The sequence below is a fragment of the Cricetulus griseus genome, chromosome 2, assembly GCF_003668045.3.
Source record: "Cricetulus griseus strain 17A/GY chromosome 2, alternate assembly CriGri-PICRH-1.0, whole genome shotgun sequence".
NCBI lineage: Eukaryota > Metazoa > Chordata > Mammalia > Rodentia > Cricetidae > Cricetulus > Cricetulus griseus.
In genome coordinates this window covers 215,355,258-215,643,615 of record NC_048595.1, presented here as the reverse complement: position 1 = coordinate 215,643,615, position 288,358 = coordinate 215,355,258, and the positions used below count along the sequence as shown (strand labels likewise).

Sequence of the window (288,358 nt, the reverse complement as noted above, 5' to 3'; positions counted from 1 at the left end):
GGCTTGGAGGGTTTGCCCTGTGTTGATTGGTCAACTGGTTGTTATGGTCCATAGGTCCTCCCAGGGTGGTTGCTATGTTCTGCATGTCATTGCTGTGCACTTGTCTGTAAAGCATACACAGAGCCGTAAAGCATAGCACCACCAGCTAACTTCTGATTGACTCCTTGCCACAAGGCAGGCGTCTGACCTCATAGTGACCAAGACAAGGTCAGGGCAAGCACGTGTTTGGCTGTTATGGCTGCCGAAATGGGGAGCTGCTCCCTTCAAAAGATCAAACACAATTGTATTAGTGACCCAAGACCAGAGTAGCAGCTTGTCTGCCAAGAAGGATCACCTGTTGGGCTGGGCAGAGCAGTTGACTTTTATGAGTTAGCTAAAACAGGGAAAGAAACTAATAATATTTATAAAAGGTAGTTTTATCTGCAGAGGCAAAGCAGGAGAGACGTTCCTACATTCTTGGTTGGTGTTGACTATGTTTTCTCTCATTGGTTGGCAACAATCTATCATTTTTTAAAGAGAATCAATCTGTTGGGAGATTTTCCTGCTTCCTTAAAGCTTGAGTTTATTGTGTGGCACATATTGCTACTGACTCCATTTTGTGTTCTGCTGGGTTATCTAGTACAGAAGCTTAATCTGAAGTAATTGGCCTCCAGTGAATTCCCCTCAATGACCTGTTATGGTTATGTTTGCAATATTGTCTCCAAAATACCTGGCAGGAATAACTAAAGTGAGGAACTGTTTATTTTGATTATGGTATTATAGCCATTTCAGTCCGGTCTGATGAGAAGGCATGGTGGTGGAAGCAGATTGTTGTCTACATGGTGGTGGAAGGAGATGAGATGGTTGTTTACATGGGGTGGAAACAGATCCGGTGATGGCTGTCTACATGGTTGTGGAAGTGGCCTCATCTTGGTAGAAGGCAATGGGGAGATAACTTGTTTACATGGTGGACTGGGGCAGGCATAGCATTCAAAAGGCCTAATGACCTTCGTGTACCAATCTGTCCTCACCTCCAAGAGGGTCACAGCCCTTCAAACTAGCAGCAGAAACTGGGGACTCAAAAGTGGGTCTATTAGGGAAGCACAAGACTTTGCTCTCACACTCTCAGTATATTCCCCTTCCTCCATTATGCTTCGCTAACTCTAATTGGCCTTTCAAGGCCCAGCTGGGACAACACTTCTCAGGTCATCCCCATTGGACAGCATGCTCCTCTTTTGTTTTTGGAAGGTGCTACTGTCCTTTCTACAAAGCCTTTTCTTATGAAATTGTATCTCAGCTGCCCTTCCCCCACCCCATATTAGATTTATTGCCTTTTGGCTTAGACTACTTTTCATTCAGTTTTATTCAGAGGACTTAATATCTCTTCAAGCACATAGTAGGGGATGAGTAGATTATTTTTTGAAGGAAACAGATGTGGTTGAATGAAAATGTCCCACATAGGCTCGTATCTTTGGATACTTGGTCCTTAGTTTGTGGGACTGTTTGGGGGAGGATTAGGAGGTGTGATCTTGTTGGAGGAGGTGTGTCATGGGGGCAGGTTTTGGTGCTTCAAAAGCCTCCTACCATATCCAGTGCTTTCTCTCTGCTCCCTGTTTGGGGATCAAGATGTGAGCTCTCAGTTTTCCTGTTGCCATGCCCTTGCTGGGTCACTGTGGACTCTGGTCCTCTGAAGTTGTGAGCTCAGTTAAATCTTTCTTTTATAAGTTGCCTTGGTCAAGTTTTGTCATAGCAATGGAAAAGCAATGAAAATTGAAACAATGAAATAAAGTATTTCATAACTTGTTTATTTATGATTTTAAATCTTCAAAGTAATGGCAGATGCCAGATGTTTTATCAGAAGGACAAAAATGTATGGTGGACACTATATTACAGAAGCAACAGATTCCAAGGAAGCCATACCAGGCTGCATACTGTCCAATGGGAGAGAGTACTGTCTGACTTGAGAGCCTTCAGAAGGAAGAAAATGCAAGTCTCCTCCACACTCAGTATTTTTTTTTCAGTTATACTCAACTTCTTTTTGGGGGTTGGGTAGGGGTGGTATATTACAATATAGCACTGGCTGGCCTTGAACCCACAGAGATCCATCTGCTTCTGCTTCCCAGGTGCTAGGATTAAAGGCATGCACCACCTAGCCAGGCTTACTCTGAGTTTCTTATTCAGGGGTTTCAACACTTCTAGTTTAAAGTCTTACTCTCAATTTACCTGGAATAGTTCTTGCTTTCACACTTCCATCTTGAAGACAGAGGTGAGAGTCTGATGCCATTACTCTCAAACACTCTTCCAATGAGCAGCTGTAAAACAGAACCTGTCTAAAGTTAGTGGCTCTTGGCAGAGAAAAGAAAGGCTATTTCAAAGTTGGATGAGGTGAAGGCATAAAGTACTTCAAGACAGACAGTTTTTGTTGTTTGTTTGCTTCTCAGTGCTGGAGATCTAATCCAGGTCCCACTTAAGCAAAAGTTCTACCCTTGAGCCATATCCCCAGTCCAAGATAAATTTTTAATGTTTTATTGTTTTACATGGATTGGTCTTTGTGTGTGCATCCTTGAAAACTCTTTAGTTCTGCTGAATGTCTCTGGCTCCTAGACAAACCAATTCACTTGATCCCCAAACAGAAACAAATAAAATGAGTTAGTGAGAGTATTTAAGATGGCATCACCTAGTGTTAAGGAAAACGGTCATGAAAATTGAGAATAAATGTAATGCTCTCTAAAACTGTCAGCATCAAATGACATATCAAGATAATATGCCAGAAACTAACTTTAAAATTTCATAAGTTTGATTAATTTTAATGACATTAAGGATGTGACATGAAGCACAAGGCTAAAGATTTCTTTGTGAAAACTCAACTTGGATGAATACTTTAATAATCGCCATAAAATTTAAAGTTTTCAAAAGCAGTATTTAAATCAACTGTGCACATAAGCAGTAGGGTCTCAAACAGTATAGCTTGACTCTTCCTTCTCTTCTCCTAAAATCCTGTAGCAGCATTGACAAGGCCATGCAAGACTCCCTTCTTTGTGTGGTCCACAGCTCTAGAAGGACAACCTGGTTAGTGTATGTGCAATAATTTTTAGTATCAACTTTCTATTAGCACTAGTCAAATGAGGACTTAATTCATTCCTGTAACAACAAAAAAGAAAGTAGTGGTTATATGATGGGTGTTTCCAGTACATGACTTTGACTAAAATGCACAATTGATCTGAAGGATGTATAGCTGACTGGGCCTTTGAGTGACCCAAGGACGGAGAGAAGGCAGGGCTCTCAGTATGCAATGAGGGTGATCTCTATTGTCCTCCCTTCTCCTTCTGGAGGGAGATAAATGGTACAGGAAAGTGTATGTGATCATGGGAGAGGGATGTGCGACACTAGGCCCTAGAACAACAGGGTGCACCGTATGGATGAGTAACTCACACAAAGCATGGCTCTATGGAATGAAAGCAGAAACCGGAAAACATGCGGTGTAGCAACCCAAGATGCAATGTTAAGTGTCTGGAAGGCATTTGAAATAAAAGAGAGGCAAAGTGGTCTTTCTCGTTGCCATATGCTTGAAGACTTGTAACATTTGGAGCGTGATAGAGACAAGATGAACAGAATTGCATTGGTCAATATTAAGTGTTTTATATAATGAAGCTAGTTAATAAATCATGGCTGGCACCTTAGCCCACTGTCAAGTAGACAGATGTATGGAACAGAATGCTGCATGGAAAAGCAGACTACTGAAGGCAGATGAGAAGATGGACAATTCCCTGTTTTGTGTCTTGTAGATTTCCTTCTTAAAAGTTTCTTTTATGGTGTGGGTGCTTTGCCTGCATGTGCACCATGTGAATGCCTGTAAAGGTCAGAAGAGGGTTTTGGATCCCTTGGAACTGGAGGTATAGATAAGTGTGCACAGCCATGTGGGTGCTGGGAACTGAACCCAGGTCCTCTTGTGGAGCAGCCAGTGCTCTTAACCATGTAGTCATCTCTCCAGTTCCTTCTATGGTTTTATTTTTATTTTTGTTTGGTTTTTTGGTTTTTTTGAGACAAGGTTTCTCTGTGGCTTTGGCGGCTATCCTGGAACTAGCTCTTGTAGACTAGGCTGGTCTTGAACTCACAGAGATCTGCCTGCCTCTGCCTCCTGAGTGCTGGGATTAAAGGTGTGTGCCACCAATGCCTGGCCTCCTTCTGTGGTTTTAACAACTACAATGTTGCTGAAGTGTCTAAGTCCTACCAGTCCATATTATTCTTTGAATTTTCACAAATTTTAGGTAAAATGAAGAATGGTGCCACTCAAAATGAATGTTTAATAGCAATATGACATTTAGGGACTCATTATAAGCATCTCCAGAGAGAAGAAAACAATCTGAAACTAGAGGCACGTGGTGTCTAAGTACAGAAATGAATTTGTCTGTCTATAAACAATACATTTTGAAAGTACTTTGAAGAGAGATGTCAGCACCCCTCCAAGGTCTACAGTTAAAGAATGAGTCATTTGTGCAAAGGGGCAGGCTTGTGATTTAGTGTTTTAACTGTTTGAGAAGGGCTTTACTCAGAATAGCCTGGTACACTTAGCAAGAATGACACCTTCTCTTTAGAACAGGGATGCTGTAGGATTCCTGAGGAAAAGCGGGCAGAGCTGATGCTTAAGTCACCATGACCTTTCGAATTGAAATGACATCAGAAGAAGTTACAACCCAAGTATGGACATGGCCATTCCATTCCAAGACTCCAAGATGGGGTTTTTGCCTAGCTTGATGAAGACAGCTTACAGCTTATATGTTCCATACAGCATGTAGGGATGCCAGGTGACAGGAAGCTTTCCCATGCCCTGATTGAACTCTACATCTTCCCACCCCAATTTTTAGGGCTTTGTGAATTATCTTTCTTGCCCTTCTCTCACAGCCTTAACCTTGTAAAGTGGACGACCAGGACAATGAAATCTGCTCATTGACATCATTGTTCTCCTAGGTACCCACACTTAGTTTTCAATAATTTTTTATACCTCACCTGACCTCAGCTCTGAGGTCCTGCAAGTCCCTGTGCCTCCAGTGTTTTGTTAGAGACCTAACTTTGTTATTTCTTTCCTTTGTCTGAAGCCATCTGAGGCCTCGTCCCCTCTTGCCTGGATTGCTACAGTTACTTCTAGAGGCACTATGTTATGTCAATAAAATAGGCTTAGAAATCAAAGGGGTATCCATCATCTTTGATACGTCTTCAAATGCTAATATTTTTTAATTGTTGAATTGTCTAAAATTATCTGTACAAGTTGATCAAAAGCATATAGATATATGATGAAATTAGATAATTTCTAAATACAAAATACAAAACTTTGTGGTTAATTTATCTCCAATGAGATGAATGAGGCAGGTTTCATCTTTTGTCATCTTGCAAATCTACACATGGATATATTAACAATATGTATTATCTACTTCTCTCTCATTTTTTCTTTCTCCCTCCTACTTTGTTCTTTACTTTTCCCACCACCTCATGTACCATACCCCATTTCCTTCCTTCATCTTTTCTTTTTTAATCTCAGGTCTATACTAAGAAACTAGCTGACAAAGTTCTGGTAAGGGGAGGAACTTCATCTAGGAATATCTAACCCAGTTATATGAAATCCCTCTAAGTTGCATGCCCCCAAATCTAATCATCATCATTAAAAGTATTATTAATTACTGAGTGGCTGATGAACTCGTATAATTTTGGAGATGACCAGCACTAGAAACCATCTGATTGGCAGAGAATTTGTTATGCAGTCATCAAATCCATTTAACTTTCAATTATTGGTGTGCTGACTAGTTTTATGTCATATTGACACAAGCTACAGTCACCTGAGAGAATGGAGTCTCAATGGAGAAAATGCCTTCGTAAGATACTGTAGTGTTGTTTTTGCTTTTACTCTTTTGGCTCTTTGGTCTTTTTTTGAGGGGCCCACCACCCAGCTCCCAAATAAATCATACTCAGAGCTTTCTTCTTAATTATGAATGCCTGGCCTTAGCTTGGCTTGTTTCTTGCCAGGTTTCCTTAACTTAAATTATCCCATCTACCTTTTGCCTCTGGGCTTTTCCTGTTCTCTTACTTCTGTAAATCGTAATCTTACTTCATGGATGGATGGTGGCTGTATAGCCAGATGGCTGGTCCCTAACATCCTCCTCTCCTTGTTCTCTTCCTGCCCTTCTCATTCTTGGTTCTTCTATTTATACCCTCTGCCTGCTAGCCCTGCCTCTCCTTGCTTCTGCCTTGCTATTTAGGCTGTTCAACTCTTTATTAGAACCACCAGGTGCTTTAGATAGGCACAGTAACACAGCTTCACAGAGTTAAACAAATGCAGCACAAACAAAAGTCACACACCTTAAAATAATTTCCCCAGAAGGACCCAGGCCCAGTACAGGAAGATTTGGTGGACACTGCAGAGACCCCATTGAGGGCCCTACCCTGCCTGGGGAGTGGTGGGTGGATGGGGTGGAGGGTAGGTTGGGCATGGGGGGAGGAGGGATGGGGTGAGGGGAGGGAGAGGGAGAAGGGACTTACATGTGAAACAAGCTTGTTCCCTAACTTGAACTAACAAAAAAAATAATAATAATTTCCCCAACAAGATTTAGCTGTAGGCAAGCCTATAAGGCATTTTCTTAATTAGTGATTACTTCGGGGACAGCCCAACCCATTGTAGGTGGGGTGACTCCTGGGCTGGTAGTCTGGAGTTCTATAAGAAATCAGGCTATGCACATTACCTGGGCAGCACAATAGAGTCAATCCTGTTGGCAGAGGTGTGGGTGAGCTAGCCCCAAAGTTATGAGCATGGGAGAGCTGTCCCCATTATTCGTGTGTCATGTTGAAGCAGGGGCAGTGGAGAGATGCTCTCCCCCATCAATGCCTGAGGCACATGGAGAGCTGGCCCTGAGGTCATAAGAGTGAAAGAGCTGTCCCTGCCCCTCATCAGCTGCAGCACTCAGAAGAGTGGCCCCTGTGTCATGCCTGGACAACACAGTAGAGCTGACTCCCATGGTGTAGGTGTGGGAGATCTGAGCCTGAGGATATGAAAGCAGGAGAACTGGCCCCGCACTTTGCTCTTTGCTGCAAGAAGAGGACAAGCCAGGGCAATGCTGGAGAGCTCACCCTGGTGGTATGGACAAAGGAGAGCTGGTGGGATGACTAACCCTGCAACCGCCCAGGCTCAGAACCAGGGGTATGAGTTGTCCCATTCCAACATCCATCCAGTCTATGATCTGTTGTAATCTGAAATCACCCATCCTTCAGACCCAAAGCTGCAGGATTCCACAACACAGGGCAACAGCAGAATAACCAAGGGGAGTTCCAGTGAGGGCCCAGCATCGATAGTGTAGCAGAAACCAGAGCCCTTGAACCAGACCAATGACTCCCTGCAATGAACATTTACAAGTCAATATATATGGATAAAGGGTTTATTGTGTAGACAAGATTGATCTTTTCCTTCTCTGTTGTTTTCCTCTTAAATTTTATTTTATTTTTTGGGGGGTTTCAAGAGCAGATATGAAGAGACAGGGAAATGAATGGGCTGGAGATGCATGATATGAAAGACATAAATAATAAGTAAGAATAAAAAATAAAAATAAGAATAAAAAAGAAAAGAAAGAAGGCTGAGTCAGCCATGGAAAGCAAGCCAATAAGCAGTACACATCCACAGCCTCTGCATTAACTCCTGCCTCCAGGTTTCAGCTCTGTTTGTGTTCCTGGCCCCACTTGCTTCAGTGTTGGGTAGCAATGTGAATGTGTAAGCCAAATAAATCCTTTTCTTCCCAACTTGATTTTGGTCATGGTGTTTCATCAGAGCACAAGTAACCCTAACAAGGACAATTGGGAAGTGTGATAAAAGCCTTTCTTATAACTAACTTATCAGCTATTTTTCCCATTAGATTTTAGCTTTCTAAAATTACACAAAACTGTGAAAGAGATCCTCATAAAACTGGCTGTTTCATAGGTCAATAATTTATTCACCATTTCTGGACTGTGGAGTGTATTAATGCCAAATTAATTATGGAGAAATTCTTCTCAAAGTTGACACTTTCAGGTGTCAGGTCATGACACTTGAGAATAATCATATAGAGATATAGATAAATTATAATTTCATATTATGATAGAAAGCAGTCTTCATAATTAATAGAATTATAATGAGATTGAATTTTCAAAAGAGGAACCAATACTAGTTTAATAAATATGGTATTTGGGATGTAATTACAGTAAGATATATAGTTAAAATACATTTGCTTAAGGATAACCAGACTACAGTCCACAGCTCCAGAGAAGCTAGGTAACAAGGAAGACCCTAAGAGAGACACAATGATCACCCTGGGAAGGGAAATTAGTTGAGATATACGGGGTAAACTGTGGGCAGGGAGGGTGATGGTAGGGGGAGGGGAGGAGAGATGAGAACAGGCAGGAATAAGATGTCAGAGGCAGGAAGGGATGCAGTGGAAGAGCAATGAAAGAGATACCTTACTAGAGAGAGCCACTATGGGCTTAGAGAGAACCTGGTTCTAGGGTAATTCCCAAGAATCCTCAGGGAGGACCCCAGCTAAGACTCCTAGCAATAGTAGAGAGGATGCCTGAACTGGCCTTCCCCTATAATCAGATTGACGAATGCCCCAACTATCATCATAGAGTCCTCATCCAGATGGAACCAGATTCAGAGATCCACAACCAAGCACCAGGCCTAGCTCCTGGAAATCTAGTCGAAGATAGGGAGAAGAGAATATATGAGCAAGGGAGGTCAATATCATGATGGAGAAATCAACAGAGACAGCTGAACCAAGCTAGTGGTAACTCATGAACTCTAGACCTACAACCGTGGAGACTCCAGGGGATTGAACTAGACCCTCCATAGGTGGGAGACAGTTGTGAAGCTTGTACTATCAGAGGGGCCCCTGGCAGTAGAACCACAATACAAACCTGGTACATGAGCTACCTTGTTGGAGCCCATTCCTTAGGGTGATATGCCATGCTCAGGGACTACAATATAATCCCAGTACATAAACTAGCTTATTGGATCTCACTCTCCATGGTGAGATGCCATATTCAGTCTTAATGCATGGGAGAGGGGCCAGGCCCTGCTCCAACCTATTGTTCCAGACTATGTTGACTCCTCATGGGAGTCCTTACCAGTGAGGAGGAGTGGACTGGGGGTGTGCTGGAGAGGATGTAGGGGGATATGAAGTAGTGAGGAGGGTCAGGAAGAGGGGTGGGAGGGAGAACTGTGGTTAAAATGTAAAATGAAATAAAAAATGGAAAAAGACACATTTGCTAATATATTAATATCTGTTACATAGTAAACTCTGTATTTAAATTAGTATTTAAGATATGTGACCTGGAACACCATCTAGAAGCATCTTGACATTGACAAGCAGAGGATATTTTAGCTTTTGTTTTTGTAGAAGCTGATATATAAAACTGCATGGACATTATTAATATAGGGCTTATAAAAGGCATATTAAATTAAACAGTACACTAAATTAGAGTTTAAGTTAATGCTTCATTGTAGAATAATAATATAACTTCTTTATTATTTACTATTTATTAATTTATTTATTTGGTTTTTCCAGACAGAGTTTCTCTGTGTAACAGCTCTGGCTGTCCTGGAACTCACTCTGGCCTTGAACTCATAGAGATCTGCCTGTCTCTGACTCCTGAGTGCTGGGATTATAGGCATGTACCACCACCATCTGGCCCTTTATTTTTATCCTAACCCCCAAATTCATGGAATATATGATCATAGAGTGAATTGATTAACACAGGCATGTGGGGGAATTGTATCCAAATGAAACAGAAAAGTATACTTACAGTAATGTTGGGTGACAAAACTTTTCCCGGGGAGATTTAACACATACAACTCGTCCCAGAAAGGGTTTCCACAACAGACCAAAGTACAGATACTACCAAAGTCCAATTTTGTGGTGACATATTATTTATGATTTATTAAAATTTGTCTGAGGAGTCTGAAAGCAAAGCCAGCCACGAGCTATAGAGGTCAGGCAGTGGTGATATACACCTTTAATCCCAGCAGCCATACTAGTTAGCCAGGCAGTGGTGGCCGACATCTTTAATGTCAGGACTAAGGAGACTGAGGCAGGTGGATCTTTCTGAGTTTAATGTCACCCTGGCCTACACAAGAGTGAAGAGAAACAGCTCCCATAAAGACGATCTCATTCCTTGGGATCACACACCTTTAATCCCAACACTAGAGAGGCATAAAAAGCAAAGGGTTTCACGTGGAGATTGAGAAGAGGCAGCCACATTGAGAAGAGGCAGCAGTCTGAGGCTTGGTGGAAAGCTCGTGGAGATAGGATCAACCCATTCAGTCTGAGGTAGAGGTAAGAGCTAGTGGCTTGGCTGCTTTGCTTTTCTGATCTTCAGCTTGAAGCTTGAATCCCAATATCTGTCTCTGAGTTTTTATTTTTCATGTTACACAATTTGGTGAACCAATGAGTTGGGTTTACTTACAAAAGTATGGGTAAGGAATTACTTACAGGGGCAGAAACACATCAAGAGAAAGCTGCAGCACCGAGGTCCACACCAGCATGGGCCACAACTCAGAAAGCTGGGAACCTGGGGCACACTGCACAGCCTGCAGCTCAACAGGTCAAATGGTGCCCTTTCCAAGTGGTCTAACCTCTTCCAGGCAGCTGGTCTGGGCACAGTGTCTTCTTTGTAGCTTTTCTCCTGAGAGTCTTCATAGCTCTATTCTTCTAGTCTCAGTGGGACTCGCAGCTTTTATTGCTTACTCTGGTGGGGAGGGGCCTAGTGAATCTGGTGGGTTTCAGGGACTTCCTGGAGCTATTTTGAGCTGTTTGCCTTCCTGCTTAAGGAGCTTCCCTGAAGAATGGAATGTTTTAATCTTGGAGGAAACTGTTACACAACAACATCTAATAGTGTCTTGGCAAATTTTAGCTAAAATGTGTTTTATTATTTGTGTGAATAATATAGGAAAATTTTTAATGTGAATTTATTGCCCTGTATTTCTTTAGCTCAAAGATATGTTGCCATGCTATAGATCAGTGCTTTTCCACCTGTGGGTTGTGACCTCTTTGGGAGCCACATATCAGATATCCTGTATGTCAGATAATTACATTATAATTTATAAAGGTAGCAGAACCATAGTTATTAAGTAACAACAAAATAATTTTATGGTTGGAGGTCCCACAACATGACGAATTATATGAAAGGGTAGAGTCATACTCAGCCTAGGAAGGTTGAGAACCACTGCTATAGCCACAATCACGGAAAGTTTGTCTCTTCTGAAATCAGACTATCAGACAGACATGCTTGCCAGTATGCTCTCAGTGTGCTCTCAGTGTGGCTTTCATCCTTCCTGAGAACGGAACCTGAGCCAAGGGCTTGCATGGGAGTGAACTATTCTGATAAATAACTGAGAAGGAATGGGAGTAGAGGATAAGAATCCCGAGGAGGAGAAAAGAAAAGCCAGTCCAAGTACATGTCCTAAACTGAGTCCCTGCTCTGGACAACTGGAGCCTGGCTCTCCCAGGGACTCTTGAGGACTCACAAGAAATATGTTCCCCACTACTGACCTGCAGAATGTGTTAAAGGAACATTTCTCTTCTGCCTTTGGTTTTTTTCAGTCACAGTGGTGGCCTCTAGAGTGTTAAGTCTATCTTCCAGCTTTCTATGCTCATCAAGAAAGTGTCAGACTGGTTAGATGGCGAAGAGTGTAAAGCTGCTGGCTGACAAGCCTGAAGACCTGGGTTTGATCTTAGGAGCTTATATGGTGGAAGGAGAGAATTGATTCCTGCAAATATTTGTGTTGTGGCATGTGTGTATAGGAACATACATACACACACCACTACCACAACCACCATGATGACCATTACCACACAACCACCACCATTGGCCTTTAATCAAATTGGTGGTTTTTCTTATAATTAATTACTCTTCTAAGATGCATATAAATATAGTAGGGCCTTGGAGTCTTACTATGTATTTATTGCCATCTAGGTAGAATAAATTGACACTTAGGTTTTATCTATATTATTATCTCAGGTCTCCCACAGCCCTAGCATGGAAATGCTGCATAGTGTGGCTTTAATTAGGACATGAGAGGTGAGGACCAAGGAGATTGGTCTTCACTTTTGCCTTCCCATTGAAGACATGTAATGAACATGGTCATCAAAGTATCTTCACCCATATCTGTGCTTGGAAAACAATGGCATCCTACAAGCTTTTGATATTGCTCAACTCACAGTGGGTGAAAAGCAAGACTTTGATTCTGGGAGTAAGAACCTCAGAGCACAGGGCAGTTTCCAGAGGAGAGGGAAAAGAGAACCAGGGTGTATTTCTGGGGTCTCAGGAGGTCAAGCTCTGGAAATCGTGTCCAAGAAAGCAGAGGATGTTGAAATCAATTCCCTTGCAATGACCCATAGCTTTGTGCACCTCAGAAACAGCTCATGATTCCAGCTTGTCTTTGCCTGCTATCTAATGTCTGTATTTCTACTGTCTGCCCAGATGCTGCTTCCAGCAGCCGGTCCTTTTCTTGGACACATGCTCTCAGAAAACTCATGGGAAGGTGAACTGTGAAGAAGCAGTCTAGAGCATGGAGTTCTTTTCTTTAGAGATGTTACTGTCCTGGGTTTGGCAAGTGAACCAAAGCAGGGACTTTCATCTTCATATTTGACAGCTTGGCCTTGGAAACCTCATTCTGGTCCTTCTTTGGGATTTTTTTTTTTCTTAAGCCATCATCGGAGGTTATTCACCAACGTCGCTGAAACAGAAATGTCCTCTGTCAGCAGGAGAATATGACTAGACGTGCCCTCATTATTGCCATTGGAGGCATTTCCCCTGAACCTCTAAATACATTATTACATTTCAGATGACATTAAGTGATAAGTCTTTAGTCATGGAACTGAAGGAGGAGGGGTGGGGAAAGTAGTTTTGATTATTTTCTTTATTATTGTTGTTAAAATGTGAATCATGCCCTTCAGTTGATGAATTCTCATTGAAGCTTCAATGGAAGGAGAAGATGAAATAACATAAATGATAGCTATAATTAATTTTATACTAAGCTTCCTTGATGAAATTAATATTGTCAGATGGAAATGTAATTTAAGCAAAATATGCTTATATGCTCATGTAGGCTGAGTTACACATTTGGACTTTAAGAAAAAAATCAGTCTTGCATTTCACAGAACCGCTTACAGAATGATTTAGCTTAATTGTTTGTACAGCTTTCTAGACATTATAGCTTTTTAAAAGAGAAATAAGGGCATGCAAGATGAAAGGGAGAAAGACAAAGGGTCATTTCAAATTTGTTTCCATTATTTTGAAAAATATCATAGGGATACTTATAAGTTTTAAAGAAACTAGTTTTTTAAACATACCTGTTAGTATTCTCTGACAGTAGGTCTTTATTTCTCAAAAAGCTCATGGTCATTAAAAAATTTACATCTAAACTGAAGTGAATTATATTGACTTGTTAAGTAAACTTGGACAGGTATTGACCGGACAGGTCAGCAGATGCAGGTGGGAAGAACACAAGTCAATATCCACTGTGTGCCTAAGTTCTTTCCCTTTCTATGACATTTGAAATAATTTTAGTAACTTGTCAGGAAGAAAAGAAAACCAAAACAAAATAAACGGTGAGAGCTCTCTATTTTCAGATACATTTTCTGTGTTCTCCAAAATCTATAAACGTCACAAACTGGCATTGATTATTCCAGAAAAAGAAAAACTGCTTGTGACTTATTTCTTGATGTTAAAGCAAACTGGGGGCAATTCAGGGGAGGGCCAGGAAGGCCTTGGGACAACTCTACTTTAGGCCACTTGGTACATCAAGTGTACTATGGAGTGTTGCTTTCTGCACAGTAATAGGTTACCAGGAATACAAAACCAAGGAATACAGCAGTAGAACAGGGGATTTTTGTTTGTTTGTTTGTTTGTTTGTTTGTTTGGAGTTCTTTCAAAGACATTCTAGTTTATATTAACTTATATGTGAATAAAGAGACTTTATTGTTAGTCAATTATGCAATCACAAGTTATGTTTATGGTTTGAACAGAGATTGAATGAGACATGTATCAGAACCCTTGCTCCACAGCACAGGTGCCTTGTTAGCTTGTGGAACCCTTGGGGAGGGAGGCATGGCTGGAGATGGGCCACCATATGTGGGTAGAACTTTAAGAGCTATAGCCTGATTTACTCTGTCCCAAGTTCTCTGCTTCCTTTCTGCCATGGTAATGTCACCAGCCACATTGTCATGGACTGATTCTCTTCAGTTACTATGCCTTCCCCACCATGATGGACTGATATTCCCTGAATGATGAACCCAAATACATATAACCCCCCTTAATTCTTTCTGTTAGGTATTTGGTCACAATGGAAGGAAAAATAACTGACATGCTAGCAAAATCAGGAATTTAATCATATTGAAACCAGGAAAAATATTCTTTAAATACCAGTTTATTATGATTCTGTCAATGAAGCAGACCAAACAATTCTTGTGGCTACACTCCTTCCAAGTCTGTAGACTTGGAAGTGGCATTCTGAGGCCCATTTACCTATTAAAGACATCATATTTTTCTTTTTAACTTTTTTTATTAATTTATTTTTTACATTCCAATCCCAGTTCCTCCTCCCTTCTCTTCTACTGCTCCCCCACACCCCCCTCTTACTGTCTGCTCTTCGGGAGGGTAAGGCCTCTCCTAGGAAGTCTTATTAAAGACATCACTACAGACAAGGTTATAGATGGTATCCCAAATCATGAGGTACTTAGAAAAGACAACTGGGTTTTATTATCCATCTGTTTGGTTTACCCGAGGTAAGCATTTGTTCCCTTCATTGCTTCTCTAGCTGGATTTGACTGAAATACTTCATGAGAATCCCCAGTGTGCTGGCTAGACCTCAGCACCTGCCTGTCCATCATTCTCACCCATTAGGATTTAGTGTAAGAACCAGAATTCCGCACAGACACAGTGCAGACAGGGACTTACAAGCTTTTGGAATTAGTGAAAGAGATGCAGGATTAGGCTGAGAGTCCAGGATGATCTAGAACTGACCCATTACAAAGAGACAGGAGTTCAAGGAATCATTGTAAATATGACCCAAGTTCAAGAAGTTGCTGCTGCTAGCTAGCTTACTGCTGAACTGGTCTCAGCACCCAGGAAGCTGAAAATGGACACTTGTGTGCCAGGGGTCTGAACGCCAGAAGCAAGAATCCACTGTCGTCATAACTCAGCGGAATGTTAGCATCAGGAGCCGGACATTGAGAAGAAAAGCTATTTCTGTAACCTCATTTGCTGAAGTAAGCAACTGAGACAGGCCAGAAGGTTATTTCTGCTCAGCTCCATCTTGTGTTAACGCTTTTTGTGTAGTAGGCTTACCTATATCCAGAATCCACAGTTTCTGGCTTTTTAATCTATCCACCTAAGAAGAAGGCTGGAAGAGCAGCTTAATCCCCATGCTGTGACCTCTGTATCATGGTTAACCTTTTTGGAGGTATCTGTCTATACCTTTTCCTACAATGTATGGATACTACATAACTTTTATATAGAAAAATGTTTAAACATATGGTATGAGTTAAATATAACACAAAATGTATTGTGACATTTTTCTTCCCTTGGAGTATGTCTTAACTTTCTTCATGAGACTGTATGGATGTAACATTTTTTAACAGTGCCTGGTATGTACATGTGGGTTGTTTTCAGTTTTGCTGGAAGTAATTCTGTTGCAGAAACATGTCTACATATACATCCTGGCACACTTGGGATCGATTTTATAGCACAGATTTCTAGAATTCAACAGAGATCCATATTTGAAATGGCTTCACAGGCTGCCAAATTATAAGAGGAAACTAGCACCCAATGTCTTCCTTGGAAAGTTCAGGAAGTTTTGAGCTCACGGTCTTGTTGATGCCACATATGAATCTTTGTCCATTTTGAAGGGTGAAAAAATAGTAGTTTTTACTTTTAGGTAATAATGAGGATGAACCTTACTGTGAGTTTTCATATTTTTGATGTTATGTACTGAATTTTGTCATTTAAAAATTAGTTATTTCTTATTGTTTTAAAAAATACCCCACACTACAAATAACATTTCTTCATCTATTATTAGTTTCAAATATCTCTCGAGGTGGGCTTTGAGGTTTTACAAATCCACTTCAAGCCTATTCTTTCTCTGCCTGCTTCCTGTGGAGCAGGATGTAAAGCTCTCAGCTACTGCTCCAGCACCATGCCTGCTTGCCACTATCTGCCTCCCAGGGTGGTCATGGACTAACTTTCTGAAACTGTAAGCAAGCCACCAGTGTCTTGGTCAGTGTTCTATTGCTGTGAAGAGACACCATGAACATGGCAACTCTTATAAAAGAAAGCATTTAATTGGGGCTTAGAGTTTCAGAGGTTTAGTTCATTATTGTTATGGTGGGAAACAGGTCAGCATGCAGGCACACGTGGTGCTGGAGAGGCAGCTGAGATTTCCACATCTGGATCAGCAGGCAACAGGAAGAGAGAGACACTGAGCTCAGCTTGAGCATTTGAAATCCCCAAATCCACCCCCAGTGACACACTTCCTCCAACAAGGCCACATTTCCTAATCCCTGTCAAGTAGCACCATTGCCTAATGACCAAGCATTCAAACATATCAGCCTATGGGCACCATTTCTATTCAAACCACCACAACCATTTAAAGGCTTTCTTTTATCTTGGTCATTGTATCTCATCACAGCAAGAGAACAGTAACCAAGATTCTTTCTGTATTTTGAATTGGATTAGGAAAGTTTTACCAGTGCTATGATTATTAAAATATTACCTGTTGTTTCCTTTTTGTACATTGTGATGAGTTTCTGAAGTTCAAAGTTAGGGATATAGTCTCTCACAAACTGTTCTCAATTCAGATGCCACTTGTAAGTTTGGGGGCCTCTAGGGCCACCCTGAATTCTTACCAGCTGGCCATAAGTCTATGGGTTCTCATGACTACTCTCAGGTCTGATAATTCACTAGAAATTCACAGAAGTAACCTAATATACCATACTTATGATGACAATATTACTTTGACAAAAAGATGCAAATTAGAGGCAGTACAGGGATTATTATGTGATGGCTGGGAGGGTCTATTTTCTTCCTGATGACCCTGGATGGTGCCAGCTCTGGAAGCTCTCACTCAATCTTTGTATTTAAAGTCTTGATTGGATTCCTATACACACAGTTGAATTGTTGCCTATGTGTTTCAGTTCACTTTTCATACACATTTGGAGAACTGGACTAATAGCAGTCAGCTCAAAGCCCAACCTTTTTGGGTCACACCTAGCATTTCTTGTGCTCTTGATTTATTTTTGCAAAGCTAGGCATGCATCATGAGTACACTTGCTACACATACTATCAGGTGTGGTCTGCTTGTAAATGACAAAAAAATTCTAATTATGTCAGAAATAAGAAATGATATTTTAAGAGCTGGACCAAAAGCCAGGCTTACTCTGGACAGTTTATTCTTTGATATGCAGGTTTAATGTTATGGAATATTATTTTCCCCAAAGAATAATCATTTATTTCAATACTGTTCATTGATGTTGTAGCTTTTTTTTTTTTTGATGCAAACTGCATGAGGCTTTATTGTTGTTTAATGAGCTAACCCCATATTATCCACCAAGGCGGATGGCTACAAAAGACAGTTCGAAGCGGCTGCATATAGATCTTATAGGGCAGTGTAAGGAGAGTGTCTAGGGGTACACACAGGTTCAGGATTGGTGTGCCTCCAGGCTTGGAGGGCTTGCCCTGTGTTGGTCAACTGGTTGTTATGGCCCACAGGCCCTTCCAGAGTGGTTGCTATGCTCTGAGCGTCATTGCCGTGCACTTGTTTGTAAAGCACACCCAGAGCCATAAAGCATACCACCACCAGCTAACTTCTGATTGGTTCCTTGCCACGAGGCAGGCCTGTGACCTCCTAGTGACCAAGGCAAGGTCATACAAACATGTGTCCCGCTGTTATGGCTGCCGAAATGGGGAGCTGGTCCCTTCATTCCCCCATTTTCTTTTTTGGAAATTCCAATCATGAAATTGCTGTCTCTCCCTCGTCTTCATCAGGGAGTGAGAGATATTGGCATCCCCATGCAAGGGAGTTCCTTCTGACTTTGCATTTTAACAAGGGAAAATGGGCGACGTATTCTTTCTCATGCTACTTCCTGCTGACTTTGGGACGAAGTTAGGGACTTCAGAAGATTGAAATGCTAGTCAAATCAAAAAAAAAAAAAAAAAGGAATTTAGGCAATGGGGAATCCATCAGGAGCTTCTGGTTGGCAGATTCTGTTGCAGAGACAGGGGGTGTCCACATCAGCTGGACTGGTTCACATCCACAGTAAGTCCAGGGCTCACAGTCTACTTAGAACAGCCTGTAGTCAGCAACTGATACTCAGATGTGTCTTTATCATTTGTTTTGAAATGGTATGTGTGTGTGTGTGTGTGTGTGTGTGTGTGTGTGTGTGTGTGTGTGTGAGAGAGAGAGAGAAGAGAGAGAGAGAGAGAGAGAGAGAGAGAGAGAGACAGAGGGGGGGCTGGGATCAGATGTGGATCTTTATGCATGCTGATCAGGCATGCTGCTGCTAGCTATTCCCAAAGTCCTTGAAATGCCATCTTTAGCATATACTAGGTTTATTTATATATATTTCTTAATATCTATTCTGGTTCATTTAACTTTTTCCATGTCTGCTCCTACATCATACTGGTCTGATAATTGTAGCATTTTTAAATGTTATATGCTTTTACTAGCAGTAGCTCAGTTTTTTAAATTAATTATTCTTTCTCCAAAAGGCTTTGGTATTTTCTAATATATGATTTTTGTCAGATTCCACAAATACATCTCAACAGGACTTTTATTGTGTTTGTACTGACTTTGTGAATGTCTTAGGGAGGCTAAAATAGCTGGACTATTGGAATTTCTTACTCAACATGATAATGCCCTATGCTGCCTACCTAGCGCCTCTTAAAACATTCTCTCAGAAAAATAGTATTTCCTATAAGTATTCCTTGTGTATTTCAAAAGAATTTTTTTCTAGCCATGTTGCCTCTTGGTTTGAAGGTTTGCATGGATATTTTTTTGCTGTTATTTCTGATTATTGCCTTCAGATGGATTATATATTAAAGCTAGTTCAATATTAAATTATATTTATTAATTCTAGTAGTTCATTCAGTTGATGATTTTGATAATTGTGTGTGTGTTCCTACATGTGTGCATATGGGTACATAAGATGTGCACAATGTACATGCATGTTTGTGGAGGCCCGAGGCCAGCAGTGAGTGTCTTTCACCTATTGCTCACCATCTTAGATTTTTGAGTCAGGGTCTCTCTCCAAACCTGGAGATAACCAATTAAACAAGACCAGCCTGCCAAGCCCTAGGGATTCTGTTATCTTTGCGTCCTCAGGGCTGAGAGTGCAGTCACAGACACATGCCATTGCACCCAGCCTTCTTACACGGATCTTGGGGATACAAACTCAGGTTCCTCACGCTTGTGAAGCAAGTGTCTTATTGAGTGATCCATATCTCCAGCCCAACTTTTGATATTTATAGATACATAATTATATCATTTGCATGATGAGACTTCTGTCCCTTATGATTAAGCATTGAAACGTGGGAGTGAGTAAGCAATGTAGGCCAACACATATGTAAAGAGGCACTGTTATTTAGTTCATACTTTTCAAGCAACCATTTCTATTGCTTCACTTTGTAAGTTTGACACTGGTTTTATTGTTCTATCTCATATCCTTGTGAATTTTAGAAAGTTGTTCCTATTCACACTGAAACTTCAATCAGGAATTAGAACTTAATTTGAAGTACATTTGTAACCTAGCAAACATGTTTTATTTCATTTGTAATATTTTATTAAATTACCCTTTCATTCTTTGGCAAATAACTAATTGAATCCATTGTAGTACTGGTTAGTACACTGCAGAATTTAATTTGCTAAAATGCCAGTTAGATTTTTTTGTATGGTTTTCATCAGTAAGATTCTTCAGCATTCTCATAGGATGGAATTGGTGCCAGAGCAAAGGTCTCCTTGGGGAGTAAGTTGGGAATGCAGCTTAGAGCACACCATATGGTTTTTCAAAGATGGTCGAAATTACCTTTAAAGCAACCCAAGGCTTATGCATTTTTGCAGGAGTAAAACTTCAACCAACTTCTACATTTCTTCTTTGTTGAACTATTGAGCTTTCTATTTTCTTTAGAGGTGGTCTCTTCTAGCTAAATTTTCAGCATTTTATTTCTCTCTCTCTCTCTCTCTCTCTATATATATATATATATATATATATATATATATACATATAGTATATATATAGATGGATATGCATATCTTTGAGATTGCAAGCATTTCATCATATTTGTATGCATTTATAATTTTTCATTCTTATTGCTTTTTTAAAAAAAGATTTTATTTATTTATTACATATATATAACATTCTGCTTCCATGTATATCTGCACACCAGAAGGGGGCACCAGATCTCATAACAGATGGTTGTGAGCCACCATGTGGTTGCTGGGAATTGAACTCAGGACCCCTGGAAGAGCAGCTGGTGCTCTTAACCTTTGAGCCATCTCTCCAGCCCCCTCTTTTTGCTTTTTATAGTTTGTATTTTCTTTGATTTTTGTTTAATAGGGTGATTAGCTTTGTAAAAGACATATATAATTGATTCTCAATGCATCAGCTTTTGGTTGATCACATTTATACAATTTTTTCTGTACTAGCTTTTCATTCATTCACACCTTTACTAATTTCTTCACTTGTTTCACACACACACACACACACACACACACACACACACACACACAGCATGAGGCTGGAAGCAGGGTTCTGTAACTTGCCATCCTCCTGCCTTTATTACCGTGATAGATTGCAGATGTGTGCCACTATGTCTGCATTTCCTTCCTGACTTTGATTGGGATTATTTTGTGTCCTAGCTGTATATTTAATTTCTTTATTTTTAACTTTGTCTGTTTGCTAGAAACATCATTTGAAACTCCACAATTTCCTTCTTATTCATGTCCCACAGTTTTTATTTGCAGAGCTTCCATTTTGTTAATTTCTGAATAAATCTCAATTCAATCTTGATTTCTCCTTTTACCTAAGATTTATTTATATCTGCTTTGAAGATTAACAAGTGATTGTGTTTAAATTCTAATTGTATTATATTATAATCAGGAAAAAATGTGTTGCTCATGTTTTATGGGCCTATGCACTTTTAGTAGTGTTCATGGGCCTTTCCAAGAGCACATGTAAGGATGGAGATGAGGAGTTTGTGGAGCAGGCTTGGGGAAGACACTGAGTTCAGCTGTCAGTGTTTGATCTGAGAGATCCCTTGGACATTCAAATGGAGCTCTCACACTAGCAGTCCACGTAACTCATCTGAGCACAGTTTGAAGATCTGTCCTAGAGATGCAAATTTAGGGACTATCAGCTAACTCCTGGAATTTAAGATGTCAGGGTTTACTGGACTTACCCAGATAGACTGTTGAAGATAGACTAAGAAGGGATGAGAGTCCAGATTGAGCCCTATCAGTGGATGTTTTTCTCTGCCATCCAGAGGCTATAGGATAGGTGGGGAAAGCAAATGGGATATTGCAAAGAAGTTATCCCAGGAAGAAACTAGAAAACTGTTGGCCATAGAAGCTTAGTGAGGAAATCACTAGGGAAAGGGGAAATCCATTGTCTCTAGTGTTGCAGCTAATCCCAGGTTGAAGAGGATTAGACTCAGGAGGAAGAGGACTAGACCTGGTATGAAAAGGGCTAGATCGGGATGTGTGTGTGGTGTGTGTGTGTGTGTGTGTGTGTGTGTGTGTGTGTGTATGAAGAGAACTGCACTGATTTTGGCTTTAGCAGGGTCACTGGGTCCTTCCATGGTAGTACAGAGCTTCACACTTGGATTCCTTACCACTATGTGAAACACATTTCACTAGGCATTTACAAATGTTCCAGTCAGTGTGAGCTGCTGTAACAAATGCCCCAACTGTATGACTTAAACAGCAAGAACTTTTTTCTCCTCGCAGTTGTGGAGGTTGGAAATTAAGATCAAGACTCTGGTCTCTTTGGTGTCTGGTAAGAACTCTTTTCCTGACTTGTGACCTTTCAGCTCTATTCTTACATAGCAATTCCTCCAGGTAGGCGCTCAGAGGTACAGAGAGAACAAATGGTAGCTAATTGGTATCTCTTCTGATGAGGACTAAGGACCCCAGGCTTATGACCTAGTTTAGTTTTAATATAGTTCCCATCAGAGTCCTTGGGACCCACAGAATGTGTGTATATACTCTCTTAAAAATCTTTCTTCCTTTCTTCTTTCCTCCCTCCCTCCCCTTTTCCTTGCCTCTCTCCCTCTCTCCCTTCTCTTCTTTTCCTCCTCCTTTCTTTCGTCATTCCTTTTTTTCTTTGGCAAGGTCTCATCATATAGAAATGGCTGACTTGGAACGCAATATGTAGACCATACTGGTCTCAAACTCATAGAGATCTATTGGCCTCTGTCTTCAAGTGTCAGGATTAAAGGCATGTGCCACTATACTCATCTTAATTTTATTTTTTTTCTCTTGGATTCTTAGAGAAATTTTGCTAAGTTGTGCAAACATTCTAGTTCCTCTGAGAACAAATATAAGTTTATTTGAACACCTGTGGTTTTTATATTTTGGTCTGCTCACCTGACCCTTTCTTTTAATCCATTATTACATGTTGTTCTTTTTAAAAAATCTTTTTGTTTTTTCATATGGAGTTAAGTATTGTTCTTTCAAGGTTTGTAAGTAAATTGTGTTGGAATTTTGATGGGGATTACATTGAATCTGTAGATAAATGTACATTTTTACTGTTAATTCTACTGATCCACTACTATAGGAGATCTTTCCATTTTCTAATATCTTCTTCAATTTCTTTATTCAAAGACTTGAAGTTTTTATTACATAAGTCTTTCATTTGCTTGGCTAGAGTTACTCCACGGTATTTTATATTGTTTGAGGCTATTGTGAAAGGTGTTGTTTCCCTAATTTCTTTCTCAATCTGTTGTCATTTGTATATAGGAGGGCTACTGCTTTTTTTGAGTTAATCTTGTATCTATCTACTTTGCTGAAAGCATTTATCAGCTGTATGAGTACCCTAGTACAATTTTTAGGGTCACTTACGTAAACTAATGTATCATCTGCAAATCAATGATACTTTGATTTCTTCCTTTCCAATTTGTGTCTCCTTGATATCCTTCAGTTGTCTTATTGTTCTAGCTAAAATTCAAGTACTATGTTGAATAGATATGGAGAGAGTGGGCAACCTTGTCTTGTTCCTGAATTTAGTGAAATTGCTTTGGGTTTCTCTCCACTTAATTTGATGCTGGCTCTAGGCTTGTTGTAAATTGTCTTTATTAAGTTTAAGTATGTCCCTTGTGTCCCTAATCTCTCTAATACTTTTATCATGAAGGGGTATTGGATTTTGTCAAAGGCTTTTTTTGGCATCTAATGATATGATCATGTGTTTTTTCTTTCAGTTTGTTTATGTAACAGCTTACATCTATTATTTTTTTGTATATTGAAACATCCCTGCATCACTGGGATGAAGCCTACTCAGGATAGTTAAAACAAACCTGAGCAATAAAAGAACAGCTGGATACTTCGCCATTCCAAATTTTAAGTTGTACTATAGAGCTATAGTTATAAAAACTGCATGTTATGGGCATAAAAACAGATACATTGATTAATGGAATCAAATTGAAGATCCAGACATAGATCCAAACACATATGGACACCTGATTTTTGTTTTAAAAAAGCCAGTAATACACAATAGAAAAAAGACAGCATCTTCAACAAATGGTGCTGGTCAAACTGGATGTCTGCACATATAAGGATGCAAATAGATCCATATTTATCATCCTGCACAAAACTCAAATCCAAGTGGATCAAAGACCTCAACATAAAACCATGTACACCGAACCTGATAGAAGTGAAAGTGGGAAATAGGCTTGAACATATTGGCACAGGAGGCAACTTCTTGAACAGAATTCGGATAGCACAGGCACTATTATCAACAATCAATAAATGGGATCTCATGAAACTGAAAAGCTTCTGTAAGACACATGACATTGTCAATCAGACAAAGAAGCAGCCTATAGAATGGGAAAATTTTTCTAACTCCACATCCAGTAGAGGACTAACATCTGAAATATATGAAGAACTCAAGAAACTAGATAGCAAAAAACAAATAATCCAATTAAAAACTGCTACAGATTTAAACAGAATTCTCAACTGAACAATCTCAAATAGCTGAGAAACACTTACGGGAATGTTTAGTATCCTTAACCATCAGGGAAATGCAAAACAAAACTACTCTGAGGTTCCATCTTACACATGTCAGAATGGCAAAGATAGATAACAAACGTGACAGCTCATGGTGGTGAGGATCTGGAGCAGGGGAAACACTCCTCCTTTGCTGGTGGGAGTGCAAACTTGTACAACCACTACCAAAATCAATATGGTGGTTCCTCAGAAAGTTGGAAATGGATCTATCTCAGGACCTAGGTATACGCTTGGGCATATACTCAAAGGATGTTCCATCCTACCGTAAGGACACTTGCTTAACCATGTTCATTATTGCTCTATTCATAATAGCCAGAAACTGGAAACATCTTAGATTTCCCCCAACAGAAATGGATAAACAAAATGTGGTACATTTACACAACAGAGTATTAATCAGATTTAAAAAGTTAGCTTTATGAAATTTGTAGGCAAATGGATGAAATTAGAAAATATCATTCTCAGAGAGGTAATCTAGACTCAGAAAGACAAATATGGTATATATTCACTTGTAAGCAAATTTTAGTCATTAAGTAAATGATAGCCATGCTATAATCCACAGACCAAGAGAACTTAAGTAAGAGGAAGAGTGTGGGGTGCATGGATCTCCCTGGGAAGAGGAAATAGAACAGCGTTTACAGGTGGACTGGAGGCAGGTGGGGGTAGAAGCTGGAGGGATCATGCGTGGGAGAGAAATGGGATGGAGGGAGAGACAGCTGAGGTTGGAGTTCATTGGGGCATGGTGTGGACACTTAGTGCAGTGGAAACTTTCTGGAATCTATGAAGTTGATCCTAATGAGGACTCCTAGTATGGGGGATATGGAGTCTCAACAGGCCATTTAGTGTATCTAGGCAAGGCTTCTTTCTGGTTGCATTCAATTGAGTTGTTGGCCAAGGAGATCAGGCTGATGCTAAAACAGTGTATTGCTCTGTCAGCTGATGGTGGGGCCCCATTGCTGAAGACAACATCCACACGACTCACTAACATGGAGAAGTTGAGCTGGTGCCTATAAGGAGCTTTCATCCATATGTTCTACTCTCTTTGGTGTGGGAAGGCATTCTGCAGGCTACCAAAAAGAGAAAAGTGGAAACCAGCCCAGTCACGGAACCTTTGACCTACAATCTGTTCTGTCTGCAAAAATATGCTAGGGCAATGATGGCTCAGAGTAGCCAATCAATGTCTGATTTGATGTAAGGCCCACTCCATGAGAAAGAACTCATACCTGACACTGCTTGGGTAACCAAGAACCAGAGACTTGGCTTAGAGACCTAGAGTGAAAGCAAACATGACTGGTCTTCAAAATAAGAGTACCGATAAAATGACTCCTAATGATATTCTGCTACACCCATAGATCAGTGCTTTATCCAGTCAACATCAGAGAGGCTTCCTCCATCTGCAGATGGGAACAGATGTAGAGATGCACAGCCAGACATTCCACAGAGAGATTCTAAATTGGAAGTCTCCATCAAATACTTCCCCTCAGAGTTCAAGGAATCCTGAAGAAGAAGCAGAAAGATTGTAAGAGCCAGAGGTAATGAAGGGTACCAGGAGAACAAGACCCTCTGAATCAACTAAGAAAGGTGCATAGGAGCTCTCAGAGACTGAAGCATCAAGCACAGGACCTACATGGATCTGCATCAGGTCCTCTGTGTATATGTTGTAGCTATTAGCTTAGTATTTTTATAAGACTCCAGACTGTGAGAGCAAGTGGGTCTCTGAGTGTCTTTTGTCTGCTCTTGGGATTCTTTCCTCCTGTTTGATTGCTCTGTCCTACTTCAATATGCTAGCTTTTGCTTCATCTTACTGTATTTTATTTGGTCTCATTTGGTTCTTGTCTCTTAAAAACCTGTTCTTTTCTAGCAAAAGACAGAAAAAGATTGGGGTCAGGAGGAGAGAAGGGTGGGGAGACACTTGGAGGAATGGAGGGAGGGGGACCTATAACCAAGATATATTGTCTGAGAGGAGAACCTCTTTTCAATTGAAAAAAGAAGAAAGAAAAAGGGAAATGGGATCTGATGGCAAGTTTTGAACCCAGAGCTTTAAAGTTCATGTAGGATCAGGGTGAGAGAGCAAATATTGGGCCATCTATACAAAGGAAACTTTCCAGAAGAGAGAAAAATGAGAACAGCATTGAAGCAATAGTATTGCTAAGGGATGGTGAGGTGTGCGGAGATGTGCGAGGGAAAAATAGAAATAAAAGGAGCTAGAGAGAAAGACTTTCCAGAGAAATCGAGATTCACCTTGTGTCTCACATTCCACTTCTCAACCTCTCTCTCTCTCTCTCTCTCTCTCTCTCTCTCTCTCTCTCTCTCTCTCTCTCTCAATATTCACACTGGAGTATATCTTCTACATCTATAACAACCAATATCATCTCTGGTCTCCAGAAGCTTCTATTATTATAGCACTTGGAGGGGCTGTCATATATAGAAGATGGATCTATTAACTCCCCAAAGATTAATAAAGAGAAAAAACTATGTTGGAAATAGTATTTTGTTTTATGTGCTGCCTTGGGAAGCATGGGTTCTCTCCCATTCTCTCAGAAAGTTCCTCTGACCTTCTTGATCCAGCCTGAGAGAATATATGTTCCATATACTAAAAGAGACTTGATCTCCACAAGTCCGTTAATGATAGCGATTTCCTAAGGCTTAGCAACTGAGACTCATCAGGTCCTCAGCTTCTTGGAGAGTAAGATAAGAATATACAGTGACCCTATTTATTAGGAGAAAAGATTGGAAACAGGTGTATTGTAGAGTTGTGCTCTTAGGAAGGGGGAGAAAGGCCCTGCAAAAAGGCCAATGAGGTCCGAGTCAAGAGAGATGCTCAAAGGTTAAGGGCACTTGCTGTTCTTCCAGAGAATCCAGGTTTGCTTCCCAGAATCCGTATTTGGCAGCTCACAATTGAGCAGCCTGAAATTCCTATTCCAGAGCATCTGATGCCTTTTTCTGACCTCTGAAGGCACTTGCACATATGTAGTGCCCATACATACACTCAGGGACACGCACACACATTTGGAAATCAATGGGAAGAAAGGAGTTGCATGGAATATGGAAGGAAGGGTAGTGGTGTCATAATAGAGATTGAGTATGGAACAGAGTGAGAACTCTGCCTGAGGAGATGAAAACAAATGCTGACCCCTTCCTTAGGCAGCACCAATGACAAGGCAAAGTACGATTGCACCAAAGTCAAACTTTTTTTTTTCTTTTTGAGGAATCAAGGCTTCCCCTACCCACTTGCAGAGCATGAACTAGAAGTTACTTAAAGGTGGGTGGATGAGCCCAAAGAAGTAACATATCATGGAAATCTTACCCCAGCATGGATGATAACTTCTCCACATCTGCATAGGCAGAATCCCAGATTTAGTTAACCATCCACAAAGTATATTTTCTGTCACCTTTTGAGGCCACTACACTACCTGCAATTGGAGCAGAGTTACATGTGGTTGTCAGCAAGGTGCAGGAATGGCTAGAAGCTCAGGTGAGGGTCCAGCCATGCTTCTCAGCCTCTTTCTCTATGAGGGAACATCAATAGTCAAGAAAACTGATCTTGGGGTCTCATGTAACCAGTGGCAGACATTCTGAAGGAGATTATGGTTGTCGTCCTTGAAAGACAGCACTCTACAGTGTGTAAGCTAGGTTACTTAAACAGTAAAATTAGCTCAGTGACAAAATCATAGCATAAGTGATACTGTTCATACTTAACATTGTCATATTCAGACTCATAAAATAGTACTCATAAGTGCACCTTGGCCCTTGGCACTTTCTGAAAATGGAAGGCAAAAGTTCTTCAGGGTCCAGTTAGCCACTATGAAGAAACATAAACACAGTTAAAGCCCTTTGATACTCTAGAAAAAAATGAATCTGTTATTTTAGAAACAGAGTATCTCTTATATTGGCAGCAAGTTATATTTTCTGCAGGCACATCTGAGGTCAGGATCAGCCAGTCTGTTCTTCTAGGGCCAAAGGAACAGCTGCTAAGCTACCTTAATTCATAGTTTCCAGCTGCTAAGCTTCCTTAATTCATAGTGTGTTGATTGAAACAATTGGGAGAAGTTGCTACTCTGTGGAGTGTCACCTCTAGACCTGCCATTCACAGCCACTCTCATTACAGTATCTGCATCATATACAGGATCCTCTATGTGCTAGGTTTGTAAATCATCTAGGTGGAAATTGTTGCTACAAGAGAACCCTAGAGCTTATGTGTGGTTGAACAACATACAAAGGCACATTTAAGGGATGGGGCAAATATGTGGTGTGGGGGTAAACTTTGCTGAGTTCACTGTGCTTCCTTGGCTGAGTCAGCTAAGTTCTTAGGGTCTGTTCCTCCATAGGATGATGGGACAAAGCAGGGGGTGCTGATTTGAGTTGATTTTTATTATTACTCCCAGCTGTAAAATATGATGACTCTAAGACCAGGAACAAATTTAATTTCTCCATCACTGGAACTCTTGCACAAAAGACAATGGCTGGTGTTCATGCATCTTCCCTGTGGGTAGAATAGAATTAAAACACTGAACAAAGCCTCGCCAGATTTGGTTAGAGATAGGGAAGATGCCCCAGACAGTGAGAATTATTTATGGGCATGAATTAAAAAGGGGAAATGGGACATTAGAACAGGAGCGATAACCACGTCTCACGAGACAAAGCACTACTACCCCGAAGACTGTATTTGCAGTGTGGATGGGGGCTGGGGGTTGGGAGAGAGCCTACAGGTGATGGAAACATTCCTGGCCTTTCTCAGGTAGCCCCATGGCCTGAGGTGAGATTTGTTGATTTATAGTTCTGGATTTTGCCAAGTGTATGCTGCCTGTAGTATCCAGCATGTCTGGCGACCAGTTATTCCTGTAGTTTGTATTTTTGTATGTGTGTGTATGTACATGAGTGCATGTAGAGTTCATTGCATAGCTTTGCATGCCATCTTCCCTCTGGTTTAAGACATTCTCTCACTGGTCTAGAACTCCTTAAGTAGGCTAGGCTTGCTAGCCAGCAAACACTGTGTCTCTACCTCCCTAGCACTGTGATTGTTGAGTGTGCACCATCATACCTGTCCCCCCCTTTTTTTTCAACATAAGATGGTTTTATTTTAAAAAGTAGCTCACTCTTGTCTCAATACTAAGATGTTGGAGCATACCACTACTGTTTGGAATACAGATAGCTTAATTATAAATCTCACAAAAATCTGTCTGAATTTTAACAAGGGGATATACCCATCAAGCTCAACAGCCTCTCATAGTTCTAGAAACAGTAGTCAAAGTCCTGATAGAACACAGGCTACAGTGATTTCATATGCAGGGTGAGCTTCTCCAAATTACCACAAAGAACAAAGGAACCATCCAGAACAATGTAGCAACTGGAGGACTGGTTCATGTGATACCTGTCCCCTTTTAAATGTGGGTTCTGGGGATCAAATTAGGATTCTCTTGCTTTCAAAGCAAGCATTTTACCAATGGCCCAGCCTGTTAATGTGCTTTACATTTTGACTCAATGGGACTAAAAAGGAGGACGCTGGTTAGCATGCAGAACACAAAGGGTCAAGGATCCCAGTTTCCACCTCGTTGTTACCATTGTGGTTGAAAAGACAGTAAAATCACAGAGGATGATACTGATGTGGAAGGTCTTGGGCTATCGGAACAGTCACTCTCTTTCCTCTCATCTTGGCACCTTCCTCCTGTTCCCAGTTTTCATAAGCAGTATACCTGGTGGAGAGACACAAAGAAAAATAATCACGTCAAGGCCAGGGTCCAGCTGAGCAGCAGCTGTGATCTTCAGCACCTCAGAGCGTGCTGCTCGCCTGTCAGATGTGAATCTTAGCCCCCCACTAGGACATTCATGTTTTTCAGCCATTATTTGGATTATAGACACTTTGCTGCTGCTCTTCAGAGTCTTGATTTTACAGCTTATTCCTGCTGACTCCAAGTTCAGCATCTCTTAGACTCAGTGTTGTGGTCTGGGCTTCGTTTTTCGTTACTGTTGTTTGCATGTTTTTCCGTGATGGGCTTTTTATAGAAACGATTTCAACACCTCCCTGGGTATTCTTATGTTCTCCCTTTGTGGTTGTGGTTTATTATTTCATTTGCATTCATTCTCCGTTCAGGTTGGAACTGCGTTTGCCCCACTAGGGGGCCGCAAGTGCTGTAGTGAGAGCCAGCTGTTGTCTGCTCTCTCAGCAGAATTCTAGAAAGTTAAGACTAACAGACAGACTAAAATATCTGTTAGGAAGGACAAAGCAAAGCTGTGACCCCGGAACTTCAGGTCCCTCTATTTGGATGCTGGAGCAGATTTTATTTTCAGTAAAACCTAAATGAGATTTGTTGTTTTAAAAGATACTGGAGCTGGGTTTTGCTCTCTTTCAGAAGGAAATAGGGAATGCCAAGAAATTCTTATTGCAGGCAGGCAATGTGCAACATTATGGGGACAGAGGCTCAGGGCTTTGAGGACTGGCTTCTTTGTTTTCTGCCTCCACCCTGTGGCTGTTGTTGTTGTTGTTGTTTTTCTGAGAAATTATTGTTTTTTTTATAAGTTCAAATTAGAAACAAGTCTGCTTCACATGTCAATCCCTGCTCCCTCTCCCTCCCCTCCTCCCCCACCCCCACCAACTGTCCCACCCCATTCCTCCTCTGCTCCCCAGGGAGGGTAAGACCCTTGATGGTGGATCTCCAAAGTCTGTCATATCATCCTGGGCAGGCCTAGGCCCTCCCCCATGTGTCCAGGCTGAGAGAGCATACCTCCATGGGATGGGCTCCCAAAGTCCTTTCTTTCTTTCTTTCTTTCTTTCTTTCTTTCTTTCTTTCTTTCTTTCTTTCTTCCTTCCTTCCTTCCTTCCTTCCTTCCTTCCTTTCTTTTTTTGTTTAAATTAGGAACAAGCTTCTTTTACATGTCAGTCTCAGTTCCCTCTCCTTCCCCTCCTGCCCTGCCCCCCACCGACCCTCCCTATCCCCACCCTTTTCTGCCCCCTAGGGAGGGTGAGGCCTTCCTTGGGGGAATCTTCAAAGTCTGTCATATCATTTGGAGCAGGGCCTAGACCCTCCCGAATGTGTCTAGGCTGCAAGAGTATCCCTCTATGAGGAGAGGGCTCTCAAAGTTCATTTGTATACTAGGGGTTAATACTGATCCACTATCAGTGGCCTTGTAGATTGTTCAGACCTCCAAACTGACTTCTTCCTTCAGGGGGTCTGGAACAATCCTATGGGGTTTCCCAGATATCAGTCTGGGCTTCATGAACAAGGCCTTGGTCAGGTCAGCTGTTTCTGTGGGTTTCTCCAGCCTGGTCTTGACTCCTTTGCTCATCATTCCTCCCTCTCTGCAACTGGATTCCCTGTCGCTGTTGTTTTATTCTTTGACAATTGCCTACATGTATATAATATATTTTTGGCCCTTTTCACATTCCATTATTTTCTTTTATCCCTCTTCCACTAAGCCCTTCTTCCTAGAAGGCCCCTCCCAAATCATGCCATTTTTGGTGTGTGGCCCTGTGAGTTTAGTTCGGGTTATGTACATATGCATGGAAGTTTATTTATGAGAACATGGGCAACTTAAAAGTGGCTATACCGCTAAAGAAAAAGACTTTCTCTGCCAGGAATCTGTCAGTGGGTCCTTAGGAAGGGGTGGGGCTTATGAGGCTCTGCCCCAATCTGTGGTGGAATTTTAACAGGTTCATCTTGTACAGGTTTCCTTCAGGTAACCTTGGCGAATTTGAGTTCCTGGGAGCGACTGTTATGCCTTGTCCGCATTTCTCAGTGCTCACCACTCCTAAGGCTCTTAATTTTTTTCCATCCCCTTTTCTGAGATGTGCCCTGACCTTGATGGTGTGATATAGATGTTTCATGTAGGGCAGAGCACTCAACAGTTACTCTCAGTACTTGTCTCTGCATTAGCCACTACCCACTGTACACAGAAACTTCCTTAACAAAGGCTGAGATCAGCATGAGTCTGTGTGTGTAAATGTTAATATTGAGAAGGCAGTTTAAAACTCTGGTCACTTAGCAAAGCAATACCTCTCAACATTCGACATATTTTGGTCACTACGGATAGGTGAATCTTCCAGAAGCTCTGCTTCCATCATTCCCTTGCCTGTTTCATCAATAATTCCACATTATCTAGTCACAACTTTCTAACTCTCAGAAGGAAAAGGGAGCCGTTTATAAAACATTCTTGTTTGCCTTGCCATTAATTCACTACACTTTCAGGTGAACTTGTGCTTAAGTGTTTGTCGAAGCATCATTTGTTTGTTTGTCTTTTGAGACAGGATTTCTCTGTGTAGCCCTGGCCATGCTGTAGACTAGGCTGGCCTTGAACTCACAAAGATCCCCCTGCCTCTGCCTCTCAAGTGTTGGGATTAAAGGTGTGCACCACCACGCCAGGCTGTCACAGCATCTTTATGCAAAAAAAAAAAAAAAAATTCAGGGCTGGTGGATTATCTCAGTGTGTTTAGGCTCTTTCTGCCACGCCTGATGACCAGAGTTCAAGCCCCAGGACTCACATATAAAAAGCGAAAATTGAGAGAGCAGGATGTCTGTCTCCGGGTCGCAGTGGCCGTGGCTGATCACCTGGGAGTGAATTAAAAATGGGCGATGCTGAGAAAGGCAAGAAGATTTCTGTTCAGAAGTGTGCCCAGTGCCACACTGTGAAAAAGGGAGGCAAGCATAAGACTGGACCAAATCTCCATGGTCTGTTTGGGAGGAAGACAGGTCAGGCTGCTGGATTCTCATACACAGATGCCAACAAGAACAAAGGCATCACCTGGGGAGAGTCTACCCTGATGGAGTATTTGGATAATCCCAAAAAGTACATACCTGGAACAAAAATGATCTTCGCTGGAATTAAGAAGAAGGGAGAGAGGGCAGACCTAATAGCTTATCTTAAAAAGGCTACTAATGAATAATTCTGATGCCTTATTAATTACAAAACAAATGTCTCATGACTTTTAATGTGTACTATAATTTAATTCACACACCAAAATTCAGATCATGAATGGCTAACAATGTTTTTGTTGGACAGTCCTGATTTAAGTAAAACTTGACTTGTAGTAAAGTGGATATGATCTTTTTAAAATAACAATAATTCCAGTTGCATAAATACTATCACTTCTCTCCCCTTCTCAAGATAGGATTGGACATAATTATTAAAGTTCTACTTTTCACAAAGATGGGGGTGTCACCTAAACCTAATGAATGGTTTTATACTTAAATTTATATAACTGGGAAAACAATGCTATTGTCTCAGAATTGAGAAGACTCACCTGTGTTTCAGTTTGTATTCACTGGTCTGTTACATGCAATGGCTAAACATTAGGAAATAACTTGATGATGTCATTTTAATTAGAATTCCCTAAGTCAAAGGATGCTGCCTTTTACCACTGAAAGGCACTTACTCTGGTCTATGTGTAATATCAAATAAAGACTATTTAGCAGTTCTTTATAGTTGATCTATTAAGTTAAAATACTTTTAGAAAACAGCAACTTAGACCTTACTTTTTAATTCTTAGTGATCTAAGACTAAATTGTAATTCAGAATTTTTCTTAAAAGCCCATTCAGAAACACACAAACCCGGAACTTCTGTATATGTGTGATTGGTAGTGGCACTCTTTGCCAACTTATTAGATGGAAAGATTAAAATAAAGGAGATAGTTTATAAGTTAACAAGAAGATAATTAAAAACAAACAGAGATTGTGAATAAAAAAAAGAAAGCAAAAACTGACTTCTACAGGTTGTCATCTGACCTTCACATACATGAGCGCATACACATATATACAATAAACAAATGCAGTTTAAAAATTTCAAAGTGGTTCATGTAGGAGAAAGAACTTATTTTGTTAGGTTATAATGCTTAGTGAGCTCCCAACCAACCCTAAGGCTCCATGGTTCCCAGACTTCTATGAATTCTGGATTGAAGGGACCTGGAGGATGGTGGGTGATGGGAAGTTACTTTACACCATGGTATCTTAGAGGTGTCAGGGGTCAGTTCTTTCTTGATTATTCTATACATAGCACCTTTGATGATGTTGGGAATGTGCTCAATGTCTTCATATTTTATCAGGCAAAAGAAGATTCAGAACCTCTAAAGACTTGCAAATAAAGACATGTTCAGATCAATAATCTCAGGATCAGTAAAACAAAATAGTGGCTGTATTTGGCCAGAAGTTATATTACCTTATCTGTAAGCCACGGATCTCTGAACTATGTTGAAATACAAAATAATTACCTGTCTTCCTAAAGTAATTGATCTAAATAGTAGTGAAACTAAAAAAAATAATGGAAAATGTAGTCAATCTTCTATTAGATACTCCATAAATCTAATAAAAGTAGAAAAATTTGACTACAGTTGAAGTAAACATTCTGTGTCATAGATGAATATATTGATGATATTTATTTCCATTAAGAAAGTTAATTTAAAATTTTCTTCAGAATTTCCCTTCTTTTCCTGTTAGCTAACTCTGGGACATCAGTTTCTAGAGATGGTACTAGGGTTATTTGCTGATTCTGGGTGTCATTGGATATGTCTGCCTTACTTTTAGAAGTATTTAAAGGTGATTGCATAGACAGGTCAAAGGTAGGACTCATGAGATGGCTCAGTGGGTAAAAGCATTTGCTGCCAAGACAGATGAACAGAGTTCAGTCCCTGGAATCCAAGTGGTGGAAGAAGAAAACTGACTCCTGTTAATTGTTGCCTGACCTCTATGTACATACACTATGGCATGTTCCTGCATATTTGTACACACACACACACACACACACACACACACACAGAGAGAGAGAGAGAGAGAGAGAGAGAGAGAGAGAGAGAGAGAGAGAGAGAGAGAGAGGTTAATCCTTAACTCAAAGGAAAATATATCCTAAACAGGAATGCCTCAAAAGAAATAGATTTTCAGGCATCCTACTATGATGTTTTGGGCTGGAAGACTTTCTTTTATCCTTTAATTTACAGTGTGTCCATGAAGGACACATTGTGCCTGAACTAGGGAATGACTAAATGAGTCACAGTCTGGAAGGCTTTGAAAGCTGGCATATTTGGAGACTGCATAGAATTAACTGTATTCAGAATCATTTCAGTATTTTTCTGGTGATTTTGGGTTAAATTGTTCCTTATACAGTCCTTTTTATGGCCATGGAATATGAAGAATCTCCTGGTCCTTCAAATCAGCATCAGTGGGGGACTGTGCTGGTCTTTCATTGAGCTCATGAGCTAAGATCTGCATGTGGACAATCCAATATTTAAACAGCAAGTCAGAAGTCCCTGCTCTTAGGGAAGTAACCTGGCAAAGAAAGGAGAGTTGGTTTGATAGATGTTGGGTGGTTAATGATAGCAGGAAGGTCCTTAACAATGAAATACACAGGTGGCAGAATCAAGATTATCTGTGATTTGGAAAAGCAACCTAGAAACTATAGATTCAGGGGTACAGATCAAGTAAAATTTACACTATGAACAATGAAAAAATGGAGGATAATGCTTAAATGCTTCATGATCAAAGTGGGTTCTCCTCTGTGGTGGAATTATCTTACATTTTGCTTAAAGGCCTCACCTGGTAGGTCTGAGACCAGAATGTGGCCAAGATGATGAAAAGCATGGGGATTGTAACTGAGAATGTCAAACCTCTCCCCATGTCACTTTGCTCTGGAGATCATCAGAAATGTTTGACACAGTGTGTGAGATCTCTCTTTTGTGTAAGTGTGATTTGAGACTTAATTTCATTTTTGATGCATATGAGTGTTTTCTAGTATGTATGTCTATATACCTCAAGTGTGTGTGTGGTGCCCTTGGAGACCAGAAGAGGAGTTGGATCCCCTGGAACTGGAGTTGTAGACAGACAGTTGTGAGCTGCCACATGGGTGCTGGGAGCTGAGTCCAGATCCTCTTCAAAAGCAGGAAGTTTTCTTAACCTCTGAGTCATCTCTCCAGACCCTGACAATGTGATTTTTATCTGTCACTTTTGTTGAGGATGTTGTCAGTTGGTGATTTTTGAATTAACTTGACCTCTTAGCTATCGGGACATTTTACTTCACTTTAGCATCCAGCTTAAATTGTTTTAATTTCTGTCTTTATAAAGTGAATTAGTAAACTGTCATATCTATTTGCTTTTCCAGAAAGAACCTGTGAAAACTGACTAATAATTACTGTAGAACTCAACTGATCTTAGAAGGAAATCATAACACTGACTGAGTTGTATTTTGCTTGCATCTCAGACATTTCTAAGAGGAAGCTTCGCCTGGAGTCCTGATGAGACTCCGTTTCGTCTTTATTCTTCCGTGGCACAACTCTGCTTTTGGAAATGGGTGCTGACTTCCTCTTACAGCATCATTCATTTCTAAGAATCAAATGTCTCCCAGCATCCTATGTTCTTGTCACTTTCCTAGAAAGTGACAGAAAGAAAGGTCTCTCAAAGGAGACTAGAAGCCAAGGTACCTTCTACCAAAGCCATCTGCCCATCCTTTGTTGGCAGTCCACCTTAGAATGTTCCAGCATGTGCCGAGGCTCACACAGCCATTGATGTTTAACTGAATCACCAGCTCCCTCTCCGATTATAGACCTTGCCATCCTGCCCTGTCTTTTTGCTTTGTTTTGCTTTTTCAAAGGTTCTTAAAAAACCTCATTTATCATTTTTATGTGTATGTGTGTATACCTATAGGAAATCATGTGCAGTGTGTATCTATGCAGTACCTACGGAGGACAGAAAAGGGCACTGGAGTCCCTGGAACTGGAATTAGAGATGACTGTGAGCTGCCATGTGGTTGGAGTCCCTGGAACTGGAGTTAGAGATGATTGAGAGTTGCCATGTGGGTGCTGGGAACTGAACCCAAGTCCTCTGCAAGAGGAGCAAGTGCCCTACACCACTGAGGAGCCATCTGTCAAGACCCCATAAGTCTCTCTCTCTCTCTCTCTCTCTCTCTCTCTCTCTCTCTCTCTCTCTCTCTTTTTACAGAAAATTACACAGGATTGTAGAATGCCATTTCCTTGCAAGTATGTAATATGCTTTGAGGATATTTCAATCATAACCTACTACCCTCCCCTCATCCCTCCACCCCTCCTATTTATTCACCTTTATTCCTCCATCTTGGTGCTTTTTTCATATCATCTATACACATATGATTTTATACATTTATTATGTATAGGACTTACAAATTAGAGAAAATGTGGTATTTGTTTCTGTGAGACTAGCTTCATTTGCTTTATGTAATTGTCAGCATGTATCCATTTTCCTGCATATGACATAACTTCATTCTTCTTTATGACTGAAGAAGTTCCACTGTGTGGAACACAAAACCATTTTCTTTTTTTGAGACACAGTTTCACTATGTAGCCCTAGATGGCCTAGAACCCACTATGTAGACCAGGCTGTCCTTGAACTCATAGAGATCCACTACTTGAGGCTCCTCAGTGTTGGGATTAAAAGCAAGCACCACCACACCTGATCTACAGCACATTTTCCTTACCTTCCCTTGGCTGCTGGTCACCTGGTGCTGCAGTAAATACTGATGTGCAAGTATCTCTTATCATGCTGACTTGGCATCCTTTGCATAAATACCCAGGAGTGGTATGGCTAGGTCATACAGCAGGCCTCCTCTTAGGTTGATGACAAACCTCCACACTGAGTTCCAGAGCGGCTCAACTAGTCCCACCAGCAGTGAACAAAGGTTCATTTTTGTTAGAACTTTTGCCAGCATTTGTTGTCACTTGCTTTATGGATGACTATTATTCTAATTGGAGCGAGATGGAACCTCAGTGTCACTTTTGTTTGCATTTCTCTGGTCACCATGCTCTTTCCTTGTGGAAACTGCCAACTTCTCATTCTGGTTAGAAGTGGTATCAATGGGAATGACTCCAAGTCTGGTCCAAAAGTGGGCATGCGACAAGGGCCTTCTTCTCATTGGTTCCAGAATGGACTTGCCACCCAAACAGGTTAGTAAGAGTCACATGGAGGGGGTTGCTAGTGCCCAAGAAGAAAGGAATTCTGTCTTTTCCAAGCTTAGTCAGCAGGGAGGGTATGAGCCTGGAAGTTCATGGCCATGGGGACTATTCCAGAGAGTGGGACACACATAGAATCTGGAGAGATGGAGAGACAGTATGAGGGAGACACTGACCTTGATATGCCAGTTGAACTGTTTCTTAGCTCCACGAGGTAATGAATGAATTCTCTTTTTTTTGCTTAAGTGAATTTGATTTGAATTTCTTTTCCATGTAATAAGAAGAGTGCTAACTTACATATCCATGCCTTCTGATTTCAAGCCCTATTATAAAATTTCCTAACATTTTTATTGGTGTGAAAAATGTGCAGTTTTACAAGGACAAGACACAGTGCAATGGTGTATTTTTAACCCTGGAATAACATATGTTTAACCCTCATGGATTCAAATACAACTTGGATGAGCAAAGTAGTTTATAAAATTATATGAAGCACATGAAAGTTTCAGCTCATCCTTGCATAGTTTTTCTGTTGTGGGAATTATGCTATTGGTCTCATCTGTTTGTATATCCACCTGTGATTACAGTGTAGTCTTCTACATTTCCATCTTTCCATTTTTTCTACTCTAGCAATCAGTACAAATAGCACTGATAGTGCCTAATATTTGTTGAGTGTTTACTATGTGCAAGCAGACTCTTAATAGGTTTAATTATGGCGCACCCTGGGGGTAGTACCATTTTATAGGTGTGGGCTCACCCTACCAGTACCCTGCATTTCTCTCTAACTCACAGTTATTTTTAGTAAACATTTGTTAAATAAGAGAATAAACATATGACACATTGGAATGGGAGGCATTTCTTTTCCTCGAGATGAGATTTCACCACTTTGCCCAGGCTGGCCTCAAAGCCATGATGCTCCTGTCTCTCTCTGCTAAGTAACACAGGGGAGGACACAGATGACACCCACTTGACATTTGGACAAACCAAATGAGTGTTAAGATAAACACAAGCCTGCATCTCTGGACTCCCACTGGGACAATTTTTCATTATATAACAGAGACAAATGGGTAAAAATACAGACAGAAAATCATGCATGTATATATGACATATGTATGCATATGTAATGTAGAATGAAAATTGTCTGGGGACCAGAGGGGACTAATGGGACAAGAAGGAGGAAAATGAGAGAGTAAGGAGGTGTGGGAGAAATATAATAGATATACCAACATGAAAATATTCTTATGTAACAGTACCATGTGCACTGAATACATATGATGGGAAAAATAATACACATATGTGCACACACACATACATGTACACACACATGTGTACACACACACACACACACAGCCACACACATGTTAGTTTGTTTGTTTGCTTTGAGTCTGAGTCTTTGTTTCAGAATGTCCTGGAACTCCACATGCAGCCCAGTCTGGCATCAATTCTCAGTCCTCCTGAATCAGCCTCCTGAATACTGGGATTACAGCTATGCATTCTCACACTTAAGTCTAGTGCCTTTAACTTGAAGTTCCAGATGAGTCTGTGTTTCCTTATTACAACTTTTATGTTCATAAGAGACTCTAAAAGATCTCCCATGAAAGTATGCTAGATAACTGTCTCATTATTTAATATGTAAAACCATCAATGAGAAAGCCAACTAAATTTCCAAACATTCTGTTTTCCCTAAGAATGAAGAAAAGAATTAATGAGGTCAAAGGGTGATCAGTATTTACATAAATATAGCAGGTAGTGTTACTTAAGCCTCTGTATATCACGCTAATAACTTGAAAACAAGCTGAACTGAACATAAGCTATTTCTTTCATTTGTAATTTAGAAAGCCTAGAATAAGGGACCCTAAGACAAAGACAGGCCATGTTCTTCGCATAAGATCTCTGGAAACTGAAATATAAGGTCTTTTAACATCTTGTGATATAACTGTTTTTCTTGGCTTAAGCGTAGGTTTTAAAAAATGGTGCTCATTGTTTTGCTTGTAGCTCTTTAATGCATGGACAACTGTGTTGATGATGCATTCAGTTTCCGAGAATTTTCCAATGGAAAAAAGTGCTCTGGAGAAGTTTAAGCGCCATGAATCACCCAAACCTCATCTAAGTCTCGTGAAGGCACAGGCTGTGGAAGGCAGTCACAGGGAGAAGACGTATTGCAGTTGTGCCGCCTGATTCAACTAAATAGAAAAATATTTTGTAAAGACACAAGAATTTCAGGCATCTGGCAGAGTGCTAAGGATAAATGCCACATTTCCTCAGAAAGGCAAGAAACGAGTGACCTGCTGCTCACCCGCTGCCACCCCCAAGTCCAGCCTCCTTCCGTATGTAAAATGCAAACCCGAGTCTCAGGGTGGGGATGTGTGGGGGGGTGATAGGAAAGCATGGGGAACACAGCAGTGTTTTCCTGTTAATTAGTCCCAACGATTCCGGAATGGTTTGATGAGGTGAGGAAGTCTATACATCTTTCCTGTGTGATGGGGGTAGACGGCCAGGATGGTAACACAGCAGGTGCCACTGCAGAAAGCTGCTGAACTTCTCTGTCCTGTCTGTGAGGTGAGCACAGGGGCAAGGCTGGGAGAGCTTTTCCATTGGCTCGATTTAAGGCAGTGTTACTTCTGAGGAGAATCTGTATTTTATCAGCGACGAAACGCCGTCAGTATGCCTGTTGCCTGCGCCACCTTTTCCATCTTCACTAACCCTTAGTAGTTCTGTGAACACATCCTTTTTGAAAGCTTGATTCCTAGTCCTTGCTCTACAGGCTGGGACGTTACAGTCCAGTCGGAACAGTGCCGGTGCACTGGTGACCTTCTGGAGCTGGGAGTCCCTTTGCAAGCAGAGGGAATATAGAGACAATAGCTTTCCATGCCAGCTTTCTGTCTATTCATCCAGTCCCCACTTTAAAGAAAACTCCCACTACAGGTTGCCTGAGGCTCCACTTGCAGTGACAGCTCCCTCTCCCCATTTCATCGACTACCTTTTCTCCCTATCACTTCTATGGAAACAACCATCAAAACGCCTTTCCAGGGTGACCAGAGTCGGCAAGGAGTTCGTACTGTAGAGGATGTTGTAGTTTGATTCTGAAATGTCCCAGAAGGGTTGTGTGTTGAGGACTCGATCCTCCTTTGGTGGACTATTTGGGGGAGGCTGTGGAAACTTAGAGCGTCAGCAGGATGTAGGTCACTGGAGGACGCCTCTGAAAGCTATTCCATGTCTTCCTGGTTTATGAAGTGGGCCACTTCCGCTGTCATGATGTTCTGCCTTCCCACGGACCCAGAATGAAGGGAAATGGACTATGGACTGAACATTCTTCAACTGTGAGCCAAAATCAGTCTTTCCTTCTTCAAGCTGTCCTCTTAGGGGTTCCATCACAGCGGGAGAAAAGAACACAGGGGACATGGTTGGGCACCAGCTCACTCGGCAGGCTGTGCTCGGCTTTTGAAGTCCTTAAGTGGAGTGGCTCTTTGTCTCCTTGGAGTCGCCCCCTTATGGGACTCAGAGCCACTGGAGCAGCTCATGAGTAGGGGTGACACACTTCACCTCCCTCAGCTCAACAATTCCATGGGGTTCTCCTTTTGCAGAGAGCAGATTACTTTTTTAAAACCATAGTTTCTCAGTTTCTAACTAAACAGTTGTTTCTCAGAAGCCACATAAACGTGACATCATCGTAGAGCATCGGTCCTCAACCTGTGGATTATGACCATTTTGGCAAACCTCTATCTCCAAAAATATTTACATTCTGATTCATAACAGTAGCAAAATGACAGTTATAAAAGTAGCGATGAAAATAATTTCATGGCTAGGGGTCACCATGACATGAGGAACTGTATTAAAGGGTTGCAGTGTTAGGAAGGTTGGGAACCACTGCCTGAGAGGATGATGCTAATCTTGGTTGTCAACTTGTCTATATGTGTATGTATGTATCTATGTATGCACATATACACTCACACATACATACATGCATACAAAGTCATTCTGTCAGTTGTGTTCCTTTAGGGAACAAATCCCAAGTCTGGCCTTAGGCAGTCATTGCCAGCTTAATGAAGTCTTGCATGTGCTTACTTAGGTTCTTAGGTTCCCAGGCATATGTAGACTCATTTTTAGGACAATCCTAAAGGGGACACAGAGACATAAACAGTCTAGTATATCCCTATGGAATAGGGATTATGGATGTGGTCAATAAGAACAGTGGTTGCAGCTTCTTTGCCTCTGCTGATTCTCCAGCAGACCCCCGTTTTTCAGAATGTTTCTTCAGCACAAACAGGGATGTGAATATACTACATGTCATATGTACAGATATATTTGGGACTAAAAAGCTTCCCTTGCTTCAAATCCATTGTTATTCTTTCTAGGTTGCACATTCAACTTGTCCCACGACATGATGATTTGATTATACAGCCTAATTTACTGTTTTATGTATGTCCAAATAAAGACAAAACTTCCTCTACAACCCTGTTCCTATGCCCAGGGCAGTGCTTCTCAACTTGTGATCTCCACCCTTTTGGGGGTCAAATGACCCTTTCACAGGTGTCGCCTGAGACTATTGGAAACACAGATGTTTACATTACAATTCATAATAGTAGTAAAATTAGAGTTATGAAGTAGCAATGAAAATAATTTTATGGTTGGGTGTCACCACAACGTGAGGAACTGTATTAAAGTGCCACAGCACTGGAAAGGTTGAGAACTACTGCTCTAGGGTATTCCCGTGTCCTGCCCTCAGAAGGCTATTACTGACAGTGACATGCCTCATAGTTGCAACATGAACTGTGAAAACTGTGTTTTCTGTTGATGACTTGGTTCTTAAATATATGAGAGTTTATCCAGGCATGATGGCACATGCCTGTAATGCCAGCTCACAAGGTGGAGGTGGCATGATTAAGGCTACAAGACTAGCCTCTGCTACATGCCAAAGTCAAGGCCAGCCTAAGCTACTTGCTCCCTTATTTCAGTAGCAACAACACAAAAATGAAACTACTGGTTCAGCAAATTACTGAATGGTGCAATTAAAAAGTGACTAATAGTGGGGAGGGAAACAGGAACAGACAGCCAGGGATGTCCTGGAAACTGCCAGAACAAGCTTCACAAGAGGGTATGGGTTCAATTTCTAGTCACGGCACTGAGCAGCTATGAGTTTTGTTCAAGTTGTCTCCTCTCTGAGGTCCACAGTGCCTCATGTGGGAATATGGGTCACATTCTCCCTCCTCACAGTGTAGGTATGAATGCAAAGTAATTGAGATAAAGCCTGTGATAATCCTTCATAAATCATAAAGTGCACTGTAAGTGAAGTTGTTACAAAGGTTACAACTGACATGTTCTTAGTCTGATGGTCTTCAGACTCTCAGCATGTTCCAAGAGAGGTCCCTTGTATTAAACAAGAAATTGGGAAAATTCAAAGGTGATTTCTATCCATGCTTTCTATATTCCTCCCTGGGAATATCCCTTCTGTCCTGTCTCTAAAACAGTGAAACGTACAGTAATTTCTTATTGTCGCAGATCACCAGTGAATTATATGTGAAAACAAGGAAGAAACACAAGAGATTCTCATTAGTCACAGTAGTTGTTTTTAGAGATTTACCACCAACCCCAAATAAGCGAATCTCAAACCGTTGCTCCTGCAGGTAGGTGAACAAGAACCTTCACTCCAACCAATCAATATATTTGATGTGGGCTTTGTTATTTAATGTTGTTAGTTCATTAACACCAAACTCATGGTCAACATCATTACCTCTTATTTCTGCAAGAGGCTCAGCCAACACATTGGCTTCCTCCGTGAGGACCAGCTTAGCCTCTGTGTGCACAGGAACATTAGAGAAAACACTTTGCACTATGCTTGGAGTCCAATTTAAGCAGTGACACCACAGCAAAAACCACAAAATGCCCAAAGACATTTGAAAGGGCGCATGTGTAGTAGAACTAGTAGAAGAAGGACATGCCCCTTGCTCAGCTCCAGCTGACAATGTGCATGTGGAGGCCAGAGGGCCACATGAATGCCATTGCTGGCCACACTTTTTGTTGTTGTTGTTGTTGTTACAGGGGCTCTCAGTGGCCTATCACTTGTTAGGCTATCACTGGTGGGCTAGTGAGTCCCACGGATCTGTCTGTCTCTCCCTCCCCAGGGCTGGGATTTTAAGTGCATGCCACCACACCTGAATTTTATTTGTGGCTTCTGGAAATGGAACCCAGGTCCTAATGTTTTGCACTTCACCTACTGAGCCGTCTCCCCAGGGCCTGGTGAGTGACTTTGTTTCTGTAATACTCTGTATGTTCACAAATAACAAACAATATGCCATGAGCACTGGCTGTTATTTAGGGCACATGACAATTTGCAAACAGGGAATCTGCCAATCAGAAGGATTGACTATCTCTCCTAAGGACAGAGCTAGGACTGCACGATGGGAAATATGCGCTACAGTTTTTATGGGACTTTAAAAAGGAAGCATTTCCTACAGTTCTAACCTTGTAGCAAGAGAGTGTCCTTGCATGGCTCTGCAGACAGAATATGGTTTGAATTGACTTGAGAAAAGATACACATCATGGGCGGGCACAGCCCAGGAGATGAGTAAATGATCACTGAAAAGAAACAAGCCACCTACAGTCACTATAGTTATTGATCATTTTCTGAAATCAGTCTCCAGTCTCTTCTACCTAAAGCAGAAGTCCAATCAAGCCAATACCCAGCACCATAAAAACTAAAAAGCAGTGCTCGTCCAAATGAGAGAGTGTGCACGAATGTCCTCTCTTGCTGGTGTCAGACCTCAGAAACCACTAGTATCTCTTAGCTGGTTGTATAATGGTGGAAGGGAAGGGAAAGTCATTGAGCTGGAAGAGTTGGTTCCTCAGTAAGTAAATGGAACATAAAAGGCAGGAAGTTCTCCAGGACGAAGTCACTTTGAAAACTGTATAACCAGAACAGAAAGAGAGGCTGCTTCTCTATGAAGGTTTGAGCAATCTGGAGCGCTAAGACAACAGAAAGCTCCCATGTGTCTGCTTCCAAGTAGAAAACAAAGTAACTTCTAGAAAGAACAAGTTGTCAACAACAGTAATAATACAATAGTAATTGATGTTAGTAATAATATGATAATAATAATCAGATATAATTAGGGACCTGCAGAATAAATTGCTTAGATTTAAAGTATGTTTTCCTTATGTGTATATGTGTGTGCACACGCCCGTGCATGTGTGCATTTGTACTTATATGACTGTATACATGTAGATGCCAGAGGTTGACATCTCTGTCATCCTCTGCTACTCTCCATCTTACTCTTGAGACAGGGTCTCTCACTGGCTTGGCGCTTCCTGTTTTGGGTTGATTGACTGTCCAGCAAGCCCAGGGGATCTGTCCATCTCTACCTCTCCAGCACTGGGTTTTGGCAACTGCAGTGCAGTACCTGGCTTTTTACATAGATTCTGGGGACACAACCTGGACCCTTATGCTTGGGTAGCAGTCATTTTACTGGCCAGCTCACTTCCTTAGTCCAATTTAGGATAATTTTTCAGAGGCTGGGTTTGAGAGGAAAGACCAAAGCTACCCTAAAATATTAGTTCCCACAAGGAGAGAAGGGGCGTGCTACAAGAACACTCCATTAGGAGCTGTATTTTTGTGTTTCCAGAAGAGTCAAGCAAAATAGTAACAACTTCCTTCTTTTCTGCCCCAGGCTGCCTCCTTGCTCTGGACCGGGGATAGGGTTCTTCTGGGTGTGTCATTCCCATTTGCTTTTGCAGGGATTTTATTGACTCTGGGCCAGTGGGAAATTGGCTCACAGACACTCATGGGATCATGTTGGGCTCTGATTTCTCCCTCTGTTTCCTACTCATATCTTAGAGTAGGCAGCTGGCTGTGGTGCAGAGTTTATATGCTTCGTGTTTTTTTTTTTTTTTTTTTTTTTTTTTTAATTCCACGTGCAGCAAACTCCTCCCTAAATTCTAGAAGGCTCATCCAGTTCCCACTTAGCAGGGCTTTTGGCTCTGAACTCCAACTTGCCAAACCTCTTTTTGGCTTGGATGCCCCCCAGCTATTTAGTTTAGATTCTGCTTAAGAGCTGCCTTTAAATTCTGTCCACATTTAGAAATTGTTCTTGCTTTCAAGTCTTGTATTAAGGCTGGGCATTGGTGGCGCATGCCTTTAATCCCAGAGGGATTGGGAGGCAGAGGCAGGCGGATCTCTGTGAGTTCCAGGCCAGCTTGGTCTCCAGAGCCCTGGAGCATGCATGTTGGGTGTAGGTACCCACTGAGCCAGTAGCCTCAGAGCCTTCTGGGGCTAGAGTGACAGGTAGTCGTGAGCCATTTGACATGGGTCCTGGGGACTGAAGTTGGGTCATCTGGAAGAGCAGTGTACATTCTTGACTACAGAGCCGTTTCTCTAGCCTATAGAACTTTTAATATATCCACCAGAGACTGAGACAGCCTCTTGTTCCTCTCCAGCCAGCCGTGAGGAAGGGCACTGTACTCATCAAACCAAATAAATTTGAAAAACACCCTGAGCTTTAAAAATAATTGAAGAAATGGACTAATAGCTGTGTGTGTATCTGTGTACTCTTCACCCAGGTCTCAAACTTGTTAATATGTAGCCACATTTGATCTCTGTTCCTCTGTGACTTAATGTTTTACACAGTATTTGAAAAGTAAGCACAAGATATGAACTCTTCTCTCAAAATACTTGGATGGAGGGAGTATCTAGAAAGAGCTGAGGGAAGAGAAATATTATGATCAAAATATATTTCATGAAAATTAAAAAAAAATTAAAATTACTTGAGCGTACATTTCAAGTATAAGGATGATATCCCTCATTACCATGATGTTATCACAAAATTTGGTGAGGATTGTATGTAATCTTGTGGAGTCCACAATAATTCAAAAACATTTGCCACCTACTCTGCTTCTTCTGCTACATGACCTTTGTCCCATAGTCTCTGCTATTACAAGAACAGTTGATTAAAAATTAAGACAAGTCCCCAGCTGTGTCAAGAGCTATGTTACAATAACCACAGATTTGTGTAGAGTAGTTTTTGCAAACCTGTTAAGCTTGGTGTTGGTGGCACACGCCTTTAGTCCCAGCACTCAGGAGGCAGAGGCAGGAAGATCTCTGTGAGTTCTAGGCCAGCCTGGTCTACAGAGCAAGTGCCAGGATAGGCTCCAAAGCTACACAGAGAAACCCTGTCTCGAAAAATCAAAAACCAAACCAAAAGAAAACAAAAAAACCAAACCTCTGTTAAGCTTGTCCAAATACCTTGTTATCACAAATTGTACTACTAGTTGTAAAATGTTATTACAAGTTGTAAATTCCAGAAATGTACCACCACCCAAGATTTAGCCTCAAATTGTAAAAATTCTTTCTTTTATCACCCCCGACCCCCCCACACACTTGTAACTTTTGCTTTGAAAAGATTCCTACTCCCTCTGTTCAGCGTAATGGTGTCAGAACCCGACTTGCCCATGTCTCTAACTAGTTAGAAGTTCTGGTAACCTGTGGTGATGGAATAAAGTTGCCTCTGCTCATCTAACTTTGGTGGCCTCATCCTCAGTGTTTGTATGACTTCCAGGCCCAGCAATCTATCATATAGCCCACTGGCTATGTCTCTGGATATCTTTTACAGCCTTTAACAAGAAATTTAGGATTCACTTAAATGTCCCACATTGCCTTTAGCTGGGTCACTCTTCTCAGTATCTAGAATATCTTTGGCTTCTTTATTTACCATGACACCACTCTTTTTCCCTTAACAGTTATGTTGATTGTCTTGTAGAGCGTTCCCTACTCCCCAAATGTCTGATTATTTCTTCCTAATTGAATATTTTTCTGTCATTGTACAATCTACTGGACACACCACATTGTTAGGTGCTTGGTGGTGCTGGTCCTTTGGCTTTTGGTGGTTTCTGTCTGTGTTTCACTTGCATCCTGATGAGCTCTTCCTTACTGGTGAAGTCTGTTCTCTTATCATAAACTGATCTCAAACCTTCCTCATGCCTGCTGGCCTACCATGGAGACTTGGACACAGTTACCTCACAGGGCATTCCCCAAGAGGCAGGACTCCCTGGGGTGGGAACTTGATCCCACTCATAGTTTGTGTGATTAGGAAAGCACTGGCTGTTATTGTTTTGTTTAAAAAGAAGAAAAGGGAAATGCTGAGACATGAGACATAGGACATGTTTATTATAAGGCCCGGCAGAGTAGGGAGACTAAGAGAAGAGGAACAGAAAATGGCTGGCCGCCATGGCCAGTCACCATAGAGAGAGCGCATAGGTAAGAGAGAGAGTAGAGAGGAAGCTGAGAGGAAACAGAGCGGGGAAACAGAGAGCGTAAATGGGCAGGGACCTGTCTTTTAAAGGGGTCCTCTGCACTTGTGTGCAGACTTAGTTCCCATGGAACCTTGGGCTGACCAGGGTACTGCCTGTTTCACCAGGTAACAGGGGCAGGCCAGCATAACGCCTGAACCTTTCACTGGCAACATCATGTAGAGTCAGTTTAAGATGTGCTTCCAGAAATGCCAAAGCTTACCAGCTGGATGCAAAATGTATTGGTTAACACAACTCTATAGGTTTATCTGAATTTGTTTTTGTGTAGAGTAAGGGAATGTATCAAAGTGGGTGTAGTTTAAAACAAAACAAGAACAGCTTTGGGGGATGGAGAGAAGGCTCAGTGGTTAATAGCACTGACTGCACTTGCAGAGGATCAGGGTTCAATGCCTGACACCTTCATGGTGGTCCATAGTTATATGTCTCTCCAGCCCTAGGGAATTCAATGCCCTCTTCTGGCCTCCATAGGCACTGCATCCACATGCTATGAAATACGCATGAAGGCAAAAGACACATAAAATATTTCAAAACATCATTCAATGAATATGAAAAGGAACACTGAGAAATAACCCAGTTCATTCACAGTCCAGTGATGCTTGACCAAGTCACCAGAAAGTGACATTGGGGAAGGACAGTACCTTTAACAACAGTGCAGGAAACTAATTAAGGAAGCAGAAATGGGTTATCTGTCTCTCACACTGTAAACAATAAACTCCAAATGGATCAACAATCTAAATGTAAGACTTGAAACGATGGAACTATTAGGAGAAAAATTATGACAGTGCAGGCAATGATTTTAATTTTCAGTAAGATTCTTCAAAATAAGGGAAATAAAATGAAAAACACACAAATGTGCTAGTTATCAAATGAAGAAGTTTCTATACAGCAAAAGAAACAAACAGGAAAGGAGACAACGTACAGAGTGGGAGAAAATTTTGCAAACTATTAATCTGACAAATGATTAATATTCAGTATGCATTAGAAAATTTAAAAATGTTCATAACAAAACCCTACAAATACTTCAATTAAAAATAGACAAAGAATACAAACAGATCCTTTTCAAAAGGAAAGAAGGAGTTAAAGTTGCCAACTAGTTTATAAAAAGTGATGAACTCCATTAGCCATTAAGGAAATGTGGGTCGAAGCCCGAGGGAGTTAGCCTCACACCCCAGCCAAAGAGTTATTATTAAATGACCACAAATACAGTTAATAAATAAGATAAAGATGAATAAAATTAAACATGTAACAAGAAGAATAGATGAAGGGAACGCTCATGTACTGTCTGTCGTCAGGAAGGAAGCAACTGTGGAGAGCTGCATGGAGATGGTTAAGAAACCAAGATTGATCCACCTCAGAGAATGAAACCCTACCATTTGCAGCAAAATATCTTGAGGTAGAGGACAATATATCAAGTGAAATGAGGTCAGAGAGATACTTCGTGTGGAAGGTAGATCAGGACTCCTACTAGTGATTGAGAGTCTAGAAGGATGGTGGGAGGCAGCAGGACAGTGGAAGGTGGAGAGTAGATACCCAAACACAGTTAAATAGAAGTAATACTGGAGAGCTGGCAAGAGGGCCCAGTGGGTAAAGGCACTGGCCACTGAGCCTGAAGATCTCAGTAATCCCCACCCCCTTTAAAAACTAGAAGTAATGGTGGGGGGAACTACAGTTTATAATGATCCAGTCTTCTTGTGTTCTATGGATAACTAGAAGAGGGGAGCTTGTGGGTGCTAAACACAAACTAATGATAAGGAGACAGGAAAGTTAATTACCCTGCACTGATCAGTGTGTGTTATAAACATACACTGGAATATCACACCAGCCTGTAAATTCATGTAATTACTACATGCTAAACATTTAAGGAGATATAAATGTTAACTGTCCCATTTGATCATAATATATAGTTTATACATGTATGAAATGATCACAGAGCACTTCATAAATTTGTATAACTAAAATAATTAAATATAAATATGAAAGTAAAACTATAGTAAAAACCTACAAAATGAGTATGAATGGGGAAAACATACAGCAAGCAATACATTTGGCTTTAATGAAGAGTATGCAATTGTCTTTCTAGTTAAATAGAAACCAAAGACTTAGAAAGGCAGGAAAAATCCAGTTGTTATTTTTGTCTTGAACTCTGATTGGTCCTAGGACCTTGCTAAGGATGTATGCTGGGCAGTTAACTGTCAACTTGACACAACCTCAAAGCACTGTGGAGGAGACTCTTAATCAGGAATTATCTAACTCAAGTTGGCCTGTGGCCAGGTCTTTTGGGGACCGTCTGGAGTGTTACTTGATTTGGGAAGACCCAGCCCACTGTGGACTGCACTGTTTTCTAGGTAAAGGTTTTGAACTGCATAAGTGTACAGAAATTTATTTATCTGGGCATAAGCAAGCAGGTATGCAATGCATTCATTCTCTCTGCTCCTTGTCTGTGAATGTGATCAAATGAGCTGTCTCAAACTTCTGCCACTGTGACTCCCCTGTAGTGATGAACTATAACCTGCAATTGTAAAGCTAAAACACATCCTTTCTCCTCTGTGCTGATTTTTGTCTGGGCATTTTAGCACAGCAATGTAAACAAAGCTGGAAGCTCCCATAGGAACTTTTTCTTCTCAAGTTCTTCTGGAACACTTTTGAAGTACAATGTATATATGTTCTAGGCAGGATGTAGTTATTTCCCTTTTATAGTTATATCTGTCTCCTTTATAGTTATTGTAGTGATTACATATACTGTTCACGTTATTTCCCTTCCTGTGTATTGGAGACAATGAATGGATAAGGAGGCTGTGACCTTATCTCGGTGTGATGCAACTAGCTTCTTGAATTCCCACCTTTGTAGTCTTCCTAGTACAAAGACTGAAACATACACTTAAGAATATCGGAGCAATGTAACAAGAGGTATTTTGTCCTGTCTGGTCCCACCACCCTTCAGCCCCAAGTGAACACACAGAGACTTATATTAATTATAAAATTGTTGGTTGGTGGTTTGGCCTCTTAGTTGGCTAGCTATGTCTTAGTTATTAGCCCATTTCTATTTCCACATTGTCTTATTTTACCAGAGAAGAGTCTGGACCTCTAACTCCTTTGGCAGCTCACATTGTGACTGCTAAGCCTCTCCACAGAGAAGGGAGAGATTTCCTGTTTATCCCTGCTTATATCTTGATTCTGCCCAGCTATGCCACTTCCTGTCTGTCTCTACAGACCTCCAGACCTCTATGGTTAACTTGTGGCAAGTTTCTGCCCAGCTGTGTTGGATGTCAGGGCCGTGTTCACACCAAGATTTTGTGAAGAAAGTGGCCAGGGTCATTACTACACACACCCGGGTAAAGACTTCCACACCAACAAGTGTGTGTGCGTGGAGATTGCTATTATCCCAGCAAGAAACTCTTGGCAACAAAATAGCCAGCTATGCCATGCATCTCATGAAGAGTATTCAGAGAGGTCCTGTGAGAGGCATCTCTATCAAGTTGCAGGAGGAAGAGAGATAATTATGTTCCTGAGGCCTCAGCTTGAGACCAGGAGGTCATTGCGACAGATCCTGACACCAAGAAAGTGCTGGAGCTTTTGGACTTCGGCAGTCTCTCCAACCAGCGGGTCACTCAGCCTACAGTTGGGATGAATTTCAAAACACCATGGGCCAGAAAGCTCACATAACAGAGCAAGACCTTCTGTTTGGGTACCAGAGGAGGGATATAGACCTAATGACTGACAGTAGAAAGTCAATCTAGGAGGATGAAGTCACTTAATAGGCATAATGACAGGCAGAGACAGCAGGTGTCAGTTCTAGGCTCTGCTGTTGTAGTTCAGAAAGGAGTTACCATGCCTTGACAGGCTCTTAGGTAAGTCTAAGTCCCCAGCTGGGTGGCACTGTTTGGAGAGTTTTGGGAAACTCTAGGAGAATGGACCTAACAGGAGGAAGTAGGTCACCAGAGATAGATCCTTGAGGTATCTTGTTCCTGTTCTACTTCCTGGCAGGAAGTGAAAACTTCCTTTGTCATACACTCCCACTGCCATGTTTTCTATCTAAGTGCATTGGGTCAATTCACTTTGGACTAGAACCCCTGAAATCATGCTTATGCTAATTATATTGTCACAGTGAAGAAAACAGTAAGGAGTGGTCACATGTGAATTGGATGGAACACTGTGCACAATGTTCATTGAATTTTTACTCGCATTAAACATGAGTTAAGGACCTTCATGGAATGTGTTATAAATAAATGATGAACAAAACATAGCTTCTTTATTACAGCTTAATGATGGAGGCAGATTCTAGGCACTTTACAACACAATGGGTTGAGTAAACTAGAGATGACTATAAACTTTCCTGAGTTTAGGGCAAGGAGATGACTTGGTTGCATTGGGAAGGATTACACAGTGGCAGGGATAATCATGGGGAAGAGGATCTCAGTAGATGGCATCAACAGGATGTGTGACAGATTAATATATTTAATAAACACAGCCCTATGCACCTGTTAAAAATTGGAATCTTCCAAGATCTCTGTCCATATACTCCCTCCCTATATTCATCTGTTGCATATCCTGAGTTGTCTTTTCTAGGGGAGAGGATCTTGTAGGTGCTCAATACTGTTAGAACTAAAGAACTTCTTACATTGTGGGTATGGGGGTCACATATCTGAACGTGTATGTGGGTCATGAAACATCTGGTGACATCAGAAGGTTCCTGAACACAAAGTGACTAAAACCTAACCCAAAATCAAGCATTGATGAGTCCTAGAATTGCTGGTAATGCCTGTCTGGGTTGCATCATGATATCTGACTGCAACACTGGTTCTGCACACACAGGATGGTTCTCTGACTGGAGCATTTTCTCATACTTCAGAAAGTCAACATGTGCTGCCTGAAACAACTCAGATTCCAAACTCTGGTGTATTGTGAACTACAGTGGTTTTACAGCTTATACAATGTTTTCTGTTCTCATTAAAAACATACCTATTTAACTATGGAAAACAAAGACTTCTAATACTTTACTGTAGTGATTCCTCAGCATGCAAGTGTTAAGTTAGTGTATTTTTGCATTGCATTCTGTTAGTAAATAAGCATAACTACCTCATTCATATGCACTTTGCTTTAAGCTTTAACAAATGATAAGCTCATAAAGGTACTAAAGAATTGTTTAGTACTAAAGGTACTAAATAAATTTCTTTATGATTTATTATCAATAAATGTTTGGTTTGTATACATATTTTACACACCTACATATTTGTGATCATATAAAAAAGAGGTTGTCAGCAAGGGATACATATTAGTGCATGAAACAATTGCCTTGTATGCATAAGGACAGGAGCTTGGATCCCTAGAGTGCAAGGAAAGCCGGATATGGACATGCACATCTATAATCCCAGTCCACCTATGGACAGAGACAGGGCAATTGCAGAAGTTCACAGGCCAGCTAACTTGGCATATACAATGGTGAAGAAGAGCCTGCCTCAAACAAGGTGTCTTCTGACTTCCACATACTCGGATGTGACACGTATGCACCCATACTCATACATGAACATGCATCGACACAGTGCGCGTGCGCGCGCGCGCGCGCGCGCGCGCGCGCGCGCGCACACACACACACACACACACACACACACACCATACCCATACACATACATAGTGTATTCACACAAATTACAAAAGGGGAGCTTTTAAGTAGTAAAACTTTGAGAAGCCTTGGTCCAGAATGAGAGCAAGGATTATCTAATGAATGTACTAGCCCTGTTGTGTTGAGGAAGAGCAAAGAACAGCTACAGCAGGTTGTGGTGGGAGGAGGGAGGAAGCTGACTTTGGAGCCCTCTTGGATCCTCCATCACTGTTGTGGCCTTCAGGATAGAACCTTGGGATACCGATGAGGACTGAACTCTTCAGTGAAGACAAAATTAACTCAGGAGGAACCAAGGACACAGATATGCACCCTTTGAGGAACAGGACTCAGACAGTGATATTGGTGGATGTTGGGGTTCAGTGGCACTCGTTGGGAGAAGCTTCTGGATCTTGTGTCTCTGAATTAGTAACTGAACAGGACACAACTGCAGCTATGATTTATTAAGAATTAACACACTTTCAGGGCGGGGGCAAAGTAAGTAAAGTGCATCTCAAACGACAACACTGTACAGAAGATTAGGACTTTCATGTTTCATTCCCCCCCCCCCGTGTGTGTGTGTGTGTGTGTGTGTGTGTGTGTGTGTGTGTGTGTGTGTGTGTGTGTGTGCTGTTGTCTTCTTTAACAACTGTTTTTTCCTTGTATGCTAATTTTGCTGCTTTCCTATAGGTTTTTCCAGATATCACTCTCTGTTCTACTCCGGGGTGTCAACAAAGTAACTAAATAAGGTTTGGTAGTGAAACTCCAGGATATGGGAATTGAGGATTGAAACCTTTCTGCTCTTCCGGAAGATGCTAGAAGGCCTGGAGTCTGCATGCACAGATGTGGAAGCATTCCATCATCAGTGTAAGCTGTTCAGTCTCCAGATGAAGCTAAGACTGTCAACAGCATACAGGACCTATAGGAACCACAATCTTAGAGTGGCAGAACCCAGGGATGGAACTGACAGGGTGAGGGGAGCAGGGGTCTGGAAGTGCTTAACCACAGTGAAGACATCCTGGCAGGAGAAAGGATGTGAGCTAGCTCCCTAGGCCTCTGGGATCTGAGAGCTGAAGTCAGCACTTCCTGAACTCAGAGGGGAGATGTGGGCCCATTGCCCTTTGGGTTTTTGCCACTGGTACTGCAGTGTTTTGAAGTTATGTGAAACTGTGTTGAAGTTTCAGAGAGGGAAAAATTGGAGCTTTTCTCTAAAGAGTCCTAAGGGGAATCTGGAAAGACAGTGTATGTAGGTCTGGGGACCATTCACCGAATCTCCTAGCAGCAAAAACCAAAAGGGACTCAGCTGGAGTCTCCATATGAATTGCATGCAGACTGCAAGATTGAATCTGTCAAGATAATTGGGTTTTAAGTATGTCCCTTTTCTCTTCCTTCTATTGGATATTATTAACATTCAGTCTTTTAAAGTATCAATAATTTAAATGTAATTTAATTTCTTCAATGAAATTGTTTAATAATTTGAGAGTATAAGAATAGTTTTTGAACAGCAGGGTAGGGGGTGGCAGTCTGGGATGCAGTCAGCTTTGGAAGGGAGGGAAAGTGCTTTAGGTTTCTCCAGGTGACTCTGGCTGGTATCTCTGAGGCCCCTTTGAAAGGTCTTCTATTTGAAGTTTCCCCAGCTGAGGGCAAGGGAACTGCATGCTAAATGCCTTTTAGGAAAACTAAAGTGTTTTTGGATGGGCGACAAGCATCAGCTATAGATTCTCTGTCCACACCATTCTAGGTTTAAGAAAAGTTGGAATCTAGAAGACAGATTTGACTCTTAAAGTACCCGAGAGCTAAATTTCTTTAAAAAAACCCAACAACAACAACAACAAAAAAAAAAACAAAACAAAGCTTCAGTGGTTGTGGAGAGCTAGAATGCTTCAGGTTGACAGCCAAATTGTCTTGGGCTATTTCAGATCCCCAAATAGCCATTTTTTGTTTTGTTTTCTTTTGTTTGTGTTTTGTTTTCGGTTTACTTCCATGTGTGACCTAAGATTTTGTGACTCTTAAGTAAATCCTTTAGGAATATGCTGCAGAACCCTGCTATCTCATGTTCCCATATTTTTGAGGTGCTTTGACTGATGGCTTTGTCTATTACTATAGAAATTTCATAAGACTGTTGTTCCCTTAGGACATTGTATGTGGTGTCCATCTGGGTCTGTCTTCTGGGTCACTTACGTTCCAGAATACATGATCTTTTATTCCCTTTGAGGAGACAGAGATGTTTTTCCATGGACACTCCATAGCCTGGGGTTGAAAAAGTCCCACAGTTTATTTTCTACAAATTACAGAGTCATATTCATTTTTAAAAATAAAAATCTGAGTTTCTTTAAACTGAGATTTATGGAGTTTAACTTTGGAACAGGGGACCCAATAGAGAACTTTGTATTTAATCTACATTAAAATATCATGAGCTTTTGAACTTACATTAAGAGGTTGCCAGACTATGCAAAACTTTTTGAGTACTAGTTCAACCATGCAATAGGTTGCCCACTTCTCCCAGTTTTGTGCCATTTGTGAATGTAATTACACCATTGACACCATTGTCTGAAACATTGATTGGTAATTGATGGGAGGAATGGAAGGAAACAACATTTATCAAACATCTACCATGCTCTTGTACTTAATACTTGAAAAACTCACTGTACACATTATTACATTTAATCTTTAATGAGGGCAGCAAGCTAGTTAGTAAGTGCTAATTTTGAATCTAATCCCATGTATTCACCAGTAAACCACATTGTCTCTAATTAAACTTTTTATTGGGTTGTTCAACCTATAAATCCTTTAAACTGTGTCTCCTGCCCAACCCACATTTCTTTATCATATTTATATATTGTTGAGAGAGAAGTCCAGTGAAATATGTGGCTAAGGTTCAAATACACAGCCATGCCAACACAAAGATGTATTGAGCTTGACAGCAAAGGAGGTGAGCATGGATAATCTGAGCTGGTAGGGTTGTGGTTTTCCACAGAAAGACCTTTTATACTTGCTTGTTTCAAGACAGGGTTTCTCTATGAACCCACTTTGTAGATCAAGTTGGCCTTAAACTCACACAGAGATCATCTTGCTTCTGCCTCCCAAGTACTGGGATAAAGGTGTGCTTCGCCACATCTGGCAGAAAGACATTTTTCTTTAAAACTCACCAACACTTTCTTTTTGGTTAAGAAATATATTCTCTGTGATGCTTACATGTAATAAACAGAAATGTCAGTTTCGTAACTAGTAAAGGGGGCATGATTTATACATTATGTTCTCTAGTTTTTCTACAATTACATTTTATTTTTTGAGCTTGAAAATCTCAAAATATTTATATTTTGAGAATATAATTTGAGATCATATTCTAGTGGGAAGCTGCAAATCTTAGGATGGACACTGCTGTCATATGTCATGATGAGGATGATGGAAACATATACTATTTAAATGCTTCCTTGTATCAGTTATGGCATAAAATGCTCTGAATATACTATGCATACATCTCACTTGTCTTGCACACTAACCTTTGAAAATTTTCCACTATTACCCTGCTAGATAATCTAGGAGCTAGACTAAGTAGGTAGGCAATGTGCCCAGAGCTCTGACACGAACTCAGGAGAATGGGCTCCTCCAGTGTCTATAGTCACTGTTGGGGGCAGGGATCCCCCAAGGTCACTGGCATTTCTGTTTGTCTTAGACACAGAGGGCATGAATCATCTTTCTCTCAATGGTCTCTTCAGCAAATTTTTATAGTGAAGCATTTCAGAGGGTACATTGTCTTCCTGCAATTCAAAAGGTAGATTTACTTACCATACAATATACTAAGCATAGCGTCTTTCTCTTTGGGGAAAAAGTTGGACAGCCTTTTTACTTAAAAAAATAAAAATATTATTTATTATAAAAGATTTAAGTTCTCCATGCTCAGGAATCCGCTCTTATAATTCAACTGTGTCTGTGAGTCTCTCTCTCTCTCTCTCTTTCTCTCTCTCTCTCTCTCTCTGTGTGTGTGTGTGTGTGTGCGTGTACGTGTCTGTGTATGTGGTGTGTGTGTGTGCACGTGTTTGTGTATGTGGTGTTTTTGTATATGTGGTATGTGTCTCTGTGTGTGTGTGTGTGAATGTGTCTCTATGACAATGTGTATGTGTGTCTGTGTCTCTGTGTGTCTGTGTCTCTGTGTGGTATGTTTGTGTAGGTGTCTCTGTATGTGTTGTATGTGTGTGCTTTGTGTGTATATGTGTTGTGCGTGTTTTGTGTGGTGTGTGTGTGTGTGTGTGTGTGTGTGTGTGTGTGTGTGTATGTGTATGCATGTGTAGACATCAACTGGCCCTCATTGTGTCACTTTGTGGGATTAGGACGTGGATCCTGGGTGTAAATACTGAACTTCTGGTTATGACCATCACAATGTGTGATAATTTAAGAGTCATGCTTTTATCTTTTTTTTTCCAAGACAGGGTTCCTCTGTGTAGCTTTGTAGACCAGGCTGGCCTCGAACTCACAGAGATCCCCTGCCTTTGCCTCCTGAGTGCTGGGATTAAAGGTGTACTCCACCACCAACCATCACGTCATGTCTTTATGGAACTGTGTGGAGCTAACCTGCTAGAATGCAAAGAAGATAAAAATGCAAACTCTTCCTAGGCTTTGGCTGGCTCTGCATAGAGAGTCTGGACAGTCATGGTACCAGCAACAGAGTGTACCATTCTGAGAAAGAGCTTGATACCTTCCAAGGGGCCAACTGTCTTTTATGAAATGTTACCAGGTAGTAAATCTGTGGTCCCTTAGATAACAAATAAACACTTCAGCAAGAATGGATGACCATAATTCTGGTTAGAAATAGCTTCAAGCTGAGCTTCCAAGGTGAGTTTATAAAGTAGATCTTGCTAGGCTGTTTTGATTAGTTGCTTGGGGGATATGGAATCATTTGGATGTATAAAATGAACAAAAATAATCTAGTAATCTAGGGTTCTGTCACTTTGGAGCTTGATAAGCATCTACCAGAATTTATTTACTTCCAACAGGAACAGGAGTGCAGGATTCTTTTTTATTTAAAAAAAATACTTTCTGCGTGTTGGTGTTTTGTCTGCATGTGTGTCTACATGCTATATGTGTGCCCAGTGCTGGCAAATACCAGAAGAGGGCATCAGGTTCCCTGGAGCTGGTGTTTCAGATGGCTCCGAGCCATCATGTGGATTCTGGGAATCACCCAGTGCTCTTAACTGCTGAACCACTCTCCAGCTCCAGAAGAAGGACATTCTTGAGTAGGCAATGCTTGTTTGAGAAAATCTTAGGAGTTCCTGGCGAAAGCTATACCTTCCTTGGTTTAGAGAAAGCAATTGAATGTAAAGTGGCTAATGTAAGAGTCACTTGTCCTGATGCTGTGGCAAAGCACCTGATAAATGCAACAATGCAACTAAAGAAACAGAGCTATTATTTTTGCTTTTAGTTAAAAGGGACACAGTCTACCATAGCAGGGAAAGTATGGTGTCTTAGGGTTTCTATTGCTGTGAGGAGACACCATGACCACCGCATCTCTTCTAAAAGAAAAACATTTGACTGGGGCTGGCTTACAGTTCCAGAGGTTTAGTGGGAAGCATGGCAGCACGCAGGCAGACAAGGTGCTGGAGAAGGAGCTGGGAGATCTACATCCGAATTGGCAGGGAGCAAGAAGTGAATGTCACACTAGATCTGGCTTGAGCATTTGAGACCTCAACGCCTGCCCTCTAGTGATGTACTTTCTCCAACAAGGTCACACCTCTTAAAAGTGCCACTCTCTGTGAGCCTATGGGGGCTATTTTCTTTCAAGTCACCATACATGGCATCAAGGACTTAAGACAGCTGGTCACATTGCATCCACAGTGAAGATGCAGAGTAAAACAAAGGCTGGGACTCAGTTGGCTTTCACTTTTTATTCAGTCTGAACCCCAGCCCATGGAATGGCACTGTGTAGGAGAAACTTCGGCCAGCCTACCCAAGCTGCAGCCCGTTTCCAGCGCCCAGGCCAGCCTGCTTAAGCATGCACATGCACAGCAGGCACTTCCTCCCTGAGCCAAGCTGCCAAGCCTTCCTCAACGCCCAGAGACTGCTGAGACACCTGACCCAGAGATACCAATGAGGAAAGGACAACGCAGCAGAGTCAGCCGCCTGAGCCAATAGGACCTTGGGAGCGGGTATAAAGGCGGGTCTAACTTCCTTCATAAACAAGTGTGCTGCACGCTCTGCTACTCACTGACTCCCAGTGCCCAAGTTGTTCGTACTTCCATCTTCTCACCCGCTCCTGTAAGGGGTGTCCAAGCAGGGTAACCCACAGCAGCACTGTGCACATTGAGTGGGTCTTCCCTAATCTAGTCCTTCGTAGACACCAGTGATTATAGAACCTGTCAGGTCGAAAGTATTAACCATCACATAAAATAATTTTATTTTGAGAGGCCATCTCCCCATGTAGCCATGGCTAACCTGGAACTCTCTATTTAAGCTGGGCTAGCTTTGAACTCACAGATATCCACGTGCCTCTGCTTGATAAGTAAGCATTTGGATTACAAACATGTGGCACCATACTAGGTATAATTTTACTTTGGTCAAATAATTCTTTTTTACTTTATCAAATTTTACTTTGATCAAATCATTTGTATTTTGAGTTTCCAACAGTTTTAAAAGATTTTAGGAGTGTTTCCCTATGTTGTGTGCAAGAGATATGCATTAGAAAGATTGAAGCCAGAGGTGTTATTCTAACTATTGAAAATTTCATATGCATTTCTCATTTCTTCCTAACTTCTCTGCTTAGCAGTTCAGGCACAGAAATTTTTTTTGGACAATGGGTAAAAAACATAGTCATGTATGTTAGCTTCCAAGCAGTGTTTGTTTAGGGGTGCACTGAAGTACATATTTCAAATATGGGTACTGGAATTTTGCTTCTTTATAATTATGCAGTAGAATTAATGGTGATGTAGGCAGAGAAGTCATTGTCTGGTTCCAGATAATGACAGGCAGGTCCTGACCTCAGTACTGTAGGTTTCTCACGGACCAGTAGTTCTTATACACCAGTAAGCAATAGCATCCTGAGGACTTGTTTCAGCCTCACAGCCTATCCTCCCAGAGGATCCGAGGTAGCTTGGGAAACTGCCTCTCAAGGAACACCCTTTGAGAGCCCCTGCTGTAGACCCTTCCTATAAACAAAACTACTGTCTTAAGTTAGAGAGCTTGTTGGAAGAGGACATTTGAGCTAGGATATAATTCAGTGATAAAAAAACCAACCAACCAACCAACCAAACAAACAAACAAAATGCCTTTTGTGGGGAGACCCTGGGTATGGTCTCCTGTATCACAAATTAGGAAAAAAGAAGAAAGAAGGAAAGAAAGAAGGAAAGAATGAAAGAGAGATATCTAGCTTCCCTGCTCCCATTATTTTCCTTGTGGAAGATGTGAAGTGTTTCAGGGAACTCTTCTTCCACTTAGTACTGACTTTTCATCACATTCCAATTTTATATAAGTCAAACTGAAATTCTGTCATAACATAACTGAACTCAAGATATAGCTGAAGACCCCTCCATTTCTTCTTTCTCTCTCTCCTCTTTCTTTCTTTCTTTCTTTCTTTCTTTCTTTCTTTCTTTCTTTCTTTCTTTCTTTCTTCTCCCTCCCCTCCCTCCCCTCCCCCTCCCTCCCTCCCTCCCTCCCCGCTCCCTCCATTCCTCCTTTCCTTCCTTTCAAATGTGAAGCAATATCTTCTATTTTGGGGTGATCTCTCTGGATGAAATCAACACACATTATGTAAACCTCCTTTTAAGTTCAAACAAGCAAAGGTGTTTATCAGTCTATTTGTTTATTGTTTGTTTTTGGTGCTGTCAACTAAACTGAGGGTCTTGCAACAAATCCATGTCTTGCATTAAACAGAGAAACAACCCCGTAACAGACACACATTCCTTTTCTCTGTTTTAAGCATAATCCCAGGTGCCTTGCTTAGCCAATGGCTCCAGTGCCCGAGGTTGATGCCACTAACAAGAGGACAGTCTGCAGAAGCTCATCAGGACACAGCAATTGAAGCTGGCCACCCTGGGAAGAAGCACATCACTGTGGCTGGATGTTTCTGGTACAGTGCTCAGCAGTGAAATGATTAACAGCGTTGGCATTTAAGTGATCATAATTAGGTTTCAAAGTTAACAGCCCATTGAGATAAATGGTGGAAGTTCACACCTCCCTCAGCGCTATTGTTTATCAGACTGTCAAGTTGCAGCTTCAGGAAGACAACATTAATGTGGCTTTGAACACTAATTGCCTAAAGCCAAGTTATATCCACCTGGGAAGGTCCTTTGGGTATTTGTTCAACTGAAATGTCATGAATATACAATTCTAGGATTCTCCATCACCTCCAAGAGACAACCTTGCACATATATTTCTCTATCATCTCTCCGAGACAACCTTGCACATAAATTTCTCCATCACCTCCCAGAGACAAGCTTGCACATTTATTTAAATGCATAGGAAGAGAATGATACAGGAACGGGCAGTGGTGTTTGGTAGATCTTCTGGTTGAATCAGTGGGCTTACCTCAGTTTCTCTTTTTAAATGGTAACTACTCACTTGCATGATATGGTCCTGAGAGGAATGAACAATTAAATGATTTAAACAACAACAACAAACCCTTTGCTCACTAGATTCCAATACTATGTTATTGTCCTAAAGGAGTTATGTGCACATTCTGTCGATAGGAAAACTCTGAGAGCATAATTAAATTAATTTTCATAGGAGTCTGATTTATTTTCCCACAATAAGTTTGCACGCATGAGTGCATACTACTTGATGCTCAATAAGGGTGGAGGTTGTAATTTCTGTTTGCAAAATTATGGATTTTCTTTTTCAAATGACATTCAAGAATTGAAGGCAGCAGAAATAAGGGGGAAAAGTTCCCTAAGCATAAAACAGACAGTCAAAATCTAATAGATCACAACTTTATAGAAGTCCTTGTCTTCTTATGATGTGATGTTTCCTAAAAGCACAAAATGATTGGCAAGGCATTATTATTGACACAAAACAATCATAGAACCTTCTTGGAAGATTGTTACTTTAAACAACCTTAAAGGAAATGGAACGTAGGAGTTTTTATTCCTTATTATATTTCATCTTGAACGTTTATTTTAAACTCTGTGTGTGTGTTCTTGAGTGCATATACACGTGTATGCCAGAGGTCAACCTTCTGTGTCATTCCTCAGGTACCATCCACCTTTTATTTTTTAGAAAGGGTCTCTCACTGGGACCTGAACTTGCCAACTGAGCTAAGCTGGCTGTCCAGTGAGCCCCAAGGATCCACCAGTCTCTGCCTCCGCAGCTCTGGAACTGTAGCAGACATCACCATCGCTGGTAGTTTTATGCAGCTTGAAACTCAGGTCTTCATTCTTGTGCAGCTCATACTTTACCGACTGGGCCATCTGTACTCTGCTTTGCTGTATCCTATTGCTTGCATCCTGCTGACACAGGATGAGTGAGTAGGCCAGTATCCACACCATTCTCTTTACCAGTGGGTGATGGCAGTGGTAACGGTGGTGACCAAAGCAACAATGAGGGGTCAAGGCAAAAAACTCCCAAACCAACCAACCAAAAACCGAAAGGCAAAATGTTAGAAAGGAGGTAAGAAGAGTGGAAGAGCAAGAGCAACAGCAAGAATAAAGGGGACAAGCCAGGCAGTGGTGGCTCACACTGTTAATCTCAGCACTGGTGGGGGTGAGGGAGGGGGAGCAGAGGCAGGCAGATCTCTGTGAGTTCCAGGCCACACTGGTCTACAAAGCTACACAGAGAAACACTGTCTCCAAAAACAAACAAACAAACAAACAAACAAACAAACAAAAAACAAACTGAATAGAGGGGACAATTAAGAGCAAATAATTTGGAGACCAGAAGGCAACCTTGGATCCTGGGGCCCTTGTTTCCTCCTACTCATAAGAGGTCTCCCTCATGCTCTTACAAGCTTTTTTTTTTTTTCATGGAAAAGAATGTATCAATATGAAGTGGCTGAAAATTTTTTTTTGAAAGAAAGGCAACTGCTTTCATTTTATGGAAAACTTCTGGCCTCATCGTTATTTTTGTAACTTTGAACTAAACTTGCTTTAGATGATACACAGAAGCATTAAAATTTTACGTATTAGTGGAATATCTATTGGTGTGAGGTTTGGTATATTTCTACATTGAGCGCTGTTTAAGTCAAACATTTATTGTCTCTTTAGCATGAAGACACACAGAATCCTTTCTCTGAGCTGCTTGAAATATCAGTACCTGCTTGTTGGATAACCATCCTTCCCTGTTCATTTTTGCATTGGTTTCCAGTTCAGTTCAGTTGGTGGAGTTAACAGAGATATCCAGACCAGGAAAACCCAGGTAGCTGGTGGAGTTCGCCATGTTATGGTAGGGGATGGATTGTGTTTTACTGTTGGAATCAGGAGTGGATTGGAAACTGCCTGAGACTAGGCCTTGTTTCTTTTTAATTTTCATATCCTAAGATTAGCATATGCACATAGGTTTATTTAGCATATTTTATACTTTAAAAATATTTTTCTTATTTTTAGTTATATCTTTCTGTGTGTGTGTGTGTGCATGTACCTTCTTCATAGGCATGGAGGCTAGAAGAGCGTATTGGGTTCAAGTAGCTGATGTTTCAGGCATTTTCTGGGTGTCTGGTTTGTTGCCTGGCCTCTGGGAACCAAGCTCCACTCCCCAGGACAGTGCAGCAAGTGCTTGTCACCTTTGAGCCATAGCTCTAGTCCACAGGCTGAACTCTCAAAAAACAGATGGTGAACACTTTAAAATCCATTAGCTGCCATTAGTTGTCCGGAGAGATTAAGACTCACTCAGTTATTACTACACTCATGATTTTCATATCACATGTAAAATAAATAATTTATGTATTTCAAAATGCTCCTGTAGTCTTTTTGGTCTCTGTGGAATTTGTTGAAATTTTAATACAAATTTAAAATGCTCAATTTGAATGCATCTAAGAGTTGAAGACAACAGTAAGTATCTGTTATAAAAACCACAATGTTCAGCTTTATCTTCAGTTTGGCTACCTTACTTTCTAGTTATCCAGCCAAAAATGATGCTAAACCAGTTGTGGTTTCAATACATGGGAGACTGAAGCAAAAGAATTTACATGAGTTGAATTTCAGGCCAGTCTACAACACATAGTGTAGTTTTTAAATGATGTAAACATCATTAAAAAAAGGTCCATCCCCTCCCCCCCAAAAAATATAGGTGTTACTTCAAGGGTATTTTGTGGTATGATGAAAATCTAAAGTCAGTTTACTTCCAGGAAGGAAAGTCTTTCTGGGTGATGTGGGTGTGCCTCACTCAGTTATTTGAAAAGCCTTAACAGTCTTTGGTAGGAAAGATGAAATTCCTTCTGTAGATCCCAGCACCAGTGTGCCCAGAGCTCAAGCCTGTCCTTCCAGGCAGCTGACCACAGCTTGCCTAGCCTGATTCTGTAGTTGGAAAAGCCAATTCCTAGGAATAAATCTGTCTACAAATTAGTCTTAAGAATAGTGGTTCACATACCAATTTTTCCCTTTAAAGTGTATGAATAGATGTTTTGTCATATTTCATTATTAATTTCAGTGCATGATTTGTGTGTGTGTGTGGGGGGGGGTATGTGTATGGTGTGCATGTGTGTATGAACAGAGTATTTGCTGTTTTGATCATTTGTGTGTCTATGTGTCTTTATATGCAGTGTTTGAGGATGTATGCACACACATACATGATTTCATTGTCTCCCCCACTTTATTTTTAAGGTGAATGTACACACATGTATGATGTCATTGTCTTCCCTATTAACTTCCCCACGTTATTTTTTGTCATCAGAAGTCCAATGCGCTCTCCATTGCACCACAGAGCCACATTCCCCACTTTATTTTTAAGGCAGGGTTTCTCAGTGAGCCTGAAGCTCAAGGATTGTCTAGACTGGGTGACAATTGCCAGGTATCTCCTGTTTCCATCCCCTGTGATGCTTGGCTTTTCGTGTGGGTACTGGGAAAACAAACTCAAGTCCTCAAATTCGAGGAGTAAACATTTACTGACTTAATCACCTCCCTGGTTTCTGTGTTTTTCACCATTTTAAAAGCAAATAATTCATCAACTCTTATTATATTCACAATGTTGTATGGACATTAACGTTATCTTTTTCCTAATCATTTTCATCAGCCAGAACAAGAAATGCTATCCATGTTAAACAACACTTTTTTATTTCCTCACCTTCCCATCCCCGTTGTAACTTCTAGTCTGCTCTCTATCCCCATGACTGCTGTAAATATTTTAGATGAGTAGAACCATTAAGCATTTGTCCTATGGGTATTACTTGTTACTTGGCCTACATTTCCAGTGTTCATCTATGTGGTTGCATTATAACAATTTCATTCACTTTATAGTTGAAAATTGTGTGTGTGTGTGTGTGTGTGTGTGTGTGTGTGTGTGTGTGTGTATGTGTGTGTGTGTATGCTCCAGGCCATATGGTATACATATGTATACATATCTCCCCTATTGGTCCTTCTCTAGTTGAACCCAATATACACAAAGGCATAGGATGAGGAAAGAGAAAGAGAGCATGGTTTTTGCAGAGCCAAAGGTAGCCCGTGTTTGCTCTATTTTCTCTTTCCATAGAGCTTTACTGATGAAGTTGAGACTCTTTGAGTCCCATTTTCACTTTCTCATTTCTATTCCTCCTTTTCTAGGAACAATCTACAGCTGCTAGGTACAATTCTAGTCATGATCACACATGCTCAATGTATGTAAATATATACAAACTACTGATTGCTTTATTTAGAAACTTACAGATAACTTTATTTTGCTGCATGTTTCCAATGCTATAGTTTCACTATATATGCGTAAAGTTACATATGTAAATCTAATTCTGTTATTTTTAACTTTTGAGTAGTATCTCACTGTAAAAACATGCTATTCTTACATATTTCCCCTCTGAGTATAATCTTTCTCTGTTTCAAGGAATATTTGCCTGTTTCTTATGAAAAAGTGCAAAAATGTAGGCTATAATTAAAGTTGTTTGAAAGTTGATGATTCCGAGATAAAACCGTTCTTGTCAGACCTAGCCAAAATTAGACAGGAAAAGGAATAAAGAGAGGGCTGACGTCTGCTTGTCTGAGATAAATACAGTTCCCGGAACTTTGTAAAAGACCCACATGAGATTTCTCTAATCCTATATGCACCCCATGCTTTCCATGCTCATATATATGCATAGATCTCTTTAGTTTAATTTATCTTGAATATTTTTAAGATTGCAACAAGTTGAAAAGATCCTCTCCTCAGAATGTTCATACCCCACTCCCACCTTTGTTCTCCAAGACCAATGAACTCCTCTATCTCCACTCTGTTTCACTTTTCTCTTGAAGGGTTCCCTTTCCTCCACATTTTGACTATGCCCATGCCTTACTATAGTGTGATATTCTCACTATGGAGCTGCTTGGCTCTTCTCAAATAATCACACCATTCTCTCTGCTTGTTTATTTGCTTGACCCTGGGGTTGCACTCCATTTTTCTGTGTTCATTTTGATATTTAAGGCATCCACTAATTTAAAAGACCACTTAGTTTGAGAAAAGTTGGATTTCTTTTATCTCCAAATTAACTTGTACTTTTTAAAAACACAATTTCCTATTTTATTCTGGTAGTTCCACTACTGTATATTAGATTAGTATCATTTAAAAAGGAAGGAACGAGGTTAAAAAAAAACAAAAGAAGTGATATTGGCAGAACTTGGTCATGAATAGACATAATTGACAAAGAACAAACACACAATGGAATCTTGTATTAGTGCTAGACATTGTGTTGGGCATATGCTATTGATCTTTGTGCAATCAAGATTTGGCCCTAAGCACTGTTTGTAATAGCCAGAAACTGGAAGCAGCCTAGATGCCCCTCAACCGAAGTATGGATAGAGAAAATGTGGTACATTTACACAATGAAGTACTAGTCAGCAGAAAAAACACAATGGGATCTTGAAATTTGCAGGAAAATGGATGGAACTAGAAGAAACCATTCTGAGCAAGGTAACCCAATCACAAAAAGACAAATATGGTATGTACTTACTCATATGTGGATTTTAGACACAGAGTAAAGGATTACCATCCTACAATCCAAACTGCCAGAGAAGCTAGTAAACAAGGAGGACCCCAAGAGAGACATACATGGTCTCCTGGCAAAGGGGAAAGGGACAAGATCTCCTGAGCAAATTGGGAGCACGGAAAGAGGGGGGGAGGGAGCTAGGAGAATGAGAAGGGGAGAAGAGGGGGGGTGAGGAGGACATGAGGGAGCAGAAAGGTTGAGTCAGGGGAAGAATAGAAGATAACAAGAATGGAGATACCATAATAGAGGGAGACATTTTAGGTTTACAGAGAAATCAGGCACTAGGGAAATGTCTGGAGATCTACAAAGATGATACCAGCTAACAATCTAAGCAACAGAGGAGAGGCTACCTTAAGTGTCCCTCCCCTGATGGTGAGATTGATGACTGACTTATATGCCACCCGATAGCCCTAATCCAGAAACTGGTGGAAGTAGAAGCAGACACCCACAACTAACCACTGAACTGAACTGGAATCCAGTTGCAGAGAAGGACAGGTGATGAGCAAAGGGGTCCAGACCAGTCTGGTGAAACCCACTGAAACAGATGACCTGAACATGGGGGAGCTCTTGGTCCCCAGACTGATAGCTGGGATACCAGCATGGGACTGATCCAGACTCCAGGAACATGGGTTTCTGTGAGTAAACCTCGGAAATCTACGGGACCTCCTGTTCAGTACTTATCCCTAGCATAGGTGTGGACTTTGGGAACCCATTCCACATAGAGGAATACTCCCTAAGCCAAGACACATGGGGATGGGCCTAGGCCCTATCCCAAAGAATATGACAGACTCTGATGACACCCTATGGAAGACCTCACCATCCAGGGGGAGCAGAAATGTGATAGGTAGGGTTTTAGTTGGGGGGGAGATGGTAGGAGAGGAGGGGAGGGAGAGGGAACTGGGATTATCATGTAAAATAATCTTGTTTCTAATTCAAATGAAAAAAATCTGCAGAAGAAAAAAAAAAAAGATTTGATCCTTGACCAGTTCCTAGGGTATGATCCTTAGGCCTGGTAGGGATGTCTCTATTTTAACCACTGACTAGACAAGTATGTGCTAACAGTCTCGTTTATAGACATCAAAGGGACATCAGTTTGACCCAAAGCTCTGGGCAGTCAGACTTCAGAGCCCTCCAAGCATGCTGTCACACCTGCTGCTGTAGAAGTAAGTGCTCTTTGCCCTACTTTCCTGATAGAGGACATCTAGAAGCTCTCTGTAGCCCCTTTATGAGTTTTGGAGCTTGTTGAACCAACAGCTGAACATAATGGCAGTCTTGGAGGACTTCTGCATTGTGTTTTCACACAAACACACACAACTTCAGTTGGGCACTGTTAATAATATCATTTTATGAGTGATGCAAATAAATGAAGTGGTGGCATCTCTGACCCTTCTGCCTGCTCATGGGACCCTTTTCCCTCCTCCTGGGTTGCCCCATCCAGCCTTTATCTGAAGATTTATGCCTAGTCTCATTTCACCTTGTTATCCCTTGTTCACTTGCTATCTCTGGGAGGCCTTTTCTTTTCTTTTCTTTTCTTTTCTTTTCTTTTCTTTTCTCTTCTCTTCTCTTCTTTTCTTTTCCTTTCCTTTCCTTTCTTTCTTCCATTTTTAAAATTTAAATTAGAAACAAGATTGTTTTATATGTCAATCCCTGTTCCCTCTTCCCCCCCTCCCCTGCCCTCCACTAACACCCTACCTATCTCATATCCTTTCTGCTCCCCAGGGAGCGTGAGGCCTTCCATGGGGGAGCTTCAGAGTCTGTCATACCCTTTGAGATAGGGCCGAGGCCCTCCCCCATGTGTCTATGTGGAATGGGCTCTGAAAGTCCATTCCTATGCTAGGTATAAGTACTGATTTAATCAACAATTAATAAATGGAACCTCCTGAAACTGAGAAGCTTCTGTAAGGCAAAGGACACAGTCAACAAGACAAAACGGCAGCCCACAGACTGGGAAAAGATATTCAGCAACCCCACATCTGACAGAGGACTGATCTCCAAAATTTACAAAGAAGTCAAGAAGCTAGTCTCCAAAACACCAAACAATCCAATTAAAAAGTGGGGCACAGAACTAAATAGACAATTCTCAATAGAGGAATCTAAAATGGCTGAAAGACACATAAGAAAGTGTTCAACATCCTTAGCCATCAGGGAAATGCAAATCAAAACAACACTGAGATACCATTTTACTCCTGTCAGAATGGTCAAAATCAAAACACCAATGACAGCTTATGCTGGAGAGGATGTGGAGATATGGGAACACTTCTCCACTGCTGGTGGGAGTGCCAACTTGTACAGCCACTTTAGAAATCAGTATGGCGGTTTTTCAGGAAAATGGAAATCAGTCTACCACAAGATCCAGCAATTAGGCATATACCCAAAAGAAGCACATTCATACAGCAAGGACATCTGTGCAACTGTTCATATGTTCATAGCAGCATCATTATTTTTTTAATCATTTTTTATTTGAATTAGAAACAAGATTGTTTTACATGACATTTCCAGTTCCCTTCTTCCTCCCATCCTCCCCTACCACCATCTCCAACTAAAACCCTACCTATCACATATCCTTTCTTCTATTCTTCCCTGGCTCAACCTTTCTGCTCCCTCATGACCTCTGCATCCTTCCTCTTCTTCCCTTCTCATTCTTGTAGCTTCCTTCCCCCTCTCCCTGTGTTCTCAATTTTCTCAGGGGATCTTGATCCATTTTCTTGCAAATTTCAAGATTCACAGTGGGGAAAAAAATGGAATCTTGAAATTTGCAGGCAAATGGATGGAACTAGAAGAAACCATCCTGAGTGAGGTAACCCACTCACAAAAAGATAAACATGGTATGTACTCACTCATGTATGGATTTTAGGCATAGAGCAAAGGATTACCAGTCTACAATTCACACTGCCAGAGAAGCTAGGAAACAAGGAACACTCTAAGAGAAACGTACATGGTCCCCTAGAGAAGGGGAAAGGGACAAGATCTCCTGAGAAAATTGGGAGCATGGTGGGGGTGTGAGGGAGCTAGGAGAATGAGAAGGGGAGAAAAGGAGGGGAGAGGAGGACATGAAGGAGCAGGAAGGTTGAGTCAGGGGAAGAATAGAGGAGAGCAAGAAAAGAGATACCACAGTAGAGGGAGCCATTGTAGGTTTAAAGAGAAATCAGGCACTAGGGAAATGTCCAGAGTTCTACAAGGATGATACCAGCTAACAATCTAAACAACAGAGGAAAGGCTACCTTAAATGCCCTTCCCTGATAATGAGATCGATGACTACCTTATATGCCATCCTAGAGCCTTCATCCAGCAACTGGTGGAAGTAGAAGCAGGCACCCACAGCTAAACATTGAACTGAACTGGAATCCAGTTGCAGAGAGGGAGGAGTGATGAGCAAAGGGGTCAAGACTAGGCTAGAGAAACCCACAGAAACAGGTGACCTGAACAAGGGGGAGCTCATGGACTCCAGACGGATTGCTGGGAAACCAGCATGGGACTGATCCACACTCCCTGAATATGGGTGTCAGTGAGGAGGCCTTGGAAATCTGTGGAGCCTTCTCTTTTCTAAAGGGAAAGTGAGAAGCATTGAATCTGGAGGAGAGGGGAAGTGAATGGCTACTGAGAGGAGGGGAGTGGGGGGGGGCTACTGTGGAGTGTACTGTGTGAGAGAATAAAGAAAAAGAGAAAGAGGAAAAAATGTATAAGACCAACACATCCCATTGTGGGAACTCTCATTTTTCTGATGGGTTATATCCGATGCTTGATTTGGATAGCTGACGCATCTTACCGATAACAGTAATTTAAAGGACATAGAATTTGGGGAAAGACATTTATTCACATTTCTGAAGCAATTGGATCATGAGTCTAAAGCCCAGAAATAAGATCTGGGCTGCAGATGCAGATTTAGGCATTATAAAAGGGGTTGAGCTTATGGAACTGAATGCCAGCCACCTTCTGGCCATGCCATTACATGGTTGCGCATTTGTGTTTGCTGTGTTCTAATTACCCTTTCTTATGAGGATACCAGTCTCATTGGATGAAGGCCATTCCTAAGGACCCTACTTTAACTTAATTACCCTTTTAAAGGTTCTATTATCTAAATATAATCACAAGCAGAGACTCTGGGGTTTAGGAATTCAATATAAAAACTTTTAAAGGAGGGCTGGGGTGTCTCTATGAAAGTAGGCAATAATAAAATTATTCTGTATTACTCTAGGTGTTGATGAGAGTAAGCAGTAGGGTAGAAAGAGAGACAGTAAAAACAGAATCCAAGGGTCTCTAATATGGAAAGATGGGGTAAAGGAAAGAAACTGGAAATGATGTTGAAATAGAGCATCCAGAAAGAAAAGAGAAAACCAGAGAACCCTGCCAGGAATACTGAGGGAGGAGAGTGTAATCAGAGGGAAGGCACCACTGAATGGCTTTGAACTCATGAACATGTCCATATAAGAGAACTACATAGTATCTGATGAATTCAGAAACTAGAAGAGCTTGGTAAGAATAGGTTCAGATTAGTGGTGGGCTGGGTGGAGGGAGTAGAAAGTGAGGGTGTGACCACAGAAGGCTGAATGTTCTTTTAAAAAAGTGTTTAATATATCCCTTAAGAATCTTATGCGTGTGTGTGTGTGTGTGTGTGTGTGTGTGTGTGTGTGTGTGTGTGTGTGTGTATAGTGCCTTTTGATCATATTCACTTTCCATGCCCCTTCCAAACCGTCTTAATTCCCACCCCTGGAATTTACTTCCTATTTTCTGTCCTCTTTTATAAAGATCTTGCAAATAAAAAATATAGAACCAATAAGCTATTTCCATGTTTTCCTTAGATATTGTGGGCTATCTTTTTTTCTCACTTTCAAATTTTTATTTTATATATACAAGAGTTTTGACTGCATGTATATCTATTACCATGAGTGACTGGTGCCCACAGAGGCCAGAAGATGGCATCAGATCCACTGGAACTGTAGGTACACATAGTTCTGAGTCACCTTGTAGGTGCTAAGAACCTAAGCAGGTTATCTGGAAGTGTAGTCAGAGCTTTTAACTACTGAGCCATCTCTGTGGCTTCGCCTATCATTATTTTTATGGCTGAGGTACATAAAAACAAATGAGGAATTAGGAGATATGAAAAGATTGTTTTGATAGGTTTTCAATGACATTCATTTCTGGTTAAGTCTCTGCTCTGAACAGAGGACACCTGGGAGTGTGCAGGGTACACAATCCAGACACTATTGCACTTTCCCAATATTTAGCTAGCTTTGTCTTTCCTCACTGCCCTAGAGCAAATGCCAAATTGTTAAAATGTCATAATTTCATTGCTAAATTTTTATTATAGTCCTTTCATAGTAATGAATAAACATATAGATCTTGCTTTGCACACCCCCCCCAAATGCCTTCCAAACTTAAAACAAGTCTTATGTAAATTTGCCATCTCAACTTTATACACCTGAGTTAAATGAGGCTCAAAAGAACACTTGCAATTCAGTTAATGTTTTTCTCCTGACACAGGATTTTAATTTGGAATTGTGTCTTTGGAAAGGTTGCTCTGTTTCAAAGGCTGGCTGTTTAGAGGTCAAATGAAATGATGGCTTTTCTGTCAAAGAAAGTGACAGACCATCTTCCAGGGAATTAACCAGACCAGAAATGCAAGGCAGGAGGGTGACAAATGTCCTGGGCACTGAAGAGGCATGTTTGGAAATCCAAGAAACATTTAGAGTTCCAGACGTTTTGTTTTGTTGTTTGTTTTTATTTTTTAAGGCTGTTAGTAAGAGGCAGAAGCTAATTAGTCAAGTTAACTGAGTGGCTGATTCATACTCTATCCCTTCTCAAAAGCGAAGGCTCCATTTTGACACACTACCAGAGCACTCAAAGGCTGCCAGTCTAGAAGGATGCATCCGAGACTGATGCAAGGACCAGGGAGACTGGAAATACATAGAGTTGCTGAGGCATCATATATGTGGATATATTGCTTCTCAATCTTTTTGCTAAGATCAAATATAGTATATATGTGAATAGGTGTGTATATAGGCATGTATGTAGGTATGTACATATGTAGATATGTACACCTGACCTCATATCTAGATTCTATTCTCATAAGCACCATTCCTACAAAGAAAACTACATGTTATTTGCCCAGATTGATTTATTCTTTAAGAAAAAAACCCTGTTGTCAATATTTGTATAACATAAAATTTCTAGGACTTAAGAATTAAAATCCCTTGACTGCTTTATATGTCATCCTAGACACCTCATCCAGTGGCTAATCGAAGCAGAGGCAGATACCCACAGCTATACACTGAACTGAACTCTGGAACCCAGTTGCAGAGAGGGGGGAATGAAGAGCAAAGAGGTCAGGACCAGGCTGGTGAAACTCACAGAAACAGCTGACCTGAATGAGGGGGAGCGCGTGGACCCCAGACTGATATCTGGAAGGCCAGCATGGGACTGATCCAGACCCCTGAACATGGATGTCAATGAGGAGGCCTCGGCACTCTATGGGGCCCCTGGTAGTGGATCAGTATTTATCCCTGTTGTAAAAAGGGACTTTGAGAGTCCATCCCACATGGAGGGATGCTCTCTTAGCCTAGACACATGGGGGAGGGCCTAGACCCTGCCCAGGAAGCTATGACAGACTTTGGGGAACCCCCATGGAGGGCCTTACCCTCCCTGGGGAGCAGAGGGGGATGATGTGGGGGACTGGTGGGGAATTGTGGGGAGGGGAGAGAGAGGGAGAAGGGATTGACATGTGAAGCAAGCTTGTTTCTAATTTGCACTAATAAAAATAATAATAAAAAATGAATTAAAATCCTTGAACATGATTGATGGGGGAGGTCCTTCTGTGTATGTTTATCTTATTGGTTGATTAATAAAGCACTGTTGGCCAATAGGGGAGCAAGTTAGGCAGGACTAGAAGTCAAAGGGAATTCTGGGAAATGTAGGAAAGAGAAGTCTGGTGATCCAGACAGGAAATAACAGGCAGATTCAGAATTTAAGCATGGACAAGCAGGAAGAGGTTCTGTTTCTCTTTCTCTTTCTCTTCCTCTTCCTCTCTGCTCTGGAGCCACCATGTGATCCCAGCAAGAGAGGACACCTGCTGCTGGCATTTCCATAAGATAAGTCTTTAGATTAATAGTTATGGTTGACAATTAAGACTGAGCTAGCTAATAAGAAATCCTAGTCAATTGGCCAAGCAGCTTTGTAAACTAATATAAGACTCTGTGCATTATTTGGGGCCCTAACGTGGCGGGCAGAACTCAGGCAGCCTTGGCAGAAAGATTTATCATTACACATGATGATCTCTGGAATTGTAAATTCAGGAGCAGAAACTGAGGCAGAATGGAGTCTGAGAAATTGGACTGAGAGTCAGCAAAGATCACCTAAGCTTTTTACAAGAAAATCTAATGTCCCAGTTGTGTTTGCTTAGTTACAGGTTAACTTTTCCTCTCTCAGTTCTTAAGAGGTTGCAGTCACTAATTAATATTGATTATCAACTTGTCTGGATTTAGAATCACCTAGGCGATACACCTCCCCTAGGCATGTCTGTGAGGGACTTTCTAGATTGGGTTGAGGTGGAAGGAGCACTCTAAATGTGGCTGGCACCATTCCATGAGTTGGGTTCCCAGACTAAATAAAGAAGGGAAACTGAAATGAGAATGAGCTTTCATAGCTTGGCTCTCTAAGTGCAGACACAACTTGACACTTTTCTGTCTTGACTTCCTAGCCATGACTGTGTGTACTTACACACTGTGAGTCAAAATAAACCCCTCCATAAGTTGCTTTTGTCAGGTATGTTAGTATACCAGGTTGAAAAGTAAATGTTACAAAAGGTAATAAAGATCTTAGGGATAAAATTCCTTGCATAGATGTTTGTGGACTGCTCCAAAGCATGCTTGTCCACCACACTTGAAGATGGGCTTTAGTTTCTCTTACTCAGTGGGACAAGGGTTTGAAGGTTACTTTGCTCAAAGTCCTAGCTCTTCTTCATTCAAACATGATATTGAGCTGGTAACTCAAGCCCTCCATCATTAATTGCCCATATATGTTGAGTTGGTAACTAAAGCCCCCACTCTTCACTCACCCGAGGATGTTGAGTTGGTATCTAAAATCAAGCTAAAAGCTTGACATCCCTGCTTTCATTTTGTATGGCCCCTGAATTACCTTAAATTTTGGTTTAGATTGTTGCCTTGTCTACATGTAGACATGTCAGTCACTTCAGGAATGTCTTTAAAAACTGGTAATGCAAGGATTATTAGCCCCAGATTTACCTAGCTCCACTTGCTCACCTTCAAGGTTAACCTCACCAAGTTAATAGAAATAGGTGTTTTGCAAGACTTAGGAGGGAGATCAGATTCAAGAGATTGTCATCTCTTACCTTTTATAGTACTCTGTTCCAGGCTCCTTGAGTAGTGCCTAGAGGGTCCATTGCTCTCAACTCACCAAGTATAGGGAACCATGTGGTTAGATCATTCCATGATGAGTCTGTCCTTTCCTTTCGCTTTGCATGATGGGAACTAAGGCTGTCCTCTTAAGCAGGAATCATTTCAGGATGGCAACCAAATATTCTTTATAAACAGCAATGTGTTTTCTAGAACTTCATAGGACTGGACCCAAGATACTTATCAACCAGAACATCTTGATCAAGACTGCATAATGACACGTATCCCTTGTCCCCTCATTTTTCTATTTAAGTCTCCTATTACATTCATGTCAGAATCCCTGAAGATAGCTAAGGGCACTAGTACCCTGGTCTTTCTTGTATAGCTTCTGTGATAAAATTCTTTTCATATTTCACTGTTAGTTTTTAAACATTTTCTTTTTGAGGTGTGTGGCTTGTTGGAGCTTCCCATAATGAGACACCTCTCTAGCAACATCAATACAGTAGGACTATTAGCAAGATAATCAATACAGTGTTTTCATTATTGATGCCTACTTACTCAACAACAACAATACACAGGACAACCTGTAAAGGTGTAGTCATGATAGAGACCAAACCAAGTGTTCTCAGTTTTCTCAATGCTCTGACAGACTGTTCTTAGGAACAAGTGGCTTTTGTTTAAGGTGACTTAGGTGAAAAGACACTTTTGAGAAGCAATTGTTTCTCTCTCCTTCCATGTTTTTAATCTGCTGCGGGAAAGGGAATTTATTCACTCTATTGAAATTAATAGAAGAACAAAATTACAGAGCTAGGAGATTCAAATTATGTGGAGACTGATGGTGGCATCTTTTTTTTTTAAAGATTTTATTTTTTTTATTATGTATACAACACTCTGCACACCAGAAGAGGGCACCAGATGGCATTATGGATGGTTGTGATGATGGTGGCATCTTAATGAAGGGGCAGTGTCTTAATGAAAGAGGACAGGAGACAGTTTTCTGAACAGAACACCAATAGCCCAGACACTAAGATCAACAATTAATAAATGGAACCTCATGAAACTGAAAAGTTTCTGTAAGGCAAAGAACATCATCAATAGAACAAAACAGCAATTTATAGAATGGGAAAAAATTTTCACCAACTTCACATCTGATAATAGCCAAAATATACAAAGAACTCAAGAAACAACCCAAATAATTCAATTTTAAAAATGGGGGTACATATATAAACAGAAAATTGTCAACAGAAGAATCTCAAATGGCCAAGAAACACTTAAAGAAATGTTCCATATCCCTAGCCATCAGGGAAATGCAAATTAAAACTATTTTGAGATCCCATCTTACACCTGTCAGAATGGTAAGATCAAAATCACAAGTGATAGCTCATGCTGGTGAGGATGTGGAGCAAAGGGAACCCTCCTCTAGCTGGGAATGCAAACTTGTACAGATGCTTTGGAGATCAATATGGTGGATTTTTTAGAAAATTAGGAATCAGTCTACCTCAAGACCCAGCTATACCACTCCTGGGCATATACCTAAAGGATGCTCCATCATATCACAAGGACAGTTGCTCAACTATGTTCATAACAACTATTCATAATAGCCAGAAACTGGAAGCAACCTAGGTGTCCCTCAACAAAAGAATGGATAAAGAAAATGTGGTACTTTTACACAATGGAGTATTACTTAGCTGTTAAAAAACAAGGACACTAGGAAATTTGAAGGTAAATGGATGCAACTAGAAAAAAATCATCCTGAGTGATATAACCCAGACCAAGAAAGACAAACATGGTATGTACTCACTCATGAGTGGATATCAGCTGTAAAATAAAGGATGACTACACTACAGTCCACATACTCAGAGAAACTAGGTAACAAGGAAGGTTCAAGAGAGTATGCCCAGATCTCCCTTGGAAGGGGAAATAGAAGAGATTTTGTGAGTGGACTGGGGTGGGTCAGGATAGGAACAGGATAGGAGCAGGTTGGGGGCAGGTGGAGGGGGAAGGGTACCAAAAGAGACTACTAGAAAGTGGGGTTTTGGGGGTCAGGTAAAGATCTGGGGTAAGGGAATCTCCCAGTAACCTATGAGGGCTACCATAGTGAAGCCTCCTAGTAATGAGCGATGTAGAACCTGAACTAGCCATCTTCTATAGCCAGGCAAAGGCTTCCAGTGGAGGGACTAGGACGCTAACCCCAGCCACACAACCTTTAACTCACGATTTGTTCTATCTGCAGAATGTGCTGGATTATAGATGGCACAGAACTTGTAGATGTGGCCAACTAATGACTGACCCAATTTGAGTTCCATGTGACAAGAGTGAGTCCATACCTGACACTGCCTGGAGGGCCAGGACCCAGAGGCTGGATAGCACAGAGACCTAGGATAGAATAAAACACAATGGGCAAAAAGTCATTGAAATGATTCCTAATGATACTCTGCTATATTTGTAGACTGGGGCCTAGTACAATCATCATCAGAGAGGCTTCATCCAGCAATTCATGGGAGCAGATGCAGAGACCCACAGATAGACAGAGCTCAGGGAATTCCTCAGAAGAGGGTGAGGAAGGATTGTAGGAGCCAGAGGGGTTGAAGATATCAGAAGAACATAGCCTACAGAATCAGCTAGCCAGAACTCATAGGGGACTCACAGAGACTGAACCAATAACCAGGGAGCCTGCATGGGACTGACCTAGGCCCTCTGTATATATGTTACAATTGTGTAGCTTGATGTTCTTATGGGACTCCTAGCAGTGTGAGTGGGGGCTGTCTCTGACTCTTTCGACTGCTTTTGGGAGTCTTTTGCTCTTACTGGGTTGCCTCATCTAGCCTTGATATGAGGCTATGTGCCTCTTCTAACTTGATATGCCATGTTTGGTTGATATACCTGAGGGTCCCGCTCTTTTCTAAAGGGAAATGGAGGAGGAGTAAATCTGGGGAAGAGGAGAGGTGGAACGGGAACTTGGATGAGAGGAAGGAGGGGAAACTGTTGTTGGGATGCAATATATGAGAAAATAAATAAATAAAAAATAATTTTAAAACATTATCTTTTTTTTAATAGAGGACAAAAGAGAAGGTGTGTGCTGCCTCACTGACCTTGGGTTATTTAGCATGGCCCTGAACATCTTCAGGTTAGTGACAGCAAGAGGACTAAGTTCAGCCTGGAGAGATGCAGGCATACCTACCGTGTCAACATTGAGGATTGCAACACAAAAGAAGATGAACTAGTGTATGGCATGCCCTTGTTCTTTACTGAGAATGCTTGACAATAGCAGACAGCTGACTTTTGGTTTCAAATCAGTGAGTTTATTAAGTATGTAGCAAACAAGAAAGAAGAACAAATAGCAAGTAAATATAAACAGCAACTTGGAACAAAACTTTACCTTGAAAGCTTTCAATATTATCAGAAATGATGGGAGGAGTCCCACTGAGCTCTTAATTGAGAGATTTTTCAGGCAGAGTAAGGATTTGTCTACATGGATAAGCATATTAGTTAGGGCTACTATTGCTGGGAAGAGACACAACAACTTTTATAAAGGAGAACATTTAATTGGGGTGGCTTATATTTTCAGAAATTTAGTTCATTATCATCATGGTGGGACATGGTAGTGTGCAGGCAGACATGGTGCTGGAGAAGGAGCTGAGAGTTCTAAATGTTGATCTGCAGGCAACAGGAAATGAACTGTGTTCTACATTGGGCACAGCCCGAACATAGGAGACCTCATAGCCCAGTGACACACTTCCTCCAACAATGCCACACCTACTCCAACAATGCCACACCTCCTAAGAGTGCCATTCTCTATGGGGGTCATTTTCTTTCAAAACACAACAATAAGCTTCTAGTTTTATGCTCCAAAGGCAGGAATTTTTAGGCCACCAGGTAAATAATGGTAACCTCTGTTGGAAATGGCTAACATGTAGCTGTTCTCAAGGACACCATGTTTTAAATGCTGTCAGCTGTTTGGTGTTCTCCTTTCTCCCTGCCACAGAGGCAGGAGCCCAGCCTGTGCCACAAAGATCTCAGAGGACATATGAGATATATATGCTTGGGTCTCAGATGCACAAGCTTTGCTTTTAGAGTCAACTCCCTGTGAGTTTAACCGGCACAGCACATGACAATTTACCAATAAAATTTATTTTAGATTATGGGCCCATTGCACCGTGCTATGCTATGCCACTTAGGTTCTGTTGTAGACTCAACCAGGGCCACAGCCAACATATTGAGCAAACCAATGGCACCATTCAAGTTTAGAAAGATCTTTTTAGCACCTATCATGTGACAGAGGTGGAAATATGCAGTGCCCAGAGAGAAAGTGTGTCCACTGGGAAAACTGTTGATTAAACACCGGCTTGGTTACATTCTGTAAAGCTTTTCGACTCAAACAGTGATTGCTGCTCCAACAGAACAAATACCATTTGTGAACTTATTAGGGCTGTGAATTCATTGACTTTCCTATGAATAGTGCCTTTGAGTGTCTGGGGCTGAAGTTCAGGAAACCATCTGTTCTTTAAGAAATGCTCACATTCCTTCAAGGCTGAGGATGCTGTTGTCAGTGACAGTCACTGAACTGTCTGGTTCTCTTTGGTCACCTGCAGTGCATCATACCCACCTTGGAGCTCCTGCTTTGAAGGGCTGCACTCTCTAGGGTTAACTTTCCACTCCAGTACAATGGAAAAATGCCTTTTACAGGTTCAGGTTCTCCCTGGGAGACCACAATGTCCAGAAACTGAGTCAGGCCTCCTGGGAGAGTTCCTTCCCTTCACTCCAGGGGTACTGCACTGGCTTTGACCCATCAGAGAAGCTGTCCCACATAGTGACAATAATCCTATGGAGACAAGCTGCACTGAAAGAGGGTGTGGAGGACAGCAGGCTTTGAGGTCTTCAGTGGTGAACAGCAATACATCCTTCCTCTTTGTTTTGGTGGGCTAGGATACCAACTTTTCTTTTTCTTATAGGAGTAGAGTGGACAGAAAATGAGCAGGAGCAGCCTAGAGAGGGATACTGTACCAGTCTCCAGGAAGGTTCTACACCCTTCCTGTCTGCCATTGTTCCCCAGTGTTCTGGACGCTCTGAAATTCAATTATTTTATGTTGTTTTTATCTCTTAAAGTATAAATTACTTTTGAGTGGGTAATAATTTAAGCAGTAGCCATCAGTGTATTTGAAGGACTCAAATATGCATAGCTTTACCTTAAAATATACATGTAGTACCAACATTATCTGCATTATACTAATACCAAAAGCAAAATGGAAACATAAATATACATGATTTATACATGTCTTTTAGCTCTCATTAGACTGCTTGTCTAATCAAATTCTGTTTTATATATTCCTGTCTAAAGATGATAGTCTAAATCTGGAGAAATCTGTGATGCGCCCTTAAAGGTGTGCAAAATTGACAACCATTTTTCTTTTTTTTTTAATTTGCTGTTTTATTTTAATTTTGATACAGTCTTATGTAGCCCAGGTTAGCCTCAAACTCACTATGTCCTTGAGGATGGCCTTCAACTCATGATCCATCTGCTTCTGTCTCCTGAGTGCTGGCATCACTGGTGAGTGCCACTGGGTGCAGTTTATGCCCTGGGCTTGTGCCCTGGGCTTTGTGCAGAGTAGATAAGCACTTAACCAATGATCCCACCTGCATGGCCCCAGGAGCATGTTGCTTAAAGCCATTTTAGAAGGCTAAGAACCAAAGCTAAAGATCTGCCTGTGGAGTTTTGTAGGGGTGAATGCCACCACTATTTTATAAGTAGGCAAACTCTGATGGTGAGATGAAGTGATTTCTTCATTTAGGCAGCAGAAGTGATTGCATCTAGGATTGGAGGAAGGAAGGGGGAAGTTGCAGGTCTTCAACAGAAAGGGACATCAAAGCAACACCTTCCCTTTCTTAGCCTCTGAGAAAGCTGAAACACTGCCTTCATTCAGGCCTAGTCCCTCTACTTATTCTGTAGATTTCTCCACCTCGCTCTTTTGACACATACCTAACATTGTTGCTTCTCTCTTTTGTGCCTTTGTTTTTTTTTTTTTTCCTCTGCACCAGTAATTTTCACCAGAGAGAGAAAGCAGAGAGCATGTGATGTGTAATGAAAACAAATCCCAAACCTCTAGCTCATTGTGCTGTTTAACTCTCCCCTCCCCAGCTAGGAAGATTTCCTTCTGTATTTATTGTCTACCTTCTTTTCTATCAACCTGCCAGTCTTCCCTGTTATAAAATACTTTCCCTTAAATTCCTGGTCTCCTAATTTTCAAGAAGGAATGATGTTACTGTAGCCCTGCTTTGGATTGCTAAGGTCATGGCTAAGGTAGCTTGTGACTGCTCTGGTCTTCTGTTTCCCTTGACAATGATGGTCTGGAGTATTCCATCCTTTGTCTCTCTGGACCTATCATGGTTTCTGAGTAGAGCACTGTCTCCTGGGGAACACAAGATCTCATTGTCTAAAACCACAAATCAAACTGTGCTTTATAGAATGAATGCTCACCCTTGTTTGTAGAGCACTGCAATGCTAAAACTGCAGTTTGTGGCTCTTGGTGTGGTAGGCCAGATCCTCTGGACCCTGTGAAAAAGAAAAACAAGGAAAAGGAAATAAAACATACCTTGGTGTTCCATATGGGCCTGGAACTGAGTGTCCTGTAGATGGAACAGTATTTGGGGGTGGTTATTTGGTTCAGTTTGCAGCCTTGGGTCCTATAGGCAGAGCAGACCCAGATGGTACAGGAACTGGTGTCCCTGGCTAGGAGGCTGCAGTGATGATGATGAAGGAAACAGTGTAGAGTTGTACCACAGTTCCCAGTGTATTTGTTGGACCAGTAGCATAAGCCTAAGTTTTTATGTATTGGGAAGCTACCCAACGCATAACATTTCAACCTCTTCCCCTGCTGGATACTGAATCAGACCCATGGAATCACCCAGCATAAGTGGGGACCCTCAGTCTATGCTTCAATAAGCCATCTATGGGGCGTGATGTATGTTCATGTTGAAGAGTCATTCCATAGGGAAACCTGGATTGTGACACGACGATCTCACAGCATTATTGTGATTGGGACTGATGACTAAAGATCTATGGGCCTTTGATTCTGTCTCCAACTAAAAGGTTGGAAGGGAACTTCCACTATGTGCCCAGGGGCATATTAACGCACCATTCTTTATTATTATTATTTAAATTTATTTATTTTACATCCTGACTGCAGTTTCCTCTCCCCTCTCTCATCCCAGTCCTTCCCCCACCTCCCATCTGTCCCCACCAATCTACTGCTCCTTAATTTCTATTCAGAAAAGGGCAGGACTCACATGAATCTCAACAAAACATGTCATTTCAAGTTGTAGTTAGACTAGGAGCCTCCCCTTGTGTTAAGGCTGGGCAAGAGGACCCAGAATGAGGAGTAGGGTTCCAAAAGCCAGAAAAACAGTCAAAGACAGCCCCTGCCACCACTGTTAGGCATCCCACAAGAAGACCAAGCTACACATCTGTAACATGAATGCAGAGAGCCTAGGTCAATCCCATGCAGTCTCCCTGGTTGTCAGTTCAGTCTCTGTGAGCCCCTACGAGCCCAGGTTAGTTGATTCTGTGGAGTTTCTTATGATGCCCTTGACCTCTCTGGCTCCTACAATCCTCCCTCTATTTACTATGATTCCCCAAGCTCAGCCTAATGTTTGGCTGTAGGTTTATGCATCTGTTCCCATCAGTTGATGGATGAAGCCTCTCTGGCGACCATTGGGCTAGACATCAATCTATGAGTATAGCAGAATATCGTTGGACTTTTTTCCATTCATGTTTGTTTCTATCCTAGTCTCTGGACCATCCAGCCTCTGGGTCCTGCTGCTCCAGGTAGTGTCAGGGGTGGTCTCCCTCTCATGGTATGGGTCTGAGACTGGACCAGTGTATGCATCATTCATAAACATGGAAGTCAAGGATGTAGCTTTGTGGTGTAGCACACAGCCAGGGCTGGGATTCTTTCTGATTTTTGCACCAGAGACTTCTAAGAGAAGGAACCTGTTGTCTTCTTTGTGACATACCTTGAAACTGCCTTTCCCAAGTGCCTCTAAGTTCATCTCATAAATAAATCATTGCATCGGAAATCTTATAATTCCAGTTTATGCCAAAATGTTAACTTCATTAACAGTTTTGTTTAACTACTTCATATCTTATGCTTAGAAGGATGTTGTGAACTGTCCTAAGCCAATTTGATTTCTACATTGTTTTCTTGAGGGGAGGATATTGGTGGTGTCACTGTTCAAAGTTGGAGAAGGTGAAGGGCCACAGATTTTAATGACAGCAAGACTCAACTCAATTTCTGCCAACGAGTTTTTAGCGAAGAAGCTCAAGAGGAGAATGTAACCTGTCCTATAAGCTTGATGAAGACCTAGCCCTAGGTCACTTCAAGAGCTCCACCATCTCCTTGCATGAATGGTTCACTAGTGCCGAAGAGGCAGTAGTTTAGCAGCAGGATTCAGCTAACATCCCAGCCAAATTCCGACGAGAACTTTCTGAGTCAGCAGCTGGACTCGGGACAATTTCTGAATCAAGCCTCGGGCACTGCTGTAATGTGTGGGCTACGAGGCTAGTTGGATTCACACACCCTGCTCATGTACGAGTGGGAAGGTCTGTGCAGTGTCTGGTCAATACAGACATTGTGATCATCACTCATCTCACCACTGGAGAGTCATTTACCATGTGAATGATACTAACAAAGAAAATATCTGGAGTTGATAGGCTGTGAAGATAGTTGGATGTTAGCAGAGCCTCATGTGGAGGGTGAAGTTTTCCTTAGTGCCTTCCAAAACACTACCTAACAACCCCTATCCCCCTCTCTAGGCAGATTATAACGGCCTCAGACACACTGTCTGAGGAAGCACTGTAAAGTAAACTGAAGGATCCATGTGTGGGCAACAACAAAGACAATACCAATTTCATGATGCTTAAGAGGCTGTCTTTTTAGGTATGAAATTCCTAGTTAAATGTTGGTAATTTTCTAAGATTCAACCCAAGCACACAGCTCCCAGGGTCCGTGAAATTCACATTTGAAGACACAGCCACTGACCAAAGCAAAATAGTTCCTTGAAAAGCCAAATGTGCCCTGTGTAGAGGCAGAGTTGTTGTGTTCTTGCTATCATTTCCTAAACAATACAGCACAACAACTCTGTATACAGCATTTATACTATATTGGATATTGTAAAGAGTCATGATTTAAATATATATATTATATAAATATATATTATATAAATATATATAATTATGATGTCATTTTCTGTAAGACTTGTACATCTGTAGATTTGGGTGTCTGTGGGGTCCTAGAAACAACCCTGAATGGGGACTGAGACTATGAGTATGTGTTTGTTGTGCTTTCTTAGGTTTCTGGCCTCCAGTTTCCTTACCTCATTTTCTCAAAGACTTTGCCCTCGCCCGTTTGCCTGATGTCTGCTCCATCCAGTCCTTTCCTGCAGATTGCTATGTATCCCTTTGACCCTTCAGATGTCACTTCACACTGCTGTCTGGGCTCCCTCACAACAACAAGGGCACTTCATCACATCCTGCTAGGGTGTCTTAGACTCACACTAGCTCCCTTCTGAGTCATGAGCTGTGAATCCTGCCAGCTCATTTGTCTTGGCCACTAGGCTGTGGGCTGCCTGAGCCTCTGGGATGGACTTCTTAATCCACAGGACAGAGTCAGAGGCAGCTGAGAGTGCCTCATGATCCATGATGGCATCCCGAGAAGCTTTTTCCAGAGGTCAAGTGAGCTTAACTTGCCAGAGAATAATGTCCCCAGTGAGCAATACAGGTCATGATGCAATTATGTGCGAAATTTTGAGATATAGTCTCTGAGTACTATAAATGGTTAGGGGTAGAGAAAAGAGGGTGATGCTGAGAGCATGTAAAGACATTTTAGAGACAAGACTGTGAGTCAGTGTCTCTAGAGCTAAGAGGACAATAGAGAACGGGCCACTCGATTTGCCTACTGTGGAAAAGTGACGTACTGATTAATCTCAGAGAACGCTCTGGGTAGCCCCTCATCTGTGTGGCAACTCACAGAAGGATTCAGGAGGAATTGCAATAGCACTTACACCAGTTAAAATAGAAATTATATCATCTGGAACCACTCATCCAATTAGCATACAATTGAGTATAATAAGAAACCAGAGAGACAGAGACACAAAGACACACAGATACACCAAGACAGAAAGTTACTAAACACACACACACACACACACACACACACACACACACACACACACACACACACACCAAGAATAAGAGGAAACAAGGGACAGAAGCTGCTAGATTTCAGATGTCAGTGCAGACATGTTGTTTTCATTTGCCAAGAAGAATTGCACCCAGGAAGGAAGATAACTATGACCCTAGCATCTTAGGGTCTAGGATTTATCTCTTGTAGGTTTGGATATCTTACTCAGCCCTGGGCCAGTCTGATTTTAGGGAGAGTGTACATTATTTACATGAAAACAAATATGAGCATTAGGAGGCATTTCCCCCCTGCGTGCAATTCCCACTAAAGAATTTACATTCTTCTAATTTGCTGCTTTACTGCACCACTTGGTACCCGCCTGAGATACACACAATGTCCTCACAGTCAGGAAGGTGCTGAGGAAATTTACCCTTTTTGCACTGAATAACTTGCTCTCCTCCTGGAAGCCACTGAAATTCATACTCCTTTGAAATTCTCTTTTCCAAGGCTCTGTCTTGCTTTGCAGGTAGCAGTCAATCCAAATGGCTTGGGAAGATGCTTGCTTTGAACCTTTCATTGTGGGTGTCCTGTTGCAGTGTCTTGACTCTGAAATGGAGCTTTCAATAACAAATGCGGAGACATGTGTTTTATTTACGCCACGATTGATGAATTCTTCTTCTGAATGTATTTTAGCAACACATGAACATGGGGACCATCTGGTGTCGCTGCTTCCTGTGGAGAGTTTGGATAAACATCGTGAATAGCATTAATGTAAACCACATGGATTAGTGGCACCCGTCCTCTTAGCTCAGTAGACTTGCAGACTGAAATCAAACCCAAAGTGTCTTTGGTAAGAAACCAAGCATCATACTTGTCATGTCAGAAGAACTGACTGTTTTTTCCCTCTCAGAAAGGGAGATAAATCCTTCTTTTCTTTCTTCCTTCCTTCCCTCCCTCCCTCCCTCCCTCCCTCCCTCCCTCCTCTCCTTCCTTCCTTCCTTCCTTCTCTCTCTCTTTCTCCTCCTTCCTCTGTTTGTCTCTGTCTCTCTTTCCTTCTGTGTGCATGATTTATACACGCATGTGCATGTAGATCATAGGACAACTTCAGGTCTTGTTCCTACTTTAGTTTTTGAGATAGGGTCTTTCACTGGCCTATAGCTCACCAAGCAAGCTAAACTGGGCAATGAGCCATATGGATCTACCTGTCTGCACCTGTCCAGTGTTAGCATTACAAGAATGTACCATCATGCCCTGCTTTTACTTTTTTTTTTAAAGGAATGGGTTCTGATGACCCAAATTCAAGTTCTCAGGTTAGCAAGGAAAACACTCTACTGACTGATTTGTACTCCCAATTTCTAACCCTTCTTTAAATGTGTAGACTTGCTTGTGCTTATCATATTTAGGATTTAGGGCTGCCACTATGCAAAGGGGTCAACTTTTATAAAAAGTTGAAGGTTTTCATGATGCAAAGTTCAAATGTTCTGCCTTAGAGACTCTACATCACAACCCTAGTATCGTAGTTCTTGGATGTAATCTTCACCTCCATTTCAACTGCTGTGGGCAAGACCACAGATTGGTCTTCAGTATCATACTTTCTCCTCCAGCAGCTTAGACTGTGGGATGTCCATACCTAGACTAGCTGTGCATATTCCCTACCTCCCTTAGTGAATCCTTCATCTACCAAAAGATCTTCCCTCCTTCTAAAAGTCTTGGTTCTCAGAATCCTCTTTATTCATTTGGGCTTCAATTAAGTTCCTGCTGGAACTGGATTCATTGGATCAGACAACAAGTTGAGTCTCACGCTACCACCCTCAGTATGGTACCTACTTGTCTTTTTTTGGGGGGGAGGGCTTATTTGGCTCATACTTCAACACTGTTGTTCATCATCAAAGGAATTCAGGACAGGAACTCAAACAGGAAGGAAGGATCCTGGAGTCAGGAGCTGATGCAGAGGCCATGGAGGAGTACTACTTACTGGCTTCCTGGCTTGCTCAGCCCACCTTCTTATAGAACCTGGGACCAGCATTCTAGGGAGCATACCACCCACCATGGCCTGGACCCTCTCCCTTTGATTGCTAATTGAGAAAATGCCTTACATCTGGATCTCAAAGAGGCATTTCCTCAACTGAGGTCCTCTCTGATGACTCTATCTTTTTTTTAAGTTTCTTTTTTAAAATTTAAATTAGAAACAAGCCTGCTTCACTTGTCAATCCCAGCTCTCTCTCTCTCCTCTCCTCCCCTGCCCCCCACAAACCTCCCACCCAATTCCCCCTCCACGCCCCAGGGAGGGTGAGGTCCCCATGGGGGACCCCCAAAGTCTGTCATATCATCCAGGGCAGGGCCTAGGCCCTCTCCCATGTGTCCAGGCTGAGAGAGCATCCATCCACGTTGAATGGACTCCCAAAGTCCATTCTTACACCAGGGATAAATACTGATATACTATCAGAGGCTCCATAGATTGCTGAGTCCTCCTCACTGACACCCACATTCAGGGGGACTTGATAAGTCCCATGCTGGCCTCCCAGCCATCAATCTGGGGTCCATGAGCTCCCCCTTGTTCAGGTCAGCTGTATTTGTGAGTTTCAGCAGTCTTGACCCCTGTGCTCATCACTCCTCCATCTCTGCAACTGGATTCCAGGAGGTCAGTTCAGTATTTAGCTGTGGGTTTGCTTCCATCAGCCACTGGATGAAGGCTCTGGGATGGCATGTAAGGTAATCATGAATCTCATTATTGGGGAAAGACATTTACGGTAGCCTCTCCACTATTGGCTTAGATTGCCAGTTGGTGTCATCTTTGTAGATCTCTGGAAATCTCCCTAGTGCCAGATCTCTCCTCAAACCTATAATGGCCCCCTCTGTTATGGTATCTCTTATCTTGCTCTCCTGTATTCTTCCCCCAACTAAACTTTCCTGCTTGCCCATGTTCTCATCTCCCTTCCTTTTTTTCCCTCTTTCTTCCTCTAAGCTCCCTCTTCTCCTCTTCTCCCCTTCTCTTTCTCCTAGTTCCCTCTCCCCTCCCCCGAAGCTCCCAATCCACACAGGAGATCCTGTGTCCTTCCCCTTCTCCAGGGGACCATGCATGTCTCTCTTAGTCCTCTCTTTATCCAATCCTCTATGGCAGTGTGGATTGTAGACTGGTAATCCTTGTGTAATATCCATATATGAGTGAGTACATGCCATGTTTGTCTTTTTGTGACTGGGTTACCTCGCTCAGGATGGTTTATTCTAGTTTCATCCATTTGTTTTCCAATTTCAAGATTCCATTGTTTTTTTTCTGCTGAGTAGTACTCCATTGTGTAAACGTACCACATTTTCTCTATCCATTCTTCAGTTGAGGGGCATCTAGTTTGCTTCCAGGTTCTGGCTATAACAAATAATGCTGCTATGAACATAGTTGAACAGGTGTTCTTGATGTATGAATGTGCATATTTTGGGTATATACCTCAGAGCAGTATTGCTGTTGGATCTTGAGATAGACCTATTCCCATTTTCCCGAGGAATCACCATACTGATTTCCAAAGTGGCTGTACAAGTTGGCACTCCCACCAGCAGTGGAGAAGTGTTCCCTTTCTCCAAATCCTCTCCAGCATAAACTGTCATTGGTGTTTTTGATTTTAGCCATTCTGATAGGTATTAGATGGTATCTCAGAGTTGTTTTGATTTGCATTTCCTTGATGGCTAAGGATGTTGAACACTTTCTTAAGTGTCTTTCAGCCATTTTAGACTTGTCTATTGAGAATTCTCTATTTAGTTCTGTACCCCACTTTTTAATTGGATTATTTTGTGTTTTGGAGCCTAGCTTCTTGAGTTCTTTGTATATTTTGGAGATCAGCCCTCTGTCAGATGTGGGGGTTGGTGAAGATCTTTTCCCATTCTGTGGGCTGCCATTTTGTTTTGTTGACTGTGTCCTTTGCCTTACAGAAGCTTCTCATTTTCAGAAGGTCCTATTTATTAATTGTCGATTTCAGCTACTGGTGTTATGTTCAGGAAGCAGTCTCCTGTACCAATTTGTTCAAGGGTACTTCCCATTTTCTCTTCTAATGGGTTCAGTGTGGCTAGATTTATGTTGAGGTCTTTGATCCATTTGGACTCAATTTTGTGCATGGTGGCAGATATGGATCTATCTGCAGTCTTCTACATGCCAGCATCCAGTGATGCCAGTGCCATTTGTTGAAGATGCTTTCTTTTTTCCATTGTATAATTTTAGCTTCGTTGTCAAAAATCAGGTGTTTGTAGGTGTGTGGGTTAATATCAGGGTTTTCAATTTGATTCCATTGGTCTACCTGTCTATTTTTGTGCCAATACCAGGCTTTTTTCATTACTATAACTCTATAATAGAGCTTGAAGTCAGGAATGCTGATGCCTCACAAAGTTCCTTTATTGTTCAGGGATGTTTTGGCTATTCTGGTGTATTTTGTTTCTCCATATAAATTTGAGTATCGTTCTTTCAAGGTCTGTGAAGAATTGTGCTGGGATTTTGATGGGGATTGCATTGAATTTGTAGGTTGCTTTTGGCAAGATTGCCATTTTTACTATGTTGATCCTACCTATCCAGGAGCATGGGAGATCTTTTGCATTTTCTGGTATCTTCTTTAATTTCTTTAAAGACTCAAAGTTCTTGCTATACAGGTCTTTCACTTGTTTTGTTAGCATTACCCCAAGGTATTTTATATTGTTTTATATTGTTTGTGGCAATTGTAAAGGGTGATGTTTCTCTGATTTCTTTCTCAGCCCATTTATTGTCTGCCTATAGTAGGGCTACTGTTTTTTTTTTTTTTTTTTTTTTTTTTTTTTTTTTTTTAGTTAATCTTGTATCTTTTCACTTTGCTGAAAGTGTTTATCAGCTGTTGGAGTTCCCTGGTAGAGTTTTTCAGGTCACTCATGTAAACTATCATTCCATCTGCAAATAGTGAAAGTTTGACTTCTTCCTTTCCAATTTGTATCCCCTTGATCTCCTTTTGTTGTCTTATTGCTCTAGCTGGAACTTCAAGTACAATATTGAAGAGATATGGAAAGAGTGGAAAAGTAACATTGCTTTTACTATGTTCGGGTATGTTCCTGTATCCCTGATCTCTCCAGGAGCTTTATCAGGAAGGGGTGTTGGATTTTGTCAAAGGCCTTTTCAGTATCTAGTGAGATCATGTGGTTTTTCTTTTGCAGTTTGTTTATATGGTGGATTGCATTGATAGATTTTCATATGTTGAATTATCCCTGGGATGAAGTCTTCTTGATCATGGTAGATGATTTTTCTGATGCGTTCTTGGATTTGATTTGCAAGTGTTTTATTTAATATTTTTGTACCAATGCTCATGAGGGATGTTGGTCTGTAGTTCTCTTTCTTAGTTGTGTTGTTGTGTGGCTTGGGTACCAAGGCAATTGATTGTAGCCTTGTAAGAAGAGTTTGGCAATGACCCTTCTGCTTCTATTGTGTGGGACAGTTTGAGGAGTACTGATATTACTCTTCTTTGAATTTCTGGTAGAATTCTGCACTAAAACCATCTGGCCCTGGGTTTTTTTGGGTTGGAGACTTTTGATGATTGATTCTATTTCATTAGGGGTTATAGGTCTGTTTAAATTGCTTATCTGTTCTTAAAAATTGTCCATATCCTTTAGATTTTCAAATTTTGTGGGGTACAGGTTTTGAAAGTATGACCTGAAGATTTTCTGGATTTCCTCAGTGTCTATTGTTATGTCCCCCTTTTCATTTCTGATTTTGTTAATTTGCATGTTCTCTTTCTGCCTTTTGGTTAGTTTGGATAAAGGTTTGTCTATCTTGTTGATTTTCTCAAAGAACCAACTCTTTGTTACATTGATTCTTTGAATTGTTTTCTTTGTTTTGACTTTATTGATTTCAGCCCTCAATTTGATTATTTCCTGGTGTCTACTCCTTTGGGGTGAGTTTGCTTCTGTTTGTTCTAGAGCGTTTAGTTGTGCTGTTAATTCTCTATTGTGACTATTCTCCAGTTTCTTCATGTGGGCACCTAGTGCTATGAACTTTCCTCTTAGCACTGCTTTCAAAGTGTCCCATAAGTTTGGGTATGTTGTGTCTTTGTTATCATTGGATTCTAGGAAGTCTTTAATTTCTTCTTTTTAATTGCTTCTTTGACCTTTCAGTTTTAGTTATATTTCCCTTATGAATTTGGGTGCCTTTGTATTTGGTGCATAGATGTTCAGACCACGGATGCCAGGCCATACTATTATACCCAAAAGCCAGAACTAACCAAAAGGCAGAGAGAGAGAGAGAGAGAGAGAGAGAGAGAGAGAGAGAGAGAGAGAGAGAGAACATGCAAATTAACAAAATCAGAAATGAAAGGGGGGACATAACAATGGACACTGAGGAAATCCAGATAATCATCATGTCATACTTTGATTGTTGATTCTTGTTTGTTTTAGAATTGTTTTGGGTGGTGGTATTCTGTGTAAGTTTTTCCCCCTATTTGTGGCTTTTGGTAAAGTGAGATTATCTATTGTCTATGTTTTTCTGAGTGTAGTTGACTTCCTTGTGTTGGAGTTTTTCCCTCCAGAACTTTCTGTAGGGCTGGATTTGTGGGTATGTATTGTGTAAATCTGGTTTTGTCATGTAATATTTTGTGTTCTCCATCTATAGTGATTGAGAGTTTTGCTGGGTATAGTAGTCTGGCCTGGCATCCAGGGTCTCTTACTGTTTGTAGAAATCTATCAAGGATCTTCTGGCTTTCAAGTTTTCCATGGAGAAGTTGGGTGTAATTCTGATAGGTCTGCCTTTATATGTTACTTGGCCTTTTTCCTCCACTGCTCTTAGTATTCTTTCTTAATTTTGTATGTGCAAGGGCAAGGCAGGAATGGCAGCCGATATTGGATTTTTTCCTGCCTTCACGTCCCCCTCTCTCTCACTCTCGCTCTCTCACTCTCTTGATCTCTCTACTGGGGGGTGGATCAGCAAGGCAGGAATGGCAGCCTCCAGGTCCCTTTGCAGATGTGGTGGCAGGAAGGGTCTGCTGGCCTCTGTAGGTCAGGGGACTCAAAGCCCTACTTGTCTTTACATGGTACCTACTCCTCCTGTTTTCCTCTCATGGGAATTCTACCACACAGTGGCATTCCTACTTACTTACGTCACAAAACATATCCCAGGTCATATTAGCTTCAAAGATAATTAATGTGCCAAAAGTAATATTGTTCATTTGAGCATATGCCAGGAGCTGATGCCAACCCCTTTTAGATCTGAACAAACATGACACTAATAGACATGCTAGTGAAGTCAGGGAGAAGAGGTATTCAGTATCTAGTGAAGCGTGTTCAAATGGCACTTTTTTTTTTTTTTCGAGACAGGGTTTCTCTGTGTAGCTTTGGAGCCTTTCCTGGCACTCGCTCTGGAGACCAGGCTGGCCTTGAACTCACAGAGATCCACCTGCCTCTGCCTCCCGAGTGCTGGGATTAAAGGCGTGTGCCACCAACGCTCGGCCAAATGGCACTTTCTATTGTGACTGAAATGTGAATTCTGTGAATCAACACTCTTTGCTATGGCAACCATGAACAATGTGTGCTGTTGTATATGGCCATGTACTTTACGAACATGAGAAATAGACATTTCATTTATTAAGTTTTCATTGATCTGACAGTCGTGTGAAGCTGTAGTGGCTACCATACTAGGTGGCACTGTGGTGCATTGTACTGTGTTCTCATTGTGTTCTAGTTGATGTTTTCTTTCCTTGTGCTGTCTTTGTTGTTCTCTTTGGGACAGATGGACTTAGTACAGAGTTTGAGAACCTCAGGCAGTCCATCCCGCCAGATCCTTTTCTGTCATGTCATCTTTTGTACTGTATTTTGGGAACACCTGCATGCAATTTCATCACCCTTCCCTGAATCCTACACTGGCTTCTGGCTGGTCTCATGCTGGCACTTTTGTGTCTCGATGATCTTCTACACAAGAAGAAGGAGTGTAATAAAATGAGATTAGTCCTCCTTTTCTCTTTGCCATTTCAGAAACAATGATATGCATTATGTTAGAATATTCCTCCTCTGCCCTAAACTTCAACTGAGTGTATCTTCTAGGAGAGACCTTCTTTGGCTAGCTCCAAGAATGTCTGCATATCACTGGTCTCTGGACTTGTTTTATTTCTCTGTGGCATTTACTGTAATTCACACTATCTGTTGGTCTATCTCCAATAAACTGTGCATTTTGGAATGACAGTATTTGGATGACAGTAATTTTTGTTCCTCTCCTTTGGATGTTTACAACTTAGTATATTATGGAGACTCCATGAACAATTGTCACATGAAATGTTCAGTCACTTTCATCTTCTTTCTAATAGCTGAACACTACTGAGTATGGTCAACTCCTCAGCCTGAGAAACAAGGAGAACAAACAACTCCCATCCTGGTGTCAGGGAAGCTTCCTTCCTATTGATCTTTCAGAGTTCTGCACTGATGGGAGTGCTTAGCTTATTATTTTCCTGCACTTACTAATTTCCATTTTTAATTCCCCTGTATAAAATTATAACTTATTTAGTTCCCCTTTTGGCCTCCTCCCTGCCATGTAGACACAGTTCTCTCAGCTGATGTGACTTCACTGGTATGTTTTCTTGTGGAGCTCTTCTTTTGATGGAGACAGCTGCATTAGAGCTTTGACTCCAGAGTCATTACCTGGTACTTACTGTAGTGGACCACCTTTCAGAGTCTCATGGTCCTTGCCATAGTGGACCACCTTCAGAGTCTCAGGAAGATACTTTACCACAAACACTCACATTGTTCTTACTTGGGATGAAGGACTTACCTGTAGACATCTTTATATTTCCATGGGTGTCCTCTGTGTCCATTCCTCTGTGGACACCTAGATTTTTATAAGAGATTCAAAATTTCACATCCTACTGCAGATGTACTTGAGGCCACTTTGTGTAGTAGAGAATGGGCTTGCTTGAGCATGATGATTTTGAGTAATAACTCAAAGGAATTATCTGCCATGTTCTAGCCACCAAAGGGCCCAGCTCCCTGCGTCTGGGGGATCCAGAAGGACTTTTATCTATTCAAGGGGAATAGGGTTTATTCTTAACATATTCAAGATCTCCTGACAATTCATTGGAAGTGACGTCTGCACTTTCCTTGTTAGCAAGTTTGTCAACTATGTGGGCTTCTGAGGTTGGGCTATAGTGGTATGTTGAACAGAGTATAGTGAATTGAAGTCCTTTCCTATGGCTTACTTCCTAGACAAGACAGATAGTTACATCATTCAGGGTTTCCTGGATAAACAGAACTAACTAGAAAATCAGTGTATCTATGGACATATAGAAGTAGGGGGTATATCTGAAAATCAGTGCATCTATGGACATATAGAAGTAGGGGTGTGTTGTGGAAATGAATGCATGTGATTTTGAAGGCTGAGAAGCAGCATGGTATATCATCTACAAATTGGACAGCCATGAGAGATTACAGTGTAATTCAGTAATATCAGAGCATGATACAACCCCCAAAGTTGGAAGACCCAAGAATCATGTGCCTGCAGGCTGTAGAAGATGGATTTTTCCAACTCAAGAAGAGAGGAAAATTTCTTTTCTTCTGCCTTTTTGATCTATCCAGACCCTCATTAGATAGAATTATCTTCCCCCTCAATATACTGATTCGAATGCTAATTTCTTTGGAAACCTCCAAAAATGATTTACTGGTTATCTGGATATACCTTAGCTTAGTCAAGTTGATATGTGAAACTAGCCATTATAGTTCATAATCTCTTCACCTGTTTACATATGTATCAAATAAACATAGCCAGCATTTACAGAGTGATTTCCACACTTGAATTCATATTTATTGTTCTTCACTCAATAGTGGATTCATTTTTACAATCCTTAGATTGAAGACTGAGGTGTGGGGCTTTTGCAAAATCACACAGCTGATGAGTGGCAAGATGTATTGCAAACTGTCAGCTGTGCACAGAACTCTGGAATGTTGGCTCTTGGGGTTCTTGCAATAATACAATTAAGTAACACCATGTTTTCTAGCTGGTTAAATGCTCTATCGAAGCTTGTTAATGTCATTACAGATACAGGTAATGGACAGGTCCTTTTGTACACAACTATCTCAAGCACATGGTCACACAGTGTTTGTGCTCTACATGATGGTACCTATAGACTCACTGTTCCCTACAGAAGGCCTAGCACCACAGGGTTTCAAAGATGTTTGCCCTCTCCATGGGCTGTTGAGGTGGTCCAGGAATCAAAAGGAGATCTGTTCCCATCCACAAGCCTCATGGCAAGCTGTCCAGGACTATTACTGATTATGGCTACTCTGTCCATTTATTCCTTTCAAATGAGAAGAGGACTAGTGTTGGCAACCAAACAATGCTCCTTTCCCTTCAACTAAGAATCACTGTGACTTGTATTATGCACTTCCACCTACTACAGAAATAACACAAAACACAAAATTCTATTATCTTCTTATTCCAAAAGAAGCGCAAATAGAAAGGTAAAGCCATCTTCCTAAGGTCACAAACTTCACCACTGTTATGAGCAAAGACCAGGAGCTTAGTTATTCTTTTACTCTAAGTTCAGTTTCAGCACAGATGCTTCTGCCGAAAAGGCTGGTGTTTCAGTTCTTTTATGCTAAGCTCTATTTCAGCACTTCTCCTGATGTATGGTCTGAATTCTGCTTCAGTGGGTCTTGCTCAAAACTCATTTCTTTGGTGAACCATCCTCTAATCTCATATGACCACAGGCTCTCCTTAGACCGAAGCTTGCGGACATGGTCTTTGAAAAATGACATCATAATCCTAAAAAGAAATGAAGGAAATTGAAACCAATCTTTGCAACATACTATTTTTATTTGGTTGCTTGTGCTATTTAGATGGAGAGGGCACTGGATAAGGACTATATCTTTTCCATGTTTTATACCATGCCTGATAAGTTCTCAGAATATAATAAATGTTTCACAGGCCAATGAAAAATTCCAAAGCACATAACCTACTGGGGAGGTTGTAAAATTATTCATGGCTGACAGTGAAGAGAGCACCAGAGTTTTACTCTACAGGGAAAAGACACCCAGAAGCCTGGAGTCATTCTTGGAAAAACCACATGTATGGAGGATTAAAATAAAAACTTTCCCTAGGATGAATGCTAATAAGGCATCTCAAAGGTATATAATGACAATGTGGTGATGTATGCCACTCTATCATAAAACTGATAGTTGGTCCTTGTTATTTATCATCAGCTACATTGATTTTTAATATGGCTGTTACAAGAGGACCCTTAGAATGGTGTCTTTTTCATTGAGTAAGAGAATATATACACAGGAAATCATGTGTATTAAGTATTATATATATATATATATATATATTAATTATCATTCTGAACTATGGAGTTGTCTGCTGTCTAGACACAAGAACGGCCTTTGCAAAACTCTTAGAAAATAAAAATGCAAAGTTGTTGGACAAATAAAATTTGAAATCCCACTATGTACATTGTAACCATATGGCAGTTACATGGACTATTGGAGAAAGATGTTGTGAAATAGGAAAGGGATAGAGTTCTTTAGAAATGTGCATATAAATCCATACCAACCTCTTTTGGGCAGTTGTTTCTTCTTTTTTCTTTTTATTGATTTTTTAAAAAATAAGTCTGGATTGAATTTATGGCCTGTATATTCGAGGCAAGCCCTTACCACTAAACTGAGACCCTCAGCCTGACATCTGCTTCTCTAACTTTTGGGTTGTCATGTCCACACATCAGTTATCATTGCAGATGGAACAACTTATTAATTTGTTTATGTGGAAGCCAGCGTACTGATTAAATCAAGTGATTAAAAGGAAATTTTTGGGTCAGTGAAGAGGCAGGAGAGAAGACCACTAAAAAACAGAGGTTGTATGTGAGTGGGGTGGGTGGGTTCTGGTCTGGGTCTGGAGTGAAGACTGATGTGAATGGGTGGAAACAGTGACCAGAATGGGATCCTTTAGTGAAACCAAGGTGGCAGTGTTAGAAGGTAATGGTTTTGGATAGTCAGAGACACCTAGTTCATGGTTTTGGAAGTCTAGGAGTATGAAAAGATGATATTCACTAATTCACAATTCATACATGGAAGTCAAATACTCCTATACCTCATTCGTGATGGCTGTTCGGTTGGCCAATGGGTCTACAGTGGTGAGTCTATCATGGCTCCTGAGGTCAAGGAACTTCCCGTCTTGTGAGAGGGACTATTGAATTAATAGCGGCAAACTGTAGGTATCATGGTGATAATGCCATATTTTGAAATTTCTGCATGTCAAGTGCACATTTTATATGCATTTACCAATATTGGAACTGAGTTAATTAGCTCTTAGTCGCTATGACAAATTATCTGAGATCAACAACCTAAAATAAGAAAAATTTACTTCGGCTCAAATTTAAGAGATTTTTACTTGGTCCTGTTGCTTTGGACCTTATGTAGCACAGTACCTCATGGTGGGAGCCCATGGAGGAAGGTACTTATTAACTTCATGGTAGTCATAAAGGAAAGAGAGAAGAAAGAAGACACCAGCGTCTCAATATCTACTTTAAAAACACAGCCTGGAGACCTAACTTTCTTCCATTAAACTCCACCTCTTAAAGAGCTCTACCACACCCCAGGAACATCACAGGCCAGAGGTAAATCTTGAATACACAGTCCTATGGCGGTCATTCTAGATTCAAATTGTAGCACAATATTTTGTCTTTATTTAGTCTTGGATGATGATAATAACTATTGGGCTTTATGAAGACACTTAATACAGACTAGGAGTAGCATTTCAGGTTTCCAGAAGCTGACTGTCTTAATTGTGAGAGAAAATGAAGAAGAAGAGAAGTAAGTATTCAGATAGCACACCAGAATGGCACAGAACAAACAAACAAAACTCATCCCCCAAAACCAAAAACTAACAAACAACAAGTGGCTCTCCCAAAACTTTAGTCATACGCAGGAGAACTTTGAATGAGCTATGATCCCAACAGAAAGGCATCCTATAAATATTTAGACCTGGGTGTTGTTGGCAGGAGGGTGCCCACATGAATTCTTGCTTGATTCCTGTGTTTTCTCTGAACCATCACGTGTGTACAGTGTATGAGAGCAGGCTGCTTTCTTTGTGGACTGGTCTCACCCAGGGTGAGGGAGTTCGATAGGGTCATTCTGACCTACAGCAACTCAAGATGAGAAGTAAATGTCCATTCTGTGAAGCCATGCATTTTTGGGGGGAGGGAAGGGGAAGTTGTAACTGTATCGTATCATTGTCTGTTGTTTTGCCTTGGTTTCCATTGGAAGACATTTTCACTATTACACTTCTATTTTGCTCTTGCAGCCTTTAGCTCACTTTACCCTAAGGCTTCATCCAAAGCCAACATCTGTACTAGTACTAGAATGAAGTGATTTTGGGAAACAAGATGCTACTGCTTATAAACCTTGTCGGGGATTTCAGGTGAGAATTAGAGCTGAAACATAAATGATTCTATTAAAATGCTGTAAGGCTAATACTCTGTAAGACTTACTCATAGTGCTATTTCTTCCCATGGCTTGCCATGTATCCATTTCTTTTAACTAGTATGATACACTACACACTTTTCTTATCATCACTAAATTATGACCTTGATTTTCAGATACCACAAAGTACTTATATTTATTAGGGATAAGCTTCTTAAAAAGTGACATGGATTAAATCCAGGTACCTTCTGGAACAGTTTCTCTTTTTAAAGGGAATGTTTCCGTGGCACTGCTAGACCTCGCAGTTTGCATTCATTAAAACATGCATTAACACACTTCACTGAAATTAGAGTTTCATATCAGACACTTTTGGATGGCATGAGAAAGTTGGACCAAGACTTGAAAATTTGGATCCATTTCTTGCTTAGAATTTGCTGTGAGTTTTAGTTTCTCATGGTAATTTACATTGTCTAGGGAAAGACATCCTTAGAATTCGGAGGCAGATATGTCAACAGTTGACTGGTGACTAAGGAGAAGCTGGCTTGGAATAAGAACAGATTTCTCACAAGCTTCTGGTCATCATGTAATTTAGAAAACAGGACAGGGTGCAGATTTTTGTTTGACCTAGAGAAACAGAGTATTATGCTAAAAAGAATTTTTCCCACAGAAGATATCTCTTCTCGTGAAAGAGAAAAGATTGTCATAGGTATTTTGAGTCTTTAAAAAGGTTAATTTGCTTTGTATTATGATTCAGCAGTGTGTTAAGCTCTGCACAAACCCAGGCACACACATGTAATTACCCAGAAAGGTCAAGGAAGTGGTTACCTCCCATAGTCAATGATGGCTGAGGGAGCAGCCTGTGTCCTAGTCCCTCTGTGCTCTCTTCTTTCGATTTGGCCACTTGTGCACTGAGAATTCTATCCATTCTCCCCATCTTCTCTTTCTCATTTCTTCCCTTCTGGTGTACTTGCCTTGACTTCCACTTTCATGGTCTCCCTGCCTTGAAGTTCTTGGGGGAGGAACAGGGTAAATGTTATAAACTTCTCTTGGCAGACTTTGAGTATCCTTTCCCAGCACTCTGACTGAGCAGTTTGGTGAGGCTTGTTTGAATATTTCCACTCTTATTATGTGTTTCCCATAACCTTGCTTCACTAAGCAACACTCTCAGAAGAAGAGGTAAAAACAAATGGGAACGGTGTGACTTATCCTGGCAACACAATTTAGCACCAGGCTCTCTTGTCTAATGTATATCTTACTGCGATATACAAAGGTCTAAATTATATAGTAAGATAATTATAGATTAAATATCTCTCCTTAGAGATAATACATGCAAAGTAAAGTGGAGTAAAGAGCGATTCACTTGAGAGAAGAATTACACTATTACCAGAAAAATTAAATTCTAAGCCTCAGGTTTAGGTTTCCCTTGTGGGGTTCATCCTGCGTGCACTTTCTGTTGTTTGATTGGTTTTCCTTCCCTGCTCTCTGTCTTCTGAGAAATCAGCATCTTCAGGTAACTGCTAGCAGAAGCATTGGTGCTCCAAGCAGGAAGTCACAGCCAGATGTAGAAACTAGGTTACCCAACATGGAGCTGGTCAGTGGTCACTTAGACTTACCTTCAGTCAGTTTTCTTTTAGTTACATAGGTACAATTATTGCCTATAATGTTGTCTTTTTTCCCTAGTGATGGGCACTAAACCCACAGCTTTGCACTTGATGGTCAGGTGCTCAACCCCTAAGCTTGATCCCTTACTGTTGGTGTACAGTATGAAGATGGTTAGTGTCAATGTCACTGATCAATTAGACAGCATCAAGAATCACCGAAGGGACAAACCTCTGGCATGTTTGTGAGGGAGTTTCTAGGATGGATCAATTGCCATGAGAAGACCATGGACGGCACTATTCCATGGGCTATGGCTAAAGCCTCATAGACTGAATAAAAGGAGACAGTGAGCTAAGCAAGTCTGTCACTCTCTGCTTCTTGACTGCAGGAGCAGCGTGTCCAGATGCATCAAGCTCCTGCCACCAGCCAAAGTCCCTTCTTGCCATGATAGACTGTACCCTCAAGCTATGAACCAAAGTAAGCCCCACTCTTTTTAAATAAGTGTTGCCAGGTGTTTGCGACAGTAATAAGCAAAGCAACTAATACAATTTTTTTTGGATATGGAGTATAAATAGAAACCAGGATTTTCCACCAATTTGAGTGAGGGATGGTAATGTTTTATGTACAAATGCACATACTTCTTTATTTCAAATGCATCCACTTATGCTTCCAAACTTCACCCGCATAGACACACAGTACCCTGTTCATGAATGAATTACGCAGGACAGATTCCCAGGTGATCATGTATAGGACTTCTCAAACATGGGTAACTCACTAACTTTAAACAGGTATGACAGAAATCTCACAGCGATGGGGTAGATTAATCTCATAAAAGCGTATTTTATGTTCTCATTTTTTCTTTTGCAGATTGGCCATTTCATTGTTTAGCTACTTTGGCATATTTGACAGAAACAGATCGAAGGGGGGAGTTACTTTGCAAGGGTGTTAGTTCATTATGGCAGGGAGGACATGCTGTGGCAGAGCGGCACATTGTGGATGACAACACGCAGAGAAAGGAAAGCAGCGCTAGACTGACTTTCTCCCTTTCTGCATTTGTTCAATCCTAGTCTCAGCCCCAGAGATAGTGCCTTGCTGTCTGCTAACAGATGTGTGTCACCATTTCCTTGGTAACTCCAAATCCAGTCAAAATATCAATCAAAACCATCCATTACATTCATGAATGGATCATCTACAGCAGTTTAATGTACACCAGGACAGGAGAGCTACATATTCTTTCAAATAACTTGTACATGTTTTCCTTTCCATGCTTTATTTTGTCAGTGATTTGTATTTACTGAAGTTAGACAATGGTGGGCCAGGGTTGTGTGGCTATAATGTGAGCATTTTCTTTGGGGGCTGGAGAGATGGCTCAGTGGTTTAAGTACTTGTTGCGAAAACACGAGACTGAGTTGGGCTCTCTGGGACCCACATAAATGCTGGATGAATAGTATAGCCAGCCTGTAATTCCAGTCTTGGAAGACAAAAACAAGATTGGGGAGCAAGGTTGCCAGTAAATCTCCAGGTTTAATTGACAGACCCTGCCTCAATGAATACGGGAGAAGATTGATGGAGGATGGTTCCTGGCATCTATATCAGATCTCCACATGCACACATACATACATGCACATGCATGCCCACACACCTGTGTCCACAAGCAAAAACATGCCCACACAGGAAAAAAATTTCCTCAAACAAAAACTTATTTATTTATTTTTATGGAAGTGGGAAGTGGGCCAGGAATCATTACTCTAGGCTCACTGACAGGTTTTTTTATTGGGAAACCATGGGACTACCTTCCTGGTTTTATTATGAGAACATCCACAGTCCATTTGTCGACACCCCTTCTTCCTATAAAAATAACATACTTTATAGGGAAAATATTAAAATACACATTCAAAAACTAACTTCAGTTTAGAAACACACTAGTATTGGAGCTGTGTCACATATTAAGCATAGGTATCCAGTGGGAGGAATTAATAATGCAGTAATTTTATTTTATGATTCCTTTGGTGAAAACCACGAGATTCTTTTTAAAATGCTGCTGGATTATGCCTAGTGAGAGGAAACTGTAAAATACTTGAAAATGGAACAAACAACTCTCTGAAAAATCTAGAAAGGGAGGATTCCTTCATATCTCAAGTTCACTTTTCCCTTTGAAGGATCAAGCAGAAAATGGTACAGACATCAATCAACTCCAAAGGCTTTCCTAGAGTTTGATAAATCAAGAAGAGCCTTTGGATCGATCTCAGCAAATTATGAAAGATGTGTGCACTGGTGTATTCTAAATTATAATACAATGTGTCCTTAGACATTCCTGGTTTTTTTGTCCTTTTTCTTTAATTGACTGTTTTGACAGTCTGTCTGTCTTTATGTTTCTTACCACCTACTTTCATTTAATGGTAGATGACCATAGTTTAGATATTTTTGAACAAACTTCATTGCTTCTGGCCATATCCTGGACCTTTAATTTTTAAGTAAAAACTAAGCAATTTTGCTTAGTTTTGAATAATAGAAAAGAAAGAATGACAGCCTGACCTTCCTTTCTTTTGTCCTCCCTCCCTCCCTCCCATCCCCCCTCTCGTTGAACAATACTCGTACTATGGCTATTGAAGGAGAGGGTCAAGATTTTCAGTACTAGATTATTATGAATAAAACTGGTACAAAATGTATGCATAGATTTCATGTGAACATTCATTTTCTCCTCCTCCTTTTGTGTTTGTTTTCTTGAGACAAGGCTCTGTGTGTCCCAGACTGGTCTGATCTTGCCATTCTCCTGCCTCAGTTCTCCAAGTGCTGAGTTTGAACAGACATGTTCATCTCCAGGAGTCTATATCTTGGAGTAAGTTGTTTCATATTTACATTTTATTTGTTTACATCCTGACCAAAGTTTCCCTTTCCTCCTTTCCTCCCATTATCTTCCCCTGGCCCAATCCACTCCTCCTGTTTCTGTTCAGAGAGATGCAGCCATCCCATAGCTATCAGCAGAGTATGGCATATCAAATTGCCATAAGACTAAGCACCTCCCCTTGTATTAAAGCTGTCCCTCCCAAGAGTCAGCCAAAGCATTAGGGACAGCTCTTGCTCCCATTGTTAGGAGTCGCCCAAGTAGACCAGGCTACACAGCCATAACACATATGCAGAGGGCTTGGGTCAATCCCATGCAGGCTCTCTGGTTGTCGGTTCAGTCTCTGTGACCTCTAATGAGTCCAGGGTAGTTGATTCTGTGGCTCCTACAATCCTTCCTCCCTCTCTTCAGCCAGATTCCCCAAGCTCCACCCAATATTTGGCTGTGGGTCTCTGTATCTGTTTCCTCATATTTAGATGTTTAAGTAAACTTCCCGCCTTTTCCAGGGTGGCTGTAATAATTTATAAGCCTACCAACAATGTGGGACTAACTCACACTGTTTCTACCATTTGCATTCTATTTTAGCGTATGTGAAAAAGTGTGTGATACTGTCTCCACATGATTTTAATTTAATTTCTCTGCTAGCTACTGAGATCGAGTCTCTTCCCATTTGCTTATCCACATGCTATATTCTGTTTAAAATAACCGTCTTTTTCTCATTTTCTAGCTGTATTATCTGTATTTCCACTATTAACTCAATATTTCTTTAATGTAGACCCCACTCCTTTACTTGACATGAGATTTGTAAATATTTTTCTCCTGGATTATAGCTCCCTTTTAAAACAATGTTAGAGATTTATTTTATTTTATTTTATTTTATTTTATTTTATTTTATTTTAAGTGTATGCATGTTTTGCCTGCATGTTATCTTTGCGCCATATACAGGCAGTGTCTGTGGAGGCCAGAAGAGGGCATCGGATCACCTGAGCGGGAGTCACAGTTGGTGTGGACCACCATGAGGGTACAGAGAATTGAATCCATGTCCCCTGGAAGGGAAGCAAATGCTCCACCCCTGAACGGACTCTCTGGACTCCCCTGGAGCTCTCTTATCAGTCTTTTAACAGCTATTTTCACAAAGCAGAAGCTTTTAGCTTTTCTGATATTGCGATGACCGGCTCTTTCAATTGTGTGTCCTACCTTTGATACCAAATAAACGGCGTTTTCACGTGATTTCAGGTTCTGATAATTTTTGTTTGGTATTTTCCTTTTAAGGGCATGAACACCTTTGCATTAATTTTTAAAGAAGCTGGGAAGGTGAGCTCTTTCTCCAGCTAACCTCCGGTGCTAGGTGGCTCTAGCTTTTGATCGCTTGTCTTGCCTTTCTGCAAAGGCAGCTGAGCTCACTCACAGGTGATTGCTTCAGTGTTTATTACTGTGGTGATATAATAAATCAGGCGGGTTGACAACCCCCATTTTATTCTTTCAATTAAAATAGTCTGTTATTTTACCCCATTTGTCTCTTAATGTAAACTTTATAGTAATCCTATCTGTCCCTACAATCAATTGTAGAATTTTAAAAACTAATCTTTTTTAATAAGTATTTGAGAATTTCATGTAATGTATTTTGATAATATTCACCCCCATCTTCTCCCTCCTAATCCTGGTGTTTTGATAAGAATTGTGATCAACTCATAGGTTTATTTGGGTGGAATAATGTTTGCATCACCTAGAGTTTATTGACCCCCAAATATACTATTTATTTAATATCTAGATTATTGATTTCTTTCATCAGTATGTAGCACAAATTCTAATTGGTCTTAATAATAAAAACCCAGAGTCAGATATAGGGGTAATGCTGAAAGATCAGAGAAGCAGAGAAGCCAACCACTAGTTCTTACCTCTACTGAATCCTCAGACTGAATGGGTGATCCTATCCCTAATAATCCTTGGCCTGGATGCTCAGACTGAATGCTATGAGCTCCTGTCCCCTCCTGCCTTATATTCCTCTCCCTGCCCAGCCATATCCCTTTCTATCTCTACCTCCCAAGTACTGGGATTAAAGGTTTGAGGCACCAACTCATGGCTCTGTTTCTCTTTTAGACTGGCTCAATTTCTTGTAGCTCAGGGTAGCCTTGAACTAACAGAGTTCCATCTGCCTCTGTCTCCCGAGTGCTGGGATTAAAGGTGTGTGCCACCACTGTCTGGCCTCTATGGCTAATTAGTGTGGCTAGCCCCGAAATCTCATCTCCAGACAAGCTACATCAGTATTTTGTAGTTTTCAAGCCTGTATTTGCTTCATTTAATTCACATTTTATTTTTTAAGTGCATGCAGGAATCCTAATTTCTAGATCTCAGGGCATGTGTGTGTGTGTGTGTGTGTGTGTGTGTGTGTGTGTGTGTGTGTGTGTGTATTACGCTGATTCTAGTCATAGTGTAATGGCAGGCATGCACAACAAGATGGACTTTCAAGTTATGGGTAGTATGGTACTGGATGCTAAGGCTCTTTTCCTTCTGGTTATATGGCTAAATTGGTTACTTAGAACCTTATGGGTCTCAGTGGGATTCTTTTTTAAAAAGTGGAAGATGTGCCACTGGTTTTAATTTTAAAAATTCATCCAACTTGTAAATTTCAATGAAAATGCATGAAAGAAAACCTGTTTATTGGGACAATTAGGTTTGCTACCACGTTACGGGATGCTCACAAAATTCTATAATATTCCTGAAGATCCATTTTAAGATCAATTTTCTGCATGGAAATTGCTTAATAATTTCTAACAATAGTTTTTAGCCTTTATTTTTTATTGCTTTTATTATATTCTTTGAATTGTTTTAAAAAATACATTTTAAACTAAAATCAAATTACATTGCTTTACCTCTTCCCTTTTCTTCCTCCATCCCATTCGAGGTACCCTCTCTGCACCCCTTTCAATGCCCACCCTCAAACAGATAGCCTCTGCTTATTTTTATTATTATTATTGTTTTGCTCTCTCTCTCTCTCTCTCTCTCTCTCTCTCTCTCTCTCTCTCTCTCTCTCACACACACACACACACACACACACTAACAAATATATAAATATAACTTTCTGAGTCTGTTTTTGTTGTTTGTTTGTATATGGTTTCAGGACTAATCACACTTGGTATTGAATAACCAATAAAGGGGCTAATCCCTGGGAGAGGTTAAGAATCCCTCTGTTTTGTTGCCAACTGTTCTTTGTCTAGGGGTGGACCACATGAGATTTTTCCCTTTTTATTTTAGCATGCCTATTGATATCATCATTGTTTTGCTTATGCAGCTATTTCTAGAAAATACTTTCACATCTCACTACCCAGTATTCTTGTGTTTACAGCTTTCCTCCCCATGTTCTGTAGTGTCCTTGAGCCTTAGATTTAGCCTGTATCCATTAGATGTATCCATTGTGGTTGGGCTCCCCTTGACCCATTATTCTCTGCATTGTGTCCCATTGTGTTTGCTGTGGTGGATTCTATTTACTGTAAAGAAAAGCATATTTGATGAGGGGTGATAGCTGTACTTATCTGTGAGTATACAGAGATTTAGAATTTAGTGAGGAATTGTGCTGGTCTAGTGATCTTACTAGCCTCACAAAGTTGGGTAGGGGTCTATTACCAGACATGGTGTCCCTCCTGTTTAGTAAGCCTTAGGTCCATTAGACAGTTATTGGCTGCCATCTACATGTGAGTGGCACTTCTTGCACCTTTATTCATATTTTGTCATTCTGGTCATTGTCACAGTTCATAGGTGTTGCAGCTGAGCAGGACCATTGAATTGTTTTTTTTCCTTGGCAGTTTGCATAGTATTTTCAGGAGCTATGGAAGCTAGACTTCAGGAAAGAGGCTTTCAGATCAGATCCATCTTGAGTCATGTGAATTGTGTGTCTTAAGTGTGTGATATCTTCAGTAATAGGGGTGCACCCTCAAGCCCTGAGAGGCAACCAAAAGCTACATTGATAATCTATACTGTTTTATGAATCACTAGTGCTACCACAAGAGGACATTTCTTGTGTCTATACTGCAGTTTTTATTATTCTATGACTCTTTGGAACATTGTCAGCCCAAGAGAATTAACTTCCTTTAAGATACTATATATGTATATGCATGCATATGTGTACACATGTATATACATATTCTTTTTATTTATTTATTTATTTATTTATTTTTTATTAGTTCAAGTTAGGGAAAATCTTGTTTCACATGTAAGTCCCTCCTCCCTCTCCCTCCCCTCACCCCCATTCCTCCTCCCCCACCCCAACCTACCCCCTACCCCATCCACCCACCACTCCCCAGGCAGGGTAGGGCCCTCAACTGGGGCTCTGCAAAGTCCACCAAATCTTCCAGTGCTGGGCCTCGGCCCTTCCCCATGTGTCCAGGGCCAGAGTTATACATATTCTTATATATTGTGTATAATTTAGTTAAATGTAAAATAATATGATTTAAGACATTAGAAAATAACCTTGGGGTTACTTGTTCTTTATCTCTCCCTCTTCTGTATTGACTGAACTTCCTCCTCTCCAGGTAGAGTCCCCTCTGTTGTAGAATATTAGTTGTAGATGTGTTACGTTTGTTTATGCTGTGAAACATTGTTTAATGATGTAAAGATGTATTGCATTTTTTTTAACTCTGTGAAGCTGTGTTACTTTGCCTGTCTAAAACACTTGATAGGTCTAATAAAAAGAGCTGATTGGCCAATAGTTATTTAAGAGAAATAATAGGCAGGGCTGGCTGGCAGGGATAATAAATAGAAGAAATCTGGGAAGAGAAGAGGAAGAGCAAGAGAAGGAGGAGAAGGAGAAGGAGAAGGAGAAGGAGAAGGAGAAGGAGAAGGAGAAGGAGAAGGAGAAGGAGAAGGAGAAGGAGAAGGAGAAGGAGAAGGAGAAGGAGAAGGAGAAGGAGGAGAAGGAGAGGAGACCATTAGGAACCAGTCACTCAGATACACAGCCAGGCACAGAGTAAGAAATAAAGAAAGGTATATAAAATAGAGAATGATAAAAGCCCAGAGGCAAAAGATAGAAGGGATAAATTTAAGCTAAGAAAACCTGTAAAGAAATAAGCCACGCTAAGTCCCAGCATTCATAAGAAAGATTAAATCTCTGTGTATTTATTTGAGAGCTCGGTGGCGGGCACTCAAAGAGTAAACAACAACAACAACAATAACAACAACAAAAACAATTACACTCCTCTCCATTTTTCTGTTTCCCATTTTACAACACCTGTATTCTTCTGTTCTCACAAACCCCAACAGTTTATATTTTCTTGGTTTCTGTGTTTGCTCCATGTTGCATGCCACATCTGAAGATTTTGTGTTTCCTAGGAATCACAGATGAGAGAGAACATGTGATATTTGTCTTTCTGGTCCTGGCTTACCTCACACAATGCAATCTTTTTTATGTCAATCCATTTATCTGAAAATTTTGTGATTTCATTTTTCTTTATAGTTGAATAATAATCCACTGTGTCTATGAACCACAATTTCACTGTCTACTCATCTGTTGAATGATATTTATGTTGTTTCCATTTCTTTGTTATTGTGAATAAATATTGCTGAGCAAATATCTGTGGAGTAGAATGAGTCCTTTGGGCATATGCCAAGAAGTGGTCCAAATGGGTCATATGGTGAATTTATTTTTAGCTTTTTAAGGATTCACTTAAAATATTCTGTATTTCTTTTGTGTCTGTTGTAATGTTTCCCTGTTCATTTCTGATTCTTTTGATTTGGGACATCTCTCTCTTTTGTTTGGCTAGTTGGTCCAAGCATCTATCAACCTTCTTTATCATCTCAAAGAAACAACTTTTAGAATCATTGATTCTTTGTGTTGTTTGCTTTGTTTCTATTTCATTAATTTCTGCTTTGATTTTTATCATTTCTTGCCACCTACTGGGCTTAGGTTTTGTTTGTTCTTATTTTTCCAAATTCTTGACATGCATCATTAAATAATTTATTTGTGTTCCTTCTGAACTTTTAATGTATCACTGAGGTCTATAAACTTGTTTCTTAGAAGTGCTTTTAATGTGTCATAGATGTCTTTTGTGTTGTGTTTTCATTTTCCTTTAGTTCCAGGAATGTATTTATTTGTTTCTTGATTTCTTCTTTGATCATTCATCATTCAACAATGAGTTATTTGATCTCTGGGAGTTTATACACTTATTTGAGTTTGGTTTGCTATGGATTTAAATTTTTTTGTTTAATAGTTGAATAGAATGAATACATGGGATTATTTAAGTTTTCCTGTGTTTATAAGGTTTGTTTTGTTACCCAGTGTGTGGTCTATTTTAGAGAAGCTTTCATGTGCTGCTGAGTAGAATGTGTATTCATTGCTGTTAGGATGGAATATTCTGTAGATATAAGATGTCATTTAATTCTGGGGTTTCTCTGTTAATTGCTTTGTCCAGATGACTTATCTGTAGAAGAAAGTTGGATATTGAAATCACCTACAGTGATTAGGTTTGTGTTAATCTGTGTTTTTAATTTCTTTTTTTTTCATTTTTTATTTGAATTAGAAACTAGATTGTTTTACATATCAATCTCAGTTCCTTCTCCCTCCCCTCCTTCTCTGCCCCCCCAACTAAAACTCTACCTATCACATATCGTTTCTGCTCCCCAGAGAGGGTGAGGTCTACCTACATAAGGGGTCTTCAAAGTCTGTTATATCCTTTGGTATAGGGCCTAGGTTCACCCCTGTGTGTCTAGGCTCAGGAATATCTCTCTATGCGGAATGGGCTCTCAAAGTCCATTCCTATGCTAGAGATAAGTACTGATCTACTACAATTGGTCCCATAGATTTCCAAGGTCTTGTTTTTAATTTCTTAAGTATACTTTTTACAGAATTGTGTGCACTGGAATTTGGTGCATATATGTCATATTGTGCTATAAATGATCTATTTATTTCTTGCTTAGAATAAAGTACTCTTCTGATTAGTTTTAGTTTGAAGTCAGTATTGTCAGATATCAATATGGCAAGGCCTGTTCACTTCTTGATCCCATCCACTTATAATACTTTTCCCCATTATTTTATTTTAATGTGGTGCCCATCTTCAAATATAAGATGCGTTTTTTGTAGACTATGGATAGTTGGATTGTGTTTCATAATTCATTCACCTAGCCTGTGTCTTTTAATTAGAGTTAAGGCCATTAATATTAAATCTATTAACAAGAGGTATATGCTTTCAGTCACTTTGATATTTTAGTTGTGCTCTGTATTTCATTAAACTATAATTTTATTTGTATTTTTTTCTAGAGCCTTTTGTATGTGCATATTCCTCTCTTCAGTTTGAAGTATTACATTCAATATTCTGTTTAGTGTTTTTTATTGTTGCTTGTTGGATGTGGAATTTTTTAGGTAATGTGTATCATGGACAATTTTTCTTTCTCCTTCAACTGTGGTAGATAGTTTTTCTGGGTATAATAGTCTGGTTTATTATGGTCTTTTAGAACTCATATTGTATTGCACCAGGCTCTTCTGACATTCAGGGTTTCTACTGAGAAATCAGATGCCATTCTGATGGGTTTTTCTTTGTATATAACTTATGTGTTTTCTCTTGAAGCTTTCAATATTTTTTCTTTGTTCTGTATAGTGCTTTAACTATAATATGCTGTGTGGTGTTTCTTTTTAGGTATTGTCTAGCTGGAGTTCTGTGTGGGTATGCATTCTTTTAGTTTGGGGATCTTGTTAAAGATCTCTTTTATGACATCGACCTGCCATTCTTCTCCCTCTATGCCTCTCTAATTAGAAGATTTTATTGTTTGACATTGTCCTATATTTCCTGTGCTATATTTTTCTCCATATCATTGCTTATTTCATCTAGCATTTATTTATCATGGCATCCTGATATTCTATCTTCTGTATACTTCCTTCTACTTGGAAGGCTTTCCCTGAGTTTTCTAATTGGGATACTGAGGCTTTCAATTCCATCTTCATTTTATCTCGTGCTCCCATCAATGTTTCTATTTATTGTATTTAGTTTTTGGGTCCTGAATAATCTTCATCATTTCATTTAGTCATGCATTTATGTGTTCTTGGATATCACCCAAGCATTTATTGATATCTTCATGTAGTTCGGTGAAGTGTTTGTTTGTGTCCTCTTTATTTCTCGAACTCTTTGATAAAGTTTAAAATTGTTCTTTTAAATCATTTGTCTTGGCCTTCATCTAGGTAATTCTCATTAGGGAATATTTCAAAAGTGTTAATGGATTTGATGGGAGGCATACTGTTTTGGCCATTCATGTTATTTTTGTTTTTGTGATTTGACCTGGGCGTGTGGACTTCTTTCTTTGATTTTGTGTCTGATTTGATAATCTGGACTTCCTTAGACTGGCTGAGAGCAAGAAATTGGTGACATGATTCTAGGTCAGGTAAATATGGTAAATGAGCTATTTAATTCAACAGGGAAAGATGGTTGCTAAATTAAGGGTCTGGAGCTAGGCCCAGGAAATATGGCTGACAAACAAAGAGGGTTTGCAGGCTTTGGGACTGGAATTAGGCTTTTGTCTTTGTGCTTTTTAGAGATTAGGTACACAGACTTGATCATAAAGCTTCTGTGGAAGATAAATGTTGCATTTTTGGGCCAGAGCAGTTAAGAGCACTGCTCTTCTGGAGGACCCAGGGCTGATTCCCAGCATCCATGATGGCTCACAAGCATCTGTCTCTCTAGCCCAAGGAGTCCAATATCTTCTCTGGCCTCTAATGAGTATCCAGGATACATGTGATCCAGAAATATACATGCAGGCAGAACACCTACATCCATAAAGTAAATAAATAGAGGAGAGGGAGGGAGGAAGAGAGAGGAAGAAAGGGAGAAAGAGAGTGTGAGAGAGAAAACAAAAGGGAATTTTATCTCAAAACTTAGGAGTGAATTCTCTGTCTTTTCTTTTTAACTTTTTTAATTTATCAAGAATTTCATATATGAGTGTGAGTATACTGTGTTTACAAAATTTCTAACACTCCCACCTCTAGCTTCTCTTGTGTCCCTACTAGCACTTTCTCTGGAATTAATGACCTTGTCTTCTATTATTGTGAACACACACACACACACACACACACACACACACACACACACACACTTTTCTTTTTTTACAGCAAAAGAAAGAATTCCACCTCAGGTTTCTCCAGAGGATGTCATAGACCCTTTAAAAATGTACCCTTGCTTTCTACTCTGTAATCAAGACTGGGAAGTCCCACTATTGTTTAATTCAGTGGATAGGAGGTCCAGATGCTAACAACTATCAAATTGGATAGCCTCCAGATTTATGAATTTTGTGGGATGGCATTATATCACAGAACCCTCCACTCCTACAAGTTTCCTTTGATGGTCTCATTCTAATTATAGTCTTTGATTTTAGAAGTACTTGAGGCTTCACTAGGTACAGCATCTGTAATCCCAGAACTAGGGAGTCTGAGGCAGGAAGAGCTCCAAGAGTTTGAAGCCAACTTGAGTTACATAGGAAGTTCTGGATGAGCCTGGGCTATAGAGTAACACCTTGTTTTTAAAAACAAATGAAATAAAACAAAATAAGTGCTTGAAAGTTTAACCACTGTAGTAGTTTAAATGAGAATGAACCTCACAGGCTCACATATTTGAATGCTTGGTGCCTAGTTGCTGGAACTGTTTATAAAGGATTAGGATGTATGGTTTTGTTGAAGGAGGTGTGTCACTGTGGGGTAGGCTTTGAGCTTTCAAAAGCACATGGCATTTCCAATTAACTTTCTCTTTCCTGTCTGTGGGCAGGATGTAAGCTCCCAGCTACCACTCCTGTGCCATGTCAGTCTGCCTGCCACCATGCTTCCTGCCATGTTCTGAAACTATAAGCAAGGCCTCAGTTAAATGCTTTCTTTTAAAAGTTTTCTTGGTCATATTGTTTTGTCCCAGCATTAGAACAGTGATGACGATAGTCACTGAACTGGTTTTCCTGCTTCTTAGTCCTTTAGAGTTTGTGATTCTCATAGACAATCTGGTGCAGCAACTTTGAAAACATGTGCTCAGATGTCTTGCATATTTGGCTGACAGCCCTCGTCACTTGCTCTGGATCTATAATCACATTTATGCCAAAGCCACACTCCCCACGAGTGGTTCGTAGCCAATAACTAAGTGTGCTATGGGTAATAAAGTAGTGTAATTAGGTAGAGAGCCTTTCTGAATAGTGACTTTCGCTAAGGAATTCCCACTGGCCTGCCTCTAATCTTGGGGTTTTGCTGTAGGCTCAGCCTCTTCAGACCCAGTCTTCTTTCTCTTTCAGAACATCAGGCCAGAATGGTGTTCTCAAGGTTACCCCACCTCTATTGGCACACTCTCTTTCTACTCAACAGACACTCCTAGCATATTTCTTATATGTCTACCCTCATCTTGGTATATGAATTTTAGAGACTCTAAGATAACATACATTGGTGCTAAATATTTACTGTCTGCAGCTTCAAAGATTTTGAACAAATTTTAGTTTGGAACATCAGGAAAAAACTCCACCTCACTGTGGTATATGTACTGTAGGTGTACATTTTGCATTATTTGATACAATGCTAGATAATTAAAAACAAAATAAGAACATCATCATCACCCCACCATCATCGTTTGTATATGTGTGTAGGCTTGAATCAACAGAACATTTGAAACCAAATTATTTTGGTTTTGATTCCTGAGAGAATTCTCCAGCTTTGTAGTTTACCCTACTTGAATAAACAGAAGCAGTACAACACCCCAGAAGGATTTATTTGTGACTGTGAGCCCAGCTTTATGAGTCATAGATTTATTTTTTTCTTTACTAACAATGTTCTTGGAAGCATCCCTTCATCTTCCCACATATGAAAAACACAAAAAATATTTGATTAGACTGGGAGCAAAGCCCTGTCATTCCCATTTTGCAAGTGATGACACTAAGGCTGAGGAAGAAGACTTTATTTGGCCTAAGTCAACCCAGCTAGGACACAACGGAATAAAAACTGGATAGAAATATTAGAGACTGTATAGTCTTTGTTCTTTTCTTCTGTTTAGAACCATATCCAATAATCTTTACAGCATTTCCAATAATTAATTTTATGGATCTATACACTTGGAATTAAAAAATAACACTTTGTCTAAACCCATATTTAACTGTGGCTAGATATTTTCTATTAGTGATTGGAATCACCTTATTGGACAATCTTAGTTTGTTTTTCATTGGCTGCTTTACTGAGCCTCATCAAATGTATTTGCTTTGCAGAGCTACAGTGGATTAATCCTGAATAAGTAATTTGGCAACGTTTTTATTCATTTCTATGGAAACCATCTATTTGGATTTTCAAATATCAAGATCATGGAGATTTGTTGCAGTCCAATAGCAATCTTAGTTACAGCAGTGTCAGCTTACATATTAAGGGCACAGTTTTGCTTGGGTGGCCCTTCAGAAATCTGTAATTGGTGTGGAACACTGACACTCAGAGAATGAGCAAGGCCGCTGCAGATTAACAGTCTTGGTGAAACGGGCCCCTTGGAGCTTATTAGTTCTATCTGCTTCTATATTAACCTCTCATTGCCCACTAAGCAATTTGATCTGCCTCTGCTTGTGCTGAAAGAATCAACCTTGAATATGAAGGTCTAATGGACAGACTAAGTAATATGTCTCTTGACCTTTTTCTCACAAACAAGCCTGTTTAATTTTTTTAAAAAGAAAGCATGCTTCCTTTTCTACAGTCAAGGCCTCATCTTTTCATTCTCAGAGTGTATGTTTGTGTCTCCAACATCAGTTTACTCTCACTCTGATTGACTTGTGGAGTTCTTTGGGCTGTGGTCACTCTTCTCAAGGATGCTGAGAGAGCTGCATGTGTATGGAGGGTAGACAGTGGGTATTATGTAATGTATACTACTTCTTGGGTGCTTTGACATGTGTTTTTTAAAAAGGCATCATCATGAAAAATGGCCTAGAGGGCTAAGAATATGATAGAAATTCTGGCATGTATGCATATATGTATATATAATATATTATATAAGTTCATATAAGTATATATATGTATATACACACAGACACCCTGCATCTGTTTTCCTCTCCTTTTTGCTTTCTAATCAGTATCTTATTTTATTTTATTTTACTTTTAATGTATTTATTAGTTCTAGTTAGGGAACAAGCTTGTTTCACATGTAAGTCCCTTCTCCCTCTCCCTCCCCTCACCCCCATCCCTCCTCTCCCACCCCCAACCTACCCGCCACCCCATCCACCCACCACTCCCAGTGCAGGGTAGGGCCCTCAACGGGAGCTCTGCAAAGTCCACTAAATCTTCCTGTGCTGGTTCTGGGCCCTTCCCCATGTGTCCAGGGCCAGAGTGTAACCCTTCTCATGGGATGGGCTCTCAAAGTCCCTTCTTGCACCAGGGAAAAAATACTAATCCACCACCAGAGGCTCCCTGGAGTGCAGAGGCCTCCTTATTGACATCCATGTTCAGGGGTCTGGATCAGTCTTGTACTGGCCTCCCAGACAGCATCTGGGGTCGATGTGCTCTCCCTTGTTCAGGCCAACTGTTCCTGTGGGTTTCTCCAACCTGGTACAGACCCCTTCGCTCTTCATTCCTCCCTCTCTTCAACTAAATTCCGGATTTCAGCTCAGTGTATATCTGTGGATGTCTGTCTCTGCTTCCATCAGCCACTGGATGAGGGCTCTAGGATGGCATAAAGAGAAGTCATCAATCTCATTTTAGGGGAAGGGCATTTAGGTTATCCTCTCCTGCCTGGATTGTTAGATCTTGTCATTCTTGCAGGTCTCTGGAGATCTCCCTGGTTCCAGATCTCTTCTCGGACCTATAGTGGCTCCCTCTGATATGGTATCTCTCATCCTGCTCTCTCTCCTCTATTCTTCCCCCAACTCAATATTTCTGCTCCTCCATTTCCTCTCCTCTACTCCTCTTCTCTTGCTCTTATTTTAGCAGCTCCCCCCCCACCTTCATGCTCCCAATTAATTCAGGAGTTCATGCCACTTCCCATTCCTGGGGACCATTTATCCCTTAGAGTCCTTCATGTTTCCTAGTTTCTTTGGTGAAGAGGAATATAGGCTGGTAAACCTTTGCTCTATGTCTAAAATTCATATATGAGTGAGTGCATACCATGTTTGTCTTTTTGTGACTGGGTTACCTCACTCAGGATGGTTTCTTCTAGTTCCATCCATTTGCCTACAAATTTCAAGATTCCATTGCTTTTTTTCTGCTGAGTAGTACTCCATTGTATAAATGTACCACATTTTCTCAATCCATTCTTCAGTTGAGGGGCATCTAGGTTGCTTCCAGGTTCTGGCTATTACAAACAATGCTGCTATGAACATGGTTGAACATATGTCCTTGTTGTATGAACATGCACTATTTGGGTATATACCCAAGAGAGGAATGGCTGGATCTTGAGGTAGACTGATTCCCATTTTTCTGAGCAACTGCCCTACTGATTTCCAGAGTGGTCTTACAAGTTCGCACTCCCACCAGCAATGGAGGAGTGTTCCTTTTTCTCCACATCCTCACCAGTATAGATTGTCTTTGGTATTTGTGATTTTAGCCATTCTGACAGGTGTGAGGTGGTATCTCAGCGTTGTTTTGAGTTGCATTAGTACTTTATTTTAAAAATATTTATTTTATTTTACTTCTCTCTTTTTCTGTGTGTGCCTCTGTGTAGGTATTTGGATGTCAGCATCGGTGCTGGTAGAAGTCAGAAGAAGGCATTGGATTCGTTGGAGCTAGGATAACTGGTGTTTGTAAACCATATGACATGTGTCCTGTGCAAAAGCAGTATGTTATTTTAACTACTGAGCTATTTGTCAAGTGTCATAATCAAATAATTTTTATCTAAAATAGTTTCTTAAAACATTGGCTAGCTACAAGTGATATAGAATATGTAAGACAGCATCTAGCAATTCTGAAATATTATTATATTTCTAACAGGGTCATAATATATTTTAAAAGTCAACCCAGAGGCTATTGATGGAGGACTGAGTCACACCCATTTTGAAGAACTCTTTATCTTGACTTAATGCTATGACTGATGGCATGACTGCATCAGCTGTGTCTGACTTGTCACTGTCAGTTTCCTGTGAGCATCAGATCGAGTTTTTACTTGGAAACTTTAAACCAGTTGTCTTTAATGAAAGTAGAACTGTGTTTATTTGTTCATCTCCATCCTACCACTTGCTTGCTATTAAAGGTATTTCCTGATTTCTTATTTTCTTGTCTAATTAATTTTTCTATTTTCATTATTTATTTATCTATTCTGCATGTTATTATTCTATTAATGATTAATCTAGAAATCACAATATATATCTTTGACATTACAAATGATTAATTTAGCAGCTTTAATATTTTTGGAACTTGGCACACCATTATTTCTAGAAACTTAACTACTATTTACTGTTCTTTCTGGCTTTTTGGATGACTTATACATTTTAGTTGTTGATGCATTTTAAGTGTCACAAAACTCATAATTATATATTCCAAACTCATTTTTTGGTTACACACGCAGGCAGTATTTCTTCCTTTGTCCTTCATTCCCAGTGTTATGTTCCTTGCATGATCATTTTAGTTTGTCTGAAATTCTCTGTTGGTTATTTCCTTGAGTGCAGAACAGTCGTCAATGAAGCCCCTTAATTTTTGTTTCTCTGTCTTTTGTTTGTTTTTAGTTAGAGAAATAGATTTTCACCAGATACAGAATTCTGGGATTCTGGGATTACTTTTTCTTTTCTTTCAGCACTTTTACTGGTATATCTGGCTTCCATTATTTCTTTCAAGAGCTAAGCTGAAAGCTGCATTGTTTCTCCTTGGTAATACTGTGATTTTTTCTTTTTCTATTTTTAAGGCTCATTTCTTCTGTTTTGGGGAATTTAACTAGTCTTAACACATTGCCATTCAGGCCAGTGCTATGCGGCTTAGTCTTTATCCTGCTTTGAACTTCTCAAATCTGTCTTGATATCCTTTATTAGCTTTGGCAAACTCTTGTCATTCTATTACTTCTTGGCCTTTTGGCTTGGGCCAAGAGTGAAATACTACTTCCCATTACCTCTCTTCTCTTTCAGAGTAGAAAGATACATTTTGACCAGATTTCATAAGTCTCTTTTACTTTAACAATTTACCTATTTGTTCTCCCTACACATCTATTTCCGTCTTTTCTATTAGTCTCTCTTCCAGCTTGCCAGTTCAGGCTTCTCTGCTGGATGTAATTTGTTGTTAATGGTGTTGATTGTCAGTCTTGGTTGTCAACTTGACGTGATGTAGATTCACGTAGGAGACATACGTCTGGACATACCTGTGAGGCTGTTTCAACATCAGATTAATCCAAGTGGAAATACTCACCCTGAATGTGGATGGCACCATTCACAGGCTGAGGTCCAGATTGAAGAAAAGGGAGAAGGTAAGTTATGCACCAACACTGATTGTTCTCTGCTCCTGACTGTGGATGCCATGTGACTAGATGCCTCAAGCTCCTTCGTGACTCCCCTACTCTCAAATCGTAATCCCAAATGAACCCTCCTTCCATGTGCTTGTCTTTGTCAGACATTTCATTGAAGCAACAAGGTAAGTGACTAACTGAGGTGGGTCTTATACTGACAATTTAAGATGCTCCATTTTTAGTTATAGAATCCTAATTCTATTAAAAACTAGATTCTAATTCTACAGCACAATTCTACATTCTTTTATTTTGTTTATTTTCTCTGTATTTTATTAATGTAATTATCACATATATCTATTTTTTAACTTCTTTTCTTTGGTTTTGTGGTTTTGTGATTTGATGTTCTGCTATGCAGGTCATGTAAAGACGCAAATGTCTCAGTTCGTGTTCATTCAGGGACTGAGTTGGACAGGTCTACTGAGCCTGTGTTTAGATTGAACCTTTCCTGAGTGCAAGTCTTTGAAGTTTTGGCTGAGCTTGACCCTCATCTCCTCAGCCCTCAAATTTACAAGCACTTCAGGCTTTTCCCTTCAGGAATGTTTAACTCAATATTTTGTCTCCCAGAGCTTTAAAATTTGCATGTTTTTATTTGCTTGGTTGGTTTTGGTGCTACTTCAGCTTGAACTCAAAACATCATTCTTGACAACCACTGAGCACTATCTCCAGCCCCAAATTTACATGTCTTGAGGCAGTGAGAGGCTGTGCTCACCCAAAATGCCTAGACATTGTGACACTAATTTTCTTTCATCTGCTTTCTAGTAGTTTTGGGTTTAGGCCTCTATCTTCTTGCAGAACTCTGTAGCCCCAAACTCCAGGTTTCTTTTGAGAAGATTATGTTATTAAGTTTAAGGTTATCTGTTCAAGGCTGTCTAAGATTTGATTTCATCACTCTATTTTTGTGACAATTACTAGGCTTCTGCTTTCTCTTCACCATAACATTAGTCTTTGTCTTAAAATAAGGTTGATAAGTTTGTGAACAGAACTGGAAAGTGACCTCAGAGATTAGAAGATAAGCTCACATTGGAATGTTGTTCTTAGGAAGAATTTTAATAAGCCCAATTCTAGGTTTAATAACCCTAATTATCCTCATAACTCTCTAGTAAGGCCTTGTAGTATTGTTGGCCTGCTGTGGGCCACGTGACTTCATTGCAGTTGGAACTCTTGGCCTTTATGCTTTCGTCATCAATTATGTCATCATTCAGTAAACTAACCTGGAGTTGACTGTAGTACTGTATCTTTGTCCTTGTGCTTTTGCCTATGAAAATGCCTTGGTTATTGTTATTTAGTGAATTTTCAAAGACTATCTTAAAACATTAATAGAAAGAAAAACTTAATGTTTTCCTACATATTTTCTGAATTGATGTTGCATGCACCCCTTGCCCTCTTTCTTTTAAATCTTTCTGTCTGGAACTCCCACAGCACCCATTTTTATGTTTTTATGCACACGGACCATGTATATGGTTACTTGTTTATATTCATATTCTTCACAGTACACATCAAAGAGCTTTCTGCACATTGGGCAGAAGGAATAAATGAAGGGCTGTCAGCCTAACACAGGGGATACCAAGGGATTAAGTTCAGACTCATCCTCATTGTTTGCAAAGAGAACATCTTGAATAATGAACAATATTTTCTGAGGTGGGACTAGAACCACACTGGTTCTATTCCAACTGTGTACTAGAGGGAGATTTCACAGTACGGTTAAAATTCTCATTCTCAGGACCATCAAACATTAGAAAAACATTAAATATGACAAAGGCAATTAGGTTTCAGTTACTTATATACCTTTGTACTAAAAACTATTATAGGAATTGTGGCAGTCACAACTGAGAAAAATCCATGTACCACCAATGTTTCCAACATGGTAGGTCTAACATTTTTGAGTCAGAAATGTTTCTACTATAACAAGGAATTCTCATCCCTCAGATACTCACCTATATTTTGTGATACTGAGCACAAGAATCTGTGAGAAAACGTATTTCAGGCATTGCCTGTTCTACATCATAAAGCTTAGCTGAAACATATATATATATATATATATATATATATATATATATATATGTGTGTGTGTGTGTGTATTGTAATATATATATATATATATATATATATATATATATATATACTGAACAGGCATATATATGTATATGTATATATATTGTAATATATATTACAATAAAATATGTAGATATACGTTGCCATCAACATAAGGGAGTATCTTCTAGAAGTTTTGTGAATAGTACAGGTAGTAAACATTCTAATAATTTGAGAAGATGACCATCCCACGGGTGGTCTAGCCTGAGGTCTGGATTCTATCTTGTCTTTGGATCACATTTATCTCCCAGAGGACTTTGACTTTAATGTCTTTTTCTTTCCTGTGTGTTAGATTAATATGGCCATTCATCTTGAAAGAGACATGGATTAATTTAATAAGGCATCTCATTTCAGATGGCTTTAATAGTCTGAGTTGCTTTTAAGGAAACTTTGAAGACAAGTAAAGAATCTCCTATGAACTCTATGAGTGCCATCTGGCTTTAAGGAGAGTCTCGGACTAAGTCCATTCACATGGAAAGCACAGCTTACCACAGCAGTTCTGGGAAGGCCTGGAATCAGGGGAGGGATTGTCACATGTCCCACCAGAAATGTTACATGACTAAAATGGTCACAGATGAATTGAATGAACCATGTCATTGGAGAAATAGAACTGTGCCTGTTTCCAAGGGTAATGGTGTCACAGTACTAGTAACTGGTAGGAGAAAACTGATAGGAATCACAAAGAACTTGCTAGAGGGCTGTTTCATAACTATCTGTGATGTGACCATATCCTTCAGAATTTGCTAGTGTTCGTTCATTCAGTGTGATTGGGAACTATTAAAAATCACCATACATACCACCTCACCACATGGAATGATGTGGCAAAATGTTAACTTATGTTATAAAAGCAAATGTTCATAGCTAGTAGGACAGTTGCCTGCTTCTTTCCCTTAGTAGTTTTCATGGTGTCTTCTGGTACTATGAAAGCTAATTCTCATGGAAGAGGTTTTCAGTTTAGATGTAGCTCAGGTCCTCTGAGCCCTGTGTCAGAAAAGCATGGTATCTTCAGCAAAAGTACTTACTTGCTGCCTCTGGGTGGAGTAGCAGTAGCCTAGAGTATTTTGGGAGTCTCTTGAACAACCCTGACCAACAATTCCAAACAACTCTCATGCCTGGTATTAGGGCAAGACCACCACCACCAATGAATAACAACGAACGATGAGCAGCAACAATGACTAGCATGACATACTAACACTAAGGGTGTAATAGTAGCAAGCATACCTTGGTGGTAACCAACAGCTCTCTAATTGGACTAAAGGAAGCTCAATATGATGTCACTATGCCTGGTACTGGACATCTAGCCAACTATCCAGGAATAGTGAAGTCATGGGTTCTGGAAGAGAACTTGCAGTGTAATTCCTAACTACATTAAAATATTTATTATTGTACACACAGATAAGTGTAGTGTTCACACCTCATCAATGAAGTTTCTCTGTGCAATGGACATGGGCCATTTCAGAAAACCACAACACATCAAAATGTGTTCTAACTGATAGACTTAGAACATAGCCCTTGAACCTAAGGCTCAGGGAACATTGAGGAAGAGGGGGCAGAAAGATTATAAGAGCCAATGGAACAAAAAATTTGCTGTGAGACTGTGTCTCCTCAAAATGTTAGAAAGTTTATGCATACAGAGTCTGATCAATATGGCTACCTAAGCCAGACCTGAAGATGGATGACAGCAATGGGCATGCTAATGTGGAAAGGGAGCACTCATGGCTTAATTCTAGAAAAAAGAACTATAAACAACCAAGGAAAGTTGAGAGTGGGAGAAATTGTCTCCTTCAGTGCAGATCTGCCCAACGGTTATTCAAGACCAATTGTTCAGCCCTAGGATCATCTATATATAAGTAGCATTGTATGAACTGAGCAGGTTGTATTTATGGATTTAGGAATATATATTTATGCACATGTACATATGATGTATGTAACAGAAATTTAAGTAAAAGAGACCATGATTTTGAGAGAGAACAAAAGAGTTGCATGGGAAGAGTTTGGAGGAGGAAAAGAAGGGGGTAATTATGTAATTATTATAAGTTTTTTAAAAAAATTCTTATTAAAGGCATATATTTAGTTGATATAGATTGCATAAGCATATAAATGAAAAGGGCTGGGGACAGTCCAGACTCTAAAAGATAAGAGATGTTTTGGATGGTGCCTTAAAGGTAATTTTCTTTTTTCCCTTGTTCTTGTTCACACTTCTATAATTAAAGCATATTTATAATTAGTAAAATTACACTTCCATTTAACAAATTTCTTGTGGGTCATGCACATATTATGCTTTATAGCTAAGTTCAAAGAACCCCAAATCTGGTATGAGGGTCAGACGTATTAGACCCCGAAAACAGCATAGGATAGAGAAAGTCAGAGAGCCTTTTGGTTAAAAGGAAGTAGGATGAAAACTATTGGCAAGTGTTGTGTTCACAAAGACTTAGTGAAAACAGTAAGGTTTGAATTGGACCTTGACGGACATAGATCACATTGGGCATGAAATGATGTTCTTTGTGGAGAAAATTCACAAGAAAGGGGAAAGATGGAGGAACATGGCTGTATTTGTGGAAGAGCCAAAATTCACACTGTGAAAAAGCAAGCATGAGAATGAGGCTAAGGGACAGACAGGAAGGTGTCTTGCCTGCTAGGCTAAAAGGTGTGCTAGGTTGCTGCCCCGAATAGCTGGGGGATATATTTTACAAGGTTCTTTATATAGGTTCCTCCTAACAGTGTGTTTTCAGGAACACATTATCACTTATATACGAATGATGTAACTGAGGCTGAGAAAACTTAACCTTCCAACGTCACAAAGCCAGTGTCTTCTCTGCCCTGTTCTACTTCCCAGCTTTCCATTCACACCACAACAGGCCTTGCCATGTGTATCTTAACTGCCCACTTTATCCTACAGCATATACTATTTATGTCAGGGAAAAAAAATAAAACAGCCCCCAGTTAAATTCCGTGACAATCAAGTGGCTGGTAGAAGCTGGACATAATGGTTAGAAAATAACCTTAAAGTCTTGATATTAATCCAACCTCTTCTCTTCACCGGGTGTTCAACATTATCAAGTTGTGTGGGCATAAAGTGTCCTTACTTTCAATATGTCAGATGACAGAAGAAGGCTTTGCCAGATGCCACCATTTTGATATTAGACATCTCAACATGTAGATCTGTGAGCCACTGTATTAATTACTTTCCTCTTGTAGTGACAAAACACCTGAGGAAATCAGCTGGCGGAAGGAAGGGCTTGTTTTGGTTCATGGCTTGAGTGGACAGTCCATCATGATGGGAGGGCATTGAGGAGCAATGATGGGAAGCTGGCTATATTGTCTGTAGTCAGTAAACAGAGGGGCACCAATGCTGCTGCTCATCTGACTTTCTTCTTTTCTTCATTTTTATTCAGTCTGGGACCTGACCAATGGGGACAGTGTCACTCACGTGCCAGGTAGGCCATCCTTCCTCAGTTAGACCTCTTTGGAAACACACTCATAGACACACCCAGAAGTGTGTCTCCTAGGTGATTGTAAATCTAGTCAATTTGACAACAAACCACCACAGCCACTGATTCTGTTCGCTATATACCAGCATACCCTGTTTAAAGCAACACTCAACGAACTAAATATCCAAGAAGAAAACTCGGCCAGTATTCAGTACCTCTTTTTTTGTATTGTGCAGATCTCCATTCTACAGCTATGGCTACACAGGCCATGTTATCGAGTTGAGGATTTTCTCACAACTTACCTTTATCCTCTTCTCATTTTAGTTTCCACCAAAGTTTCAAGATGTAATGGCTGGTGTTAGTGTTCTGTGCCAGTCTTACTTGTGCATGTATATCTGTGTGTTTAGTTTTTAAATACAGACATCCCTGGCTTTTGATTTGAGACAGTGTGTTCAGAAAACAAACAAACTATACTTCAAATTTTGACATTTGATAATTTTTTCAGATTAGTGATGCATAGTATTATTTTTTAAAATGATGCTGGGCACTGGTGGTGAGCCATGGTTCTCACTGCCATGGAGGTGATTTTCTACAGTGGATTGTATTACTAGGGTGTTCAGTAAGGTAAAAGAGACGCACTTTCAAGTTACAATATTTTCAACCTACAGTCTTTGCCAGGACATGACCAAATCATCAGCAGAGAAGCACTTATATTTTGATATAAAGAACAAAGTTTAATTGGAAGTATGACATTCCTAACAATGCCCTCTGTTATATCAATAGTAAATACTTAATATTCACCATGCTGATAAGGGCCAGACATCCCTGGAAAGATCAGCTTGGAGAGAACAAATCCAGACTTTAAGGTAACAGAAGGTCTCCCTGGACCTATTCCCCTAGCTTTTATCAGTTAGGAGGCACATTCTTGGAAATAATGTATTTTTTTTTCTTCAGAATATTTCCTCTCCTAATCTCAGATTCAGAGTTAAATGATGTAGCCTACATGTGAACTCAAACTCAGTGGTTCTTTGAGATTAGGAAAAAGACAAGCATGTCTTCAATTGCTCATAAAAGTTGCCCTTGGGGTGTTTGGAAGAAGCCCTGCTTTTCTGCTTGGCTTACAAGATGCCAGTGGAGACTGCATTTGAGAGGGATTGTTGTTTTAAGTGTACCAGAGAGGAGATGCAGTGAAAGGAAAAAGGAGATCCATTACTCTTGCTTTAAGGAAACACTGTGGGAGGTTGTCAGACTCTTGTGAGTTTCATCATTTGAACAATGTTCTAGAAAATGTCAGAGCCACTCCCAGCTTGTAGGCTTCAAATGCTAGGTCCTGACTTCACTGTTCTTTGCCAGGAGTGTGGCTGTACTGGTTGGGTTTTGCCAACTTGACACAAACATAGTAGGGAACAGGGCATCTTAATTGTGAAGATGCCTCCATAGGCCGGTCTCTAGAGCATTTTCTTGATTAATGATTGATATGGGAGGGCCCAGTCCACTATGAGTAGTAATGCCCCTCACCAGGTGATTCTAGGGTATATAAAGAAGCAAACTGAACAATACTTGAGGAGCGAGCCAGTAAATAGCCTCAGCTCCTGCCTCCTGGTTCCTACCTTAATTTCCTGCCCTGACTTCTCTTGGAAGAGTAAGCCAAATAAACTCAATTCTCCCTAAGTTGGTTTTGGTCTGTGTTTTATCGTAGCAATAGAAAGCAAAGTAGGACTGTGGTCCAGTTGCTTCCCTGTAGGTCTTCTTTCCCTCTTTCTCTCACCCACAGACCCTCAAATTACCATGCACAATGTCTTTGTCAGTCTTTGGTTTTAAAGGGAAACCAACTTTATCACTTTGCATTTATATAATTGATTTAATGAAATAGGGGCTCCCGTTATTCTTTAGGAAGCATGTGACTGTTTTAATACACATCTACACGCACTATTGGTTACTAAGGTGTTTATAAGAATGCCCATATACATTTAGTTATTCAGTCTTGGATAAATTCTGTCTTATTGAATGTGCTTGTGACCTGCAAAGCATATCTGTAGAATAAAAATACTTAGGCATTTATATATTATAAACCTTGAAACAAGCCAATTTACACACGTGCAATATAAAGAGGTGTAGGAGAGACATAAATTAGTACATAAAGTTTTTATTTAAACTTTTCCCCTTCCAAGCAAGCTTCATTTACATTCTAGTACTGTACAAAATTTACATTTTTTGTGACGTTTTATTCACTTTTCACCTTCTAGAATTTTGTATTTCTCTGAAATACAGAAAGCTTTACTTAGAGTTCTCATAAATGCTTTTATTTAATTTGGCTAGTGATAAAAAATAAAGTGAAGAACAAATCTAAGGATAGCTGAAACCCTTGTATAAACAGCGACCTTCAGAAGAAGCGGTGATGGCTGAGAATACGGTTTCTGAAACAGCACGTGATCTTCAGGACACCAGTGGGCATTTCCCACATTCTTACTGTCTTTCTTTATATATCTGTATGTTTTCAAGGGGAAAAAATGAAAGCTGATTGCACTGGCTATGTATATATATATATTCATATATATATTTTTTACAACGGATCCTTTGGATCTGAACATACAAATAAATACAAAAACAACAAAGATTGCACTTTCCTGTAGAAACATTATTGGATTCTGGTATGCCCAGCCATCTTGAGGGGCTTGTGAAAGATCACCTTGAAGGCATTTGTTCTCCTCTGTGGCTTCCTTTCCTTGGCATTTTGAATATCACATTTGTGGAAGGGTTCAACACTTCTTTGTAATTAAAAAAATATTTAGGCACTTGTAAGTGCCAATTGTTGGTCAAACTCAGATGAGTTTGAAAGCCAAATTCGTGTTCCTGTTTGTTTTGCTTTTCTGATTGGCCACAAAGAGAACATGTCATGCTCTCCTGATCTTTTTGAGTCCCTAAAGACAGGTGTCAATTCTCATTTAACCCAGTCCAGGCATCTCTGGTGATGAGTGCAGGAATAATGAGAATGGAGTGGCTAAAGCCAGCTAAAGGTGAGGAAGTGTACTGTCAGGTACTATGGGTTAGTAAGTTCTTTAATAATTATTTTAAAATATTTATTTATTTTTATTGTACATGTTCAGGTGTTCTGTTTATAAGTATGTAAGTGCACTGCATGCGTACCTGGTGTGATGGATGCCTTGGAACCGGAGTTATGGATGGTTGTGAGCCGCCATGTGGGTGCTGAGAACCATACCCAGGTCCTCTGCCTGAGAAGCAAGTGCTCTAAACTGCTGAGCCATCTCTTGAACTATAAGCCATGTGTTGTAAGAGCCAGAAAGATAACTGGGATTGTACTCAACAGGAAATTTTCCTTGTGTACCTGAATTCCTGAAAGTGATTTGTCAGCTTTTGTTATGAATTAAATTTGGGACAAACTGTTATCCAACAGAATTTCTGAAATATTCTGTGATGGAATTTGTAGGTTCCATATTTTGAGGCAAATTGTCTTAATGTTCATTACATAGAATGCTATGAGCAATGAAGAGGCACACACTTCTGGGAGCTGAAGAGTGACAGACTGTGCTTTGTTTCATTTTCAAGGAGAATCAAAGACACGAAATTAAGATTGTGGCAGAGAACAACTGCTAAAGAGCCAACAATGTACTTTCCCCTGATCTCCCTGGGAGCTGTAAGGAATACAAACTATGATCGTGTAGAAACAAAGATGCTCATCTTCCATCTTCTGTGGGTTTTGGTTGCTGTGTTAGCTATGGAATTGGTGGAGAAGCCAAGCATTACACATACAGAATCAAGTGGTGATTTCTGGAATGCAGGGTAAGCATTCTGGTGGGTCAGATTGGAATCATTCCTGTACAAAATATCCTCCAAATATCAACGTCTATCACATGCAGTTAGGACACAATGCACAATACGGATCTCAAGTCCCTGGGACCAGTTTTCTGTGGTTTATCTTCTCTCTTTGAAAATTCAGCTCCACGTGAGTTTGTGTAAAGGTGGAACAAGTTAAAACCAGTTTGATATGGAAGAGTCTGTCACCACAGCAAGTTGAGTGTGACCTGAGTTGCAGACGACAGTCTCTGCTCAAGAACTGGTCTCTTTCTTCTGTAGTTTCTTGTAAGTCAGAACACAAAGGTGGCTTTTGGCATTTGTACCATTGTAATGCATGGTTCATGCAGGACAGCAGTTTCCCTGTCACTGCATCCTAGATGTGGCACTGTGCCAGGGGTTCCTGCTGTTATTTGTTGTACGGTACACAGGCTGGTAGGATGACTGTCGCACAGGCTGGACCTGCCAGGGGTTCAGCCACATCGCCTTCGAGTTCAGTCCAGGTTCCCTTTTCTGGACAATAGCAGATTGTAGATGACTTGTAGGCACCCTGGAATGGCAGAGCAGGGAATATTTAGAGCAGGGAGGTACTCAGAACAGCAATGGCATGTTACTCTTCACAGTGTCACTGCAATGGCCACGTCACTCTTCACAGCATCACTGGGAAGACTGACTCTGCTCAGCCCAAAACATTTCAAATGAACTCAATAGTTTTGAACTGTTATGTTCCAAGGAAATATTTGAAACTAACAATTCAAAATCTTGTAGGTGTGTGTATGCATGTGTGTACAGGAGTGTGTGTGTGTGTGTGTGTGTGTGTGTGTGTGTGTGTGTGCGCGTACACAAGTGAGCATGTTTGCACATGTATGTTTGTGGAGAACGGAGCGAACTCTAGTGTTGCTTCACTCAAGTGTCCACTTTTTCTTTTGGAACCTGCCAAGTGGGCTAGTATCTGACTCATCTACCTTCCCAATTTCTTAAACTAAAACCACAAGCCACCACATCTAAAGTTTTTGTTTTTATGAGGGTCCTGGAGATTGAACTGAGGTCCTCATGCAGGCAAAATTGGGACTTTACTGACCAAGCTACCCTCCTAGCCCTTGTGGGATATTTTTGACAGCTAGTGATCAAACTGAAATAAATACCTAGAACATCTTTAATAGTCAATGGTCACTTTCCAATTGGCTGGAAAATGGGAGTTTAAAGTGAAAGAAGACACACATTATTATTTAAATGGCTGAAGTGAAGCAGATGTTAGATTGTGGCTTCATTTCTTTGTTTTTATTTTGAGTTTTTCTGTGGAGAATGGGAGCCAAGCTAGCAAGGAATTTTACTATAGACTGAAAACGTATCCACATATTGATTTATTTATTTTTGAGAGGCCACACAGCAAGTGCACATTGGCATAATTTTGGTGCCGTTGTCAACTTTAAGGCTCATGCTTGAGTAAAAATTTCCTTCCCAAATTAAATCATAGGAAACAAATAAAAACCTCAATAAAACCCATGGAATTTTCTGAATGTGAATTCTTGGTGTCTGCCTGAACGCAGCTCTACTCTTGTGAACAATTTGCGACAGATAACAGTCACATGTGTGAAAATCTAGGTTTCTATGTCAACTTACATTTGCCTTTATACAATTAGCCTTTTAAAGTTCCTCAAAACTTTGTATTGTAAGCTGATTGAATACAAAATAAATAAAACTGCTATTAAAACTCCAAGTTGACCTTTTAAAACCAACATAGATGAATAAAGCAATATAAAAGCAGTCATCATTGTGAGAACAATGAAATTGACCCCTAGGCCTGAGGTTTCTCTTCATTTGATGTAATCTAAACACATAGTCTCCTTTTCAAGATATTGAGTTTTTCTTTTATTTTTATGCATAAATAGTATAAATGCAAATTAAAAATATGAACAAATAATAAAGAGCTTGAACCTAACCAACTCCTGACTAACCCAATCAGCTTCAGACTTGCAGTCTGGAGAACTATTTTAAATCACAACACAAGGAGGTTATTAGCCATCCCACAATGTGGGCTATTCTGGGTGACAGATGAGGTTATTTTGTCAACAAGTCAGGAAACACAAAGTGGGGCAGAGGAAATGTTCTAGACTGAGAGGAGCCAATGGGACATAATAACCACATATGTGTGAGACTTAGTAGTGTTTTGGTTTGGAAAATACAATGTTTTATAAGCCAATAGGAAAAATTTGAGTTTAGATGGACATAAAGCTACTATTGTATTTTGGGAGTGTGATAAATGATAGTATATTTACATAAGAGAATAATGGTTTAAAAAGATAAATACTTTCTAGTGAAAGAGGACATTTGAGATTTGGTTCAAATTTTATTTTCAGTTAAACTTAAAAGAAAGGTCTATTGATGGATGGTGACAGTGATGGTGGGGAAAGGAAGGTCTATCAATTTTTGTTTATGTTTGGAAATTTTCATGATGGGAAGGGGAGTGAAAAGCAAATTCATTCCCTAAATAGAATTCACAGACATTGAAGAGTTAATTTCCATGTCTTGCTCTTTCTGGTGAGAAACTTTTCAGATTTTCCTATTCAATTTCTGAAGACCATTTCAGAAATTGAATCATTTCATTTTGGTTGGAGTTGGAAACCAGAATTGCAAACACATGGGTATAGGAGCAAGCTGCTATGGGATAGTTGATGGGCTAGCAAGCTATTTCTACTGCATCCATGCCAGTTCTGTCTTCCTGCTCATGGTGCTGTGCCACCTGACACGAACATGATATTCATAAGGAGTACATGTAGGATGATAGCACATCTTTGGGAAACAAACAGAAGTGAGCACACACAGGAGGAGGAGGAGCAGGAGGAGGAGGAGGAGGAGGAGGTGCAGGAGGAGGAGAGAAACATGGACAGCAGTGAGCACACACAGGAGGAGGAGGAGCAGGAGGAGGAGGAGCAGGAGGAGGAGGAGGAGAGAAACATGGACAGCAGTGAGCACACACAGGAGGAGGAGGAGCAGGAGGAGGAGGAGCAGGAGGAGGAGGAGGAGAGAAACATGGACAGCAGTGAGCACACACAGGAGGGGGAGGAGCAGGAGGAGGAGGAGGAGGGGGAGGGGGAGGAGGAGGAAGGAAACATGGACAGCAGTGTGCACTCACAGGAGGAGGAGAGAAACATGGATACGTACCATACTCCAGCTGTAGCCCCCCACCAGATAAATGCTGTCATCGAGCACTGCACAGCCGGGGCCACTTCGACCCTCCAGGATGGGGGTTTGGAGAATATTCCACTGGTCACCTTTTGGGTCATAGCACTCCACAAGCATGACATCAAGGTGGGAGAAACCTAGGTGACAGGAAAAGGCATGCATAGAAGAAAAGAGTGACTCCCACCGTCCACTTAAAGCTTTGACTTCTTTTTAAAAGCAAGGAGGGATGGAACTAAGACATTAACAGTTGTTATTTTGAAGACACAAATGCATAATTTCATTAGAGAAATTGGGAAACATGTCAGAAACTTCTAATAAAGACTAAACTAAACTAAACTTAAACAAAACACCGAGAGATTTCAACAGACTTTGGGTGTTTTGCATGAACTCAAATCAAGAATGCCTGAGTAGGTATCATAAGGTTGATTACACAGGGGTAGGCCTTATAAAAATGATGTATTATAATTTTACTTTAAAAGATTTAAGATAATAATGGTCAACACAAGTAGCTTTACAGGCACCCACTCCTGTTTTGTTTTTAAAGGTGACATCTTCATACAGAAGAATGGGTGTTAGAACTCAAGACTAAACCATATTGCTTTTCTTGAATATCTAATCCTCTCAAAATAGTTCCATCAACTAAAATTCATTGTTCAGGATCTTAAGTCTTTCCTGGAGTCTGACTACTTATAAGCAACTTCAATAATGAGTTGAGAATTTCTTATGGGTCAAGGTTTGGAGTTGGGGCTCTAAGTGCTGAAGGTCTTCTTCCTCTCTGCTGCCTCCCTGCTCGTGTGTGTATGTGTGTGTGTGTGTGTGTGTGTGTGTGTGTGTGTGTGTGTGTGTGTGTGTGTGTGTGTGTGTACATGTGTATGTGAAGGAAGGTGTGTGTATATGATGTGCATATGTGTTAGCATATGTACATATGTGTGTGAATATGTATGTTTGTGTGTGTGTATGTGAATGAGAGTGTGTGTATATGCATGTTTGTGTGTGTGTGTGTGTGTAAATGTGTGAATATATGTGCATGTCTGTCTGTGTGTGTGTATGTGTCTGTAGGCTAGAAGTTAACCTCAAATATCATTCTTCATGTGCTACCCACTTTGTCTTTTGAGACAGAATCTGCTAGGTGACCATGAGGATCCCTCTGAGGCTATTTATTTATTTATTTATTTATTTATTTATTTGGTTTTTCGAGACAGGGTTTCTCTGTGGCTTTGGAGGCTGTCTTGGAACTAGCTCTTGTAGACCAGGCTGGTCTCAAACTCACAGAGATCCACCTGCCTCTGCCTGGGACTAAAGGTATGGGCAACCACCGGCTTCTTAATCTCTGAACAAAGGTAGGGCTCCTTCAGAAGAGCCCAGAACCTACATTTTTCTTGGTGACCTTGTTACTAGCCTAGCTGTGAAAAGAATCTTCTGCAAGGTAGAAGGAGGAGCACATGGCTGTAACTTTACCAATCGAGAAATTGAGAAGGGGTATCACAGTTTCAAGGCCAGCCCGGGCTACATAGAAGAAAGAGGCTGCAGTACAAATGATATTTTGCCTATAGATATTTTCTATCTATATGCATACATTAACTAATATCCAGATTCTTCAATCATAGTTAAGAAGATAAGTTCCAAGTTCCAAGGAACAATTTTCATTCCTGAGACAGAAGATAGGTTCTTTCAGGCCACAATAAGCAACAGGCACACACTAGGGCATCCTGGCTGAACATGAACTCCAAATACAGATATAAAAGTTAGCCTGTGCGATTTTTTATTAAAGCAATGTGTAAATACAGATTAGAAAACCTTTTCACGTCTAACCTACTTTTGGATTCATATGCTGCAGTAAGATGAGTGAACATATTGGGTGTCACTATTAGTAACTAACAGGTGTGCCTGTTTCATGTACTTCACTAATAGAAGTGGAGACGTTGGCTTCACTATTAGAACACAGGTGTGCCTATTTAGCATGCACTCAGGAGCTGGCAGAGATTTTAGAGCTCAATTTTGACCAGTTTCTTAATTTTTTGAGAAGAAGAACCCGAGGCCCAAAGTGGGTCAGGTAAGTTGCAGTACCATAGATCTGTTTCCCATCAAATGCAACGTCATATACACCCACAAGTTTATAAAGTGCACTTAAACTATAAAAGGTTGTAGTCATAAACGTATCCAGGGAAGGATAGCAGCCAAGCAACATCTTTTAAAAATGCTTTAAATTTAAAAAAGCAGTTCAATTTGAGAATCATAGATCATTTGATATTCAATACTTAAAGAAGTAATTCTAAATTTAGACACCACATTTTTTGCTATGAGAAAAAATCCATACATTAACTCTGTGAACCTGTGAGTATAGTTCTTTATTATTGCAGCAAAAAACAATTTTCTGGAGGACAATTCATTACTACCACTTTGGAGATAAGGAATAATTTATTTCCCTGACTTTACTGTTACAACAAATTGTGCCTTTTCAGATATTAATGGTCTCGTTTCTTCCCCTTAGATATCATTATTCATTTTTAATGTGTATGGTAACTTAAACATAATCCTATCTACAGAATTCAAACACAATAAATGATTGCTTCAGGGTCCCGCTAACACAGTAGACTGTATTTGGTCAACATGTTTCTGACATAGTTAACTATGATTATGTAATAAGAAATCCCTAAGCAAGGAGCGTGGGATGCAAATGTTACTGGGATAGGATCAAAACAAAACAAAAACAACAAACAAGAAAACACCTTTCAAATGATTTCCTCCAATTGCATATAAGCGATCATTCATCACAGCCAAAGTGTGGATGGCACGTTTTGTGTTCATGTCTTGTTTGCGGGCCCAGACATCCATGACAGGGTCATAGCAATACAACCATGGCACATATTCTCCATTGTGCACACCCCCTGTGAAAAGCAGACACATCTGGGTCAAGTAAGTGCCTTGAACAATGAACTTTGTAACGAAAATTGGAGGAATGACTTGCCTGAAATGTATATTTTTCCATTGTGCACTGCTCCTGCATGGGCTGCCAGAGGCTGAGGCAAAGAGGACACATAACGCCACTCGTTTGTGTCCAAGTTGTAACACTCCACACTGGACAGGTAGCCGGTTTCATTCCTCCCGCCAATCACGTATAAATGCTTGTCCAAGCGGCATGCATAGAAACTGGCTCTTCTACAATGAAAACATCGGCTCTCAGTAAATCTGTGAAGTATCACTTTTGCAATGGGGTAAGGGATACTCAATAAGCCTGTGAAAGGGGGTATGTCTCTAGAGAGGGCTGCAAAGCTTTGACCATTACTGATCTGTCTTCTAAATCCAAGAGCCTATATAGCAATCCTATGCATTACCCACCCAGTTAGCACTTGTAATGTTGAAATGTTAAGGAAAGAGAAAGCCACTAATGCTTTGTGTCTGAGCTTTTCCTCTTGCTTTATACACTGCTAAAATGTTCATTAATGTTGGAGATGTTTGGTACTTCTAAGGATATCATAGTTCAGTAAGACAAAGTGAAAAATGAGGCAGATAATGGAACAATAATAAATTATCTTGACATTCACTTTCTCTATGGTCCTTCAAGGGTCATTGTTCCCAATTTATTAGAAAACTGCATCATCAAAATTTCTCTTCAATTATCATTTTCCCCTCCTAGTACAACTGCAAATAGAACAACTTCTGTGAACTTTGTCTAGTGTTTCTATATATTTGACTTTTAACATATATGTTTGGCTCTTCTAATACCGATCACAGGAATTTCATCCAGGGAGCTTTTGGTATTGATTCTAGTAAGGTTTCTGAATGATTTTAGTTCTCTGTTCAAGAGAGGCTACTGACAGTGTTTGCATGCTATACTTTCAAAGGCAAAGTGTATGAAGTTTATTGAAAAGATAGGTGACCAATTGTGAAGTAGGCCATGATTTAGGAAGGAGATATTGGGAAGCTGAATTTAGACTTTCAACAGAAGAAATGGAAAGAATTGAACTGAAAACTGTGGTAATACAAGAATATGGAAGACATACCTAGTAAGACATGAGAAGTAAGAAATCTGAAAGGCTCAGAGGTCTATGTTAGGATGGCCAGGTCTATGATGACCAGGATGGCATACATGTGATCCACTGATGAATAAATATTGCTGGTAAATGTCAAGGCCCTGAAGGACATGATTTACACTGGATTAATTAATAGGCTCTATAAAAATTGATGCTAAAATTCTTGTGTAGCATCAATTGTAATATGGATACTTAGAATTTTTAATCAGGTCCTACATAGTATTTGGAGATATTCAAGGTTGTGTGTATGAATTACTGAAACATCTAGGGGCAAGTGCATGACACCTTGACAGACAATGTGACTTACACAACTAGACAGACTGGTGTGGTACACTAGGTGTGTGACCTTTGATCTGGTACGTAACTTCTCTCAGGCTCAGATTGCTCTCCAGTAACATGGGGACGGTGAGAGAACATCCCATGAGGTGCGTGCAGATAGTCCATGTGCTTGTATCAGTGCCTACTATGTGTTTATTCTCAGAAACTGCCAGGTGATCTTTACCTGGATAAAAGTTAAAAATTGGCTCTCATGAACTCTTCCTAATATATTACAAGGCTCTCATATTAGTGCTCAGGACCATAAATGTTTTGGATTTCAGGAAACTTTGCATTTAGACATATTTAGATAGATGTGGAAGGAACCCAAATCTAAACACAAAATGCATTTTGGTTTTATACAGACTTTATACACTTACACTTCATTTGATCTTTAAACAGTACTTAGATGCACAAAATATTCTTTTTTATTGTATCTGCTGAATCCAATTAGTGCATGAATATGGGGCCATCCACTGGAATATGGCCCATGAGCCTAAAATATGTGACTCTTCTTCTCTCAGCTGATAACTACCAATAGGTCTTCAGCTAGGGTTGGGGCTTTGAAAACCCTCTTCATCCAGGCTGGAATTTTAACTGGCTTGATCTTGTTCAGGTCTTGACAAGATAACTATGGCTACTGTGAGTTTGTATGTGCAACAGCCACACCTTGTTGACAAGATAGCATTTCACAGTACTCTTCCCCACCCTCCAGTTCTCACAATTCCACCCACCTTTAACACCTTTCCTGAGCCTTCTTGGGAGGGAGGTTGATAAATAACTCATGGTTATTTGTTCTTAGCACTTTTGCCAGTTATGAGTATCCATATTGATAATTTTATGCAATATGTTTAATGTGCATATGTTTTACTGTGAATATGTCACCTGAAGTTACATGCAAATCACACTGGATGTATTTCAGATTACAGATGCTCAGCTTGTGTTACTGAAGTGACAGCCAAGGGGTCATATTTGCTCAGATGATTTATCACTATTTAAGTGTAATATTGTTTGGAGTTAATACTGCATTCAACTTTTGTGATAGTCTTACATTGTCCTGATTAGGCTAATATTTTGAATGTTCTCTTTTCTACCTCTCATCCATATTTTTCAATGAAGTACATGCTTTGGAAGATTTGGAATGTGATGGAAAACAGTAACAATGGAAGGAATTAGAAGGAGAAAAGTGGGGGAAAAAATTAAAGGTGAGTCAGATTTCATAAAGCAAAGACTATTTTTTGTGTTCTGGAACCTTAGTACTGTGTGTATGTGTGTGTATGAATCTCATCTAAGTATAAAATTAGGATTTTAAAAGTTACAAAGTAAGCTTCACAGAGCTGGTCCACTGACTCCTTCCACTTGAATAAACAGATTCCAATTGATTTCTAATGAATATGATCTGTCAAAATTATTTAATGCTCTTTTCTTTTCAATTTAAACTGTTTCATTGAAAAGAATGACATGGGTCTTCAAAAGACAAGTGCTTCACGTCATCATGGACAGAGGGGGCAGTGTACTTCTTCCAGATGGTTCTGAGATGGCTTTGGAGGTCTCTGAGAGGATCCTTTACAGATTGCACTGAAGAATCATCAGTGTGGAATTGGACTACTGATTGTAGGTGGGAAGGATGAGTCCTTCTCAGGACTGACCCAGAAGGCTACAGTTAATCATAATGGATGTTGAGGTAGTGATAAATGGGGGAACACTCCCTTTAGCAGTCTGAATTCCACTTTTATGGTCTCCATTCCAGTTTTCTCATTTTGCTCTGATGGTTCCTTGCCCTCTGAACCAAGTCAGCCCATCAGAACTGGTTTCTGTTCCAGGCAGTGTGACCCCCTCTGATGATCCACCTGTACTCCCAGTCCCAGACAAACACAGTGGATTTAGGATCTAAATTGGAAAAAAACCATCAGGTCTAACTTCTTATTCAAAATGCTATTTGGGGGGTAAAAATTCCTACAGTAATGATGGTGAATAACCCCAGACTCCCTCTCTGGGCCAACTTGTATGTTCCTGAAATGCATTACAGAACAAGTGCTTGGTGGTCTGTCAACACTGAGTACCTTCTACAAGCTCAGATTTTTACCCGACTAGATTTCCCCCCTCAAATCTATAAAAAGAACTCATTTATTTGACTTGTGCTTTTATTGTTTTTGAAAGTAACTTCAAGACAATTTAATATTCCTTAGTGAAATCACACTGTTGTAAGTTCAAATTGTTCATTTCTTCCTCCTCTCACTTCTCCTTGCTCTCACTGCCGGAAGCAATAGTTAGCAAAGACTGTCTATCATATATGAATATGAATATATATTCTATCATTTTCTATCACTGATATATCATTTATCTGTCTATTTGTATATCTACATATTGATCTTCTAGCTGCATTAAATGATACTTATCCAGCTAGGCGGTGGTGGCTCACACCTTTAATCCCAGCACTTGGAAGGCAGAGCCTGGCGGATCTCTGTGAGTTTGAGACCATCCTGTTTTACAAGAGCTAGTTCCAGGACAGCCTCCAAAGTCACAGAGAAACCCTCTCTCAAAAAACCAAAAAAAATGATACTTATAATAAAGCATAAGACTGAATTGCTGGAACCTTACCTTAGTTTGAATTGTTGAATTAAATTATCAAGTTAAAAACAACAGACTTTTTAAGATGAATATTGTCTCCCACAGTTTCTCCAATAGTATTTAAATTTGGGAATGTTTTAGGCATGTTAGCTTCTGGCTTTTCACTCAGTGAAACAGTGGGCTGTTGTTGCTCCCCAAACTGTTTTTGCCTCCCATATTTTAGACTAATAGCTAGGGGGTAAAAATGATTCTTTATTGCTAAGTATGAAATGCCCATTTTACTTTGAAAATAGAAGTTACCAAAACAATTCTCTTGTTCTAATTTTTCAAGTTTTTCCTTTCTTCCTGCAGAATCAAATACTAAATCTAAGACCAAAATACTTCATCGGCATTCATTTTTATTATTGTAATTCTTATTAAATGTATCCATTGACAATTTCATTCATGTGTATAATGCATTCTGGTTACTCTTACCCATATCATTTCCCATTTTCCCTCACCAACTCCCTCCTCCCTACAACACCCTTTCCCAACTTTACATCTTTTTGTTTTGTTTTGTTTTTGTTTTGTTTTGTGACTCACTGGGTTTAAGCAGGGCCCTTCATGTAGGGATGGGTTTGGAGCTGATCATTGGAGCCTGGCAGGCTCACATGTGGGTACACCACTGGACCTGTCATGAGTCGAACATGATGCCAAAGGGGCTTATAGGACTTTGTCCTTCCTTGCTTAACTGTTGGTCATTGGAGTATTCTGAGGGAAAGTAGTCATTGACTTCCATTGTGTACATTAAAATTGTATTTCCATTTAATCTTTTGCTTATAAATTCATAGCTGGAAAGCATGGACTTTATGAGCTCATTCAGGGTTGAGTAAGCCTAGAGGCTGTATGTTCAACTCCCTGCTGAACAAAGAGACAAAGAGGGCACCAGCAGCTTTAGAAGACTCCATTAGGTAAAATAGCCTAGAAATCTATTCCCAGCCCTGTAAGGGCGATTTACCCCTGTGATGACGTACAACCTATTTCTCTTATTCTCAATCAATCTGATAACTTCGCAGCATAAGAATGTCTCAACCATTTGGCAGGAGAATAATAAGGAACAGGTGGATGAGGAACTTCTGGTTTGATTCATGATCTATGGCTTGTAAAATTAACTTAAATGTTTCAATAAGTATCTCTGATCTTGAGTTTCTCATCTATCTTGGGTTTCTTTCTCTTGTGTTTAACCATCAATGAGAGCACCAGTGGCCACTGCTAGTTTGAATGGAAGCTGGCAATGGCAGAAGGCACACTTCATTGGAGTGATGGACAGCTGCCTGGATCAGCCGTCTCACAGGGGAAATGACACTAGAAGGCCAGTGGGTGAGATCTGTGGTTTCTTACTCAGCTCGTGTTGATTGTCTAAATCTTAAAACAAAAGAGAAAGAAAGAAAACTTCTTCTACTGAGGACCTGACATGATATACCATAATGACTTCCAGAGAAACGCTAAACAGTCCATCCTGTCAACGGTGGCTGCCAGGCAGCAACAGACCATGGCAGGTCTTTTTGTCAGGTCAGTGAGCTGCTAAAAATTGTCTAAGTAGGACCTTGCCATGAGAGGCCACCCTGCCTCAGAGGAAGTCATTATAGACTATCAAGTAAACAATGCACATTCTAAAAAAAAATTACTAATTAGGTTTTTGTAGAAATACTTTCCATCCTTAGGGGCTGTATAGTGAGATAATTGACCGCAACGTGAGTTATGCCTTCCAAGCTGAAGGCATGAAGGTTAATTATCATGGTGTACAGCCCCCAGCAAAGGGGACAGTGATGATGAGAGAATGACATCTCAAACATGTGTCGGCAATTCCTTTGTAAATAAAACTTTCTAGAAGATGGTTTTGATTAAAAGGCAAAGTAGGACAGTTACAGTAATAGTCACCAGAAGCTCATCCCCAAAAGAAAGGAATGGAATATTCTAGAGAGAGACAGCAGGAGACTTGTGGCTCAAGAAATTTGTTATGACGTTGATTGACTTGGCAATATTTCTTGAGGTACAGTGGAGAGTGAGAGATTTTCTTAAATGGGCTCATGGTACCTAATATACTGTATGGACATTCCCAGCTTATAATGTCTCCTCAAAGAGTCTCAATTTTAATCTTAATATTTTGGAAGGTTATTTACATATTTGCAACAGTGTCTCACAGGACAACCCAGGCTGACCTCCAAGTCACTATTTTTCTGCATCAGGCTTCTGAGTGCTGGGGTTGTAAACATGTGCTTCTGCGCCCATCTAAAAGAGTTTTAATTTACTTATGTGGGGTGGAAAGATATTGAGCTTCTTAATACACTTAAATAGATTCATATTGTCTTGTTCTAGAAATGCCCATTTTGGAATATATGCTATTTCATGAAGATTACTTTTCACATGAAATTTATGCTAAGGATATAGTTTGATCTCACTGCAATCTATTTGAATGGTAAAACAGATATGGAGGGAGTTCATTTTCTGAACAGGCAAGAAAAAAAACATAGCTGATTGCTTCTTTTCCAATTCTTGATGACGATGAGGAAATAAGTTTTAGTTCATTGTCAGTATCTTATTGGATAATTTACTTAAAAAGAGGTCAATAGAGTCAAGTGTTTAAAATCTTATGTGCACATACATTATCATATGTGTACAAAGACATGGCATCATGACTGAATACAGCTAGGAAAAATAAAATACCTATCCATACATTACCCATGTTTCGCTAAGAGACTAGGGCAAGACAAACATACTATGCATGGATGGCAATTTTTGTTTTGTTTTGGGGGACAGGGTCTCATGTAACTCAGAATGGTCTGGAGCTTTCTGATTATCTTGCCGTCATCTCCCAAGTGCTGGAATTACAGGCATGTGCCAGCCTTGCCAGCTAAGACTACTTCTTTAAAGCCAATAGATGACCTATTCTTGAAGAGGCACATATAAATGATTTGCGTTCTTGCAATATTAAACTTAAATACAGATTTAAATGGTAAATCTCAAGTTTTTATATTAAATCTTATGTTGAATACTTCAATATTTAATATAAAAAAACTTTTGCATTGACACAGGGACCACTATGAGGGTGGCGCCTTATGTTTTGAGAACTAAGATACATTGCCGTTGATAATAACCATACAACTGTTGGTTAAACAGTCTGTTGCAAAATGTGATCACTATGGTCAAAGAAGATAAGCTGCATTTTTTCTCCTTATGTGAGGACAGATAAATGACTTACTCTTTCCTTTTGCATTGACAAGGTTAGCAATGTAACTTGGGTAAGCCAAGGTTAGTACTCTGCCTTATGTCTTTCATAGACTCTGCTCAGTGTTGCTTAGCACATCGCACTGATGCTTCTGGGCAACATTGCTTCATGTCACCAACAAAAGAAATGAACACTCACCTTTCCTGCATGGGTGGGAGTTGGATCCAACTATTAAATCGGGGATCATACCGGCTGACAAAATTTGTGCTGTGTTTTCCTGTAAAAATACATTTGAGACATTTAAAACGTAGATCCCTTTCTTGATTTGTATACTTATCTGTTTTTAAAATCTCGGATGTCAGGTTTAGCAAACATGAATTAAGTCAAGGAACCCTCTAGTGTAGCGTGAGAGGCAGGGAGGCACTTTCTCAAATGTGTTTCCTTTTTCCTCATTCTGTTTATTGTTGTGGAATGACTCAACTCAACCAACCATACCAAAAGCAAATATGTTTGCTAAGCTGTTCTTTTTTATGAGAATATTAGTGTGCTAAAACAAGAAGTTATTGTCTAAAAATTCTCCACTTTAAAGAATTCCTTGTATGATATCTCTGGCTAGAGTTTTTAAAAATAAATTTTCTTTCTAAAAAACATTAAAACTTATTTTCTAGAGAGGTAATCACAGCAAACTTAAGAAAAATGTAAAGAAACATTTCCCATATACTTAAGCCCCATGCATACCTAATTCTTCATTATCAGCATTTATTTTTACTGACCCGTGAATCCTACTGTAATAGAGACTTTTGTCTCCGCATGGAAATAACAGCAGTCATTTCAACTGGTCTTGTATCATGCTTATCACAGAAGCCCTTTTTGTGCATTTGGGAGACACATCATGGCTGTGACGTAAACACAAGTGCATTGGCTGGAACCAGAGCAAGCATGACTCTTCTGAGCTGCTTAGCCAGCTTATCCCCTCTGTTGAGCTTAAAAAGCACATTAGCGCTTCCAAGGTATTAAAATGAATCTTATTTTGCATACATATTGACATCAAAGTGAGAAATAGAAATGAAAGTATATACTATTCTTTCCATGTAGTGCTAGAGGTGGTAACCAACTCACACCTGAGACCTCAACCCTAAACATTGTCTTTGCTCATGCTTTGTAACTAGGCACTGGGTACAGATGTCACCCCAGGAATAAACAGAATGTGCACATGAGTGTGCTCACATGACAGAGACATGATCAAGTGTGAAATCTATTGTACAGGCCTGCATAAATATCATCTCCTTTTGTGCAAGAGAAAGTGTGTCACTAAGGATGGCTGTCTGGTTTTTAGCCTGAAGGGTTAGCTGGAAGGTAACACAATTTGTTGGATTACAAAGACCAAGAAGGGATTGACTAGAAACTAAGGTGAGAAGTTATGAAGCCAGCTTTGTATTTAACCCAGACAAGCCTAGAGGATGTCAAAACAAGGCAACTGCTAAGCTAGCAGCTGGATAATGTTACTACTGCAAGTTTGGGAGCTGTTAGTTCAGAGTTACTATTTAAATGTACAATACTACACAGAAAGAACCATTTAAGAAATGAGGATGGAAATGGAAGATAAAGGGTCTTAAGAGTTATCTCTGGGGAAGGAAAAATATAAAACAACAAAGGAAAGCATGGTAATTTGAAAGGCAAGTAGTGTTTGTGAAGGAAGGAACCAAGTAGCTGTGACTATGAAGAGTGTGTGTGGCATTGACAAGTGTTGCTTTGGTGTACTGATATTGGGGAAAGACAGTGGGGACAACTCAGGACAGTCTAAGATATTAGAACACAGAGGTAAGAGGTGTTTAATGCTCTCAGGACTTCTGAAGTCAATGGAAGACTAAACTAGAAGACACAGCATCAAAGGGGTATTTTGGCTGCTGGGTGGTAGTGGTGCATACCTTTAATCCCAGCACTTGGGAGACAAAGGCAGGCATTATCACTAAGTTTGAGGCCAGCCTGGTCTACAGAGTGAGTTCCAGGACAGCCAGGGCTACACAGAGAAACCCTGTCTTGAAACAAAGCAAAAGGGGGTGTTTTAGTGGTCAATTTTAGTTTTTTAAACTCAATACTGAAAAATTCTTGCGCTGGGAAAAGGAACAAACCCTGGATGTGTTTTAAAAGAGCAACAAAAAAGTTCATCACTGAGTGTCTAGTAGTATGTGGGAAGAAGAGAATCCAGGTCCCCACTTGAAAGGGTGACCAGGAAAGTAGTCTTCTCCAAAGATGCCCTGGTTTTGAGTAGATAGGAAATTGATAAATCACTCCAAGGATTCTAGGGATTGTGTGGATGTGGTCAGGCAGCTGAGGATAACTGATGATACATTGAATTTTACCTGGTGATCCACAGAAAGATAAGAATGGTAAAGATGGCACAGACACTTCAAATAGGGAGACTCCAACTCAAGTAAAGACTATGTCCAGAGCTGTTGTTTGAGTGATTTTGGGGGGAGGGGAGTAAATTTGTCATAATTTCCCTGTAGAAAAATGTATTATCTTTGGTGCTCAAGTTTCAAGGTTAATTCCAAACTGCATCGGAAGGCTAGGAATGCCTACAGGAGTCAGAACCCACACACCATAGGTGAAGCTGTTTCTCTACAAGGTTTGGTTCAGAATTTCCATTTGGAAGAAGGAATATGCCATGGCTGGTAATGGGGCAAAGAAGTGGCTTCGTGTGCTGAGCAGCAGTGGCACAATCCAGAAATCTTCATTTCTGATAGAATGGAAGTGGACTTGACTCAGAGGAGAGGCTCAGAGAAGCCTGGATTGATGGGGGTTGAGGTCAGAGACCATCTCCAGAGGCGGGATGGCGGTATGAAAGGGGTACAGGTGGAGGACCGGGAAGATAAGGGTAGAGTTCTGAGGGTGCCTTGGGAGATAAGAAGCCTTAAAAAACTGAAAGTGAGTTAAAGTGGTTCACCTTTTACTTCCATGGGCTTACAGTTGGGTCTCTTCTAGGGGCTTGGGAGTAGTAGCTACATATAACGGAATTTTATTTTAACTTCCCTCCCCTCTTCTCTATCCTCTACCTATCTTCTCCCTCCCATCTTCCATCCTTTCCTATAATTATTCATCCCTAACTACTCTCTTTTCCTTTCCTCTTCTCCCCTCCTCTCTCCAGCTCCTCTCCTCCCCTACCATTTCCTCCTTCCATTTCCAGTTTCTTTCCCTTTTCTTTCTGTCTTCTCCCATCCTTTCTGCTCCCTTTCCTTTCCTCACATTCCCATTTTCCTTCCTTTCCTTCCCTCTCCTCTTTCCCTTCTTCTTCCATTCCATCAGGGTCTCAAGAGCAGTCTACACTGGCCTCAAACCCTGGATCCCGCCCCCTCCGCCCTGTCTTTGTGCTAGGATTACAGGCTTGCCCCACCACAAGCCTGTAATCAGACTCTTCCTTCACTTCTCTTCTTATGATGATTCCCAGACACCAAACACCAGTGATGACTACTAGTATAAGTGAGGAAATGGGGCAGTTTCCTGCCAATGGTGTGGAGGAGCAGACGTGGGGAGGAAAATCCCTTTAAGTTGTTTGGGAAGTCAAGTATGTAAATCAAGTATCTATATATTCTGATAGCATATATACATATTAAATACACTCCAATTGCTAGGATGTGGAACAAGTTGACAGGAAGTAACATTTACAAGCAGCTGAGTAGAAGGCTTTGTGTGTGTATATTGCTTATTGGTCCAGAAATTAATGTTTTCTGACCTCTATTTTTGGTTTTGTAATCAAGATCACCAATAAATAAAATTATATTTCTGCTTGATGAAGTGAATCCTTACGTTTTATTAGCATGATCTGGAATTTGCAATTTTGTATTTTTCAGGACACACCTCTCATGGACCATTTTCACATGAATTAACATTGAACCTGAGGTCTCATCTTTAGACAGACATATATGTGCATTACATTTGAACCACATGTTTCATTGTTCTCTCATAAAGCTACTATATACTACTATATAGTATATAGAAATACTTTATAATAGCATCAGATATATATCCTCTGTGTTGGTATTAGTTGCACAGGGCATGGAAATATAAAAATTCCATATTTTTGAGAGGTTCAAATCCTTTCAGTGTTTTTAGAAGTGAAATCTCTAGAGTTCTTTGTGAACAAGTGGGAGACACTTACCACTCATGCAGCACTTCCTACGACTAAAGGCAAATATCATGTTTTGTTTAAACCACAGTTGACCTGGTGGAAAGAAGTACTTACATGGAAGGCACTGTGATAACAGTTACTATTGACCAGGACCCTGAAATAAGACAAACCTATGGTGGAATTGATCCTCTCCTTTTGTGAGCACTGTATCCCCACAAGGATGCTCTTCAGGCTTACTATCCTTGCACAGAGAAACTCAACCTAGCATAAATTGTGGCTCACAAGGTGCTTCTGAGGATTCTTTGAAATTTCATCAAACTTTTCTGGCTGAAATATCGAGTGCTTACAAACTATCACTGCTTCTACTATCGGAGTCTACGTAGCTATATACGAAGTATTCATGGAATTGTGGTAGACAGTTATAGTGCATAGCCCAGCTCCCTTAGAAGCAGATGCAGCCATTTCTTAGTTGAAATGTTTGCTCATCGTGACCACATGCACAGCTCTCGCCAAATAGACTGCCTTACCTTCTGCTCTTATCTTCCACCTGGGGAAGATGCTGGCCAATGACTTTATATAGAGTGTTTTTTAATTATAATGCATTTTTTAATTGACAAGGGGAACTAAAGGCTAACTTAGTTGCCTCTGGTATATCCAGTTCCCTTCTGTTTAAAGAAGCCAAATTTCCAACTTGAAGTTTCCAAGATTCTAAAAAGGAATTTTATAGGAAGAGAGAACTGCCAGGCCTGTAACTGGGGTAACACTGAAATTAGCATACAATACATAAAGCTCTACTAAAACTTCCTTCTGAGCTTCCTAGCATTAAGTCAGAGGAGAGACACTGATTGGCATGATCAGTGATCCTGATAATGTGCACAGGAGCACACCATGCCCTGGCACCCCAGTCTGACAAGAAATTGCCATGTGAATCTCCATATGAGGTACACTGAGTTTCCAGTGAGTGACTCCAGTAGTAAGTGCGACTATGGATTAATAGCCATTCTGCCAGAGCATGTTCATGCAGGACTTTGATCTGGGTTGCTGTTTGTTCCAGGTGTAGGTTGAGTGAAACCAGGATATTCCAATAGCGAAGTATTGGTTTCTGAATTTAGTCAAATACAAAATTTTGATCCTCTTGACTAGAGATAGGAATATCCTCTGAATTCTCCCCACCTTCTGGCCTATTTCTCTCACAAACATTTTTGATTTGAGGTTGAAAAGCAAGAAGATAACAAATTATATTTTCTGGCCTATGCCAATAGGTGGTGTGTGTGTGTGTGTGTGTGTGTGTGTGTGTGTGTGTGTGTGTGTGTGTGTGTCTGTGTCTGTGTCTGTGTCTGTGTGTAGATGTACACATGTGTGCGAAAGTCAGGAGTCAAGCTCAGGTACAGCTCCCCTGGTGCCCTTCACTTTGTTCTGACATTGTCTGCTTCCTAACTTGGGCTTGCACAGGCTAGACTTGTTAGTTACTGAACTCCAGAGATCCACCTGCCTCCAAGCCAACCCCAGCACTAGAATTAAAAGCATGTAACACCAGACCTAGCCTTTTACATGTGTACTGAGGGTCAAAGTTAGGCCCACATGCTTGTTCAGCAAACATTTTATCAACCAAGCCATCATGCCAAGTGCCAGGATCTGTTTTTATCAGTTGCTGATTAGGGTAACATTTGGACTGGGTAAGTTAATGCTGTGACAAAGTACTTTCACAGCATGAACAAGGCCCTGGGTTGAAACACCAGCAATGAACAAAAAGGGCAGGTATTATAGCTCATGCCTGTAATCCCAGCACTTGGGAAACTGAGGCAGGGCAATCATGAGTTTCAGGGGAGCGTGGGCTGCATAGTGAGGCTGTCCTTTTTCTAAGGGAGGACTCATATGTGTTTTCATTTTGTTTTGTTTTGTCTTTAAAAGCAGAGCTGTGGTTCGGGAGATTGGTACAGGAGTGTCCAGGAAATGCATTGTGGTCTAAAATATGCCTTCTTAAACTTTTCTTTTCATGCTTTATGTATTTTTAAAGATTTATTTGTGTGTGTGTGTGTGTGTGTGTGTGTGTGTGTGTGTGTGTGCGCGCACACACACACACACACGTTAGGGGTGTTGTGTGCATGTCATGATGCACTTGTAGAAGTGAGCACAACCCCAACTTTCACTATTTGCAAATGACATGATAGTTTACATAAGTGACCCGAAAAATTCTACCAGGGAACTCCTACAGCTGATAAACACCTTCAGCAAAGTGGCAGGATACAAGATTAATTAAAAAAAAAATCAGTAGCCAGAATCAGTCCCTGAGGGCCCTGGGATCCTGACTCTGCCGAGATCACTGGGTTATTCCGGCCCCCACAGAGTGCAGAGAGTGTAGCGGGGAGCTGCTTCAACCCCTGCCTAGGGTCCACCTTCCATCTGCCCACCCTGGCAAACCCTGCCCAGGGATCTTTGACAGGATGACTCGACCCCTGAGGACCAAGCAACCAGAGTCTGCTGACATCTCTGAACCAGTGCTGCTCTCACCCACCTGGAGAGTGAGTGCCTTAGACCTGCCTGCACCCAACTTGAAACCCATCAGAGTATCAAAGTCAATTGCACACACCTGAAGAGAACACCGGACCCACACACACCAGGAAAGGAAGTGACACCAACTGTACCCACTGGAACAAGAGATGGGAAGATGACAATATAAGAACACATCCAACAACAGGAAAACCAATATGACACCACCAGAGTCTAGGGACTCTACAACAGCAAGACATGAACATCCCACCACAGAAGAAGCAGAAGAGAGCAACCTTAAAAACAACTTCATGCAGATGATAGAGAACCTAAGAGAGGAAATCAGAAAATCCTTCAGAGAAATAGAAGAAAAGACAAACCAAAAGATGCAAGAAATCAAGGAAAGCCAAAAAAGCCAAAAAATACAATTAAACAGCTGAAGGAAACAGTTCAAGACCGGAAAACTGAATTAGAGACAATAAAGAAAACACAAACAGAGGGAATGCTGGAAGTGGAAAAGCTGAGTAAACAATCAGGAACCAGAGATGCAAGCATAACCAATAGAATACAAGAGATGGAAGACAGAATCTCAGACACTGAAGACAAACTAGAGGAAATAAACTCGTAAAGCAAAGAAAATCTGAAGTCTAACAAATCCTTAACACAAAATATCCAGGAAATATGGGACACCTTGAAAACACCAAACCTAAGGATAAAAGGTATAGAAGAAGGTGAAGAAACCCAACCCAAAGGTGCAGAAAACATATTCAACAAAATCATAGAAGAAAACTTTCCCAACCTAAAGAAAGACATGCCAATGAAAGTACAAGAAGCCTACAGAACGCCAAATAGAGTGGACCATAAAAGAAAGTCCCCTCATCACACAATAATTAAAACACCAAACGTACAGAATAAAGAAAAATATTAATAGCAGCAAGGGAAAAAGGCCAAGTAAAATATAAAGGAAAACCAACCAGAATTACACCAGACTTCTCCATGGAAACTCTGAAAGCTAGAAGGTCCTGGATACATATTCTACCATCTCTGAGAGAACATGGATGCCAGCCCAGACTACTATACCCAGCAAGCTTTCAATCACTATAAATGGAGAAAACAAGATATTCCATGACAAAAGAAGATTTAAACAATATGTAACCACTAATCCAGCCCTACAGAAAGTACTGGAAGGAAAACTTCAACCTAAGGAAATTAACTACACTGGCATAAACATAGGCAATAGATAATCCCACTCTACAAAAACACAAAATAAAAGGCAGGGTAAATCCACATACAATACTAGTACCAACAACAAACCAAAAACAAACAAGAATAAACACTCAATGGACCTTAATTTCCCTCAGTATTAATGGTCTTAACTAGCCTATAAAAAGACACAGGCTAACAGATTGGACACTAAGACGGAATACATCCTTCTGCTGCATACAAGAAACACACCTCGAATTCAAAGACAGACATTACCTCAGAGTAAAGGGTTGGGATAAGATACTCCAATCAAATGGACACAAGAAACCAGCTGGGGTAGCTATCCTAGTATCTAACAAGACAGACTTCAAACTAAAATCAGTCAAAAGAGATGAAGAAAGTCATTTCATATTCATCACAGGAAAAATCCATCAGGAAGAAGTCTCAATTCTAAGCATCTATGTCCCAAATACAAAGGCACCAACATTTGTAAAAGAAACATTATTAAAACTCAAATCACAAATAAGGCCTCACACAGTTATAGTGGGAGACTTCAACACCCCACTCTCACCACTGGACAGGACCACCAGACAGAAACTTAACAAAGAGACAAAGGAACTAACAGAAATTATGACCCAATTGGGATTAACAGACATTTATAGAACTTTCTATCCAAACACAAAAGAATATACCTTCTTTTCAGCATCACATGAAACCTTCTCAAAAATCGACCACATTCTCGGTAACATAGCAAACATCAACAGGTACAAAAAAATTGGAATAATCCCCTGTGTCTTATCAGACCACCATGCTTTAAAGAAATCAAAAAACAAATCAAAGTGCAAAAAATCTACCAACTCATGAAAATTGAACAACACACAATTGCAACATTCCTGGGTCAAGGAAGAAATAAAGAAAGAAATTAAAGACTTCCTAGAATTCAATGAAAATGTTGACACAACATACCCAAACTTATGGGACACTTTGAAAGCAATACTAAGAGGAAAGTTCATGGCTCTAAGTGCTCACATGAAAAAACTAGAGAATACCACACCAGAGATTTGACATCACAGCTGAAAGCTCTAGAAAAAATGGAAGCAAATACACCCCGGAGGAGCAGACACCAGGAAATAATCAAACTGAGGGCAGAAATCAATAAAGTCAAAACAAAGAAAACAATTCAAAGAATCAATATAACAAAGAGTTGGTTCTTCGAGAAAATCAGCAAGATAGACAAATCACTATCCAAACTAAGCAAAAGGCAGAGAGAGATCATGCAAATTAACAAAATCAGAAATGAAAAGGGGGACATAGCAACGGACACTGAGGAAATCCAGAGAATCTTCAGGTCATACTTTGAAAACCTGTACTCCACAAAATTTGAAAATTGAAAGAAAATGGACAATTTTCTGGACAGTTATCACTTACCAAAATTGAATCAAGAACAGATAAGCAACTTAAACAGACCTATAACCTCTAAGGAAATAGAAGCAGTCATCAAAAGTTCTCCCAACCAAAAAAAGCCCAGGGCCAGATGGATTCACTGCAGAATTCTACCAGAAATTCAAAGAAGTGCTAATATCAATACTCCTCAAATTGTTCCACAAAATAGAAGCAGAAGGGACATTGCCATACTCTTTTTACGAGGCTACAATAACATTGATACCCAAGCTACACAAAGACACAACTAAGAAAGAGAACTACAGACCAATATCCCTCATGAACATTGACGCAAAAATTCTCAATAAAATATTGGCAAATCGAATCCAAGAACACATCAGAGAAATCATCCATCCCGATCAAGTAGGCTTCATCCCAGGAATGCAAGGATGGTTCAACATATGAAAATCCAGCAATGTAGTCCACCATATAAACAGACTGAGGAAAAAAATCACATGATCATCTCACTAGATGCTGAAAAAGCCTTTGACAAAATCCAACATCCCTTCTTGATAAAGGTCCTGAAGAAATCAGGGATAACAGGAACATACCTCAACATAATAAAAGCAATATACAGCAAGCCAACAGCCAATATCAAATTAAATGGAGAGAAACTCAATGCAATTCCTCTAAAATCAGGAACAAGACAAGGCTGTAAACTCTCTCCATACTTCTTCAATATTGTCCTTGAAGTTCTAGCTAGAGCAATAAGACAACAAAGGAGATCAAGGGAATACAAATCAGGAAGGAAAAAGTCGAACACTCACTATTTGCAGATGATATGATAGTCTACACAAGTGACCCGAAAATCTCAACCAGGGAACTCCTACAGCTGATAAATGCCTTCAGCAAAGTGGCAGGATACAAGATTAACTCAAAAAAACTGCAGCCCTACTATATACAGATGACACATTGGTGGAGAAAGAAATCAGAGAAGCATCACCCTTTACAATTGCCACAAACAACATAAAATACTTTGGGGTAACACTAACCAAAAATGTGAAAGACCTGTACCGTAAGAATTTTGAGTCTCTAAAGAAAGAAATTAAAGAAGATACCAGAAAATGGAAAGATCTCCCATGCTCTTGGATAGGTAGGATCAACATAGTAAAAATGGCAATCTTGCCAAAAGCAATCTACAGATTCAATGCAATCCCCATCAAAATCCCAACACAATTCTTCACAGACCTTGAAAGAAACAATTCTCAACTTTATATGGAGAAACAAAAGACCCAGGATAGCCAAATCATCCCTATACAACAAAGGAACTTGTGGAGGCATCACCATCCCGGACTTCAAGCTCTATTACAGAACTATAGTCCTGAAAACAGCTTGGTATTGACACAAAATTAGACTGGTAGTCCAATGGAATAGAATTGAAAACCCTGTTATTACCCCACACACCTATGAACACCTGATTTTTGTCAAACAATCCAAATTTATACGATGGAACAAAGAGAACATCTTCAACAAATGGTGCTGGCATAACTGGTTGCAGACATATACAAGACTGTAGTTAGATCCAAGCCTATCACCTTGCACAAAACTTAAGTCAAAATGGATCAAAGATCTCAACATAAATCCAGCTACACTCAACCTATTAGAAAACAAAGTGGGAAATACCCTTGAATTAATTGTTACAGGAGACTGCTTCCTGAACATTACACCAGTAGCACAGACACTGAGGTCAACAATTGATAAATGGGACCTCCTGAAACTGAGAAGCTTCTGTAAAGCAAAGGAGACAGTCAGCAAGACAAAACGTCAACCGACAGACTGGGAAATGATATTCACCAACCCCACATCTGACAGAGGGCTGATCTCCAAAATATACAAAGAACTCAAGAAGCTAGTCCCCCAAACACCAAACAACCCAATTAAAAAGTGGGGTACAGAACTAAATAGGCAATTCTCAATAGAGGAATCTAAAATGGCTGAAAGACACATAAGAAAGTGTTCAGCATCCTTAGCCATTAGGGAAATGCAAATCAAAACATCTGTGAGATACCATCTTAATCCTGTCAGAATGGCCAAAATCAAAAACACCAATGACAGTTCATGTTGGAGAGGATGTGGAGAAAGGGGAACATTCTCCACTCCTGGTGGGGGTGCCAACTTGTACAGCCACTTTGGAAATTAGTATGATGACTCCTCAAAAAAATGGGAATCAGTCTACCACAAGATCCAGCAATTCCACTCTTATGCATATACCCAAAAGAAGCCCATTCATATAACAAGGACATAAATTCAATGATGTTCATAGCAGCACTATTTGTAATAGCCAGAAACTCGAAGCAGTCTGGATGCCCCTCAACCGAAGAATGGATAGAGAAAACATGGTACATTTACACAATGGAGTACTACTCAGCAGAAAAAAAACAATGAAATCTTGAAATCTGCAGGAAAATGGATGGATCTAGAAGAAACCATTCTGAGCAAGGTAACCCAATCGCAAAAAGACAAACTCATATGTGGATTTTAGACATAGAGTAAGGATTACCAGCCTATAATCCACACTGCTAAAGAAGCTAATAAACAAGGAGGTCCCTAAGAGAGAGATACATTGTCCCCTGGAGAAGGGGAGAGGTTCAAGATCTGTTGAGCAAATTGGGAACACGGGAAGAGGGGGAGGGAGGTAGGGGAATGAGAAGGGGAGAAGAAGAGGGATGCCGAGGACATGAGGGAGCAGAAAGTATGAGCCAGGGGAAGAATACTCGATAACATGAATGGAGATATCATAATAGAGGGACATATTTTTGGTTTACAGAGAAACCAAGCACTAGGGAAATGTCTGGAGATCTACAAAGATGACACCAGCTAACTATCTCAGCAATGGAGGAGTGGCTACCTTCAATTCCCTCCCCTGATTATGAGATTGATGACTGACTTATATACCTTCATACAGCAGCTGGTGGAAGTAGAAGCAGACACCCATAACTAATCACCGATCTGAACTGGAACCCAGATGCAGAGAAGGACCAGTGAAGAGCATAGAGGTCCAGACCAGGCTGGTGAAACCCACAGAAACAGCTGACCTGAGCATCCGGGAACTCTTGCTCCGTAGTCTGATAGCTGGAATACCAGCATGGGACTGATCCAGACTCCAGGAACATGGGTTTCTGTGAGGAAACCTCAGAAATCTATGAGACCTCCTGTAGAAGCCCAGTATTTATCCCTAGCATAGGTGTGGACTTTGGGAGCCCATTCCATATAGAGGAGCCAAGACAAACAGGGTGGGCCTAGGCCCTATCCCAAAGCATACGAAAGACTCTGATGACACCCTATGGAAGGCCTCATCATCCAGGGGAGGCAGAAAAGATATGTGATAGATAAGGTTTTAGTTGGAAGGGTAGGGGAGGATGGGTGGGAGAAGGGAACTGGGATTGTCATGTAAAACAATCCTGTTTCTAATTCAAATAAAAAAGTTGGGAAAAAATCAGTAGCCCTACTATATACAGATGATTAATGGGCTGAGAAAGAAATCAGAGAAACATCACCCTTTACAATTGCCACAAACAATAAAAGACAATATATAATACCTTGGGGTAATGCTAACCAAACAAGTGAAAGACCTGTATAGCAAAAACTTTGTGTCTTTAAAGAAAGAAATTAAAGAAGATACAAGAAAATAGAAACGATCTCTCATGCTCTTGGATAGGAAGGATCAATGTAGTAAAAATGGCAATCTTGCCAAAAGCAAGCTACAGATTCAATGCAATCCCCATCAAAATCCCAGCACAATTCTTCACAGACCTTGAAAGAATAATACTCAATTTATGGAAAAACAAAGACCCAGGATAACCAAAACAATAAAGGAACTTCAGGAGGTATCACTGTCCCTGACTTCAAGCTCTATTATAAAGCTAAAGTCCTGAAAACAGCTTGGTATTAGCACAAATATAGACAGGTAGACAATGGAATCAAATTGAAAACCCCAATATGGTCCAACACACCTACAAACACCTGATTTTTGACAAAGAAGCTAAAATTATATAATGGAAAAAAGAAAGCATCTTCAGCAAATGGTGCTGGCATCACTGGATGCTTGCATGTAGAAGACTGCAGATAGATCCATATTTATTGCCATGCACAAAACTTAAGTCCAAATGGATCAAAGACCTCAACATTAATCCAGCCACACTGAACCTATTAGAAGAGAAAGTGGGAAACACCCTTAAAGGAATAGGTACAAGAGACTGCTTCCTGAACATAACACCAGTAGCACAGAAACTGAGATTGACAATTAATAAATGGGACCTTCTGAAACTGAGAAGCTTCTATAAGAAAAGGACACAATCAACAAGACAAAATGGCAGCCCACAGAATGGGAAATGATCTTTACCAACTCCACATCTGACAAAGGGCTGATTTCCAAAATATACAAAGAACTTGAGAAGCTAGTCACCAAAACACCAAATAATTCAATTAAAAAGTGGGGTATAGAACTAACCAGAGAATTCTTAACAGAGGAATCTAAAATGGCTGAAAGACACTTAAGCAAGTGCTCAACATCCTTAGCTATCAGGGAAATGCAAATCAAAACAACTCTGAGATACTATCTTACTCCTGTCAGAATGGCTAAAATCATAAATCACAAACACTAATGACAGTTTATGCTGGAGAGGATGCGGAGAAAGAGGATCATTCCTATATTGCTGGTGGAAGCGCCAACTTGTACAGCCACTTTGGAAATCAGTATGGAGGTTCCTCAGGAAAATGGGAATCAGTCTACCACAAGATCCAGCAATTTCACTCTTAGGCATATACCCAAATTATGCACATTTATACAACAAGAACATCTGTTCAACTATGTTCATAGCAGCACTATTTGTAACAGCCAGATCCTGGAAACAACCTACTACTACATGCCCCTCTACTGAAGAATGGATAGAGAAAATGTGGTACATTTACACAATGGAGTACTACTTAGCGGGGGGGGGGGCAATGGAATCTTGCAATTCGCAGGCAAATGGATGGAACTAGAAGAAACCATTCTGAGCGAGGTAACCCAGTCACAAAAAAGACAAATATGGTATGTACTTACTCATAAATGGATTTTTAGACATAGAGTAAAGGATTACCAGCCTACAATCCACACTACCAGAGAAGCTAGGAAACAAGGAGGACTCTAAAAGAGACATACATGGATCCCGGATTAGGGGAAAGGGGCAAGATCTCCTGAGCTAATTGGGAGCATGGGGGGAGGGGAGAGGGAACTAGGAGAAAGAGAAGGGGAGAAGAGGAGGAGAGAGGAGGACAGGAGGGAGCACCAAGATTGAGTCAGGGGAAGAATAGAGGAGAGCAAGAAAAGAGATACCATAATAGAGGTAGCCATTATAGGTTTAAAGAGAAATCTGGCACTAGGAAAATGTCCAGAGATCTATAAGGATGACACCAACTAACAATCTAAGCAATACTGGAGAGGCTACCTTAAATGTCTTTCCCCGATAAGAGATTGGCGACTACCTCATAGGACTACATCCCTAGACCCTTCATCCAATAGCTGATGGAAGCAGAAGCAGAGACCCACAGCTAAACACTGAACTGAACTCATGGAATCCAGTTTCAGAGAGGGAGGAGTGATGAGCAAAGGGGTCAAGACCAGGCTAGAGAAACCCATAGAAACAGGTGACCTGAACAAGGGGAGCTCATGGACCCCAGACTGATTGCTGGGAAATCATCATAAGACCGAACCAGACCGCCTGAATGAGGATGTCAGTTTGGAGGTCTGCTTAATGTATGGGGCCTCTGGTAGTGGATCAGTATTTATCCCTAGGACACAAATGGACTTTGGGAGCCCACTCCACATAGAGGGATACTCTCTCAGCCTAGACACACCCGGGGGGGGGGGCGTGGAGGGGGGCTAGGTCCTGCTCCAAATGATATGACAGACTTTGAAGATCCCCCAGGGAAGGCCTCACCGTACCTGGGAAGCAGAAAGGGGATGCTGTGGGGGGGCGGGCTAGTGGGGGCAGAGGAGGAAGGGAAGGAGAGAGAACTGGGATTGACATGTAAAACAAGCTTGTTTCTAATTTAAATTTAAAAAAAGAAGTAAGCACAACCTGTGGGAGTCAGTTCTCTCCTGCCAGGTAGGTCTTAGGGACTGAAATCAGATCATCAGGCTTGACAAAAAAGTGCCTTTCCTGGCTATGCCATCTTGTGGGCACTGTTTTAGCTTTTGTCTGGCCATCTCAAGAATGTTTGGCAGATATTTTTAATTAAAGAATCCAGTGTCTATGTGATATGATTACTTATGGACTCTCCACATGTCAGATCCCTTCCCTTCTCATACTGGGATACAACAAAGATATATCCTTTATGTATGAGATCTTGTGTGTGTGTGTGTGTGTGTGTGTGTGTGTGTGTGTGTGTGTGTGTGTGTGTGTGTGTGTGTGTGTATTGTACCTGTGTGCACTTGCATGTGGTATCAAAGGACAGCCTCAACTGTTGTTTCTTTGGTCCTGTCCACCTTAACCTTTCATGTAGAGTCTCTCACTGGTCTAGAACTTGCCAGCTAGGCTAGATTGACTATGCAGGGACTCCTAGGTTCCCCCACTATCTCCTTATCACAGGTTCTGGGATTACAGCCTTCCTGCCTTTTTCTTTAGTTTCTTTATCTAGTTTCTGGTACTTTAGTCAGGTTCCCATGCTTGCATGGCAAAAACTTTATTGACTGAGTTGTCTCCCCCGCCTTCTCCCTCTTTCTTAATAGTGGGCAGCCTGGCTTGTTTTCCTTTATGATTTTCTAGAGGGAGCAGATGTTGTGATTTGTACACAATTTGCCTTGGTACAGATGCTGAAAGAGAGCATTCACAACAGAATATATGCAGTATATGTAATTTCAGTGGGATGTACTGGGGTTTTAAAGTAAAAATGTGTACCTGCAAGCTGTTTTATGGCTTCTCAGTCATAATTATCTCTGTAACACAGAAGTCTACAACTATAGCACCTCCCTCACTCAAGGCTTTCTAAAAACATCACAATCATTTTGCATGCTCTGCAAGACACATTGTTCTTGTATTCAGTTTGTGATTGTGTCAAAACGTTTTATTTCATTTAGGAAGGACTCACAGTTATAGGAAAGATTGTGGACAACCTATAGAGGATACACTTGTAAAAGCAGCAGAAAAGGCAGTAGGTGCACTGGGTTTTTTGTCCTACCTGCTGCAAAAGAACTTGAACCAGAGTTCCGTGCTGCATGAATGAGAGAGTGCTTATCTCAACCTTGTTCTCATAGAGACAGAATGGGAAGAGAGTATGGGCGAACATCTGAACAGCTGTAGCTAACTCAGTTCTCCCATGGGAGTCCTTGCTTCTGTTTGTGGCATCTCTCAGGGGATGGATAAGGACAAGGGCTGGGCATCACTGTGAAGCTAAGTCCCCAGACAATTGGCACTTGAATGCTCTGTTACAGATGTCCTCAGCTAGCTCCATGAGTCTCCTTCCTCCCTCCTTCCATCAGCTAACCTTATGACCTCTGCATTTGCCTGTGTTACACAGAAATGTGTTTTCAACACTAAGTATCAAAAGGATGGATAGAAATCCCTCTACAGTGTGTGTAGTCATTCAGCATTACTGTGGTCTAGTTGAGTAGAGCTCACCTAAAACTCATCTGCATTCAGAAGATAATGGTATTAGCAGATGGGAAGTTTAGAAGTAGTCTACCACCTAAGTTCATCAGAGCCATGTGTTCAGAAGGTATTGTGGGACCTTGCCCATCCTCTCTCTCTTTCTGCACCCACTGATGGTATAACTATTCTTTGCTCACTCCACCATGTATTGACCTTATCAGAACTGAAGTAACCAGTTTTGTACCTCCAAAACTGCAAACTCAGTGAATCTTTTCTTTTTAAAGTTAGTTGCTTCAGATATTTCATTGTAGTAACAAAAAGTTGAGTTGTACAAAGCAGCTACAATTAAAACTATTCAATAGTTACCATTTGGATTCCATTGGTCCTCTCCACCCAACACGAACAGGAAGTTTTCTACCTCTACAACGCAGTGGTGGGCACTGTTGTAAGGCATAACTGGAATCAAGAAAAAAGGACATATAAAAATTTCCAATACCCCAGTTTACCAGCTATGTACTTCACCAAAGTGTGCAAAACATGAGACTCCATCAACAGGCAACAGCATGTCTACCCACAAGTCCTATGAGACACACACTGTGGCTCAGTGGTGTGTTTCCAGTGGTTTCAAGCCCAAACTCTTTTGATTAATTTTACATAATGTTATTCTGCAAATTAGTCAAGAACAACATGCATGCTGCTTTCCATTCTTGAGCTCTCCTCATCTGCCCAGTGGTGGGGGACAGGTTTCTATGGCAATGACTGACATTCCCAAATGGTCAGGACTGGCAGCTACTTTCTGAGAGAAGTAACTCTGAATAATGTGGAACCAATGGCTGGCAATCTTTCCACAAACAGACTGGGGTGCTGGGTGGCTTTCTACTCCACAGCATTGAGCAGGCTGAATTTCCATACAGTTTTAAGTTTTTAAATTAAGGTCCTGCTGATTTAATGCCTCCTCCAAATGTATATGCTTAATTTCCTGTACAATGTCATTAGCAGCACAATCACACATTTTCCATCTATCTGCATCAGAGCTCTTCTGTAACCAAGATGAAAACTGTCAGGAATGTCATGCATATCCATTCTCCTCCACTCTCTTTTTTTCCCTGCACCCAGCTGCAGAGACTGTGAAGAAGGGTGTTATTCATAAACCCACCAAAGCCAGGTTTCTCTGTCATTTGCATCTCCTTTGGAAAGTCACGATGTACCAAGCAGGGTGTTGCTGTCACCTTTGGTGTTGTGTAGTATTGGTCTCTGCTGGGATAATGTCATAGGGTGACTGTAGATGTATGCAGCATTAGTTATCACATGACATGCAGTGGTTTGGGCCCAGTGACACCAATAGGAAAAATGATGTCCTTGTTCAGCTCATCATATGGGCATCTTAAATCTAGGTGAGGACAAATGGGGAGGTGAAGTGCCTGTTCAGGCAGGGAACTTATTGCTTGACACGGATCAACAGAGCACTTAAGAAACCAGTGCAGTGGGAAATCAATATGAATCCCGGCCAATTCTTACTCTGAGCTCCTGTGCCAATGTGCAGAGAGAGAGAGAGAGAGAGAGAGAGAGAGAGAGAGAGAGAGAGAGAGAGAGAGAGAGAGAGAGAGAGAGAGAGGAGAGAGAGAGAGATGAAAGAGAGAGGAGAGAGAGAAGTAGAGCGAGCTTATTGCATACCTATGGGAGAATGAGAAGCTGTCTTATGTCTGACTTATTTTGAGGCTATACATACATCTCATGCATCATTTTGCTTTAATTATCTCCTGCCCTCTCAGAGATGACTTATACTGGCTAATGTGTATAAATAAAAACAGTAAGAACCAGGCATGACTTTGAGGATGAGAACTCAGGAAATAACTCTGTAAGTGTACCCTTAAGCTTCTTCCTAAACTACCAAGAGGTTGTAGGAATTCTGATTCATTAGTTAATTAATACTTACTGTGGATATTCATTTCTTCTGAAGTTATAGCCAGGAGAGAAAAGTTTGTGTGTGTGTGTGTGTGTGTGTGTGTGTGTGTGTGTGTGTGTGTGTGTGTGTGTGTGCTTGATTTAGAGAGTTGAAGGAAAGGGATCTAATGTGGTTTGCACAGTCTATGAATTACATCAGGTTCTTCACCATCTTAAGAATGTCCTTAGATTCCCAGTCCTCACTTTCATCTCTGGAGAATGCTCTCAACTGTTAGCTCTTGTTGAGCCATGACTCAGAATTCCTTGGGGTAGGTCTATCTGTTAGGATTTGAGCAACTAAGTTTGACTATGTTTTGAAGCTGTGTTTGAAAAGGCAAATAAATGAAACCACTGCACTTTGGATGATGATACATTTTGCCACCTACCAGAAAGGTGACTGGGCTACCCCACCATGTGCTGTTACTGGCTGCTTCAGCTTGACATAACGTCCTTTGACTGGTGCAAACTTATGCAGCATTAGCTGCCGTTGTGTGCATCTAGTTATGTGTGACATTGTGCAGAAACAGAAGCCAGCAGCCCCGTAACTCACTCTGTGGCCCATTGTCATGCCTCATATACTGACTTTCAAATTTTGAGTAGCCCAAATTTTCTTTTTTGGTTTTGGTATTTTCTTCTCTTGAACCATAGGCCTGCCTCATAATAAAATAAAAACTCTGAAAATGATTCAACACTTGTGTTTGTGCTTGCTGTGTGTTTGTTCCTATTCAGGCAAAAATTAAGTGAAGGAAATAATACATGATTTATTCTTAAGCCTCTTTCTCATTTGATTAACCCTATTGTTATGCTTTGTGCAAACAAATGAAGCTGTTGCTTTAAGCTAACTGCTGAACTCCTTAAAATCAGGGTGAGGAAGTTCTTTTGAGCCTTGGTGGAATGGTTTGGTGATCCTTTTCTTTCTCCACATGTTTTATTTTTGTTTGATAATCTTGCATACTATATTTCTTGGTTGGGCATTTCAGTATTCACATTCTTGAATTATTATCCTTTCCGGATTCCTACTGTGAAAGGAAAGGCTATAAATAGACACAAATGACTCTTTGAGATTATCATTGAATGTAAAATGCCCCTGAATTTATTACAAATAAAATATTTGATCAATGTTTGAATTTTGAAAGAGCTCTAACTCATTTAGCTTCTGATTCAATCCGAAAGAAGGCTAAAGTAAATAGGGCAAGGAACAAAAACCAGCGATCCACTGCAACCCGCACATACCCATTCTTCTAAGTCACCCCAAGGCCGCCCCTGCTCCTTCCCAGACTTCTCTAGTGGTGGACACCTGTGTGTGTGCACAAGCAGGTGGTGGAGGCGCCTGGCCCTCCATGTTCGCACACAGCCCGCCCGGAGTTTTTAGCGTGTCAGTCAGTGAGTTAGAGGGAAAGGGGCAGGGGAGCTAATCAGGATGAAATGAGATTAAAGGCTGTCTAATTTTACAGCAACTGTGATCCATCAGCCACTGTGAAAGTGACAGTGGAAATGAATGATGGAGACAGACAGGTGGGGCTGTACATTCCACTGATTTATCCTCAAATGCACTGGGCCTTATTTTATTGAGTGAACACGACCGCATTTATCAAGCCTGTCATCTAAAGCCACTTCCCTCCATTTAAAAAGGTCACTTTACTCGGAGGGAGCAGGAGAGAGGCACTTTCAAATCAGATTTAAAATCGAATAACACATGTTTATAAGGCCCTTCACGAGGAGTCTCAACTTTATCTCACACAAACGAGTCATGCTAGAAGGAAAAATGGAGTAGAAGCCAGAAAAATCACGTAAGAAAATGCTCCGGCCAGCCGAGGGAGCACTTCAAAGGGTCTCTATATCTGAAGCAGTTTATACCTTTTTTTCCCCATGTCAAGCACCTGAAGTTCTATTCTGATCAGAGAAATTTAATAAAACATTTGCTGATATTTAATATTTTAAATTAAACAAATAGAAAGCATCAGGGCCATACTATGAACTTGTCAACTTGGAGAGAGCTAGTCACAGTATTGACCCTGCAGAATGACTGATCATCAGAGGTAAAACAGATGTCAGCAATTGCTACAAGCTGGATCTCTGCTACAACGAACTCCTATACCTGTTAATTGTTTTCCCATGATTTTAAAGCCTTATAAATCTTAGCCACCCAGTATTCCCCCTCCCTGGACCATTGCAATAAAATGCTTCAGGATGCTGTGCACAAAATTGTACTTGGTTGGAAAGTGAGTGCTGTACCCTCATTGTGTAATGTATTCCTTTCGTTATTATAACCACTGACCATGTACCACGTGTTAAATTGGATACATAATGATGTTTGTGTGTTTACTGGCATTATACCTCTGAAAATATCTGTGCTTAGCTCTTGATATTCATTTTTCTCCATTTAGGCAAAAAAATTCAGATGTGTTGAGTGATTCATGATACTCTAGTGTATGGTAAAAATACACAATGAAACAGATAATGTCTCTACCTATATCTGTTTGCATGTTTTATTTTAGAAGTTTAGCTGTGAATCAGACATTACTCTGCTGCCTTCTTTCTAAGAGAAACACTGAAGCCTTGGGAGGTTAAGTCACTTGTTGAAGGTCATACTCAGCTAATGAATACCACAGCTCTACTTCAAACATGGGAATGTCTGGACCCCGACCCACACTCTTCTGCATTTCACTCTACTGACTTTCAATAGGTGTGTTCAGCCAACCAGAAAATAATTACTGAGTACCTGAGTGTTCAATGATAGTGTCCCTGAAATTCATATATAATTTTTATACTGCATCATACTTTAAATGTGCTTATTACTTAGATGTTTAAAATGCAAGTGCTACTTTAAATTTTTCCCATACATACAAATATTAAAGAGACTTGTTTTCTTTAAGTTATTTTATTAGCATGTACAAACTGTAGAAAGTGAAGGGTTTCCTTATGATGTTTAATCCATGCACATAGTGTATTTTGATCCTATTCATGCCCTGTATTTTCTTTTTTGTTTTCTCTCTTCCCAGTTTTCCATTTGTATATCTTAAATAGCCCTCCTTTTACTTTTTTTTACTCAATTAAAGTAAATAACCTCCCTGTATTCCATATATGAGAGAAAACACATGACAGTTGTTTTGTGAGTCTAGCCTCTTTCCATTAACATAGAGATCTCTGCAAGTGACACAATTTGTTCTTTTTGAATGAATAAAACTCCACTGTGTATATATACTACATTTTCTTTATCTATTGTCTGCTGTTGGGTACCCAGGAGATTCTATGACTTGGCTATCATTTCGTCAGCAAATACGGCTGGTACAGGTGTCACTATTCCATGCTGCATTTGATGATTTGAGGGTGACTATCTGTAAGCAGTTGGATCTTGTGGATGATTTATGAATGAAGACCCTTTACTGACTTCATAGTGACTGGACTAAGCCACATCCTTCTCAGTGGTAAATAATTATCCCTTCCACAATCCCCATCCCTTAATCCTGGTGCCATCATCACGTTTGTTGTTTCTTATTTACTTGGTGACAGCCACTCTGACTGGAGCAAGATAGAATCCCAATTTCGTTCTGACTTGCATTTCCCTGATGGCTAAACGTTGAATATTTTAAAAATGTGTTTATTAGCCACTGTATTTCTTCATTCAAAAAGAAACTATTCAATTAATTTGCCTACTGAAACAGTGTACAATTGTTTCATGGAATCAAAAAACAACAAACGAGCAAAAGCCAAAACAAACCAGCCCATAAAGATAGGTAGAGTCTACTGACAATGGGTTATGACTGTTTTTGAACAAGTAGTGCTTGTTTTAGCCTTGGATGTAGATTCTTGAGTACTAGATGCACAGGGATCCTCTTGTGGCATAGCAAGTGTCCAGAGCGCTCGCTTCTGTCTATAAGTGCCTTTTTCTTCTAGAGATGCATATTAATCTCTCTCCTCCCATGTTTTAGCCCCAGGAAATACAGGCATCTTCCAGTAGAAATCACAGACATCATCCAGAACTCACAACACTGTTGAACATCAAGTGAGTGTTTTCTAGTAGCCAAGCTAAGAATATGGGGCTGCCAATTAAATGGGAATTGAGGGTTTGTTTGTTTAGATGTAACAGTTATGGGGGCCTTGATTTCCTTTTGGCTTCAGATAAATAAGCTTACACACCTGTCCAAAGTGGCATATGTACTAATATATATAATCTTATTTACCATATATTTATATATGTATATAAATACATGGGTATATATGGTAAATAAGATTATATATTAGTGTATATATTTTAAATAACTAAATTAAATATATTAAATTATATTTGATATGTTTAATATAGTAATATGTATATATTTAAATAACTATGTGTTCCTGAACCTTAGCCAGTCAGTTTTCTGTGTCATGGAGGGTGTTACTGGAACTGTGTGCTTGGCTTTTCCTTTCAGAAAGATTGAACATATTAGGCTTATTTATTTATATATTTATTTAGCGTAAATTGTCATTGAACCTAGGACAAGGTGTATGCTAGGCAAGCATTCTACCACCAGGCTATGTCCAAGCCGATTTCTAGTTCTTACTTAATTTTTTTAGGCAGTATCTCACTAAGTTTCCCAAGCTAGCCTTAAACTTGTTAACTTCCTGATATCATCACTCCAGTAGTTGAATCACAGGCCCATGTCTGGGGACATTTTTTCTAAAACAAAAAGAGACATCCCAAGATGCACTCTCTAGCATTTTTCCATTCTGTACTAATGGCCATTGATTTGTCATTTTCTGTGTGTCTACCCCACATCAGGCAGAGCTGTACCTGCTAGGAGTCCTGGGAAGATGTCTGTCTGCTCAGAGAACACACATCACACACAATAAAACAGGCCTTTTGTTTCAAAAGTTAAGTGCAATGATAAGAAGGGAATCAAGGCTGGGGTGAGGGAATGATGAACGTGGGGTATTCTGACAGAGGCTGGAAGATGACCTTTTTCTGAATGGCCAAGTGGATGATATCCAAGTATAGAGGTGACTGTAGCAAGTGAGGACACCATACAGGGACCAGTAGCAGGAATGGCAAGTGCAGAGGCTTCAGGGTACTGACTGGGGATGTCTTCAGAGTAATGACACCAGTACAGTGGAATGTGAGGCCAGGTCTAGGAAACAGATGCAGAGCAGCCCTCAGGATACTGGAGGGCACTGCCAAAAGACAACACTATGTCTGCCTTTTAGGCATCACACCGATGCAAGCTCTATCATTGATCTTGCTCATTACTGACGGCTGTTTATTAATGTCTTCAGCAACTATTTACTAAATATTCTTTACATGCAGAAAGCTTTCTACTGATAATGTGTCAGTGAGTGAAGGTCAAAATGTCCCTACTCTCAGAGCACATCACCCCTATCTTAGAGAGAGAGAGAGAACACAAATGAATAGAGACAATCAAGACAAGCAGGTCAGTTGAAGGTCTTTCCAGGGAGTGATATTTAAAGTTTAGTTTAAAGAGTGGGAAGAATCTGTCTGCCAAAATGCAATGGAAAGGCGCTTATAGAGGTTCAGATGTAGGATGGAATGAATGGGTCTGAGAAACAGAGAGCACTATGGGTGCACCAAGCATGATTGAAAGACATTTGAAGAATGTCAGAGGAAGGATGACATATCATTTAGGCTCTCAGGCATCACTTAGGTTTTTACTAATTAGAAAGAACAGACAAGGAAAATCTTCCAGGGCCCAACTGAATGATGATGGAGACGTGACCATGGATGTGAAGAAGGGATGTGGGCAGATGCGCGCACGCACACGCGAGCACACACACACCACACACACACCACACACACACACACACACACACACACACACACACACACACACACACACACACACACGAGAATTTATATGTAGAGATGAACTCCTCCAAATGATACTTTTGAGCTAAAGAATGAGTGCCATTTACATGTTGACAAACCTGTCACACTGCAGTCCAATTTACATGACTGGTTGGATGGCAGTGAGCTGTCTGTATCTAGTTAAAATTCAAATCTGCATTCATTTATTAAGGCAAGGAAGGGGAATATTGTCACACATTTAAAATCCATTTGTATTCTATACATTCTTCTATTGGGTTTAGATTTCCTGATACATTTTGTTTTATATATAAATACATGATTTTTGTTTTTAAGGTGTTTTCCCCCTAGGGAGTTATCTGAACAGGAAAAAAGGAAATGATATTTTGTAAACACAGTATTGCTAAAATATGTATTGTAAAAATTTACTCATTGAAGCAAATTCAAATAGCAATTGCATGCTGCTGAAGAAAAACACAACTTGAGAGGAAGATGCCGCACTTTCACAGTAGTGAATGAATAATTCTCATCATCAGATCCGAGGGTTTAAAACAATCCCACTTCTTCCATTTTATGGGAAACACAATTGAAAAACAAATGTTTAACATTTACTAGTTAGTTTCATCTTACTATTCAATCTTTCTGAAAAGATCTAGCAACTTGGTCAATGTTTCAGGAAGTAGAATGCATACACAGAAAAACATGTTATACTTTAGTAGGTACCTTATACATATTGTTAAGTAAATAATATATAACTATTTATATATTTTAAAATGTTGTATGTGGAGTATGTAGGTGTGTAGGTCAGAGGTGGCTATTGGGTCTGTTCCTCAACCATTGTCTATTTTGTTCACTAAACTAAGGTCTTTCTCATAGAACCTGGCTAGACTGTCTGGCTTGGCAAACTCCTCCATCCTTCAATCTCTGCCTCCCAACACTGGTATTATAGGTGCACACCAATACAATTACACCACATCTGGCTTTTTACATGTGTATTGGGGATCTGAAATCAGGAACTCTTGTTTGCACAGGAAGCTCTTTACACACTGGCTCATGGTCCATGCCATGCTCTTCTACTTTTTTATTCTTTATGTTTAGTTTGTACTACATCTGAAAACTACAAATAACTGGAGGAATTTTGTACATTTGTAGGTACTTTAATTTACTATGTACAGTCTGGAAAGACAGCCTTTTGGAAGATCCACATGATCTGAATCTGGGGAGTACTTGAGAGGTCTTCTAATTATGTACCAACACCTTCTCTCTAAACCCTGATTTGTCTTGCACAGTGAGCTGGAATCTCACTCACTACAGTTTTATTTAAGTGGCTTCAAGATGCACAAATCCAAAAAGCACACATTAGGTTTAGGGGGCACATGAGAACTAAGAGAATGTTGCTGTCTTTCACAGTTTAAGGTTGTGTGCAAAGTAATCTTCCTGACTATGACTATAGGGATTGCTTTATGGCTCTCATCTTCTATGAGTATCATCATAAATGAATGCCATTACTGTAGCATTTCCTACATGATGATATAGTATATGAAATGTAGCTGTCTTTTGCTTGTCAAAGGATCTCTGGGCCCCTTGAAACCAGACTGTGTCATCTAAGTAACTTTATGATTAGTGCAGAACCATGGGACATAGTCCTGGATAAACCTCTGGAATCCCTCTAGTTGCTACACTTGACAAAATATTCAGAATATTAATGAATCAATAAATACCAGTGGCAAGAATGAATGAATGTTTGTGATAGAGAAAGACTGTGATTTTTGCTTTGGAAATTATACCAAGTGTGCACAGGAGAGGTGGCTCAGCAATTAAGAATGATTTCTGATCTTCCAAAGGACCTGAGTTCTGTTCCCAAACCTATATCTAGTGACTTGTGACCACGTGTAACTCCAGGTCCCAGGGATCTAACTCTCTCTATTGGACTCCACTGTACTCAAGTGTACACACACACACACACACACACACACACACACACACACACACACACAGAGAGAGAGAGAGAGAGAGAGAGAGAGAGAGAGAGAGAGAGAGACATGTACACATGTACGTAATTAAATACAAGTAAAAATGTGCTGTATCTCAGAGGTCTTGAAGGGAGAGAAGAACAGAAAAGGTGAAAGATCAATGCATTAGACCAGAATCCTGTGATGTCTAAGATAAATATCACCCTGTAGAACACAAGTATCTGTTTTAAGCAAAGGAGGCTCCTAAATTCTTCAAGGGTTGGTCATAGATTTCTTCCAAGAAGTATCATGGAACCTACTTATGCCAAGGTTGGAGGTTTTCAACATATCCCTGTTGATGTGTTTTCACTCTGATTATTCAGCTTGGGGAGGTACTAATAATCACAAGACTAAAGCAACTTCACATAGGAAAATAGGGCTTCTTTTGCTGTCACTACCGAGGAGTAAATTTAGGGTCTCATGGATGTGGGGCAAGCACTCTATCACTGAGCTACATTTCCCAGCAATTTAAAGTAGGATTCTGTGAGTGATGTAAACAAAGCATGCTTCCAGAGTCTTGTTTTTATTTTGTTAGAGAACTTATATTAATATGTTCCCAAATTTTAGTTGCATCATTACAATATCAGTTATTTTAGTTTTGATACATCTTCCTGTGCTAATTATGACCTAACTATGTATTTGTTTAGTAATTTATTTTACTTTTTATCTGTATGGTTGTTTTACCTGCATGTATGTCTGCACCATGTGCATGTCTGTAGAGGCCAGAGGCGGACATCAGATCCCCTGGAATTGGAGTTACAAATGGTATTAGCTACCACATGGGTGTTGGGGGGTGAACCTGGGTTCTCTGGAAGAGCAGCAAGTACTCTTTTTTTATTACTTTTTAATTTAAATTAAAAACAATCTTATCTTACATACCAATCCCAGTTCCCTCTCCCTCCTGACCTCTCACTCCTCACATCCTCTCCCTATCCCACTCCCCATCCATGCCTCAGAGAGGGTGAGGCCTCCCATGGGGGATCATCAAAGTCTGTCCCATAATTTAGGGCAGGACCAAGGCCTTTCCCTGTATCTAGGCTGAGAGAGTATCCCTCCATAGGGATTGGGCTTCCAAAGCCCATTCATGCACTAGATTCCACTGCCAGCAGCTCCATAGACTATCCAGGACTCCCAACTGACACCCACGTTCAGGCGGCCTGGTTTGTTCTTATGCAGGTTCCTCAGCTGTAAGTCTAGAGTCTATGAGTTCCCACTTGCTCAAGTCAGCTGTTTCTGTGGGTTTCCTCAGCATGGTCTTGACTCCTTTACTCGTCACTCCTCCCTCTCTACCTCACTCTCCGTTTTTTTTTTTCTGGAAAAACTAGATATCCATTGCATGTTAAGTAATAATTGTTTATAAGTATAGTCCTGAAGGTCTGTCTACACATACTTTGCAATTCTCCAGCCTTAGAACACAGGCAGAAGCCTAATTCTTAAGATATATGCCAAACTCTCTGTTTTGCTACAAGTGTCCCCCAAACTGGTTTTGACTGGTACTGTGGTATGGGTATGCGTGTTCACACATGTATGCATTAAGCTTATATACACAATGCTATCTAAGACATCTACTTAGTCTTTCTTTAAGAGACTGTGTGAAGTGGGAACAATGCTTTTTCTTTCCACAAGAGGAAAAGAAAATGCTTCTCCCTTCCTCCATCCAAAAATGAAGCAAATAATTATTGGGCCAGATGTTCTCATGCTTCCTGGGACTTGGGAGGCAGGCATGAGGGGGATATCGGGAGGCAAGAGAGTGGCGGGGACCGACTGTGGTGGGAGTGTAAAAGGAAAGCTGGGTAAAGTGGCCTTCACATCTGTATTCAAAAGAGTGGTGGTACCTGGGGCCTTCCTGTGGACTAAGATTGCCATGTGACCTGGGAGTTGTCTCAGAGCTTCCTGATGCAGGTAATGTCACCATAGCCCATTTTATTTCCTCGGGAAACGTACTGCTACAGACATGTACAAGAGCATTTGAATGTAGCAGTACAGTGGCACAGGGGTTTCATGTCAAAGAAATCTACAGAAAAAGAGAAGTCATTGGTGCATGGCTTAGGTAGCGATGTGCCATGTTCAGTCTGTCCCCAGCCATTACTTACTTCAGCTGCCCTCCCTGGGTCCATTGCTTTAGTTTTAAAAACAAAACAAAGTGAAAAACTTCCTCTTTCCTGCTGTCTTTTCTACCAACCTCCAGAGTGTCTCATGTCCTGGGACCCAAAACCAGACCCACATACACAGCAGCAGACATGGTGGGATGTGGCCATTTAGGGAGGGGCCATTATTCAGCAGATACATCCATGGGGTTGTCATGCCAGTGACAAAGGGAAAGATTCCTTTCCTTTCCTCTCCTTTCCTGTCCTGTCCTGTCTTTTCCTGTCCTGTCCTGTCCTGTCCTGTCCTGTCCTTCCCTTCCCCTCCCCTCCCCTCCCCTCCCCTCCCCCCTCCCCTCCCCTCCCCTCCCTCCCCTCCCTTCCCTTCCCTTCCCTTCCCTTTCCCTTCCCTTCCCTTTTCTTCCCTTTTCCCCTATCCTACTCTGTCCTATCTTTTTCTTTTCTTTCCTTTCCTATGTCATGACTGTATAGCTTTGGAACCTGTCCTGGAACTTGCTCTGTAGACCAGCCTGGCTTTGAACTCATAGAGATTCGCCTGCCTCTGCCTCCCAAGTGCTGGGATTAAAGGCGTGCTCCACCTGACTATGTCTTAACAATGACCTGGACAAAGAAGGAGTTCCTGATGGGAGGAACAATGAGACCCACAAAGAGACAGTCCTGGTGGGAGTTTGAAATGTCCCTTGGTCATAAAGACCAGCACAGCTGGTTCCTTTATGTCCTCCTTGACCTGGGCTGTAGCCCTCTCTGGCTCTCCTTGCTTTCTTGGTGGTTTGGGCTTATTCTTCATAAAGTACTAAGAATGGCCCTTCTCTTTTCATTTTTATTCATATACATTCACTGTACATTGTACTGGGCATTTTCATACTAGAATGTAATATGCTTTGATTTTCCCTGTATTACCTTCCTTTCCTCCTCCCACTAGCCCCCCTGTTAGTCCTCATCTTTAGGAATAAGAAGATTCCATGTGTATGTAAAATGCACTTTCCTGTGTAGACTAATGACCCCTTAGATAGGTCCCTTAATTTACCTCTGGTAGATGGTGCTTCAGCAGACATTGATGTGCACGCTTCTCTGTGATGTGGTGACAAGGTCACTGCAGAAATATGCAGGAGTAGTATGCTGTGGGATAATCCTCTGGACATGATGTGAATATATGTTACTATGATTGGTTTAATAAACAAACCGACTGGCCAATAGCTGAAAAGGATAAAGCTAGGCAGGAAAGCCAAACTGAGAAAGATGGGATGAGGAAGAGCACAGTCAGAGGAGTCACCTGCCAGATACAGAACTAGTAGGGTACACAAAATGGGATACAGGTAAAAGCCATGAGCCTCGGGGCAGCACATAGATTAATAGGAACGGGTTAAGCGGTAAGTGCTACTGGCCAAGTACTTGTGATTAATATAAGCTGCTCTGTGTTTATTTGGGAGCAGGTGGCTGGGACAGGGACATTTCTGCTGACTGTGGTACATCTGTGCAATATGGGAGAGTTATTCTTAAGTTTTTGAGGAAGCTTCTTACCATAGTTCTGGGCTCATCTACATTGCTAACAGCAACATATGAGGACTCCTTTTGCTCTGGGTCCTCAATGTGTGAGGGTCCTTCTGCTTTGCATCCTCACTGTGTGAGGGTTCCCCTTTCTCTGCATCCTCAGTGTGTGAGGGTTCCCCTTTCTCTGCATCTTCAATGTGTGAGGGTTCCCCTTTCTCTGCATCCTCACAGGCATTTGTTCTTACTTGGTTTATTAATGACTAGAATTCTAATTGGCATGAGGTGGAGTCTCGATGTAGTTTCACTTTACGTTTTAACAGTGGCTAGTGAAGTTGGGCAATTTTACATTTGTTTATTGGCTATTTGTACTTTGTCTTTTGAGAAATTTCTGTTCATTTCATTGTCCCATTTACTGTCTGGATTATTTTATTTCTCATTATTTTATTTCTTGGGTTCTTTACATACTTACACTGAGTCAGCTGGTGACAATCAATTCTATTCATATCATTGCTTACTCCTTGTAACTCTGACATACACTTTAAAGTTTTAGAATGCCCTGTGTGAACCATATGGCCCATCCTTCCAACCTCTTTCATACCACTCCCTTTGCTGGTGGAGCTCTGGATGATCAGGAATCTATGTTTTTCACCTACCCCCAGATACCTACCTACTTCAGAGACTTAGTAATTGTTTTTTCTATCACTTAATCCAAGTTTCTTTGAGAAAGAGACTGGCCATCTGGAAAGGCCTCCCTATCATTGTTGCTCTTTTACTTGCTTTGTGTTTTCTTAGTGATACTTAATGATACCCATAATTATACAAGTGTTTCTCTTACATTATCTATTTCTATATGAGCCTATGCATTCATCACTTTTCTATTGCTATGATAAAACACTATGATCAAAGCAATTTATAGACCGAAGAGTTTTTTTTTTTTTTTTTTTTTTTGAGCCTACGGGTTCAGAGGGCTAGAATCCATGAGCAAAGGCATGGTGGTAGGAGTAGGAAGTTGAAGGCTCATATACTGAACTTCAAGCATCAAGCAGGAACTAACTGTGACTGGTATGTGTCTTTGAAACCTCAGTGACATACTTTCTTCAGCAAGTCCATGTGTTTAAAGTCACCTAAACTGTACAATCAACTGGGAATTAAGGTTCAAACACTGATGCTTATGGGAGCATCTCCTTAAAACCACCCTGGTTTATTAAGAATGTGGCTAGAATGGGACTGTCTTGCTTACTGCTTAATCTCTAGTGCCTAGAAAAATACATGGCCCTTGGTGGAAACTCAGTGAGCACTTGATGAGGTAGTCAGACAATAGTTCTAGTGTATTGATTAGTCTTGTTATGTAGAACCAATAAATTAGGATTTCAAATAAAGTAAGTCGTTTGGTTAAGATGAAACAGTAATTTAATAAATACACATCTTTAGGATTTGTGACTCAATATTAAATAGGTGTGTATTTTTTTTTGCTTTTAGTAATGGAAGATTATGTGTGTTTGTATGTGTGTGTTGCATGCTGAACACTAAACTCAAAGCCTTAAACATGCTAAGCACACATTGAGGTACACTTCATTCCAAGATCACATTTTACATAATTTAACTGTGATTCTAGGAGTCTTTATTTTCTTCATCAGTAAAATGTTGATTATAATATCCACCTCATGAGGCTATTGTGAGAATTCAATTAAATTGGGCAAGTTATGTAAAGCACAAGGCTCATTACAGACAAACCATAAAAGTGGCTCTTTTGCTGTCCTCTGTCTCTAGTTCTTCCAAAAAATATTCTTACCTTGTTTAATTTTATAAGGGGGAAGCATCTTCAAACAATTAAGAATATTTAAGATATTAAATATGCACTAAAGATATACACAGTTATTCAACAGTGGATTTGATGTGTATCCGTGGGTTTGGAGTAGAACTGAACAAAATACAGTATTACTTATTGGAGCAAGCATAGAATTCCAGAAGGAGGTCACATCTGGATCCATGGGGAGGGCGAATGACACAGATTCTCAATCTTCAAGAATTATATTGACAATGCCAATATAACGTAGTTTAAATTCACCTCTTACTGTGCATTGCAAGAGAAGGAAAGGGACTCCATTTGACTAAATTATATCTGACATTGACTAGGTATTGTATATGAAACAGAAAAGAGTCCATAAGTGGTACCTGACTATTGCAGTCTCACATCTGGTAGAAGGACACTGCATGTGACATTAATGGTGCTATCAAAGTCTAATGTACACAGAAAGATGAGGGACAGAACTAACTTTTTAGTTACTGTGGTAATTTCTCCATATTCTCCAGCCCCCAGTTGGTGGTAATGTTTGTGGAGGCTTTGGAAGTATGACCTTGTTGAGGAAGTATGTCACAGGGGGCAGGTCTCAAAAGCCCATGCCATTTGCCGTTGAACTCTCTTTGCTTCCTACTTGATGTTTAAGAAAGGAGCTCTCAGCTTGCTGCTCCCGTCGCCATGTCTGCCTGCTGCCATGCTTCCCTGCCATGATAGCAATGGACTCTTATCCCTCTGCAGCTGTAAGCCCACATAAATTCCTTTTCCTATATGTTGCCTTGGTCATGGTGCTCTATCACAACATTGGATAAGTAGTTATCTTGGAAAACAATGGCTAAGGTGGATTCGTGTTGGGTCCTTGAAAGGAGACTAGCACATGACAGACAGGCTTTGTGTTTGGGTAAGTGCTAGCTAGCTTTTCAGGGCTGGAGCAAGAGCGATGGTTCGAAGAGCCATGGAATGCAAGGTAGAAAGTAGCAACAGGCAAGTGGTGGAGGTTCCTGAGCACAAACCATTCTGTTGCTTTCAGTAGATTGGTCTGGAAAGCATAGAGGAGTTGGAAGTGGAATAAAGCACAGCCGTGTAAACAGGGGCTAGGCACTTTTCTTAGATCTTGTTAATGTTCTCCTATCACTTGGGTGTGCTTCTGTTAAAATGAAAGTCATCATTTTATAATTCAGAAATCCAGCAGAGAGAGAGAGAGAGAGAGAGAGAGAGAGAGAGAGAGAGAGGAAAAGGATGAAGAGTATGAAAAAAACAAAAACAAAAACAAAAAACTTTAGATTTTGGCCTGAATAAAAACATAGCCACATGCAAAGAGTAAGAGGTAAAGAAATGAGAGTGTGAGATAGTTGATAGATAGATAGATGATAGATAGATATCACACAAGAAAGTGTATATGCAGTATTTCAGAAGTAACAAGCAAAAATTTTCATGCAATAAGTCTTGCTGTTAACTAAGGAACCAGATATTATGGTAAATAATGCCATACAGACACGACTTCCAACTCCATTCAGAGTCTCACACTGACAAATGAGGAGTTACACGGTATCTCCTCTGCTATACGCATTACCACCCGACAATGTATGAATTGCTACTTAGCACTTACTCTTTAATAAAACAACTAATGAACTGTCCTTTTCCCCCTATCAAGTATCTGGGCATCAAGACGGCAGCAAAAGCTCAGATCTGTCAGGCCTGGCTCCTTTGCACCGTTGCTCACAGCCAAATTACCCCCCGTGTCCTTATTTGCCTCATAACTCAGCTTAGATTCCATAGATTTTCTTTAGAGTAATTTTCTGGTGCACACACTTCACCCTTGTGTCTCTTCCCATGCTCTACAGGGCTGTATGACAAAATGAGATGACATGCTTGCTCCCATACAGCTTGAAGTGTCTAGAGAAGGTTGCACTGCTGTGATTAAACTTGATGGTCAGATTGATTGGGTTGAAAGGTTCCTAGGTTACCTGACCATCATTACTAATACTAACTACCCTGTGCTGGGTATGTCTGTGAGGCTGCCTCCTGTGAGGATTGACTGAGAAGGTAAAGCCCACCTTGAATGTGGACTGTACCATCCCACAGACTGGGGACTCTGGACTGTACCATCCCACAGGCTGCTTGTACTGATGGACTAGAGAGAGGAACAAGAAAAAACCATTCAGCTCCAGCCTCTGCCCTTGCTTCCTGCATGCCAGAAGGTCTTTGCTCCATTATGCCCTGCCATGCCAGACTGAAATTTCTGAAACTGGGAGCCTAAATAAACCTTTTTATCACGAGCTATTTCCCTCAAGTCTTCTGTCACAGTGATGAAAACCAAACACAATATGAATGAATAACAGCTATGGTTCGGGTGACCCATCACAGTTTTCATAAATAAAGTTTTATTTGCTAATAGTTGCCTCCAGTAGCTTTTGAAGCCTATGAGTGCTTTTGTGATACCATGGCATGATTGAATAATTTCCATGCAGACCTAGTATCTCACAAAGTCTGAACTACTTGCTACTGTTTCTTCTTTAAACATAAAGTGTACTCACTGGTTACTCTTTCACATTTGTTCACTTTCTGCAACTCTGTAACTCCTGCTGCCTGGCTTCTCTCTGAAAACCAGGCTCTCTGTTTCACTAAAGGAGAGAGACATATTTGGAAAGGCACTCGCACAGGTTCTTGGCCTTACACATTATATACTGCCTTGTCTTTTGTTACTGTGGATGACTGTTGTGTTTACCCCCAAAGTCAAGTCTTCCACTGTGTACCCAGCCCCATTTCTTCTCAGCCACTCAAGGGTATTTTTCCCACCAGCTTTATCACGTCTTGCACCATTAACTTTTCCCTCTTTATCAGGCCTCTCCTAGCAGCACAGAAGCACACTGCTACATCTCACCTCAACGGACAATTCCTCAGTCAATACTCTCTTCTCCCTACCAGTTTCATTTCCCTTTGTTACGTAAATCACAAAAGTTGTCTTTATCTAGAGCATCCAATTCTTTCCCTTTTCAGCCCTTTCTAATGAGATGTTTGGCGCCATCATTCTACTGAAACAGTTGCTGTTACATTAACCTCCAGGTTTCTAAATCTTCTGTGACCATCTCACATGAAGCACCAGATGCAGCAGGCTTTTCCACTGGACTTTCTCTGGATCTTCTTTCTACCCAATAGGTGTTCTCTGTGCTTATGTCTTTAAATTTGTGTGTGTGTGTGGGGGGGCATTCTCTATGTAGCCCTAGCTATTCTGGAACTCTCTCTGCACACCAGGCTGGACCGAAACTCAGGGATTCACCTACCTCTGCCTCTTATGTGCTGGGATTAAAGGCAAGGGCCACCAACTCCTGGCTTATCTTTAAATGTGTTAAATTACAATTGTTTGTTTATTGTGTGTATGCATGCATATATGTAGGTACACATGGCATGGTGCATGTGTGGAGTTTAGGGGACAACGTGTGGGAGTTGGCTCTCTCCTTCCACCACGTGGATCACAAGGATTGAATTCAGGCCATCAGGCATGGCCGCGAGTGCCTTTACTGCTGAGACATCTTACTGACTCTCCATCTCCACTCTATATATTACCGAGTGCTCTTTGTATTCCCAATGACTGGACGCTGGCTTGCCCTTAAGACTTGGCTTACCTCCATTCATACCCTGGGGTTTTCAGTGATCTTCCAGCCACATGGCATAAAAAATATCAATACAGATGATACTCTTGGCTGACAGCTAGTACGGGCCTCTCCAAAACATCATCCTTCAAACATACCCTGGGTTTCTCATCCAAATGCTTTTATGGAAAAAATAAGTCACTTTAGAATTTTTGTGCTTATTTGAAAATACCTAAAATGGATCTTGTTATCTATGCTTTTGTTTTCTGTCTCCATGGATACATGCTGAACTTTTAATAAATATAGATTTTCATTAGCTTTGAACAGTGTGAGACTACCTTTTTTATTGCTAAACTTATACATATTCAGCAGTTTCATGATAGCCAAACAAGTTAGGACCAAAATCTTGTAGTTGCAAACAATACTGAGAGGATTATCTTGTAATATGTGAATAGTTATTTCTCTAATAATATCTCAAAATGTCGTTGCACAAATCAAGGCCACCAAGACCATTGCATACTTTCAAACACACTGTTGTTATATTTACATATATGTTCAAATATAATTGCACATTCCAGGATGAAATTATACAACCAATAAACTATAGGTGGTTTAGAACTGATGTCTTACTAATTACATTCTAGAGAGCTAGCAGGAGTCCAGCTTATGTGGAGACATTATATATGCAGTCAGTACAGCATGTGTCCCAAGCCTACAAATCTAAGGAAACAGTGTTTGCTCCGTATCCCTGTAGGAGCTTACAGACAGGCAGCCACTGTTTTGGTAGTGAGGACTCGTAGTAGAAGGGATCCACTTAGCATGTGATCACAAAAGAATCCCATCTTCTCTTTCATCCAAGTTCCTCACTGCATGATACAGCAAAGTGCTATAGTGGTAGCATTACTTTTGTTGTTAGCAGACTTGTAAAAGGTTCTCATTAAAGTAGAGTAATTATAGACCCATGGTGGGAATGAAGTTTGATTTAACTTCACTTCCTAGATTTCGTCTATCTGATGTGCTGGAAAGCATGGCAACTATCTTAGCTTTCCTTGGGTACGAGGAGAAATGCTGAAGCAGGACTAGGATATAATCTTGGTAATTGCCAGGTCTGCACACACCCATGGCTGCTTCCTGTTCAAATACACTTTCATACTGCAGTTCCGATCTGAGCCACTAGATGGTGGACGCTGTTCTTCGCTTGCCCCCCAGGAAGCAGCATCAAGAGCTATGATCAGACATGCTGCCCCAAGACCACAGCCAACAACAAAAGGGGTGAAATTCACTGGTAAGGCGGAACTTAGGGGGTGTATTAGAAAGTCTTGTGTTTACCTATTTTCAATGTGTATTATACTCAGTTGGATAATACTGTTAAATATTATTTTCCTTATCATCCTAAGTAGTTCCAAATATTTGAATAGGACCAAAATCTGATTCTTTAGGTTTTCATAGCAAACTGCTTTTTAATATCATAGTTCTGAAAACATAAGTTTTTTTTCAAAAGCTTATATGGATTGATCCTTAGCTTGGGTGTACTATGTTAACTTGTGAAGGATAGATTTTTTAAAAAAAGAATAGACTTCATTTCCCAATAAATCTTGGAAGATCTTAAGATTAAGTCCTGTGATAGCTACATTGCAAAGATGAAATAAGGTAGCATTTAATGCTGACACCCAGTCTGTAAGCAACTTTGATCCATGTTTCAAAATAAATCTGCTTTTCTGTATTGGTATGTCATGGATTGAACAATGATTCTTCCATTGCCTTTAATTTGGTTGTTTTGTTATTTGGTTTCTTAGGCAATAATTCCATTCAACAATTAGATATCACTAAATCCATTTTTTAAAATGGCAACTTGATTACTTAAGAGATCAATATTTCAGGGCTATAGAATCTCCATGACACAGGGCTGCAATGAGATGACAAGGAAGAGTCCTAGTGTGGGCCCAGTGTCGAGATAGCAAAGACCAGGAACCAAACCAAGGATTTCTTGCGATGAACGCCTGCATGTAAAGATGTCTGGATAAAGGGGTTTACTGAGTGACTCACTGTGTCACACTGCAGCTTCCATGATGAGGTTTTCCCTTTCTTCCTCCCACTCTTTTTTTTTATCTTAAATTTTATTTTGTTTTATTTGGGAGAGGGTTGCAGAGACAGAGGGCAAATGCAAGGGGATGGGAGATGGGTGGGATTGGGATGCCTGATGTGAAAGACACAAAGAATAGATAAAAATGAAAGTTAGAAAATAAAAACAAAGATACAAATAGAAAAGAAATCGATATTTTAGAAAAGTTGACAGAACAAAGACCCGTTCCTTTCCTTGAAGCATCTCTTATGATTTTATGCATGCACATTATCTGTGTATGTCATTTTTTGGTAACCTCAGGATATCATTTACTTTTTACTGACTTCACTTTTTTATATGGTAAATTACAGGTTTTGGGGGGCATTTAAAGTAGCTATGTTTCTTTAGCTCATAATTTTTGCCAGTTCACACATACTCAACCATGATATATTTTAATACCTCATTTTATTATTTATTTCCTTATGCATATGTGTGAGTCTGTGTGTGTCCGAGCATGCACACTGGATCTGATGGAGGATTTCAGGTATCAGCTGGAGTTACAGGCGCTTGTGAGCCATTCCACTTGGGGGCTGGGAACTGTACTCCAGTACTCTGAAAGAGCAACAAATGCTCTTAACCACTGAGCAATTTCTGCAACCCTATTGTTTTTTTAAATCAATTGATTTAAATGCACTTTACTCTTTATAGCCATTTCAGCCTAGATCCTTTATGGATTATACCTCCTATCTGAAGCCACAACTAATTTTCTGTGCCTTTAACTGTCAGAGATGGCTATGGCAAATCTGTGTGCTCATTCTTCATGTGGAAAATCATTCTCAAGCCAATCAGAGCATGTGGGCTGACAAGAGATGCTCCAAGTCCATCTTCACTGTGCGCTGATGAGATGAGACGTGTCGCCTGTTAGATGGACCTTCAATTGCAAAGATCTGAAAAGTCAGCAAGATTACTAAAAAGGCCATAATGGCGCTTTTGAAAGCAGACACTAATTTTATGTTTTCATCCTCTGAGTTGTATTCATCTGACATTTAGACACCATTTTAAGGGGAACACTTTCATTAACTGGGAAGCAGGATTTCTTATGGGATAATCATGAATGATGACTGTGTTTTTGATGATTCCATGACTGACCAGTTGCCTGCTTCATCTATTCGTCATTTATTAGTATTTCTTTTGCTGCCTCTTTCTGCCCTGTTCTTTGGTAATCTAATTCTTCAGAGTGGACAGAGGCAAATGGCAGTGGTTAATGTAAATAACTTGGTCAGGTATCAGCTATGACAAAATTTTGGCTTTTATTTTGTTTGCAGAAAATGTGATGGTTAAGGTTAAAAAATGTTATAAATTGTGTTTTTTAAAATCTCAGTTTAATTCATCTCTTATCTACCTTCAAAAAATTGGTATTCATTCTTTCATTCAATGTATAGATCCACTCTTTATGCCAAACAATGGACATACATAATCCTGTTTTCTTAGAGGTGAATATTAGCTCTCCTTCCACCCAATCTTTTCCCAGACCCCAATGGTGTTGTCTGCTCACATGCTAACTTCTGAATTTGTGTTTCTAGCCCTTTTTCCTTTGTTGGATAAACATTTTCTAGACATACCAGGGAAACTTAATTCCAATATCTTAGTCAATATTTCTCTCTTCCTTTATTGGCACATGAACAAAATATTTATTGAATGGCTCCCAAAGTTCTAGTCACAAGGCTGATTATGAAGGATATATATCTTTCTATCTCTATTATCTATATCTAGCCATCTTAACAAGTCCAATACCAAACCCATTCTTCCTACCTCTGAACATGCCACATCTTGGTTTGCTCTTTGGCTCAGGGTATCAGCTCCACTGAGCTGGTCAATAGAAAATTCTTACCTTGTACTACCTAGCAGTTAGCAAATGATACTTAATTCCACTTATGAAATTAGCTTCAGATTCTCTAGTCTTAGTTTCTGTTGCTATCACTGTAAATCAGGCCCTTATTAACCCCTGCCTGGGGTTATACAATAAATGGTTATCCTGGCTCCAATCTCTCCTCTTCCAATTCATCCCAAATTAGCTTCTTAAACACAAACTTAATTATGTTATTTTCCTGCTCAAAGATATTTGGCGGCTCCCTACTGACTGCAGTATAAGATCCAAATGGTTTTCATATAATCCATTACACCTGATCTCAACTCACCTTTTAACAGTTCCCAACTCTACCATTTCCTAAATTGAAAATTCAATGTCACAATCTGCTTCTGTTCAGGTTGTCCTCTCTTTGCTAGATACAGTAAGAATGTATCACACTTATGGGACCTTTTCTTCCTCAGAATTTAACACTGATAGAATGCATGGTTCTGAGTTTGCAGATGACCTACTCAGGAAGCTAATCATATTGATAATTAGCAGGAAAGCCCAGAGACTAAACACCAATGGGCAGCAGAAATCAACCAAACCAAATCAATCCAAACCATGACCACTATCACCACCACCACCACCACCACCACCACCACCACCACCACCAGATGGGGATAAAGAAAACGGATTCAGAACACAGGTTTCCATCAATGTTTAATATTGCATATTTTAATCTAAGGGATTCTTTTATGGAGATAGCCAACTCTTAAGTCATGTACTTTTGATTTATAAAAAGAGTTTGAAACATAATGCCAGTGTTTTACTCATAGCCTGTGTGATAATCTCCATCCAATTTTTATAGTTTAGTAGTAATCTACTGAAAATAGTGGTCCAATCTCGATTCCAAACATTTTGTAAAAATGGTACCTACTAATTACAAAATGCACCATATCCAACACTATAATCGACGGAAGCATGCACTTTCAACAGCTGTTCAGTGCCTGCTCTGTGAAATGATGGTAAGAACCCAATGAAGGGTCCACAGGGACCTTTCAAAGCTTACCAACAAGTTTCAAACTTGAACTACAAGTATGCCCATGTCTCACGAGTCCCCCAGTGAGCCAAAGATCAGGATGAACTTCTGATATTTCTCTCACTGCTAACAATATTTGAGCATCCACACATTTTATATGGATGAGACAACTCAATGCAATGCTCATACACATTCATCACTGTGTAAATAAGATGCTGAGGTGAGATGACTTGGATGTCAGTTTATTGATTGCAAGGGTGGCTTAAGCTGGTCTTTCTGCTTAGGGACGGTTTGTTCAGATTTTCAATAATTACTACACGACCTGACACAGAATGGCTATAAGGAAAAAACGGCACACTATCCTCGCTTTTAGTTTAGGATGGGGGTGGATAGACATTTGAGTGACTTTGGAAGTAAACAATGATCTTTCCAAGGTAAGCACAGGCAGGGTATATGACAAACCTGAAGAGGTGGAAATGATGTTGTTAGAGGTCAGGGTTTCCCTAGTACCTGGGTAGAAGGAAATGTAACACACCTGCTTTCCTAACTCCCTGACCTATTTTTAACTTGGTGTTCTAGAAAGCAGGTTGTTTATGAAAATTGTAGCAATCTTAATCTGAAACCAAACAGACAAATGTTGTTCACAAAGAAGGAGGTGTCAGCAGTGGTCCGGGATTTTGGAAGGGTCCCCTCTCAGTAATCTGTAGGAATCTATTTAAACTGAAGGAAAATATGTGGAAGAGTACAAATAGCAGAAAATGAATCCGAGGAAGTTGTTTGAGATGCCCCGATAAAGGGGGTGGGATTTTGGCTTGAATGTCTAGAGGATTCATCATTGATAGATTTTACTGTTGGGCTTGACAGTGTGAAAGGAGCTGAAGCAGGGGATGAGAATGGATACGGAAGGCAAGGGTGAGCATCTGTGGACTGGGCTGCAGAAGGCATGGGAGAAGGGGAGGCTTCAGGGATGACACAAGTTTTCTGGATGGGGAAGAAGAGATGCCATTTCCTTGATAGAGAACAACAAAGACAGAGTGGGTCTGAAGGCCTGGTACCAACCTCAAGGCCAAATGGAAATGTTCAGGAGAAATGTATGTCTCAAGATAGGGGATTTGACAGAAAATTCATCCCCAGCTATTATGATGTCTCGGCACTGCAGAGTATACAGAGTGAGGAGAGGATTGGGGATGGCATTTTGTTAAACATGGGAACTTTAAGTCAGAGAAGATACTCAAGGAAGAATAGTTCTCCCAAGGCTGTCTTCCAATTAAGGACTGTCACCAGGATGAAAGATGCACATCCAGTCCTAAAAAATGCCCAATAGGTTCTCCTGGCACTTTGCTCCTCCTGGCTTCCAGGCCAGGCCCACTGTGTTTTTTCACATATGTTCAATATGGCTCTTTTTCTCCTTTTCCTCATGTTATTCATTTTGTCCTCTGGAAGCGTGAGGAAATTAGGATTGGACGTGTGGGCACCTGATAAGATGGCGGATAGGGAAAATGCCAATGTAAGCAAAGCAGGTTCTGGATATCACGGCTTTCTGCCTCTGAGTGAGGACACACTGGTGCACTAAGGAGGGCTGCTTTTGAGCTTCCCTGACAACAGTACCGTTGTTCCCAAGTCTCTGGACTCTTAAATTACGCAAGCAGGTAGAGGATAACCAAGTAACAAAACCTACGCCTGAAATCCTGCCCGGAGGAATCCTGGGTATTATGGCTGACTGAAGAGCAGTGTTACCTGTGGACAGTGTGGTGAGATCAGCTGTGCAAGGGTTTCCCTGATGCCCTGGTGCCTGGCATCAGAAGAAAGTGGAACTGGCCAGGGTAAATGTGTCCAATGGGAGCCATCTATTTAGTGGGGCAAGAATGACTTTCTGAAGCAGGTGTGGGGTTGCATGCCTGTGATCTCAGCATGGGAGAGGCTGAGCCAGGACAATCTTTTGCTTGAGACCAGCCTGGACTACATAGCAAGTTCCATGCCATCCTGAGCTATGTAATGAGACAGAGTCTCAGATGATGGCTTTGATTTTATTAATGCTAACATGCAAGCTAAAACAATTCACTTGAGCATTGACACCCCTGAATTCTGTTCCCAAAAGGGAGATAATCCCCTTCATAAACTTGACACATTTCCTTTTGAAAGTCAAACAAAGCCAAAGTTCATCCAGAGTGACAGTAACAAGAAAAGAGGCAAACTAAATAAGGAGTGGGTAGGATCCAGACCTGGAGTCCCGTGTGGGTACTGGATGACACCAGGGAAACTGGAGTCCCCTCTTGGAGCTCTGAGTCTCATAATAAAATAATTTAAAAATAAACTCAAACAGAAGTTGGAGGGCAGTTTTATTTGAGCTTAAAAACAAACAAACAAACAAACAAACAAAAAAACTCCAGGGCAGGCAAACTATAAATCTCAGCAGCTGCCCAGAAGAGAAGAGCAAAGGAGACAAAGAAAAAAATAGCTATGCTTTTGAATTAAAGCAGCAGGGAGGTCAGCCACATGGAGGATGACTGAAGATTTAGATGTGTTGGGAAACGTGATGGAAGAGGAAGATGTAGAGTATGTTGTTGTTTGAATGAGGATGGTCCCATAGGATCTTATATTTGAACTTAGTCATCAGGGAGGGAAAGCATGTGAGAAGGATTTGAAGGATTGGGAGGTGCGGCCTTGCTGGGGTAAGTATGGGCTTGTTGGAGGAGGGAGGTCTGTCATTAGGGTTGGCTTTGAGGTTTCAAAAACCCAAGCCAGGCCCAGTTTCTCTCTCTCTCTCTCTCTCTCTCTCTCTCTCTCTCTCTCTCTCTCTCTCTCTCTGCATATAGATGAGGATGTAAAGCTCTCAGCTACTACTCCAGTGCCTTATCTGTATGATTCTTGCCATAGACTAAGCCCCTAAAATCGTAAGCAAGCCCCCAATTGAATGCTTTCTTTTTTAAGAGTCACCTTGGCTATGGTGTCTCCTCACAAAAAAAGAACAGTCACTAAGACTGTGGGTCCTCTTTCCCCCTCGGCCTGTTGTCCACCAGGTTGAGTGGGGAAAGAGGCAGAAAGTGTGACAGGAAGCTTTGTTTGCAGCCCATGAGCATGGACAAAGACAGTCCTCCAAGAGACAGATTTTGGTGAATCAGCTCAAATCTATTTCAGGGTATAAGAATATACAGGATTGGGGAGTCTGGGGACAAACTCTAATCTGCTTTAAGTGGCATGCTTCTATCACAAGGCTTAGTGTGCATGGCCGTAGGGTCCTATAGCAGAGCTCCTAGAGCAAGTCTTCTTAGGAGGGAACTGTGCCAAAGGTCAAGCTAAAGATGAGTCAGGTATCTGGTTTTAGAGACAGGCATCTGATTTAGAGACAACTTTCAGATAAGGTCAGTCCTCCAGGCCCAAGGACATCCTCCAGATAAGGCTAGGTAGAGAGCAGGAAGCTTTGCCGGGGTGGGGGCACTCTGTGTTGCCTACCTTGTTGAGATAAGTTGCTAGGCCGTGGGAGACCCTGAAAACTCTGACCATTCAGCAATGTCCTCCAACATAATACAGAGGATCAGAAAGGAAACCCAAAGTATCAGTATCAGAGAAACATGTTCATACTCTGTCCAAAATGAGAGGGGGGGAGAAGGAAAAGCTATATACTGTGAGTCAAACCCTGCAAACCTCAAGGTGGCTTGTAGGGACTGTCCTAAGGGGCATGGAATTATGGGATGGGAAAGAGCATTATCTCATTAAGGGGATAATTATATTATGCCTACCTCTTTAGCCTTGGCTTCATGCAAACCTGGTTTCCTAGTGGTGGTCCTTCCTTCCTGAAGGGTGGCCCTTTAGGCACGTGATTGACCGGCTCTACTGGACTAACACATGGGCTGGACCAATTAGAATGTCAGGTTTCCATCTAGGTCAGAGATTTCATCCTCTTGACAAGAACTGAGTAGGTGCCCTTTAGTAAGCCTTTTCTAGTGCTGTTGGCACATTTATTTTGAATGGCTAATTAATCAAGCTTTTCTTCAAACTTCTTTTTCACATGACTGCATTTCCTCAGTTACCAATTGGAAAATCTCTATGTGGAAAAGGAGGTTCTCAATTCTCAATTCTCAATTCTCTAGGTAAACAAGTTTGGGGCAATGTTGCCCATCCCCCCACCCCCTGCCCCTGCCTTCAGATAACAACCAGAGAACTGCTTGTTTACCTGTGGTCATCCACAAATACTCATGTGACCAAAAATGTAGCCCCTGGGAATGGCCTGCTAACCCAGTCTTTCCTTCAGTATTTGATAGTTATCACAAGTTCCCTGCTGCAGCCGGTACCATCCATCCCTCAGCTATGCTATCTTTCTTTGGTCAGAAACAGCCTAGAGTCAAATGAATACAAGCAACCATGAGGAGAGAACCTGGACCAATGGAGCTATACTCTGCGCAGGCTGTGCTCTGCAAAATAGAGATGAGGGAGACCAGCAGCCATCTGCCACTGTGGCAGACCCAGGGGCATCGGGTTCACTGCAGACGCCATGACATATTCTGTAAAGGTGAAGGATGTATGAGCATTCTGTAAAGCTGAAGTGAACCACTGAGTTTCCAGTCCAAAGTCCTTAATGTGCACAAAGTAGAAGCTGGACTCTGGGCACTGCCTTTATTTAAGAAAACTAAAAAACCTCATGGAAGGGAAAAAGACTGTCCAACACTGGTCATCATTCTTGCTACAGAGCATGGGCATAGGACGACACCCATCTTTTTTTGGACACAGTCACTTGTGCAGTCCTTCCTGTGACTTGTTCGTCTACCTCCTTCAATTCCAACTTGTAACTGGGACAACTGACCCCAAATTCAAAACTCCAAAGCTGCTAGATTTTCAGGAGCTTAAGTGAGCCAAACTGGATGACACAGCTCTGAAGGACTGAACACACATCTGTATTTTTGCATTCTCAGTTACTGATTGGGGCCTCTGACATGGGGTAGCAGTCACAAACAATGTGCTGGTTGTCTTCTGATTGCCTCCACAGAGCCACACTCTCCTAGGCTACCTGACTCTGCACTTCTAGGCACCAGGGGAATTGAGTGCATGTGGCTGCTAGCTTACAGCTAGGTGCATTCTTAGACTGATGGAGGGCTAGGGAAACAGCAGAGTTCTCCTGGGGCCCCTCTCTAGACTGTCCTCATTTGCATGAATGTGCCCTCTCCACTCTTGTCTGTGTCCAGTCTGGAAGCTCCTCCCTTCATTTGCCTTTCAAAATGATGGTAGTAACAGCACCCTGAGGTGCTGGATGGCAGGGAGGAGGGGCAGTATGCCCTCCTCTTGCCACAGCTCTGTAAGAAGCACTCTATTACAGGATGCTGTCTGTTTCCTGTTAGAACCTGGGTTATAAACCACGAGGGTGCCTGAATTTAATATAACACGCTCGGCTCGTGTTCACCTTTACATTTGCAAACTTGGAATTATTTCCCATTTACAATGGCTATGGTGATTATTTTATTTTACAGTGTTTTGGAGACACAGTCTCATTACATAGCTGTGGCTGAACTGGAACTCACTACCTAAATAAACCAGTCTGGCCTTGAACTTGCAGGGGATTTCCTTTGTCCCTGCCTTCCAAGTACTAGTTTGCACCACAATACCTGGTTTGGATATGGTGATTTTAAACTTCAGATACAGAAACAGTTTTCTAAATAATCTAGTTGAGAAGAATTCATGTTAGAAAGAGATCAAATGGTATCAGTTACAGGTCAAAGGATTCCTAATAAGGTTTTACAGAGCCAGGCTTAATAGAAAGAACACTGAACCAAATTAGGTCAGAAGCCAAGGGCTTGAGCCACAATTAATCAGTTATTGTGTGACCTTGACAAGTCACTTAACCACTCTGAACTTCAGTTTCCTCAGATGTCAAATAAGGGTAATAAATGGTGACCTGTTAATCTCATCGGTTATTAGGGGGTGCCCATTAAATTATAGCCATGAAAGTGCATTGCCACCTAGAAGCCATAGTGACATTGCCTAGAGTTGTTATGAAGATTAACTTTATCCAGTAAATAAACATGTGCACACTTCCAGAGGGTCCTTAATACCTGCCTACCCTCACCACTAAAGTCATGAGAGGATCTGGTGAGAAGGCTCAGCGGATAAAGCCTCTAGTGGCCAAATCTGATGATACAGGTTCAATCTGATCTCTAGGACCCACATGGTGGAGGGAGAGAACTGACTCCTTTAGGTTGTCCTCTGACCACCACATGTAACTGCAGCATGTGAGTAAATTAGTGTGCCTACATGTGTGCACATACATACAAGCTTTATAAAGATAAGCAATAAATAGGATTTTCAAAGTCTTTAAAAATAATAAATTCAATGCTTCTCAGCTAGGTCACCATGAAACAGTGGTGCCTGTGTTCCTTGACCCTAGTTTTCTCATCAGTAAGATGGAAGAATAGTGACACTGACCTCACAGTTGCTCTAAGTTCTTGGTCAGACAACACATGGAAGCAGCAAGCGTAAGGTCTTGCATACAAGTTTTCTGTCTGCATTGCAGAGAGGCACTGGAAGAAGAGGGCACCCAGGAAGGATGTTGTGCAGGACTGAACAAAGGTTTCATGTCATCCCAGAACATGAATCCCACATGTGCTGGGTTTAGACAGTTTATAGGTGTCTCAAAGTATATGTTTTTTCTCATGGACATCTGCCTTATGATCAGTAAATAGGAAGATGTTTGCTATTTGTTTAACACAATACTGGAAATGTAACTGTTCAATTCAATGTTCATTACCCATTTTAGTGTGGCTAAAATAAAAATTCCCCTTCCTTGATTTTTCATCCTTACTTCTTTTGCACACATAATCCTCAAATAGGCTTGGGTTGTGTAATAGTTATTTACAAGTTCAAATGCATAATGCTCAAAAATATTAAGTAGCTATATCCACTGAGTGGCTGCACATACGGTTTGAAGGTTAGTGCCTCGTCACAATATGTATTTGCTCTACTAGAGGATTCCATGCATTAAGATCCTGTGTTTGCCTGCTTCTAATACTTCCCATAGCTCTGACTCAGCATGAAATCGAACCCTCTGATTCAACACTGGGTGTGTACCAGCCAGGCATGGGGCAGTGAAGTCATCCAGGGGTAGACATAGTATCTATCCTCATGTTTCTGGCAGAGAAAGTGTTTTGTTTGTATTCAGAACAGTGTCTGCCTCTGAAGTTAAAGACGAAGGTAAAAGATTCCTTGAGAGTCACTGGCCTGCGTGGTTTATGGATTGAGCTCTGGAACACTATGGCCATGTTTCTGACTCATGGTGCTGGACAAGCTTTTGTTTGTTCTATGCCCTGGAATCCACCCCCCAGGATAATGGGAGTCATTGAACTGTCATTAGAGTATGGTGTGAGCACTAAATGAATTAATACATGCAAAGGACTTGGGCAGTATAACAAATATTAATTATTAATATATTACAATAATCATTGTTTCATTGCCAAGTGGTGTAATTTGTGAGTAAATTGCTAGATTCTTAGTCTAGATAGTAGTAGTAAACTGTAACCTGCTCGCCTAATCCTGCCCTTGCTCTATTTTGCTGATAAAAGTTTTACTGGAACACAGCTGTGCTTATTCATTGTTTGTGGCTGCTTTTGTGCTGCAAGGACAAAGTTGAGTAGTTACAACAGGGACCTTATGGCTACAAAGCCCCAAATATTTACTAGATGACACTTTACAGAAAATCTTTGCTGACAACTGGATAAACATGACTACCAACACATTTTTCTCAGAAGGAAAAATTGGTGGTGGAATTATTTATCCTGGGAAATATGTTTATATGCATGTATTTGCTATTTACATTCTTTCAAGTGACATGTTGTATTCTGCAAACAAGGAAAATAGACGCCCTTGCAGAGCTCTGGACTCTCTTTGTCCCCATCAGTTCTGCTTAACAAATTAGCATGCATGAGGACAATGCTAGGGAGCCACTGTTACCAGAAGAGCTGTCCTGTTATTTTCCAGTGGCATTAATGGATTTGTGCCATTTGTCCTGTCTCTCAGTAGACTACAGCTCTTAACAGTCACATTTACTTTTAAGGACCTGGTTAAGGTACACACAGCCTATGTCTTTGCAGGGAATTTTCCTGTGTAGGAAGCCAGTTGAGCTGAAAAAAGAACTGAACTCTCACCACAAGCTTTATGCAGTCTATGAGAGAATCAGGCAACAGCTATCATATTTATAAACGACTAAATCATAGTCAATTCTAGGAACAAAAGCTGCTTCTTTAAAAATAGGCATTTTGTTTGTTTTTAAGTTTATATTCCATTGACTTTTATAAACTGATTTCCTGCATGTGTACAATGTTCTTTGAGCATATTCCCTCAGTAATCCCTTATCCTCTGCCATCTCGACCCTGCCCCACAAGTGATGGAAAATACGCAATATATTTCTCTTTCTGAGACATATTTAATTTACTTAATATGATTATCTCATCACAGCCAGTTTTAGTTTTGCTTTAGAATGTAGGAAACCTAATATTTCTAAAGGTCAACAAAAGTCATTCAGTGTAGAAAAGGGGATCAGGAGTCCTAGCCCCTTGGTGTTGTATTGTACCTGTGTATACTGACACTTTTAAGTTCAGGACTAAAAATGACTAAAAGAAGGGATGGAGGATGAAGCTGCAATGCTGGATTCACAACTGAGCTGGACATTAGAGATGCAAGTCAATTATGAGAGCCAGCCTGGATTGTTGCCTGGATTATATTTAGAAACCCATTTGCATGTATTTGTGACAATCACAATATGGCATATCAAACCTCTGTAAATTTCATGATATAATAGAAAGCAAACAACCACTACACATCTCCTTAATTCACCTGCTCCTATCTTTTGATTATTGCTCAGGTGAGGAGAACAACTCAGGGTTTTGACAAGAATAAAGAATAAAAGGATATATTATTATTAAAAAAAAACCTGAAGACTCTAAAATGGAAGGAAGACTTTTATCCCATGAAGCATTTATGCACACATAAAAGCAGGTCCTGACACTTGGCAAAGTTAATGGTTATAGTAATGAAAAAAGTTCAAACAAATTTGTAAATGAACAGAAAGCAAAGGTCTGAAGTCTGCTAATATTTCACAAAGAATACCTTTGTATCATTTGTACATCATGAGGTAGATTATCTTTTTCATTCATTTTGTAACACAGGATATCACTATATTACCCTGGCTGGCTTGGAACTCTTATATAGACGAGGCTGGCCTGGAACTCATCTGTCTGCCTCTGCTTCCCAAGTGCGGTGATTGAAGGTATGCACCACCATAGTAGGCTGAGATACATCTTCTTTAGAGGTCTTGGTACAAAGACCTTGAGGAAGTCCACAGAGAAAGGGATAGTGGGAACTTCCAGTGTTCTGGGGTGGGATACCATGCTCCCTCTCAATGCAGGGGAGAGGGGCCTGGCCCTGCCCCAACCTATTGTGCCAGACTATGTTGACTCCTCATGGAAGCCCTTGCCTGTGAGGAGGAGTGGACTTGGGGGTGGGCTGGAAGGGGAGGCGAGGGGATGTGGGAAGAAGTGAGGTGGTTGGGGGGAGGTGTGGGAGGGAGAACTGTGGTTGGAATGTAAAATGAAATTAAAAATTAAAAGAAATGGCAAAAGAACATACTGTGCTAAAATAACTTTCATTAGAAAATAACCCAAAGCCCCCCTTCCTTCCTTCCTCTTTCTTTCTTTTAACGGTATTTTAGGATTTAACTTATTCTAGGGAAGCAATGAAATTATAACATATACAAATGAACTGAAGTAACTCTCAACATTAGCAGAACAATTCAGAAAATTATACAATAGATATGACCCAGCAGATGACCAAGACAAAAGATATGGAAAAAGCTTTTGCTAGAATTCATTGCTGTAGTCTTCTTCAGTCTTCAGTTAAAAACAAAAATGAGCAGGGAAAGTTCAGTAAGGAGGCACATCTATGATGATACTTATTCTACTGGTGCAGGGCATATTCAGTTTTATTCTGCAGGAAGTGATCAAGGAGCCTGTCGACTGTTGTTCTAGCTCTAATTCCTCTTACAGCATGTGCTCTGCTATTACCAGAGTAATGAAGAGCAGCAAGGGTGCGGGCTCTGGGGCTTTATTTGGTATACATTCTGGCTTTGCCATTTACCATCTGTGTGACCTTGAGCAAATCACTCCATGTCTCTGTGCCGCCTTCACGAAGACATCCTAAGCATAAATAAAACTAATGCTTATTGCTGCAGAAGGCTTTTGTGAGAAGTAAATGGATAAATATGAGTGAAGTGACTAGTGACTTTTGTTTTTCCTTTTTGTGTGTCACTATTTTGGTGCAGGAAGTTGATTGTGTCTCCAAGAAAAGAGAAAGGTTAAATTCTTATCCCTTAGAGCAGTAAATGTGACCTGATTTGGAAAAGGCACCTTTAAAGATAAAGATTCAGGGAAGATGAGTGCATACTGGGTTAGAGTAGCCCTAAACACAAAGGCAGTTATATTTATAAGAGAAAAGAGAACAAATTCTTCTATAGAGGATGACACAGGGAGTAATGCCATGGAAGACGTGGACAGACACTGGGTGGTGAGGCTGAAGGCTACGGAGCACCAAGTGTTATGAGGAAACACCAGAAGCTAGGCACTTTACTTAAGGTAAAGAAGGAATTTATTCTGCCTTAGAGCCTTGGATCCCAGCATGGTTCTGCAGATACTAAAACTTCTAGCTTCCAGACAGTGAGAAAATATTTTTGTTGTCTTGGGTATTAGTGAATTATCATGTCATCCCTTGGAAATGAATACATTGGCAGCCCAGTTCCCATACTGAGATCCAAAGGCGCTAAGGAGTGGATCTCAGCCTGTGGACTGTGACCCCTTTGGCGATCTAAAGACCCTTTCACAGAGGTCACATATCAGATATCCTGCATATGAGATATTTACTTTATGAGTCATAACAATAGAAAAGTTATAGTTATGATGTAGCAATGAAAATGATTTTATGGTTGAGGGTCACCACAACATAAAGAACTGTATTAAACAGTCAGAGCATTTGGATGGTTGAGAACCACTGCTCTATGGCAAAACCAGTTTCTTCCTTACCCCTTGGCTCTTTGAGCCATTTTTGTGAACTCCCATGGACTTACCTATGGGCTTTTTGGTGTTATCTTAGGGGATCCATCATATAATCATAATAGCTCTTGAAAATGAATGTATCTCAGATGAAAACACCAGGGTTTGTGAAATTATCAGGAGAAGCCAAAAGGTGAAGTCCTAGCCCAAGACCATGGATCACATGGGTTTATTCCTGCTTTTCAGTTTAGATTATATACATGGAACTCACAGGGATGGCTAGTTTTAAATTGTTAACGTCCCACAAAGCACAATCACCTATGAAGAAAGCATTGATTGAAGAATTGTCTAGATCAGGTTAGTCGGTGGAATGTCTGGGAGGCAGCCTTGATTGTCAATTCATTGACCCAACCCAGCCTGGGCAGGACCATCTTACAGTCTTGGCCCTGAATTATATATGAGCAAAGAAAGCGGGTTGAGAGTAAGCAAGGATATGTTTATTTCCTCTTTGCTCTTGACTGTGGATGTGATGTTCCTGCACTGACTCCCCCAAAACAATAACCTATAACCTGGAATTGTTATAAGCCAAACAAACCCTTACTTCTCTAAGTTGCTTTCTATAAGAACACTTCATAGCAACAGAAATAAAATTGCAATAGTCTCTTTCCCCCCCTCATTGCCTTTAGGGGAATAGATTGGGTTGAGGTGATAGACAGTGCTACCACCACCCAGCTTTCACTACCCAGGGCTGTGCTATTAATACAGATGCCGCTTGCTATAAGAAAGTGACTTGAGTTCATCATGGTAAAATAAAAAGAGAAAATTAGTTTTTCAATCATATTAGCCTCATTTAAGTGCCTGGAAGCCAGTTGTGGCTAGTAGTTATCGTGTGGGACTGCATAGACAGATGGTGTCTCCTGACCACATCAAGTGCTCATGGACGGTACTGGATGGTGTTCTTGATTAGCAGCATTTACTTGGGGTACAAGTAAAACAAGCACACAGGCTGTGTAGAAGGACGGAGGTACCACACTCCTATTACAGACACATCTCCATCTTTTATTTGGGAAAGGGGAAAATACGAGGATGGTGGAACTGATCCCTCAATGGGTCTTACTTGTTGAATGATCTATTGTTTCCTTCTTTAAATCATCTATGTCCTTGCTTTATGTAAACTGGACAAATAATATCAATTTTATACAATTACATTAGATGACAAATCGATATGAGCAAAAAATCAGCCTATAGCTAAGTGTGAGCATCACCCGGAGATGCTCTATCCTGATGTTCTTTGACCTGGTGACATACACTCCTGGCACAGAACTGGTTAATATTGCAGTCTCTTTACACTGTGAAGGAGGTGAATGTTGCAGAGCAACTAACTAATGCGATCAAGAAATCCATGCACTCCGATCTCTCTCCCTCCTCAGATCTCATCATACAGATGAATAAATTGCTATAAAAATACCCAAAATAAAACTAAAAACAATGACTGAATCATTTTTTTTAATCTCATGCACTGTGTGTTCAGGTAGCAAGAAATTTAATTCCAGTCGGACCAGTCTCCTGTGATTTTTTTCCCTTTCATCTAAGATATTTTTAATGCTCAGAGGCATTATAATGGAAAAGCATGTATTTGTGCCTGGTTTATACCCATCATCCTTACCATTACAACAAGACAAAAGCATTAAAGTAAAATTAATCATGTCAGGAGATTTTAGCAAAAACAAGTGAGCCCATGCATAAAGCTTCGCTTTGTCTAGTGTGAAGTCACGCTCTGATTAAAAACATATAATGAAAGTAAGAGTGATACATCATTGCCTTAGCAGTAGGGTTTTCTGAAAGTGCTTTAGCGGTTCTCAACACAGAAATGTGGCAACATTTTTATCTCTGAAGCTCACAATGACTTTCATTCTAGTTAAATAACTAGAATTCAATCTTAATTTTCTTCTTTAATAAATTAAGACTCTAATGACAGGACAAGGGTCAAGAAGTTGGATGCCTTGTGAGGAACAGTATGCTGCCTTGCTTGATAGGCATAGATGTAAGGACATGTCTATCCCTCCTTTTATAAAAGCAACCTTTATGCCAGATAAGTTCAATCTTCACACACATATGCAAACAACATGTATTACTGTAGATACAAATTATATAGACACACATGATTCTCACAGCTCTTACAGCATCACAGAAGTGCATGTCATTCAAAACACTTAATGAGAATGAAGGTGTGCTGACAGAGTGGCTATGCATTCCCAGGAATGGGAGTCAGTTTGCTTATGCTACATAAAACCTCAAATTCTAACCAGCTGGGGTTTACAACAGATATGTTTGATAAATGACATCACCATAGGGTTATCTAATGGATTGGAAAAGCAACAGCATCCCTCTAAACACTTTGCTTTCATTACTTTCACTGTACAGCCCAGGCTATCCTCGAGCCATGCAATCCTCCTGCCTCAGCCTGCCACGTGCATTACAGGCATGTGTCACCAGGTTTGGTTCTTCTACCTTTTTAATGGAGACATTTGCAGAAAATACTTTTTTATCATAAAAATCATCTTTTTATTACTCTTGATGGTTATTTTTACAGTTATTTACATTGTTATTTTAGTGAGGGATGGGACAAAATCTCACTTTGTAGCTCACGCTGGCCACAAACTCTTAATCTCCCTGCCTCTGCCTATTAAGTTCTGAAGTTACTGATGTATACCTTCGTGCCTGGTCCTGGTTTGTTTAAATGAGATCTTTCTGATTCTTTGAGAATTGTATATAACTGTGAAATTGTGTATATACAGTTGTATGTATTTGTGTGACTATGTTATAGATGCATATTTAGACACAATAAATAGTAAAAACTGTGTAAAGTCAAACACATTTAAATTATTAGAATGAAGTGAATATTTGAAAAGCTAGTCCCCAAAGCATTATAATATGATAATATTTGGAATATACTTCTAAACTTTTTCTTTACTAGAGAGGCATCTAATTTGGGGGCAATAGGTACCAGTCCCTACAGTCATCCTGAGCCAGGAAATGCAGAAAGAACGAGACAGCTAATTATTTTGACTAAAAAAATTTCATTGAATGAGTGAGAAAATTCGCATGTGACAAGATAAGTGAGCCCAATATTTGCAGGACATGAAATGCTGTGTCATAATGATTTGAGTTTGAATATGGGTTGCTTCCTCCAAGATTCACATGGAAAGTTAATCCCCACTATGGGATATCAAGAAAGTAGGGACTTAGTCCTACTACGGAACATCAAGGGGGAACCTTTGGAAAATAACTGGGGTTGGGATAAGGCTGTCAGAGAGGGAGCCCCATGGTGAAACTACAGAGGATGAAGGTGTCAGAACACATTTGTGATGCTTTCTATTCCTTTGGCACTCTGTCAGCAAGAAGTCCATCATCAAAGTCAGTCTTCTGACCTTGGATATGAACTGTGAACTACACTCATCCTCTTTGGAACTTATTCAGTCTCAAGTATTGAGTTATTAGCAATAAAACATAGATTAAGGTAGGGTATTAAACATTACGGGGCTGCAGATATAGCCCAGGGGAGGTGGACTGCCTAGGTATGCAAAGCATTGTGTTTGATATCTAACATTGCAGAATAAGCAAATAGTTGCAAAAATTAGATAAAAATTGTATAGGGAGGGGGTGTGAAGAAGACTACTGATTGTCAATTTGATGAGATCTATTGTCACCTAGCAGAAAGACCTCTAGATATGCCCCTGAGAGACTATCTTGATCAGATAACTAAGGTGGGAAGACCACTCCACAGGTGGGCAGAGCCATCCCTAGGATTTGAACTTGGACAGCACAAGAAGGAGAGTCAATGGGCACCAGCACTCACCATCTTCTGTTTCCGAGTGTGAATTCACTGGCAACTAGAGTAACTAAAACCAGGTATAGAAGAAATGAGATTAACAACAAATGTTTTGATCTTTCTGACATCATGGGAGGACAATCCTTGGTGTACATTAGAATTAGGTGTGGCCTTGTAATTTTGGAGAAACAATATGATATTTGGGGAGAGGAATCTTTAAGAACCAATGTGAAATTTTCTTATTCCCTGATATGCTGTGATGTGGGGTTTCTAGCAATCTGAGCATAAGAGTAAGATGTAGAACAAGCCTCAACTTAATCTGCTGTACGTGTGGGATAAGTAAAGAAATAAATCTTTATGTACATGACTTGCTACAATTTTGGATGCTTAATTGACAGATACAGGTGTGGATAACAAGGGGTCCCAAGAGCAGATGACAAGGGAGTTAATATGGGATGGTGGAAAGGTGAGATGCTTGCTGGGTTATGGAGAGATCACTTGGTGAAATGTGCTCTTTGTTGGAAGGCTAATCAGTTATGCAATGAACTTCCTCTTTTAAGGTAGAGGTTGGAAAATACAATGCTGGTCATGTGTGTTGTTTGTTGTCAACTGCACTGGAAAGCTTGCTGAAAAAAGATCTCAGGAAATAATGTACTCATTTCTAAACAGGACTAAAAGTAAACAGAACTCAGATCTCTCTCTCTCTCTCTCTCTCTCTCTCTCTCTCTCTCTCTCTCTCTCTTTCTCTCTCTCTCTCTCTCTCTCTCTCTCTCTCTCTGTGTGTGTGTGTGTGTGTGTGTGTGTGTGTTCATGAATACAGCTTTGAATGTCTTCATCTGGTAAAAGTTTGAAATTGAGAAGAATTTTAAGCAAACAAGTAAAAACTAAAGGTTGATTCGTGAGAAATGCAAAATTAAAAGTATATTTCCCAGGCTACAATCCTCTTCACCAAAGAAAATAGGAAACAAGAAGGACTCTAAGAGAAAAATGCATGGACCCTGAAGAATGGGAAGGGTCAGGATCTCCTGAGCTAACTGGGAGCATGAGGGTAGGGGAGAGGGAGCTGGCAGAATGTGAGGAGGAGAAGAGGAGGGGAGAGGAAATGGAGGAGCAGAAATATTGAGTTGGGGGAAGAATAGAGGAGAACAGGATGAGAGATATTATAACAGAGGGAGCCATTATAGATCTGAGGAGAGATCTGGTACTAGGGAGATTTCCAGAGATCTACAAGGATGACAAACTGACAATCTAGGCAATGGTGGAGAGGATACTCTAAATGCCCTTCCCTTATAATGAGACTGATGTCTACTTTATATGCCATCTTAGAGCCCTCATTCAGTGGCTTTTAGAAGCAGAGGCAGACACCCACAGATATCCACTGAATTGAACTCTGGAATCCAGTTGCAGAGAGGGAGGAATGAAGATCAAAGTGGTCAGGACCAGGCTGGTGAAACCCACACAAACAGCTGGACTGAACAAGGGGGAGCATATGGACCCCAGACTGTTGTCTGGGAGGCCAGTACAGGACTGATCCAGACCTCTGAACATGGATGTCAATGAGGAGGCCTTGGCACTTTATAAGGCCTCTGGTAGTGGATCAGTATTTTTCCCTAGTGTAAGAAGGGATTTTGAGAGCCCATCCCACAAAAAGGGATGCTCTCTTGGCCTGGACACATGGGAGAGGGCCTAGGCCCGGCACAGGATGATGTGGTGGACTTTGGGGAGCCCCTGTTGAGGGCCCTACACTCCCTGGAGAGTGGAGAGGAGATGGGGTGGGGGACAGATGGGGAGGTTGGGGAGAGGGTTGGGGGGAAGCTTGGGGGGAGGGAGAGGGAGAGGGAGAATGGATTGGCATGTGAAGCAAGCTTGTTTGTAATTTGAACTAATAAAATAAATAAAGAAAGAATATTTCCATAGTAATTTCATCGAATTTGGTTGTCAGGGAAGAAAGTTTCAATTAGGGGGGCCAGTGAGATTGTTCAGGAGGTACAGGGGCTTGCAGCAATCTGAGTTTGATCACTGGAACTCATGATGGAAGGAGCGAAACAAGTCCCAAAGCTGTCCTCTAACCTACATTGGCTGTGACATATACACACTACACTTAACACCACCCTAACACATACAAACATATGCATATGATATTAATAATGATTTTTAAGAAGAAAGTTTCAATTAACAACAAGACAGCCAATAAATTGTATTCAAGAAATAGAGTGATAAATAAGCAAACATACAGAGTGAGCATTAGAGGATATGTGTGCATCTTTGTGAGAAAAGGAGGTAAATGGGGGCAGAAAGAAAGAAATGAAGGAAGGAAGGAAGGAAGGAAGGAAGAAAGAAAGGGAGAAAGAAAGACAGAGAGAGAGAAAGAAGGAAAGAAAGGAAGGAAGAAAGAAAGAGAGAAAAAGTGACCTTAAAATATCAGAAAAGAAATGTGGAAACACATGACACCACTGGCATTTTCTAAAGGCTGAAATTCCCCCAAATCTACCAACATGGTCCAATTGCATGCTATGAGTTACAAATTAAAAACCACAACAATCCTTATTTATTTATTTGTTTATCTATTTATTTGTTTCTTTAAGACAGGGTCTCTCTACAGAGCCTTGGCTGATCTGGAACTCACCATATAGACCAGACTGGCCTTGGGCTCACAGAGATCCACCTGCCTCTGACTCCCGAGTGCTGGGATAAGGGTGTGAGCCACCATGCCCAGCCCCTAATTACTTATTGATGTTTAGTGTATCCAGTAATTTATTTTGCTCCCAGGAAAAACACATCCCAAAAGCACACTCTCAGTCTTACTTCATGTATGACCAAGAAGGGGAATGGGAAAAAAATGATCTACGTGGAGTGGAGCCTATGACTTCTAAGAATAAAGGGTTGGAAGATGAGTTGAGGTGGGCCCAATGGAAGAATGCAGCCATCCCTTGACAGATACCCTACAAAGCTCTGTTTGTCTTTTCATTTTATGTCCAGGTCAAGAAGAATTATAAATAAGCAGAATGGTGAGTTGATCAACCATCACCCAGAGCTCTCCACATAAGGAGACTGGAAGACTACCATGATGTCCTTGTGGGAAAGGAACTGGCTGGTCTGAGCATAATATGAGGGGCCTGGGTAATTGTAGGAAAAATCACAGTAGGAACAATGCCGGGTTTGCTAAATTCTCTGGTTCCTTCCCCAAACCACATGAGTACTGCAATGCTTGAAGTGGTGTAGTCAAGTGATGGAGCAGAACTGATAAAATCCACTTCTGTTCCAGCACAGGTCTCAGTGTCACATCCTCTCCTCTGTGTGTATCTGGAGCCCATGTGCCTGGACCCCTAAATGACTCTGTGTGGCAGAAGCTCAGAGCCGGCCTGAGTTGGATGTATAACTTGAGTGAGGAAGTGACTTTTTGTAATTTCCAGTCTCTGGAGTGTTAGTCCTTCTCACCAGAGTGCCCACAAGAATGACACACAGACACTTTAAGGGATTGGTTATTGTGTGTCTTGTTTCCAAACCCTTTGTGAACACTAGAGTCAAACTTTTAATTTTTCTACTTTGTTATTAAAGAATATAAATTGTGATGGCAAAATGGCTCATGATTAAGAGCAGTGGCTGCTCGTCCATAAGACCTGGGTTTGATTCCCAGGACTCCCATGAAGTTTCACATATGTGTCTGTAGTCCCAGAGGATCCAGTGCCCTCTTCTGACGTCCATGAGCATCAGGCACACACGTAGTGCACAGACATGCATGCAGGCAAAACACTCATATATAAAATAATTATCTTAATTTAAAGACTATAAATGAAACTAAACTAGGATAAAAAATGATTGAGAACAGCTATAATCTACATATTGAACCTGGAGATTTATTTGAATAGTTTGATTCTAGTAAGAATCCTGTGAAGTTAGTATAATTGGCTTCATTTTGCAAATGAGAAATAATGATCAGAGGCTAAGAAACCCATGTTACAAGCAACAAATGTTAATATGAGTGTATGAATGTGTACATGTGTGTGAGTGTTCACATGTCTGTGTTTAGCTTCTAAGACACAGATAAACTGCATTAAATTAGAACTTTCCCAAAATCATGTAGGTAAACCCTGTGTCTCACACATCAGAATGTACAGTTTACTCCATAAACCTAGACTATATTCTTGACCCCTAGGCATCTATTGATTTGGTTCATTTAGCTTGGATTAGTTCTATTTTACAAACACGGTAATGTGTCAGGAACATTGGATCCATGTAGATTTTCATGGCTACAGTGGGCAGTACAGATTAAATCTCATGTGCTTGGACTTGGGTGACTAATAGCACTTTGAGGTCAGATGGACTGATGTACCACGGTTTGATGGAGACCCAGAGGACATTATTCTCATTTCTTTTCTGCAGTGAATATGTGAGTCTGTGCATGACACCTCCTCTCTACATGTGACTTAAAGGCTAAAATTGTTAGTCTGATATAGAAGTTCCTGTGTGGCTGGATTCCGCTAAGCTCTTTAGCTAGATCTTTCCTAGTCCCCTAGGTTACTCCCTGAGTTTACTCATGGATCTTCTTTTTTGAATGTTATTTAAGCATATGTATGCATGGTGGCAGATGTGTGTTTGTGCTGGTACACACCTGTGTGCGCTGCTAAGTGTTCACATGTATATGCATGCATGTGGCTGCCAGACATTAACCTCGGGTGCCTTTCTTCCTATCTAACTTTTGGAGGCAGTAGATCTCACTAGGACTTGGCCCTTACCACTTTCAGGTTTGGCTGGCTGGTAAGTGAGTTCCAGGGATCCTCCTGTGTTGGTGATGAGATTACAATGTGCACCACTTATGCATCTTTTTGACTCGTGTGCTCGGATGGAACTCTAGTCTTCCTGGCTGCACAGCGAGCACTATACTTACTGACTGGGCCATTTCCACAGCTTCAGAATCTGTTTTCTTTTGAAGGTTCTTTGTGCTTACCATAACTATGTGAGCAATTTCTTCTCACATCTTTACCTGGACCTCTGCCTGCCTTTAATTCTCTGTTCAAATGCTTCTTCCTTAGTGATATTCTCCACAACTCCTAAACTGTACCAGGTCCCTCTATTCTGAGATCTTCTATTCTGTTTCTCCTCTAGGGCACTGCCATGCTTTGTTAGGATACACTGATACCTTGGTTAATGCTGGTTTGAGCCACAAAGGTCTGAATTTGGTAAGGGCATAGCAATCTCTGGTTTGGCTCAGTATAGAAGAGGAGACTTCAGATATTTTGGGTAAGGGAATAAAGTTGATTGGATGAGGACTTCAGTAAGCCAGTGCTTACATTTAAGAGATTCCCCAGGCTTGGTCTATAGTTTACTTACAAATGATACACATTTAAGGAGCCCTCATGACTCACACCTCTAAGCCACACTCAATAGCAAATGCCACAGCCTGTGTGTGAAGAAGGCGTTGGAATTATTTGTACACATGCTACTCTCTGGAGAAAAAGCAATTACTATATTTAAAGGAAGTATAAGCCAGAAATAAACAAGGGAGTCAAATCATGCCTACTGGCTTTCCAAAGCACCCAGCTTACTTGAAACACAAGGTTGGGAGTGACCACCACACATATATTTAAAAAAAAAATCTATGAGAAATCCACTAATGCATTGGCGCGTGAATCTTCAGCAACAAATAATTCAAGATATACAGCAATGCGCAGCCATGTATTTCAAATTAGAATGAGCTCATTGAAGGCAAAATTAGATGGCAATGTATTTAAAAAGTCAAGGCACAATCCCTCCTCCTCCTCCTCCTCTCTTTGCCCAACGCCATGGGAACAATTGCTTCATGATTTCAAACTCCAAGCTGTGAGACAATTGCCATGTCATGACATACATTCCTCAGATCATTCTGCTTTCACTAATGCCTAAATTCAAAATTTAGAAAGGTAGGCATAATCAAATTATCACTTTGTTTTTATTTCTCCCTATGGAGCAGGGGACCCAAGGGCAAATACCCTTCCAAAGACCAAATGCTTTCGCATTCACCTCTTTGCATAGTTAACTCTCTTACTCGTCTTCTCAAAACTAAGGGTTGCTTTAAGAGAATTTCTATAATATCACTGTTTTGGTGAGGGGCTTCCCACCTCATATTCCCACAGAAACCTGGTATTTTCTACTCAGTTCTGTAGCTCACTGTGTATTGTAGGGACCTCTTTAGGTTAAAGAGGAGAGATTGCATGCATGTTACACCCAGTCATCCCACAAGATAGGTATTCAGTCACTCCTTGCTATGTGAGTGGCCAAGGGCTGCTAGTGGGTCCAAAATCTTGTTGGGTAATTTCCCAAAAGATTCTGGAAACATCTCATTGTTTTCTCAGTTTCTACTGAAATGGAGTTTCCGTTAACCATGGATTATCTTCCTGTCTAGGGTTTTGAATGTTTTAAATAATTTGTGGTTTTGAATTTCTGGTAAGAAAGATACTATGGATAAAAGGAAACATACACACACACACACACACACACACACACACACACACACACACACAAACGCACGCACGCACGCACGCACACACGCACGCACACACACACACTCACTCTCTCACACACGCACACACCACAACACAATGAAACAGCTGAACTTACTTATTTCCTTGAAAATAGGTAACCATAAGACACAATTATTAGTTGGGCAGTGGTGGCCCACACCTTTAATCCTGGCACTTGGGATGCTGAGGCAGGTGGATCTCTGTGAGTTCGAGGCCAGCCTGGTTTACAGAGTGAGTTCTAGCACAGCCAGAGCTACACAAAGAAACCTGTCTTGAGAAAACAAAAGAAAATTATTATGGCTGAGCAGGTAGAGGTTTTTTGCATAATGCCAAACCTGACAGCCAGAGTTGGGATCCCTGGGACTTACATGGTACAAGAGAGCTAACTCCCACAAGGGGTACTCTGACCACACATGCTTTGTGGATTGTACACAGGTGAACACACACACACACACACACACACACACACACACACACACACACACACACACGATAAACAAATAAAATCTAAAAAAGTTTTTTTAAAAGAAATTATTGCTAGTATTTTGACTAACTTGATTTCCAATATCTCAAAGGACAGAGGTAGATTGGGATCAAGAACCAGAATCAAGGGAAGAAGCCCCACTAGCTGTGTTCACACACAGAGTAAAGCCCCATGTGCGCCAGTCTCCATCATCCTCATTGTAGATTATGATCAAACCTACATTTACGTTTGGGAACCAAAGTCCAGTGTGTTATATATAGTTATCTACTTTGCTTTCTTATTGTTACTACTCATTTGCTACTTACACATTTGCGTGTGTGTGTGTGTGTGTGTGTGTGTGTGTGTGTGTGTGTGTGTGTGTGATGAAAATAGAAAGATGGTCACTGCATGGAGGAGATGGAGGTGGGGGGGGAGGAGGAAAGGTGGGTAATGAAGTACCTGTGACATGAAAGCAGAAGTGGCTGTGGAGGAGGAAGGGGTCGAGTAAGAGGAGAAGAGAAGGGACACGGGAAAGCAGTCGGGAAGGGAGATGATTAAGAACAAAATATAATGGAATATATATATATATATATATATATATATATATGAAAGTGTCACAATAAAATCCATTACTTTAAATTCTGAAGTACAAATTAACTTAAAAATTTAAAAGTTATGAAAAGAAGGAACAAGCTAGCTCAGCTCCATCATTTTCACCCCCTTGTCACCAAAGGGGAACTCTGACTGGCACCTGCAAGCACAAATCTATACACTGACATCACTTTTTCTGTAATTGCTTAAAAAGAGCAAGAAAAGAAAGCATAATATTTAAACACTCTTGTCTGAAATGTAAGCAAAAGAGGGCTTGCTCCAAGGAAGCACCTTCACCCATCAGCAAAGAAACCAGCCTGTTGAGGGTATGAATGGAACCCAGCTTCCTAGCACTGCCCCCTGGAAAATGGTAAAGGCCTTCCACATGAGAACTTCCTGTAAACTAGAGTATGTACCAAGAACTCTGTTACAAAATGTACACGGTGGCCAAGGGAATTGATTGGCCTGACCTTGTGCCACAGAGTGATGGCTTGTGGGGCAGGAGGCCTGCTTTTTTACATTGGCCATTTTAGTATTCATGCCCCTATACCTTATACTACTTTCTAAGACATGAAGTGGAAATGGGAAGCTGCATGCAGGAATAAGAGACGGAAGAAAGAACTCTGCAAAGGAAAAATTAATAAAAGTACATTCCAGTTTCCCATTTGTTTTTTTAATTTTACTACCATTTTTTTAGGTTTTTTTAGATTTATTTATTTTATGTATATGTTTTGCCTGCATGTATATCTGTTTGCCACATGTGTGTCTGGTGCCCGTGGAGACCAAAAGAAGGCATCAGATCCTCTGTAACTGGAGTAATAGCGTGAGCCACCATATAGGCATGAGGAATCGAACCTGGGTCCTCTGGAAAACTAGCCAGTGCTCTTACCTGTGGTACTTCTCTGTTCTTAACAGTCAAAAGAAACATCAATTCCCAGTTTTATTGTTACTACCCAACATGCCACAGTTACAAAAGGGCTGCATGGTCAGTTTCAGATGTCACTTCTAGTACTCTGGGGACAGAAGTGGGAGAGATTTGTCAGCTTTCTTAGACCTCAATTCCATGATATAATAAATAATTCTTCCAACTAAGAATAAAAGAGCAATCTCGGCCCGCATATTAGCAAGGCAATCTTTTGGGGAAAGCAACTGTCCCCATTGCTGTTTGGATGGAACAAGGCCTCAGTCACCTATTTATTGGTTTGTAATGCTTGGAGTCAGAATTTAGGGATTTCTGTATCCTAGGCAAGTGCTCTATCACTGAGACACACCTACAATGCTCGAAATTTCCTTTCAGTGTTATACCAGTGCTCTTTCCCTTCTACAACTCACCTGTGCTCTTGAGTTTATTATTTCTGAGGTAATGGTCCCTAAATCCTTTTACTTCTTCTTTGCTATATAATGTGTGCAAATGGGTGTAGCTCCCGCAAGGCAGTATGTGTGTTGCAGGCTGGGTAGCAGTTTCTTTAGAAGAAGGGTGTGTCTATCAGACACAAAGAAATGCTTGCTCCATGTAAGTGGCAAAATATTCCAAGGCTCCAAACTCCAGCTAATCTCAGGTGTCAGGAGCTGGCTGCTTGAGATGTTAGTTTGTATGAGAACAGTCTTTGAATTAGCAAGGAGACCCTGAGCTGCCATCCTGCCCTCTTTGACACTTCCAGGTCAAAAGAATGGCACTAGAATGTTCTACAGTTCCTAATGTTTCATTGAATTTGGGAAGAATTTGAATATTTTTGCTTGATAGTGATAGGCTTTTTATTTTACAAATAAAATTTTATAAGAACACAGTCATGACTATTCACTTGAAAAGTGTCTGGCTGCTTCCAAAAACTATACCAACGGATACATAGCTCTGACAGGGACAGAATGGCCTATAAACCCTAAAACATCTGGTCCTTTACAGACAAAGTATGCCTACCCCTGCTAATTACTAACTATATGCTGGAAGACTGATGCTTTTTTTTCAGATTTTTTTAATTTGAATTAGAAACAAGATTGTTTTACATGACAATCCCAGTTCCCTTCTCCCTCATGTCCTCCCCTACCAACCTCCCAACTAAAACCCTACCTTTCACATATTCTTTCTTGTCCCCTTGGATGATGAAGCCTTCCATAGGGTGTCATCAGAGTCTATCATATCCTTTGGGATAGGGCCTAGGCCCACTCCCGTGTGTCTTGGCTCAGGGAGTATTCCTCTATATGGAATGGGCTCCCAAAGTCCACACCTATGCTAGGGATAAGTACTGAACTACTACAGGAGGTCCCGTAGATTTCCGAGGTTTCCTCAATGAAATCCGTGTTCCTGGGGTCTGGATCAGTCCCATGCTGGTATCCCAGCTATCAGTCTGGGGACCAAGAGTTCCCCCATGTTCAGGTCAGCTGTTTCAGTGGGTTTCACCAGGCTGGTCTGCACCCCTTTGCTCATCACTCGTCCTTCTCTGCATCTGGATTCCAGTTCAGTTCAGTAATAAGTTGTGGGTGTCGACTTCTACTTCCACCAGCTGCTGGATGAGGGCTATCAGTTGGCATAAAAGTCAGTCATCAATCTCATTATCAGGGGAGGGCATTTAAGATAGCCTCTCTTCTGTTGCTTAGATTGTTAGCTGGTGTCATCTTTGTAGATCTCCAGACATTTCCCTAGTGCCTGATTTCTCTGTAAACCTAAAATGTCTCCCTCTATTATGGTATCTCCATTCTTGTTATCTTCTATTCTTCCCCTGACTCAATCTTTGTGCTCCCTCATGTCCTCTGCATCCCTCCTCTTCTTCCCTTCTCATTCTCCTAGCTCCCTCTCCCCCCTCTTCCCGTGCTCTCAATTTGCTCAGGGGATCGCAACCCTTTCCCCTTTTCCAGGGGACCATATATGTCTTTCTTAGTGTCCTCCTTGTTTACCAGCTTCTCTGGCAGTGTGGATTGTAGGCTGGTAACCCTTTACTCTATGTCTAAAATCCACATATGAGTGAGTACATATTATGTTTGTCTTTTTGTGACTGGGTTACCTCGCTCAGAATGGTTTCTTCTAGATCCATCCATTTGCCTTCGAATTGCAAGATTCCATTGTCGTGGCCCCCCTCCCCCACCCCACTGAGTAGTACTCCATTGTGTAAGTTGTGTAAATGTACCACATTTTCTCTATCCATTCTTCAGTTTCTGGCTATTAAAAATAGTGCTGCTATGAACATCATTAAACAGATGTCCTTGTTGTATGAATGTACTTCTTTTGGGTATATGCCTAAGACTGGAATTGCTGGATCATGTGGTAGACTCATTCCCATTTTCTTGAGGAGTCCCCATACTAATTTCCAAAGTGGCTGTACAAGTGGGCACTCCCACCAGCAGTGGGGAAGTGTTCCTCTTTCTCCACATCCTCTCCAGCATGAACTGTCATTGGTGTTTTTGATTTTGGCCATTCTGACAGGAGTAAGATGATAACTCAGAGTTGTTTTGATTTGCATTTCCCTGATGGCTAAGGATGTTGAACACTTTCTTATGTGTCTTTCAGCCATTTTAGATTCCTCTATTGAGAATTGTCTATTTAGTTCTGTACCCCACTTTTTAATTGGATTCTTTGGTGTTTTGGAGACTAGCTTCTTGAGTTCTTTGTATATTTTGGAAATCAGCCCTCTATCAGATGTGGGGTTGGTGAATATCTTTTCCCAGTCTGTGGGCTGCTGTTTTATCTTGCTGACTGTGTCCTTTGCCTTACAGAAGCTTCTCAGTTTCAGCAGGTCCCTTTTAGCAATTGTCGACCTCAGTGTCTGTGCTACTGGTGTAATGTACAGGAAGCTATCTCCTGTACCAATTAATTCAAGGGTATTTCCCACTTTATCTTCTAATAGGTACAGTGTGGCTGGGTTTATGTTGAGATCTTTGACCCATTTTGACTTAAGTTTTGTGCAGGGCGGAAGGCTTGGGTGTATCTGTAGTCTTCTACATGTCCTCATCCAGTTATGCCAGCACCATTTGTTGATGATGTTCTCTTTGTTCCATCGTATAAATTTGGATTGTTTGCCAAAAATCATGTGTTCGTAGGTGTGTGGGTTAATATCAGGGTTTTCAACTCTATTCCATTGGTCTACCTGTCTATTTTTGTGCCAATACCAAACTGTTTAGTGACAGACTTTTTCTTCCAGTTATAATTTCATATCCCTGCAATCGCAATGACTTATTTTTTCATATTTAGATGAATTTAAAATTTGGTTTAAAAGTACAAACTAACAGATATTATTCATATTAAAGTATCATCATTTCTTTAACAAATATGAAAACCATGATGTTACTAGGGCTATAGGGTTCCAGTCTGGCAGGGAAGAGAGTATGTTTTTAATGCATAATTCTCAAGGACATAAGGAGTGTTGGGAAAGCAGATTTTCATTTCAGAGCTCTGAGCATGCCACGGGATAGAAGGAAGCTTCAAAATCCTTAAGCATGGTCTCAGTGTAGGAACTTGTTTATGTCAGTATGTGTGTATCTTTCTCTCATCTCAGATTAGCTGAGTTGATAGGTAACCATTCAATATCATTTCTTAGTCTGTAGATTAATCCATCTCACACATAGATACTGTGGAAAGCAGGCTTCCTACTCTGGAGGCACGATTGAACTGTTATTTTTCTACTGTACATGGAGAAGTTGCAGTGGTTGACACACATCCAGGATAAAGACACAACTCTTGTGCTAATGTTGGTAGTAGCATTAACAATAGCTAAAACTTGCAATTTATTGAGTACATGCTGCATGCTAGATGATGCATGAGTACAAGGCTATCTTAAAACACTCAAGGGACTGACAAATGAGAAACTGACCCAGAATGTTTGCAGGGCATGGTCAAAGTGAGAGACCTGTGTTCAAGTCCAGATTTGAAAGTTCATGCTTTACAGCTATGAAAGAGAGACTTGCAGGAAACATGAAAGTTTTAAATCAGGTGACAACTGTATGATGCAGCCATTGGCTATTGTCCAGGCATAATTAATAGATCCCCTTTCGTGTTCAAAGCTGTCCCAGTTTGAGTAAGAAACCTCATAATCTATCTCTGACTATGGTTTAACGGGAAGATAAGGGGCTAATGAAATGGTTCAGTGGATAAAAGCAATTGTGGCCAAGCCTGATGAACGTTTTGTTCCCTAGAACCCTCATGACCAAAGGGGAAAACTGATTCCTTCAAGTTGTCTACTGACCTCCCCATGCACACTGTGGTGCAAGTGTGAATGCACCAAATGCACACCAAACAAACAAGTAAATAAATGTAAACATTCAAGCATAAGACCTTCTGGAGATGCTGTTTATGCTCCTTTTCCCTGGCATGGAGAGTCTTAATAAGCCCCCAGTTGGGTGCAGTGTGGAGTATTTGGAAAGCAGGTTGCTTTGCCAATGACTCTTTTATTAGTGGTGTTGATGATCTTGCTGTGTCTTACCGTCTGTTTATGATTTTCTCTCTGGAAATCTTTTGTCCCTTTCTCATCTATCCTCTGAGTTGGCATGACATCTCTATAGGAGTTCTCTGCTGATTAGATCAGGTGATGTCAAACATATTGCCTCTCTGATTTTACTTTAGCTTTAGTTTCTGATGCATCTTTAAAATACAGCTGGTAGCCGGGCATTGGTGATGTACGCCTTTAATCCCAGCACTCAGGAGGCAGAGGCAGGCTGATATCTGTGAGTTTGAGGCCAGCCTGGTCTCCAGAGCAAGGGCCAGGATAGGATCCAAAGCTACACAGAGAAACCCTGTCTTGAAAAACCAATAAATAAATAAATAAATAAATAAATAAAATATAGCTGGCTCACTCACTAAGATATCTAAACCATGGAAAATGGCATTTTCACCAAAAAAGAAGCAAAAGCATTTTTAAGACCTCATTAACTTATTTTCTTACTCCTCGTCCTGCTTAATCTTGCTGTTTCTTGTCAGCCACTTCCTTACTACAACCATAGTATAGAGGTGTCCAGGGAGCCTTCTAGATGCAGTGCCTGAACCATGCTACTGCAGGGTTTGCACGGGGTAGGCCAGCTCATAAGTATATTGCTTCAAGCCCCACCTCGTATGTCTTCACTCCTACTGCTCTTAAGGGAAACTCTTTTCCTGCATCTATTATTTTAAGGGTCTTTCAGGAAGAGCCAAGGAAATGATTTTATAAGAGCAATCTGCTAAAATTCACAAATGTTTGAAAGACATACACAATAAGGAAGCTAACTTTCACTTTTGTTGGTTTTAAATGTATGTCTTTGATTCATGGATCAAAATTGCTCATTTATTATTTTATCTATACAGCTCTGGGCAATTTTGACAGTTAAAATTTAGTTTTATTGACCAGTGCAGCCACTGTGCCCACAAGGGGACTGCTGTGAGCAGCCTACTGCACTCAAGAAACGATGATTTTTGATTCCATGACTGCATCAGATCAGGAATCGTAACCGATACAACAATACGTTCCAAATCTCAGTGCCCAAGGCAAGAGTTCTGCTGTAAAACACAATCACCCTTTAAGGAGAGGAGAAGAAAGTCTTGGCTGGACGTTTGCAAGCACAGTTTAATGCAGCTGGGGAAGCCATGAATATATCTGTCCATCAAGCTTTGGAGCAGCCTACAGAGGCCATTTCTGGAAATACCTGGTCCCCCAGACTAAAGGTTTCAAGGATTCTTACTAGGCCAATGGATGCTGGTTACAGAGATAATGAGCTAAAATACCTACCATTTTGACGTGAGAAAACTTACTAGTGTTTAGACTAAACAACCTTCCAGTTCTGTATCAACGACAACAAAAACTCTAACTGAAGCATTTCTAGGGGACAATTTCTGCTTCCTGCCCCACCCCCATCCATTCCAACACACACTGTGACAAACCAGGCCAGTTTTAATTTAGCCCTGTTCGACTACCAAATTGGCCACCTAGGCAATGTTAATTTAGTCTTTTACTCTAAATCTCCCATGATATACAAACAAACCTCCAAAGGGTAGCAGATCAATACAGTGTCTGATTTGATTAACTGCGTTTTTTTAATTCATCAAGACAACTCCAGCCTGAAATAAACAGGCAAGGAAATAAATAAGCACACTCACTTGTGAGTATTTTCCATGTCTTCTTTTCGTCATCATAATACTGAACCAGATTGCTGGGGAGCCGGTCCGGTCCGGGAGGCAACCCTCCAACCAACAGCAGCATTTTCTTGTTAGAGCGAATTCTTCACCCAAAACAAAAGAGGAGATGAATAACCACATTATTGTAGAGTCTTTTAGGTGGCAATGGAATCATAACCATCAAAGGAATGTTCCTTGCTTGTGCATTTCTCTTTCATTTTTCCTTCTTCTCCCACTCGTATCTCAACAATTCTTTTTGAACCAAGCAGAAAAATGATCAGAAGAGCTTCATCTTCCTATACTCATGGAATAATAAGCTTCCTTTATGCAATTTGTTAGAGGTTCATTCTAGAACGACCTTTCCCTTATATTAGCCCTTTAAATCATCACTCTTTACAGCTGAGTACACATGAAATGCTCTAGAGTTGTACTCAGGCTAAGCATTAAAGTTGCATGTCAAAAAATGTATTAGTCAAAATCATTATTATAAGCCATTCTCCACTCAAAGAACCTTGAAAAAATTAAGGTTATGCAGAGAGTTTGGGAGTCTACTTTTTAATCACCTAGGGAACTTCAAATACCAGTTTTGTACAATTAGCACGGGGCTAACTGGGGTGTGTGAACCCGTCTGAGCGTGCATTTATGTTTTGTTTGTTTGTTTAATTTAGCTTAGACTTCTGCCTCCCTCCCATCCCCCCACTTCAGCTCGCCCTCCCCTCTGCTCTCCCCCTGTGCTCCACTGGTAATACAGCAGCACCAATTGGTAAAAATGAGACTGTGATGTCGTTGCGAGCCTCCCCAGAGTGGAGCCCTGCCAATGCTTGCCACTGATCCAGCGGCATGAACCTGCTCAACTGTGCAAAGTCAGTCTAATTCCCTCCCTCTGTTTTTCTACCTTCTCCCCCAGGGGGCAGCCACTGAAAGGAGTGACTACCCACCCATCAAGAGCTGGCAATTCGCTGCTATTAACCGTGACTGTGATTCCCAGTCTGCCCGGCAGTTCCTGAGAACAGGCCTGCAACGTCTCATATGCAGTAAAAGCTATAAGATGCACCCTGGCCAGCCCACATGACCTGATGGATGTACAATCCTCAGGAACAGTAATAGATTGAACACACTTGCCACTGAAGCAGGGAGAGAAAGCCCAGACCCCCACAAGGGGCCTGCTGATTTAGCACTCACTTTACATATAATTGAACTTTTCATTTACCTGAAAGACTCAAGGTGGTTGGCTGTTAAAGAAATGGGACAACCATGATTGAAGAGGAAAGTCAACAGATACAAGAGAGTTCCTCTTAAATCTAATCTCAACCCATGGCATGACTCAGAATCTGTGACGCCTGGTGAAATAGGCCCTGTGGAGAAACTTTGTGTGTTGGTTAGGAACCTAATACTCAGAGAGTTAACTTAATACGGTTAATGACATTTCCATATGAAGGAAGGGAACAAGAGAATTCCTCTAATGAAACTCTGGTGCCTTTGGAGGCATTGAGTACATTGAGTATGTCTCAGTAGGAATAGGGCCTTTTGAGGAACTACATACACTACTAGCCTTCAATAGAGGGAGCTGTACCAATAGATAAATGAGCCAGAGGATTAGCAGCTTGAAACATTCCATTTTTCCATCCCGTGGATACAGTTGAACAAAATGAAAAAACACCCAGTCATTTATTCAAAATGGAGACACATTCAAACTGTACCCTGACATCTTCTAGACTACTATATGGCACATACTAACAGAAGACAATAACTATGTTGACCATGTGTTGAGAATTTCAGTCATCAGTGACTTGTGAGACAAATGAATGACTGCATCAAACTTTCTTCACTTTTCTTTGGAAGTAACACACAGGTAATTCCTGTGCCATGTAATTTTGTAAATGCATGGCCACAGGAATAAGAGATGGATCTTTTTATCTTCTTTAAGCTACTATTTGAGGCTCAAATGACCAAGAATTCTATCAGTGTGAAAGAAGTCATGATGAAAGCAGTTGGTGTATGCAAATCCATGAAGGTAGCCTGGTCAATGGATGTCACAATTTTGTGGCTGTCCTAACAAGCTGTCAAAAAATAGGCAAGGCTACATATGTACATACATACATATTTCCCCCAAGGCAGGGAGTGTTTCTTGACTGTCCTGAAACTAACTTTGTAGACCAGGCTAGCCTCAAGCTCACAGAGGTCTGCCTCTGCTTCTTGAGGACTGGGGTTAAAGGCATGAACCACCACACACAACTTAAATATTTGTTTTAAAATACTGCCTTAAAGTATGTTTAATAGATGACCAAATGAGTTCATGCTTGGCTTATGGATGTTGTTAAAGTCATCTTATTCCCTGGTAAGTCCAGTTTCCCTGGACCTATCTTGCTACTGTGTTTCCACAGTAGTGTTGCTTTTGGTCCATAATTAGGGATGAAAAGAGGATTGGAAGTCTTTGTGGCATCTACTCAAAATGCCCACATGTTCTATAAGAACTGAACTTTCTTTCACAACAGGCCTTGAAGACTTGGCACGTGGTCAAAGCCTCCAACCTCGTCAACAATGACACAACTAAAGAGCTGGCTAGCTAGCCACTAACATTGAAAGACTCTACCGAAATGAGACAGATCCTCAACCCATCCAAGTCTCCATGGGAAGTGCAGTGGAGAATGACATGGGAGAAAAGGGAATCCCCATTTCCTTCATTGATTATATATTTTCCACCAGAGGGCAGAACTTGGATTTATCCTCTGGAGCTTCCTTACATGACAAAAACATCTTTCAAACTTTTGTACTATTGTATTTATATGGTGTTCATTCATTTCATTTCTAATGCTTGCAACTCAGTTGTCCTACACAGTATCAATAATTTTTAATCTTAAATAATATTTAAAACTCTGCTTTGTCAACTTTCATGGCATACTTGAAAGGAATTATCTGCATGAAACCCAACACTCTGTACAATGAATATATAATATATTGCAATATATAATTGCAAAAGTAAAATTAGAGGAATCTGGACTAAATGAGCTGAAAGAAGTTTCAATGATTTTTTTTCTGAATAATTCTACCAGAACTTTCAAGCTCAACCTACAAGTATTGTCTTACTGCAAGAATTAGAACTCCTTATTAGGGAAGATGGTACATGTTTTAGAAGCCCTCTGGAATGGCTTTCATTAACACACTCAGTTTATAACTTTTATTATTTAAACATATTTCTTTCATTACTCCCTTTAATGTCACCAGGACCAAAGTACAGTATTTAAGATATAAGAAGTGAGAGAAATATAAACAAAAAAGCTTGAGCAGGTCATGTCAACAGTATTTGAATGCCTTTGATTCTTGTATCCAAAAATATAAGGTGAGGAAGGTGATGGAATTTGAAGGTCTCCTTCATTCCAGCTCAGTGACCACCAACATTTACCATGTGTCACATTTGGGTGTGTGTGTGCACTCTCCTGCATCCTTACTCTGGTTCAGGGGATGAATGATTGAAAGATGACCTAAAACCTCCTGTTGTAAACAAATTTTTCATCATACTGGTGTTCTGAGTATGGTAAAGTCTCATTTATTTATATCTCAGTGATTTGGAACTTCCATAATTGGGAAACAGGTCAGATAAAGTGTTCTGTTCCAGGATATACAGGAAAAAGTTTCTATTCCTGAGATTTCAAGAATAATTTTAATCAATGAAAAAAATTCAGCATGGTTATAGGCATTTGCACAAAATTCATTGCATAGATGCTTTATAAAATTTCTGTGTTTGTAAAAAAAAAGGCATTTTGCAGTGTCATACAAATGATTAAATCATGAAATTGGAAGAAAACAGGTTCCCTGGATTACCTGAGCGACTTAAACATTTTATCTTCATGGTCAAAATTCTCAGTTTCTAATTCTTAGAGACCTGATTCCATGGATGAAGGTTTTTTGTTTGTTTTTCAGTAATATGGGGGTGGAGAGACTGCTTAGCAGTTATAAGCACTTGCTATTCTTGCAAAGAACTCAGGTTCAGTTCCCAGAACTTACATTTTTTCCTTACAATTGTCTGTAATTCCAGTTCTAAGGGACCCAGTGTCCTCTTCTAGCCTCACAGGGTATCAGGCATGCATGTGGTACACATACACGTACAAGCAAACAGTCATACACATAAAATTAAAAAAAAAAAAACCACAGTAGTGCTTCTCAGTTGTGGAGGTTTGAATGCAAATGGTCTTCATGGGCTCATATATTTGAATGCTTGCTCCCATTTGGGAAGGATTAGGAGGTGTGGCCTTGTTGAAAGAGGTGTGTCACTGGGGATGGGCTTTAAAGGTTTCAAAAACCCAAACTATTTCATTTGGTTCATGCTGCCTGGTCCTTGGTGTCTCAACATGTGAACTCTCAGCTACTGCTCCAGCACCATGCCCGCCTGCTGTAACCTTCCCCATCATGATGACTATGGACTTATGCTCTGAAATTGCAAGCATGCCTCCAGTACACACTTTCCTTTTATATGTTGCCTTGGTCATTGTGTCTCTTCACAGCAACAGAAAAGTATCTAAGACATCGGACTCTGTGAAGATCTTAACAGCTGCATATCCAGACTCAGGGCTACTGACTTGGTTTGGCTCACAACATGGTGCAGGAATGTATTTTTTTAAGCAATAATTTATTTCTATTTTATGTGTGTGATATTTTGCCCGAGTGTATGCATGTACATCACATGGGCTCCTGGTCTCTGCTGAGACCAGAAGAGAGTGTCAGTTTCACTGCAACTATATTTACTGGCGATTGTATGTTGTGGAAGTTGTGTTACCTTTCTTTATGCTGTGGAATATTTGGTTAATGATGCAAAGATGTGTTGCATTCTTTTATGTTACATTTGTTTAACTCTGTGAAGCTGTGTTGTGTTGTCAGTCTAAAACACCTGATTGGTCTAATAAAGAGCTGAATGGCCAATAGCAAAGCAGCAAAGGGATAGGTGGGGCTGGCAGGCAAGAGAATAAATGAGAAGAGAAATCTGGGAAGAGAACATTGAGAAGGAGCAAAAGGAGAAGAGAAGGAGTCCAGGGGCCAGCAAGCCATGGAGTAAGAAGTAAAGAAAGGTATATAGAAAGGTAAAAGCCAAGAGGCGAAAGATAGACTAGATAATGTAAGTTAAGAAAAGATGGGTAGAAACAAGCCAAGCTAAGGCTGGGCATTCCTAAATAAGAATGAGTCTCCATGTGATTATTTGGTAACTTGGTGACAGGTTTCCCCGCCAAGAGTAAAGTGCAAAGAGTAAATAATAATAAAACCAACTCCAGCAGGCAGTGGTGGCATAACGCCTTTAATTCCAGCACTTGGGAGGTAGACACAAGTGGATCTCTGTGAATTTGAGGCCAGCCTGGTCTACAGAGTGAGTTCCAGGACAGACTCCAAAGCTACAGAGAAACCCTGTCTCGAAAAACCAAAAATACAAACAAACCACAAAAAAAAAAAACATGGTTGTGAGCTGTCCCATGTGGGTGCCAGTAACCAATCCTTGGTCCTTTGAAGAACAGTAAGCTCTCTTGACTGCTCAGCCATCTTTCTAATACTTATTTTTTTTTACAAATGATCTTTCTTAGCTATTTAGAAATTTATGGTGAAATAGACCTTACTTTTCAATCTACTGTCTTGTTGAAAGTAATGGGAGTGTTAGTTTCACAAATTTCCCATAGTAAGTTGAATAACCCTCACAAATCTCCTAGAGTACAACTTCTTTAAAAAATGGCAATAGTAAAAGGCTTCTGAATCCACAATGACAAAAAAAATTAATTCCAAATCAATTTTGTAAAGAATCCCTGGTGTTTGGGGTAGTGCTTGCCCATGTTATACTGAATGACTTCACCATAGCTCTTGTTCTGAACATAGGACATGTGTACTTTGTACTGTGTGGGTTGCATGCCACACAGATTACTGGATATTAAGAATGCAGCATTTTCTCTATATACAAATTTTTATGTTTTTATACAAATATTATAGCTTAATTATGGAAAACATAGGCTTTCTAATTGGCATACCTTTAGATTGTACTGTGTTAGGGTATTTCATGTTGAAAATTGCTGTTTGGGTTGCTGGCTTGAGTTTCATAAATAAAAAATGAATTTTGGCTTGGACAAAATTTTCAACAATTTATGAAATGGACCCAAACTTAACCTCTGTCATTTGTTCTAAGTATTTGTTTATGTATGCTTTTAAAGACAGGGCCTCTACATAGCCCTATCTGTCCTGAAACTCACTCTGTAGACCAGGCTCTGGTCTCAAATTCACAGAGATCTGCCTGCCTCTGGTCCCCCTCACCCCCAGTGCTGGAATTAAAGGTGTGTGCCAGAACACTCAGTAGTACTAAATATTTATGCAAAGCAGCATTTTGTGTCATTGTCATCATCAATATAAGCCATTTCTTTGTGTCAGTTGCATACTTGACATCTCCATCCAGCACCACACTACATAGAAGTGATAGAGCCACTCTTCCTTCCGGTTCCGCCGACCTGATCCATAATGAGAGCCCTCATCCAGTGGCTGATGGAAGCAGAGACAGACATCCACAGATATACACTGAGCTGAAATCTGGAACTTAGTTGAAGAGAGAGAGGAATGAAGATTGAAGGGGTTGGTACTAGGTTGGAGAAACCCACAGAAACAGCTGGCCTAAACAAGGGGGAGCACATCGACCCCAGATGTTGTCTGGGAGGCCAGTACAGGACTGATCCAGACCCCTGAACATGGATGTCAATAAGGAGGCCTCTGCACTCCACGGTAGGTTGGGGGTGGGGGAGGAAGGATGGGGGTGAGGGGAGGGAAAGGGAGAAGGGATTTACATTTGAAAGAAGCTTGTTCCCAACTTGAACTAATAAAAAAAAATTTAAAAAAAAAGAAGTGATTGAGCCTTGCACTCTCCTGGAGGTCAGCGTCAAGATTCCACTGTCAGGACTCACCTTATACCTAATTTCAGTCAGGGTCTCAGGTCTCTTTGTTGTTCACTGCTGACCTTCAAGCTTCTGGGGATTCAACAATCTATGCTTCCAGATTTGTCGTAGAAACACTGGGATTGCATATGCACACTACTGTATTGGGCTTCATATGTGTTCCGGGTGTTTGAATTCAGTTCATTGCTTTTTCTCAGTGAGTTATTTATTCATCCACTGAATTAGTGCCTCAGCCCTGTTTAGATTATTTTAATTATTAGTAAATACTTCTACTACTAATTAACTACCATGAAATTATTCTACTATGCTTCCTGAAATGTTACATATTATTGAGAAGTTTGCTCTGTAATTCCTTGCTTATAATACTTAGAAGTGTATGATTTTTTTTTCTTTTTTTAGACAAAGATTTGGTAGAAAAAATGAGACATGAGAGTAGAAGTTTCAGTAAGATGAGAGACAGTTACTTTCCCATCTTTAAAGGATTGAAATAAGCTTCAGTGAAGGATCAGTCCCAGCTACATTTGGGTTCTTTCTATCTCTGAGATGACTCCTGGCCTTGGGTATCTCCTGCCTGCTTACAGCAATGTTACAAGGGTTAGATGAAGTCATCTGGGTGTCATGAGAAAGTAAATGACTGCTACTTGGAACTATAGCCAGTCCCTTAGAGAATGACACCCTGAAAAAGGAATGTCTTCACCTTGTGCAGGGAGAAAACAATTCCTGTGATGAGAGGCTGAAAAAGACGGAAAGATCTTGTGACTTTTTCCCATGAACTTCAAATTTCACTGGTCTTGATCATGCCAACTGGTGGATGAGTATTTTGTTAAAGCACCTTTAACTATGGCAGCAATGAATGGGAGTACCTGGTAGAAGCAGGGAAACACAAGCTCCCAAAACTCACAGAAGTAAGAATGGGTGTCTGAGTTAGTTCCGGCTGTGTAACAAAATTACCTCTGGATGAATAACAGACCTTTATGTTTCCATTTGGAGACTGAGAAGATGGAAATGTCAGCAGATGTGGGCAACCTTTTGTTTATTCTTCAGGAGATGACAGGAATTGGGAGTGGGGGGAAAAGCATTCTTTTTCCTATCTTCTATTTAGAGTCCACTAATTACATCACACACGGGTGTGTGCACGTGCACTCGAGCACGTACACACAAACACACACACACACACACACACACACACACACACACACACACACACACACACACACACCCTTGTGACTCGACCCCATATTCCAAGACAGTCATGATAGGAGATAAAGTTTCACATAGGAGTTTTGAAGGTACAGAGACACAAAACATCTAATCCACCTAATCCATTTCCACAAGCCATGAGATTGGATGAGGTTTGTAATGATCTTACCAGACCTGGGAATCCTCTTAGCTGACATCTAGATTATATAAAAAGATTATTCATGTAGTTCCCATAGTGATCAATTGATAAGTGATGGCTATTATTTATTATGCAAAATTTTTACCCTTACAAAGCACTAATGTGAAAACAACATCTGGAATTCTGGAGTTTTTATTGCTTAGAAGCCTTTCATATAGCATATATTGCACTATTTATAAATAGCCAGAATAGTTAATAATCCCTAAGCAACATTAGCAAAAATATAAAACCAGTTGACTTCTGACACTGATACCGATCGAGATGTTATTCATATATTCAATCTGTCCACTTCCTTAGCAGGCAGTCCTCTCTGTAATGGTAGCTCATGAACCCCAGGATATCTAAGTCACAAATTTTTTATTTGCCCATGGGTCTTCTACTCACTTGCTGTATTCTATGAGTTTTGAAGCTGTAGTTTCCTTTGATTTTTTAAAATTGCATTCATTCATTTATTTTGTATGTGTATGTGTGTGGGGGTGCCTGTGCAATGGTGTGCACTCATAGGAATCTGTTCTCTCCTTCCATCACTGGGGATCCAACTCAGGTCATCAGGTTTGACAGCAGATGCTGTTACCTTCTGAGCCATCTCACCAGTCCTGTACCTTTTCTTTGCAGTGAGCTTCCACCAACCTGCTTCTATTGGAATAGTTTTCTTAAGCAAGTCAGAACAGGGTCCCTGTTTTCTGTCCTCCTGATCCCATGTATCCATAGTTTGTCAATGAATCTTAGTACATGTTGACATTAATGATCGATTACCTAGACCTTCTTCTTTTAAAATTGCATGTGTGTGGAACGTGTGTATGAATGTTTGTGTTTGGGGGAGGGCGTGTGCATGGCACTGCACAGCACGTGTGTGAAGCTTAGAGGGCAGTCTTTTCATCAGTTCCATTCTTCCACCTCCTTCAGAACCAGGTCTACTTGTTTGTTGGGTGTGCTCAGCTAGCTGCCTGACAGACTTCTCTCACTGCTGCCTCCCATCCCACCATAGGGATGCTAGGATTATCAACAATGCCACTGTTCCCGGGGTTTTAGTGGGTACTTAGGATTAGAACCCAGGTCCTCACCTGAACTACAAGTGCTTTACCCACCAACTGTTATCCCAATCCTCAACCCTCTTCAAACCTCTCACAGATGATTTTATCACCTGCCATCTGTGAGGTGAATATTTCCCCTGGGATTCTGATATACATGTTTTCTCTTCCTATCCTGTAGGCAAATGCCTTGCTTGAAATCCATTGCAGATGCAGGACACTTTGCGAGTCAAGATATGAAGAAACAAAAACAAAACAAAACAAAACAAAACAAAACAAAACAAAAAACAGACTCGAAAAGGTAACTTCAGATGGAAATCACTTAACCTATAGGGAAAGCAGGCAGAGGAAGAACCTGAGTCCTTGGGCAGGGGGAGGCTTCAAAAGTCAGCCAGGTTTCAAGAAACACAAAGCTGGAATGGGACTCAGCACTCCCCAAAGAGGAGCTGCTAGCCTTTCCTTAAAAATTTCCAGAGAAGTAAACTCCCCTGAGAATTGGTTCCAGCTGATTCGCTGTTGTATTTAGGTTTCTTTATCATAGCTGTTCTTGGTAATTACACAGCAGCTTTCATGGGAAGAGCCTTTAAATAGAGCTGATAATGTCTCTCTAAGGTAGGTAAACACAGTGTCATTATCCCCATTTAACAGACCAAAGAATAGAGTAAGGGGTGTGAGCACCTTTTCCAGTGTCTCTGGGTGGTTTGGTTTTCTTCATTTCACTCTGCCTTGTCCCCAGGGTTTGCTCCCAATGCTCTCCTGTGACTCTGAGGTGACTGTGGTGTCTTAGTCCCCCACCCTCTCTGCTTTAGAGTCACCCTTTCCTGTCACCCTAAGTCTGGCTATACCATGCCTGGAGAATCACCAGTCCTGTGCAGGATCTAGACTTCTTAGGATGTAAGGAAGTGTGAGAGCTGCTGGATCCCAACATCATAACAATGCAGGCTGAGAAAATTGCCAGCTATACTCAAAAGCAAAAGGATGCAGCACACAGAAGGTGTTCAATAACGCTGTTGTGCGGATGAAGCCACACTGTGATAAATACAAGAATGAATGGGTGAAAACAGCAGTCCCTTGTACACTTTAAGTCAGAAACACATTAGATTATATCTTTGGCTTTTCACCTTGTTAGTATAAAGTGAGTAGAAAGCAAGGGGGGGTGGGAGGGCAAAGGGCAAATGACAGAAAGGAAATCAGGGTGATTTGTAGAAGAAATGTTTGTGTGTGAAATGTCCTTCAAAGGCCTTTGCTAGGAGTTGTTGGAAAGTTTTGGAATCTTCAAGAAGTGGGCCTAGCAGGAGGTTTTAGGTCATTGTGGTGTGCTTCGACTGGGAACACAAGACACTGGTTTCTTCCAGTTTCATTAGGCAGGTGGTTGCTAAGAGGCAGCCTTCCAGAGGAAAACAACAAGCCTATGGATTATGGAAGTCTACTGGGACCTCCAATAAGCCTTTCTTGTTTTTAGGTTGACTGTCTCAGCAGAAAACTAACAGTCATGTTGCATGATTCCTGAGTCTAACCCAGTACCCTAATTATGCACTGCCCTAAACTGTTCTAATTTTATTCCTACTAGAAAAGGAGAAAACAATGTTGTTTGTTGTCATGACCACACCTTACTGGTTTGTTGTTTGTTTGTTTGTTAAGCATTTGCCCTTTATTCTAGTGTTCTTTATTTTTGGGTTTTGTGGGATATTACTGTTGGTAGTTTTGTTTTTGTAACATTCAAAATATAGCCCAGCCTAGCTTTGAACTCGTTATTTAGACAAGAATAGCTTTGAATCCCTGATCCTTCTTCCTCTACTTCCTGGGTATTGAATGACAGGCATGTGCCACTATCCCTAGACTTTCTCTTGATTGCTTTGTCTCACAGAGTGAGAGCTACTCAAGACAGTGCAAGACTGAGTAAACCAGTTATCAGCATCATACAGGACACGCATATATGTGGTATATTTATGTCATATATATACTACAGTATTTATTTAAAGTTGTTCACTTAAATAATACTTTAAAACAATCCTCCTAGCCTGCCATAGTGCTTCCTGGTGCAGGCTAGAACTTCTAGAAAACATCTAAAGTAGGGGCCTCTCATCCATACTGTAATGATCTAGGGTAGGACCCAAAGTCATTTTGTCATTGGTGCTTGCTTGATTTCACATGAGTATCCTTTCCTGGGTGATCTTGGTATTAAGTCAGTAGTAAGAAGTAGTATTTTGAGCAGTTGTGTTGATCATGGGCTTTGATGTTAAACAACATCAATACCCAATGTTAAAAGGTTTCTCTCATACCATCCAGAATTATAGGAGCCAGAACGAAAAACCCTGAGCTCTGAGACCTGGCTGATGTTCTGACTCTCCATTTCTAACAGGTATAATCACAAAGAACACCACTAACTATCTTTAGGGTTTTGTTGTTTGTTTTTTGAGACAGGGTCTCATGTAGTCCAGGCTGGCCTCATAGTTACTGTAGAGTTGAGGATGAATTTGACCTGATGCTCCTACCTCAACAACCCTGTTGCTGGGATCATGGTTTGCACTATCGTGCCCAGTGTTATGCAGTACTGGAGACTGAACAGGGTGCTATGTGCGTGCAAGGGAAGCACTGTATTAACTGAAGCACAGCATTTTTTTTTGAAATAGGATCTCACAATACAGCTTAGACTGCCCTCAAATTCTGATCTTGCCTCAGCCGCCCGCTCCCTGCCCCCAACCTGGGATTACAGTTGTGCCTGGTTTAGATCAGCTCCTCATTGTCTATAGCTTTGCATATTGCAAGCATGGCTGACCACCCTTGTGTGCCTTGACTTCACTTTGGGGCTCCTTTAGCTCACAGGCATTGTCACCACTGTCTCTGACACATAGTCGCCCCAAACGGACTGTGTCCTTCAGCATGCACATGGGGGTATTTTGTCTCTGCCTTTACCACTTTCTTTTTGAACACCAAGTCTGCACACTGGCTGATGACAATGGAGGCCAATGAGGTAGGAAAGGCTTGAGGTCTGAGTCTATAAAGTTCAGTCCCTGCTCCTGACTTAAATCAGAACCCTCAAGGTCAGGAAAGCTTCACCTGGATAAAGCCTCAAATCCCATTCTTGGTCCAACTTCCAGCAAACAGATTTCTTATGCATTTGTACCTTCCTCCCCCTTTTCTCAGAAAAAATTCTTGTTTTATTTTTACATCTTATTATATATTGATTGATTGATTTTTCAATTGTGTGTGTGTGCTCCTGACTATGGAGACTGGAAGACAACCTTGGGTGTCCGTACCATGGTTCACCTCCTGTTTCTCATTGGTTTGATCCCTCAGGGATCCTCCTGTCTCTATCTCCTCACAAGCATGCCACCAAGTAGAACATTCTTATGTGGATGGGCTCTGGATCTGAGGATCAAGAGCAGGTCCTTATATTTGTAAGACAAGCTTTTACAGACTAAACCATCCTCTTAGCCTTTTGTGAACCCAAGCAGTTGATCATCTCCTTTGCTTGGTTAATGAAATCTCCTTAATTCCAGTAGCCCATGCTTAGTCTGGAGTACCAGTTGCAACAGAAATAACATTTCATTAATCTTTCCCACATCCCTTGGAGGAAGCTGCATGGCAAGTACTAGCTCTCGGCTCAACCCTTCCATTTCCAAGGCAAGGTATCAATACTCACTGGCACACAACTTGCTGCTGACATTTCAATGCCCATGCAAGAGGAGAAAGGTCTTCTTGTCTAAGTGAATAGCTTACAGACAAAAGGAGACAAACATGGCTCTCACCCTAGTGAGGCACTCCTAAGTAATGCCTGGATTTAAAACAAAGAAAGTTCAATGATTAGACTATGTGTCCTCCCAGCAAGTCTTGCTACTGAGACTTCTCTTTTGTTCCCTCCCTCCCATCTGGCTGGGTTTCAAAAGAAACATGAGTGACTTTCTGACCTGAATAAAGATTGGTACATCATGCACACAAAAAGGTGCAGGAAGAAACAAGATCATGGACTAATAAGGAGAAGTCAAGTTCAGGATTGAGCATATCCCATTAACACAATGTCTCTGGGAGTCTGAGTCAAAGTCAAGGCTTTAACACAATGATATGCTAAAGAAAGACAGTCCACTGCTCAAAAGATATTAAAGGAACAGTGGTGGAATCTCACTGTGTGATCTGGAGCCCAGTATCCTCCATTACTGTAACTCCAGAGACACATTCCTCCTGGGGGAACTCTGAAGCTGTCTTGGAGGCCCTGGAGCCAGCCTCCTGCCAAGCAGGCTCTTTCCAGTTGGAGAGTCACTGTTGGAGTGGCCATGCAGGGAGATGCAAGAAAAGTTAGTAACTGGCTATGTTGACTCCAAGCTTTCCCTGGAACTCTCAATAAGGCAGCTATGTCTGTTTACAAGAAAAGGAGTTGGGCTGATACTGTCTAAGGAGGCCCAGGGTATGTTGTAGGGCATTGGGGAAGTGATTCTGTGAAACCATCCTAGGGCTAAAGTAAAGGAAGATGATGTTCTTATTTGAGGAAGATCTGTCACCAGGGAGTGAGCGGAGTGTGGGTGGGTGTGCTGCAGACACAATGAGGTGAGGCTTGTGGGATCCAGCTCAGGGACACCCTGCTGCTGTGAGTGAAATAAGAATCTCTTATCTTTCTCTTTCCTTTTTGGTCCCTATAGGGAGTCTCTTCTTTAGATTCTTAGATGTTTCACCAACCTCAAAAGAGTGATGGTGCCAAAGATAACCCTAGCTAGAAGACTCTGATGCCTAGGAGACTTTCCCATAGGCCCTCTGGAAGGACCCTCACAAGGGCCTCTGAGTGCCATCAGTCTACTGTAATAACATCTCCAGCCATCACACCTCTACTGACAATGTTTACTACATATCTTAAAACTGAATTGTGGACACTCTGCTGTGAGGCTTGAATTATTCCTCAAGTGCTTGAGGGCAGCAGGAACCCAAATTTCATCACACGGTAGTAAATTCCCTAAGGACTAATAATTTCAAAGCTTTTCCTAAGGCTTATTTTCCCTTTCTCTTGTTAATAAGCCAGAATTTTAAGGTACAAATTCCATACAGGATTTTCCCCACACTTACCTTTCAATAAACTACTATTGTTTCTTTCTATCTTCAATGGATAGATGGAAAACAGAAACAAATTATTTCAGCCCTGTGGTTTTTCAGTGTAATTTAGTCTACTGGTGGCAAAAATCTTCTGAGGTTTTATTGAAGGTCCCTATTCCAGGTAGCAATCTGTTTAGACTCTGGGGTGGGAATGGAGAAGATATATTTCATTATGGAAATTTTGGGGTTGATTTTTAAGAGGATGGTTGGTGTGTGCTGGATTTTCTGGGGTGGATGAAGGGGCTTGCCTCCCCCCCCCCATTTCTAGTGTTGCATTGTTGGAGGTGACAAGAGGCTTTGTGGGAATTGCTGCTGAGCTGAGTTACTCTTCCGTTTTCTTATTCTGGGTCTTCGTTTTGGGATTTGTGATGAACTGAATTGTGTCTCCTCCAAATTCAGACATCCAAATCCTCAACCCAAATGTGACTCACCTATCTGTCTTTAAGGAAGCATCTGGTTGAATGCCTTCTAAACGGGAAACCCTGATCTAACAGAACTAGTTTTCTGATAAGAGAAAGGAGATGAGACTTCGTAACAACACAGAGGAAAGACCACATACAGGATGGAGGAAACCTTCCAATTAGGGAGACAGGCTCACCCCAAACTAGCCCTTGTGGTACTTGGCTCTGAACATGCAGCTTCTAGTCACCCAGTCTGGGATGCTAAGTTATGACAGACCAAATGGCAAATACAACCCTCCTTGGGAAAACTGCCCCATCCACACAAAGGGCTGACAAGGACCAGTGACTGAGTTCCATCCTTAGTTTTGGGAACAGACATCTGAGAAAGGCCCTCATGATGAAACACATGTAGTTGTCTCGTGAGAAGCTCTAGATTTCACTCCTTCATATGGCCCTGTGTCGTGTTACCTGCACTGTGTAGGGAGTACCTAGAATATACAAAGGCATTGTCCTTATTACTTCTTTGGTGTACTGAAGTTATATGTATATGGTGAGTCTCCATGGCAATGTTGTGATGAAGGGGAGAGAAAAGCTGGGGAAACGGATAAAGCTTTGGTGGTAGAATTTTAGTACCTATAAGATTACACACATGAATTTCTTTGAGCTTTCAGAAATTTTAAATGATTCTTAAACTCTGTGATTGAAATTTCCTTGAAAAATAGTAAAATTAAAGCACTCTCTAGAAAAATTCTTTCTAAAATACTCTTTCTAGGACACTATAGTTTGTTTTCTGGCCCTGGGACTATAGTTTGGCTGCAAAATAAAAATTATTATTATTATCTCATACATTACATCCTGACTGCAGTTTTCCCTCTCTCCACTCCTTCCAGTTCCTCCCCTCTTCTCTTCCCCAGATCCATTCCTCTGTTTCTCTTCAGAGAAGAGCAGGCCTCCTAGGGATATCAACTGAACACAATGTAACAATTTACAGTAAGACTAAGCACAAACCCTCATATCAAGGCTGAGCAAGGCAATCCAGTAGGAGGAAAAGGTTCCCAAGAGAAGGCAAAGAGTCAGAGACACCTCCACTCCCACTGTTAGGAGTCTCACAAAAAATGCCAAGCTAACAACCATACATATTTGCAGAGGTCCTAGCACAGACCCATGCAGGCTCTATGACGGCCACTTCAGTCTCTGTGAGCCCTTATGAGCAGGGCTCTTTTATGCATAAGGGATTCCCCTTCCCAGAAATCCAATGTCATTAGTCTACCTCCTACTCTCTCTGCTTGCCACTCCCTAGTTCTGGAGAAAGCCCAGTCCTGAATTTTTTTGAATGCATTAGAAGTGGCATTTAAATGTTTAAATTTTGTAGTATTTGCTTTCTCTCTTCATCTGTTTTCAACCTGAGAAGGCCTGAGTGCCAGTTAAGACTTTAAGTGATTCTAAAAGGAGTTCTATTTGGAATTGGGCAACATCTACAGCATGTGTCCAGGGTGGTAGAAGATGTTCTCTGCAGACTGAACAGAAAGCTAACCCAACTCCTCAAATCAATCACAAAGCCATAACAATAACAAAACCTGACTGATTTACAGGTTATTTGCTTCCTTGGCATATAGTAGGCAATACATTTAAAAAACTATGTCATCATTTACTTCAATTAATACTCTATTTCCTTGAATGTCCAGATAAAGAAATTTTTATTTAAATTGTAATCCCTCCAACATTCCAAATTCAGAACTATGAAAGTAGCTTGCAGTACTTTAATTTTTTACTATTTTATCTATCTATCTACCCATCTGTCTGTCTACCTATCTATTTATTTGTTTATTTATTCATTTATTTTGAGGCAGGGTTTCATGTAGCCCAGGCTCGCCTTGAAAATTTTATTTTTGTAGGTAGCAGAGGATAACCTTGAACTTCTGATCTTCCTGCCTCTACTTCTCAAGTCTGGGAGTTCAGGTTTGTGGGACCATGCCTGGTTTATGTGGCTCTGGGGGCCAAACCCATGTCTGGTAGGCAAGTATTCTACAAACTGATCAACATCCCATTCTTCTAACATAAACGTGTGTATTTTAACAGAAAGAAAAATTATTTGTTCATAATAATTCACCATTCATCTAGAAATATTAGCATTAAATCTCCAAAATGCCATGCCCCGATATGCTCACAGACTCTCATCACAATGGCACAACGGGACCTCAAGTAGGAAGAGCAGTAAAAGCCATTTCTTTTAAAAATCTACAGATTCTTTTTGCCTGAGGAAATCTGCAGAGACTGTACCAAAGAGGAAGCTGCCAAGCTATGCTGATAGTGAATTTAGTTTTTCCAGCTCAGCATCAGCCTTGGCTTGGCAGACTGGATGATGTGGAAGCCCTCAGTAGTAGTATCAGCCACCACTTCTAGTGCTTTGCTCTTCCCCGCTGGTATGCACTAGGAATGCTTCTGCATCTCCATAAACTCAGAAAATCTGGGTTTAATTTTGTTTTCTTTTGGCATTATTTCTTCTCAACATGGAGTGATTCTTACAAGTCTCAGTGGCCAAAGAATTGCACTTTATTTCTCTAGAATAATGATTACACAAATATTGTTGGAAAAAATACTTGGGTGTCTTTAGGGGCATTTAAGTAAATGATTAGTGTGATATTTATTTATTTATTTATGGCTTAAATAATTTATTTTTCAAATAAAGACTTGTTTAGCTAAGCCTAGACTTAAGTGCTTAAGCTAAGCACTTGAGAAATATAATGGCTGAATCAACAAAGCCAAAATAGTCACACAAAGATGACAACAAACAATACCAACATCAATTATGAACAATTTTTGTGGTCACATTGAACACCCATATTTTTAGTGGTAGTCATCTGTGCTAAAGAGGACAGGACACAGGACAACTTCCACAATATTTCTACATGAATTCTCTTTTCAACTTTTGTCAGCAACTGCCCCCAAATCTTGTAGTAAGCTCCCTCAGCTGTTACTCAGGAGCTATAGGAAGCTTCTTAAAAGCTCAGTATTCAAAAGACAAATAACACAGCCAAAAAGAAATGACCAAAGGGTTTGGATAGACATTTTTCAAGAAGAATATAATATGCAAATAAAAGGGAGTTTAGTATGCCAGTCTGTAAGGAAATACCAACCACAGTGACTCAGCATTTCACACTAGCCAGGGCATCCATAGCAAAAGAAGCAAGTGTGGCTGAGGTTGTGGAAACTCACACACTGATGACCACATGCCAAATGGCCCAGAGTCCCTCCAAAGACTCAGTTTGGTTTAGGCTAGCTGAGTCACTCTATCTCTATTCTACAGCAGCAAATCTACACATGGCAGAATAACGTAGGTCCAGGACCTGGAGAGATGACACAGTGGTTAAGATCACTTGCTGCTTTTTCTGAGGACTCCATACGGCAGCTCACAGTCATCTGTTAACTCCATTTCCAGGGGACTCAATGCCTCTTCTGACAATCACAGGCTCCTGCATGTCATGTGGTGCTCATGCATACACACAAAATAAAACAATACTAGAAACAAAACAACCCCAAACACAGCTCCATAAGGATGTATAGACAGGTGCATATAGCAGTGTAATTCATAATCACAAAAGGCAGAAACTGTCCATCAACTGTCCTAAAGGCAAAACCTGGCATATTCATACAACAGATTACTGCTCAGCTATAAGTATGTTACTTTCTATGTGACAATGCAGACATATGTGTATGCTATGCCACATTAAAGAAGCCAATCAAAGAAGACGACATATTTTTCAATTTTTCTTATGTGAAATGTCAGAACTGACAAATGCATGAAAACAAAAGTTAGATTGGTGGTTACCCACTCTAAGTATTCACAGCTGGATTTTACAGGTGATGGTCATACAGTATTTGAATGCTCACATTGCTGTGGATGGGGAAGACGGAGGAGGAATGAAGGCTGATTGCAAAAAGGTATGGAGATTCTTTGAGAAGGAGTAAGAGATAATGATTAAAATGTCCTGAAGTTAGTTGTGGTGATGATTTCTAACACAATACACCCATTAAATGATATACTTTGAATAACAAATTGTACCGTAAGTTACAACTTAATAAGCCGGTTATGTATGAAGCTACCATGGTTTGTCCAGCTGTTCTGACTGCTGACATAGATCAAGAGGATAGAACTGACTGCGGGATGAGCCAGGACACTGCTGGGAACTCCAAGGTGGATAAAGTGAATATAACATAAATCATGAGACAGTGGATGCAATAGGCAATGCTCTGCAGAGGCATCTTGCTGTCAGCATAGTGTCAGGAGTGAGGCTATGGTATCTACACTAGACAGGTTATGTGTCCTACCTAAAAGTGAAAAGAGACACAAGTAAGGAAATAATATGCACATATAGAGCTACTTCCATAAGATCAAGCACACTGACTTCTTGCCAAGATGCCTATGTTGTGCATTCGGAGCCCAAACATTCAAAATTGAAACAAGATGGCTAGTATTATGTGTGTTTTGTAGGTGGGGAATCTGAAAATCGGTTACGTAAATTACCCACGTTAGAGAAAGCTTGCATGAGACTGAGGTGGGATTTGAACCCACACCTGTCTGACTTTTAGGTCTTACAGAGTATGCAGCAAAACTGTTTATAATATTTACATTATAAACTTGACCTTTCATGTGTCTCTCCTGTGACATCCCTCTGTTTCTCCCTTTTGTCATTTTGGAACGGATGCTTGAGAAAGCCTTAAAAGAGGGAGATTACAGAAATTGCCACTGACAGTGATGGTACAGTTGCTATAGTAACCAATCCACCAAATTGGTCTGTGCTACTAGGCACACACTTCTGCCTCTGCAATACTCTGGTGCTGACTAAGATGCTTCACGTCCCCAGCAAACCCCTGTGAAAGCATAGGAAATAGAATGAGCTTAGGGTCAACCGTGTGTGTGCGTGCAGCATGGGTGTTCCTTCCAAAGTTTCCCCTCCTGACTCCCTTATTTTATCTCCACTCTCACAGTCCTTTCATTTTACACATTATATTTGTGGTACTTGGTTTTAAGGGATGCTGAACATCAGGGCTAAACTACAGTCTGTTGCTTTGTTCTAAGCAGGGTTTTATAAATAAGGCTATTTTCTTTTGGGCAACAAATTGACCCTCCCAACCCAATAATTCTCTGACTCCATGCCAGACTAAGAATGGACCAGCACCTCATTTTCAACACATAAACAAAGCAAACATCCTTTGATTTTCTTAAAAATTCACAGAAGTTACTGTGCAGAAACCAGAAGCTAACAAGCAACACTAGTTGTGGGCACAGGCAGAGACGTGCATACATCCACTCGTCCACCTTTTTTCTGTTTCTGTTTTCAAGGACTCCTTTTCTTAGACTGATGCTTTCTGTCTCCCTCCCCATCTCCGTTTCACTGGCCTTGCCTGTCTTCAGAGGCACCTGAAGGGGCATAAGGCAGAGAAGTGAAACCGACTGTAATTCTTCAGTTCACTTCTCTGCAGCCTCCAGTGAGCCAGGCTCCAGACGGTGGCCCAGCTGAGCTCTGAGAAGTTCACAGTCCTAGCACAGGTGCAATTTAGCAGCCCTGCTCACAGGAACCCGGAGGAGAGGAGCCAGGCGTGAGGATGTGGGGGCGTATGCAGTAGAAGTGTGGGAGACTAAAAGAAGACAACTCTTTCCTATGAAACTGAAACTCTTCTATCTTAGAAGGTTACTTACTATTCCCCTCTGGTGGATTGAAGACAGTTCCTGAAGCCACCAGGAATTCTAATCCTCTCATCTGTCCTTGGTTTCACCTTTGTGTCTGTTCTACTTCCTTCTCCCGGTCTTAAAATTTCATGCTGTACATGAAATTAGAAATACTTCTCAGAGTTGTCTTGATGGGCAAATGTGTATTTAGAAAAATTTGGGTTCTTGTGGCTTTTAAAAATTACAAATACATTTTAAGTAGCATTTTGTGTATACATCTTATTCTCCTTCCTTCATTTCTTTTTTTCTTTCTTTCCCTTCTTTATTTGTTATTGCTCTGTATTTTTATTAGCTAGTTGCTCTAGACCAGAACACTGGGAAATCAAACTACATTACAAGCCCATTTTACAGATGCAGGGTTCTGCTAAAGGAAAGCAAAGACAGTCATATAACTCTATGAATTCAAAGGCTGCTGCCTTTGCAATATTTGCATAATTGTTAGCCTACTTTCACAGTTCAACTAAAAAGCATACTGACTTTCCACTGTACAATGTGCCTCTGTAGTGGCTGCTCCTATTCAGGGACTGCATCTTTGTCTGTGATAAGACCATCTCTTTTGCAGCCCCTAGACACATGTATTCTTTTTTGGTGCCTGGAAGGTGTCCGGTGCTTTTCTGCCCGAGGACTTGGCATGTGTTTTCCCTGCTTTGCTTTACCCTGTTGCATACTCCCAGTTTCTCCATACCTGTTATCATGTTACCCTGGATAGCTCCTCATTCAACCTTCTCTATAGAGGAAATCTTTGGCTAGCCAAATAAGGTAATGACCCTCTGTTCCATGATGTCCTCATAAAGAAGATACTTGATATGTGCTTATCTAGCACCAGTCTGATTAATCCTTCTTGCGCCCCCTCCCTACCCCTCCCCAACACCTCTTTCTCTTCTTTTTACTATAAGCTACAAAACTTGAGGAATGTGTCCATCTTGTCCATCTCTGTATCTTGGACCTCAGCATGGAGTTGGGCCCCAGCGTGTGACCACTGCAAATGGACAGATATTCCATAGCACAACCTTTTGTTACTGACAGGCTGCAGTGCCTCACCCCAAATTCCCTTTGTGGGTAAGACCCACTCATGCATGTAGATTTAGAGAAGCCACGCAAGGTAATGAATGTCTCCTTGCTTTTCAGCTCAAAGGATGCTGGGAATTGAGAGAGTTTTGCATAAAATACACTTATGTTTTCATCTTCTATATTCGACAAAGCTGTCTGTCACCTTTGATTCCTGGCACTTCTAAAATGACTGTATTATGAAGCACAAGAATAAAGGTTAACTTTTTTAGATGGCATATCTTAGTCACTTCATCTTTTGATGGCATAACACTTAGTAGACAGCTAAAATTATTGAAGTGAATCAAATCACATAGGATAAGATAGCATGGTAGACTTTTCTTTGCAAACATCTTTTTTGTTGTTTTAAGGAATAACAGTTCTTTCCTTTGCAGTGGATTCTGTTGATAACTTTAAGGTATGTAAGGTTGAGTGTGTGTAGACTCAAATGTTTCTTGAGTTGTATTTACCTCCCTAATACCAAATCCTTAATCTCTAGAGTTTCTTACCCACCTTCTTGTATTATTGCTTCTCATTTCTTCCTTCTTTGCATAGTTTGTCTCTTAATGACTTCTCTGATTCCCTGTATTTTGTTGTGTTTTTCTTGCTATCTTTTATTTTGTTTTACCCTTTCCCATGACTTCTCTCTATCTCCTTTCTCCTGTTAACTTTCTATCTGCTTTCCTTCCAATACTGCAAACCATCTTAACCCATTTCCATTCACATTATTTGTGAACAAATAAAACCTTCTGATATTTACAGCAAAACCCCACATATTCTGTCTGTCAAATATAGTAATACTAACAGTTCTTCCTCCCACTTATTTTATATCAAAATACCACTGCTTTATTTTTCCTTTTTAAAAAAAAGATTAACACTAGAAATTTAGGCATCATGAAATATCTTGGAAGTTAATGCAAAGGACATAGGAAATGAATGTTTCTTGAAATCTTAGAATGGTGGAAGGCTTAAACAGTTATGCCAAAACAGTTAATAAAATAATTTCTTGAAGCAAAATATAAACAGAAATCATTTCCAAAGAGGTTGATCTCATTTTACATTATGAAAGTATGTAGATAATTTTATAGTTCTATCTTGATGTACCTGTTGTATACAGCTCCTTGAAATATCATAAATATCATTTACATGAGTAGAATTCTGCCCCCACCCCCCACGCAAACAAAACTGACACCTAATGGTCTAGTTTGAAGCAGTCCTGAGAAAGTGATTTTTGGTTCAAACTTGAGCTATGCAGTTTTGTTGTATTCTCCTTCCTTTTGTTTGTTTGTTTTTTGAGGCAGAACACAGGGTTTCTCTGTGTAGCTCCGGCTGTCCTGGAACTTGCTATGTAGACCCTGAACTCATATAAAACTGCCTGTATCTGCCTTCTAAGTGCTGGGATTAAAGGAATGCAATACCACTGCCAAGGTTTTGCTATATTTTCGTCATTATTTTTTGTACTTAGACTGAAGTATGTGTTCATATGTATTTGAAATGCACTGGCTTATCTACTTTCTTGTTCTATACTCTGAGAACTAAGAGTTAAAATGTGGTAGACTAGTAGACTGGAATTCTGGTTTCTTAGTGTATTTTCTTGCTTTTTCCTTGACTGGGCAGCTGCAAGGGTTAAAAGGTTGCAAACTTCAGTCACTGTTGTGGCATGGTGAAGTCAATATGTAGAAGGTATAGATTAGCATTTGATTTTAGCCATGTTGACAATACACATTCCCAATGACTGCTTATTCTCCCCATACTGAATATTCACAAATCAATACTATTCAGATGATTGGTGCATCATGCTGCCATTTTCCAGTCTCTGAAAAGACTGAAAGAGTTATTCATATATGAGCAACAAAAGCAATATGTGAAGTTCCTAGTAGGTGTTCAATTAGTGGTAGTTACTATACCCACAAGCAACAGGCAAGCTGGGGGTGGGGTGGAGGAGGGATAGAGAGACACACAGAGAGACAGAGAGGGAGGAAAAGCGGGAGAGTTCACCTTTGCAGGTTCTGGATCTCATATGCTTGAAAAAGATGAAAACCTTATTCTCTCTCTCTCTCTCTCTCTCTCTCTCTCTCTCTCTCTCTCTCTCTCTCTCTTGGATCGCTCATACTATTGATGTCTAGGATTGCTATTAGGATCTTAAGTTTTACCATGGAAACATGAAATTCTAACCTGGCATGATAGAATTAGTCATGAAATCTTTCTAAATGGAAGGCAGAGGACTAATGGGGAATCTTTCCATTAGAATAAGGTCATTTATTTGTTTGGTTTGCTTCATTTTGTGTTGTTGAGGCAGGTTATGTTCCTGGTCAGCCTGGCACTCTCTACTCTCTCAGACTGGCCTAACACGTGTTATAATCCTCCTGCTTCAGCCTCCTGAATGCTAGGATCACAGTAGGGTGTCACTGTCTCTGATAGTTTTGCTCACTGATACATCTGCAGTGACCATAACAGAGGTTGACAAACCATGGTCTAATGAGTGAAGTGAGCCTACTTTCTAGTTTTGTGAAGCTCCAAAATTGAGGATGGTTTGCATGCTTTTAAGTAGTTGAAAATAATGACATGAGAATTAATGGAAGCTCTTTATCTACAAAGGCAGTTTTACTTTAGCATACGTGTGCTTAGTCACTGATTCACTGTCTATGCCACTCTTGCACCGTGAGAGTGGGATTATTGCAATGGAGGGCTTATGACCACAAAGCCAAAAAAATGTATTCATTTGCTTTTTATAGAAAAAGAGTTTCTGATAACAGGAACAATACTTCTCTTTGAGGTGTGTGTGTGTGTGTGTGTGTGTGTGTGTGTGTGTGTGTGTGTGTGTGTGTGTGTACATCTGTGTGTTTTGTGCATGTGTACATATTTGTGTGTTTGTGCCTATATGTGTACTTGGGTGCATTGTATGCACACACATGTGCAGGCCAGGGACCAGTGGCAGGTATCTTCCTCAGTCATCCTTTGCTTTTTTAAAGCAGCAGCTCAGCAATTCAGGTAGCCTGGCTGGGCAACAAAAGCCACTTCAGAGTCTCTCTCTCTCTCTCTCTCTCTCTCTCTCTCTCTCTCTCTCTCTCTCTCTCTGACTGACTTTCTGATGTTAGGATTATGAACACTTACTGCCATATTCAGCTTTTATGTGGGTGCTGTGGATCAAACTTCGATACTCAAGCGTATGCTACAAACTACATCCCCTTCCTTCCAAAGTATATTAAAAGTCAGATTCATTGATGTTTGAAACTTCCTAAAAGGAATGCTTTCAGTCTAGATGTGAGTCCAAGGTCAGTCACAGAGTAGCAGTCTGGGTTATAGTAAGAAGTGCACAGTGTATGGAAAAAGACAGACTTAGCTGCCAGGCTGCCTGGCCTCACTGTGCAAGGCTGGTTACCAGCCTTAACATCTTTGGGCATCAACAATTTCACCTATAAAATCAGGCTAATGATGAGAATATAAAAACTAATGTTTTTAAAGTGTTTAGAACAGCACATGGTATTTATTTGAGATGAGGTATTACTGTGTAGCTCAAGCTGGCTGCTAACTCAACATCCTCCTGCCTCTGCCTCCTAAGTGTTTGTGATTGCTGGCATGAGCCACCAAACTTAATTATGGCTACACAATTTTAACTGCATTTTTCTTTTAAGAAATTTCAGATACTTAATAAATTAGCTGAATAAATGAGTGAATATCAATATGCTTGTACACAGAAGAAACCCAAGCATGAAATAAAATTTGAAAATGTCCATTTTTGTCATAAAGGTCTATGTGTAGAAAACATTTCAGTATGTACTCTAATTGCCTTCAGTTTGTAGGAGAGAACTATCGGCCTCCCCTACCTGTGATATAATTTTGTAATCAATGGCCCTATTTCAGATAATAAACAAATTGTATTGCAAATGGTTGAGTAACTTCTGATATAAAATCTAACTACCTAACGACTTCTAATCTGGGGGTATCAAATAGGCATAAAGGGAAACAATGATTTAGAGATTGCAGATTGGTTGCTTTGCTGAGGCTGTCACTCCATTCTTACTTAGGAAGAGAGCCAATAAAGCCACTGTCTGCAGTTAGCTTGTAGGCATCAAGGCCAGAAACTACACTTGTGTATTAGCAAATGCCATTGCTTTTCAGCATTGCAAGACATTTGGGAAATTAGATACAGAGGACTCGTAGTATCTAAATATATCTAACATTAATGCATAATCTTTAAGTAGACTATGCTAGGTGGAAAGTAAAAGCTTCATATGGTTGTTTTCTGTCTTTTATGTAATATAATTGCTTGAAGATACACTTCAGTATGGGGTTTATAAGAATAATATATTAACTGCATCATTATTTTCATGACTGTTTAACACTCCATGTGCTTTCTGTGTCGTGTCCATAGTAACTATAGCCTGAATAACACACTGATGAAGTGTGACACACCTCCTTCTTATTTCATAATCTTAGTTCATTCAACTGTCAGTAACCATAACATTTATTTAGCTTAGATTGTGGAAGCGGCAATGAAAATATAGACAAAAGTTAACTACTCCAGTCCAATCTGAGATCATTACTAAATTATACTTTAAAACAAACAAACAAACAAAAAATACAAAGAAAAAACTTTTGGTTACTTAAGCTAACTTAGACTGAGGCCTTCAGTATTGTAAGTGAGTTTATTCTCTACTAGTCTATACATCTTCAGCTAGCTACTCTTTCAGGCAAACTTCACTCCATGGAATGTTGGCACCTTAGAAGATTTTAGTAGTGACTTTCCCAGCAACTTTCCCAGAGCTTAATTCATACTTTTCTTCAGATGAAAAGAGATGTTCTCATCTCTTAGTAAACTTAAAGAAAACAGCCAAGAAATCAGACTTCAAAATGTTTAATGTGTAACCAAGTCCTGTCGCCTTCAAAAATTAAAAGAAAAAACCCTGATAAAAATAAGAAAGATGTATATCTTATGGCATGACTTGATACTTCTATATATGTATATAATGTGCAAAGATTAACTTAAGCTATATCTGACTACCTCTCATTTTTTATGAGAATGTTAAGGTCTCTAACATAATAATGTATTATTATTGTCTGTATTCATTATGCCATGCAATAAACCACTACGACTTGTTCCTCTTGTCTAAATTTCATATCCTTTGTCAAGTCTTGTCATTTTAAGTTACTAATTACTTGAAGGTTGTGACACAAGCTTCTCACTTCATTTATTGAACTAATGCTTACTTTATTAAAACAGAATATGAACCTGAGTTCAAATGACATACTCAGAAAAACCGGGAAACTAAAGAAAAAATATGAAATTGATTCCATTTTGTCTATAAAGTCTTCCTTTGCTGCTAGTTTTTCCAGACAAAACAAATTCAGAATTACTTAGTCATCTTTAAAGTCATGTTTTATTTTATTAAAATCTTTACTTTCTATGACACAATATATATATATATATATATATATATATATATATATATATATATTAAGCATGTGAATTCTTTAACCTACTCTATTTGCTTGTATTTTATATTCATTATGATCAACTGGTTAATTTTAATTCCCCCTTTCCCTCTTTAAATTTGAAGCATGTCTTCATATTTGGGATATAAAAATTACAGGTAGAGGAAAAGTAATAAATAGAATGTATTCCATTCAGTTGTCTTCAATAAAAGTGATGTGATCTCAAAAACAATACAGTGACATATCTAATCTCCTGCTGACCTCCGATCAAGGCTGGGAAAACAGTTTTCTATCATACTGGCAGAGCTCATTTAATACTAAGGGTTTTAACTTAAAACACTTTTGTCTACACTCAAGTTAAAATTTTTCATTCTGTGAATCCCTAAAATGGAAAATGCCATAGTTACTAATAATGGAATGGGGTTGAAATCATATTCCTGGGATTGCCAATAGGTTTGGTGAACTATGTTCTTTTCTATACCTTCTTCATCTTTTAAGGGAAAATACAGTTTTCCTCCTGCTGCAGAAGTATCAGATCCCTGCAGCATCCGTGACACTTGTAAGCATTCAGTGGCCAGACACCACTACATAGCCTTCAAATGATGTGGCCCAGTGAAGCTGGGAAGTGTTGTCACGGAGACAGGCAGCTTGGTATCTTAGCCATCCACCAGGACAGAGCCAGCAGGTCCCAGCTGGTGTGCTGATTCCAGACTAAGGTGGAATTTTGACTAAGGTTTTGCATCTTGGAAGTGAACTCCCCTGAATCCTAGGACACAGTTACATATAACAGTGCATTGAGCATGCCAGAAATTATTTACCATGTCTAACATACAAAGCTTATCTGCCCAAATTACTCTGAGAGCAAGTTTAATATTAAATTTATTATCTCCTTTTGGTTTCTGATATATATATATATATATAATATATATATATTATATATATCAAAGGCAGTGTCAACAGTTGAACTATATAGTCTGAATTCTTGACCGTGTAGGATATGTGCCAAATGAATATAGTTATAGGTCACTCAGATATAGTAAAATCTAACTCAGTGGACTCTTACTCACCAATACCCTCTGACACGGCAGCATCTTCCCATCACAGTGAGCTTGTCATTTTGATCTTTAGACATATGAAACATACCTAAGACAACACATTTCCTATTTTGTTCCAACTTGGACTCATATGCTCATTGTTGAACTATGAGGGGTTTGTTTTGCTGCTTTGGGTATAGACATCTTTTGACACCACCATACACAGACTCATCTCTCACAGCTATTCAAAAAGTCAATCTACAGGATTTGTTACAAGTTCAGGATTTCTCATCCCTCCAGTTGACCTTTACTTAATGGTAGTGCTGCCCAAGCAACTGTAGTTAAAATGTTATATTCCTTTAAAGTTCTGCTACCTTAAACTGGCAGAAACATCATGAAAAAAAAATCCAAACATCTACTCTCCTAAGGTTGTTTGGCATGCTCCCCATGCCCAGACATCTATCTGTATGGGACTATGCCTTGGCAGATTTTCAAGCCACGTTCTTTTGCCATGTACCACTTGAAGGTTTACTCTGGTCTCAATGGCCTGGCATCTGAAACCCAGATGCTTAATCATGAAAAACAGGGGATACTGTGCCTCTTCTCCAGAACCAGAAAGGAGCCCATTGCTAGGGCTCATTTAGAAGGGTTTTAAATTGAAGACAATCAAATATGATTGTCATTTTCTGCAATCTTTTCATCGGTGGTACTTTGCAAAAGCACCGTCTATCTACCTTTGGACATGAAAGGCTGTTTGCAGCAGAAGAGGCACTTTCTAAATGGCAACAGCAGACAACATCAACAGTTCCCTAACTTCCCTGTGACTCCTGCTAGGTACATAGACCAGCTGGAGGAACAAGACTCTGTTCCCAGTGCATCTCAACCCCCAACTATCAATTTGCTCTTCTTGGGTACAAGAGTTAGCAGGCAAGGTTCATCTCACTGCCCTGAAATGGTTAGCTTTGCTCTCCTTTAAAAAGTGAAAAAGGTGGGCTTTATGCAGGATAGAAAAGTTTGCTTGGCCACAGGATGCCCATCGTTGCAACTAACAACAGGAATAGACAAAGCCTTTTGGGAGTTCCAGTCTATGAAGAGAGCAGACCTCACTCACAGAACAGAACCAAAACAAACAGTAAAAACTTGAGTGTATGACAGAAAGATTACAAAGTTCTCTTGCTGACACTGTTTGGGAGTCCCTCCTGGCCCAGAACAGAAAAGAGAAAGGTCATTACCACAGGCTCCCCATCCTTGAACAAGCCCACCTTGAAGTGCAGAATGAGATCTGGCTAACCAATGTATCCAGAGATGCTCTCCTAAACTGCCCAGGCCTTTGGGCCCCACCTACTTGCTCAGCTTTAGCCCTAGTCTGCAATCTTCAATGTTTCCTGCCCTGAAGATTTGGGATCCTGGGCATTCAAACGCTCAGGGATGCTGTTAGGCCAGGTTCCCCTTGCCCCTTCTGACCCTCTGAAATCAACTTTCTCCACACCAACTGAATTGTTTGAGATGGTTTTTCAGTGTGCAGGAGCCTCCCGCCCAGCCCACCCGGTTCTCCCCTCCTTCCTGCCCCCTCCCCTCCCTCCGGCCTCTCCAGCTCCCCCCATCCCACCCCGCCTTCCTCTTTGTTGTCTCCTACCTGCTGGCCAGGCTCTGCCTGCAGTGCTGCCTGAAGGGCATCAGGTGGTAATTCATGGCGTCCAGCAGCAGCTTCTGGCAGACCGGGTCTGTGCGCATGAAATCCACAGACTGGACCCGCTCCACCAGCTCCGGGGCGGGGATGAGCGCGAAGCGGAGGCGCTTCATGAGGTCGGGTGCGTACTGCATGCGGGTCTCACGGTCGTGCTCCAGCCATAACACGGACATCTGGAAAAGTGCCAGCTCCGACTCCACGGGGGGCGGCAGCGAGTCCAGCAGGGCACGCATCTCCTCGAAGTTAAGCAACAGCACATCCTCTACCAGGTACTTGTTGGCCAGCTTCTTGGTCTCCTCCAGGCCGTGCAGTGCGGCGATCTTGCACACCTGCTTGTAGTTCTGCACCGAGATCTGGTCGTTGAGGAACTGAACGCAGAGCTTGGTAACCTGAGGGATGTGCAGGATCTTGCTGACCGACAGCACCTCCTCCACGGTGTCCAGGGAGAGGGTCACGTTGGCTGTGTAGAGGTATTCAAGCACTAGGCGCAGCCCGATGGACGAGCAGCCCTGCAGCACTAGGTTGTTGATGGCTCGGGGACTGGTCAGCAGCTTGTCGTCGGGGGAGGAGGAAGGAGTCCCGGGCTCCTCCTGTGGCGGCGGCTGCTGCTGCTGCTGTGAAGGCTGCTGCTGTGGTGGCTGCTGCTGCTGGTCCTTGGGGGCCCCCAGGCCGTCCTGGCCACCGACCCCTCCCCCGAGAGGGGGATGGCTGGAGAATAGTGATCGGAAGTACTGCGAGCAGGAGGCCAGCACGGCCTTGTGGCAGTGGAACTGTTGGCCCTGGGCCGTCAGGGTCACGTCGCAAAATAGCTGCTTCCTCCACAGCAGGTTGAGGCCGTGCAGCAGGTTGTCACTGTGGCTGGGGTCGAAGGTGGAGGTCCTGTCCCCGGATCTGGACATGGCGAGCTGACTCTGCGCACCTGGCTTTAAACCCTCCTCCAACCTGGCAGACAGGGGTGGGGGATGGGAGGGGGAGCAGGGTGGTGTAGGGGGGTGGGGTGTGGTCGGGGTGGGGAAGGGTGTGGAGGGGAGAGAGGAACAATAATCAAGGCCCCGCTTGGCTCCCTCTCTGTGCGCTCAGGACCCGACCCTAAGAGGAAGGTGTGAAGGCGCGGGAACCCGAGCGCCTCCTGAAGGGTCCTCCTCTGGGGTCGGGACTCAGGTTCTGCTTCCTGCTACCTCTTACACACTTCGCCCCTCACTTTGCTAAAAGCACCCAGGCTCCTCTCTTGGCAGCGACAGCGGTGACAGCGGCGGCGGCAAAAGTGGAGGCTGAGGCCGTGACACCTCGTGGGCTCTTGTCCATGCCCGAGTGGATGAAGGGAAAAGCCGGGAGTGGGGAGTCAGGGGATGCCCCGAGCTCAGAGGCGACCGACAGCGGCGGTTCCAGGTCAACTGGTGCTGGAAGCTTTGCTTTTCTTAGTTGGCCCAGTTTGGGGGTGGGGTGGGAAAAGGGGGGTAAGGCAGGCGTGCGGGTGGGCGATTCTTAGCTCTCTAAAAGCTGGGGACACCTTCGATTATCCGCGCTGCCCCGAAAAAGTCCTAGGCTCACAGTCTGAGGGAGGAGATAAAGCCCTTTCTTCTCCCGGGGAAGTGCAGCGGAGCGCGATGGGGACCCGCTCAGTGGACTCGGCAGAGGCGGGAGCTGTCCTTATCAATTCTAGCTCATTTCCCTCACCCCGGCCCTGCCCGCTTCCCCGCTTCGCAAACTGTTGGTTTCCCTCGCCGCCACCCCGTTTTGCTAATTTTCCAGAGACGCCTTTAAACCTGGCCAGAGACTCCTTCCACCCCCACCACCCACCCAAACCTGACCCCAGTCTCCCTACAGCTTTGCTATTTCAGAGCACGGAAGTTCAGACATCTAGTTCCCCTTCCAGTGCGGGGCGGCACCGAACACGACTGGGGGCAAGTTGGGGTGCCAGGCTGGATTTAGAGCGGGAGACTAGAGGCCAGGAGGGGTTGGTGTGGAACCATCTCCCTCCCGAGCAGCGGGAGCAGTCGCTTTAACTGGAGGAACTATGAGAAGTTCAAGTTAGAAGGCAGGTGTTGGGGGAGGGGTGACGGCCGTGGAGTGGGGGTGGGGTGGGGGCGCGGTCCGGCGCGAGGGTCTCTGCTCCGCACCAAAAAGGATTTTGGGTAGGCACAGCATCCTTGAGAACCCCCGGGGTTCAGCTCCAGAGGTCCCCAACTCGGGCACCCCCACTTCCCCAGCCCTGGAAGTACTTCTGTAAAAAGTCTGAGCCGCCCGCTTCTAGGTGGTAAGAGGCCGGGGAGGGGGGTGGCCAGGTGAAATCCACAGGCCGAGTCCTTAATCTGTAATTGCACCTTTCAGGACTGAACGGGAAGGGACCCTCTGCCCGCGTCCCGCCGCGCGCCCGCCGGGACCACCGCCGCCGCCGCCGCCCGGCTCCGAGGGACCCGCCGGACCTGCCCCTTCCGCTGCGGCTCACTCTGCCTTGCCCGGCACCGCTTCTGGATCGCCGGCTTCTCATTCCTGCCAGACTCGGCTCCTCTCCATTCACTTTCCCATCCTGTTCCAGGTGGACCCTAACCTCCCTCCCCCGGCAACACCCCCTCCTCCAAAGCTCAAGCTTGCAAGGAAACATTTGAGTCCTCCCTGGAAGTAGCCCCGGTCATACCTCTCTCTAGCTCTCCCCGCTTCGTTGTCTCGCCACCCCCCCATCTTTTCCTAGCCTTTCCCCTTCTTGTTTCCCCCTTTGCTTCCACCCCCATCTGCTTATTTCTTGCAATAGGAGTTTTATTCTTTATAAGCATTTGCCACAACCCCCCCCCCAAGTCCCCCCCAGTCTCTCCCCACGCCACAACAACCCTAAAGACAAGGAAAATACAGGCAAGGTAGACCCAAGGCCAGAAACTTACCTGCTGTCAGCCAGCTGCAAAGTCAGGGCTCACTTAAGCTCCCCCCAAAATCAATTGTCCTTCCTTTTTAAAGGTTTGCTCTCTCCTTGGGAGGGGAACACACCTTCTGGCTCCCAACTCCAGGCAGTCACTCTGTACAATTTATTTTGTCGTACATCATTTGATCACCATGAATTAGCAACAGCAAGAAAATATAGGAGAGGGAGAAAAGAGAGAAAGAGAGAGGGAGAGAGAGAGGGAGAGAGAGAGAGAGGGAGAGAGAGGGAGCAGAGCTTTCTGCAAGAGAAGAAGAAGAAAAAATGTACGTGTGACAAATTATGCTACCAAGAAACAACACATCATTATCCTTGGGCCTGGGGCTCAGTGAGTCGTAACGAGAGTAATAGGAAATCCACGGTTGGGGAGAGAAATGGTCGTGCTTGGCCAGTAGAGAGAGACCATACAGGGGGATGGATGCTGGAGAGACTCGCAAAATTATGGCTCAAGGCTATTGTAAAAATTGTCGAGCGTAAATGACTGCGATTTCAAACATCTTTGGAAGAAAGAAGGGGAAAAAGCGAGCCCCCCTCCCTCCCTCTCCCTCTCTCTCCCTCTCTCTTCTCTTCTCTCTATAAAGAACCGTCAAGTTTTAGTGCGCATTGCTAATTAGTCAATTTCTCTCTGCCTTCACAGGCTGGCGACTTCGCTGCTGAGCTGAAACTGCTAATTTCTGTGACCAGCTTTTTTCTTAGCTGTGATCTGGATGAATGAGTAGCTGTCTCACAGAGATGACAAAAATAAACTCTAATCCCCCCCAAAATTTCCACTACATCTTTCTCATGCATAGATTTATGATCTTCAAGCGCTCTGTGCAATATGCAAACTTTTTTGTGTCTGTGTATATGCTGTTGTTTGCAGCTTCCACAACATCGGTATGCTGGGTTTTCCCTCCCACCCCACCCCCAGCCCCCACACACTCTCAAATGCAGACGCTGTCTGATCTCAAAGTCTGCTAGGATGCCACTTTAGCTTGTCTTGGTATCTAGGGTGTGGGGCTGACTTGGAAGATACCAGTCCTTGCCTAGGAGGGCTGAGGACACTCACCAGGGATGGGGGAAGTCGAGCTGGGAGAACAGAGGACAGGCCTTTGATTTTTCTCTCTGTACTATTCAAGCTTTATGATCTTGCTGGAAAACATATTTTTCTCTTATTATTTTTGTCTGGTTAAACAACCTCTTTTGAAGTTCTCTGTCAGCTTTGGACACATAAGAGTAAAGAAGCCACGTTTTTATTAAAACATTAACATATTGTCAGATTTGTATTTCAATTAAGAGTCATTGGTTTGCAGGAGCTCTTATTAACTGTTAGGGGACCCAGATGCAATTTCACAAGTGTAACCTTTCAACTCCAGAGTTCACTTGATAAATAAGGGCCATCCCATAGGGCTCTCACTGTGACCCTGCTTAGCATTCAGAAGGAACCTCAGTCTGCTTCTAGGAATGTAGCAGCATCAGGAAGGCATGAGCATTTGGGTAGAGGATATGTTCTCCAGACTTATCTCATGATGTATGGAACCCTTATTTAAGTTGTCAAGGGGAGTTGGAGGTGTCCAAGAAACACACACACACACACACACACACACACACACACACACACACACACGGGGGGGGGGTGTTGACAGAAAAAGAAGGGTATGCCCTTGAATAAAATGAATATAAAAAAAGCTGAATATGAATTAAATTGAGTTTTGTTTGTCAATAAATGTAGATTATGATTCACTCTAATGTGTCCTGGTTAGTAAACTTATCAAAATGTCACCCAAACACTGCCTTTCTACACACCCCTCCCCCTTGATTTGTGAGAGATGGAAAGACACCTGCTTAAGTGGGGGCAGGGGGAGGCAGCAAGTTTTGAGGCTTAGAAATAGGGGATTTCCCAGCTAGAATGATAACATTGACATGCATGTGGGATATTTACTCAATAAATGAAGGGGAATGAACCAAAGCCCTTACAAAGGCCCCTTGCTATCCAGCATCCTAGGTTACCTGAGAGTAAGACTTCTGTATTCAGATCCAGCTGAGGTCCTTCATTCTCCTCTCACATTTAACAACAAAACTGAATACATAGAAAGACAAAAGACACGCTCTTTTTGTTGTTGTCATTGCTCTTTAGGACCAAGGACAGAAAGAAGACAGATTCAAGTTATCTGGTCTTACTATTTCCACAATTCTCTTCATTTTAGAACTTCCCTTATGTTGGTCTTCCTAAGGAAGACCACATGACTGTGACACAGTGCTATTCAGGGGTTCCATGTCATTAAGAGTTAAAGGTACTAAATATGTGAGTGTCCAAATTCTCATTCATGCAGAGTGCATGCTCGTCTTATGTTTCCTGTTGGTCTTTTGTGGACTTCCAGAAGATAACTTGGAACTCAAACCAACAATGGATAATGATGGATCGCTTAAATTACAGCCTCTTCCCATTGCATCAAAGGAATTAAAGTATATTTTGTAGGGATCAAATTCTATTTTGAATTTCTTAATTATTTTTACTACTACTAATATATATATATATAGTAATAGTATATATAAGTAGTATATATGTAATTATTATATATATTATAATTATTATATATAATAATATAATATATATATTATTGTCACTAATGAGTCTTGGAGTCTTTGTGCTTCCCAACAGCATAAAAAGCACATTTTAAGAATCTATCTGTGTCTGTGGTTTTGTTTATCTAACATCTAGCTGGAAGAGGGAGAAAGCAGCAGTGGGGACTTCTCATAGTGAAGCAGGTGTTGAGACGAAGTGCTTGGCGTATTTTCTCCTGCATCTTAAAGTTACCAAATTTGATGACATTTAAACTTTCAGAGAGAAAATAATAACTACAGCTTCTCTATAAGCAACTAAGAATGTCAAAACCAAAAGAAAAAAAAAAACCCAAAAACCCCTCCCTCATACTCTGTGTGCAAATGAACATGTATATCATGTAAACCTCATACCTCTAATGTCTTGAATAGGCGTTACTGCAATGGTTGCTAGACCCACAAATGTGATGACACTATTTACAATAAATCCTGTTATGAAAGATTCAATTTACAGCAATCAGATGGTAGCTACTAAGCGATTGTAAGTATTTGAATTTTATCCTCCTTCACTGTTCAACATACAGAAATTGCATCTGTGTGTTTGATCTATCCTGCTGAGCCCTATCAGCGGCTTGCAACTCTGCCACTATTGTTTTTAAAATGGCAGGAAGGACGTGACTCTTCAAGAGCACTCAGCAGGGTAGATTTTTGCATGGCAGAAGAGGAGCAAGGATTGTCTTCGGAAAAAAAAAAAACACAATAACAACAGACACAGCAATCATGTAGTCATCTAATCTAAGCAGTCTTCACATGTTGTCAGAATTATCAAAACTATTCATCAGAGATTCTGCATTACATTATGTACAGTGGAAAGATCCTGAAATAACTACCACTGACCTCTTCAGGGAGCCGTCATCAGCTCTGAGCACTCTGGTTAGCCTTTGAGGTGGCAGAGAGCCAGGCTTATGGGAGCTCCAGTTGCCCACAGTCATCTTGTTGGACTAGATGGACAAGGGATGTGTGTAAAGCAATTCTGGCTGTGTTTGGGTGACTAACATGAGGGGCTGCTATGCTGAAACCATTCTCCTGCCTCTTGACTTTTCTAATTCAGATTCCCGAGTGACCATCAAGTTGTATAAACAGCAGCACCTGGCCTCCTCTGTGTTTCTTTCAGCAATGAATACTGCTTCATGAGAGCTGATCCTTGATATTGCTGCCATGTGGAATGCATGCAAAAAATGGGGAAATGGTGTTCTACAATACAGGTGGAATAAAGTTCAGTAAAGGAAGGGCCACACAGCTCCCACAAAAAAGGGAGACAGGAAAAACCAAACACAATTCATAACTTGCTAGGTTTTTAAAATTTTAAATCTTGGTTAGACATGGTCTGAGATAACATCCCAAGGTCACCAGCAGCATGTGGTCTATTGGAGAGCAAAGGGCTCCTGAGACATAGTAAAGTCAATGATGCTGTTAGCATTTCCCCAAAAGCCAAAGGTTTACTGTTGCTCCAAGGACTTGGACTTGGCTCTAGACATTCTAGTTCCAGGTATGTATGCAGTTCTAGCACCTCTGGGGACATTGCTCACTGCTAGCTGCTCTCTGGATACTATGGACTCATGGGAAAACACTTATGATTAGGTTTTGTTCTTAGAAGAGGATTTGAGTCCTACATGTAGAACTCCCAACTAGCTCTCTCTTTTGAAGACAGCTTCAAGCAGTAATGACCAGTATTGCTTATTGAGTTTGTGATCTGTGAGGTGGACACTGTTATAAATCCTTCAGATGGTTTGTTTTCTTAATCCTCTTGCTAATCCTGGGTTTGGTAGATTGCAAAAGCATCCCCGCCTCCATGAGGACTGGATCTATTTCCCATTCATTGAATGGGAGCTGCTTTTGTTATTTGCTTAGACCAATTGAATGTGCCAGACATGACTTTGTGCTGGGTCTAGGCCTTAAGAGACATTATATCCTTTAACTCTCCCTAGTTCAATGCTTTAGCTCTAAGAGCTGCCATGTGAAAAAATCCAGGCTAGCTTGGTCAGAAGGTGAGACCCTACTTGGGCCAAACTTGGGTCAAACATTCTCCAGCTCACCCAGTAACTGAACACAGATGCACAAAAGAGCCAGGGCAAAACAACAGGATTAAGATGGCCTGGAATGTTTATCCATATAATGTTCAGCTAAATACAGCCATGTTGTTTCAAGTCATTACTATTTGGGGTGATTTGTTCATAGTAAGATCAGCTGATAAGGACAGATATCGTTACCATATTAATGATGATAATACAAGATGGAGAAAGCAGATAAAAATTTCAGAATCTTCTATTTTCAAAGATAGACTCCAGGTTATAGCCAATACATCCTGATTTGGTAGGTTAGCCAGTCTACTACACTGAACATTGCCTCCCATGAACATTCATTGTTTTCTTTTTGTCTATCATCCATCAAATATATATCAAGGATTTATTAGATACCAAATAACACACAAAATAATGGATATAGAATAGTGAATAAAATTGATTCTTATTCTCAAAGGGCTAACATTATAGTAGATAAAACAGACACAGTAAGTGAATAACTAAAGTTAATAATTAATGTATATATAAGAAATGGATAGCAGAGAAATGACAGTCCTTAACTTTTTCTTAGTGCTGTCTGTATATTTTTGCTATTATTATTTACTTGTTTGTTAGTTACTTATTTAGGGAAATCTATTATACCATTACAACTAAATGGCAATATTCAAAAAAGAGTCTCATGATTGGCAAAAATCTTCCAAAGTTCATAGCTCCATATTATAAGCAAAATAGTTATCCAATAAACTGGATTATTAAAAGCAAGCTTTCAAATTTGTCAGAAAGAAATAGGGTGTGTGTAACTTTTTACAGCTAACCAGATTGTTTAGGGCATCTCACTAGAGTATCATTAGTCAAACTCTTGATCTGTTGTCTTACATTTTAAAAAAGTCTATTATCTCATGAAATTTTGCTTGCAGTAGTACATGCAGAGGTGCTTGGTGAAACCTTCAAGAATAATTCAATCACCCAGCAAACACTCTGAGATTTTAGGGAATAGTTATTTCTAAGGCATGACTCAGTGTTGCATTGTGAGGTTTTGTGGGGAGGAACCCCCAGTTTGAGCCTTGAGTGTGGCACTTTGCATTGTATAACTTAGATTTAAGCACCCTCAGGAAGAGGATTGCTACAGTCCCTACCTCAAAGGATTTTATGATGTTGAACTTTTACAAGGATGTGTGATATAGAACAGACACTGCTTAGAGAGTGCCATATGGGTGATTGCTAAATAAGTAAATAACAAAACCAACAATAACAGCAAAAATCCCAAACAACTACAACAAAAACCAGGCAGAGCTAGGGGACTCTGTCTTAGGTTTCCTCTTATTTCTTTTCTGCCTTGTGTTTAACAATTACTAAGTAGAAGATAGAATACATCTGTTTTTCCTTGGGTAGCAATAATTTATGATTCTATTCCAAGGGTGACTGATCCCTTTAACCAAAGTATCACTCTTTTTTGACTTTGCTCTTCAATATTATATGTTTTACATCGTATTATATGTTTAAAACCATCATTCCTTTGACAACATTGATGGCATATATTTGTCTTAGGTAATTAAGCTTTTTAAAAATTACTATATTTATTATGTATGGTGGGATGATGAGCCTATTCCTGACTCTGAATAGTAGCTTATTGTCAAATCATCTTTATGCCAGTGACTGAAGTGAGAGAGGATGTGGTGCCTTCTGACTTTTGACTCTCATATTACTTTTGACTCTAAACCTGTTATTTTTCTGTTCTAGGTCTTGTCTCAGTTTCCTTGAATGTGGGGCTACATAGAGCATTCCCTTCATCTAACTCCTCCTCTTGCACTGAATTGAAACAAAACAAAGCAAAAACAGAAACAGTTCCCAAAGGTCAGTGAGGAACTTTCTTGGTAAAATAAGCTGAAAGTTTAGGCTGATAGAGAGGGAAAAGTGTACTCATTCTCGTCTGAAAATAGCACACAGGCTTGGGGAGGGGGTTGGGGAGGTGAAAGATTCACCCAGTAGTCACCCCTTCAGAATTAGATCATACATAGATGGCAGATCTAGAATGTGGGAGTGTCCTGAGTGTATCAACAGAAGTCATGTATTTTCCAAATTCGTTTTATATATATCAAAAGTTTTCAAAGATTGTAGAATTTTTTACTGTAAGTATGCCAAATTCTGAATGCTCATTAAAAAGCATGGAATGTTCCCCTCATAACCAGGACAACATGTTTTTATCATAAAGAATTATCACCTGAAGTTGCAAATTATTCTAATCAACTTCTCCACCCTCAAATTTTTCTTTTTATTTGTGACAATATTTTCCCTCCTTTACTCATTCTTAACAAATGAAGACATGTGTTGTATATCTCTCTGTCAGAATATCCACTAATAATTTTTTATAGTTCATGGAAAGTAATCATCTAAGTTTTTAGGGAAGTAGTTATGAGGTTAATAATCAAATATTGTGACATTATAGAACTAGTTATTTTCACCAGATCCAAGGAGACATGTTCATATCTTAGATTCTTGTCTGTGCTCATAGCTTCTTTCATGTGAGTGTAAAACTCTTCCACCTTCCATTTTCATAAAGTCTGCTTCCTTTTGTCTTTGCACTAGATCTTTGTATTTCACCCCTACTCCACTGTTGGTTTCATAATGGTATACTCATAATACTTTAGTTAAGTTATTCAAAGTCTATATTTATTAGTGCCATGCTGTAGAAGTAGTATCTGAAAGCTTGTATACATGTCAGGTATTACTGGATTGAATTAGTAAGGAATTAAGTTGAGCATCTCATTTGAATTTTCAAAAGGCAATCCATTAACTAAATATTGCTTTAAAACAAAAAGCCTCAAAATCCCATAGTAACATTCAGTCATGCCTAATACAACATGGCAGGTATGAATTTGAATATTTTCATTTTGTCTTATTATTATATAGAGTTCAATTATAGAAAGAAATGTGGTTGTTAAGGACTATTTAAGTTAATTTCCTTGGTTTTCTAACAATCAATTGAAACCAGATATCTCCTGGTCCCTCTTTGTCTTTCCCCACCCTTTGGTCTTCTCTTCTTTCTTCCCTTTCATCTTTCATATAAATGATCTATTCTGACGTACCACTGTTGGGACTTGCTGACTCACACATCATCAAGATAAGAACGTATAGGACAGGAGTCTGTCTGTTCTGACATGATTGTGCATGGCTATGCTATTGCAAAAGCCCTTGAAGAATATGGAGGTGTTTAAGATGCTTCCCTGCCCCTGAAAATTTGAAATCTCATAGTTCACATGGGAAGAAATTATTTTCAAATATATCACGTTACTGATGAGAAGCTGAGAGAAATATTCCAAACTATTAATAATAAAAATATTAATAATAAAAATAAATGCTCCAAAGTATTACTAATAAAAGTAGATGAATCATGTTAGAAGAAAATAAACCTATTTATGCTTTATTTTCTCTTGTGAAATGGCATGACAAAGCCTTTTTTAAAATTAATTTATTTTTTACACTCCAATCCCAGGACAAAGTTTTGAGTAATCAAAGAAGACACAGTCAAATTGAAAGAAAAGATTATTGCTTATCTGTGTCAGGTAGTTAACTAGTTAACCTTATGCTATTTTCCTGGTTCTTGTGATGTTCACTGTAAATCTAGCTTTCTAATATTTTTAATTTATTAAATAATGGAGAATATGTCTATGCCACATTTACTTCTTTGAGAAGCTTACCAAGTCTCTAACAAGTACCCAAGTAAATAGATGGATTTTTCTGATGCATAAGGAAATAGGACTGAATATCAATTTTCTTTTGAACCATGTTCTTTGAACATAGTTCAGGAGCATTCTCTCCTCCACCCCTCTCTTTTTAAAATTTAAATTAGAACCAAGCTTATTTTACATGTCAATCCCAGTTCCTTCTCCCTCCCCTCCTCCCCTGCCCCACACTGACCCCCTATCCCACCCCCTTTCTGTGCCTCAGGTAGGGTGAGACCTTCCATAGGGGACCTTCAAAGCCTGTCACATCATTTGGAGCGGGGCCCTACCTTGTGTGCCTAGGTTGAGAGAGTATCCTTCTATGTGGAATGGGCTCCCAAAGTCCAATTGTACACTAGGGATAAGTACTGATCCACTATCAGAAGCCCCATAGATTTCCCAGGTCTCCTAACTGACACCCACCTTCAGAGGGTCTGGGTCATCCTATGCTGGTTTCCCAGCTATCAGTCTGGGGTCCATGAGTTCCCCTTGTTCAGGTCAGCTGTTTCTGTGGGTTTCTTCAGCCTGGTCTTGACTCCTTTGCTCATCACTCCCAGGAGCATTCTCTTATGAAGTATGAATTTGCTTCTCTTGGAGTTGTACTTTCAGAGTTTTACTCTTCTCTGGGGTCTTGCTTGCGTTCTTTTCATTTCTTTCTGTTTGCACATCTCCTTCCCTGTCTGGCATGGAAAATTTTGTGGCCTGAAAGGGTCCAACTTCCTAGTTGGAGCCACTTGGCAAGTGAAGTTGTCACTGCTGGGTTAGGAAAATTGGATTTGCTTTTCCAATTGTGTTGATGCATAAAGATTCTTCAATACATCCATTTGTCAAAAATATTCATTGTGTGTGTTGTATAACTCAGGTGATTGTAGATTGATTCTTAGAAAGAATGCTTTGATTTTTGCACACTGGAAGAGTGTGTGCTGTTATGAGACTTAATCACTGAGACCCATCATTCAGTATGACTCAGAGATTGACAAAACCCCAGAAACTCTTCCAGTATGGAGATTCCTAACCTGGCTTCCAAAATCCATAGATTCATGATGGTAGGCAGCTACCCTCACTCTATATTGCTCTATTGATGGTAACCTCCAGAGTGTGTGAGTGGATTTTGATTATAACATGAACCTTCTGATAAAAAGGAATTTATTTTAATATATGGATATATGCAAATATGCATATTTATGTGACCACTTTGTATGTATTCCCATATAAGTACTATATAGAATTAGTGAGTGTATGAAATTTGTAAAACTTAAGATATACTTTGCCTATCATTGGTGGCTGACATCAGTTAAAGTATAATTTTAGCACTGTGTAGCAGTTTTACTGAGGTAAACAACATTGCACGTCTCCTATGACCTGTGCACATTCTCCTATTTAAGCACATACACCCATGCTTTCTCTTGTCTCTGTAACTTTCCAGAGTGTAGCAGCAGGTAGAGGATGCTGATACTAAAACAAAACATCTGCAGTGTGTTATGGTACCCCCTAAATATTTCAAAGAGAACAGCAACTATCCATACAACCCAAATTCCTGTCCTGTGAGTGAGCAGATCACAGTGTAAGCAAAAGGGCTTTGAACCTGACTCATGTCAGGCAAATCGTCCTAAACAAATCTTGGTAGCAGAGCTGATTAAAGTGATTTGATAATCTTATACTCTGACAATTGTAGACAGTACAAAGCTTTTATCACAATAGCCAGACAAAAACTAAGTGTTTTCAGGTACTTCTACCTCTTATATCTACTTCCATGAACTTTGTGGTATTCTCTATTTCTGGTATCCTCTACAGGTTGGGCGGGGTACTCTCACTCCTCCATACTCTGCTGGAAAGAAATGCAGTTCCCCTCTAAAGACTGAAGGGTAGTTTAAGTAATTTCTGTAGTTATAGCTTACTGTAAGCCTCATGCACTTTACTGAAGAAATAAATTTGCTACATGGAATCACAGTCCTCTGAAGAATCTCTGAATCTCTGCAACCTATAGGCATGAACCAGCCAGAAGAGTACTGATTGATGTTGATCTATTAAGCTATTTTCCTAAAATACCTATAGTCTTTTCATATGAGACAGAAAAAAGTCATTAAAGCTATGGTTTGCCAGACAATTACTTTGTCAAATCTCAAGAAATTGCATAATAAATTGTGTACATGCATCAAACATGAACGGCAGAGGACTATAACAAGCCATGTATTTCCAGTCCACTTACTCTTTCATCCAAACAGTAGCTTTTGTTTTTCAGAAAAATTCTATATCTTTTTGAAAGCTTTTGTAAAAATATGGCTATACATACAAATAATTGAGATGCTTAATATGCACAGTAATAAGAAAATGCATGAATAACTTCATTATTAATGTGTATTGATTATTTACATTTTTGAGTAGACAAGTAAGTATATCTGCTAGCTTTCTTATCATGTAAATCTATGTGTGTGTTTTGTTTTACCTGTTTATTGGAGAATTTGCAGTCTATGTTATGACCATTTTTATTGCTTTTCACACTTATTTGATAGTGCATAAGCCAGACCAGCTTACAGGGTGGCTGTCTGGTGTTCACTCCATTTGATTACTATGTTACATTTCTGGGCTTATTTTCCCTTTGGAAAATTAAATGTACAAGGAAGCCTAGTAAATCTTTACTTAAAAATTCCAAACTTTAGATTGATTTCAGCAGTGAGTTTGTATTGATCTCAAAAGCTTTGCGTTCCTAACTAAAAACTAATCTTTATTTCACCCTTTAGTGACTGCAGCCGTAAATATGCTCACTCCTACCAGAAGAGAGTGGATTAATGGTTATTGGAGATTGGGGCTTCCAACTGGGCCTGGGAACCCTAACCTTTGGAGGACAACATGAAGGCTTTTACCCCTTGTCAGCTATAATCCCTGGGTGCATTTCTGACATTTACCTGAGTGTTAAAGAGGAGGCAGAGCAGGGGCTTGGAATAAAGCACTGGAGATTGCACTTGACTATTAATCACTCACTGTTAGATTGACTGAGGTGCCTGACCCTGGCCATTTCTAGCCAGGGAGTCATAGAAGGTGCAGATCCAACCTGGAGCTCGGGTTAGCTCCTCCTGGGAAGCTTACTATAACCTGCCTCCAAAGAAGAACTTAACTACATCCCTAAAATTCATCTATCATTAATCCAATTTTCCTGTTTCAATGAAACAGCATTTGAGGGAGTGAAACAATGCCCTTCTGCCAGATATTATTATGGAGAATAAAAGAGTTAATGAAGAACAAACCAAGATCTTGTGTGTTTGTTTGTTCTTTGTTTTTAAGTAAAGGATGGTCAGCGATATTCAGAAAGCTGGCTAACAAATGGTAACACAGTTGGAGAGCCTCCCAAACAGTGGTCCTTGACAATCCCTCAATCACAAGCATCACCTGCTGTGCTAAATTGGAGTCTCAGGTTGCCAGTCCTCAGAATTTACCCTTTCTGGATAGCTCTTGTGTTCCACAAAAAGTGAGACTATCAGGCAGTGTGATGTTGCTGCATGATGAGGGGGAGCCCCGTCAACCACTTTCTATGATGGAAGGTAAAAAATGTTTTTTTTTCTTTTTTAAAAATTTAAATTAGAAACAATCTTGTTTTATATGTCAGTCCCAGGTCCCTCTCCCTCCCTACCTCTCCTACACTCCACCAACCCCCTGTCCCATCCCCTTTCTGAGCCCCAGGGAGGGTGAGGCCTTTCATGGGGATCATCAAAGTCTGTCACATCATTTGGAGAAAGGCCTAGGCCCTCATCCATGTGTCTAGGCTGAGCAAGTATCCTTCTATGTGGAATGGGCTCCCAAAGTCCATTTGTACACTAGGGATAAATACTGAATCTTAATTTCTTTGTATCTATTGGCATCTAATATTGTCTTCCTTTTACTAACAGAATTTAAATTTTTACTTGGTTTCCTTGCTGAAAGTTAGTACTTGCCAAGCTTCCTCACAGCTGAGTCCAAGAAGAGCTTCTGTGGGAGGCTTAGAAAGTCTCCTTAAGACAGGACTAGGAACATGGCCTTAGGCCTGTCCTCCAATGTGCTGCTAGAATGTGCCTCTCATCTGCAGGACCCCAGCAGTACAATCAAGATTACAAAGACAGGCTTTGTGATGGTCACTGATGGGCAGTTGTGAAGCTGGAACAGACCTGGGCTCCTGATGAGTTCAGAAACCACTGCACTGGCTCTAAACTGCCAAGTTGGACCTCTTTTACCTAACAAAATGAACTTTAAAAATTGTATTTCTTATCCAGGAGGATTTTTGTGTGTTATAATCCATAGCTGAAAAAGATCTCTGACTGATCCAGAGCTCATATAATATGCTGGGCTCTTTTAGATGACATTACCTTTCCCCAGGTGTTATTGACTGTGGTAGGTAAGAGGTGTGTCTGAACAACAGTACTGATTTGAAGTTTCTGTGGTTTTAGGAACAGAGTAAGTTCTGGTATCACTTACAGTTTCAGAAAGGGAGGTGTGCATCTGGCCATTAACTACAGACAGCAGATGTGATTGCATGGCTAGCTGGACAAAGGAATCTAGGAGGGCTGCAGCCCCAAGGACAGCTGTGCAGACAAGGATCTAGAGGATCTATTCTGGCAATTGATCATTTAGTGATGTCTTCCACGCACCATGAAGCTAACCTTTATCAGACTTAAGCTTAGGACTATTACATATGGATGAAAGTCAGTGCAGTGTCTTAAAGTTCTTCAAAGCTTACCCAAAGCATTCTTTCTATCTTGTGGAAGAAGACTCTCTCTCTCTCTCTCTCTCTCTCTCTCTCTCTCTCTCTCTCTGTGTGTGTGTGTGTGTGTGTGTGTATGTGTGTGCATGTATGCACACATGTGACTGTATATATGCAGGTACATATGCACATGTGTGTACATGTGCGTGTGGAGGCTAGAGGTCAATGCCGGGTGCTGTCCTCAATTGCGCTCCACCATTTTTGAGTCTCTCATTGAACCTGGAGCTCACTGATTTGGCTAGACTGTGAACCCTGGGGGCCTGTTTGTCTCAGCCTCTATAGTGCTGAGATTATAGACATCTATTATTGCATTGAGTTTTATACATGGCTTCCTGGGGAACCTGAACTCAGGTCCTCATGTTTGTTTAGCAAACACCTTCAAACTTAGTTGTAGCCTCAGCTCTTGTGTTTCTCTTACTCCATTAGTTTTTTTTAAATGTCTTCTAAATTATAATTAAAATATTATACAAGTAGTTCATGCTGTATTTAATTTTTTTCAAAAAATACAATCTGCCTTTGATGCCAATCCAAAAAAATTCTTCTATATCTAAATCTGATGCTGTGAAATCATTTTTCAGGGATGACATGCTGACACCTATCCTCATGACTGTATGGGATGATGTCCAAATACAATGAGCTGATGGAGACCTTCTCTTTTCTCTTCTGTGCTTGCTCCATTTTTGAAGCCATTTATAGAGGCTTTGTCTCTCTTTTCTTCTTTTCCTAATTCTGCTGAAGGTTCAACTACAAGTACCTTCACTGATACACTTATTAATGTTTTGGCAACCGTTCACTTGAATAAGCAACTCGTTATGAGATTTTTCAACTTGGTATTTACTGTGATTTTTTGTTTTATTAGAATAGAGACGATCAAAGTGTCCTTCACACTAGACCATCAGTAATAGTGTCATCCCTCAGTCTGTAGAAATGCAGATTCTTGTACTCTCCCACATCTACTGAATTGAAACTCTGGAAGAGGTGGAGGAGAAAAACATCTTATATCCTTAAAGCAGTCTAGGTAACTGTGATGGCGGCTCATATCTGAGAACCAACGTTCTAGAGGGAGTCTAGCCATATCTTCACATCAGCACACTAAGAATGCTTAAAAGTTAATATTCCTTAATGTACTTACCCAAGTGAAATACTAGAGAGATTTCCAGATGCTGGCAACTGAACATTTAGTTATATTACTTTTATCTCATGCATCTTTAGTCTGTAGATAACTGGGTCAGCTACTATCATAGCTCAGTCTTAGCATTAATAATCATACCTGTTTTCACTCTTCAAAGTGCTGACACTGCTGTGATTATGCAGTAGATTCAAATACCCCATCTCTGTGAATGCAAGTTAACTTCAGGAATTGGGCAATAGACACAAACACTTGCCAAATTGTGCTTTGTTGTTTTCCTTCCTCTATATTGCTGCTTATCCTATATCAATAACTATAGCTGACAAAAAGAAATACTCAATAAATGAACACTTAAGTGAATGATATTTTAAATATGATTTGCTAATGATATGGGGATAGAATCAATAGGAGTTTTAAGCCAAATTCATTTCCACAGAGAGAGAGGAGTTTATAAAAAATGTTTCAACTTTCTGACTATAAATTTGACATCAAGACATTTGACAAAGGTTAATACGGACTTACAGATATACTACAAGGATTGACTTGTCTTCATTTTAATAAAACACATGAACCCAGAGAGCTTTTGGGTCACCATTACAAGGCCCATATTCTTTCTATGTCACTATTAAATATTAACAGGAGAAGAGATTCTTCCAAGAATACAGCTATAGTATTTACAAATTTACTTAAAAGGTTCTTGAGCACATTTTTATTATGCTTGCAGTATGAATCAGGATATTAGATTTCATTAGCTTACTAAATAAAGCTTGAGTAGTATTTTGAATAGAATATATTAAAATAAAATAAACACATTCTTGGGTGATGGAGAAAAATTAAGTATCTTTCAGTAGCCTAATCTGGTTCAGCACTCAGTTTATTAAAGGCATTAACCAAGTAGTTTTTCAGGGCTGTCACTCTAACCAAGTATTTCAGGGTTTGATGATACTTTCTTTTAGCTTTGAGACTCTTAAAAAAATAACATCAATCCTAAGACTCTTAATCTTTTCGTAAGCTTTCCAAAAACAGCAAATCGCAAACTACAGTGTTTTGAGGCAAACTTCTGATAAAGAATTTGGAGTATTTTCAATAAGAAGAATAAAAATTAAATTTCCAAGACTGTGCTGTAGTGGAAAAGACTCAGACTTTGGAATTAGGGAATCATGCTTGACTCCCACCTCTGTGGTTTATTGTTACATGGCCAGATAATGTGTTCCCCTAGGTCTCAGTTTCCTCATCTGTAAGTGGGGAGTGATGATGCTTATTACACGTTTTTGTTAACATCAAACAAAACTGTGTTGGTTCCCTAGCCCAATGACTGACAAGGAAGTTCCCTGGAGATAAGAGTTACTGTGATTATAAAAGGGAGTGAGAGTATGTACAAAGTAATTTATAAAACATGAGAGGTATGTAAATACAGGATGATATATTAGTTTTCCCACAAAACAAAGAAAACCAATTTATAGTTGAAGAATCTTGTTAAAGCATCTATTTAGGTGAATTTAAATCAGTCTGATCATGTGACTTTATTTAGCTCACGAAGTTGAAGACACACCAGAGTTGAAATAATTCCCAGGTTTTCTACCAATCTGTATGTATGTGGAAAGTCGCATACAGGTTTCTGGTGATACAAAGACAAGCCCTTGATCTCTGGTTTACTAAGAGAACAGGAACTAGGAAGAGTATCCATAAGGCCCATATGTCTCTCAATATGAGGAGTGTAGCAATATGTCTTTAAAGAGAAAAATAAAGTCATCAAAGCAATTGGATGATGGTCTCTGCAAGTAACCCTATCCGTGGCTCTTAGATTTATTCCCATTAACTTCTGGTGTTCTCCCTAAAATAGCAACAGCCATAATAAAATGGTGAATTTTGCTTAGAAGTTCAGCTTTTTGGAAGCCAAAAAGCTAATTGTTTACTTCATTAAACCTGCCCTTACTCCTGTGTTAAGATTTTGATGAATGAGAAACAGTATTTTCCCTGGGATAGTTCAGCAATCCGACTTTGCTGGATACAAGAGGACAGATAAGAACTTAAGTTACTACTGGCTAAGGACCTGAAACCAGGCAGGCACAGTAGCCAGCAGACAAAGAAGTGTTACCTTCTTTTCTAACAACATGTAGAGCATCCATACCTTGTATATGGTAACACAGCTGATCCAGTGAGAAAATGCTTGAACACAAGGAGTCAGACCTTTTGCTATAGGATCCTACTGTTAATGAAGTGGGATTGTTCTTACACAACTCTGGCTCTCAATGCATAGTTTATAGATACCTAGAAGTACTTGCCATCTTTTCAGGGATTACTGAGATCAAACTTATTTTAAAACAGCATAAGGATTTTCTTTGCCTTTTCATTGGGTTTGCATTTGTTTTGACTGGAAATGCCAGGATTGTAAAATTGCCTGTGATTTGTGTTGTGGGACATTTGTTTGTGTTTCTGCTAAGACACTGCCAATGGAGTAGGACCTTGGTTTGGAGAGCAGAGTCCACACTAAGGTGCCTTGAGTGGACCGTAGACTTTTGTGACAGACTCAGAGGAAGCTAGAGGGACACACAGGAGAAATAAGGAGGGGCCTAAGGAGAAGCATAGCCCTTTCATTAAGGGAAGGTAGAAAACGAAGCAGTTGATCATTTCTCTGTCGCTCTGTGGATCTCTCAGGTTTATTCCCTAATAGTTCACTCTAGAGTGTTATGTTTTCATAAAACAATAAAAAAGTTTCAATAGACTTGGTGGGAAAGCACAGGAATGTCACTCACTGAGTACTCATTGTATTCTTTAGTACTTTGCTGTGCGCTTACAAGGTAAAGAAATGTCAGTTTCACTCTAGGAAGTTAAGTATTAGTTATTCACTTTATTCAATTTTAACCTTTAATGTACAACTTCTTAATTGTATGTGTGGAGAAATAAAAGACGTTTTCTACATGCTGACATTTAACAGTTGTCTGGTTGAAAACAAAACCAAAAATATTTGTGCATTTATTGAAGTTGCAAGCTAAACTAACCACTGAAAAGCTATTCAGAGTTGGTTATACAGTAGAATATTTTCTTTCACAAGTGAACCTGCCACTTTAAGGATATAACACTAGCAGCTTTATTCCCAATGATACATAGACTCCCACCAAACTTGGACTTCACAATGAATTTTATTTAAATATTTTTCAAATGAGATGGAGGACATTATTAATAAGTAGATTTTTTATGTTGTATAATGATGCAAGTTGGTGTTTAGGATGTTTGCACAGATTAGTGAAGAAATCCTCCCTCCTCCCATGTAATAGTATGGACTCATGCATGTTAGGTACATGCTCTATCAATGAATATCTCAGGCTTTTTAAAAAATGAATATTTGATTTTAAAGACACAGACTCTCTCTCTCTTTCCCCCTCTCTCGCTTACACGCACACACACACACACACACACACTCACACACACACATCACATCATATAATGGCATAAGACTCATGGAAAGCAAGGCCAAGGATTAGCATAAGATTATAAAGTATTAATTAGTACTATGATTTCACATTATACATAATGTGGACTGTTGAAGAGGTGATGACATACTGGATTTTGGAGCTGTATAAAAAAGATATCTAAATTTACCGATATGGCCATTTCTATATGTCTTTATGTACTCCTACTATAGCAACATGTTAAAAATGAATATATAAATGGACATTAAAATCCAGTCCAGTTACCATCAGATGAAAACAAATGCTATGATTCTGATTAACTGCTTCTGGTAATGTAATTACTTTTCATAGAAGTGTAGTTTATTTTAACATACAATAGGTTTATTGCCTTTAAATGAATTGATAAGTTATTTTTAAAATATCTTCCCTCTATTTCTAGTAAATGTCAGTAGACATATAGTTAAATTGCTCTGAAAGAATTTTTGTTTCATTTTCTTTTTGAGACTGAGTCTCACTGTGTGACACTGGCTGGCTTATAGCTCACAGAGATCTGCCTTCCTGGGTGATGGGATTAAAGGTGTATGCCACCACACCCAGACTCTCAGCATTTTGAAGCAAAGGAAGAAAAAGCAGTAGTGTGGAGCACACTTACAAAAAAAAGTGACAGTTGGTAACATTTTGATCCTCCTTTCGTACCTCCTGTATATGCACTCCAGACTGACCTCGAAATCACACTATGCAGCAGGGGAGAAGATGCACCACCTCCCAGGTGCTAGGATTACAGTGGATCACTGTACCTGGTTTGTATGCTGCTGGGGATTGAACAAGGGCTTCCTGTATTTTAGAAAAAAAACACCATCTAAATGTGAGCTACATCCCCAGCTCACATTTAGATTTCCCAAACTTCTCTCAACAGAATCTCAACATGTTGGACAGATATCATGTGTTAGCCTGACAAGACTGTGGTGCGTATCAGGAACCCTCTAGGGCGGTGATGGAAATCACCAATGGGCTTCATGTGGGTTCCCAGGAAGTGACTCTCTTATGGGCAAGTGCCTCTGGTAAACTCCTCGGGCCATTTATTCTCTGAAGGCCAAAATAGTTCTGCCGCTGAAGCATGAGGTCCTTTGATTTTGCGATACCTCGGGATGTAAAAACTACCTCCAGGGATGATTATAAAAAACTTAGTGTCAAGTCAATTTAATACAGTTTAATTTTAAAAATATTTATCAACCTTGAACTTATAGTTTCATTTTAGACATGTACAAGTGTGTGTGCGTGTGTGTGTGTGTGTGTGTGTGTGTGTGTGTGTGTGTGTGTGTGTGTTTGTGTGTGTAGATATCCACCTATATATGGTGTATAAAATATACTACGTGTCACAATGTGGACATTCTGACATCAAAAGCTTTGTAGGATCTTTAGTTATTTTAGACACTAATGACTACCAAAGTGCACTTTTGTTACACTTTTCCTTCAACAATTTTTTGTTTTGTTTTTCTTTTTCCTTTCTTGTGACATTCTAGCTCAGTACCTTTATTGTAATTGACTCCCCCAGGCTCTGTCCACTTTTATTGAGCACCAGAATGTCAGCTAGTTAGCCAAAAGATGGTGCTGAACTCTGCATGGTCCACTGCACACCCATATTTAAAGGTACATATGCACTAGGGATATCTTGTGCAGAGCCAGGCATGGGTCAAAGAGCAGGGAAACCTCTTTCCTTCAGAGTTTCCCCTTGTACCCAGGCCCTTCAGCTCAAGGCTGGACAGTTGGGAGAAATTCAAATATCTACAAAGTGGTAACGTGAAAAGTGGTACCTTGCTGTGCCCAAAGAAATCCACGAGCTCTCTGTAGGGATCTGTACAGCAGGGAGGCAGAAATTTCAAGGTGTCTCAGAGGTAGAGGTAGAGGCCCATCCTATGGGGAAGGAAAGCCTGATGGATGTGAGTTTTAGAGACAGCTGCAGTAGTTTCTTCAGGAGCCTCGGTGTTGAGATGGCAAGAGCATAGGCACCAGTGGCAACTGGACTGAAGTTGAACCTCCGTTACCCTTCTTGCTTCCCAGCTGAGTGACTTGAGGCGATCTGTTTAATCTCAGTGAGAATCAGCCTCCTCACATAGCAAATGAGGACAATCATATCTACCTTTACAGGGCTGAGTGGAGATTCAACGACAGCAAGTGTGTAGCATGCCTGGAACACAGTAGGTGTCCAGTAAGTGTCTATTTTCCTTTTCTATTTGAAGGCTTCAGACATTTTGACATGTGTTATATTTTGAATGGGCAAATGGGCCCATTTTTTTTCCTTCAGGAAACAATCCAACATTTTCTAACCTCTTCACTACACCTTCAGGAATTTACCTGTTTTATGTCTTTGTGTAATATTTAACACATGCCATCATCAAATACTTTCCCACAAAAGACACATTCAGAGGATAGAGTGTTCATTGTTTCCTCTTGGTCACCATGATCAGTCCTGTCTCCCAGAAATTTTGAGAAGCTAGTGATGTGTGACCTTCCTCCTTCTTTTTCCCTTTCTTTTTGTAAAGCTTGCCAGCAATCTTTGAACATGTTGTGATTTCCTAAATGTCACCAGTTCAGCTTTGGGAACAGTTGACAGTTAACCAGTAGACATATCAGTGTCTGATTTGTGTTTTTCAGAGGCTTCTCAGAGCATCTCACTGTGATGTTTTGTCTGCCTGTCTGCCTGTCCTGTTAGTACTGTAGTCTTTGCTACAGAAGCATTTCCTTTTGTTGTGATTTTTAATGCAAAATCATATTTAACTACCAGATATTTTTATTTTTTCTTCCATTTATTGTTTTCTGGAGTAATTAGCATGCAAAGCATCTTACAACATTTATGTTTTCTTGTTTGTTTGTTTTTTGTTTTTTTTTTTTAAGAGTGACTGGAGAGATGGCCGAACAGTTAAGAGCACTTGCTGCTATTGCAGAAGACCTGTGTTCAGTTCTCAGCATGCATGTTGGGCAGCTCACAACTATCTGAAACTCCAGCTCTAGGGGACTCTACACTACCCTCTTCTGGTCTCTGCCCACATATACACACATGTGGACATACACATGCACACATAAATGTAAAATAAAATTAATACTTTTAATAAAAGTAGAAAGGTACACACAAAAACTAGTTTGAGCAATAGTTTGCTGTTTGAAATGAGATGCTTTGGAAGGGAAGAAGATTAATAAAAGAGAAAATACAATAAGAATTAGTTAAGACTGACACAAAACAGAGTGCTGTCAGTGTTAATGAAGATCACACTGTTGACATATCTTTCCAATGTTGAAAACTATACAGCCAGTCTCTCTGATGGAGAAGAATACAATTAAGAGAGAGTTGAGCTTGAGACAAATGTGGACACACAAGACCATGACAAAACTCTCAGAAGTCCAGAAGAGAGAACTGTCATAGAATATGAATAAACCCCAGGAAAGCAGATTGTTTCAGATACCAGGCATGTTACAGTGAGCATGGCGTAAACTGCTTTCTTTGAGATGACTGTGATGGTACCTGGGGTGATGCTGAAAGAAGACAAGACACAGTTGAAAAGGGCAAGTCTTGGGAGTATTATGGGAAAGTGAACATCAGAATATATACATCAATCTCAGAGATGAATAGGAAATGTGAAATGGCAAAACAATACTTACAAGCTCTCGATTTGAATTGCAATCTTTTCATTGCTGGTAAACAAATCAAGATCTTTTACTTGGTGGAATTTAGGTTCTGTGTGTGTGTGTGAGTGTGTGTGTGTGTGTGTGTGTGTGTGTGTGTGTGTGTGTGTGTATGTGCATCTCTGTGTTTGTATGGGTGTGTGTGTGTGTGTGTGTGTGTGTGTGTGTGTGTATGTGCATCTCTGTGTTTATATGGGTATATGTGTGTGTGCGAGTGCATATATTTGTGTGTGTGCTGGACCTTTTGTATCTTTGTGTTTTGAGACAGGGTTTCTTCCTAGGACCTGGGCATCACTGATCAAGCTGTCAGGCCCCAGGCATCTGCTTGTCTCGGGTTTCCTAACTCTGGGATTTTGAGCACATACCACCCAGGCTTTTACTTGGCTCTGTGGTTGAACTCAGGTCCTCATGATTATACAGTGAACATTTTACTGATAAGAACAAAGCCTTAGTTGCGTGTGGTTATGCTGAATGTCTGATCACTGGTATGGCCAGGCCTTTGGACTTCCTTTGGCCATAGTATCTGCTTAGACATTAGACACCATCTTTTACCCTGCTTAGATCTTCAGTGCATACAGCAGACATTCTCCTCAAGTCATCTTTGCTCATTATTTTCTTCTGTCACATGTTCCCTTTACCTTGTTAAAAATTTGGTCTGGCATTTTTGAGGTGGGCTACAAAAATTGAAGTGGGAATGCTATGTGTCAAGCTTCACACTCAGGGCCTGCTTCATTTTAGCCCCATGTGTTGTGTCCAAAACGAACTGCAAGTGACTACCTTCCACTTCATGCCATGGCTGCATTTTGCCATTTCTTTTCTTCTTCTTCAGGTGAATGGAAATGATGAGCTGACTCGTTTCAGATCAGTTTTTGGCCATCTGTAAAGGCCTGCAATGGACCTTAGTGAGCTGCCACTGAGCACATATCAGATACAGTGCCCTCCCCCCCACCCATCACTTTCCCGGTACTAAAAAGCGTATTAAGTTGGTATTGTTCAGGGAGTCATTCAAGCGAACACAGTGGAATTCTACCTGTTTCTCAGGGCAGAGTATCTGCTAAGCTGCTGCAAAGACTGTGAGGCACACACAGCTCCTACATGCAAAGAGCTCTTGGTCTAGAGACCAAGTTAAATGTAAAACCCAGTGAAAGCTTAGTAACTTCCTGTGCTTGTCTGAAAGCATGCACAAACAAGTCCCTGTGCAAAACAGAGCTCAACAAATATATTCCTCTTTTTCAGTTGTTTTTTTTTAAACTTTTGTTTGCTTAGTTTCAACAAGAGGAGAGACGCCCTGGAAACATATAGCAAGACAATGAGCTGAAAACTTTACAGTGATCCCAGCCACAGAGTTTCATAAGTGATGGTATAAAGGTTGTTTTAAACATTAGTTGTAATTTCTACCCAGTGTCACAACCCAGTGAACCATTCAGACTGAACCGGTTCAGTGAACCGAACTGAACTAACAGATGGAATTCCACCCCTCCCATGCTTGAAAGGCTCTGTGAACAATGTAAGTCTTCGAGTCCCTCCTCAAAACCCCCTACCTCACTCAGGCACACATCAGGGACTCTAACGATGCATATGCCCCCTCAGTTCTTTGGTGGTCAGGTGCCATTGTTCAGGCAGAGGAAGGCCAGTCTTTCTTGAGGTGCTCAGGGCCAACCTCATCGTTTGCCAAGTTCAGTGCTTTTTTTTTTTTGTTACTTCCTAATACATATTAGAATTAAGAATGTTCTTTGCTCTCTTCCTGTTGCCATGAGTTGTAATTCACTTTTATTTGCCCAGATATAGCTGGAAAGATTGTTGTAAAACTGCCTAAACAACAGGGACACCTGTTATTCTTTCTAGCTGTCTCTAGGTTATTATTTATTTTTCCCTTCACGGAAGTCTCGGTGACTGTCAGACCCCATGCCAATCATTTCCAGTCGTTTACAGGTTTCTGAAACCCAGAAAGCTCAGAGACAGACAGTACTTGTTTATAGAAGGCAACAGGTATATATTATTTACCTGTTTATGGGCAGGATGAAGAGGACCAGGGGTGAAAAGCCCACTTGTCAGCTGTCCCAGCACTAGTCAATCAATTCACTACTTCAGTAAATGATGAGGTTGAATGACCAGGCTCTGTGCTGAGCATTGTGCAGATTTTAAAATGGAAAGAGCCACAGATCTCTGTTAAAGGGATTCAAGTTAGGAGTGATTAGCCAGGCGCAGATAAATTAGACAATGAATGGCATCCAAGTGGCTCAGTGCTCCCTACCACTCCTATTCCTCTTGTGACTCATGACATGATGTGTGGACATGGAAGCAACACATTACCATCTTCACTTTGGGCGTTTTGTACATGTAAAAGGCTTCACACTGGTTTGGGGCCTTTGAAAAATCAGACCAATTCTTCAAAGCCCGGGAGACAATGAACCAGAGATAAAGCCAGGGAGCTATTGGTTCAGCACAAAAGGTCCTGGCAGGTGGACCACTGATTAATTCCAGTGAGGTCTGTTGAAGCAGAGATTAGCAAGGAAGGAACCCGGAATCCAGGGAGACAAGCAGCAGAGTCAGATAGTGTGGTTAGGATTCTGGAACACACAAACTCAACAGGGTACAAAAGAGGGTTCTTTGTAACATGGGCTCACAGGTTCAGGTCAGAACCTAACCCCCACAGAGATACATACACACACACACACGCACGCACGCACGCACGCACGCACGCACGCACGCACGCACGCACGCACGCACGCGCGCACACACACCAACACACACCTAAAGATTAGGAGTCAATAAAACTATCTGGATATAGAATGCAAGGGGAATGCATGAGTCTGATTCCTGTGGGTCCTGAGGCTCTCAGCTCTGAAGTAAGGCTGGAGGCAAGGATTTCTCTGAGTACACAAGTAGACAGCTTGTGAGAGAACTGGGCAGAGAATTGGGGGTTTGGGGAGAGCACTAAAATGTAATATTTGGAAGCAGTCTGAAAACTTATATTTCTGTGTATATTATTTCCTGTTTACTATCAGACAGTAAGTACAATACGAGAGCCCAGCCTTAAAACATGTGCTGATTGGAATCTGAGTCTGTTATGTTATTTCTTAGATGCATGTACTGAGATAAGGCACCTAAACTTCGAAATACACAGTTTCTTCAAAACAAAAATGAGGACAATACCTATATCAAAGCACAAAATTCTCAACATTTGAAAATAATGATAAGAAATTTTTAGTTATAGAATCATTCTCATTTTCATTTTAAACACTGGTTTTTATGTTCGATTAGGAGTTTTATCCCCAAACACCTTCCCTTTGAGAATGCAAAGAGTATCTCTTGTAATATTAGCAGCTTGGTACCACATTGATGCATTATTCTTTTAGAATATATCACTCAATCTCTTTTGTTTGTTTCAATTGTCAGACCTGATTGGCTGCAATAACACGGACTCATGAGAAAATATATTTAAACATCTTATAGACAATATCTCTAGGCTTATGTTCTGAGGAGTCTGTCTATGCAGTAACCTGTATTGAAGCAGCAGGAGACTGAATGTCCAGGGATAGAAAAATCTAGGTCTTTGTTTATCTTGTTTAAAGCATGACTTGTGGTGAAATAAAAGTATTACACTGTGACTACCCTCCAAACCACAAAAAAGTGCCTGTCTGAGTGGTTAGATTTCCCATATGGAAATTAAGTTAATAACACTTATTTTGGGTGTATTCAGGTTCAGGTTCAGTGAGATTTCCCATCTCAAAAGACACAGATGGGAATTTCATGAGAAAAGACACACAACTTCTACATCTGGCTTCTACCTACATACATGCACACATGTGTTTATCTGTAAGCACACACATGTAACACACCCACGCTAACTAGTACATATACCACATACACACACATACATGGGTATACACACACACACACACACACACACACACACACACACACACACACAAACTAGAACATAACTCATACACATGACACAAATACAATACAACACAACACATAAAGAAACACAAAAATACTCAACTATGAATTTGTTCTGAATATATTTTGATTAAGCTACTTTTATAATTACCTTTCTGTGCCACAACTGAAAATATAGTTATAACTGAAGACCAGGGCAGAAACTGATGTGTGTCATCACAAAAATAAAATCCATTTTCTTCCCTCCTCACATTAGTCTTTCTACAACACTTTATTTAAAATGTGAAGACAACATCAATTAAAAATAAAATACCACTTTCTATCCTAGGCCTGGACCCATTATGAACCTTGTCTGCATTCCGATGCTTCCTTCTCATTCTCCTTGCTTGACCTTCAAGTCTTCAGCTCCATTTCTGAACCCTAACTCATTTGTTGCCTGTATGTTGGCATCATCTGGAGTGTAGAATCAACTGGGACGCTTGGAGACAAAGGATTGTTCTAAAGCATACTGTCAGTCTGTGACTGGTTCCATAATGAATGAAAATTCTTTCATGTATGCTTTACAAAGGCCATCTGGGGAATTTAAATGTAAGTGAGGGTGCAGGGAGGACTATGAATGCACAGACATGGTCACATGACATAAGCGTGTTCTCAGAGGTTGATATAAAATGGATAATAGCTTCACTCGTGTAGATTCCTCATTGACAGAGGGATGGGACTCCTCATGTCCACACTCAGGTTCTAGGTCAATCTGAGACTCCTAAGAAAGAAGGAAGTGATTTGCTGGGTAGCAAAGTCACCCTGCTCACAGGCTTCACCTCTGTGCTGGGTTCTCTGGACCTCCATTTATGACCCCTCATTTTTCTCCCAAGTTTGTGTGTCTCCCTTCCTTTGTGACACTTTTGCAGACCCATTTGAGCTAGCCCTGCATGAATTTAGCTGTGCATTTCTCTGTACTCCCATAGCAGTTAGTTATGAATCTTTCTCCTTCATCCATCCGTGAACCTCTTCACAGGAGGTTCTATCTAATCTTATTCATCTTTGGAAGGCAGAGTAAGTTAGTGGTTAAGAATATGGACTCTGGGGTTAGAAGATTTGAGTAAAAGCTAGGCATATTTCACCTGTATAAGCTTAGGGGAGATTTTTAACCACTCTAAGCAATGGTTATCTCTGAGAAGTTACTTTAAGAGTTAAAAGAAAAATTTGCAAAAAACAACTTGCACGTTGTAGACCTTCGATAACATGGCTATCTTGGTATTTTGTACATTCAGTGCCTATCTTATTGTTTTGTACATAATCTCTGGTACCCAACTGGGCCTCAGAACAAGTTTTGTTTCACCTTTCTGTGTTGCCTTTAAACTACACAGCAAAAATACTGAATTTCTGTATTTTGTAATTCAAAAGGTAGCTTAGAGCCAGGTGTGGTCCCGAGGATAAAGTAAGGAAGATTGCAAGTTTGAGGTCAGCCTGGACTCCATGTGTCAGCAAACAAAGGGATGAGGGTGCAAATCAGCTGCAGAGTGCTTATCTATCCTTTGTAAGGTCTTGGATTTGATCCCCAGTGTTTAAAAATCTCAGTCTCTCTCTCTCTCTCTCTCTCTCTCTCTCTCTCTCTCTCTCTCTCTCTCTCTCTCTCTCTCTGTGTGTGTGTGTGTGTGTGTGTGTGTGTATTTCTGCAACTGTAAGATGGAAGAAATCAGGGCTCTGTGGAAGACAGTTGAAGGGAGATGAGATCAGAAACACTAAAACTGAATTCATATTTAACACTGCCAGGAATTTAACAAGATAAGAGATTAAAGTTATACATGCCCAGTTCCAGCTTTTGGATGACTCTTGGATCTTTGGTTGAATCCAGAAATATTCTCTTCTCACCTCCTTCTTTGTGTGTGTGTCTTCCCCTTCCTGTTCTCTCCTTTCCTCTCTCTATGCATGTCCCCTCCTTTCTCTATCTACAAAGCATGTGTCAATGTCATCTCTAGATGAAAAGCAAACAGCACCACAGCAACATTCACCCATTTTTATAGTAACCCTTCTGCTTTTGTAGCAGGGAAACTGAGATACAAGTGTGGAGACTTGATCAAGGTCACAGTCAGTGGCAGAACCAAATTAAAATTCATGTTTCCAGTGTCCTTTCCATGCCATTGCCTCACCTACTGACCCGTGCTGCTCTACCAAGGAACATTTCTGAGGAAGTGAACTTTCAGGTTTCAATAACACAGAACCTTGGCAAGGACTTTGGTCTGGTAACAATCTCATATCATACACTCCAGTTCTTTTAGGCAAGAACTGATTGCCAACATATGTGTGTTACATGCTCTCATACACAATACACAGGTTGCTACTGAAGACAACATTGTGTTTTCTATGTTGAACTCCAAACGCAATGTCTTTGGCAAATATGGAGGTGAAAGAAAATGGGAATAGAACAGACATCTTCCTTATAGATGATATGTTGAATCCATTATCAGGGCCTATGACTCTGTGTTCACTGTTGTGGTTTCAGAACTGAATATAGTGCCTTCGTGTAGTACATAGTCAATCGATTTCACGGAATGAGTGAATGAGTAGTGGAATAGTTCCCCAAACCTGTCACAACATTCCTCAAACACTGACATAATGCTTTCTTCTTAGTTCTGGTTTTTCTTTTAGCTGCATGCAATGAAACAGAATGAACACGTACCACTTTTGAGCAAGGTTTTATGAATCAAAGGACAATGTATTCCAAATGTGGTTCTGTGTTGAGATGTACCTTTTGAAGCAAATTCTGCTTATGATGTTGGGACCTGGCAATGGAGTGCTGATGGAAAGGGGGTTTATAAGCTCTTAGGAAGGTGGAAAGGTGTGCAGAGGTGTGTTGGAGAAGCCAACTGGGGCTGCCGAGAGGAGGTGAGTTGCTGCTGTATTCACCGCTGCCTCTTGACTCTTGTAGAGAGAGGACCTCTAAGGGACAAGAGAGAAATTTTCCATAGGAATAGAGGCGTGAAAATATCCTATGTCCTGGCAAAGAATCTGTCCTGGGCAAGATGATGGTCCTCTAGCACAAAAGAAGATATATAGTATGGATCACCTGTGAAGCAAAGGTGAAGGCTGGGGTGGGGATGATGGGAGGGAGTGGACAGCTAAGGATAAGTACAAGGTAGAGCTATAGTTGGAAAAGACCAGGGGTTCTCACCAAATGTAGCCACTAATGGCACAGGAGGAACAGCTTAAGCTTCTTCTAGGCCGGGTAGCATGAAGCCAGCTTATAACAACATAAAACCATTAGAATTCCCCACATACCCATCTGTCTCTGGTTTACTGTGCTACAACTTGAAAGTGTTCAGAAACCAGGGCTATCAAGCAGAGCCAAAGGAGTAGGAGAGTGAGGGTGGACAAAGAAGAAGGACCCATTTGATGGGGAGGAGTGGGTTTAGATCAATATGTATGTATGTATGTATGTATGTATGTATGTATGTATGTATGTATTTGTGCTCTCAGTAGGGTCTGTCTTGAGACCATGGTATACAAAACAGCAAATGATGTGGGAAAGAAATGGTGAAAGGTGTTTTTAGTGGAAGATGAAATTTTCACTGCTGAGTATACATTATATGAATGAAGGAGGCCAGCATTACATTGTGATTTTTACCTAAAGCTTATAGAAAGGCAGATATGGGGTTCTGGTGAGTTCATTGTGTCAACTAAGAAGTACAAGCAAAGCTCTCACATTAAAAGTCTACAACTCTGGTGTTTTTCCAGAATCACCTCTGTATGCCAGTGCTTCAGATGCCATGAAACTCCAGGCTGTGCTTCCTGGGTGCCTGGTTTGGCTAGTTCTACAAGAAAGTGGTTGAAAAACACAAGAATCCTTTGGACTTTTGATGTCTACACTCTCCCCATTCAACTCTGAGAAAATCACCATCCCACTGGGAACTGGCCCCAGTCTTTTAACTTTTTCTTTGAGATGGCCTTCAGTCTCTCAAGCTGGCCTCAAGATTATGTAGCAGAGAGTACTGAGAGTACAGGCCTGTGTCACCATGACCAGTTTTTAAGTAGTATTGATGATCATTGGATACTTCATGTGTCCAATGGCAAGCATTCTATACCATCTGAGCTTTGGTCCAAGCCCCCATGACTATTCTTGTGTGGTCTAAATGTTAGAACTACAACTCCTGTGTGGACTGACACTCTCCTGGTGGTGACAAGTGCTTCTTACACTATAAGTTATTTGCCCATTTTTCTGTGTGTGTGTGTGTGTGTGTGTGTGTGTGTGTGTGTGTGTGTGTGTGTTTTCCAAGAGATCTCTCTAGGACATGTATTCTTTCTCATCTTCCTTAGTGGTCACATGAGATATTAACAGTTCAGTTGGCGATGAACATCTTACGATTTTAGTGATAGGAGGAGGAAAATGGGAAGAGATAGCTAATGCTTGCACACTGTTAGCCATGGAAACGTATAGGACAGAGGGAGTGGAAATTAATTTATGAAGGCCCTGTCCTGTGCCATAAGGTATGTGGACACTTTGTCCTGATAGATACTGACAATAGAAGCCCTCCTAAAATAGACATTCATGTACCTTTAGATAGACAAGGCTCTGAGAAAAAAGTGACCACTTAGCAGGAGAAATGGAGGCCAAATCTCCTCTCTCTGTAATTCCATGTAGACTCTTTTGAAGCCACATTTTAAATACATCTTTAAAATTTCTATCACAACTTTCCTTCATATTATTTTCTGGAATCCAATTCTACACCAAAGCAGACAGTATTTTTAAATAAGAAAATTGTTTTTTATTAGCGCTGCTGCATTTCTATGAGGCAGCATTGACTTTTCTTATTAGAATTGAGTCTCAGGATGGAGAACATGGAAAGTTCTCTCTCAGCACTACATACCTTTCCATTACAGTTTATTCAAATCAAGTTAAAAAACAACCTCATTCCACATTTCCAATATTTTTATACTTCTATTACCATTCACAAATATTCTCAGAAGTGTGTTCCAATCTATGATGTTATAACTTTCCCCTAGGGGTTTATTAGCTTCCATGTTAACAATACTCATTTTTACCTACTTTCATTTTCTTGGCCCAAGTCCAGAATAGCCTGTGGTCCTATTGATGGTTCACAAGCTGTGTGAGGAAATACTTTTACAAGGCACTCGGAGACAACCAACCGTCTGATTTTGGTCCTGTGATCTCTGCACCACATTAACTTCTTTTATTTATCTAAATACCTCCACTCTCCTCTCCTTCTGTTCACTGCCTGACTTTCTGTCATAGCAAATACACACCTTCACATTAATATTTGTTTATATGCATTTCATCAGCTTTAGAAAGAGGCAAAATTTTGCTGTGTAGTCCAGGCTAGCATCTAACTCATGATACTCTTGCCTTGGCGCCCCAAGTGCCAAGATTACCACTGTGCTTGGTTCTTTCTCTGCCCCATCTCTGTCCCTAACTATCTGCATGAAGAATTCCAACTTGAGCTCATAAGTAGTGAACATATCACATGATTCTGGCAGCATATTTGCCAGGATCTATGCTGTGTCCTTTATGATGAAGTAAGATCTGAAACAGTTATCCCTAATGATCTCAAAGCATCACTGATGGATCTCAAGTGGGAGCTTGATTCTGAGTATGGCATGGATCTTGTCCCTCGAAGGAGTCTGTAGGCTGGTTACCAAGACTTAAGCCTGAATCTTTAGGATGTGGAAACAGAAGGGGAAGACTGCATAAAAGTAAGACCACAAGATGGAGGAATCATTGATGCCAGTGGCCACGTTGGTGATGACCACAGGAGTTAGGACAGTGTTAGAGATAGCATTGAGGTGGGGTAGGCAGTGGTAGCCACTAACAGTGGCTGGTGTCAATGGTGTCTTTTCAAAGTCCTCAGTGTTAGACCCTGGCACCATTGTTATGTATCTGGTCACCAGTGGTAGTGCCAGCAGTGAGACCCATAGGAACCCTTCCTTCACAAGCCACTGACAGTGTAAGAGGGTTGCCCATCTTGACAACTTAGGGAGTCCTGATTATGACTTCCAGAATTACTTGGGAAAGAATGCAAAGAAAATGAAACATCCTCCCAGAGCTTTTTACTATAAGCATTTTGTCAGCTCCCTGTGATACTGCAGAGAAAGGACATTAAGAGAAACTTTAGCCACACATTTAGCATCTTGTGCCCAGGTCTGACTCATTGCTCATGATAATGTAGTGAAGAGATAGATGGCTGCTCTTCCCTTATAGGTTATGGAGGAAGGGAACTAGATATCTTATTTATGGCTGAGGTCATGTAACTAGTACATAATGGACTTCGATACAAAGCTAAAATGTCTGATTCCAGATGTCACACTTGTAAACATCATACAACACTGTGCAGCCTCAACCCTTTACCCTCAAAGGGCATCTTGGAGATTTTTTTTCAAGATCTGGAGAAATCTGTGTTCATTCTATTAAGAAAAAAAGCTAAGCAAGTTAGTTTAGTATAGAAAGGGAATATTAAGTGAATTACTCAAAGAAGAAACTTTGCTTTCAATTACTAAACTATTTTTATTGTGGGGCCAGAAAGATTGCTAAGTGGTTACTCCAAAGCAACAGAAAAACAAAACAAAACAAGGCTTCTCTTACAAGTGTGAGGACTGGAGTTCAGATCCTCAAAACCCATGTAAAAACCAGGCATTGCAGAGTACACCTGTGATCCCAGAACTGGGGAAGGGGAGGCAAGGGATTCCTAGAGCAAGCTGGTCAATGAAGTTAGCCATATCAGTGAACTCTAGGTTTGATCCAGAGACCTTGCATCCCTCAAAAGGTAGAAGAGTGATGGAGGATAATTCCAGACATTAACCTTGGGTCTTCCCAGGTCCTCCCACCTATGTGCATGCTCACCCACACATATGTGCCTTACAAGTGTGCATAGATACAAAACCTACCACACACACACACACACACACACACACACACTGAAGAAAATCTTGGCTATAGTCTAAATCTCTTTCTCCACAGAATTTCTTATTTTAATCTTAGCCTTCCAATTACTTTGCTTTCTTTTCTTGCAGTTTTCTTTCTATTCCAGTTTTGTTGCCCGAGACCATACTTTTTTATTTTTTATTTTTTGTATTATTTTTTATTTTGTTTTATTTTAGTAGTTCAAATTAGGAACAAGCTTGCTTCAGATGTCAATCCCTTCTCCCTCTCCCTCCTCTTCCCCCCCAAATCCCACCTGCCCCTAGCCATCCCCTTCCACTCCTCAGGCAGGGTAAGACCCTCAAAAGGTGCTCCCCAAAGTCTACCACATCATCCTGGGCCAGGACTAGGCCCTACCCCATGTGTCCAGCAGACCATACTTTTTATTCATCATGCCTGGACTATTACAGTGGTACCCCAGTGGGATGCTCTGACCAGACACTCTCACTTTTCCATTTTGCTGATTGTATTGCAATAGACAAATGTCCCTAAATCATTAATCACCTGTAACCTGCCTAAAAGCAACCACTGGCTTTAAGTACAAAGAAAATATCAAGTCTGGACTTTTTTTCCATTCATTTATTTAGCTCATAAATAAAGTCATGCACAATTATGATACACAATACAGTATGTTCACAATGGCATGGTTAAATTAAACCAATTGACATGTTATATCATACATATTCATCATTTTTGTTTTGAGAACACTTAAAGTATACTATCTCACAACTTTTAAAATATAGCATATTGTTATCAACCATATTTATCATGCTCTCAGTAGACCTCAAGACTTCACAGAGTCCATGCCTCTTGTCCAACTGCAGTTTTATATCCTTAAACCAATCGCTTCCGCATTGTCAAAAGACCCACATTGAAGCCTAATAGCCACAATTCTTCTCTCTGTTCCCATAAGTTCATCATTTCTAGGTTACACATAAAATTGAAATTGTGTGACATTTGTCTTTCAGTGTGTCACTTTTTTTTGGCAAGCATATAACTTTACTACTTACTAAAGATGAAATCAAATTTGCATGCACAGGTGAGCACTCACTGAAACACCTTGGATTCATCACATATTTGAGTTTCAATTAGCATATATATATATATATATATATATATATATACAATAATGGCAATATGTTATGCATCAATAGCAGCAACAGCTTTTCCAGGTTCTGCAGTCTTTTGAACAAAATTGTAGAGACATCCAGCACACTCCATTTAAACAAAAAACAAAAAACCCCCCAAAAACAAACAAATAAACAACAACAACAACAACAAAGTAAAAAACAGAATCCCAGAAAACAGCACAGTTCTGTTACTCTTGTGGTAAAAAAAAAAATGGTGCCAAGTACCTCAAGTCTGGACTTTTAAGCCTGAATTTATTACTGTTCATGCACATACATATACAATGCCTTCCCCATGTGTCACCATCTCACAATACCCCCTAAACACTTTACTTTCCCACACAAGTGATTCCCAGATCATTTGATTTATCAAACAGCTGAAAATTACAGTGATTTGCCAATATTTTGTTAAACTTCTAAGCCTGTAAATTTCTACCTGAGAGTTTGGGTGATGCATTTATGTCAATGGTAAAAACGACTTCCTCCTATTGGACTGAAGTGAGTCTGTTGGGACAGAGGCCTTGGCACTGTGCTCTAGCTGATCTGGTGTTGGCTCCCACTGAATTTTTTTTTCCTGTGGCACCATGTACTCTTCTTCATGGCTTTTGTTGCTTCCTGACAATGTGCTTAGCCTGCACTGAATTCCCAAAGCAATGGTTGGTTGCCTCTACAAATTATCGTAAAATTAATCTTGTTTTGTTTGCTTATTTCTCTTCAATCTTGGTTTGTACTTTTGCTTTGATCAATGTAGTATGGTATTAGTGCCTCAGAATGCTTGTTCCTGAGCACAAGGTTACCATACCACACTTCTGTGTGGTTTTCAGAGCACACAGTAAAATGGCTTAGGCTGAAAGGACACAATGTCTGTGGATTTTACTTGAATTACTTTTATGCAAATAAACACAGCTAATTGCAAATGAAGCATGAATTTGTTGGAATTAATCATCAATAATTGGCTCTCCATCATTAGCTGGCAAGGATAATGTTTTTCTTAAACACACACACACACACACACACACACACACACACACACACACACACACACACACACACACACACACACACACACACACACACACACACACACACACACACACCCTGGTTGTGATATGATCATACTCTGCCTCTACTTTTATCATGTATTTTTTTCCATTTTCATTTATTAAACTGTCCATAACCATAAGTTGGGAGAATTATTGTTTTGCTTTTATTTATACAAAATGATATATAAACACATGTAACTAACATAAATTACAGTTTGGTTTTTAACACAATTGTTTTGGAGGCTGTAGCTCAGTTGATAGAGTGCTTGCCTGGCATCCATGAAGCTCTGGGTACAATCCCCAACATCACAAGAAACCAGGTTTTGGTGAGACCAGCTGGTAATCCCAGCAGGAGATGGAGGCAGGAGAACTAGAAGTTGAAGGTCATCTTTTGCTACATAAAGAGTTAGAGTCCAGCCTGGGCTACATGAGATCAGGTCTCAAAAACAATTATTTTGTCAGCAACTGTTTAGAACATGAAGACTTGCACAGTAAGTACCGATGAAAGCCTTTCAGACCACTGTCACAGAGTTTTAATTTTTTCCCAAGACAGGGCTCTCCATGTAACAGTCCTGGCTGTTGTGGAACTCACTCTGTAGACAAGGCTGGCCTGGAACTCATAGAGATCTGCCTGCCTCTGTCTCCCGAACGCTGGAATTAAAGGTGTGCGCCACCATGCCAGTCTGAGTTTTAATTCTTAATAGAAGAAATTCACCATCAATGTTAGAGACAATGTTCTAAGCTCCATAGAAGTTGTTCAGGAAACAGTAACTGAATGTTTGGAGAAGGCAGAAGCCCCAACTTTTTTATTGGAACCGGACCCTGCTATAGGGCAGCTAGGAAAAGAAGTCATGCTAGAGGAGGAGTCTTCCCTGCAGAGGTGAGGCATGAAAAAGCAGACTGAAGATGTACACTTGGGATCATAAGACTCAACTTTGCAAATATCATCATGTATTAACCCTGCCCGTTCAGTGCAAACTCTGTCTAGTTTCCAATAACTATGCTTTTCCTTTATAAGGTCTAAGGAGAACTGACACAGCATCAATTGTTTCCATCTTCAGTAACAATGCCTATAAAATAAGGGCTGTCATGTTATTTTAAAACCAGGCAATCTGCACCAGGAAGGACAGAGCTGTGACACAGAAACTGATTTCTTTTAGGGTGTTCTCATTTTGAAACTCCCCACCCCTTTACATTAAATAGGTGAATATTCTGCAATGCATACAGAAAAAAAAAAAAAAAACAACCTTTCTTACTTTCCCCTCACCATTAGCCCTATGAATAGAGTGTGGCCTCTTACTCCCCGTTCACCTTTAGTCCTATGAAGAGTGTGGACTTTCCTAAAAATGTGACTTTAGAGGTGTGTGGCTTTTATTCTTGCTGCAGGTTGTGAGAAGCCTTTCTACTAGACTGGCCCTTCTGTCAAGCATAGGTATCAATGTGGGAAGAGATTTAAACCTCTTTAATAAGACACATTAATCCTATAATTGGAAGGTTAGGGTTACGGCCAGACACCAAGGCTCTATGTACTTGACAAGCCACAAACTCAGGAAAATACAAGTGCACTGGGATTATGTTAGTCTTTTGTTCTACACCTCTTTACTGCAGTTCCTTGGTGGATTCATGCAGGAGAGAAGCTTGAGCGCCACTGAGATGCTGAGCAGAGGCCTGGAGTAATATTACAATGGTAGGGATATTAAGTTTGGAGTTTAGAGCTATGGTGACAGCTATAATTTGAAAACACAGGAGTCACAAAGAGAAGTGCTAATTTCTGAGCATCCTCTACCATGTTGAAAAAACAAAATGAAACTGTTAGTCAAGGATGTGGGGAGATGAGTAAACAAATTAAAATCCAGGGCTCACTTGGGAGTTATACCAGACTTCACCTGAGACCCTCAAGTTTATGCTCTACCAGGAGAGGTGAATAAGATGGTCATCTTAGAAATCAAAAATCAGCTTCACCTCCTCTGCATCAAGACCAGATGAGAGTAAACCATTTGATTTCTGATTGTTTGACAGAAATCAAAGTAAATTATCTGCTATCTGCTTCAGAGGATGGCATTACTAGAGGTTTGCACTTCCATAAACAGTATCTGACTTTTTTTTTGTTTTTTTGAGACAGGGTTTCTTTGTGTAGCTTTGGAGCCTATCTGGAGTCCAGTCTGGCCTCAAACTCACAGAGATCCGCCTGCCTCTGCCTCCCGAGTGCTGGGATTAAAGGCATGCGCCACCAGTATCTGACGCCTGGCCCAGTATCTGACATTTAAAAACAGGTAAGGAGAATGCAGAACACTGAGACTTTGGGAGCCAAGGCAACACAATAAGTAAGGCAGAAAGAGTCCAGGAAACAACATAGAAGACAAACTATAATAACGTTTGTTATAATACTCTGTCTGGGCTAATGGAAAGCGAGAGAGGCTTTACTCATGTCAGATGAAATGAACCTCAAGGAAAAGGCAGTTGGGATGGGGCTGAGGATTGGCTTTTCAGAAAGTTATATTAGGCTAAAACAGAAATGTATTGATAGTAAAGCCTTTGTATAAAAACAACTTAACACAATTCAAAGGAGAAACTGACAAATCTGTAATGCTGATATATTTGACACAATATTTTTAGTTTCAGAGGATAAGAATAAAAACAAAACTTACTAAAGAATAAAAAAATTGAGCTACATAATTAAGTACTTTTAGCTCAGCTCACCCATAAAACATTGCTCAATGCAATTGTAGATTATGTTTGTAACTGTAGAATTACATTGACCAGTGCTACATGATTCACAGTCTTTCAAATGTATGCAGTGGATTTATCGAAACGGAGTATGTGTTGTTGTGAAACAAACTTCACCTAAACTGAAAAGATTTAAAACACAAGGAATGATTTTTTTGACCAGAATTGGTTTAAGCTTAAAATCAATAATGATGCAGGTAACAAAATCTAAATCTCCCTTTGTTTAGAAATTAAGTTCTCTTCCAAAATTCATAAATGAATGCTAAAAATGAAAACTAAACACATTTTGCCTCAATGATAACAAAAATGTTATGTGTGAAAATCTGCAGCTTCCAGTTAAAGTGTTGCTTTCAGAAAAAAAGCATTAATTAAAAAAATAGATTTAGGAAGGAAGAAATGTCATGAGTTTCTAAGTATTTCAAGATGATGAAAGAATCATGGAAAAGAAAACACAAACAAAAGGAAAGAACAGGGCAAAGAACAGAACAAGCAAGAAAGCATAGACGTGTTTGAAGACTCCACAGTGCCAATGAGAGAGAAAGAGGGAGACTATCAACCAGACTAAATGAAATAGTGCATATATCAGCCCATGTTGATGAAACACACACACACACACACACACACACACACACACACACACACACACACACACACACACACACACTGTTGAAAAAGGGACTAAGCCAATACGACTGAATAGTCATACATACTTTAAAAAAAGCTTTGGAAAGCTGCAACTTACTGAATACGACCTAAGAAAAAAATAGAAAAACTAGCCTGTTCTACTAAAACTGTGAAGTCTGTTTATGTATTGTCATGGAGACGTGCCAGGGTAAGTTGGTATACTAAACAACCAACTACTGTAAACATTCAGGGAATGTGTAAGACCGTTTGTATTCAAAGGGTAATATTTTTTAGAAAATATAGTACTATTTCACAAGTAGTTTTCACTATAACAATGAGAATAGTATGTGTTGTTTGTATGAGTGGTATGTCTTTACAAGACAGACAAGTAATTCGAAAAAGGCCCTTACATACACACACACACTCACATACACACACACACACACACACACACACACACACACACACACACTTGCTCTATAACCCCTCTGACCCTGAAAACTTGGAGTCTTTATTGATAGACACAGAAGCAAGCCTTTGGAGAAGGTTGACATTCAGAACTTCATTTTGTCTCTATTAGACATAAAGAACCAAGGAACCAAAACTTAACTGAATCTTGGTAAACAAAAGGGGGTATAACAGACTCATCTTTTTCATGATTGCAGATGAATCAACCTTATTTAAACAATCCTACATAATTTCTTTTATGTAATATAAAAGTCAGACCAAGCAAACCAGGTGGTAAAAGTCGGGGTACTGTTATTTTTTTGGAGATCAGAGTAGGGACAAGGGATGAACGGGAGACCAAGAAGGCCTTCTGTTTTGTGGTAATATTCAATTTCTCTCTCTGAATAATGGCTGTGGAAGTGTGTTCATTTTGTAAATATTCATTAAGCTTCACACTCATGACTTGCACACTAATTCTATATATATGTATGAAAGTGTTGCTTTGCAAAAATATATGAACTGGCTGGACTGAGGTAAAAGTTAATGTAAAAATAAGCAAAATATACTTTCAAATGTAAATCATGCATGTTCAAAGTATAAACTTTCTGATCTCTTTCTGTTTGTGCATGTGTGTATATATGGACATGTGTGTATATGTTCATTTATGTGCAATAAATGTGAATGCCAGAAGTGAACTTTAGGTGGCCTTCCTTAGGGTGCTGTCTACCTTGGTTTCTGAGATGTGGTCTCGCTCTTGCCTAGAGTTTGTCCATTTTGCTAGGCTGGCCAGCCAATGTGCTCCAGGGTTCTACCAGCAATAGCATCAGCATAAAGACTCCTGGCCTTTTAAAAAAATCATTGGTCCTGGAAAGTGAATCAGGTTTTTGTGCTTAAGAAGCAAGCATTTAGCCAACTGAGTCATTTTTCCCGTCTTCCCAAAGTTTTGACCTTAATTTTCGTGCCCAAGTATAGGAAAAAGGTAACTAGTCTTCTCACACCTCATTTGTCACAATTGACACAAACAGATGTTTGTGTCTTATATTGTGAGTGGTACCTTTTAAAAAACACAACAGACATGATATTTGGATAATACTTGCCTCATGTTTCAGAGTCAGCAAGTGAACTTATTATTTAAGAGAATCTTTTATTTATAATAAATAAAACAGTTCACAACAAATTTTCAAGTTAGATGAACATTCTATTCATTTAGCTTCAGCCAGCAATAGTGTTCTTAAGGCTGGTTTTAGCTACCAATGGGCTTGTATTTAATTTTAAAATTTGTTTGGCTGATTAAAATGTTCTCACTCTTAAAATTATACTTCTAGAATAAACAGGACCTTTTTTGGAAAACCCTACCACAATAACTTATTACAGAGATGAAAATGGAGAGACCAAACTTGGGAGGAATCTTTTGTACCCTTAAAGAACCCTCTGAGGGACTCCTGTCTCACTGTGACATACTGTTGTTTTAAACAAGTCCTGCTGGAGTTATTGCTATGCTGGCACCTGTGGCAGTGAAGGACTGTCCCCAAGGATGAAATAGTGTTCCTATTCTGCCCTGCAGACAGAATTGTTCATGCTCTTGGAACAGGGCAGAAAAGGAGCAATGGGCAGACACTGAGAACTGAGCAATGGAGATTTTTATAAATTCTCTACTTGATCATTACAGTGGCTTCATTATAAGTCCTCTGTTATCAGTACTGCAAAAAAGGTAGTACATAATCACATGAACTTAACATTCTGAACATGTGGAAGAAGAGCGAAGGGCATCAAAGAACAGAGACCAAGAAATTCCAGTGCTCTGTCAATATGGTGTTGCAGCATCCCTGGGCAGGGAGTGGAGCCTATGAGGTCCCTGGGCCTCTTGGCACAGATCGAACTTCCCAGGCTACGGATTCATCTGGTCTGGGTATAACAGATCTTTCTGTTTGTGTCTCTTTATTAACTGCCATGATGGTTACTTTATCCTAATCATTCCTCAGGAGACAGTGGAACCACTGATGACTGATAACTTTAATTAATTAATTGTGATGTTGGCTATTGACGACAAGGTTTTGAGCATGCTAGGCCCCCATTCTCTAAAAGGCAGCTTTTATAAGCCACACATTGTAAACTTAATGAGATCTTGCTTAGGTCTGAGTATAAAAGAGTGGGTACAAAGCATGGAAAAAATTGATGAGTGGATCCAAAATCCCACGTTTCTGAAAAGTTCAGAGATTAAAAAGCCCAGTGAGAAAGCATCTCAGAATTTAGGGTCAGGGTATGTTGAAGGCAGCCTGGGCATGTCCTGTAGTTACTGTGAAAGGTTTCACAAGCTGACAATGTTCTCTGGAAAGTAGACCTTAGAGCAAAATTAAGCATTTAAAACTATCTGGGAAGTACCAAGAAGCTTCAAGAATAGCAGCTGCCACCAACAGATAATAGCAAGTGACATCAGGTGTTAGTAGTGTCTTGGATGGCTGGGAGTGTATCAGAACTGTCGAACCCTGGATTTACTCCCAGTGGCATAAAGAAAATAGCACTTCCATTCATAGCACTGATAAGTTTTAGTATTAATAACAAATGTTTTGATCCCTTAAAATACTTTGTTACCGATTTTAGAATAAAATGCATGTACTTTCCTACAATTATACCTTCCGTCTAAGTAAATACTTCATTTGTCCACACACATGAACATAATCAGTAAAATTTTTTTTCTGAGCCATCAGAAATTACTGTTTTCTCTTTTCCCCGAAAAGCCGTATTTAGTTTTCACTTAGTTGTGTCAGCATATTTAGACATATGCTTCCTCTTACCTTCCAATAGTAGATTTTTTTTTTTTTTTGGTTTTTTGGTTTTTGTTTTCAAGACAGGGTTTCCCTGTATTGCTTTGGAGCCTGTCCTGGAATTCACTCTGTAGACCAGGCTGGCCTAAGAACTCACGGAGATCCACTTGCCTCTGCCTCCCTAGTGCTGGGCTTAAAGGCATGCACCTTTTGATAATTGCAAGTTGCTTCTAGAGTTCCGAATTTCTGGAAAGTACCATTTAATAGAGAAACATGGCACGCAGCAACCTTTCTCCAGACAGATAGTCATCTTACTTTGACATAGAACTTTACAGTTTAGCCTGATGGTTCAAGAAGACAAACAAAATAAGGTAGTACAGACATATCTTCATACTTGATTACATACTTGCTTCAAATGTTTCTTACTGTATGAAGAAATGACAAAGAGAAGAAATAACTCCATTAACTGAAGCACAGAGACAGGGTAGGTGGAGGGCGAGTTTTCTGGGGGTGTACTGAGCCCTCTCCAAAAGACATAGAAAGCAGTTATTTCTTTATGAATGCTTGGCTACAACATCCTGACTCAGTCATCGCTATTAACCATCTTACTAACGTTAGCCATCTTATGCAGATGCTTTTCTGATTTCTCATTGGTTTCTCTACCATGATGTTTTCCTCGGGAGCTAATCCCTGCTCATAAATTATTCTTCCCTCCTTTCCCTTTTTCTTTCTTCTTTTTTGAGACAGGTCCCATGTACCCCAGGTTTGTCTCAAACTCCCAATATAGCTGAAGATGACTTTGAATACCCAGTCTCTTGTTTCCACCTCACAAGTGCATCACCATGCTTAATCTATGTCTTGTTAGGGATTGAACCCAGAGATCCATGATTGCAAGGCAGGCACTCCCCCAAATGAGATCTATCTGTAGTTTCCTTTCCTTACCAATTAAAAAGGAAACCTGCCTTAGTAGTAAATACAAGGTTCTACATTACGGTCTCTTACCTCTAACTAAGATCTCAGTTTGATACTCTGCAACCAGGATAGTGTGTACCACTGTGTGCTGGAATTCATTACAGGAGTCAGGCATTGGTTGGATGATTCAGAGAAGGATCAGAGGAAGTGGGGTTCATTCTAGATGGATATTGTTGGAGCACAGGAATAACATAATTGAGTCTATCAGTCTTATCCACAGGGAGGTCAGGCTTGAGTCAGGTAGATAAAGAAACAGCTGCCATTCAAACAACTCTGAGCTCTGGCTAGTTGTGGTAAAGACAGAGCTATGAAAAAAAGTTCTCTTAGCCAGGCAGTGGTGGCGCATGCCTTTAATCCCAGCACTGGGAGGCAGAGGCAGGAGGATCTCTGTGAGTTAGAGGCTAGCTTGGTCTACAGAGGGAGTTCCAGGAGAGCCAGGGCTACACAAAGAAACCCTATCTCAAAAAGTCAAAACAAAACAAAACAAAACAAAAGTTATCTTTTGAAGAGGAACTTGCTGACATTTGGTAATTTATCTTCCAAATCAATCTGCCAAGTGAATCAAACATGCCAAACTGACACTTCTCTCAATTTAGTTAAGAGTTGCTGCATGTTCATTGTCCTCTTTTTTACTCTTCTGTGCTGGCAGTTTTGTAAAAGTTAACTAACAAGAGTGAAGGAGAGCTTTCGGATGACACCTTGCAAGGCGGAGAGAAGAATGGGGCAGGTACCATGCCCCGCTGACAGGAAGCCCTCCATAGAGTGGCATTCTTTGTGTTGTGCTCACTTTCTAGCTGTGTCTCATCTGTTTGGATACAGACTATTTTTAAAATTTTACTTCTTGAACTATTTGAGGGGATTTTGAAACCATTTTGACATCTTCTGAGTTTTGCCCATTGTGTTGCTGTTCAAACTGAGACCAAAGTGATAGCTTGGCACAGTGTGTGTGTCTCTGTGTGTGCATTATCAAGTGCATGGGGTATGAATGCATATGTGTGCATGAGAGTGTGGAGGTCAGCGCTCAATCTCAGGTGTCTTTCCTCAGGAGTTCTCTGCCTTATTTTGTGAGACGGGGTGCACTACTATGACTAGGGCTTGTTGATTAGGTCAGGTGGGCAGGTGTATCAGCTCCAGAGGTCCTTCTGTTGCTGTTTCCCCAGCACTTGTTTTACACGCATGCTTCCTTTGGCCTGCAAACTTCCAGCAATGGCAATATAGGATTCCCTCTGGCCCTTAGCCCACTTAAACAATCCATTCAAATACTATGGGTTTTAGAAGTACGAAAACACCTTGTTTGTTGGGCAATTCTG

The 288,358-nt window shown here is 40.6% G+C and overlaps 2 protein-coding genes across 2 annotated transcripts; one reads left to right on the top strand and one right to left on the bottom strand.

The window, feature by feature from the left end:
* Nucleotides 1-32,816: 32,816 nt before the first annotated feature.
* Nucleotides 32,817-33,134, top strand: LOC100773626 (cytochrome c, somatic). The gene has a single exon (XM_027400525.2). It carries the CDS (start codon nucleotides 32,817-32,819, stop codon nucleotides 33,132-33,134), a length of 318 nt encoding a protein of 105 aa, XP_027256326.1.
* Nucleotides 33,135-129,618: 96,484 nt separating this feature from the next.
* Nucleotides 129,619-243,192, bottom strand: Klhl14 (kelch like family member 14). Its single transcript, XM_027400551.2, has 8 exons — nucleotides 242,240-243,192; nucleotides 212,514-212,635; nucleotides 159,723-159,812; nucleotides 142,722-142,800; nucleotides 135,364-135,554; nucleotides 135,125-135,283; nucleotides 132,375-132,532; nucleotides 129,619-129,759 (listed from the first exon to the last, which is right to left on the bottom strand). Exons 1-8 carry the CDS (start codon nucleotides 243,190-243,192, stop codon nucleotides 129,619-129,621), a joined length of 1,893 nt encoding a protein of 630 aa, XP_027256352.1.
* Nucleotides 243,193-288,358: the final 45,166 nt, after the last annotated feature.

What these genes read in the sequence shown, in the direction of transcription:
- Klhl14 (XM_027400551.2), bottom strand. Translation starts at nt 243,192, where the DNA reads ATGTCCAGATCCGGGGACAGGACCTCCACCTTCGACCCCAGCCACAGT. An exon ending in TGGAAAAATATACATTTCAG is followed by an intron (nt 135,284 to 135,363) that starts GCAAGTCATTCC and finishes TGCTTTTCACAG; the next exon opens with GGGGTGTGCACAATGGAGAA. An exon ending in GGGGCTACAGCTGGAGTATG is followed by an intron (nt 129,760 to 132,374) that starts GTACGTATCCAT and finishes CTGCCATTCCAG; the next exon opens with GGTGCCTACAAGTCATCTAC.
- LOC100773626 (XM_027400525.2), top strand. Translation starts at nt 32,817, where the DNA reads ATGGGCGATGCTGAGAAAGGCAAGAAGATTTCTGTTCAGAAGTGTGCC.